The sequence below is a fragment of the Cibotium barometz genome, chromosome 24 (genome assembly GCF_041138505.1).
Source record: "Cibotium barometz isolate CiBa-2024 chromosome 24, ASM4113850v1, whole genome shotgun sequence".
NCBI classification, from domain to species: domain Eukaryota; kingdom Viridiplantae; phylum Streptophyta; class Polypodiopsida; order Cyatheales; family Cibotiaceae; genus Cibotium; species Cibotium barometz.
Window position 1 is genome coordinate 55384344 of NC_141069.1, and position 288358 is coordinate 55672701.

General features: G+C 44.0%; 4 protein-coding genes and 1 pseudogene across 4 annotated transcripts; 3 read left to right on the forward strand and 2 right to left on the reverse strand.

Annotated features, from left to right (window-relative positions):
• Positions 1-5473: 5473 nt before the first annotated feature.
• On the forward strand, positions 5474-151945 carry LOC147625463 (integrator complex subunit-like protein). The gene is made up of 8 exons (XM_086818801.1): positions 5474-5649; positions 5917-6031; positions 17399-17596; positions 60732-60846; positions 150928-151001; positions 151186-151266; positions 151343-151422; positions 151520-151945. The coding sequence occupies exons 2-8, from the start codon at positions 5943-5945 to the stop codon at positions 151681-151683; spliced, it is 801 nt and encodes a 266-aa protein (XP_086674927.1). The 5' UTR covers positions 5474-5649; positions 5917-5942; the 3' UTR covers positions 151684-151945.
• LOC147625464 (uncharacterized) lies at positions 85190-85890 on the forward strand (annotated as a pseudogene).
• LOC147625465 (uncharacterized) lies at positions 101320-102021 on the forward strand. The gene has a single exon (XM_086818831.1). It carries the CDS (start codon positions 101320-101322, stop codon positions 102019-102021), a length of 702 nt encoding a protein of 233 aa, XP_086674957.1.
• A 31065-nt stretch (positions 151946-183010) lies between the features above and the next one.
• LOC147625466 (uncharacterized) lies at positions 183011-183958 on the reverse strand. The gene is made up of 2 exons (XM_086819033.1): positions 183566-183958; positions 183011-183458 (listed from the first exon to the last, which is right to left on the reverse strand). The coding sequence occupies exons 1-2, from the start codon at positions 183893-183895 to the stop codon at positions 183039-183041; spliced, it is 750 nt and encodes a 249-aa protein (XP_086675159.1). The 5' UTR covers positions 183896-183958; the 3' UTR covers positions 183011-183038.
• A 54354-nt stretch (positions 183959-238312) lies between these two features.
• LOC147625467 (thioredoxin H-type 1-like) lies at positions 238313-239388 on the reverse strand. The gene is made up of 3 exons (XM_086818802.1): positions 239138-239388; positions 238856-238978; positions 238313-238776 (listed from the first exon to the last, which is right to left on the reverse strand). The coding sequence occupies exons 1-3, from the start codon at positions 239234-239236 to the stop codon at positions 238630-238632; spliced, it is 369 nt and encodes a 122-aa protein (XP_086674928.1). The 5' UTR covers positions 239237-239388; the 3' UTR covers positions 238313-238629.
• Between the last annotated feature and the right edge of the window lie 48970 nt (positions 239389-288358).

The window sequence follows — 288358 nt, forward strand, 5'->3', positions numbered from 1 at the left end:
ACATAAACCCAAAAGGGGACATATACACGAAAGAGCCAAAAGCTATACAGGATGCAGAAGTATCCACATCAAAGACCACCACACAAACCTCAACACCCATATGTATGACACACGATACAAAAACCCAAAAGAAAAGTCGATCTCGTCGCATGGGTAAACATAGTGAAAAACTGACAAACCAAAGAAAGTCAGAGAATGAAACAAGTTCTAGTATATCATTAAGTGAGGATGAAACAAGTTCTTACTCTTCACTCAGTGCAATACATAGACCAAGCAAGAAACTAGAACCCACCCAACCACCCCAAGTGGATAATAATGATCACATGACATATGCGGAACGCAAAAAGCAAGCTCAGGAGAGCATGGTTAGCTTGGTTGAATGTCTTACAGGGTCACCGGTTGTGATTGAACCTCATAATGCCAAACCTAAAACAGCAACCAAAATACAAATCCTAGAGGAGTATCGCTTCCTCTTTCAAGAGGAAGACATAATCTCTACATAAGAGTCATTTGAAACAGACTGTACGAACTATAGGCTTGAGAAAGCATGTAAGGAATTCGATAATTCCCTTACAAGATTAAAATAATCTCTCAAAACCTCATTCGGAGGAATGCTCTTCTCTCATAATAAAGCCAGCATCACATCAACACTTGCACCTTTAACGGCTCAACCTAAGTTATACAAGGACATAACGAACTACATAAAATAGGAATGTCAGGATTCGCAAGTTTCCAAACAGCCCTCATTAAGAATTGTCAGAGGGCCAAGTGTGCCATTGTATGCATTGACTACTCTTGAAAAAGCTGAGAACTAAACAAAGGATGAAAGTGAATGGAAATATGAAATAGACACAGGATCTGAAGCTGAAAAAATAACCGAAACACCCATGGTTCCTTTGGAAGATTCTATCATGGTATGGTTGGATTTCCCTACTACAAGCAATGATGTTCAGCGCAAACGCGCATTGATTAGTTCTCAAGCAAGTCATAACATCATAACAATAGACACTTGGGTGTCATTGGGACAACCTAAACTCACCCGATAAGCAATAGTCTTGTAAAAGGAACCAATGAACAAAACATTGAAGTTTCAGGTTACTTTAGATACACTACTCGAACAATCGATGACGATATGGAATTTACATTCCATGTTACCCTAGATTCCCTTGAGTATGATGTCATCTTTGGTGGACCTTGGATAAGTGAATTGTTGTATTCACTAGATGAATCCATGCAAATAGTTACCTTGAGCACTCCTGTCTCGGCAATGTACAGTTGTTATTTATGGGAGGAAGAAACCTTGTAGGAGATGGAACTTCCAATATATCTTACTGAAAAGACCCCTAGGATTTTGGTTGGATTGGAAATTGCAAATAAAATCACCATAGCTCAAGCACAACTTTATCCCACACGAGAACACAATCTCATGACCTTCGAGCTATGGGATTTGTTAGGTCAACCAACACTCACGGCATATCGTGAAAGGATTACCTTTACACAAGACTTGAACATGCCATGTTTGGGGTACTTTGAACATATAATGTATATTGAAACTAACCCCCTCACTTGTAAGTTTTTTGTGGTTGAGTATGTGTTGGAAGCAGATTTGATCTTGGGGCATAAATGGACTGTTGTTGCCCAAGCACCACTATGCTTTGCTAGTGATAGAGTCATCATGATGGTCGACAAAAAGTTGACAATACCATACTGCCAGGAAGAGGATCCAACTTTAATGGATATCTATGATGTTGAACACAAAAGGATACAAGCCTCTTCCACAAAAGCCCCTCTACACAATGACCTACAATCTGAAACCAACTCCGATAAAGCCTCTACTCCTTCAACCCCATCCTCACCTACGAAGTTCGATGCTAAAACCTCGCAATCAGCAGCTATTCTTGAAGAAGTTCCCATAGCCAAACCATCTATCGCTAACAAGGAACTCAAAGGAAAGATCCCGGAGCCTATGCATCTTCATCATCAACAAACCTCACCAATGGAGATAACCACATGCTCAAAGGCCTCGTCATCGACAGCCACTCCACAAGAGACTCTAACCTCATCATCAACAATGCCAATGAGTCTTAAACCTATAGCCTCAGTGCCAACCAAAGTCAAGGAGGGCCCCACCAAGATTCCCACAATCGCGATATCTTAATAGTATCAAAATGTAGGTGGAGAAGCAACTACTTGTAGCTCAAGGCTACTATGAGAGTGCCAATCAAATTTGGGTGCCTTGACAGTCAAAAACTCTTCCTCAACGAAGCACTCGAAATCCAAGGAAGAAGAAGAGTACTCCACAACACTGTCCATAAGAGCCTATGCGAGTTCCTCAAAGAACTCCACCAATGCAACAAGTGTGGGTACCAAAAACACTGCTGCAAGCATAAGGGTACTACCAAAATAATACCAAAGCTTAGGTCCCCAAGCACATCACAAAGTCCCCTAAGCTTGCACAAAGAAGAAATCCTCTCAACACCAAGCACAACGGCCACCAAATTACAGTGTTCATCAAAGATGGGTGCTTGTGAATGTTCTTCAACCAACAAGGATACTATGATGGTAATTCTCTCATATGGTTGCCCCACAATCGAACAATGTGAAGAAAACCTCACCACAGACTTCAACCCAACAAATTCACCTATAGTTAATAATGGAGGCTCAAACAACAGCAATCCCTCGACTACTCTCGTCCATCTAGCACCAACACAAGAGCTTAACAGTTCAAGCAAACAATCAGCAGTCTTTCCTACTGCCTCGACATCATTTCAGCAACAAATTCAAGATCAAATATAGAGACTTAGGAGCATATCAAGAACAAAATAACAATGCTCTTGTCACCCCTCTGGAAGTGAGAAATGAGCGCACAAGAAGCTGTTGCTTGCAAGTCATGACCTAGTAGACCAAAAAAAAAGAGGATCAAAATCTACAAATTCACGGAATTCCATATCACAAAATTAAAACTCACGGAGTTCCATCTCACTGCTTAAGAACCTGCACTTTCACATTTAAGCTTCATCATGGATTAAGCCATATCACACAATAGCCACTATATATTTGTTAAGCTTATTACTTACTATTCTTTTGGGTAAATTAATGTAGCAGCTACTCCATGAGTACATATCCATACTCAAGCACTGGAGAACAGTTGCACCAAAGCCTCACCATCGACAACTTCCAGGTACATCTCTGGATGGGAGGGCCATGGTGGGCGAAAGCCTGGTCATCAATGGTACAACCCATCGCTTGGAATTTTCCTTCAAATTACAAACCTCTCCAAACGACGCCACAATCTTCACAACTCAATGATTTTCAATCCCTAGTGAAGATCTCTATTTTAGCCTCGCAAGTCGACGTAATTCTTTCAATCCTCACCAACAAGTGGCTACTTCAACATATAGCAGTTCAATAAGAGTCTATATGACTCAATTCTTGTACTTCATGAAAATTTGCTTCTAAGAGCACTTAATTATGCATAAAAACATAAAAAGCACATGGGCAGAAGAAGACAGGATCAGGTCTTACTCAACAACATTTAACAAGAATCCTACCACACAAAGGGACATCATCACAAGCCAATTACTTCAAATGATGAATGTCGCTTCAATGAATCAAATGAGGAACTGAGAATCACCATCTCGTTCTGATGATTAAGTCTACGTTCCTCCGGATCCTTCTCTCTCTTTTCTTTCATTATTAACATCTCTTAGTGTTCCCCCCACTAACAAAAATCACATGTAACTTTGCCGATGATTGCCAAAAACAAAGTGGGCCAAGAAAAAGGGGCTCACACAAAAATAAAAATGCAATCATTCGCAAAAACCCCTCACCCCGTTAGGAATTCCCAATACATAACTAACCTCTTCGTTCATCAACTAGCTGTTCTTATTTCCTCCGGAGGAACAAAGACCATTGAACGTCATTCAAGATCAAAGCCATCAACAAGCTTGTTCATTCTCCCCACACAAAGGTCTTCACGCGGACGCAATCGCCATCAGGAAGGGGGGAATGTTAATCCAATTCTCGGATTAACAAGAGCTACCGCCATTATCTTACATCAAGGAGTCATGGTAGATACACCAAAGGGTCATACATTCAAGATATAAAGCAATAATGTCCAAAGCTACAACTTGGACGGGTGCCCATAATGGTGTGACAGAGTATTTATGACGATTTCCGGTTCAAGAGCGTGTGGTAGCAAGTTAGGATGAAGTCCTAAGTGATGTACTTCATGGATATATTATGAGAGCAGTCATTGTAATAGCATTAGGCCTCTTATGAGCTTAAAGTGCCCGGTCGGCTATAGTTTAAGTGAGTGTGAACACTTATGGCCATGTATATAAGTGAATTTCTCTCATAATACAACATACTCTCCCATTGTGCGATTGAGTCTTGCTCTTGCTAATCTCTCTCCCTAATGCATGCTAGTGAGTGTGTGTGAGTGAAGTGAGGTGAGAGGAGGGACGAGGACCCGTAGTGCAATGCGACGGTGTCACAACGCTCGTGGGAGACACGGTGGAATTGCTTCTCAAGGAGTTGTAGAGCTTGGAGACCTCAAGGGTTACGAGTTCGGCCATTGGAAAGATCCTCACGACGACAGTTTGCGGTTTACCAGGTAATCTCTTTTTGGATGTGTTTTAAAGAGGGTTAAGGTGATCCATAACAGTTACTAATATCATGAAGAGGCTTCCTCCTTGGTGGCATGACAAGCAGAGGAAAGCAGCAGTTAATGAGATTGAATACAAATCAATACAAGGAGTACTGCTTAGTAAATACTGCACAAACTGAATCATGCAAGGACACGCAAGGCTTTCTAGAATATGGCACATGGAGTACTGGTCATTAAATACTACACAAACCGAATCATGCAAGGACACGCAAGGCTTTCTAGAATATGGCACATGATCACTATGGGATAGAGAGAAAAGTACCATTGACACGACGACATGCAGGTCCTGACATGCACGTAGAACTTGGTAGAACGTAGGAGAAACCAGAAGATGCTCATGACATGCAAGCAAGCTTGGAGAAGATGCGCGTGCAATAGAACCGACATCTGCAAACGTCGAGCTAGCGAGCCAACAAGGAGGCCATACAGTAGATCAAAACGAAGATTGGAGAAGAGCACGTGCAAAACAACTGGCAGTTGCAACCCTCCAGGAGAATTGACAGCTGCAAAACTGCAAAATGTCGAGCGAGCAACCCAACAACGAGACCACATAGCAGGTAAAAAGGAAGCTTGGAGAAGATGCCCATCTTGAACAATCGACACCTGCAGAGCTGTCCTTACCGACGGCCGCAAACCGTCGAGCCAGGAGTCACAAAAGACCATACACGACAATATGCGAAATAAACGATAAGCCCAAAAAAAGAAGGAGAAGACAAGTGATGCAATGCGTAAGGTTAACAAAAATTTTAATTTTATTCTCAAAGCTGATTAATTCAAAAGCAACCCAAAAAACGTTGTGGGTGCTTAATTATTGGCAACAAGTACTGAATTACTCTTCAGATTAGAACTCAATAAATCTCCTCATACCACCAAATTATAAAGGTGGGTATCGATCTATATACTCAAAGGTCCCGTCGGTCTTGTTGGCGGGAGGGTCTTCATATCTTCGTGCACAAGCGTTCCAACCTCTCCTCTTGACTGTAAGCGTAGCCAAAATTGCCTCCGTTTTAAAGGATTTTGGTCGATCGTTTCCAATTTAATTTAAAACCTCTATGGCTTGATTCCCAATAAATTATCCCTTACGATGACATGTAAAGAGGACACATTTGTGGGCTGGTTTTACTGGGCTCTGTTGTTTTGAATAAGCTTCAAGGGAGGCTCTCATTGTATTTTGTTTCCTTACTCGACTCAATAGCTCTTTGCTTTTGCATGGACTGAATATAAATTTTGCATGAATTTGCTTCTAGGTTGAAACGGTGCAAAGGTGTTCAGAATGGGGCAGGACAAGCAGAAACATTTTCGGAAACGAAGTCACGTGGATGATAATGATAGTGATACTGTTGAAGATGAGGATGAAAGGAGGTAAAGTGGTCATGTCTGCCTTTGAGTCGGTCTTGCAAGTGGAAAGACATCTTTTTTTTTGCACATGATTACCAAACTACCTACAGTATTTTGGGTTTAGATTTTGATATGAAAATCTTTGGGACACAGGCATAAGTTGATTTGAAGTTTTGTAAGTGGACTCTCATGGAGTCAAGATCACACTTTGGTTTTGTGAAGTTTGGGAAATAACCTAAATTTTCCATTGGTATATCTTTCTATTGTACTAGCAGACATGTAGATTTCTTTTTGAAGTCTTCGTTCAAGTTGCAGCAAGCTAGTTTATATCAATTCTTTCTAGCCAAAGTGGTGTAATTTACCATCCAACTACCTTGCCTGTGTGTGCGTATGTGTTTTTTCTTTAGTGCTAGCCTTATCATCGCGCCATTCTCTAAACTATAATCCACAGGCTGCCCCAAGATCCAGGGGCCCACCTTGGGACTCTGGCGGAAGAGCCCTCACCGGGGAAACGGCAATGGTCATCTTGACCAGCTCAGAGAAACGGTGAATCAAGCGGTGAACGGAACTCGCTGGCTGCCTACGCTTTGGGTTGGGGGCTGTTGGGGGTCGACGGAAGTGCTTTGGAGAGGCTGAAAGAAGGGGGGAGGGGGCGTTGTTGGGAGAGATCCATCGGAGAAGAAGGCTGCTGGGAGAGGCTCACCGGGGGTTTAGTGGGGTCTACCGGCCTCACTGGGCACTGAGAGCTAGGGGAGGAATCTCGATGGGGAATCGGCCGCCAAAGCGGGGGGGCCGGAGGGGCCTTCTCCGTGACTTGAGGGGGCTTGCCGCCAAAAGGTGGGTGCTGTGATAAATGCTCAAAACGGTTCTTTAACAGAACTGAGTCCTCCTGTCCTTTGCCAGCCTGGTGTGCATGATGATGGCGCTCAGCCTTGGTGGTTGGTTGATGGCCCGGGTGCGGGCCAACCGTCTACCACTCTCCGGTAGTTGGGTCGTCTACGGCGGGTTGGGACTTGGTGCTCTGCTGCCCAAGAACCTACCTCTCTCTCTACCCCCTGCTAAGGATCTGAACGGGAACTTGGGGCGCGCGGGGGGGGTGTGGGCGGGGGGGGGGGGGGGGGGGGGGAACCACTAGGGGTGGTCTCCTGGACTGACACCGAGGGCAAGCTCTGGCTAGATGTCCCATCTGCCTGCAAATGAAACATTGGCGTGGAGGGCCTGAATACTCCACTTGCTAAAGGATGGGGTCTCCCCGAAGGCATGGAATAGATATAACATGAGGCACTGAATCCGACGAGGCAACACATATGTGAAAGGATGGAATCTCGGTTGCCTGGGTGAGCACTGAGGTAACAGTGGTGGGGAGGGATTCTATCACTCTCCTGATGGCACCACCAATCACCGGGAGAAGAGGAAGGTATTCCTTACTAAGGCCTGGGAAGCAAACTGTCATTGGGAAGCTCGACACACTAGCCAGAGGGTCAGACACAGGGTTGAAGCCGTGTTGCCACCTCGCAAAGAAGGCTTGGGCCATACGCAATGCAAGGGGGCTTAGCTGCATGACTCGGTTTGACGCCGCTGACGAGTCAAATTCCACCTAGTAGTAGCCATGCCCCAGAGGGTGAATGTCTGTGATCTTTGCAGGCTCACCAATGAGGCTCGCTTGTAAAGATCTCTGAGATGTCTGCGTGCAGGGCAGCTACCAACAATTTTGCAAACCAAGGTAGAGGCCTCTAATGCTGCAACAGTTGTAGCGAGGATCTGAAGGTCCGCTTCGGAAAAAGATAAGCAAGCAACGGCGACCTCGGTCGGGGTTGATGGAGCGGCTGCCATGGAGTCCTCCTGAGGGTGAAGGCCAGAAAGTGCCGAGACTTGTCGAGAAGGAAACGCCTTGAAGAACTTGCAAAATCTACTTGCGGGAAGAGGGAGAGGAAAGTGAAACGAGGAAGAAATGGAGGAGGGAAGGCAGGGAGAAGGGGAAATAGGGGTGCAAGAAATGGAAGAGGGGAGGGGGTGGGGTAGGCGTAGAGGAGGTGGGGGGGGGTGGGGGGTGCACAACGAAGCGAAGGGGGGAGGGGGGAAACCGGCTGGGCAGGCGAAGGGGGGGAGAAGAGGCGCGCATAAAGGGGGGGGGGGTCAACAAACAAAGGGGGAATGGGGTAGGCGTAGAGGAAGGGGGAGGCAGGGCGGCGCACATAGCGAAGGAGGGAGGGGGAAACAGGCAGGTGAAGGGGCGGAGAAGCAAAGGGGGAGGTGGGCGAAGAGGGCGGAAAAGAGAACCGCGGGAAGGGGGGGGATGGGGAGCTTAGAGAACGCACGAGACGAGCTGTTGCACATAAAATTTTGGTTTTTTGGAAGCTTCTCTGAAACTGTTGGGACGATTTCATCCTCCTCTAGATAGGATTTGGAGAGATGCACCTCCTTGGGAACTATCGGGTTGACCTCATCCTCCTCCAAATAGGATTTGGAAAGATCCACCTGCTTGATCTGTGGTTCTAGTTCTGGTTTGGCTTCTGGCTCTCGGGTTGGCTTTGGTTTTGGTTCTCGTTTCTGGTATGTGCATCCCAGGTAATGGCACCTCCTCGAAAACCTCTCTTTGTGTGATTACGTCTCTCGAGAACTCTTGTCTTAGAAGCTCTCTTTTCATTGCGTCAACGCTCTTTAGTCTTGGGATGCTTCACAACCCGCGGTGGTTCCTCCGTGGCCTTTGTTGATACTGCCATGAACTGTGCCCATGTTTCCTTGAGGTGTGCCCAACTTTGCTCGTACAAAAGTTGGGCTTGACGTGCCTCTTCTTGAAGCTTTACTTTTTGTGCTTCTTTCTTGTGTTGCCGACGGTCCTCTTCTATGAGTTGTTGCCCATACTCGGCCATGATTTGTTCGTACTACGCTTAGCGTTCTTGTTCTCTTTTGTATTGTTCTACATTTTCTTATCTCCAACAACTTTGCATAGTCTCATACTCACGTCGTAACTCTTCTTTTCAGTTATCATTGCTCTCCATCGAGGTGAGGTTTTGGTGGAGGGAGTAGCAAAAAGAAGTCTTTTCCTACCTAAGTTAGACTTAGGCTAAGTCTTGTGCAGATTCTACCCTACATGCAATGTTACATGCAAAAATGGGCTGAAATTCTTAAAACAATGGTTTTTCCACTTTCCACGTTGAATCTAGGACTAAAAACACTATTGTTAGGACTAAACTCTTGCAAAATATGAAAACCCTAATTTTGGCCTTCAATCCCTAAAACGCAAACCCTAATTTCAAAAACCCTAATTCAGCATGCACAGAACGTAAGCTAAGGGCTGTCCTAGGATGACCTAAGCTTTGATACCAATTTAACAGGCGTTGCAGAAGCGTGTTCATGATTAACGCTAAGCAAAGAAGATTAATGCTAATCCTATGTTTAGCAAAGACAAAAGAGAAGGAGAGATAGACCTAATCTATCCTATAAAACATGCTATACATACATTCACAGCTTCGTGCAAATGATCTTGTTGATTCATAGCTTCATGATGCTTACCAAAGATCCTTGCAGCCTTCTACTTGTTAGAAGTCATCTCCTGTCTAGATTTATACACCAGGGCCTTTGTCGTGGGTGTGCCCGCCCTTATGAGGTGTTTTCCCATTTTTCCCCACACTCCGTATTTTTCCCCTATTTTTTTCCATTTTTCTGAGGCTTGGGAGGGCTGCCAGGTGATGCCAGGAGCACTCTGAAGCTGGCCGACTGGATCTACATCAGTCGTGGGCTATCAGAGTGCTGGCCGACTTGTTCTGTCTAGGCGAAGGCATCTGTAGCTGGCCGACTGCTATTTTCAGCAGTCGTGGACATATTCCTCAGTCGTGGGCTTTCCTGATGCTGGCCGACTGCCCTCTAGGGGAGTATATATAGGTCCTAAGCCCCCATGCCTTATTTGTATCATATCTCGGGATCTTCTTGTGTATATAGAGCAGAGTTACACGCCTACATCTGTCTCTCTCTTGTGCTGTTTTTCTGCCTGCGTTTTTGCTCTTGTGTTCCCAGATTTGGTCATCATCTCCGGTGCATATTCTGACATGGTATCAGAGCCCTAGGCTCTAGATAGGTCTTGGGATTTGTGTGAGCAAGAGGGGGGCTGTTTTGTGGCTGATTGGTGGACTGTTCTGGACTGTTCGGGAAGAGGAGAAGCAAGAGGAAGGCGGGCTGATTTGCTGGACAGCCACTTGCAGGTATCAGTTCTTCTTTGTTCCCACCCACCCACCCTTTTCAGAGTACATCCCCGCTATGGCAGATCTGTATGAGATGGCCGAGAGACATGTGAAGATCCCGACACTCCCCACGTTCCCGGTGGACCGTCAGTTGGACGGGAGCAACTACGGCATATGGAAGGTGATGATGGAATCCGTTCTGGAGTCCTACGATCTCGCCGATTTCGTCGTTGTTGGTGTTCCACGGCCGGAAGTAGAGGAAGGGGAGTTACCGTCAACCCGAAAGGACCGGGAGGCCCAGACGCAGATGTGGGATCGCGTCAACGCCAGGGTCCGTTCGTTTATTTTCCTCAATTGCACACCACAGGTAATCAATCATGTAAAGCATATGACGCTGGCCAGAGGTATATGGCAGCATTTGGCCTCACTTTATAACAGGGTATCGCCCATGAAGAGGATTTCCTTGGAAGTACAGATGCGGGTTATGAGCCCTGCAAAGTCGTTGACGATGCGGGAGCATATTAACAAGCTGCAGGCTCTTCAGCAGGAAGTTCTTCAGGCTGGGAAGGAGATATCGTGAGAGGACATGGCCATCACGTTGTTGTCACATTTGCCCTCTTCGTACTCAGCATTTTACTCCTCTTTGATTACCAGTGGCAGGCTCAGCACCATCACGTGGGAGGAGCTTGTGCCCATGGTCCTGGACCAGGAGGAACGATTCACGAACCCTCCTCAGGGTGGAGGTTCGGAGGCCTTTACTGGCCAACGGTCGAAAGGCCGTAACTCGGGCAAGGGGAAGGCTTCATCGGAGAAGTCTTCTGAGAAGATGTCCGACGCTGACCGCGAGAAGCTAAAGGCAGAGAGGACCTGTAATGATTGTGGCGAGAAAGGCCACTACTGGAGGCAGTGTCCCAAGCGGAAGACCGAGAAGGGTGAAGACTCCTCAGCAATCATGAAGACTCCAGCTTTTGTGCACCTGGAGGTGATGGACACCGATGCTTCAATTTCTTCAGGCAGGGAGGAGATTGGAGGATTCTCCGCAACGGATACTCGGGAGTGGATTCTCGACAGTGGTGCTTCCAGGCACATGACTCCTTCCCGTTTCGGTTTACAGGATCTCTGCAGGCTTTCTGGTCATATTCTTACTGGGGATACGTCCACTATCCCAGTTCACAGTGAGGGCAGGATGGAGATAGTTCCCGATGGCAGAGGGGGGAAGCATTCCTCCCAGGTGTTGTATGTTCTGGCACTTGGTTTTCATCTGTTGTCAGTGCATCAGGTTTGCAAGACTGGCGTACGGGTGGAGTTTGATGAGCATTTTGTTGCTCTCCGGGACAAAGCAACAGGCCAAGTGGTTTGGGAAGGTGGAGTGGAGAATGGAGTCTGCAGGCTTTCAGCACTCTCTCTCCCAGGTCCTCAGGATTGTGATGAGTGGCAGTCTAGTAATGGCTACTCAAGTGTGGATACGCTGCAGGTGCGAGCTTTCCGAGACCAGGTGGTGGATAGCTTGCCAGTAGATGGCAGCCGTTGGCAGGAACTTTCCAGTACTGAGGTTGGTAGTTCTTGTGTTCGTGAGTCAGAGGAAGCTGAACAGGTCACTTATGCTCTGATGTCTCGTCGTGTTCGGGACATAGAACCTCCAGTTGTTGAGGATGTTCTTTCCACGGAGACCTTTCGGAAAGCCAGGCAGGTGACAGGTGATTACTTGCAGAAGGAGGTGGTTTCTCCAGGCTTTGTGGTTTCGGATTCAGAGGGGGTGGTTGACAGGTTTCATCAGGTTTCCAGGACTTGCTTGTGCACCGTAACAGGTGTTGATCCTTGTGAGCAGTGTGATGTCTCTGTGACTCAGAAGCTGTATGGTTCATTGATCTGGTTGATGGACACCGGATTGGACGGGAGCTTCCTGATGAGGCAGTTGAGCTCTTGGTTGCAGATGTCTCTTTGTGAGGCAGGATCGCGTTTCCTGTGGTTTCTGCGGCATGCGAAGGATCATGGACTCTTGTACACAGGAGGGGGATTGTTGGATGGAGTCCGACTCCACGGTTGGAGTGACTCAGTTTGGGGAGGAGATCCGGACACGAGGGGATCTACTTCAGGCCCAGGAGCAGTTTTACGGAGCAGGAGGAGGTTTCATTGCAGGTTTGGGCTTCCACTGGAGGAACCCTTGGTCATCCAGAGGCACTTTGTTCGTGAACAGATTGTTGCTGATGACATCTTGCTGGAGTTCTGTTCGACGGAGGACAGTACGGTGGACCTCTTCACGAAGTCGCTCTCAGGATTTGCTCAGGCGGCACCCCAGCTCCCAGTGGTTGGTTACACAGCCAGGAGCTGAGAGGGGGTGTTAGAAGTCATCTCCTGTCTAGATTTATACACCAGGGCCTTTGTTGTGGGTGTGCCCGCCCTTATGAGGTGTTTTCCCATTTTTCCCCACACTCCGTATTTTTCCCCTATTTTTTCCCATTTTTCTGAGGCTTGGGAGGGCTGCCAGGTGATGCCAGGAGCACTCTGAAGCTGGCCGACTGGATCTACATCAGTCGTGGGCTATCAGAGTGCTGGCCGACTTGTTCTGTCTAGGTGGAGGCATCTGTAGCTGGCCGACTGCTATTTTCAGCAGTCGTGGACATATTCCTCAGTCGTGGGCTTGCCTGATGCTGGCCGACTGCCCTCTAGGGGAGTATATATAGGTCCTCAGCCCCCATGCCTTATTTGTATCATATCTCGGGATCTTCTTGTGTATATAGAGCAGAGTTACACGCCTACATCTGTCTCTCTCTTGTGCTGTTTTTCTGCCTGCGTTTTTGCTCTTGTGTTCCCAGATTTGGTCATCATCTCCGCTGCATATTCTGACACTACTTGCAATCGGACAAGAGAAGCTCTTGCTGATCCACCTCTGTGTCCTTGCTGCCTTGTAGACTCTGACAACTGAATCCTCTTGATCTTTGAATGGTGATTCTAATGAATGCCTAATGATCCTATTTATAGGGAAAAGGTATGAATTCGTAATCAAGTTAGTTTTGCCCTTTTGTCCCACAAAACATTGTCCAAAAAGTCATATTTTGTGTCCAAACTATGCCCAAAAGGTGTCCCAACCGTTGGTGTGAGGGAGAGATGAGAGCAAATCAACACAACATGAAATGGGTGAGTGCGTGTATATATGATGGTGAGTGAAAACATGTACAAGAGGCCCTCTGATGTGAGGAGACTCTGAGTAGAAGACTGGTGCAGAAGCAGAGATGATGTCGGTGCTGAAGCATGGTCGATAAAACGAAGGCTCGTGTCGATGTGAGGCAAAGGCACTCCGAGAGGTGTTTGGTGTCGAAGGCTCTCGTTAGTTGGAATGCAGAGGCACTCCGAGGTGGTAGTGGGCATTGGAAGGTGAAGTGGTGCAGGCTCTAGTGATAAGGGAGGGTTGTTGTCCCGATGTCGAATGAAGATAACCAGAGAGGGCTGCTGTCCCAACGATGTGAGATGGTGAGCAGAGAGGGCTGCTGTCCCAAAACAACGATGTGATAATGATGAAGGAGAGAAGGTTGCTGTCCTGTGCTGGTGCTGAGGGTGGAGAGGGCCGTGATCCCAAGCAGATGGTAGGCTGCTTTCTCGAAGTAATGAGCAGAGAGGGCTTCCGTCCTGATGTCGAGGTAAAGGAGCAGAGGGCTACTGTCCCGATGGTGGATGAGGGCGGAGAGGGCCGCAATCCCGAGGTAGTGTGAGAGTAGAGAAGGGCTGTTGTCCCGATGATGAAGGTGTGAGCACTGCAGGAAAACACAAATTTGAAGATGGGTACATTGCAGAAGAAACGCAGATCTGAAGTGGCTGGGCGCTGCAGGTACAGAACTCCAGGGCGCTGCAGGCAGGAGCGATACTAGGTTGCAGGGGCAGAGCAGGAGAAAACGCTGGGGCTGATGATGATAATCTGATGTAGAAGTGTTGCCGGCAGCAGCAGATGGTGGTGGTGAGGTATGATGTGCTCTAGCAGAGAGTGGAATCTGTTGCAAGAGAGACGCTGGAGGTGAAAGGTGAAGATGATAATCTGATGTAGAGCAAGCGCCAGCAACAGCAGTAGATGTGGTCACTAATGTGGTGATTGATGTGTGTATGATGTGGTGAATGATGACTGCCATGTGTATATATACGAGGTGGGCTACTGGTTGGCCTAGTAAAGGGGCTGTCGCCAGCAGCACAAGACCTAACAACCAGAAAAACCAAATAAAACCAGAAAAATCCCCTTTTTAGGGATGGGAAAAATGCCATTTTCACACACCCCCTCTCAGGCGAAAAAGGGGACCATGAGAGAAGATGAAGGATACGAGGGTCCCATACTGACACACTGGCATAATGAATGCATCCCCCTCTTGAAGCAAAGTCTGATAAATTCGGAGAGGGAGAGCGTGATGGTAAAGGTGGAGAAGGTGAGGTGATGTTGATGGGTTGATAGTCTCCCAATGTGAGATCTTGAACGGGGCTCTCCATTGAGTAAGAAGTCCCATTCCCATTGTGGTCCAGATCATAGGAAGGAGAATCAACTTTTGGTGAGAAAAATTGGTCCTCCGGGAATGCGGGTAGACGATCCATGCTATGTGCTCTCAAGGTCTTCAATCCCTTTGCTCACGATAGCTTTGATACCATGTGAGGGCAAAAGTATGAAAGGACCAAATGTACGAGAGATCAGAGCAAATCAACATAGCATGAAATGGGTGAGTGAGTGTATATATGATGGTGAGTGAAAACATGTACAAGAGGCCCTCTGATGTGAGGAGACTCTGAGTAGAAGACCGGTGCAGAAGCAAAGACGATGTCGGAGCTGAAGCAGAGTCAATGTCGAAGGCTCGTGTTGATGTGAGGCAAAGGCACTCCGTGAGATGGTCGTTGTCGGAGGCTCTCGTCAGTGGATGCAGAGGCAGTCCTAGGTGGTAGTGGCATAGTGTCACGTGCACACCATTCAGGTGTACAGTGACATGGCATCATTTCTAGCATCATAAACATCATCAGGATTTATCAGGCATTTTATGGGCATTTAAATGAATGTTTTCAGCATGTACCACATGGTATGAGTTGGATTCAGCATGGTAGCATCACATTAGCCATATAGACCAGCATTTAGGGCTTGTGGAGGCAGCCGACAGCATGTTTACATCAGCCGACAGCATGGATACATCAGCCGACCAGCGTTTGTACCATTTTATGACATTTATGGTATTCGTGGGCTTTTTGCATCTGGCCGACCAGCAGCCCGCACTCATATAAATAGAGGCGCATCAGTATTCAGTAGATCATATCATCTGACTGCAGCGTTTTCAGCCTCTCATCTCAGCACATAGATCATCGCATCTCAGTTCAGCAGCATTCAGCAAAGTGTTCTCCAGCGTTTCTCCTCCAGGAAGCCTCGGGAGCAGCATATTCAGCCACGCATCAGCATTCAGTCCATCATATTCAGCAAACGCATCTATCTCCTCAGCGTTTCCTTCCCAGGTAACAGGAGAACATCTGTGTTTCAGCATCTCATCAGCATTGCTTCAGTCCCAAAGCCATCCCTTCAGCGTTTCCTTCCCAGGAGACAAGGGAAAGACAGTGGGACAGCAGTACATCCAGCATATCAGTATATTCAGCATATAGGCAACATATTCAGCATCATAGATCTATTCAGATCTCATTGTAACCGCATTCATCATCTAATATAGCTGCATTGCATTGACACATATAAACATCATTAAGTGCAGTTTAGTTAGACTAAGGTTGTGATTACTACGGTCAAAGTCCTCACATGTCACACATAGTCATAGGGAATGGGCATTTTTAGACTTTGGAATGTTGGGGATGGTAGCATCTTCCCGTTCTCATTCCCGTCCCATGTCACCCTATAGTCACAGGGAATGGCCATTCTCAATCTTTTCCGTCCCCGTTCCCCGTCCCCATTTCGCGTCCCATGTGACTATGGGTAGTGGGCAGTGGAAGGTGAAGTAGTGCAGGCTTTGGTGACAAGGGTACTGCGGTACGTGAGGGGTGATGAAGAGCAGAGAGGGCTGCTGGCCCGATGTTGAATGAAGATAAGCAGAGATGGCTGCTGTCCCAACGATGTGAGATGGTGAGCAGAGAGGGCTTGTGTCCCAACGGTGTGATGATAGAAGGTTGCTGTCCCATGCTGGTGCTGAGGGCGGAGAGGGCTGTGATCCCAAGCAGATAGTCCCGATGTCGAGGTAAAGGAGCAGAGAGGGTGCTGTCCCGATGATGGTGGCTGAGGGTGGAGAGGGCAGTGATCCCGAGGTAGTGTGAGAGCAGAGAAGGGCTGCTGTCCTGATGATGAAGGTGGAAAACGGAAATCTGAAGATGGGTACATTGCAGAAGAAACACAGATCCAAAGTGGCTGGGCGCTGCAGGTACAGAACTCCAGGGCACTGTAGGCAGGAGTGATACCAGGCTGCAGGGGCGGAGCAGGAGAAAACGCTGGGGATGATGATGATAATCTGATGTAGAAGTGTCGCCGCAGCAGCAGCAGATGGTGGTGGTGAGGTATGATGTGCTGTAGCAGAGAGTGGGCTGCTGTCCCAACGAGGTGATCTGCTGCAAGAGAAACGCTGGAGCTGAAAGGCTAAGATGATAATCTGATGTAGAGCAGGCGCCAACAGTTGATGATGTGGTGACTGATGTGTGTATGATGTGGTGAATGATGACTGATGTGTGATGATGTGGTGACTGATGTGTGTATGATGTGGTGAATGATGACTGATGAAACCTTGTGTATATATATGAGGTGGGGTGCTGGTCGGCCCAGTTAAGGGGCTGTTGGCCAGCACCAGAAAAAACGGTTAAAACCAGAAAAAGCCCCCTTTTTAGGGCTGGGAAAAATGCCATTTTCATACATGGGCTATGTCTTGGGCACTTCCGAGAGCCTGTAGGGCTGCGAAATCCACTCTTCATCTGCTATTAAATCGTATATATTTGCCAATGAGAATATACATGTCTATAAGCATCAGAATGAATGGATGCACATGACAAAAAACACATGAAAATGAATAAAAATCGTGCGCAAAAATGAGGGAAAAGAGCTTAAATTTTGGCATGCATCTATTTGTAATTTATTTTTGCATTGCCAATAGATGAAAATCTTGGTATGGGTTTCTCTTGTCAAGTCTCTTAGGTGTCCTTGTAAGTATTTTTAATCTTAAAATCACAAATTTTCCTCATGGTTTTGACCACCCAGCTTTGTTGTCAGGTTGACCTTGGAGGAAATTAAGTTTCTACAAAGGCAACGAGAGCGACGATCGGGAATCGCGAGTGCTCAATCAATTCCGCCAGTAGGCGGCCTCATAAAGTCACAAGACAAGGTGGATGGAGAAGGCAAGAAAGAGGAGCTTGTCTTGCAAGACACCTTTGCACAAGAAACAGCTGTTACTGTCGAAGATCCGAATATGTAAGCTATCTGTCTTGTCCTTGTGTATGCCAGGCTGATAAATGTTTTATTTTGTGCTGCAAGTTGGGAGATCCTTTTTGGTAACATTGAATTACTGGTCGGCCAGGTCAATCCTGTTTTTACTCCACAATCAACCTCTAGCTGAGCAACTTTGGTGTCCTCAGCCAAGGTTTCTGATCAGGCCCCACTTTGGGGTGTATGCTTACACAACCAGTGTTCAGCGGGGCTGAACCAATATCAATATACTGGTTCCCAAAACAAAAAATGCTAGCTCATTAAGACCAGATTGCTAGCTTATGCTAGTAGGTCTTCTAAGAAGCGCCCAGTTCTACATTGCGTTTAGGAAAATGTCCAACACACTTGGTGATAACTGAAACACTGAGATTTGGGCCAACCTGCCTTCTAGACTACCTGCTCCATTGCAGCATGGTTAAAAGTTCAAAGACCCGACTATCGGTGGGCTTTCGCTGTTTTGACACGAGAATGTCATCTTTGGTGGGGCAAGAGGTTGAGGAGTTCCATAACAAGCTATTCTGAATCCTGCTTCCAATCAAGAAACCCCTCTGCAATTTCTTGTAGCTTTTCTAGTGGAAGATGGTTATGGAAATAGGGAAGCCTATTCCATGGCTAGGGGAGGCTAGGGGATAAGCCTTAAGGTAGTGGAAGATGCTAGAGTGACCATCTGCTGCGAGAACCTTCGCCAAGGGTTTGGATAGTGTAACTGCTCCCTACAGGAGGCCTGACAAATTGGAAGATAAAATACACATATTTTAGATCACTTAAGTAATTCAAACAATGGACAATACTTGCAACATTAAAACTGAAAATGATAAAGAACACTTGACACCATCACTAGGGCCGGAAAGCGCATCCACCCCCCCCCCCCCTTCATACTATTGTATTTCTTGGAGCATTTATATGTACAAGTACCACGGGCCCTAGGCCAGATTTCTTCATAACAAGGAGTGAGTATAACTGGTAAACAATAAGATTTTGTCGGTGAAGAATCAGTTGTTGGAGTAGACCAAGTCACAGGTAATCTCCCACCTTCACTGGGTGAACACCTGCCCTCATTGGTCTTCCGGGACCGTGCACTAATAGGCACGTCCGTACTAACGCCTGGCAAGGTGAAACACCGCGGAGGGAGCAATACCTGGTGCTCCCGAATCAGCTTTGCTCCCAGTTTTCCTCATATCCCAAATGACCTTCACCGGCTCCTCAAAATGTGAGGGCGCGGTCAAGGTAATCATGGGAAAAAGTCACCGTCCCGGTGGCCTTACTTAATAAAGGCAACGGGATGTGATAATTTTGCTTGACAAGACTTGTGCAAACAACATTTAAAATTAATAATTACTGAATCTGAAAATACAAAGATAAATACCTGACAAATATTCAAATTCAATTCTCAAGAGAGAAGCTCATCCCCTTTTTATTGCACTCCCAAACTGTAGGCAGGCCTTGGCAACAGTAGATGCTAGACAGCAGTTGGTACAATTGCAGGTACAAATGGGTACTCTAGGAGCAGGAACACCAGCAGGTGCAGTTGGGTACTGGACTAGTAGGTGCAGTCAGGTGTAGGACAGCAAGTACACTCAGGTACATGATAGAAGGTACAGTCGAGGACAGCAAGTACACTCAGGTACATGATAGAAGGTACAGTCGAGTACAGTCAAGTACAGGCTGGCACAGCAGGTGCAGTCGGGTATAGTCAAGTACAGGTTGGTATATCAGGTGCAGTCAGGTACAATCGAGTATAGGTTGGTACAACAGATGCAGTCGGGTACAATGAGGTACAGGTTGGTACAGCAGATGCAGCCGGGTACAGTGTGTTGGATAGAGGCGGGTATAGGTTGGAAAACAGAGGCGGATACAAGCTGTTGGACAGAGGCGGGTACAATGGCAGGCGGGTCCAGCTTCCAGGCAGGTACTTTCCATCAATCACTCTCCCACCAACCATCCACGTGTGGGGAAATGGAATTTCTTCATGCAATACGTATTATAAATATTATTAATAATGTTGGGCACCCACATTAGAACAAATGTCCAGCCAATGTTTAAATGTGTGAACACCCAACCTCATAAATATTAAGGTTGACATTACTTAAGGGATTTTACATTTGAAAAGGCCAAAAAGGGTAATACTTACCACCTGTTTACACGCCACACTAACTCATTAGCAAACAACACACCCACGGTACACTGGGGACGTCACCGTCTACTGTACTGGCACGACATAGCAAGTAAACACATGAAAACAAGTCATGCGAAAACAAGTTTATGCATGTAAGCATAAATGCATGTGCACATGTAATGGACGAAATCTCCCTTTCATGAAACTTGTACAAGGATTTCTTGTTGGGCACAAAACTGGCGTGAGAGAAATGTGAAGTCGTGGTTTTCCTATGGAGTGATAGTCCCATAGGCAAAACACAAGTCTTGGCACGGGCCTTCCTATGGAGTGACAATACCATAGACAAGGTTGGCACAAATATCAGTCCTACCATGGAGTGATAGTCCCATGGATAAGACGCAATCCTGGTCATACACGGGTGACAACAAACAGACTCCCGTTCATATGGCACAATACTGGTCACACACGGGTGGCACAAAACTGGTTCCCGTCCATGTGACACCAAATGATTGACCCTTTCACATGGCGCATTGGCCTGCTGGCCACATGTGAACATGGTATAAATTTGACTGCTCTATGGAGTGACAGTCCCATAGAAGTGGCTCTAGAAATGGAGATGGACCAAATGGTGACATCATGACTGACCCTTTCACATGGGGCACTGGCCTGGCCACATGTGAACATGGCAACACACAGTAAGCGCACACATTGTGGAAGAGCTTTGACGTAAGGAGGTGAGAGAGAATACTTATTAACAAAAGGAAAAGGCCCCTAATACAAGGGGCTAAAGGGGTCCAACTAACATGTGCCATGTGTTCCTATAATAAAGGGAGGTGCTTCTAAGGTTATAAACCATCCAAATGTGTGTGCTAATAAAAGCCTAATGTCTTAGCACAATAACGCCTAATACCTACATACAATTCCACTACTAATGTGAATATCTCCTACAAATCCCCCCGTAGTGGAAATCTATATGTACAGAGTAGATCAATCCCCAAAAGGAATCAAGCCCAAAGCTTTGAACTTCTCACGAGGAAGTGTCTTGGTGAAGAGATTTGCGAGGTTGTCCTGTGATGGACGATAGACCAGGCTAATATCACATGCATGAAGCTTCTCCCGCACATGATGTTAATGTACCTCTATGTGCTTGGTCCATCCGTGGAAAAATGGATTCTGTGCAATAGCCGTAGCACTCTAATTGTCTGTAAGCAGGGGAGTAGCCGGCATGCATACAGGTCATCAAGTAACCTCCTCAGCCATATGCACTCAACCGTGGTTGTGAAGATTGCCTTGTACTTAGGTTCACATGAAGATGTCGCCATTGTAGGTGGCTTTTTGCTAAGCCATGAGATGGAAGAATTCCCCTACAAAAAAGCAAAAACCACTGGTCAACTGTGGTGTATCATAGTCGCCAGCCCAGTCTGAATCACTGTAAGCCCACAACCCCCCCTGGCATGGAACAATCCATAAGTCTGTGTGCCCTATAGGTATCTGAAAATGCACTTGGCAGCTTGCCAATGTTTAGTCCTGTCACGTGCACCCTGTACTAGGGTACACATTGACACACTGGCATGATCATCAGTGCAACATTTTATATAGAATAATACCTTTTATAGTAATATTTGTCATACGCCGTGAAATTGGCCTTCAGAAATTTGATAGGCGGTGGAACAAACACTTGCACGCAAAACACTTCAACACCTTTGAGGACTTGGAAAAGGAAAACAAACAGGGGGAGCTAGAGTGCTCTAGCCTCCTGCAAAAAGTACACTGACACCGATTGGCCCCAAAACGCAGTGGCGCCCCTTGCGGTATTTCTTTACTTGATCAAATTTGAGTACAAAGTACAACTGGTAGAATCCTCCACCAACAGGATCCCTTGTAGTTTCACCTAGGACTTCCAAATGAGTGCTTAGCAAGCCTTACCCCATGTATTCTTCATCAAGAGCCTTTTTTAAAGCCTTTAACCCTTGATCTTTGTCTTCATAAGCATTCAAGCTAAGTGTTTGAGGACCTCGTACACACTCAAGGCTCAAGACTCGCTAGCCGGCACCTCTCATGGCGCCCTCGCTCTCTTGCAAGTCTACCTTGGTTGTGTCCCATGATCCAAGTCCTACCACTTGCTAGCCAAGACACTTTTCATAGCACCCTTGCTCTCTTTGTAAGGAGATGAAACTGGCTTTCAAAACAGCTTCCATCGTGGCCTTCGCATGGAGTGTTTTCTGAACCAAACACTGTAGCACTCCAGACGAACAGATTTTTGTCTCCATAAAGGCTCACGCTGCAGCCCCCTGTGCGCCTGCCCATGAAAGAACTCTGCAGCCTGCCTCATACAAAGAGAGAAAACAGCCCAACCCTCATGCTGTCCAGCCTGCTCCCTGTCCTGCAGCCCAACAGTCGGCAGACAGAGAGAGAGAAAAACACGTGTTGCTGTCAATCCAGTTGGCCTCCTGTCCTGCAGCCGCTGGCTTGCCCCTGTAGACCTGCGCAGCCTTTCACTAAGAAAGAGAGAGCCCCGCATGCAATCTAGTCCTTCGCTTTTCTGCAGCCATGCGCCTCCTTCCACCATAGAGAAAAGGAGAGAGAAGAAAGAGCGTTCGGTCCTGTGCTTTTTCCCTGCAGCCCACCAGTCGCCAAAAAGAGCACCATGCGTGTAGCTGCAACCCTGTGTGTCGCCTGTGGCAGTTCTGTATCTCCTGTAGTACTGCGCTTCCTGCAGCCGCCTCTTTGTGTCCAGCCCTGTTTGTTGCACAAAAAGAGTGCGCCTGTTCGCCTGTGTGTACTGCAGGGCAGACCGCCAGGCAAGGAGAAGCGCCACATACACACATCGATTACACCACCCTTCCCTTTAATAAGGAGGCGCCTCAGCCTGCTTTTCTCCAAAAACTAAAAGCAATAGCCCAAAAAGCGTATCCTTTATTATTTTAAATCATCTTAGGTTATAAAACCTTGTAAACTTAAATCCTTTTGTCCCAAAGGTTATAAAACCTTTATACTTTAATTCTTTTTGTCCCCTTCACACTTGGGGTTGTCCACACATGGGTTTCCTTATCAACTCCGAACCAATGCCATTCACACTGTCCACCATGTCCCCGTGCCCACCTGCATATTGTCCAAAGAAAAACACAGGGTCGTAACACGCCGTGACCCCATTGTGAGTCCTCAGTCTAGGGACAGTTAGGCACGAGCTATGTGTAGCAGTCAGCTATAGTCTAGGTCATATATTTCATATATTAGCAGGCATGTAGATGCATTAGCCTTTAGGTTTGCCTATAGGCCTTGAAGGGGCCTAGGCAGCCAGTCGGCTGCCTACTTTTGCACCTACCTGCAACCGGCCAGCCACGGGGGCCCTAGAGCTCAAGTCGGCCAGCCATGGGAGCCTTAGAGCTCTAGTTGGCCAGCATTGGAAGAGACAACAGCAGTCGGCCAGTGGGCAAGGAGTCCGCCAGGACGCACATCAGCAAAAGACTGTTTGCGCAGCATTTAATGCTGTATAAACAGCATTTTTGTCCTATGAAAACAGGCCGACAGCATCTATCTGGACCAACCAGCAGGCTGAAGCAATATATAAGTAGTCACATAATTCCCCATTATTCATTCAAGTATTCAGCAAAGTCTCAAAAGCAGTAAATCAGTAGTGAAGTATCCTATCTTCTCTAGGCAATCATTGAAGTATCTCTTCAGCATTCAGCCAGCAAATGTGCAGTCCTACAACTATTTGGACTTGCATACGTGGCCCGAAGAGTCTTCTGCAATGCCTTGGATTGGTGGATACTCAGCCGACGTACGGTCTTCCTCGTCCTTGCGTTGGGCAGTCACTTGTTCTCAAGCATTGTACATCATTCTCCAAAGAAATAATATAAGCAAATACTTTTGCTTGTAGGGGGGGATCTTCAGTGGGTAATTGGGACCCAATACTGTGTTGTCTAATTCACTTCTATTCTCTTCTTTCTTTCTACTATGTGAATTGGATGCTAAAGAATCTCACCACATAAAGGTATAAAGAAGGCTCTGTTGTACGTTACCATGATCAACATCAATGCATGTAACATTGGTATCAGAGCATCAGGTTAGTGACCCGACTCGGCTACCTAAAGAAGTGAGAGCATCCGGTGGATGGTAATACTGTGGTTCAAAAAAAACACCTAGGCCTCCACCATGTTGGGAGAGACACCGCATCAAGAAGAAAGCCAACATGACATTATGGAGGCACAAAGCCAACATGACATTATGGAGGCACAAAGCTTCCAATGCAACACACCAAAAAAAAAACACCTAGGCCTCCACCATGTTGGGAGAGACATCGCATCAAGAAGAAAGCCAACATGACATTATGGAGGCACAAAGCTTCCGATGCGACACACCAAAAGAAAGTATTCTTCCGTCAAGCATAGAAGAGCTCCTGAGAATAATGATGGAGCAAATAAATTCTCTGAAGATGCAGCTTGCCGTAGAAAAAGAGAAGCCCAAAGAAGGCCTCTCAGATCTGGCACATACGTTTTTCAGTATGCAGGAACAAAGAAGAAAAGACGATGAAAGATGTGAAGAAGCAAGAAGAAAAAAATAAAGAACAGAGATGTGGGGAGGAACACAGGGATAAGGAAGCCACACGCAAGTATGAGGAAGACCAGCGCTGTCGAGAAGCCGCCGACTAAGAATTTCAATAAAGACTCAATTGGGAGGCTATGCAAATCCAGCATCAGCAGACGATGGCATAGATTCTGGCATCTCTCCCCAAGATGGCTCAGAATATCTCGTCCTCCACCACTCCTACCACCACTGTCATATGAACCTCTCCAAATTTTAGTAAGTATGATGGTAAGCGCGATCATGCTGCTATTACTCAGTTTATTCATCAATTTAAAACACATTTTCCTTTAGCTAAAATTACAGATCCACAAGATGAAGTCCATGTGGTAGCACTGGGGAAGCTGTTACTTGGTGGCAACATTGGTCACAACTTCACATAGACCCCATCACAGGCCAATTCCAATTTGATTGGGCTACTTTCGTGGGTGACCTCAAGGCCCGTTTTCTTCCACCACAATATATGACCAATCTTGAGGACGAGTTTTACAAACTCACTCTAGGTGGTTCCCTTGTTTTGACCTATTCCAACAAGGTCATTACCATGGCTGAGCAGTTGGGCATATCGAAAGAAGATAAGCTCAAGCAGTTCATTCATTCGAGGTTTAGACACTAACATTAGGTACCCAGCTAGGAATTTTGAGCCTCAGACCTATGCAGGGGTACCAACCCTCGCTCAGAATCAGGAACTGATACTAAACGGAGGTAAGCCCAAGCAGGTACAGTCTACTCCTAAGCCTCAACAGCAGTCATCTACCCAAGGTAAGGGGGCTAAGAATAGCAAAGACCAAAAGGACCAAAAGAAAAATTCTTAGGGTCAATTGGGCAATAAGAAGGGTTCTACGCCCTAGAAGACTGCTAAGGAGGGCATCATTGGAGGTTACCCCCAGCCGGATGAATAGACACGGGAGAGGACAGAGAACCGTTGTTTCTTCTATCACACGGCGGGACACAAGAATAAAGATTGCACTAACTTTCAGGTTGAAAAGTCTACCAAGGCATCCACTTCCACAGTAGTGACCGTAGCATCCCCATCCACACCTCCACCTTCAGCCTCTAATGCCGTTCAACTATTGTCCACTTTGCATTCAATGCCACTAGTGGTATCTGTCTCAGAATATGCAGCGGAGATGATGACAAAATCTGAGAATATAAGAGCAAGTGTAGTGCAGAAAAAATACAGCAATGGAGAGAGAGAGAGAGAAAGGTGTGTAACTCTGTTCTATATACACAAGAAAATCCCGAAGTCAAGATACAAAGGAGTGGGGGCCATGGGGCCATTTTGTATGGCCCCATATATCCAGTCGGCCAGTGGTAGAGGCAGCCGACAGCCTCATGACTGAGTCTCCTCCAGTTGGCCAGCTAGTAAAAAAGGTCCACGACCTGAACAGAACTAGTCGGCCAGCTCCAATAAATGGACACATGCACATGTGTGATAGTCGGCCTGCTCCTGGGTCATCTTGCCAGCATAGGGCGGCCACCCAGACCATGGAAAAATAGGGAAAAATGGGAAAAAAATATGGAGAGTGGGGAAAAATGAGAAAACACCTAATACGGGCGGGCACACCCACAACAGAGTCCCTGGTGTATATGTATAGATAGGAGATGACTTCTAACACCCCTTCTGAGCTCGTGGCCCTGGAACCAATCCCAGGGAGCTGGAGTGCCGTCGGAGCATAGCCTGAGGTAGAGACTTCGTGAAGAGGTCTGCCGCATTGTCTTCCATCAAACAATAAAGTAGCAAGATGTCACCAGCCAAGATCTTCTCACGTACAAAGTGATATTGTATCTCTATGTGCTTGGTTTGGGCATGGAAGACTGGGTTCCGAGCAATAGCTATACAGCTCTGGTTATCGCTCTGGATGACTGTGGGCTCCTTCTGTGGAAACCCAATCTCGCTAAGCAACCTCCGCAGCCAAACAACCTCGCAAGCAGTACCACAAGCAGCGGTACTCTGCCTCTGTCGAAGATAAGGCAATAGTTGGCTGCCTCTTACTGCTCCAAGAAACTCCTCCTGAGCCGAGGGTAAAACTGTAACCTGAAGTAGATCTCCTCGTGTCTGGATCTCCTCCCCAATTTGAGTCACTCCAGCCTTGGAGTCAGACTCCATCCATCAATCCCCCTCCTGTGTAGAAGAGTCCAAGATCCTTCGTACTCTGCAGATACCGCAAGATCCGCAATCCTGCGTCCCAATGAGACTTCAACGGCGTCTGCATGAATGAGCTCAATAGCCCCACGGAAAAGCTCAAGTCCAATCTGGTGTTTAGCAACCAGATCAATGAACCAACCAGCTTCCGATACTGAGAGGCATCAACTTGCTCACAAGGATCATTCACGGTTAACTTTGTATTCGGGTCCATCGGCGACGTAATAGGCTTGCAGTTCTCCATCCCAAAGGCCTCAAGAAACCCATGAACATACCGATGTTGAGAGACGAAAAACCCCCTCTGGGTCTCTGCCAGATCTCCAATCCCAAGAAGAAGTGGAGTAATCCTAGGTCGGTCATCTCAAACTCCTTTGACAAGGCAGCCTTCGTCACGCCAATGTGCTCCACATGACCGCCGGTGAGAATGAGATCATCCACATAAAGGATGATTATCGTAACCATGCCACGTTCCCGAAAGAGATACAGGTTGGGATCTGCAACCGATCTCTGAAAACCAGTACGAAGAAAGAAGGAATCAATCTTTTGATTCCAAGCCCTGGGAGCCTGTTTAAGACCATACAAGGCCTTCCGTAACCTATAAACCATTCCTTCTAATCCTGGAACAACAAAGCTTGGAGGCTGCTCAACATACACCTCCTCCTGCAGGTCACCATTAAGGAACGCAGATTTTACATCCATCTGATACACAGGCCACCTCTGAGAAGAAGCAAGGGTAAGAATGGTCCGAATCGTGGTCATCTTCGCTGTCGGTGCAAAGGTATCCTCATAGTCGATGCCTGGCCGCTGAGCATACCCTTAGCCACGAGCCTGGCTTTGTGTTTGTCCATCGACCCATCTGACGCATATTTGGTCTTAAAGACCCATTTGACACCAGTGACTGACCGTTTTGACGGGTTCTCTTGCATGGCTTTCCTCCAAGTATCCTGTGAAAGGGCTTCCTTGACAGAAGTGCGCTCTTTGTCCCGCATGATACGAGACATCAAAGCACAGTTTACTTGAAGAAGCTCCGTTGAATGACTTTTGTCTTGGACTCTGTGCGATCTTCGAGGTCCGTCCCCTCTGTGGTCCATTTGGAGGGAAGCTCTGTGATACCTGATTCCCAAAGGGTGTCTACTAACCACCTGGGTACTCGAACAGAACGCGGAGCCTCTTGCTGCTGTGGGGGCTCAACTCCAGCTGCAGTCTCAACCTCCTGTACTGACTGCGGTTGTCTAGCTAGAACAATGGATTGGGAATCATCATCAGAATCCTCTGGGTCTCCAAGAAGTGGCGGTTCATCAAACGTGGATACTGGAACATGCTAATCAAAGACCACATCCCTGCTGACAACAATCTCATTCCTCTCTGGATCAAACAATCTGTATCCCTTGGAAAGAGAGTTATATCCCACAAATATAAGCTTATGGGACTTGGAGTCAAGCTTCCCCCTCTACTTCTTCAATATGTACATACACATCGCTCCCAAACACATGGAAGTGGGAGACATCAGGTTTCCTGCCAAAGTATGCCTCAAAGGGAGTCATATTAGTAGGTACTGAAGTTGTCGGAGACCGGTTGAGGGTATGGACAACCGTAGCCACAGCCTCTCCCCAAGTGGATGAGGAAGATCACGATGCTCCAGCATCGTCCTCGCCATCTCCACCACAGTCTTGTTCTTGTGTTCTACCAAAGGCGAACCTGTGTTGGCCAATTCCCTCTTGATGCCATGATTTGCACAAAATCTGACGAAAGCATTCGAAGAGAATTCACCTCCTTTGTCAGCCCTGAGAGTCTTTACCTGCAATCCAGACTCTTTCTCCACCATCACATGCCAATCCTTGAACCGAGCAAAAGCTTGGTCCTTTTGAGAAAGAAAATAGACCCATGTGAATCTGGAATAATCATCAACAAGTAGCATGAAATATAGAGATCCTCCCAATGATGGTGTCAGCATAGGTCCACACAAGTCAGTGTGAACCAACTCCAATGGTTTCGAAGCCTGCTTGGAAGCCTGCTTTGGAAAGGATTCCTGGTGCTGCTTACAACGTATGCAAGAACTGCAACGTCCTTGCCTGCTGCCAACATCTAGCAAGCCAACCACCATCTGGTTCCGGAAAGCTCGCCGCAGTGCATCCACATTTAAGTGGCCAAACCGAAAGTGCCACAAATCACCAACCTGAGAACCTGTCAATGAGGAGAGTGCGGAGAGTTTGTAGATACCATTCTCCACACCACCTTCCCAAACAACCTGGCCAGTCTCGTGGTCCCTTAGAGCAACTGAATGCTCCTCAAATTCCACTCGGAAGCTAGTCTTGCATACTTCATGCACTGACAAAAGATGAAAACCAAGAGCGGGGACGTAAAGAACACGAGAGGAATGCTTACCCCCCTTGCCGTCGGGAATGATCTCCATCCGACCCTCACTGTGTATTGGAATGGTGGTGTTGTCGCCAATGAAGATGCGACTTGAGTGCCGTTTCAGATCCAGAAAGAAGTCACGGGAGGGAGTCATGTGCTTGGAAGCACCACTGTCAAGAATCCACTCACGGGTATCCTTTGCGGTGAAGCCAACTGCCTCCTTGCTCGAAGACGATGAAGCATCTGAGTCCATCATCTCTAAGTGCACAAATGCTGGAGTCTTTGCAACTGAGGCTGAAGAATCAGCACTCTTCCCAGTCTGCTCAGGACACTTCCGCCAATAGTGGCCTTTCTTGCCACAATCGTGCATGTCCTCTCGGCCTTCAGTTTCTCTCGGTCTGCATCAGGCTGCTTCTCAAAAGACTTCTCCGATGAAGCCTTCCCTTTGCCCTTGTTGTTATTCTGGCCTTTCGACCGTTGGCCAGTTAAGGCCTCCGAACCTCCGCCTTGTGGAGGGTTCGTGAATCTTTCCTCCTGGTCCAAGACCTTAAGCACAAGTTTCTCCCAAGTGATGGTGCTGAGCTTGCCACTGGTAGTCAAAGAAGAGTAGAAAGATGAGTACTGAGAAGGCAAGTGTGACAGCAAAGTGATGGCTATATCCTCTGATGATATCTCCTTCCCAGCCTGAAGAACTTCCTGCTGAAGAGCCTGCAGCTTGTTAATGTGCTCCCGCATCGTCGATGACTTTGTTGGGTTCATAACCCGCATCTGTACTTCCAAGGAAATCCTCTTCATGGGCGATACCCTGTTATAAAGAGAACCCAAATGCTGCCATATACCTCTGGCCAGCGTCATATGCTTTACATGACTGATTACCTGCGGCGGTGTGCAATTGAGGAAGTTGAATGAACGGACCCTGGCATTGACACGATCCCACAACTGTGTCTGTGCCTCGCGGTCCTTTCGAATCGACGGTAACTCCCCTTCCTCTACCTCCGGCCGTGGAACCCCGACAACGATGAAATCAGCAAGGTCGTATGACTCCAGAGCAGATTCCATCATAACCTTCCATATGCCGTAGTTGTTCCCGTCCAAATGACGGTCTACTGGGAATGTGGGGAGTATTGGGATCTTCACATGCTTCTCAGCCATCTCAAGTAAATCTTCCATTGTGGGGAAGTAACTGAAAAGGGTAGGTGGGTGGGAAAAAAGAAGAACTTACACCTGCAAGTGGCTGTCCAGCAAATCAGCCCGCCTTCCTCTTGCTTCTCCTCTTCTTGAACAGTACAGAACAGTCCTCCAATCAGCAACACAACAGTCCCCCTCTTGCTCACACAATTCCCAAGATCTATCAAGAGCCTAGAGCTCTGATACCATGTCAGAATATGCAGCGGACATGATGACAAACTCTGAGAACATAAGCGCAAGTGCAGTGCAGAAAAAATACAGCAATGGAGAGAGAGAGAGAGAAAGGCGTGGAACTCTGCTCTATATACACAAGAAAATCCCGAAGTCAAGACCTTTGGACTCACCAACGCACTAGTGACGTTCAACAAGATGACGTCTCGGTTTTTTGGGATCTCATTGGCGAATGCGTCTTCATCTTTCTCGATGACATTCTTATCTTCTCAGGGACTGTAGAGCAGCACGAGCGAGATGTGGCACAAGTTTGTAACTGTTGCAAGACAATGAGTTGTTTATTAATGCCAAGAAGAGTGAGTTTGGAGTATTGGAAATCCATTACCTGGGATATATCATCATGATTCAGTACATTGGTATTAGCCTCGGTCCTGAAAAATTCTTAGTTGGGATGTTCCCACTACAGCCCAGGAAATCCGCTCATTTATGGGTCTTTGTTAGGCCTATAGCACACACATGGACAAGTTTTCTGACCTTGTAGCACCTCTCACCGGCTTGCTCAAGGGCGTGAAGACTCGTCGCCAGAAAGTGTCCGTCATGGGCAAGGCTTTAGAGGCATTTCAGGAGGCTATGAAGAAAGTTACCTCTGAGTCGCTAGTTTTGAAGTTGTCATCATGGGATGATCCTTTTCCGATGCGAATAACCTAGCCATTGGAGCTGTTTTATAGTAAGATGGTAGGCCAGTGGCTTATTATAGCCGCAAGTTGAATCACGTCGAAAAGAATTATTCGGTGTATGACAAGGAGCTTTTGGGGGTGATGACCGCACTTGAACATTGGAAGCACTTCCTTTACGGAAGAGATTTCACAGTTAAGATAGATCACCAAACACTTAAATGGTTGCAAACCATGCCCAGTGCCCAATGGAGTGACATGCAGTCCAGATGGAGTCAATTGTTCCAACAATTTGGGGGAATGATTGAGTATGTCCCTGGTAAGAACAACCTCGTTGTCGATGCTCATAGTCGAAGAGGCATAGGTTAAACATTGTAGGAGTCCACTGTGCTAGAAATTCAAAGCAAAGACTTGGACATCATGAAGGCAGAGTATCTGGATTCGGAAGAATTTGGGACTCAATATCAATTGGCCCTCAGTTTAGAACCAGGCCACTACAGTATACAGGATGGTCGGTTGTTTTTCAAGAACCGTCTCTATGTACTAAAAGAAAAGCGTCAAGTCTTTCTCCATGATGCCCATGATTCTCTTGTTGGAGTTCATAGGGGTATCAACAGTACCGGCTAAAACAAGTGGGCAAGCGTTGTCCCAAGCTTTCATTCCGAAGTTTCGGCCCATTTCCCGTCATTCAAAAGTTAAGTGATGTCTCTCTAAAGTTAAAGTTGCTGGAAAGTTGGACTATGCACAATGTCTTTCATGTTTCTTGGTTGAAGCTATATGTAGGTCTAGCATTGCAGGATATATCAGAAGAGCAACAACCAGATATGATCGACGAAGCCAAAGTCATAGAGCGAGAGCAAATTCTCCTCCACATCTGGAAGCATGGTTCCAGTCGAAGAATACGATAGTTTAATACGAAGTTCAAAGACTGAGGTGAGGAACCCATGAAGCAGTATGGCTGGATGAAGAGTTCTTTTAGGAGTACCCCCAGTTGTTGGCGGACTACTTGGAAGCGCTGAATCTGCCGCCAAGATAAGCAGGAGGGAATGTCACGTACACTCGGCACTGGGATACACAGTGACACACTGGCATGATCATTAGTGCAACATTTTATACAAAATAATACCTTTTATAGGAATATTTGTCGTATGCCGTGACCCCATTGTGAGCCCTCAAGTCTAGGGACAATCATGCATGAGCTACGTAGGTCAGTCTTTGAGCCTTAGAGGTCAGTCGGGAGTCAGTCCTCTTAACCTACTTGGAGAATTAATTAGATAAAGTGCATGTAGCAATCAGCCATAGTGTAGGTTATGCATTAGCATATAGATGCATTAGGTTTGCCTATGGGCCATGCCTATGGGCCAGCCAATAAGCATGGCAGCCCATAAGGGCTCAAACACAGGCGGCAGCCCGCGCTCCCGCACTAGAGGAACAACCTCGACACGTGGAGCACAAGCGATACCTTGTAGCTCTCGACTCAAGGACAATACCCATGACTTCTTCGACTCACCGTTACAAGAAGGTGAATTTTAGTAAGTATAATGATAAACTCAATCCCATGATTCATCAGTTTGAAGCCTACTTTGCTGCTGGTAGGAAGTCAGACATAGAGAAGGTGGTGTTAGCTAGTTGCTACATTGGAGGGGAATGCATCTCATGGTGGACTCATTGCACCTAGGTCAATTCCAATTATGGAGTTGTTGCCTACTACGACTGGGACCAATTTGTCATTGACCTCAAGAAGGGGTTTCTATCGTCTCAATATCTTGAGCGACTCGAGGATGAGTATCGGGGAGAACACGCTACTTGTCCTCCAATTTGCAAATGAAGTCACTCACTTGGCTTTATAGTTATAGAAATCAGATGTGGACAAAAGAGGTCAACTCCTCTATGGTTTGGACACGCAAATCTAGTGGGATGTGTGCCAAGGCAGCCACTGTCTCTAGCAAGGGCAAGAACTAGACACAGTTAGGGTTTACCCCGAAAGCATCTGGCTCCAGGAACTCGAACAATAGACCTCGTCTTACTCCAGAATAGAAGGCTCTGGACGGCAAGACAGGTGGTACGCTCAGTCTTGAAGAGCACGAACAATACAAGGAGGAGGGGTGGTGTTTCTTTTGTCATACAAAAGGACACACTTCTAAGGTTTTCCCTAAGACGACCCCTGCTCAGACTACCACCCCGGCCTGGTGAGCCTGCCTCCCACATCGACCCCCCAGGTTGTCGCTAGTCCTCTAGCTCCCACTCCTACGGTTGGCGGCATTGTTAGTCGGGAGCTTGAAGATAAGCATAAGAGCAACCATAACAGGAATATGAGCAGAACGAATTGCTCAAGACATTTGGCTACATAGGTGTGTTGTTTAACAGCGGTAGTACAGAGGACGTGGTCACGGAACAGGCCGCTCGGCGAGCCTGTTTTTTGTTGACCTTGGTAGATAAGAAAATGAAGGGATTTAGCACGGGCATGACAATGAGCATCAAGTTTGAAGCTTGCCATGCAAAATTAGTTATCAAGGGCACATAATTTGTGCGCGATTTCATGGTTTTCCCTCTTGTGGAATCCAATGGCTTCACTAGTTCACCCATTAATTGATTGGAACTAGCATACATTCCGGATTACCCAAAAGGCTCCTGTGATCATTAAGTGTGAACTAGGGATACCTAACTTTCCAATCATTAGCCATATACAGGCTAAATAGTGTGCGGTGATCTATGTGGAGGCCTCCCAGACAGTGGACAAGTGCTTTGGAGAAGTACCAAGCCCTGCATGACCGGTTTCAGAAGATCTTTCTTCGGGACAAATTGCCTCCCAAACTTTCCCCATCTAGACCGGAGGATCATAAATTGAGATCCTCCTAGGTTCCGAACCCCCTAGTAAGTTTCCATACCGCTTGAGCAAGGCCATGGAGACGAAGTTGGATTGTTAACTCCACGAACTGTTGCAGTGTGGTTTCATACATTCTAGTGTGTCTCCATTCGCAGCCTCGATCCTTTTCATGAAAAAGAAGGATGGATCTCTTGGGTTTGCGTAGATTATCGAGCTCTCAACAAGCTGATGATAAAGAGCAAGTTCCATATTCCTTGGATTGATTACATCTTAGAGAGGCTGAATGGAGCAAAGGTGTTTTCAAAAATTGACCTCAAAAGTGGATACCATTAGGTAAGAATTGTGGATGGAGACATCCCCAAAACCGCATTCCGAATTGAGCAAGCCCACTACGAGTTCGTGGTCATGCCTTTTGGATTAACAAACGCCCCAACTACGTTTAACCACATGATGATGTGGGTTTTTAGGGACTTGATAGGAAAGGGTGTCTTCATCTTTTTTGATGACATGCTGATTTTTAAAGCTATAGAAGAGTAGCATGACATGGATGTCGAAAAAGTGATGAAATTGCTGAAAAGCAATGAGCTTTACGTCAATAAGAAAAAAATGGAATTTTGTTTATACGAGGTTCACTACCTTGGCTATATAATCAGTGTCAAAGGCATCCAATTAGACCCTACAAAGGTGGTGGAAATCCTTAATTGGGAGATTCCAAAAAGCAATATAACATTAGGTCGTTTGCGGGTATTTGCCAAGCATATTCAACTCACATCAACAAAATTTCTGACGTCTCGGGCAGCTCTTACTGACCTGATTAAGGTGTCAAGACTCAGAGGCAACAGATTAAGATGACCCCCCTGAGGTTTATTGGCTTTCAAGGACCTTAAGGTTGCATTATCCGAGGCTTCTTGTTTAGCATTAGCCTCTTGGGATGATCCATTTCAGGCGATCACAATGTGAGTAACATTGCTATCAGGGCGGTTATGCAACAGAATGGGCATCCGGTTGCTTACATGTCTTGTAAGCTGATCCTTGCAAAGAAGAACTAGGTCTATGATTGGGAACCCCTTGCAGTGATACAGGTCCTGAAGCATTGGAAACATTTTCTTTATGGGTGCGACTTTGAGGTTCACACAAATTACCAGGCTTTGCATTGGTGGCTTCAAACGATGCCAAGTGCGAATTGGATTAACTATCAACACCGTTGGAGCTAGATTTTCTAGCAGTTTGGTGGAATGATGGAGTATCTTGTGGGCAAGGCCAACCTAGTGGCGGATGCCTTAGTAGGAAAGAAACCGTGTCCCACATCCAATCCACATGGATGGAATTTGCTAGTACAGGACTAGATGAAATGAAGCACAAGTACGCAGATTCCGTGGAATTCGGTACAGGCATTGGACGCCACAAGACCATGCCATTTCTTGATACGCGATGGTTCGCTTTTCTACAAAGGTCGACTTTGCATGTTGAAACAATTCCAGGCAACTCAACTCTTCTCCACGATGCTCGTGTGAATGGGAGAGTTAGAATTAGGGTTAGAGTTCATGTGTGGGAGACATACACAGAGAAGAACAAGAGAGAGAGAGAGAGAGAGAGAGAGAGAGAGAGAGAGAGAGAGAGAGAGAGAGAGAGAGAGAGAGAGAGAGAAATGAAATGATATATTAACGTCTTCAAAAGGCCAAAATGACCTATGAGACCAAAAAGGTTACAACAATTGGTGGATCTGATACAATGTCTGTGTAAGGAAAGCTAAAAACAACTAAACAACTAACTGAAACTGAAACAACTATGAGGAAAAATACGGTACCAGGAGCTCCTAATGGATAACATCTGGGAGAGAGAGTTGTGGGGATAAGTCAACTCATCAAAGATGTGAGTGTGTGACTCCCCTATCACACATGTATATTGCACTAGTACACATAGTGCACTTAGTACATTAAAAGTACTAAGTGTACTATGTACTATAACTTATGGGCTTGTACACACTATAAGTGTGGGCATTATGCCTTTACCCCAACAACCTCCCACTTAAAGGCAAAGTGCCCTTAAGTAAAGGAAAAGAAAAATCAGCATGTACATGATAATATACAAGGCCATATCAAGGCTGAAACTGGCCTCATCCAATGCCCATCAAGTGTCTGCAATGAGCAAACCGCTCCGGAGGCAAACTCTTTGTCAACAGATCAGCCGGGTTGTCATCCGTATGAATCTTAACAAGCTGAATTTGCTTGTTCTCTATCACCTCTCTGATGAAGTGATACTTCACATCCACATGCTTCGTCTTTGCATGAAAGACAGGGTTCTTTGCCAACTGGATGGCACTCTGACTGTCACAATGCAACAATGGAATATCCCCTGTATAACCCAAATCAACCACTAACCGAGATAGCCATAATGCCTCCTTGCAAGCCTCTGTGGCTGCAATATACTCGGCCTCTGTAGTAGATAAGGCTGTGCACTTCTGCATCCTGGCTATCCATGACACAGCACCTCCTGTGAATGTAAACACATAACCGGTAGTAGACTTCCGGTTATCTGGATGACCGGCATAATCCGAATCCGTGTAACCATGCACTAATGCATCCTGTTTGCCAAAACAAATGCACATATCCTGTGTGCCCTTCAGGTATCTCATGACACCTTTCACTGCTTCCCAATGCTTCTTGCCATGGTTGGCCATGTATCTAGAAACCACTCCCACTGCAAATGCAATGTCCGGCCTAGTAGCAACCATGGCATACATGAGACTGCCACAAGCTGAAGCATACGGAATCTTGGCCATATCAGCCCTGCCACTATCTGACTGTGGGCTGTCCATAGCACTGAGTTTCACATATGGAGGCGAAGGAGTACTAGTCTTCTTCCCCCCGTCCATATTGAACCTCTGCAAGACTTTGCCAATGTATTCCTTCTGAGACAAATACAACACATGCTGATTTCTGTCCCGAAGTATCCACTTACCCAAAATGTGATTTGCATCACCCAAATCCTTCATATCAAAGGTTTCATGCAGCCTCGTCTTCAAGGCATCCATCTCTTTACGAGATTTCCCGGCAATCAACATATCATCAACATACAAGATGAGGATCAATAGACTGCCATCCAAAGCTTTCTTGGTGTACAAGCAGTGATCTATGTCACTTCTCCTGAATTTCTGGGATTTCATGAATGTATCAAATTTATGATACCATTCCCTTGGTGCCTGTTTGAGCCCATAAAGACTCTTTTTCAGCTTGCATACAAGCTTCTCCTTTCCACTTACTGCATAACCCTCTGGCTGTTGCATATATATCTCCTCATGGAGATCACCGTGAAGAAAAGCAGTCTTCACATCCATCTGAATCAAGTCCAGATCATCATGCGCAACCAAAGCTAACACAGCTCTAAGTGTGGTCATTTTGACCACTGGAGAGAAGATCTCATCAAAGTCCACTGGAGAGAAGATCTCATCAAAGTCCACACCATATTCCTGCTTGAAGCCCTTAGCCACTAACCTGGCTTTGTATCTTGGCTTTGCATCTCGTGCAACTTTGAGCCTGTAAACCCACTTGCATGGCAAAACCTTCTTGCCTGTAGGCAAATGCACCAACTTCTATGTTCCATTTTTGTGCAGAGAATCCATCTCTGACTTCATGGCACGCTCCCAAAGAGCCTTGTCTGCTCTCTGTAAAGCCTCCTTATAACATGAGGGCTCCCCACAGTCAGTAAGCATCAAGTAGTCAACCCCTGGAACAAACCTGTCAGGGGCTCTGGAGGGTCTAGTGGACCTCCGTACCCAATGACCATCATTTGCAGGTTGCTGTCCAGCCTGCATATCACCTATTGGTGGCTCCTGTTCCATGCCATAAGGCTGAAAAATCATGCCCGGTATCTCCTCTAACTGTGGCATATCCATAGGGATATTTTCTGCCATCTCTGGCTGTCCATTTGGACCATTTTCAGCACCATTTAAGGGCTGGTTTTGCTGCTGTAATGGCTGATTTACAGCCCTTGGTTGTTGTCCATGATGTCCATCATCATCAAAGATGACTCTGCCAGGCTCCTGTTGCCTTGCAGGCTCCTTATACATGCATGTTTCATCAAAAATGACATCATTGCTGCGTATAATCTTTCTATTCACGGGATCCCAAAGTCTATACCCCATTTCACCTCTGTCACCATATCCTAGGAATATGCATTTGTGAGACTTAGGATCAAGTTTGGTGCGCATTTCCCTGCGTATGTGCACGTACGCAACGCAACCAAACACTCTCAAGTGCTTGTATGACGGAGGCTTCCCTGTCCATACTTCTTCTGGCACTTTCCCACCAAGCCTCGTGTTAGGTGACCTGTTTATAAGGTGAACGGCTGTCATAACAGCTTCAGCCGAAAAACCATGAGGTAATGCAGCATGTGACAACATAGAACGGACCTTCTCCTGAATGGTCCTGTTCATCCTCTCTGCTGTCCCGTTTTGTGGAGGATCATAAGGAGTAGAGAGCTCCCTCTTGATGCCTTTAGCATCACAAAAGTCCTGAAATTGTTTGGACATATACTCTCCACCATTGTCGGAACGCAAAGTCTTCAGTGTTTTGCCAGTTTGATTCTCAACAAGAGCAACAAACTTCTCAAACACTGAGAATGTATCACTCTTCAAACGAAGAGGATAGACCCACACCTTGCGTGTGGCATCATCAATAAAAGACACAAAATATTTTGCCCCTCCCAAAGAAAGCTGAGGCATCTCACATACATCTGTATGCACAAGCTCTAACTGAGCATCTTTCTGTCCAAGAGCTTTCTTGTGGGGGCACTGCAGTTGCCTGCCATATATACAATGCTCACAAAATTGAAAACTTGAAAACTTTAGAGAAGGCAAGTAACCCAAACGAGACAATTGCTCCATTCCTTTGACACTCATGTGTCCCAACCGGCTATGCCACATAGAGATTTCCGGCAGCTCGGTTGCATTTACATTAGCATGGTGACAAACACCTGCATGCATAAAGTAAAGAGTGTCCACCTTAGAGCCTCTGGCAACAACCAGTGAGCCCTTACTAATTTTCCACTTTCCACGACCAAATGTGGTAACATAATCAGCATCATCAAGCTGTCCAGTAGAAAGCAGATTCTTCTTGATCTCAAGCACATGCCTGACATCATGGAGCATAAGCTGTGAGCCATCTGAAAACACAAGCCTCACATCACCTTTGCCAAGAATCTTGCATGCATGGTTATCACCCAAATAAACCACTCCTTCATTGCCAGCAGTATACCTGACAAACAAGTCTCTGCAATCTGTGACATGAAAGGAGGCACCTGAATCAATGATCCATGAGTGCATACCATGACCGCCTGTAAGAAGTGAATGGGCATCAAGTGAAGACGTAAATAGGACCTCATCCTCACTGTCACCTGCATGTGACACATTGATTTCTTCAATCTTGACTCCACTTTTGCCCTTTGGCTTTACATCTTTGGCTTCATCTTTGTCTTTGTCTTTGCCTTTTCCCTTTTCCTTTTGATCATTTTTCCATTTGTAGCATTGCTTTTTAATGTGTCCCTTCTTGCCACAATAATGGCATTCCAAGTCCTTTTTGGAGCGGGACTTGCTCCTTCCCCGTTCTTGGCTTTTACCCCTTTGCTGGGATCTCCCACGTGCATTCATTGCATTGGACTTTCCAACAGAGTTGTTTTTCCTGTTCATCTCTTCTTGAAGAAGAGCACCTTCCACATCTGCATATGACAGCATAGCATTCGAATTGCTAGTGGTTGTCCTGAATGTGTCCCAACTCTCTGGCAAAGTGCATAAGAGAAAAGTGGCTTTAAACTTATCGTCCATTGCCAACTTTTGATTAATGACTTGGCTGACAATACCATTAAACTCATTTAGATGGGCAGTCATAGACGCCCCTTCCTTCATTTGAAGACCTATGAGTTTCTTCAACCAATACACTTTGCTTGAGGCACTTTGCTGGGCATACAAGTCCTGCAATCTCTGCCACATTCCCCAAGCTGTCTTCGACATCCAATTTCCTGCAAATTGATCCTGATTGTGACCAATGTCACCCAATTTTGCCAATTTTGCTCAGAAATTGAGCAATTCGGCACCTGTACCTGCTCAATTGCAAGTCCCAAAAAAAAATTGAAGCAAGATACCTTGTAATTTCTGATTTTTTGTTGAGACTTGCAGGCTGAATGATGATTGCAGATGCTGTTGCAGGAGAGGGGGGCAATTCTAATGCTGGTGCTGCGTCGGATGCTGCTGCTGACTGTACGGAGCTTCTGGGAGCTGCTGCCGGGTGCTGTGCTGAAGCTGATGTTGCTGAATGGCTGCGTGCTGGTTCGTGTGCTGCTGTGAAGTGCGCCTGGCTGCTGCGAGTGGTTGCTGCTGCTGCTGTAGGCGCCTGGCTGCTCAGCGCTGACACGTAGTCGACCAACGCCACCAGTCGCTCTCCTGTTGTATTGACGCCTAGCGCAGGTAGCCAGCCGACGACTTCGCCTAGTAGCCTTCGCCGTGTAGCGCTCGAAAGCCTTCGCCTAGTAGCGCTACAGGTGTTCTATACGTTCACCGCTTGTGACCAAGCGTCTCAACGCCTATGAGCAAGCTTGCCTGCACTTCGCTGCGCTTATCCTCCTCTTCGCCGGATACCTCAGCTTCCAGGTTACTACAGTGCTGAAACGAAAGCTACAATCATCAATTCAGCCTGTATGGTTTTGCAGCGACTCTACCCAACAGATGCGACTGAAATTCAGTCCTCAATTGCTCTTGCCTTTGCCTATGCTCTGATACCAGTTGAATGGGAGAGTTAGAATTAGGGTTAGAGTTCATGTGTGGGAGACATACACAGAGAAGAACAAGAGAGAGAGAGAGAGAGAGAGAGAGAGAGAGAGAGAGAGAGAGAGAGAGAGTTGTGGGGATAAGTCAACTCATCAAAGATGTGAGTGTGTGACTCCCCTATCACACATGTATATTGCACTAGTACACATAGTGCACTTAGTACATTAAAAGTACTAAGTGTACTATGTACTATAACTTATGGGCTTGTACACACTATAAGGGTGGGCATTATGCCTTTATCCCAACACTCGTGATGCCGTTACTGGTGGTCATAGGGACATGAACTCGACTTTGGAGAAGTTAGAATGATAGTTTTATTGGCCCTGAATGAGGTGCGACGTGTTCACTTATGTGCAACACTGTCTAGTTTGGCAACAATTAAAGCTCCTCGTGGGAAGAAGATATGGTTGTTACAAGCTTTACCTATTCTCAAAGGACCTTTTCAAGGTATCTCGATGGATTTTGTGACAAACTTGCCTCCCATTCAGGTAAGCGTAATACGCAGTGTTTGACAATTGTTGATCGTTTTAGTAAATTTATTATGCTTATTCCTTGTAGGGCTAACGTGATTGCTGAAGATGTTGCTGGGTTGTTTCTCCGGCAGTGGTCCCATAGGTGGCATACCTAGGACGATTGTGTAAGGTCGAGATGCCAAGTTTACCAGTCATTTTTGGAGGGCATTATTTGATAACTTTGGAACTAAGTTGAATTTTTCCAGTGCATTCCACCCACAGACGGATGACCAGACAGAGATTTACAATCAATTAGTGTTCGGCGTGTGGAAGTGTTACGTTCACGCCCAACAAGGTAAGTGGGAACAATTTTTGCCTTTAGTTCAAGTTGTGTTGAATGACTCTTTTTCTCAGCTATTGGGAGGACTCTATACGAGGCAGCATTTGGAAGACTATTCGAGACTTTTTTGACTAGGACGTCATCCTCAGTGCCTGAAGCTAACAGATTGATGGAGTCTTACCAGGGGATTTTGAAGTCTGTAAAAGACAGGTTGGCTAAAGCGCAGAAGGCCTATACTTCATAGGCCAACAAGGACATTAGAGTTGTGATCTTCTCGGAAGGAGATTGGGTATGTCTTAGGATAATGAAGCAAAGGTTGAAACAAGTGGGCGAGTGATGCCCAAAGTTATGGTTTTGGAGCTTTGGACCCTTTCCCATTTTAAAGAAGATCAATGAGGTTTCTATGAAGCTGAAGCTACCTCCTAGTTGGACCATGCATGATGTGTTCCATGTGAGTTGGTTGAAGCCTTATATTGGACCTCCTCTCTCCGATGTCCACGATGAACAGGAACGAAAGACAGTGGACGAAATTGAAGTTATGGTTCCAGAATAGATCCTCTTACATCGTTTCAAGCACGGCTCTAGCCGAAAAGAAAGACTATTCCTCACGAAGTTTCAAGACTGAGGGACACATGAAGCGGTGTGGCTTGAAAAGAACTTTTTTGAAGTATCCGGCATCATTGACAGACTATTTGTGGGCTTTGCAGCTTCCGTCAAGTTAAGAAGAAGGGGATGTCATTTGCATCTTGCACTTGGATGCCACGTGGACATATCTGTACAGCAGGTGCAAGATTTGGAGTGGATTGTGGGCCCGAGTCTCGGACAAGTCTGCTAGGGTTGCACTTCCAAGGTCAGGTGTACGTGGTCTTGGTTATGTGTGCAAGTGCCCCACATGAAGCAGTGCCGATCCGTACTGAGAGTCACCATCTGGAATGATGACAGGTGTTCCGGGCATTAGGCTTGTAGCCAGATGCCAGGCACCTGAGGAAAGCATTAGTTACATGTGAGTGTAGGGTGCGGATCCGTACTGAGAGTCACCTTCTGGAATGATGACAGGTGTTCCGGGCATTAGGCTTGTAGCCAGATGCCAGGCACCTGAGGAAAGCATTAGTTACATGTGAGTGTAGGGTGGTACCTACACTTTGGGCCATAACTTTGGCCTATAAAACCCCATAGCATATAGTGGCCAGCCCTTACAAGGCATAAGACCTAGTCGGCCAGCCCTAGGGCATGGGCTGGCTGTCGGTGAGGCCTAGAAGGCTCGGGCAGCCAGTCGGCCAGCCAGAGAGGCCTTCTCAGCCAGTTGGCCAGCCATGAAGTGGTCAACCCAGCAGGCGGCCAGCCTCTAGGCAGCCTGGCCAGTAGCAGAACCTAGACAGCCAGTATATGGAAGCAAGGTGACTATTTAATGCTAACCAAAACAAGTTGTGGAGCATAAATAACAGCCGGACTGCTGTTTTAGAACCCACTGACCAGGATCCATGAGAGGTATAAAAGCATGGGCTAGTTAGTCATTTAGGTATCTCATATTCACAAAGTGCTGAAGGTATTCAAGGGCTAGGACAGCCAAGGGAATTCCCAAGCAAAGGTGAACTTGAAGGTCAAGAGTCAGGCATCTCAGGCTGCAGATTTACAGCTAGGTTGTCCCTACAGATTTGAGTCTTTTTCTCATCCAATAAAGCAAATACGCCAATCCTTGGTGGGGGCCCTGCAAAGGGTATTTGGGACCCAATTGGGTGTACTGTGTCTTTATTTTGACTTCCAGGACCAGCGTTGCTTGGGCCTCTTCCTGCTTGAGCTCCGCAGACACAGGGACACCTTCTTGAGACACAGGCCCCAACCACCCCGCCCCCTCCCTCGGCAGCCAACCATCACCAGTTTCCTCCGGACCCAGGAGGTGGAGGACACCGACATAGTGGATCTTGTGTACCCTCCACGAGCTGCTCTGGACCTACCTCGCCCGAGAGGAGTTACCTCGGACCGAGCCTCTGCACTCCAACGTGCCCGACGCCCTCGACCCCCCCCCCCCCCCCCCCCCCCACAGTCAGCCACAATCACCTCATCGGCTCCAGATCCAGGACATGCTCCACCGCCATCGAGCTACCTTTCCACGTGACATAGCTGAGGGAGACCTCTCGGCCATACTCGTTAACCCCATGCTTGACATTTTGGAGAGTGGTATACCATCTACTTGGAGCTGATGTTGCTCCCATGTTTTTATGTTCTTAGTATTCCATGACGAGTTTCCATGGACAGTTTTGTATCACCCCAGTGAGATAGCTATATTTGTGTTTTCATTCTGTTTTATTTTCCATTCCATGATGAGATATGCCATGGACATTATTGTACCACTTTGGTCTCATAGGCCCATTGGGTCTTTAGTAGACGGTTAATATATCTATCTTTCTTTCTTTCTCCTCTCTCTTGGAATCCACTGCCCACAACAGTTCCTCTACTACGACATCAGAGCCTACCACCTGTACCCATGCTCCAGCTCCACGCCCCAGAGGAGTTCTTAGTGAGAGAGCTCGATCCATTCTGCGAGCTAGATGTCCCCGACCTAGAGCATTAGGACCCTCCACCACACACAGACAGATTCGTGAGGTTCTCCGCCGACATGTCACGCTCCTATCACAGAGGCCTGACATTCACTCCACCATCAGATCGGTTTTGGCTGAGGCGGGTATCGTCGTTAGCTGATCACAAGATATCTCACTCTACACAGGATCATCTGCGATCACATGTACTATCAGATGTTTTCATTTTACTTTTTCTTTCAATTTCCCATGGCTCAGTATATCCATGATTCCATGGTACCATTGTATTACTTTTGGTCTCATAGGCCTTTGGGGTCTTCCGTAGATGTTAATATAACTTTCTTTCTTTCGTTCTTTCTCTCTCTTTCTCACCGCCCACCCCCCCCCCTCCCCCCCCTCCCCCCCCTCCTCCTCCTCTCTCTTGCACTCTCACGTCCACTACATTGTGCAATCGTCAGGAACCAAGGTGCTGAATATTCGTTATCTAAAGTATAATCATGTCTGTAAGCTTCCGCATGTTACACAAGAATATCCGGTTGCCTCTTAAGATAGGCAACCCTTCCCTCATTCCGTGTTTGATACATATTGTCTAGTGTATCCCATGCCTGTTTTGCAGATTTACATGATCGTATATGAGGTACGTGTAACTGTTTGGCCCTCCTAGCTCTATTTCACATGATGGAACACATGCCCGGACACATGGACAGGTTAATGAAAGCATGGAAACAGGATTCATGAAGTCGGCACAAGAAAACGCACCAGCTTTGGACAAAAAGCAGGAAAAGCAAAAAAAATCAAACTTACTTGACCGCGAGCCAAGGGCATCATTGGAAAGAGGGGATTGAGCCGGATCAAAAAGCTAAAAGCTGCTCTTCCAAAAATCAGCTCCAGGGCCAAAAAAGCAAGGTCTTGAAGCTAGAAAAGCAAAACAAGAACTTTTGACTAAAGTTGAGTAATATTTTATTATTAAAGAGTAAAAAGGAAAAAGCAAAGCATGGATAAGCTTTTGGCAAAAAGCGAGGTCCTCTTCAAGTATAAAAGAAGCTAGGGCCCTCTTCAAGTATAAAAGAAGCTAGGGCCCTCTTGTTTTGGGCATCAAGTGGGTGGAGAGCAAGGAGTTCATAATCGACATCATCTCTACCATCTTTAGCTTGTCGCCGTCGCTCAGATCCCCCCAGCTACGCCGTCTGCGTCAATGCCTCTTAGCGTCACCGTTGCCGCCCCTCGCCGCCTGTGCAGCGCTGTCGCATGTGCAGCTTCGTCTCCGCCCAGCTCTACCGCTGCTGCCATCGTGCAGCGCCACCCGCTGCAGCAAGCTGCCAACATCTTTCTCCAGATCCTCAACAGAGAGATTGACAGTCGGACACTCATATCTGCCACTTTGGTGTTTTTCTTTTTTGAGGTTCTTCTCAGATTGGGTATTGAGTTCCTTTGGGCATCTTTGAGATTTGGGATTTGATTCAGACTTGGACTTGGATTTGGATTTGGACTTCGATTTGGATTTAGACTTGGATTTGGATTTAGATTTGGACTTGGACTTGGACTTGGATTGGGATTTGAACTTGGACTTGGACTTGGATTTAGACTTAGACTTGGATTTGGACTTGGACTTGGATTTGGACTTGGACTTGGATTGGATCTAGACTTGGATTTGGGTATTGGATCTGGTACTAGCCCGGTTAGAGATTCTTGTGGGTCATTCCCGTGGTGTGCTCGGCATCAGAGATCTCATGCCTCGACATCGACCTCGACTTGGATATCCTACATCGGCATATTTGTTTGTTTTGTATTCATTGATTGTATTGATCTTGGCCAGCGTGCCTGTGGATTGTTCCTGAATAAATTCCTAAAAGAGGGCGGGGCCTATTCCCCACTCAGTGTGGTGTACTGTGCAAGATTCCTATTCCCTTACCTCTCTCTCCTCTCTCTCTCTCTCTATCATTATCTCTTGGACACGTGGTTGAATCTGTCGGCACGCCCCGCTGGGCTTATAGTGGTATCAGAGCAGGATTTCTTTTGAAGAAACTTTCTTAGGGTGATAGAGCCATGTCGAGAGAAGAAGGAAACCAAGGGCCTATTGAAGGAAACAACTATGAGGCCGATACAGGACTTCAAGATGGAAACCAAGGCCGTCGATCTGTTTCTCATGAGACCGTGGCCATGACATCAGCAGAGTTCCGAGATTTTTAGGAGTGTACACAGTTTCTCCAAGATGAAGAATTCCTTGTTTGGAGAGCCAAGAAGGAACAGGACCATAGAAGGACTTGGATGCTTGAAGATTTCATGGAGGATCGAGCCACCGAAGCCGAAGGAGTTGAAGTTGCTATAGCCTATCTTCGTGCTAAAGGAGTCACCATTGCAGAAGGATCTAGAGCCACTAGGGTTGCTTCTCGTGGAGGAAACTGGGAGGCCATTCCTAGGCTTGCTATCTTAGATGCAGCCTTTTCAGGGCAAGCAAGAAGATAGAGAGACCGGAAGATCATCAGATTGACATCATGCTGCAAACTTCATCAAGTGGTTTGCGGTGGATGCTAGACCATTGCAAGTTTTGACAAAGAAAGCAATGGGATCTTTGTGGACGAAAGTTGAAACAGAATCCTTTGAAGCATTGAAACTTTATGCTAGCAAAGGACTAGTGTTGGTTATTCCAGACCTTTTTGTGGTTGAATATGATGAAGATTGCATTGGGGCAGTCTTGAACCAAGAAGGCCATACTGTGGCCTATGAACGTCAAAGACAACAAGGTAGCAGATGCATTATCTTGGAGACACTTGAGCCATGCGGTTTCTATGGGTTACCTTATGGATTTCACTTTGATGATCGATCTTTATGCTACCAAAGAGGATTTCAAAGATGTTTTGGAATAGATTGCAGAATGAAGATTTGGTGACTTTTTATGTCATAAAAAAGAAGGCCATACTGTGGCCTATGAACGTCCACAACAAGGTGGTAGATGCATTATCTTGGAGATCCCTGAGCCATGCGGTTTCTATGGGTTACCATATGGATTTCACTTTGATGAAGGATCTTTATGCCACCAAAGAGGATTTCAAAGATGTTTTGGAATAGATTGCAGAATGAAGATTTGGTGACTTCTTATGTCATCAAAAAGGGGTTTCCTATGATGCAAACCCGTTTATGTAAGACAAAGGATTTTGAGGCCAAAAGTGACTACAACTCAAGTTTGGGAGAAGCTACTTCTATGGGCCTAGCGGAAAGGACATTAAGCTATATGTTCTAGAATGTTTGGCTTGTCAGAAGGTCAAGTTTGATCAACACAAGCAAGCAGGATTATTGCACCCATTGAATGTTCTATGGGAGAGAATTGCTATGGATTTTATCTTTGGATTGCCAAAGTCTGCAAAATGGGAATGATGGTATATGGACCATTACAGGCTACCAAGAAGATCAATAATGTATGTTATTAGTGGACTATTCAGATCATTGGAGGACACATAAGCCTTCCATGACAGTTTATTGAAACCATGTACATGTTACCCGCATAGGAGCCTGTTTTCAAGGATCCACCAGGGGTGGAAGAGCGAGAACAGATTGAGTTTCATTCTATGAGAAAAAGAGGAATGACAGCTGTTAGAAAGTTTCTCTTGGAATTTGAGAATTATTCGTTATTGGATGCCAAATGGATGCCAGCGAAGTACTTCAAGGATTATCAAGATATACTTCGAGCTTATGAGGAAGTGATTGGTCTAGATGTATTTGAAGCCAGATATGGACTGATTCAAAAGGGAGGGATTGTGTATCTAGCCCTCTTCATTGTATATATATTGGATTGGAATCGACCATTATTCTGCTTATAATGGTTACTTGGACACGCTCGAGTTTGGGTGGCAACGCCTAAGAGCAAGATTTGTATTTGGGTGGCAACGATGCCAGATGATCCATTGATGGCAACGATGCCAGAATGAGATTTGTATATGGGAGGCAACGATGCGAGATGACCCGTTGGACGGCAATGATGCCAGATATCTTGGACTTAATAGTCGGGTGGTCATTTTGCGACCCGATGGCCCAGATGACTGTATTGGATTTCACAATCGGGCGTTCATTGTTGCGACCAGATGGCCCAGATGACTGTATTGGATTTCATATGCGACCATATGGCCCAGATGACTATTGATGAATTCTCGGGCGGTCCTAGTGACCAGATGGCCTTGAGCGATAGTCTGAGCGGTTTTCCTCGGGAGCCAGATAGCTCAGCACGGTTTCCGATGAAACCAAACAAGACAATTCATGAACAGGAGGATCATTACTTGTGCATTGCATACTGATGTATGTTTGAATTTCTTTGACTTTGTGTGCTGTTTTTGATGTGTGGACAATGCTTGGATCTATGGCATGTGATAGTCCCATGGGCTCTAGACTACCTGGCCAATACCTGGAACACCCAGTAGATGCGAATGATACATACTTGTTTGTTGACTAGCTTCTGTCTAGTTTTCGCAGGATGTAAGTATGCATTTATTTTAACTAACACATGTGACAGGGAATGAAGACGTACCATCAAGAACAAAGACAATGGTCAAAGATAAGGCATAGAGATGTTGCCAGATGAGCAGATGACACCATAGATATGGGGAAAGACCAGATGCACAAGCTCACTCGATAGGACTAGTATTGGGAAATACTTGAAACATATAGATGTATTTGATGTACCTGGAACACATGGATATACGTGGAACATATGGATGTACTTGGAACACTTGTAGCCCATAGTTGAGACAATTGCGACATAAGAGGGAGGGAATGTAACTATTTGACTCTCCTAGCTCTATTTCACATGATGGAACACATGCCCGGACACATGGAGAGATTAATGAAAGCATGGAAACAGGATTCATGAAGTCGGCACAAGAAAAAGCACTAGTTTTGGACAAAAAGCAAGAAAAGTCAAACTTAGTTGACCGCGAGCTAAGGGCATCATTGGAAAGAGGGGATTGAGCCGAATCGAAAAGCTAAAAGTCACTCTTCCAAAAAGCATCTCTAGGGCCAAAAAGCAAGGCCCTGAAGCTAGAAAAGAAAAACAAGAACTTTTGACTAAAGTTGAGTAATATTTTGGCGAAAAGCGAGGCCCTCTTCAAGTATAAAAGAAGCTAGAGCCCTCTTGTTTTGGGCATCAAGTGGGTGGAGAGCAATGAGCTCATCATCAACATCGTCTCTACCATCTTTAGCTCGCTGCCGCCGCCTAGCTCTGCCCACGGCCGCCGCGGCTACCACATCAAGCTGCCAACATCTTTCTCCAAATCCTCATTAGAGAGATTGGCAGTCGGGCACTCATATCCGCCACTTTGGTGTTTTGCCTTTTCGAGGTTCTGGCTACCAACATATTACGGATCATAAAACTCCATAAGGAGTAGTTGGCTCCATCCAACTTATCCTCTTGGGTTAGCACCCCAAATACATCTTGTGCCTGTGCCATCACTTTCTCAACAATGCAAAAAATCCCATTGCTCTACTAAAAACACAATGCTAGAGAAAAAGTACTATTTGCCTGCATGTGAAACGACCTGTAGCGTAGGCCCAACGGGGCATGTCGTGACAGATTCCACCACATATCCAAGAGATGGAAATATAGTGAGATAAGATAGAGAGAGAAGGTAGAGAGAGGGAGAGAGAAGGGTTCATGAAACTTTGCACAGTACACACACACTTTGCGGGGAACAGGCCCCGCCCCCTCTGAGGAATTTATTTAGGAACAATCCACGGGTTCGCAAGCCAGGATCAATACAACCAATGAATACAAAATCAAACAAATATGTCGGTGTAGAAACCCAAGTCAAAGTCGATGTCGAGGCACGAGATCTCTAATGCCGAGCACACCACGGGGATGACCCACAAGAATCTCTCACCGGGCTAGTACATCCAAGTGCAATATCCAATTCTAGATCTAAGTCCAAATCCAAGTTCAAATCCAAGTAAACCTCAAATTTGTTCACGAAATACACAGGTGGTATGTGCAGATGACGAAGAATAAGACGATCAATTTGTAGTCTTGTTGTCCAAACTGAGGAAGAAAACACTCCACAAGAAGGTTGCAGAGCAGTTTAACCAGCAGTAGTAGGTGCTTGACAGGCAGCAATTGGGCGGCACTATCAGGTCGCTGTGGCGGTGCTGTTGGGAAGCACATGGGCTCACTGTAGTCGGCACAAGTGGCAGCAGCTGGCACAAACAAATTGTGCGCAGGCGGTCCAGATGATGGGGCAGCACTTCAGATGGCTGACGACGACCAATAGGTGCAGCAGCCAGACAGTATTGTTGGCGCAAGGTGGTGGCACTGAGATCAGCAGCAGGTAATCTTAGTCAGCAGGGGCGGCGCTGGCAGTAGGCAGAGGCAGAGGCAGAGGCAGCGCTTTTGGCAGCACATGCAGCGTAGGTGGCTGGCCTAGGCGGCGCAGATGGCTGGTACAGGTGGTGTTGGCGGCTGGTACAGTCAGCAGTAGTGCTGGATGGTGGTGGCTGCTGGCAGCAGCTGGTGGTGCTGGCCGCAGTGCTGGCAGGTGGCTGATGGCAGCAGCATTGGGCGGTGCACAGCAACAAATGGCACAAAGGGGCTGGTGCTGGCGCTGGCAGCATTGAGGGCTGGTGGCTGTTCAGTACGGCCAGGCGGTGTGGAGGCAGCAACTCCAAATCGGCAGCAGCACACAGATGGGTGGCGATGGAGAAATATCCCCACACTTGGGTTATGAAGATGTTGGAAATGATGATGAGTGTCTTGCTTTGACTGTGAGGGTGAAGGACAGCTTTACTCTTCAATGATCTTGATGATGGTGCTACAAGAGAGGTTCAAGCCTTTTTATACTTGAGGAGAGTCCTGCTTTTTGCCAAAAGCTTATCCATGCTTTTGCTTTTTAATAATAAAAAATATTACTTGACTTTTTGTCAAAGTTCTTTAGCTTTGCTTTTCTAACTTTAGGGCCTTGCTTTTTGGCCCTAGAGCTGCTTTTTAAGAAAGCAGATTTTTACTTTTTTGGTCCGGTTCAGTCTCCCCTTGCCAGTGGTGCTCCCGGCTCGCGGTCAACGCAGTTTGACTTTTTTATTTTCTTTGCTTTTTGACCAAAACTAGTGCTTTTCCTTCTCCATGCCTTCTTCCACCTATCTGGTGTTCGGGCAAGGGTTCCATCATGTGAAATAGAGCTAGGATGGCCAAATAGTTACATTCCCTTCCTCTTATATCGAAGTTGTCCTCAACTACGGAATGCAAGGGTTTCAAGCATATCCATATGTTGCAAGTATATACATATGTTCCCAGTACTAGCCCTGTCTGGTGAGCTTGTGCATTTGGTCTTTCCCCATGTCTGTGGTGTCATTTGCTCATTTGACAACATCTCTATGCCTTATCTTTGACCAATGGCTTTGTTCTTGATGGTACTTCTGTCAGAATACGCAGCGGAGATGTTGACCAGATCTGGGAACACAAGAGCAAAACGCAGTGCAGAAAATCACAGCACAAGAGAGAGAGAGATAGAGGCGTGTAACTCTGCTCTATATACACAAGAATATCCCGAGGAATGATACAAAAGTGGTGGGGAGCATGAGGCATATTTATATTTGCCCCATGCATGCAGTCGGCCTGCTCTAGAGGCTCTCCACCACTGCATAAAGCAGTCGGCCAGCAGTAAATGCCTCCACGATTGCATGAAGCAGTCGGCCAGCAGAGAAAACTCCACGACTACTGATTAGGCAGTCGGCCAGCCACACGACTGTTGAATGGGCAGTTGGCCAGCCACTAGAGACTCCTGCCAACATCTGGCATCCATCCACACCACGGAAAAATGGAAAAAAATAGGGGAAAAATGCGGGGAGTGAGGAAAAATGATAAAACACCTCATAAGGGCCGGCACACCCACAACAAAGGCCATGGTGTATAAAAATAGACAGGAGATGACTTCTAACACCCCCTCTCAACTCCTGGCTGTGAAACCAACCACAGGGAGCTGGGGTGCCGCCTGAGCAAATCCTGAGATAGCGACTTCGTGAAGAGGTCCACCGTACTGTCCTCCGTCGAACAGAACTCTAGCAAGATGTCATCAGCAACGATCTGTTCACAAACAAAGTGCCTCTGGATGACCATGGGTTCCTCCAGTGGAAGCCCAAACCTGCAATGCAACCTCTGCATCCTCACCACCTCACAAGCAGCATCATAAGGAGCCCGGTACTCTGCCTCTGTCCGCGACAAGGCAAAAGATGACTGCCTCTTATTGCTTCGTAAAACTGCTCTTGGGCCTGAAGTAGATCTCCTCGTGTCCGGATCTCCTTCCCAAACTGAGTCACTCCAACCATGGAGTCAGACTCCATCCAACAACCCCCCTCCTGTGTACAAGAGTCCATGATCCTTCGCATGCCGCAGAAACCACAGGAAACGCAATCCTGCCTCCCAAAGAGTCATCCGCAACCATGAGCTCAACTGCCTCATCAGGAAGCTCCCGTCCAAACTGGTGTCCATCAACCAGATCAATGAACCATTGTGCTTCTGAGTCAAAGAGGCATCACACTGCTCACAAGGATCTACACCTGTTACGGTGCAAAAACAAGTCCTAGAAACCTGATGAAGACCATGCCAGGCCTTCTGAAACCTGTCAACCACCCCCTCTGAATCCGGAACCACAAAGCCTGGAGTATGCACCTCCTTTTGCAAGTAATCAACTGCCACCTGCCTGGCTTTCCGGAAGGTCCCCGTGGAAAGAACATCCTCATCTACTGGAGGTTCTTTGTCCCGAATACGACGAGACATCAGAGCATAAGTGACCTGTTCAGTTTCCTCTGACTGACGAACACAAGAACCACCAACATCAGTACTGGAGAGTTCCTGCCAATTGCTGCCATCTACTGGCAAGCTATCCACCATCTGGTCCCGGAAAGCCTGCACCTGCAGCGTATCCACACTTAAGTGGCCATCACCAGACTGCCACTCATCACAAACCTGAGGACCTGGGAGAGAGAGTGCTGAAAGCTTGTAAACTCCATTCTCCACTCCGCCTTCCCAAACCACTTGGTCTGTTGCTTTGTCCCGGAGAGCAACAAAATGCTCATCAAACTCCACCCGTACGCCAGTCTTGCAAACCTGATGCACTGACAACAGAAATGTGGGGAGTGTCGGGATCTTCACATGCCTCTCGACCATCTCAAACAGATCTGCCATTGCGGGGATGTACTCTGAAAAGGGTTGGTGGGTGGGAACAAAGAAGACTAACACTTGCAAGTGGCTGTCCAGCAAATCAGCCCGCCGTCCTCTTGCTTCTCCTCTTCCCGAACAGTCCCGTACGGTCCACCAATCAGCCACACAACAGTCCCCCTCTTGCTCACACAAAGAACTATCTAGAGCCCAGGGCTCTGATACCATGTCAGAATACACAGTGGAGATGTTGACCAGATCTGGGAACACAAGAGCAAAACGCAGTGTAGAAAATCACAGCACAAGAGAGAGAGAGATAGAGGCGTGTAACTCTGCTCTATATACACAAGAAGATCCCGAGGAATGATACAAAAGTGGTGGGGAGCATGGGGCCTATTTATATGCCACATGCATGCAGTCGGCCTGCTCTAGAGGCTCTCCACGATTGCAGAAAGCAGTCGGCCAGCAGTAAATGCCTCCACGACTGCATGAAGCAGTCGGCCAGCAGAGAAAACTCCACGACTACTGATTAGGCAGTCGGCCAGCCACACGACTGCTGCATGGGCAGTCGGCCAGCCACCAGAGACTCCTGCCAACATCTGGCATCCATCCACACCACGGAAAAATGGGAAAAAATAGGGGGAAAATGTAGGGAGTGAGGAAAAATGATAAAACACCTCATAAGGGCGGGCACACCCACAACAAAGGCCCTGGTGTATAAAAATAGACAGGACAAGTATGCATCATTTGCGTCTATTGGGTATTCTAGGTACTGGCCAAGTAGTTTGGAGCCCAGTGGACTATCACATGTCATAAATCGAAGCATTGTTCACACATAAAAAACAACACACAAAGCCAAAGAAATTCAAACATACATCAGTATGGAGTTCACAAGTAATGATCCTCCTGTTCATGGATTGTCCTGTCTGATTTCATTGGAAACGATGCTGAGCTATCTGGCTCCTGAGGGAAACTGCTTAGTCTATCCTCAAGGCCATCTGGTCACTAGGACCGCCCGAGAGTTCATTAATAGTTATTTGGGCTATCTGTTCTCATTGACCGCTTGACTATGAAATCTGGTCGCAATGACCGCTCGAGTGTGAAGTCCAATATAGTCATCTGGGCTATTTGGTTGCAATGACCGCCTGACTATGAAGTCCAAATATCTGGCATCGTTGTCGTCCAATGGGTCATCTAGCATCGTTGCCACCCAAATACAAATCTTGCTCCTTGGGCTATCTGGCATCGTTGCCACCCAAACTAGAGCATGTCCAAAAAACCATTATATAAGCCAAATAATGATCAATTCCATTCCAATATATATACAATGAAGAGGGCTAAAGGTACAATTCCTCCCTCTTGAATCTGTCTCGATCGCAAGACGTCTATGCCTGTACTTCAAATTTATATTTGGACCAACCGGTTCCTCATAAGCTTGAAGTATCTCTGGATAGGCCTTGAAGTACTCTTCTGGCATCCATTTTGTATCCAATAATAATTCTCGAATTCCAAGAGGAATTTTCTGACCACTGTCTTTCCTCTTTTTTTGGCTGTTCCACCCCTGGTGGATCCTCCAATACAGGCTCCTCTGGTGGTAATCCTATGTATGGTTTCCATAAACTTTCATGGAAGGCATTATATATCCTCCAATGATCTAAAAGGTCCAACCGATGACATACATGGTTGATCTTCTTGTTATCCTGAGAAAGGTCCGTATACCATCATTCCTATTTCTTGACTTTGGTAATCCAAAGATAAATCCATAGCACTACTTTCCCATGGAACATTCAATGGGTGCAATTTTCCTACTGGCTTTTGTCGATCAAACTTGATCTTTTGATAAACCAAACATTCTTGAACATAAAACTTAATGTTCTTTCTGCTAGGCCAGTAGTAGTAGCTTCTCCTGAGTTGTAGTCACTTTTGGCTTCAAGTCCTTTGTTATATATAAATGGGTTTACTTCATAAAAGAATCTTCCTTGATAACAAGAAAGGTCACAAAATTTCCATTCTACAATCTGTTCCATTACAATCCTTGGAATCCTCCTCGAAGACTTTCACATGCCACAACATGGCCCTCATGGTACAAGACTGCTCAAATGCAATCTCCTCTTGACAAACTTCCTAGTAGGATGTCAATCTGATGATCTTTTGATCTGTCTGGCTTCTTGCGTTGGCTTGTCGGGACAATCAACCAAGTGTTGTCTCTCATCTTTGCAAACTTGAAAAAAGGGGCAAACACTAGCCTGCAACCATCAACAAATAGACAGACCTGCACCACTCCACTGCAGTCTGTGGCTCTCCTCTCTCTGGTGGGTACTCTAGCCATACCTTGTATGGAGAGTCCTTGAAATCTTCTCCATTGTGCCTCTTGAAGCCCCATCGCCGCCTTCAATTCTTCTAGAAACTTGCGTAGCCCATCTCTTTGGGTCGTCCATGTCCTTTCTATTTTGATTTGTCCCTTCTTTCCACATTGAAAACACTTCCCTTCTTTGGCATATTCTTCATGTTGCTCGAGGGAAAATTTTCTTCAGAGGAGTGGAGATTTGTCCCCACTCATATCCTTCTTCTCTTGAGTCTCGGCTCTTGATGGGGATGAGTCTTTGAACTTCTTCTTTTGAGGTGGATCCTGATTGTCTTTCTTTGTCTTGCCGTCCATCCAAGGCATGTACAAAGCCTCGGCTTGTAAAGCTTTGTCTTGAGCTTCCTACAAAGTTTTCGGTCTAGCCATATACATTGCTTGCATAAGCTTGGGTTGTAGCCCATTCATAAACTTACGCATTGCCATTAGCGGTGGAATAGGAGTATATGAAGTAAACTTGAAAGAAACAACTGAAAAGTTGTTAAGGTAAGATGTCACATTCTCACCGACTTTCTGTCTTACCTCATCCCATTCTTTTGGACATCTGCTTAAAAATTTGCGGGTAGAAATTTCTTGTTGAACATAACCTTAAAGTTGGTAGATGTCTTTGGCTGAGTCCCTTCTTGTACCACTTTTAGCCTCCAATTCAAGGTGGCATCCTTCAAGTGCATCATGCGAACCATACGAAGTTTGAATTTTTCGGAGAAGTCCTCTCCTCCAAAAGCGGCATCGAATTGCTTGACAAAAGATAAAGCTTTTTGAGTGTCCCGCTTTCCATAAAAAGCATCGAACTTGACACTTTTTTCTCCCGGCTTGAAGTCAACTTTGCCTGTTGATGAAGGCTCCTTTGCCTTCCTTTCCCTTACTTGACCTGAAGATGTTGCATCCGAGAGAGCGGGCCTAGGGATAGCCTCCCTGTTTCCACAAGAAGTGGATTTGGGCTCTAGATCCTTCTGCAACACCCCAAGAAAGATTCCTTGAAGGAAATCTTGCTCTGATATCACTGTAAGCCTAGTGGGGCGTGCCATGACAGATTCCACCACGTATCCAAGAGATAGAAATATAGTGAGATGAGATAGAGAGTGAAGGTAGAGGAGGGAGAGAGAGAAGGGTTCAGGGAACTTTGCACAGTACATACACACTGAGCGGGGAATAGGCCCCGTCCCCTTTCATGAAGTTATTCAGGAACAATCCACGGGCTTGCAAGCCAGGATCAATACAACCAATGTGTAAGCCCATCAGGGCGTGTAGTGACAGATTCAACCGCGTATCCAAGAGATAGAGAGAGGGAGAGGGAGAGAGAGAGGGGTTTATGGAGCTTTGCACAGTACACACACACTGAGCGGGGAACAGGCCCTGCCCTCTTTCAAGAATTTATTCAGGAACCATCCACGGTCTTATCACGGCACAGGTTGGCGGCAGACAGCTGAGACGGGCACAAGCCGACGACAGATAGCTGAGATGGGCACAGGTCGACGACAGGTGGCTGATTGGCGGTGGCACAAGTGGAAGAGGCTGGCGGTGATGGTGGTGCAGCCTAGCCGACTGGTGGGTGGAGAGAATGAAGTCGATGAAGAGGGTCTTCTTGCTCTTGAAAGTCTCCACATGCTTGATGATCTTCAAGAGGGACTCAAGCTTCTTTTATACTTGTGGGAGGGCCTTGCTTTTTGCCAAGGGCGATGCTTTTTGCTTTGCTTTCTCTTTTTGCTTGTCTTTTTAAATTATAAAAATATTACTCATCTTTAATCAAAGTTCTTGAGTCTTGCTTTTCTAGCTTCAGGGCCTTGCTTTTTGGCCCTAGAGTTGCTTTTTGGAAAAGCGGCCTTTAGCTTTTTGATCCGGGTCAGTCTCCTCTTGCCAATGGTGCCCTTGGCTCGTGGTCAACCTAGTTTGACTTTTTGCTTTTTCTTGCTTTTCTTTAAAAACAAAACTGGTCCTTTTCCTTGTTCCAACTTCATGGTCCCTATTCCCATGCTTTCATCAACCTGTCCAGTGTTCGGGCGAGGGTTCCATGATGTGAAAAGAGCTAGGAGGGCCAAGCATTTCCTCCCAATTATATCGCAGTTGTCCTCAACTACAGAATACAAGTGTTGCATATGTTCTAGGTACTAGCCCCATTTGGTGAGCTTGTGCATCTGGTCTTTCCCCGTATCTGTGGTGTCATCTGCTCATCTGGCAACATATGTATGCCTTATCTTTGATTAATAGCTTTGTTCTTGAAAATCTTGGTACTTTGTTGACGTCGTGGCTGCGGTCTCATGAGAAATGGATTAACGGCCTTGATTCGTGTCTTGAAGTGCGTCCTGGATCGGCCTCATAGTTGTTCCCTTCATTAGGCCCTTGGTCTCCCTCTACTCTTGACATGGCTCTGTCACCCCAAGAAAGATTTCCTCAAGAGAAATCCTGCTCTGATGCTATGGTAAGCCCACCGAGGCGTGCCTTGACAGATTCCACCACGTATCCAAGAGATAGAGATAGAGAGAGGGAGAAAGAAGGAAAGTCGTATTAACGTCTACAAAAGGCCAAAATGACCTATGAGACCAAAAGGTTTAGGGAGCTTTGCACAGTACACACACACTGAGCAAGGAACAGTCGTCCCATAGTCACCAGAAATGTTTCGGATATTTTTCTATATAATTTTGCATTGCTAAAGTTCCAAAAAATAGAAATTTTTAACTTTGAGAAACAATTTCTTTTTGAGAAACCAAAAAAATCAGGAGTTTTCGAAACGTTTCGAAACGTTTCTTGCGTTTTGGGGTTTCTCACTCTAGAAACAGGTTTTCATGTGACTGAGAACGGGCCCCGCCCCCTTTCAGGAATTTATTCAAGAACAATCCACAAGCTTATCAAGCCAGGACCAATACAATCAATGAATACAAAATAAAACAAATATGTTGATGTAGAAATCTGGGTCGAAGTCAATGTTGAGGCACAAGATCTCTGATGCCGAGCAGACAACGAGGATGGCCCACAAGAAATCTCTCACCGGGCTAGTACCAAATTCAATATCCAAATCCAAGTTTTAGAAATCCCAAGTCAAGTCTATAGTCGACAACTCTGAAGATAGCTCAAAGCAGTCGGTATTGTTGATGTTAGGCGGCGAAAAGCAATTTTGTGAGGAAGTGCTGAGATGGCGCAGGTAGCGCAGGTGATGAAGAGGAGGCGTTGGCGTTGTTTGGTTGGCGATACAGGCGGTGGTGCAGGCTGGCCGAGCAGGTGGCGTAGGCTGGCCGAGCAGGTGGCATAGGTAGTTGGTAGAGACTGGGGAGGGTGGCGCAGCCAATTGAGATGGGCACAGGCCAGCGTTCGTAGACGGCTGAGGCAGGTGCAGGACGGCCGCAGGTGGCTGACCGGCGGCGGTGCAAGTGGAAGAGGCCGGTGGCGATGGTGGTGTAGCCCAACCGACTGGCGGGTGGAGAGGGTGATGAGAATGAAGTCGATGAAGAGGGTCTTCTTGCTGTGGAAAGTCTCCACACGCTTGATGATCTTCAAGAGGGACTTGAGCTTCTTTTATACTTGTGGGAGGGCCTTGCTTTTTGCAAAAAGCGATGCTTTTTGCTTTGCTTTCTCTTTTTGCTTGTCTTTTTAAATTATAAAAATATTACTCATCTTTAATCAAAGTTCTTGAGTTTTGCTTTTCTAGCTTTAGGGCCTTGCTTTTTGGCCCTAGAGTTGCTTTTTGGAAAAGCGGCTTTTAGCTTTTTGATCCGGCTTGCCAATGGTGTCCCTGGCTCGTGGTCAACCCAGTTTGACTTTTTTGTTTTTTCCTACTTTTTTTTTTGACCAAAACTAGTGCTTTTCCTTGTGCCAACTTCATGGTCCCTGTTCCCAAGCTTTCATCAACCTGTCCGGTGTCTGGGCAAGGGTTCCATCATGTGAAAAGAGCTAGGAGGGTCAAATAGTTACACAATGAATACAAAAGCAAACAAATATGTTGGTGTAGAAACCCAAGTCGAAGTCGATGTCGAGGCACGAGATCTTTTATGCCGAGCACACCACGGGGATGTGTGAGGACAAAAGGACGAAAGGACCAGATGTATGAGAGATCACAACAAAACAACACAGCATGAAATAGGTGGGTAGTCTATATATAATGGTGAATGAACATATGTACAAGAGCCCTCTGATGTGAGGTGATTTTGAGTAGAAAAACCAGTGCAGAAGCAAAGATGATATCGGAGCTGAAGCACGGTCGATGACGACGAAGGCTCGGGTCAATGTGAGGCAAAGCACTCTGAGAGGTGGTCGGTGTCAAAGGCTCGTGCCGGTGGATGCAGAGGCACTCCGAGGTGGTAGTGGCAGTGGAAGATGAGGTGATGCAGGCTCTACCTGAGGTGGTAGATGAAGAGCAGAGAGAGCTGCCGTCCTGAGTGGTGTAGTGGTGCAAGCTCTGGTGACAAGGGTGCTGCTTACGTGAAGGGTGCAGGCTCTGGTGACAAGGGTGGTGCGTACCTGAGGGGTGGTGAAGAGAAGAGAGGGCTGCTGTCCCGAGTGGCAGCACACTCAACAGCACTATAGTCGTAGAGTTCACTAGATCTGATACCAAATGTTAGATAGCAGGCGAGCAATGGAAGGCATGAAATGAGAAGAGCAACACACAATAGTGACACAAAAGCAGGTTGGTGGTGGAAGAGCTTTCACGTAAGGAGGTGAGAGAGAATGCTCATTAACAAAAGTAAAGGGCCCCTTAATACAAGGGGCTAAAAGGGTCCAACTAACATGTGCCATGTGTCCCTATAATAAAGGGAGGTGCTACTAAGGTTATAAACCATCCAAATGTGTGTGGTAATAAAAGCCTAATGTCCTAGCACAATAACCCCTACATACAACTCCACTACTAATGTGAATATCTCCTACACGTCAGGCCTTAGATTCATGTTTCATGGCTCCTAGGGTCATGTATAGGGTAGATTAGTGTGTTTGTGCAAGTGTTCTTTTCTAGTTTATTACTATTTACATGTGCTGTTTGCATTAAAATGCCAAACAAAGAAAGTAGAGGTAAGAGGGGCTGGGCTGGTCAGACTACAAGGGAGAAGGGCAGTGGGAAGGGAAAGCTAGACGGTGGAAGATGACAGTGGCTGGAGGCAAAAGAAAAGCGAGGGAGGAGGGTGAGGAATGAAGGTACTTTTTTTATTTTGGGGAGGGAAAGGTTTTTTTTTTCCCCTTTTTTTTGGGGGGTGAGGGGTGGGTGGGGGGGGGGGGGGTATGGCTGGGAGCAGTGCTTTAGCAGGAGGGGGGGTGTGCATCAGCTTGATTTGGTGTTTCTACTTGCTTCTGTCTTCTTGACAATGCATGCCATTTCATTTTAGGATGCAAGCATCATGATTTGAAAACACCATGCTAATCTTAATGGTTTTACAAGGCATAGATAGCGCTGACACTTCAGGATCCTGACATTTGTAAGATGGGCAGGCTGACATATGTTGAGCTAGAGCTGGCTAAGAAACGGGGCAGAGATTTAGGCATCAAAACAGAAGAAAGCAAGCCGGTTGAAGATGATTTATATGTGATTCCTGAACATCTCAAGGTAAGCCTTTGATGCTACTTTTTCTTTGTTTTAATTCAGTAGTTCTTTTTTTGCTTTTGGAAACAACTAGTAGTTTTCGTTCTCGTTTGCATGTTGTTAAGGGTCAGGCAGAAAACGGCCAATGAGGCCAAAGTAGAACATGTCAAAAAACTTGATAAAAGATGCGTAAAACATTTCAGACGATGATGTGTGAACAATGAATATTCGGCTTTTGTGCTTAGAGGGTCAACTGCCTCCATAAGCTTTTGTGCTTAGCATTTGATTAGAGTTACTCAGATCTTTCGAGTGCAAAACACAAATCCTGCGGATTTGTAGAATTCCATTCTCAATAGTAAATTTATGTTTACCAAATGATGACTTTGTTGGACTTGACCTCTCATCAACTTGGCTAGTCTTATTTTATATTGACTGAATATACAGATCCATGCTTTGAGATTCACATATTTTTTGAATGGTCTCATTCTCAATTATATTGAAACTTATCTAGTACATTATTTGAGATAATGTCTCTGCAACAACATTTTCTTTTCCATGGGGATACAAGATTTCCATTTCAAATTGCATCAACTTGGTCCAGGATGCCTAGCAATCTCTCAAATCCGGTTGGTTGCCAAAATACTGGAGTGTATCGTGATTTGTGTATACCTTGAACCCAGCTCCATACAAGTTGTATAACAAGTCAAGCTCATGAGCTGTCCACTTGTGTTGCGAATTATTGAGCTTCTTACTTTCACAAGCCAGTGGTTTGCTTTTTCGGCTCAACCTAGCGCTTATCACGATGCTACTTTTGGGTATTTCAGAGTTAGTGGTCGAGTGTCTTTAGTGGTGTGAACACTCTCTAGTGCAACTCCCACCCTACCTGGACCCCAGGCTGATGTAGGAGCCCGACCGAGAGGAGTGGCACTAGATAGAGCCACCAAGCTATGCAGAGGTTGACGACCTTGTTGGGTGTGGGGGGAGAAGCCTACACACAGACACACACACACAGCTGCAAGAGAGAGAAAACGAGTGAAGCTCAAGAGTGTTGGAAAAGATGTACTCAATAATGATATGAAAATGAAAGTACAAGTGAGTACTAAAAGGCCTAGGGCAAAGTGCCCAACACACATGTAACACGCGGAAGCTCTGGGAGTCTTCTTTCAGCCCTAAACACTCCTGGAAACATGCTGATGCAAAACGCAGATATGGAGAGAGAGTAGAGAGAGAGAGAGATGTGCTGGAAATTCACTATATTCATATAGTACAAAAAGGGTACTCTGCTACAGCCCTAGACTGTCTTATAAAAAGGGTGATAAGTACCAAAATTCTGGTCCCTACTTGGACCCTAAAGGACCCAATCCCTAAAGGATTGAATGAATCAATCTATGAGCACTCTTGGGCTTTTGTAGTATTTTGGGATACTTGGTATACTGGCCGACTGCTGGTCGGCCAATAATCTATGCATTAAATACCCCTTCAGCGCTGCCCGACTGGATATTCCTCCTTGATCATGATGCGCTTGCTACCACCCTGTCCTCTGGTTCAGCTGACCAGTTCTGTGAGCAGTTGACAACTTATCTTTGCTTGTAACGCACTGTCAAGACACCCTCTTCATGCCTTCCAGGCCTTGCTCTGAGTCCACACTTGTCCTCTTTTGTATCTTGTGCTCAAATCCTAACTCTATCTGGTTCATACTCTTTATCTGGCTGCCTCTTTTGGACCAGCACTTGAGAATGTCCATGGCATTTATCATGCACATGACATCCCCCTCTGCTAAACTTGATGACGGGATTCCAACCTGGTCTTGGATGACTGTCATCATCGCAATCTTTTCCCGAAATCCCTCTGTCATCCATCCATCCCTGGCAACCCTTTTCTCTGAAAGCCCGGCCCGGTCTCCAAACCACTCTGTCACAGACTAAGATCTATGCATCTGTTTTCCATCTAGTCTACAATCCATTCCTGCCCTGACTCTGAACATTGTCTTGGTCTTCATTCGTGAGAAATGAGTCTGGCACTCTCACATCACCCTTGGAGGGTAAACCTCCCTTGGGACCATTGCCCGAGAACCTATCTGGCTCATAGGGCTGCCATCCCCTCTGGCTCTGTGGGACACCACCAACAAACTGTTGGAGGAGAATGACTCAAACACAAGAGCTTTAGCCAAGGAAGTGCAGAGGAGATAGAGAAGAGTGAGAGTGAGAGAGAGAGAACTCACACAATGCTCAAGAATATCTTGAATGTCTTATTGAGGCTCAAGGGAGACCTCGTATTTATAGTGATACAAGGGTATGGGCGGGCGCCCAACTTATGGGGCGCCCGGCGGACCAAATACAAAGAATGCCGTTACAAGGCCCAAATGGGGGCCAAATGTACAAGTAAATATATGGCCGCGAAGCTCTCGAAAAGAGCTACGCGATGATCAAGGTCCGGAGGCGAAACTGGGACTTTATACCCAACAACCTCCCACTTAAAGGGCCAGTGAAGCTCCTCTAAGCTATGTAACTCCCACCCGCTGTAGACACATATCAAGCTGTGCTTTTGGCAAACTTTTGGTGAGAGCATCTGCAGGGTTCTCATGAGTGCCAATCTTGACCAAACTGACCAAACCATCATCTAGCACCTGTCTGATGAAGTGGTACCGTACATCAATGTGTTTGGTACGAGCATGAAACATGGCATTCTTAGCCAGGTATATGGCACTCTGGCTATCACAACCAAGGACCGGAGCCCTCTCTGGCAATCCAAACTCCGTGACAAGGCGTGCTAACCAAATGGCCTCCTTAGAAGCCTCTGTGACGGAGATGTACTCGGCCTCAGTAGTAGAAAGTGCTACTATCCTCTGGAGTCTAGAGCACCAAGAAACAGCACCACCTGCAAGAGTATAGATGTACCCACTAGTAGACTTGCGGGTATCAGAATCACCTGCCATGTCTGAATCACAATAACCCTGCACCTCAAGTGGACCTTTACCATACATAAGGCATTTCTTCTGTGTCCCCTTCAAGTACCTCAAAATAGACTTTATAGCATCCCAATGTGCTTTGCCAGGGTTGGACATAAAACGACTGACTACTCCCACTGAATGAGCAATGTCTGGCCGTGTAGCAACCATAGCATACATAAGAGATCCACAAGCAGAAGCATAAGGGATCCCACGCATAGTACTGGCTGCATCATCTTTTGGGCAATCATCCTTGGATAGTTTAACATAGGGCTGCAATGGAGCACCCAAAGGCTTAGAATCAGCCATGTTAAATCTATCAAGGACTTTCTGGATATACTTCTCCTGTGAGAGGAAAAGCAACTTCTGTGCTCTGTCCCGTCTAATCCGAAGACCCAAAATATGTTCAGCTGAACCCAAGTCCTTCATAGCAAAAGCTGACTTCAGCTGGTCCTTAAGAGCTTCCAAAATGCTCTTATTCTTCCCTGTAAGAAGCATGTCATCAACATACAGCACAAGTATCACTGGGCTGCCATCTGCATCAGTTTTAGTGTACAAGCAATGATCTGCATGGCTACGATTAAACTTTTGGTTAAGCATGAAAGCATCAAACTTTTTGTACCACTGCCTCGGGGCTTGTTTCAGCCCATAGAGACTACGCTTCAGCTTACAAACCAGATGTTCTTTGCCAGGAATGACAAAGCCTTCAGGCTGCTTCATATACAGCTCTTCATCTAAATCACCATGTAAGAAAGCTGTCTTTACATCCATCTGATACAGTTCTAAATCCAAAACAGCAGTGAGAGCAAACAAAACACGAAGGGTGGTCATTTTGACCACAGGAGAAAAGACCTCCTGAAAATCAATCCCTTCCTTCTGAGCATAGCCCTTAGCAACAAGGCGGGCTTTATACTTAGGCTGGCCGTCAACTGTCTTGACTTTGTACACCCACTTGTTAGGAATAGCCTTCCTTCCTTTGGGCAACTCAACCAAGTCCCAAGTGTCATTTGCATGTAGAGACTTAATCTCCTCCTGCATAGCATGCTCCCACTTGTTTCGGAGTTCACAAGACTTAGCCTCTTTGAAAGTAAGAGGCTCACCCTCATCTGTAAGCAAAACATGTTGCAAAGAGGGATCAAAACGCTGAGGTTCCCTCCGAAAGCGAGTAGACCTCCGTACCCAATGATCATTGGCTGGTTGGGGGTCAATATCGGGAGGAATCATAATTTCAGCATCAAAAGGCTGCGGGTTTTCACGAACAGCCTGATTTTCAGCATATAGGGGTTGCTGCCCTACACCTCCAGGAGCATGAAGCGGCTGTCCAACCTCTTCTGGCTCAAATATCACGGACTCATTATCTTCAGCCCTTTGTGAAGCATCCTGGGGCTCATTTTCAGCATCAATGGGTGGCTGCCCTTGCTGAAATTTGACCTTTTTCTGATCACCATGAGAGGCACAAACATTACGGAGCAGCTTTGCCTCATAAAATACAACATCCCGGCTGCGAACCACTTTGTTGGTTGATGGCAACCACACACGGTAGCCCATCTCACCTTCATCACCGTAGCCAACGAAGGTGCCCTTCTCGGACTTAGCATCAAGCTTGTTCCGGTCTTCCTTGCGGATATGCACATATGCATCACAACCAAAGATGCGTAAGTGGGCATATGAGGACGGTTTGCCAGACCAAACCTCCTCAGGGATTCCACCTTTCAAAGCTGTGTGTGGAGATCGATTGCAAACATGAGCTGCAGTTTTCAAGGCTTCTCCCCAAAAATCCTGAGAGAGATTAGCTGTGGACAGCATGCATCGAATTCTTTCACACAGTGTACGATTATACCTTTCAGCCACACCATTTGAAGAGGGGCTATAGGGGGGTGTAAGTTCCCTCTTAATGCCATTATCATCACAAAATTTCTGAAATTTAGTACTAACAAACTCACCCCCATTGTCAGTGCGTAAGCATTTAATCTTCACTCCTGTTTGAGTATGAACAAATGCATAAAACTTTTGAAATGCAGCAAAAGCATCATCCTTAGATTTCAACAAAGTGATCCATACTTTTCGTGAGTGATCATCCACAAAAGACACAAAGTACTTTGAACCACCTTTAGATTTAATGGGCATGCTGCACACATCAGAGTGGACCAAGTCCAACTTTTCAGCCTTGCGAGAGGCACGAGAGGAGTAAGAACTCCTATTCTGTTTCCCATACAAGCAATCATTACAAAAATCAAGCTTGCTTCCTTTTGCATCAAATTTGTTCAAAGAGGACAAAATGGAGAGACCCTTTTGGCTCATGTGGCCAAGTCTCTTATGCCAAAGCTCCATGTGGGAGCGTACCTCTGCAAAAGCAATAAACTTACCAGACAAAGCCTGACCATGAAGGCTATATAATGTTCCTTTCTTGCATCCTTTTGAAATCAGCCTTGTGCCTTTGGTCAATTTCCATGTGCCATTTCCAAATATGGCCGTGTATCCCAAGGCATCAAGCTGGCCCACAGACAGGAGATTGGTTTTCAAACCAGGCACATACCTCACATTTGGCAGCACAAACTCACTACCATCCTGCAAAGTCAAATTCACGGTGCCCATACCTTCAATATTGCAAGCATGATCATTCCCCAAGAACACCTTTCCTCGGGAGCCTGCAGTGAAAGTTGCAAAACACTCCTTGATAGGAGTTACATGAAAAGAGGCACCCGTGTCAATAATCCAAGTCTGTGAAAGCACATCAGATTCATACATCAAGGCATGAATAACATCTGGTTCTGTGACATGCAAGTTATGAACATCAAGTGCATTAGCAGAAAAAACACATAGCACATCATCTGAGTCAGACAGTTCCTCTATGACAACACCAGAGGCCACATTGGCCTTGCTCTTGTCCTTTTCGAACTCTTCTGCTTTGCTGGAATTACTCTCTTTTTCCTTCTTTTTGTCATTTGAATGACTGGATTTCTTCTTCCGGTCTTGCTCCATCTTGTAAAACTTGCAATCTGGCTTCTTGTGGCCTTTACGACCACACTGGTAGCATGTAACATCAGATTGCTGGCCCTTGCTCTTGCTTCTACCCTTTGAATTGGTAGTAGTATTTCCCCGCTTGGTCGTCCTCCCTCGTGAGACATTTGCAGAACCGCTAGTCTCTGAGGTCTTCCTCCGGATATCTTCATTGAGAATAGCACCCCTGACTCCATCAAAAGTTAGGTTGGGATTTGTCCCAAGTGACACCACAAGTGTTTCCCAAGAGTCAGGCAAAGTAGTGAGCAAAAAGATAGCTTTCAACTTATCATCAAAAGCAGGCAATCCAGAATCCTGCATCTGATTAAGCACCCCTGTGAAAGTAGTAATATGCTCTACTGCATTCTTAGAATCATCAAGTTGCATATTCATGAGTTTCCTGATGAGATGTACCTGGTTCACTGGCGTGGTGATCTCATAGGTGCTTCTCAGCTTCTCCCAAACGGCATAGGCTGTTGTCAGCCCTTTGAGGTCTACAAGAACCTCATCAGCAACAGCCATCTGGAGATAGGCAACGGCCTTTCTGTTCAGGATTCCCCATTCATCATCTGTCATAGCAGCGGGTTTGAACTGCTCAAGTGCAGTATCACATTCCCGCAGATAGAGGATATTCTGAATCCTCACCTTCCAAAGATCAAACCCAGTGCCTGCAAACTTCTTAATCTCTAGTAGACCCTTAAGATCACTTGTAGACGCCATGACTTATCAAACTGACACTTCAGAAAGTAAGCAATAGCAAGATGTTATGTACCAGATATGGGTTGAATGTAGGATGCTCGTAGATTGATGAAACAACTTCAAGTGAAGGAGACGGCGGAAGAGTATCACCGAATGTCGATGTAAACCCGAGGGGCAGTATGTTGCTGTCTTTTGAGGGTTGCTCGAAGATCCTGGCTGCTGGAGGCGACGACGGCTGCTGCTAGTGGCCGTGGGGCTGCTGGCTGCAGCCCGGACTGCTTGTTGGTGGCCTTGGGGCTGCTGGCTGCAGCGTTGGCTGCTGCTGGTGGTCGTGGGGCTGCTGGCTGCAGCCCTAGCTGCTGCTGGTGGTCGTGGGGCTGCTGGCAGCAGTGTTGGCTGCTGCTGATGGCAGCCGTACAGCAAGGAGAGGACAGAACAGCAAACGCAGCAAAGAGAGGCAGCAGAAACGCAGCAAAGGGGGGAAGCAAGGGAGAGGAAAAAACGCAGCAGAAGGGCAGCAGGGGTGGAGCAGAAAACGCAGGAGAGGGAAGAGCAAGAAAAAACAGCAAAAACAGTCTCCTGCGTTAAAAAAAAAAGAAGAGCAGCACTCAAAAAAAAACGCACCATCTTGATGATAGAAGGGAGGTGTTTGACGATCCCGTAGTCAAGTGGTGGAAGACACCTCTAACTCCATAGCTTCTGCATACAGCTTCCCTCCATAGCTCTGATACCAGTTGTTGGAGGAGAATGACTCAAACACAAGAGCTTTAGCCAAGGAAGTGCAGAGGAGATAGAGAAGAGTGAGAGTGAGAGAGAGAGAACTCACACAATGCTCAAGAATATCTTGAATGTCTTATTGAGGCTCAAGGGAGACCTCGTATTTATAGTGATACAAGGGTATGGGCGGGCGCCCAACTTATGGGGCGCCCGGCGGACCAAATACAAAGAATGCCGTTACAAGGCCCAAATGGGGGCCAAATGTACAAGTAAATATATGGCCGCGAAGCTCTCGAAAAGAGCTACGCGATGATCAAGGTCCGGAGGCGAAACTGGGACTTTATACCCAACACAAACCTCCTGGGAGCTCTTCCTGATTCTGTGCTCCTTGCCTTGGGCTTTGTATCCGTGTACTTTTCTGTACCTTGGACCTGTACACCATCATATGGGACTGATTCAGTGTTTAGCTTTGTTGAGCTTGATGCTCTGATACCAATGTAACACGCGGAAGCTCTGGGAGTCTTCTTTCAGCCCTAAACACTCCTGGAAACATGCTGATGCAAAACGCAGATCTGGAGAGAGAGTAGAGAGAGAGAGATGTGCTGGAAATTCACTATATTCATATAGTACAAAAAGGGTACTCTGCTACAGCCCTAGACTGTCTTATAAAAAGGGTGATAAGTACCAAAATTCTGGTCCCTACTTGGACCCTAAAGGACCCAATCCCTAAAGGATTGAATGAATCAATCTATGAGCACTCTTGGGCTTTTGTAGTATTTTGGGATACTTGGTATACTGGCCGACTGCTGGTCGGCCAATAATCTATGCATTAAATACCCCTTCAGCGCTGCCCGACTGGATATTCCTCCTTGATCATGATGCGCTTGCTACCACCCTGTCCTCTGGTTCAGCTGACCAGTTCTGTGAGCAGTTGACAACTTATCTTTGCTTGTAACGCACTGTCAAGACACCCTCTTCATGCCTTCCAGGCCTTGCTCTGAGTCCACACTTGTCCTCTTTTGTATCTTGTGCTCAAATCCTAACTCTATCTGGTTCATACTCTTTATCTGGCTGCCTCTTTTGGACCAGCACTTGAGAATGTCCATGGCATTTATCATGCACATGACATCCCCCTCTGCTAAACTTGATGACGGGATTCCAACCTGGTCTTGGATGACTGTCATCATCGCAATCTTTTCCCGAAATCCCTCTGTCATCCATCCATCCCTGGCAACCCTTTTCTCTGAAAGCCCGGCCCGGTCTCCAAACCACTCTGTCACAGACTAAGATCTATGCATCTGTTTTCCATCTAGTCTACAATCCATTCCTGCCCTGACTCTGAACATTGTCTTGGTCTTCATTCGTGAGAAATGAGTCTGGCACTCTCACATCACCCTTGGAGGGTAAACCTCCCTTGGGACCATTGCCCGAGAACCTATCTGGCTCATAGGGCTGCCATCCCCTCTGGCTCTGTGGGACACCACCAACAAACCTCCTGGGAGCTCTTCCTGATTCTGTGCTCCTTGCCTTGGGCTTTGTATCCGTGTACTTTTCTGTACCTTGGACCTGTACACCATCATATGGGACTGATTCAGTGTTTAGCTTTGTTGAGCTTGATGCTCTGATACCAATGTAACACGCGAAAGCTCTGGGAGTCTTCTTTCAGCCCTAAACACTCCTGGAAACATGCTGATGCAAAACGCAGATATGGAGAGAGAGTAGAGAGAGAGAGAGATGTGCTGGAAATTCAGTATATTCATATAGTACAAAAAGGGTACTCTGCTACAGCCCTAGGCTGTCTTATAAAAAGGGTGATAAACACCAAAATTCTGGTCCATTCTTGGACCCGTAAGGACCCATTCCCTAAAGGATTGAATGAATCAATCTATGAGCACTCTTGGGCTTTTATAGTGTTTTGGGATACTTGGTATATTGGCCGACTGCTGGTCGGCCAGTCATTTATGCATTAAATACCCCTTTAGCGCTGCGCAACTGGATATTCCTTCTTGATCATGATGCGCCTGCTGTCGCCCTGTCCTCTGGTTCAGCTGACCAGTTCTGTGAGCAGTCGTCAACTTATCTTTGCTTCTAACGCATTGTCAAGACACCCTCTTCATGCCCTCCAAGCCTTGCTCTGAGTCCACACTTGTCCTCTTCTGTATCTTGTGCTCAAATCCTAACTGTATCTGGTTCATACTCTTTATCTGGCTGCCTCTTCTGGACCAGCACTTGAGAATGTCCATGGCATTTATCATGCACATGACAACACATAAGTGTGTTCACACGGGGAAAAAACCTGTGTCTAGTCACAGGGAAAAAGTGCCCGTGAGTAAGCTGTGTTCACACCTAAAGTAGCCGGGAGTGGTCATGACCAACAAACCCCCCTCAAGTGAATGGTGTGAATGGGGACAGGGTGTAGCAGACTACCCTGGAAGAGGCTGTAAGCTTAAAGCTTCGCGGAAAGCTTGAAACTTTTCCCTCGAAAGAGGCTTTGTAAACCCATCTGCTATATTGGCATGTGTAGACACATAAGCCAAGTCAATCTCTCCTGCATGGAGCCTTTCCCTGACATAGTGATAGTGAACCTGTCATGGCCCTGTGAAAATGGAACGGCACAAGTGTGGGCATGGTGATTGCTGAGTCAGAATATTGAATGATTCACATGGGGGGTGCCCGGACAGAGTTAAAGATGTGTGGACATCCCTAGGTGTGAAGGGGGGGGAACTACAACATTAAACTTTTAATGTTTATTAAAGTTGCCCCTAGGCCTTAGTGGCCCCTAGGGACTTTTAAAGTTTGGGGCCCTAGGATTATTATGGGGAGGGGGGCCACTCCACTTTTGGAGTGTGTGCTTCTCTCTTCTCCCTCTCTCTCTTCTTTTTGGGAAAAGGAGTCGTGGAGCATCCATGCGCTTGTTCTCATGCGTAGAAAAGCTGAAGAGAAAGAGTCGACTGCTGATTAGGGCTGCTGCTACTGATTTCTGTGTGCTGTGTGCTGGAGCAGGCCGTACAGCAGCCATACAGCTCTGTATGACAGCAGGTACTGCTGAGGACAGAGGCGGCGTTGAGCTGTGGAACAGTGGCGGTTGTAGCAGGCGACTATCATCAGGTGGCTGCTGGTCCTGGTACAGGCCGTACAGCACTGTATGACTGCCGTACAGTGTACGGACAGGACAGACAGAGGCTGCGCTGGACAGAACTGCTGCTGCTGGCGGCGCTGGACAGGATCTGGACAGGCTGACTGCGCAGGTACAGTCGTGTACAGGTGCTGGCTGCAGGTGGCGTATGCAAGGACAGCCCTTGGCACGAATCCCGAGGTAGAACAGACGGGTAACAGGGCTGTTTTTCAGATCTGTACAGTCAAGTACAGCATATAGTTGGACACAAGGAGGAGGGTACAGACAAGTACGTACATGCGTGTGAAGCAGGGTTGTGGAAACAAGTGCCTGCAAGTACAGATTGGTACCGTTGCTTCCTCCAGTGCAAATACACGGGCTGATTTTGGTAAGCTCCACATCTGTTCATCTATCTCTCTTTCTACTGCTTGATGTCTGTTGCAGATGTGAGCTATCTGGCCCCTTGTGAGAGGAGGGGTATGGCAGATTGACAAGGGTTGAGACAGAGGTTGGACAGTACATGTATGTATGAGCTGAGATGTTGAATCATGTACTTGAGTTATGCCAGATGTATGCTCATGGCTGCCCTGCTTAGTGGTCTTGGCTGATCAGAGGGAGGCACAGTGTGTTATTTTGAGAGACAGATCTGTGTGCATGGATCCTTTGTGCTAAGAGGGATTGTGGGCCGTCAGATTGGACATACAGGTGTAATCTCTTGGCTGATTTTTGGTTGTACTCAGCCTTTCATACTTTTGGAATTGAATAAAGAAATACCGCAAGGGGCGCCAAGCTTTGGGGCCAACAGGTGTCGCCTTGTTTTCAGATTTGGGCACTCTAGCCCCAATCTTTTCTGTTTTCATATCTAGACTACAAGTGGACGGGTGACTGCTAGTCTACCGCACTCTGGTTTCTATCAGAGGCCGGTTTCAAGGTTCCGTTGCCGGGACCAATCATCAACTTTCTGAAGGGGGTGAGCTCGTGGTTGCTTTGAAGAAAGCCATCGCTGAAAATTCAGCAAACATGTCTGATACAGAGGATGAGTACTTCTATCATGAAGAAGAAGAGCAAGACACCTCTCCTGAGAGAGATGTATCTGAGGTATAAACTGTATGCCCAAATAGTAATGTAAATGCCCCATGTCTGTGACATCAAATGCATGCTACAAATCAGCTTTAAAAGCTGAAATATCACCCTCTTTAGGGCCAGTGATGAGCATGTCATCCACATAAAGAATAAGGATGAGAACATTGTTCCCAATGTGGCGTACATAAAGTGTACTCTCAGCCGAACTATTTTGAAACCCTTTGGCAGTCAAGTATGTATGAATTTTGTGGTACCAAGCACGAGGGGCCTGTTTAAGACCATACAGTGCTTTATGTAAACGGCATACTTTATTTTCTGCACCTTTTTGAACAAAGCCAGGAGGCTGAGACACATAAACTTCCTCCTGCAAATCGCCATTCAAAAAAGCAGTTTTAACATCCAACTGATGTACATGCCACTGCTTGTGGGCAGCCAATGCAATAATAGTATGTATGGTAGTCATACGTGAAGTGGGAGCAAAGGTCTCCTCATAGTCAATGCCCTCACGTTGGGCATACCCTTTGGCGACCAAGCGAGCCTTATGGCGATCAACTAAACCATCAGGCTTACGCTTAAGTTTGAAAACCCATTTTGTGCCAATAGCACGCTTGCCCGGGGGCAAGTCACATAACTCCCAAGTACCGTTTTTGTCAATGGAGTCTAACTCCGAACGCATGGCTGCCACCCAATGGTCATCCTCCAATGCATCAACATGAGAAATGGGTTCCTCATTACAAGGGGTGGCAACAAGAGCTGTATCCACATAATGTGAAGATGCATGGCGAGAAGAAGCACGTGTACGACCTGGCATAAATGTAGACTGTTTGCTATCATGCAAAGTGTCAACCAGCCATCTAGGAACAATTTTTGACTTCCTAGTATCTGCATCTTCCTCTGCCAATGCATCACCCAAGGTATCTTGATGAATTTGAGGCATTTCAGGATCAATTTGGGGCAAGTTCACCTGCTGATTTTGCTGGTTTTCAGCAGGCATAGGTGGCTGTAAATGAGCTGAAACTGGCTCTACATTGTCCACATTTGAATTGAATAAATGCAACAAAGTATCAACGACATCTTCCGGCCCAATAGACGGCTGTTTGGTACATGAGACAAGTGGTTGAGACGTATATTCGTCAAAGATAACATCTCTTGACACAATGATCTTGCTTGTATTAGGCACATAGAGTCTGTATCCTTTACTCTGAGTACTATAACCAATGAAAATGCATTTGATTGCCTTTGCATCAAGCTTGTGTCTTTGTTGTGTGGGCACATGCATATATGCCAAACACCCAAAGACTCTCATATGAGTCACCACTGGAATCCTGCCATTCCATGCTTCATAGGCAGTCTTAGATTTCAAGGCTTTAATGGGGCAACGGTTAAGCACATAATTGGCACACATAACAGCCTCAAGCCAAAACTTACTGGGCAGATCCTTGCTTTTGAGCATGCAACGTGCCATCTCCATGAGTGTACGATTACGTCTCAACACGCAAGCGAGCCCTCATCCTACAGTTTGCAGGAGAGACGGAGAGGGTCACCTTCATGAGGAAGAGGGTCATACTACGAGGTTTAGAGAGAGCTCCTATTTTCTTGGATGATGATCTCACGAGGATGCAGCTTGAGCATAGGAGAGCTTGCATGCCACGAGTCTTACACGCGAGAAGAGAAGGCAAGAAGGCCTTCTATCGAAATGGTCGGGTCATCATTGATGGCTGGCCCATGGATTAGCGGTTTGGGGCCTATGGGACACAGACCAGGCCACTGACAGAGATACACATGGCAGTATGGAACTGTAATGGTTCACTATGGGTGTAGCCTGGACGATTGGAGCATGTTATGGTGGGGAGAGACATCATACTTATGACAGAGACACATCAGAGCCTAGAGAGAGGGCTACCTCGAGTAGAGGGATTCCAGTGGGAGTCAGCATACAGGAGGACCACACGCCAGGGTACCTCGAGAGGGTCGGGGGGAGTAGCAGTTCTATTCAGACGGGAGCTACACGGGAGACTGAGAGTGGTAGCACAGGATCTAGAGGCCAGATACATGTCGTTCAGCTTACAGCTCTCACAGGACAGGGTTATATACATAGCTCTATGTTACTTTTCTCCATCAGGATCCTCCTATGTCATTACAGAGGACATGCCACAGGAGGAGGAGATAGGAGCCTCGCCATACACTTGTTTGTCAGAGAAGATTATGCATTATTCTACACTAGGGGAAGTATTTCTTACGGATGACTTCAATGCCCACACACAGAGCAGACAGTGTGAGGTGTATGACTATGATGACATAATGATCCTCCACCTTGTGGATCCAAAGGAGATAGGGGCTAGTCGGGCATCAGAGGACACTGGACCAGACAGAGGACATTATGGGGACCACTTACTAGAGTTGGGAGCCAGGCATCATTTCGTTATTTATAACGGGATGCTACAGTGGCCGGGATCAGGAGGGCTGACATGCTTCCCACATGGGGGTCATACACGGACCGGAGGCACGGTGGTAGACTACGTTATGGGGTCTTTGGAGGCATCACAGCTTGTCAGCTCATTTTCCATTCCACCTCGTCCTATTGGGGCAGATCATACATACTTGGCATTTTCACTAGCCGGATCACTAGTATCACCAGCCCCCCACATACCGACGCCACACACTACCATCTACTTCACACATGACATGGCAGACATATACACTGGCAGAGTAGAGGATGGGCTCCTACTCATGGATCCCATGGCACCTATGCAGCCCAGCTGGCATCACTCCTAAACACGGCTGCATTACAGAGCTTCCCACATCGTGTCCACTCGGGAGAGCGTGCGAGATCTGGGACTATGCCCCAGAACAGATGGTATGATGACGAGTGCAGAGCCCTATACTCACGGCTCCGCATACAGAAAGCCTTGGGAGCCATCACCGAGCAGGAGTCCAGAAGAGAGATGAGGAGACTTACTCGCCGCAAACGGCGGGCCTTCGCAGAGATACAGGAGCTAGAGGTCTTTCATTTCTTCATGAGGAGAGATAGCCCTATCTCATGGCGGCACTTCAGAGAGCCCTGGACACCGACACCTATTGCAGACCCACAGACATGGCACACATATGTAGAGGGCCTATACCACGCCCCACAGTAGCCACCTATACCTCAGCCACAGGAGCCTCGACCTACCACAGCTAGCTTCTTTACCCACTCGATGGTACAGGAAGCTATCCGCCGCCTACAGCATGGACGGGCCGTCGACCATATGGACCTGCAGGGTGAGCATCTCATATATGCAGTAGATTCTTTGGCTCCTTTTCTTGCACACCTGTTTAATAGGGCACTAGTAGAGGGTTTGCCTGCAGAGTGGACGATGCACACCATTGTGCCGATTCACAAAACAGGGGATATGCTCGATCTGAGCAACTACAGGACGGTTATGGTTGGCCACGTGTTGGCCAAACTCTATGGTGCAGTGTTGGAGCAAGAGCTTAGCTTATATGCTGAACGAGCAGGTTTACGCTCATCAGGGCAGGCAGGCTTCAGGAGAGCTTTCTCTACCACAGACCATGTATTCACTTTGAGATGTATGATTGATCACGCCAGAGTGAGGAAGAGAAAGCTCTATTGCTGCTTTGTGGATTTCCGCAAGGCATTTGACACAGTACCACGAGAGAGGCTCTTTCAGCGCCTGCAGTCTCTTGGCATACCAGCAGATATGACATGGGGCATCTATGCATTATATGAGGAGGTTTTTGGGCGAGTCAGATCGCCCAGGAGGTATGTCCGAGACTATTGCTAGCACCATTGGTGTGAAGCAAGGATGCCCACTTTCCCCCACGCTATTTGGGTTATACATTGATGAGGTGGCTGACTTCATTACACGGGGAGGCGGAGATGGAGTTGATTTAGCAAGTACCTCAGTACATATTATGCTCTATGATGATGATATTGTATTAGTGTCTGAGTCTCCAGGTGGTCTACAGCGGCATCTACATGCACTCGATGATTTCTGCACACAGAGGGGTCTTACTGTGAACCTTGGGAAAACCAAGGTTATGGTCTTTCATACATTGAGACAGGGCAAGAGTCAGCTGACATTCACTCTTGCAGGACGCCAGGTGGAGGTGGTGACATCATACGTGTACCTAGGGGTTACCTTCTCTGCAGCAGCCACACGCTTCACCATGGGTTCAACAGCCAGAGCTAGACTGACACGGGGATATGCAGCATTGGCTATGCTAGAGAGACAGTGCCACCAGGCGCATTTTCAGGAGCCCCAGACGAAGGGGTGGCTATTTGGCACATTAGTCACACCGGCATTGATGTATGGAGCAGCGGTATGGGCGCCAGGCCTTGCTACCCATTGGTGGACACACATAGAGAGACCACATGCCCTCATGATGGCACGCATGATACGCAGCAAACCGTTAGTACCTCATGACATTATCCGAGCAGAGTTTGCTGCGCCTCCTATGATGGTAGAGGCCATATTTCAGACTATATGCCTGCTAGACAGATTCAGAGAGATGCCACAGGACAGATTGTCATACAGAGCTTTTCAGGCATCTAGACAGCTAGCTGAGGCAGGAGACAGAGAATCATGGTATGCACAGGTCACACATTGGTTCTCACAGCATGGCCTAGACATGGATCATCTACCACCATTCCAGTATGACAGGGATGCACCACATATCCGTCTCTCTCATAGTGAGAGGAACAGAGTATTGAGACAGGACCTATGGCAGCTCTATACATGAGAGACATGGATATCGCCTACATAGCCTCTTCCGCCGAAGATGCTATACTACAGAGATCACTTCATGAGTATCACTGATGATGGATTTATAGAGAGGCCTAGATACATGGAGGGCTTTTTACCACACGGCTCCCGAGTGGCTATTGGTCAGCTTAGAGTTTCATCACACCGATTGGAGATTGAGACTGGCAGAGCAGCACGGATCCCCCGAGAGGAGAGGGTTTATTGAGAGAATTATTAGTCAAATGGAAGTTCTATCCTTTTGAAGACGCCACCTGGGAGAATGAAGCCGAACTGATGTGGGATTACCCCCAGTTTGCGAGATGAGGATATCTCGCGTTTTTCAAGTGGGAGATGATGTAAGATTCCTCCCCAGCCCCTCAAGATGTCCAGTTTCTTCCCCTGTAATCAATCCCCTTTTCAGAATAATAAAAATCTTGTTTCTACCTGTTTTGGCCTAGAGAGAAAAAATGTTCTAGAGAGAGATAATTCAGTTTTTAGATATCTTTGGATGGAAAAATATCCCTTCTAATTAAAATAAATTCCCCCGAAATAGAAGTTTAAAAAGAAATTCCTAAGGTGCATTAGAAATAAATTATAATGTGCACAAAAGACATTAGCCTAAGGGTCCAGATTTTCTGAAAATTTTGGATTAAGGTTCTTATGGACCAATAAGATTAATCCAAATGTAGGGAGGAGATAAATTGAAGAAAAAAAAGGAAACCCCTCCCCCCCCCCCCCCCCCCGCGCGAGTGGACAAAGGACCAAAGAAAACAATTAAAAAACTGAATTTTGATACCTTAGAGTGGGGATCTCCCTTCAGCTTTTTAGTTCAGTACTTTTTCATTTTGTTGGGATGACAGAGGATACTCCATATAGGTACACCGATTTGTCTCATAGGCCGAGTTCGGTCTTTTGGAAGACGTTAATAAAATCTTTCTTTCTTTCTTTCTTTCTTTCTTTCTTTTTGCAACTCCATTTTGTTGAGGAGTATAGGGGGTAGTACACTGATGAGAAATACCATGTGCCACTTGGAGGTGAATCCTGCAAATTGGCAAAGAGATCTCTGCAAGAAGTGATGTGCTTAGAAGCACCACTGTCAAAGTACCAATCTCCAGTTGAGATAGACATACAAGAAGCGGGCAAACTGCATGTAACCACTAATGCATATCCCTCATGAGCAAAGTTTGCCGCTTCTTTAGTGTCCACAGTAGCAGCCAAACCTTGCTGCTTCTTTTTCTTTTCACTCTCAGTGCGCTTCCTACATTCCTCGATAAGATGGTCATGTTTTCTACAATAGTTGCATCTCTTCTTTTTCTTGTTGTCACCCTCTTTAGACGAGGTAGAATCTGAATGGGCATGTGGTTTGCCCTTAGGTTTACCACTAGATGAAGCCCCAGATTTACCTTTGTTTCAATCAAAGGCACCAAATGCTTGATCAGCAGAAAGCATAGTGGTCCTATTAGAACGAGAGTGCTCCTCCTGCAGTAAGAGAGTCACCAACTCATCAAAGGTATATAAGTTTGGATTACCCTTCATGAGTAGACGAAGAGTAGTAGCAAAACCTTGATAGGATTCTGGCAAACCCTGAAGCACTGTAGATACAAGTGAACCATCTGGAATGACCTCATCAATATTGATGAGCTGCTCTCGCAAATCCTTGATGCGGGTAAGGAACTTGTCTATTGAGTCACCCTCATCCATATGCTCAGACTCAATCTTCTTGCGAAGATAGGCAACATAGGCCTCATTGCGAACCTGATACAAAGAAGCAAGTACATCCCATGCACCCTTAGAAGAAGTGCATGAACGAATGTGCGGTATAACCTGCCTTCTGCATGAGAGGGCAATCAAAGCATGTGCCTGAGCATCCTTGGCATCCCATCTGAGCTGTTCTGGAGTGGGTGGCAAAGGTGCAGAAGATGTAGCACCACCTGAAGATACATCATCACCTGCATCCATGGTTCCTGAAGTACTTGCTGCTCGTGCAGGAGCAATGGGCTTGACATCAGCCCCTGATACATAAACCCACAAATTCTTTGCAACAAGTACATGTTTCATCATGTATGCCCACATAGGATAGTTGGTGCCATCCAACTTATCCTCAACGGAAAGCATACCAAATAAATCACCAGTATTCCCAGACATGGTGGTCAAGTGTGTTCAAACAAGTAGTAATGCTGCAATAATGCTGTAACTCCCAAAAAATTTGGGGGAAATGCTCCAATGCCAACCAAATGTGCGTGCAATACCCAAAATTGCCTGCAAATAGTGCCAATTTCTACAAAATCGAGTCAATTTCTGCAAAATCCCCAAATTTCTAGTGCAATTACGCACCAAATCTGCTGAAATCAATGCCAATGTTGCAATTTTGAGCTCAATGGTGAAAAGCCCCAAAATTAATGCAGTGTATTTGGTAGTTTTTAGCAATTTTCGAGTATTTGAAAAAAATTACAGAAATACCAATGTTGTGGAGCAACTTCAATCGGGTAGGCACAATAGTGCACACGATTTGTACTGCAGGTATAGTCGCTTCAGTCGATTGGGTGCACAGGTCAACAGGCGACTGTGTAGGTGCCACACAGCAGCTGCGTAGGACAGCAGGTATAGTAGTACAGTCGGCGACAGAGTGTACGGAGCAGCAGGAGTCGACGACGCAATACAGGCAGGTGCACAAGGCGGGCGCAGTACGGGCAAGTACACAAGGCGGCGCAATATGGCGGTGACCTGTACGGGCAGTGGCTTCAGGCGAGCTCTAGGCAAGGAGCAGAGGGCAGTAGGGGAAACCCTAACTAACAGGCTCTGATACCAATGTTGGGTATGGGGGGAGAAGCCTACACACAGACACACACACACAACTGCAAGAGAGAGAAAACGAGTGAAGCTCAAGAGTGCTGGAAAAGATGTACTCAATAATGATATGAAAATGAAAGTACAAGTGAGTACTAAGGGCAAAGTGCCCAACACACATAAGTGTGTTCACACGGGAAAAAAACTGTGTCCAATCACAGGGAAAAAGTGCCCGTGAGTAAGCTGTGTTCACACCTGAACTAGCCGGGAGTGGTCATGACCAACAGACCTTGACTTGAAGAACCTTGCCCACGCCCACGTCACCATAGGAGGATCACGGCCATCATTTTACACCATCACATGACTCCCTCACACCAGTTATGCTTTACCACTCTGAGTGCCATGTTGCAGTGCCCCATGCGGGATATCTTAGGATGATATGTGAGCCTATGCTCTTTGTACATGGATCAGCTCTAGCATCTCAGCTCAAGCATTTTAGCTTTGTCATTTTTTTTCATTTCATTTTAGTACCTATGATGATGTGTTCCAAGAACATGATGTAATCCTTTTGGTCTTTTGTAGACGTTAATATAACTTTCTTTCTTTCTTTCTTTCTTTCTTTCTATTGTGTGTTATCATCTCTCTCTCTCTCTCTCTCTCTCTCTCTCTCTCTCTCTCTCCATGCATATAGCTTTGCATTCTCCTAGTAATAGAGCTCCATCCCCTGCACACCCAGATTCAGCTTTTTTATTCAGTACTTTTTCATTTTGTTGGGATGACAGAGGATACCCCATACAGGTACTCCGATTTGTCTCATAGGCCGAGTTCGTTCTTTTGGAAGACGTTAATAAAATCTTTCTTTCTTTCTTTCTTTCTCTCTCGCTATTCGCCCGTCCTCTCTCTCTGTTCTCTATTCCATGAGCATTCACCATCACCAGCCATTACCTCCACAAAGATTTGGGGTGAGTATGCAGCATCCCTGTACACAGCACCAGGACAGCCGCCCCTGCCAGACCCATCGGATCCATGCCCAGAGACGTGTGCTTTCTTTACTGTTGAGATGGTAAGGAAAGCTATTGACAGGATGAGGAGTGGGAGAGCATATGATCATGATGGTTTGGTAGCAGAGCACTTTATTCATGCCACATATATGCTTGCAGAGCTAATTGCTATGATGTTTAACCGAGCCATGTGTGAGGGTTTTCCTGAGACTTGGAATATATCCACGATTGTGCCTATCTTCAAGTCAGGGAATCCCATGCTTCCTGGGAATTATCGTACCATCATGATTGGTCACACATTGGCTAGATTATATGCATCTATTCTTGAGCGGGAGTTGAGTAGATGGACAGAGAGAGAGGGCATACGTGCATCAGGGCAGGCAAGGTTCAGGAGAGGTTTCTCCACTCTTGACCATATCTTGACACTCAGAGCTATTATTGAGGAGGGCAGATCATATGATAGGAGGATTTATTGTTGCTTTGTGGATTTCCGCAAAGCTTTTGACACAGTACCGAGAGCAAGACTGATGCGCAGACTACAGGAGATGGGAGTGCCCACAGAGCTGATTTGGGGAATCATGGCTTTATACAGGACAGTTGTGGGGCAGGTACGTACTACTCAGGGTATATCTGAGATGGTTCACTCCACTATTGAGGTGTAACAGGGCTGCCCCCTTTCTCCCACCTTATTTGGGATGTATGTGGATGAGGTTTCGGACTATGTAGAGCGGGAGGGTGACAGAGGAGCACAGCTAGCAGGGACATGGATTCCGCTGTTAATGTATGCTGATGATATTGTGTTGATTTCAGATTCTCCAGAGGGGATGCAGCGTCATTTGGATGCATTGCACACATTTGCAGAGGACAGTGGATTGTCTGTTAACCTTGGTAAAAGGTGTTTAACACCACAGCATAGTGGGTTAGGAGGTCAGCACCCACCTTTACATATGGTCAGGAGACAGTGGAGTATACAGATGCATATACTTACCTTGGTGTGGTTTTAAGTGGCCCACTATTTTCCTTGAGGAGAGCAGCGGAGACCAGATTGACCAGAGCTTATGCAGCATTGGGGAGACTAGAGAGGATGTGTTCACAGGTTCAGTTTCAGGAACCTCGAACAAAGCTCTGGCTCTTTGACACTTTGGTCACTTCAGCCATGGTGTATGGAGTGGAGATATGGGGACCGTCAGTGGATCACCACAGCCGAGCTGGTAGCACTGATAGGTGGAGATGTATGGAGAGGCCCTTGGTTTCTATGATTTCCCGGATGATTAGGGCCAAGCCCTCCGTACCACATGATATTACCCGTGCAGAGATGGCCCCCCCATGGGTAGTAGAGCCACTCACTCGATCAGTCTCCTTTATACATAGCACTTGGGCTCTCCCTAGAGACAGATATGCTCGCTTAGCCCTGGAGTCTTCACGACAGTTGGCATCACAGGGAGACGGATCATGTTGGTATGCACGGATGACAGCTTGGTTCCAACTGCATGGCTTTAGTATGGACAGGCTACCTCCATTTCAGTACTCCCTGGATGCACCCTCCCTCTCTCTCACACGGGCAGAGATTACCAGACTTATCAGGTAGGACTTGACTCAGCTGGACACTACGAGGACATGGATACAACCGACACACGAGCTTGGTACGACGATGGCTTTCTATAGAGATCATCTTCTCCAGCTCACGGAGGATGGGTTTGTGATTAGACCCAGCTACATGGATACTCATCTTTCTCATGGGGTCACTGTGCTATTGGTCAGATGCGCACATCCTTACACCAGCTAGAGATTGAGACTGGCAGATTCAGAGGAGTACCAGCTGAGGCCAGGATTTGTCAGTTGTGCCAGATGGAGCCAGAGACAGAGTTACATTACATATGTCACTGTCCAGTATATTATGAGATACGAGGCCATTTTCACTGCCTGTTCAGAGAGGGTTTCGGACCACTTTCCAGAGTCATGAGATACCAAGATCAGAGATGCCTCGGATTATACTTGCTGGAGCTGCGTAGACATAGAGAGGGTCTCTTGAGAGGGAGGGGATCAGAGAGGGAGAGACACCTACAGAGGCAGATTACAGACTTCTTTCGACCAGAGATTGAGCAGTCAGGCCAGCAGGCATTGCAGCTAGCCCCAGAGTATAGCCGCACCAGAGGTACACTGATTGATCGGGCTATAGAGCTGGGGCGGTCGAGGCGCCCCAAGATGAGAGGCCCATCTCGACACTGGCGGAGACTACAACAAAGGATCAGGACCATACTAGCACAGCATGGGAGACGTCCAGTCAGAGTACTCACCATGGAGGACATTGAGGATATCTGCCATCGACCGATGAGAGACATCTTTGGTTAGTGATGTATATGATGCTTACCTTTGTTGCTGGAGTTTTCCTTCCCAGATGTTATCCATTAGGAGCTCCTAGTACCTTACTTTTCCTCATAGTTGTTGTTTCATTTTCAGTTAGTTGTTTAGTTGTTTTAGCTTTTCTTACACAGACATTGTATCAGATCCACCAATTGTTGTAACCTTTTTGGTCTCATAGGTCATTTTGGCCTTTTGAAGACGCTAATATATCATTTCATTTCATTTCAGGTACACTCGTTTGTCTCATAGGCCGAGTTCGGTCTTTTGGAAGACGTTTATAAAATCTCTCTCTCTCTCTCTCTCTCTCTCTATACCATTTTATACCCCCAGTATGGTACAGGATGGAGCTAGCTAGGTTGCATATCATGATTGTATACTCCATGCATATAGCTCTGCATTCTCCTAGTAGTAGAGCTCCATCCCCTGCACACCCAGATTCAGCTTTTTTTTTGTTCAGTACTTTTTCATTTTGTTGGGATGACAGAGGATACCCCATACAGGTACTCCGATTTGTCTCATAGGCCGAGTTCGGTCTTTTGGAAGACGTTAATAAAATCTTTCTTTCTTTCTTTCTTTGTCTCTCTATAGACAGCTGGCTGAGGCAAGAGACAGAGGATCATGGTATGCACAGGTCACACATTGGTTCTCACAGCATGGCCTAGACATGGATCATCTACCACCGTTCCAGTATGACAGGGATGCACCACATATCCGTCTTTCTCATAGTGAGAGGAACAGAGTATTGAGACAGGACCTATGGCAGCTCTATACATGAGAGACATGGATATCGCCTACATAGCCTCTTCCACCAAAGATGTTATACTACAGAGATCACTTCATGAGTATCACTGATGATGGATTTATAGAGAGGCCTAGATACATGGAGGGATTTTTACCACAGGGCTCCCGAGTGGCTATTGGTCAGCTTAGAGTTTCATCACATCGATTGGAGATCGAGACTGGCAGAGCAGCACGGATCCCCCGAGAGGAGAGGGTATGCAAATTGTGCAGAGAGGAGGTGGAGAGTGAGGAGCATTATGTATGCAGATGCAGAGCATATACAGCCATCAGAGAGAGATATCCCATTTTATTCAGAGAGCCACATTCCCTACGCCAGATCTTTGAGGCAGCAGAGTAGCGCATACTGGGGAGATTCATTCTAGACATAGAGCGTCACACAGAGAGACATCATTATAGGCTCAGACATCTCCAGAGGGGGGACGACAGACATAGATTACTACATTTTTTCAGAGATCCATCCCACTCCCAGCCCCTACACAGCAGGGAATTACTCTCCAGAGAGCAGAGACACTCAGAGCCCATAGGAGACAGAGGACACCTGGCTTTCGGACACCATGCCTATACCAGACAGAGATGACAGAGATCAGAGCTCAGTTTCACAGAGAGGGTGTGGAGCGTCTGGCTCGCTACAGAGCAGACCCAGGCATGTTCTTCAGGGAGCTGTGGACACCCCCTTCATTGATGTATATCATTTTATACCCCCAGTATGGTACAGGATGGAGCTAGCTATGTTGCATATCATGATTGTATACTCCATGCATATAGCTTTGCATTCTCCTAGTAGTAGAGCTCCATCCCCTCCCCCCCACTCATTGTACTTATTGCACACCCAGATTCAGCTTTTTTTTTAGTTCAGTACTTTTTTATTTTGTTGGGATGACAGAGGATATCCCACACAGGTACATTGATTTGTCTCATAGGCCGAGTTCGTTCTTTTGGAAGACGTTAATAAATCTTTCTTTCAAAAGTACATGATGGCCTCTTTGGTATGGACCCTACAGCACCCATCGATGTACTAACGGCCCAGCTTTCACACATACTGCACATAGCAGCTAGCCACAGCTTTCCACATCATCTCCAGACAGGGAAGCCACCTAGATCCGGGGACATGCCCAAGAATAGATGGTATGATAATGAGTGCAGAGAGCTTCATCGACATATCCGAGCCCAGATAGCGAAAGGGGAAATAACACAACAGCAGGCCAGTAGACAGATGCGGTCTCTTACACGCGGAAAGCGACGCACATATGAGGAGGCTCAATATTGGGACATCTACCACATGCTCATGAGCAAAGATGCAGCCACTGCTTGGCGATGACTCAGAGAGCCATGCCCCCCCACCCCGATTACTGATCCTCAACGTTCGCAGAGTTATGCAGAAGGGCTTTATGATGTTCCGCACCAGCCACTCATCCCTCGCCCCACCGAGACTCCACCGACCTCATCGGTTTTCTTTACTACCGATATGGTATCTCGAGCTATACATAGATTCCAACATGGGAGAGCTGAGGATCACACTGGCTTACAGGGTGAGCATTTCATTTATGCAACTGACACACGCTCTCCTTTTATTGCTTACCTCTTTAACAGGGCTCTGGTAGAAGGTTTCCCGGCTGAGTGGACGATGCACACTAATGTACCGATCCACAAAGCTGGGGACATGTTGGACCCCGGTAATTACAGGACTATCATGATTGGTCATACCTTGGCCAAACTCTATGGGGCTATCCTGGAGGCAGAATTGAGCACACGCTAAGAGGGAGGGGCTTCGTGCCCCTGGTCAGGTAGGTTTTCGGCGAGCCTTCTCTACTATTGATCACATTTTCACCCTGAGATACCTGATTGATCAAACTCGGGCACGGAGACAGATACTCTATTGCTGTTTTGTGGACTTCCGCAAAGCCTTCGACACAGTCCCGAGAGAGCGTTGAAGGCCAATGGACTGTTAGGGTTAGGGTTTGGAGATGCTGCAAACAGGCGTGGAGAGCAACAGAGAGAGAACACGACTTCAGTGTATTCAGTTGATAAAAATGTGAAGTACAATAGCCACATAATAAGTGACCTAAAGAGATGTGTTCACATGTCCGGCCATAAAATGTGCCGGGTGGACCAAAACACCTATAAACTGCTTATAAGTGAAACTAAGCTAAACTGGGGGAAAAAACCTCCACCAACTGAAGTAAAAAGTGCCCCAGTAATCTACTGATGATCACTAGCACTCCTCTGGGTGCATACACAGCATAAAACCCAACAAACCCCCCTGGAGTGATATGTGATTACTGTACATCATCCACCAAAAGGAAACAAATTCAAAGCAGTGCGGAATGCTTCGAATTTCGGACGTGGTAATGCCTTGGTGAAGATGTCTGCCACATTCTGATCTGTAGGACAGTAGATCAGACTGATATCTCCTGCCTGGAGTCTCTCCCGAACAAAATGATAGTGAATCTCAATGTGTTTCGTGCGAGCATGAAACACAGGATTCCTGGCCACAGCAATGGCACTCTGACTATCAGTATAGATAGGTGTAGGCTCCTCCACTGAAATATCCATATCAGTCATGAGACGACGCAGCCAAACACACTCAATAGTAGTAGTGTAGGCTGCTCTGTACTCTGCCTCACAAGACGAAGTGGCCACTTTAGTCTGTTTCTTGCGTAGCCAAGAAATGCATGAAGAGCCAAGAAAGAAACAATTTCCACTAGTGGAATGTCTGGTATCAAAATCACCAGCCCAATCTGAATCACTGTAAGTGTATAATTGCATGTCACCCCCCTCAGGATAAAGCAATCCAAGAGACAAGGTACCCTGCAAATAACGGAATACACGCTTCACAGCTTGCCAATGTGACAACCGCGGGCTGTGCATGAATCTGCTCAACTGAGAGACTGCATACTGAATATCTGGCCTTGTATTACACAAGTAAATAAGGCACCCAACAGCCTGAGCATATGTAGTGGCATCAAAGGAAATACTGTCATCTTGTAGTGACAGTTTCATCCCAGGCTCCATAGGAGTACTAATAGGCTTGCAATCCTGAAATTTAAACTTCTCCAGAAGTTTAGCAACATACCGTGATTGCAACAACCCAATGCCTCTGTTATCCTGCACAAACTGTATGCCCAAATAGTAGTGTACAAGCCCCAAGTCAGACATGTCAAATGTCTGTTGCAGTATCTCTTTAAAAGCTGCAATTTTGTCATCATTTGATCCCATGAGCAAGAGATCATCCACATAAAGACTGATGACCAGCAGATCTGTCTCTTCTTTCTTTACATACAGAGTGGCTTCTGATGGACTGTTCACAAATCCCTGAGTGAGTAGGAAAGCATCTATTTTTGCATACCAAGCTCGTGGAGCTTGTTTCAAACCATACAAGGCCTTTCTCAGCCTGCATACTTTCCCCTCATGACCATGTTCTGCAAAACCCATGGGCTGATATACATAAACTTCCTCCTCGAGGTCCCCATGTAGGAATGCAGTCTTTATGTCCAACTGGTGAACAACCCAACCACGATGTGCAGCCAATGCAATGACACACCTAAGTGTCGACATACGGGATGTAGGAGCAAATGTCTCCTCATAATCAATGCCCTTCTTCTGTGCATAGCCCTTTGCAACTAGACGGGCTTTGTACCTGTCAATGGATCCATCTGCATGTCTTTTCAACTTATAGACCCACTTAGTACCAATTGCTTTCTTGCCTTTGGGCAGATCAACCAAATCCCATGTTTGATTCCTTTTAATAGAATCAAGCTCATCCTGCATGGCTTTGTTCCAATGCACATTATCTCGTGCATCCACAAATGAATCAGGCTCATCATCATCCTGTAAACTGGCTGCCATAACCAGATTCAAATCCATGATGTGTGCATGCTCATTGGTCCGTGTCTCCCTACGAATACAACCAGCAAGAGGACCCTCTAAATGGCTGTCCTGTAATGTCCTCAAATACCATCTAGGTATGTGTCTAACCTGTGGTGCCTGCTGCCCCATATTTGGTTCAGCTTGTGGCTCAATTTGCTGCTGAATTTCTGCACCACCTTCATCATTTGCTGGCTGTCCTGTACCCTCATGAGTTGGTTCACCAACTGTGGAATGAAACTCCATAGGTAGTAGACCTTCAAACACATCATTTTCAGCCTGATTTGCATCATAACCAGCCATGGATATTTCTGATTTTTCATCAAAAATCACATCCCGACTAGTGAATATCTTCCTGGATAGTGGGTCATATAACCGGTAGCCCTTGCTCTCACGGCTATACCCAACAAAAATGCATTTTGTGGCTTTATCATCCAACTTCCTCCTCAACTCTTTGGGTATGTGTGCATATGCAAGACACCCAAAGATACGAAAATGTGATACCGAAGGCTTGCGGCCATGCCAAGCCTCAAAAGGAGTAATGGAAACCAATGCCTTTGTGGGACATCGATTCAAAATATGACAAGCACACATGACAGCTTCCACCCAAAAGATATGTGGTAGCCTTTTTGCCTTTAGCATACATCTGGCCATCTCCATGAGTGACCGATTCTTCCTTTCTGCAACCCCATTCTGCTGTGGAGTATAAGGAGTAGTATACTGATGTTTTATACCTCTACTCCCAAGAAAGGAATTCAACATGTGTGACATATATTCCCCCCCTTGGTCAGAACGGAGAGTCTTAACCTTGCATCCTGACTCTGTCTCAGCAAGTGCTACAAAGGCCAAAAATGCATCATATACTTGTGATTTCTGTGTCAAAGGATAGACCCAGCATATACGAGAGAAGTCATCAATAAATGTTGCAAAATAGAAGCAACCACCTAATGACTTCGTCTGCATGGGACCACAAAGATCACTGTGAATAAGCTGCAACTTTGCAGTTGCTCGTAGAGCCTGATCACGTGGGAAGGAAAACCTATGCATTTTTCCCAAAATACATCCTTCACAAATGTGATCTGGAGGCTTCTCCATGAGAGGTAGATCTGTAAACATGTTATGTCGCTGCATAAGCATAAGACTACCAAAATTTACATGCCCCATGCGAGCATGCCATAACTCCGCATCAACCATAGCTGGAGTAAGAGTGAATGCATTATAAGCAGACTGATCCACTGGCTGAAATGCATCCAACTGATAAAGTCCATGACATAATGTACCAGTAAGCATCAAGGTCAAAGCATTAGCTTTGTCTTTGACCATGCATTTATCATCATCAAAGTGGACTTGCATACCACAATGTGCTAAAGAAGAAATGGACAACAAATTCTTCTTTATCCCTGGTACATATAAGGCATCTGTAAGGCGGAGAATGGAGCCATCAATGGCTGTGAGCTGAATCTCCCCAATGCCACGAACTGGATATGAAGCATTGTTGGCACACTGAACAGTTTTGCCAACAGGGGCAGGGCCAACATGACTAAACAAATCCTTGCGAGATGTGATATGCTTTGAGGCACCACTATCAAAATACCAAGTACATGCATGCTCTGTCATACTGAGTGCCTGTGAAGACCAAGAGGCATCATAGCTGCATGTATAAAAACAGTAATCCCTGTCCTCAACAAAAGAAGCAGTCTCTGGAGGAGCTTTAGAAGCATCATTAACAAACATCCTAGCTTCCTTTGCCTTCTCTTTGGCAATCCTCTTCCTACATTCAGTGATGTAGTGACTGGCTTCTTATAGTAATGACATTTGTCCTTCTTCTTGGGCTGTCCATCACCTTTCTTGGTATCCTGAGAAGAACCACCATCACCTGAATTCTGATTTGAACTCTTTGGGTGAGTTTTTCCTTTCCCCTTTTGACCTGTAGTAAATGCTTGTTCAGCACTTGTGTTCATATTCATATTCTTCCTCATTTGCTCTTCTTGTAGCAAGAGAGCAACAAGTTCCTGATACTTAAGGGGTTCAACAGCATTCCTCATGCTGAGGTTCAAAGAGGTATGAAAAGCCAAGTAAGATCTTGGCAAAGAGTGCAAGATGGTGGACACAAGCTGTGTCTCAGGAATAATCTCATCCACATTGATGAGTTGCTCTCTCAAATCCTGCAGCTTGTTTAAGTGGCTAGACATATCATCTCCTTCATTCATTTTCTGATTTTCCAGCTCTCTTTTCAAAAATGAGATTCGAGCCTCATTACGAGCAGCATACATCTGCTCCAAAGTTACCCATGCATTCTGTGAAGAACCAGCTGAACGAATATGAGGTATAATAGACCTTTGTACTGACAATGCAATGAGTGACAAAGCTTGTGCATCCTTGGCATCCCATGTCTTTTGAGCATTTGTTCTTTGAACAGGCAATGGCTGACCTGGAGCCTATACCTGTTGTCCTCGTCCACGAGCACTCCCTTGGGGAGGAGTCTCTGGAGCCAATGGACCTGGATGTGGTTCATCACCACTAACAAAATCCGAAAGACCTTTTGCCACAAGGACATTTTTCAGCATAAAACTCCACAAGGAGTAGTTCGTGCCGTCCAATTTGTCTTCCTTAGACAAATACGTGAATACATCACTCTGCTGTTGATTTGCCATTATGCCTATGCACAATGTTGTACCTGTGTATCAAAAAACCCAATAGCAAGAACCCTGAAAACAACTGTACTCCACTGAATACAGTTCACCCAAATATGCCTGCACTCTCAATCCTCTGAATGTGCAGCTCAATGCACCAATGACTGAGTAGAGCAGCAAAAATGGCGTACACAATGCCAAAATGCCCCAAAAATGCCCAAATTTACTGCATCTAAAACTGTGCAAAAAACCTGTAGACTTCTTTGCAAGAAAGTCTGCCTGTAGTGCCTTTAGATTTTCACAGAGAAAATAGAATTGCCCAAAAAACAAAATTTGTAATGCTTACCACAGTTGTACTGAGTAGGTTGAATATATGCAGGTACAGTCCACCAAATGAATAAGTACAGTTGACTGTACTGTGCAGGTACAGTCGACTTGTACTGTACGGAACAGAAGGCGACTGCAAATGTTTACTGTGTGCAGGTACGTTTACTGTGTTGAGCGGGCCGGGCGACCAGGTACAGCTGGTGCAGTTGACTATTGACTGTATGCAGGAAGGCAGGTACAGTACGAGGGGCTCTGACAGATGCAGTCGGTGTTGACAGCTGACTGGTGCAGTCGGCGTTGACAGGTACAGTCGGCGCTGACAGGTGCTGTACGGACTGGTACAATACGATACCAGTGGAAGGCGGCGCTGACAGGAACTGGCGAACAGGTACGGCAGCTGCAGGCGAGGCTGTTGCTGGCGAGGCTGTACGGGTACTGTAGACGGCGCACAGTGTACGGGCAGATGTACGGATAGTGTAGTACGGACAGTAACAGAAGGCGACTGTGTACAAGTTGGGCAATGACAGGCCAACACAGCTCTGATACCAAATGAAGGCCAATGGAGTGTTAGGGTTAGGGTTTGGAGATACTGCAAACAGGCGTGGAGAGCAACAGAGAGAGAACACGACTTCAGTGTATTCAGTTGATAAAAATGTGAAGTACAATAGCCACATAATAAGTGACCTAAAGAGATGTGTTCACATGTCCGGCCATAAAATGTGCCGGGTGGACCAAAACACCTATAAACTGCTTATAAGTGAAACTAAGCTAAACTGGGGGAAAAACCTCCACTAACTGAAGTAAAAAGTGCCCCAGTAATCTACTGATGATCACTAGCACTCCTCTGGGTGCATACACAGCATAAAACCCAACAAGCGCCTCTTCCACCGCTTACAGACACTGGGCATACCCCCCGACATGATGTGGGGGATTTACATATTATATGAGCAAGTGTTTGGACGAGCTAGATGCCCAGGGGGTCTATCAGATATGATTGCCAGCACCATTGGTGTGAAGCAGGGCTGCCCTCTCTCCCCGACACTCTTTGGCTTATACATCGACGAGGTAGCAGACTACATCATACACGGAGGAGGCTCTGGGATTGACATCTCAGGTACGACTGTACACATTCTATTATATGCTGATGATATCATTCTTGTGTCGGATACTCGGACAGGGCTACAAAGGCATCTACAAGCTCTGGATACTTTCTGTGCGGAGCGAGGACTCACAGTGAACCTTGGGAAAACCAAGGTTATGGTCTTTCGTACATCAGCACCAGTCAGATGCCAGACTATCCTTACACTAGCCCGGGGATAGGTAGAGGTGGTGGGCTCATATGTATACCTTGGGGTCACATTTACTAGCTCATCAGGGAGATTCTCTATGGCACAGGCAGCCAGAGACAGAGTGACACGAGGGTACGCAGCACTAGCAATTTTGGAACGCCAGTGTCACCAGGCACACTTCCAGGAGCCCCGTACTAAGGGGTGGCTATTTGATACACTAGTTACTCCAGCATTGATGTATGCAGCAACAGTATGGGCACCAGGTTTGGCTACATCCTCATGGACACAGATAGAGCGCCCTCAGATTTTGATGCTCTCACGGATGATCCGCAGCAAACCTTCAGTACCACATGATATCCTTCGAGCGGAGTTTGCTGTACCACCTATGTTAGTAGAGGCCATGTTCCAGACTATATCTTTTATACACAGGATGCGGGAGCTCCCACTAAATCGGGTATCTCGGGCTGCTTTTGAGGCATCCAGACAGCTTGCTGAGGAGGGACATACCTGGTCATGGTACTCCCAGGTGGTACAGTGGATATCATCACACAGGATTGATATTGACAGATTACCACCCTTACACAGTATGACCTAGCTGCACCACACAGACGGCTCTCTCAGACAGAGAGGAACAGAGTCATGAGACATGACATTTGGCAGGGCCACATACAGGAGACTTGGCTATCTCCCAGTCAGGCACTCCCGACAAAGATGCTCTACTACAGAGACCACTTCTTGAGCACCTCCACAGATGGCTTCATCCAGCGACCACGATACTTGGAGGTCCACTTATCACATGGAGCCAGAGTAGCCATTGGGCGACTAAGGGTCTCATCACACCAACTAGAGATCGAGACTGGGAGAGCAACACGCATCCCTCGAGCAGAGCGCATTTGCAGATTATGCCAGACGGGGGTAGAGACAGAGGAGCATTTTGTTTGCTAGTGCGGTGCTTTGCAGGAGATTAGGGCATGCTATCTTGAGGTTTTTAGAGGGACCACATCACTTAGACAGATCTGGGAGAGATTGGACCAGAGACAGCTAGGCAGACTACTACTAGCACTACAGAGACACAGGGAGATCTTACTTCAGACACCTGTACATCATAGCGGAGGAAGACAATCCCAGTTGACTGACTTCTCCAGACACCACGGCTACACCACAGAGAGATCGCGGCCATTCGGTCTCGACACCAGAGGAGGTCGAGGAGCAGCTGGCACATTTTCGCTCTGATCCAGGACGCATGTTCCAGACATTTACGGCATCCTCAGATCGGATGTATGACATATTGTACCCAGACTATGGGACTGGATGGAGTTAGGAGTAGATAACATATCATACTTGTATCACCCCTTCAGCATATAGAGATGCATTAGTAGCCCTAGTACTCCATCCACACCCTCTCGTTTGTACACCACCATTGAGTCCCCTATGGTCGTGTTGTCATACTTGTACATTTTATTCTCACTCCACATTTTCCTCTTGATGACTGGAGGAACATCATTGTACTACTTGTTTGTCTCATAGGCCAATTTTGGCCTTTTGCAGACGTTAATATATCTTTCTTTCTTTCTTTCTTTCTCTCTCATACCAACTGTTCTGGGGCATGTTCCCAGATCGTCTCCGTGTAGGCTGACTATGGGGATATGCCTCTGATGCTGCAGCATGAAGCGTCTCTATCAATATCTGAGTGAGCTCATCTAATGGCCGTCCCGGCTCCTCGGCACATAAGCGTTTGTATATCTCATCCGTGTACACGGTGTCAGTCTCCCTCGTAAAGATATAACGAGTGTGTGTGGAGACTTGTCCCAATCGAGCGATGCTGAACTGAAATGTGAGAGTGAAGGACAAGATAGCATGATCCACTGCTATTCCAACCGGCCTAGTGCCTACCATAAAATCCTGAAAAGAGGGAATGAGACTGGCCTGAGCCATAACATAGTCCACTGTACTAGCACCATGCCGATGTGGAAAGCTAGTGAAACCGCCCGATGTCGGGAATCTCTGTAGGCCATTCAGGATGGCCAATCCATGTGCAGTCTCCATGTCTATCAAATACCGCCCATACACTGTATGTTCCTCATCCTGGGAGAGTCTAGATAGGCCCATATCCCTAACATCAAGCTCCCTCAACATCTCCTCTGAGGTATCATAAAATATTGTCTGGTTATGGGCGGTCCTGGCATTGAAGTCCCCCAAGAGAATGATGTCACCATCCCTGGAGAACTCCCAAATGTCATCATCCAAAATAGAAAAGGGAGACTGCCCGCTAGGTGATGCATACACTAATGTACTAGGAGAAAAATAGCATATAGCAATGTAGAGATATCTGCCCGTCTCTGCCCTCAGTCTAACCCACATGTACCTAGCCTGCTCATCTCTGCGGACTATATGTATCAGTGGCTGTAGCTCCTCTCTAAACAATACTGCCACTCCTCCTGAGCCCCGTCCTCTATGCTCTGAACGAGTCTCCTGTCTACAAGCTCTCCCCCATCGGTATCCACTAACATGTGGCATGGACTGTCCAGGAGCCTGATGCGTCTCACAGTAGAAGATGATGTCCCTCCCAGTGAAACTATCCTCAAAAGCCCCTACATCAAGGCGTAGAGATCCATTACAATTCCAAGTAGCAACTTTGAGTGTAGTCCCATAGGTCTTGCGCCGTCATGAAGAGCGCCTCTCCATAATCACCACTCTACCATCTCTATAGAAGGCCACTTTCCCTTTCTCTCGGGCTGCCCTTATCTCGGGCATAACTTCTTTCATGTGGGCAAGTTGCGAGAGTGTGAGGTCATCTCCAAGGAATATTCCCGTCTTCTTGTGTGCGTGGCTTCAATGCCCATCATAGAGAAGAGCTCCTTGGTTTCCCCTTCCGCATCATCACGGTCTTTTAGACCGGACACTCGTACATGTAAGGCCCGGGTCTTCCTCCTTTGCTCCTCTTCAAGGGTCATGTTGATGATGGTGGGAGTGGGGATGGGTGGCGATTCTTTACCTTTCCCTTTCTTGGCGACCTCGATCCATTTCTCGGCCTTGTCCATCGTCTTTTGTGTCTTTGTGATCACCTCCACCCATGAAGATGTCTACTCTTTATGTTGCTCCTCCTCCTCTCGAATGATCCTCATTTGTTCCTTGATGGTATTCAGCTCTTCAATAAAGGAGGGCTGAAATTCTCCATCCTCAAGCTTGCTTTTTGAAGTGGCTTCCAACTCCTTTTTGAGGGCTGAGATTTCAGCCGCTTGACTTTTAGCATGCAGTTTGGCCTCCACTAGTTCCTCCTTTAAGGCTGAAATCTCAGCCTCTTGCTTGGATGTTCTCAACTCGAGCTCTTGGATTTTGTCAAATCCCTTCTGGAGTTTGGAGAGGCGGTTTATGATTGCGGTAATGGAAGAGTCGACCATCTTCTTGTTTTCTTTGATAATTGTACCGAGCTTGTCCTCCACTTTCACGAGCTCCTCTTTAAACCCGGTCTTGGCCATGACTTTTTGCAAAACTTCCCACAGCCAATGGATTGGAAATTAATCCATGACACAAGCGCGAACAGCAGCAGCAGGGAGAGAGAGGGGGGGGGTTCAAGCCATGTAGGGGAAAGAGAGAAGAGAGAAGAGAGAAGAGATTCAGCAGAGAGAGAGTTATGTTGCTGCCTTGGGGGCCTGAGGAAGGGCGGAGCAGGGGAACAGCGAGAAAGAAAGAAAGAAAGAAAGATATATTAACGTCTACGAGAGGCCAAAGTCGGCCTATGAGACAAAAAATAATACAACTGTGTTCTTCCGGTCATCGGAAGAAAAGAAACAAAAGAAAAAGTGTGCATGTGTTTGGATACAACTGTGAATCATCATGGATCGGTGGAGCCCATATACAAACAACATAAGGGGGGTGGGGATGTGGATGGAGTGCTAAGGCAAGATGCATCTCTATATGTTGAAGGGGTAGTACAAGCATGCTATGCAGATCTATGTCTAACTCCATCCAGTGCCATAATAGGAATATAAGATATCATACATCGCCGATGCTGAGGCTCTGAATGGCATGAACATGTACCCTGAGTCTGAATGAAAGCGAGCTAGCCTCTCCTGTGTCTCCATCTGGTCTCATTCGGATAGCTGCTATCTCTCGGTGACGGAGTCGGGGTGCTCTATGTCCAATCTGTCTAGGTCTCCTCCTGGCTCTCAATTCCTCTGCTCTCTGTGTGGTCACCCCACGTGGTACATCAGCTGGCACTGGCATAGCTCTCTGGAAGAAATCTGTGAGCTGGGACTGTCTCCCACCCCTAGTGGGAGCGGGTGTCTGGAGGAGTCTCTCTCGAGAACTATGAAGCTCTAGTAGTAGTCTGCCAAGCTGTCACTGGTCCGAGGCCTCCATCAACTGATGTAGTGAAGAGTGCTCCTCAAACAATCCTGCATATCTATCTCTGACCCCCTAGTGGGCTCTACATCTACATACAAAGTGATCCTCAGTCTCCACCTCCTCGCGGCACAATCTGCATATCCTTTCAGCTCTTGGAACCCGTGCCGCTCTCCAAGCCTCTATCTCTAGCTGATGTGATGAGACTCGTAGCTGTCCAATAGCAACGCGAGAGCTGTGTGGCATGTATACATCCATATACCGCGGTCGATGTATAAACCCATCCCCTAAGATGCTCATAAAGTGGTCTCTGTAATACTGCATCTTCGGTGGTAGTGGGCTCTCTGGTGCTGTCCATGTCTCCTGTATGTAGCGCTGCCATATGTCCTGTCTCATCACTCTGTTCCTCTCATTGAGAGAGAGGTAACCCCGTGGAGCAGACTCATCATACTGAAAGGGTGGCAACCGCTCAATGTCTATCCCATGATGTGAGAACCACTGTAGCATCTGTGCATACCAAGATCCAGTGTGTCCAGCCTCGGCCAGCTGTCTGGATGCCTCAAAAGCTCGGCGGGATAATCTCTCCGTGGGCATCTCCCTCATCCTGTATATAAAGGAGATCGTCTGGAACAATGCCTCCACTGCCATTCGACCACCTCATCAATATAGAGCCCAAAGAGCGTGGGGGAGAGCGGGCACCCCTGCTTCACACCAATGGTGCTAGCAACTGTGTCGGACAAGCCTCCTGGGTATCGGACTCTCCCAAAGACCTGCTCATATAGCTTGTATATGCCCCACATCATGTCTGAAGGTATGCCTAGTGTCTGTAGTCGCCGAAAGAGGCGCTCTCTGGGCACAGTATCAAATGCCTTGTGGAAATCCACAAAGCAACAATAGAGCCGTTGCCTCCGTGCCTTGGCCTGATCAATCAGGCACCTCAATGTAAAAATGTGGTCGATGGTCGAGAAGGCTCGACGGAAGCCTGCCTGGCCTGCTGCTCTCAATCCCCCAGCCTCTGCATGAGTGCTCAGCTCTGCCTCCAAAACTGCCCCGTATAGTTTGGCCAATATATGGCCAATCATGATGGTCCTGTAGTTCCCGGGGTCTAGTACATCTCCCGCTTTATGGATCGGCACAATAGTGTGCATCGTCCACTCAGCCGGAAACCCCTCTGACAGAGCTCTGTTGAAGAGATGAGCAAGAAATGGTGCCAAGGTATCATGAGCATAGATGAGATGCTCTCCCTGTAATCCTGTATGATCTGTCGCCCGTCCATGTTGGAGTCGGCATATGGCCCTCCTTACCATAGGTGGGGTGAAGAAGGTGGCGACTGTGGAGCATGGCTCTGTGGGCTGTGGTATAGGGGGCTGTGAGGCACATCATAAAGTCTCTCTGCATATGTCTACCAGGTCTGAGAGAGAGAGAGAAAGAGATGCGAGCGAACAGGCGGGCAGGGGCGAAAAGGGAGAGAGAGATGAGGATCAGATTACAGAGAGAGGTGCTCATGGGTGTTACCACTCATAGACAGTCAAGGATTACCTTCCGGCACCTAGTGCGACGGAAGAAGAGGGCTTATCTTGCTTTCGTTACTGCTGAGATGGTAAGGAAAGCTATTGACAGGATGAGGACTGGGAGAGCATATGATCATGATGGTTTGGTAGCAGAGCACTTTATTCATGCCAGAGATATGCTTGCAGAGCTTATTGCTATGATGTTTAACTGAGCCATGTGTGAGGGTTTTCCTGAGACTTGGAATATGTCCACGATTGTGCCTATCTTCAAGTCAGGGGATCCCATGCTTCCTGGGAATTATCGTACCATCATGATTGGTCACACATTGGCTAGATTATATGCATCTATTCTTGAGCAGGAGTTGAGTAGATGGGCAGAGAGAGAGGGCATATGTGCATCAGGGCAGGCAGGGTTCAGGAGAGGTTTCTCCACTCTTGACCATATCTTGACACTCAGAGCTATTATTGAGGAGGGCAGATTATATGGCAGGAGGATTTATTGTTGCTTTATGGATTTCCGCAAAGCTTTTGACACAGTACCGAGAGCCAGACTGATGCGCAGACTACAGGAGATGGGAGTGCCCACAGAGCTGATTTGGGGAATCATGGCTTTATACAGGACAGTTGTGGGGCAGGTACGTACTACTCAGGGTATATCTGAGATGGTTCACTCCACTATTGGGGTGAAACAGGGCTGCCCCCTTTCTCCCACCTTATTTGGGATGTAGGTGGATGAGGTTTCGGACTATGTAGAGCGGGAGGGTGACAGAGGAGCACAGCTAGCAGGGACATGGATTCCGCTGTTATTGTATGCTGATGATATTGTGCTGATCTCAGATTGTGAAACAGGGCTGCCCCCTTTCACCCACCTTATTTGGGATGTAGGTGGATGAGGTTTCGGACTATGTAGAGTGGGAGGGTGACAGAGGAGCACAGCTAGCAGGGACATGGATTCCGCTGTTATTGTATGCTGATGATATTGTGCTGATCTCAGATTCTTCAGAGGGGATGCAACGTCATTTGGATGCATTGCACACGTTTGCAGAGGACAATGGATTGTCTGTTAACCTTGGTAAAACCAAGGTGATGGTGTTTAACACCACAACACAGTGGGTTAGGAGGTCAATACCCACCTTTACATATGGTCAGGAGACAGTGGAGTATACAGATGCATATACGTACCTTGGTGTGGTTTTTAGTGGCCCCCTATTTTCCTTGAGGAGAGCAGCGGAGACCAGATTGACCAGAGCTTATGCAGCATTGGGGAGACTAGAGAGGATGTGTTCGCAGGTTCAGTTTCAGGAACCTTGAACAAAGCTCTGGCTCTTTGACACTTTGGTCACTTCAGCCACGCTGTATGGAGTGGAGATATGGGGACCCTCAGTGGATCACCACAGCCGAGCTGGTAGCACTGATAGATGGAGATGTATGGAGAGGCCCTTGGTTTCTATGATTTCCCGGATGATTAGGGCCAAGCCCTCCGTACCACATGATATTACCCGTGCAGAGATGGCCCCCCCATGGGTAGTAGAGCCACTCACTCGATTAGTCTCCTTTATACATAGCACTTGGGCTCTCCCTAGAGACAAATATGCTCGCTTAGCCCTGGAGTCTTCACGACAGTTGGCATCACAGGGAGACGGATCATGTTGGTATGCACGGATGACAGCTTGGTTCCAACTGCATGGCTTTAGTATGGACAGGCTACCTCCATTTCGGATGCACCCTCCCTCTCTCTCACATGGGCAGAGATTACCAGACTTATCAGGGAGGACTTGACTCAGCTGGACATTAGGAAGACATGGATATAGCCAACACACGAGCTTGGTACGAAGATGGCTTTCTATAGAGATCATCTTCTCCAGCTCACGGAGGATGGGTTTGTGATTAGACCCAGCTACATGGATACTCATCTTTCTCATGGGGTACGGTGTGCTATTGGTCAGATGCGCACATCCTCACACCAGCTAGAGATTGAGACTGGCAGATTCAGAGGAGTACCAGCTGTTTGTCAGCTGTGCCAGATGGAGCCAGAGACAGAGTTACATTACATATGTCACTGTCCAATATATTATGAGATACGAGGCCGTTTTCACTGCCTGTTCAGAGAGGGCTTTCCACTTTCTAGAGTCATGAGATACCAGGATCAGAGATGCCTCGGATTGTACTTGTTGGAGCTGCGTAGACATAGAGAGGGTCTCTTGAGAGGGAGGGGATCAGAGAGGGAGAGACACCTACAGAGGCAGATTACAGACTTCTTTCGACCAGAGATTGAGCAGTCAGGCCAGCAGGCATTGCAGCTAGCCGCAGAGTACAGCCGCACCAGAGGTACACTGATTGATCGGGCTATAGAGCTGGTGCTTTCCAGGCGCCCCAAGATGAGAGGCCCATCTCGACATCGGCGGAGACTACAACAGAGGATCAGGACCATACTAGCACGACATGGGAGACGTCCAGTCAGAGTACTCACCATGGAGGACATTGAGGATATCCGCCATCGACCGATGAGAGACATCTTTGGATAGTGATGTGTATGATGGTTACCTTTGTTGCTGGAGTTTTCCTCCCAGGTGTTATCCATTGGGAGCTCCTAGTACCGTACTTTTTCTCATAGTTGTTTCAGTTTCAGTTAGTTGTTTAGTTGTTTTTAGCTTTCCTTACACAGACATTGTATCAGATCCACCAATTGTTGTAACCTTTTTGGTCTCATAGGTCATTTTGGCCTTCTGAAGACGTTAATATATCATTTCATTTCATTTCTCATATACGTGACATCATACGTATACCTAGGGGTGACCTTCTCTGCAGCAGCACCATGGGTTCAAGAGCCAGAGCTAGATTGACACGGGGATAAGCAGCATTGGCTATGCTAGAGAGACAGTGCCACCAGGCGCATTTTCAGGAGCCCCGGACCTATTTGACACATTAGTCGCACCGGCACTGATGTATGGAGGAGCGGTATGGGCGCCAGGCCTTGCTACCCATTGGTGGACACAGATAGAGAGACCATAGGCCCTCATGATGGCACGCATGATACGTAGCAAACCGTCAGTACCTCATGACATTATCCGAGCAGAGTTTGTTGCGCCTCCTATGATGGTAGAGGCCATATTCGAGACTATATGCCTGCTAGACAGATTCAGAGAGATGCCACAGGATAGATTGTCATACAGAGCTTTTGAGGCATCTAGACAGCTGGCTGAGGCAGGAGACAGAGGATCATGACCATATGCACAGGTCACACATTGGTTCTCACAGCATGGCCTAGACATGGATCATCTACCACCATTCCAGTATGACAGGGATGCACCACATATCCGTCTCTCTCATAGTGAGAGGAACAGAGTATTGAGACAGGATCTATGGCAGCTCTATACACGAGAGACATGGATATCGCCTACACAGCCTCTTCCACCGAAGATGCTATACTACAGAGATCACTTCATGAGTATCACTGATGATGGATTTATAGAGAGGCCTAGATACATGGAGGGCTTTTTACCACACGGCTATCGAGTGGCTATGGGTGAGCTCAGAGTTTCATCACACCGATTGGAGATTGAGACTGGCAGAGCAGCACGAATCCCCCGAGAGGAGAGGGTATGCAGATTGTGCAGAGAGGAGGTGGAGAGTGAGGAGCATTATGTATGCAGATGCAGAGCATATACAGCCATCAGAGATAGATATCCCATTTTATTCAGAGAGCCACATTCCCTACGCCAGATCTTTGAGACAGCAGACCAGCGCATACTGGGGAGATACATTCTAGACATACAGCGCCACAGAGAGACATTATTACAGGCTCAGACAGCTCCAGAGGGGGGGCGACAGACACAGATTACTACATTTTTTCAGAGATCCATACCCCTCCCAGGCCCTACACGGCAGGGAATTACTCTCCAGAGAGCAGAGACACTTAGAGCCCGCAGGAGACAGAGGACACCTGGCTTTCGGACACCACGCCTATACTAGAGAGAGATGACAGAGATCAAAGCTCAGTTTCATAGAGAGGGTGCGGAGCGACTGGCTCGCTTCAGAGCACACCCAGGCATGTTCTTCAGGGAGCTGTGGACACCCCCTTCACTGATGTATACCATTTTATACCCCCAGTATGGTACAGGATGGAGCTAGCTATGTTGCATATCATGATTGTATACTCCATGCATATAGCTTTGCATTCTCCTAGTAATAGAGCTCTATCCCCTGCACACCCAGATTCAGCTTTTTTATTCAGTACTTTTTCATTTTGTTGGGATGACAGAGGATACCCCATTCAGGTACTCCGATTTGTCTCATAGGCCGAGTTCGGTCTTTTGGAAGACGTTAATAAAATCTTTCTTTCTTTCTCTCTCTCTCTCTCTCTCGCTGTTCGCCCGTCGCTTCACTGTTCGCCCCTGCTCTCCGCCCTCTCTCTCTCTCATTGTACTACTTGTTTGTCTCATAGGCCAATTTTGGCCTTTTGCAGACGTTAATATCTCTCTCTCTCTCTCTCTCTCTCTCTCTCTCTCTCGCCCCCCATCTCTCTCTTTCTCTCTCTCGCCCTGCTTGCCGCCGCCGCCCTCCCTCCCGCATGCTGTCCCTCTGTTCGCCCTGCTCGCTTCCGCCGCCCTGTTAACGCCGCCTGCTTCCTCCCGCCTGCTGCCCTGTACGCCGCGCAGAACCTGGCAATGCTTGCGCCCCTTTCCCCACCCACCCTTGCTCAGGCCCCCAAGGCAGCAGCATAACTCTCTCTCTCTCTCTCGGTTCTTCCATGGCTTCCCCCTTGCGCAACCCGACGAAGGCGACCTTTATGGTCACAAACAAGAGGATAACAAATGTGGAAAAGGAAATGAAGGAATGGAAGGCAAAGATGGAGGGATGGTGGAAGGAGAAAGCCAACTTTCTCCAAATGGTATTCAATGAGGGTAAGCGGTGGAAAGAGGAGAAGGAGGACCTCATAGCGGAAGTCAAAGACCTTCACGGGGAAGTCAACATGCTCAAAGGCGTAATTTCAGCTCTTCAGAGGGAGCTTGCAGAGGCCAAGGCAAATGGTGGACTTGAAGAAGGTGAAATTCAGCCATCCATGATAGAAGAGCTCAAGGTTATCAAGGAACAAGTACGGGCAATTAAGGAAGAAGAGAAGCAAAACGAAGCAAAGACTTCCTCATGGGTGGAAGTCATCACCAAGACGCAAAAGAAGATGGATGAAGCGGAGAAGTGGATAGAGGTCGCCAAGAAGGGTAAAGGTAAGGAGATAACAACCCCTACACCTACAATCATCAACATGACTTTGGAAGAGGAACAACGAAGACGTACACGTGCTTTGCATGTGAGGATTACCGGCCTTAAAGACGGGGATAAAGTTGAAGAGGAGGTAAAAGAGCTTATGGTGTTGATGGGGATTGACAGTCCGGCCCACGCAAAAGCCTAGAGAGTGGGCAAAAAAAGCGGAGGCAACGGGGAAACATCAAAGGAAAGAGCTCTCATACTTCGCTTCCCCTCTATTGAGGCAAAGAAGAAGTTCTTGAAGAGACGACCCACTTTAAAGAATACAGGCATTTTTCTTGGTGATGATCTTACTCTTTCACAGCTTGCACATATGAAGGAAGTTATGACAGAGATTAGAGCGGCAAGAGAAAAGGGAAAGATAGCATTTTATAGAGAAGGGAGGGTGGTCATCGTGGAGCGACGCTCTACATGACGGTGCGAGACCTATGGGACCAAACTAAAGCTGGCAGCCTGGAACTGCAATGGATCCCTCAGACTTGATGTAGGTGCCTTTGAGGACAGCTTTAGAGATAGAGATATAGTCTTCTACTCGGAGACTCACCAGGCCCCTGGTCAGATGATGCCACAGGTGACAAGATACAGATGGGAGACAGCTTGCAGAGTAGGGACGAGATCGGTACATAGTAGTAGAGGATCAGGAGGGGTGGCAGTTCTTTTCAGGGAGGAGCTGCAACCGCTTCTACACATCGTTCGGAGAAATGATCAGGCCAGATATATGTGGGTGAGACTGAGGGCCGACACAGGCAGATTCCTGTATATTGCCATATGCTATTTTGCTCCTAGTACATCGACATATGCAGCACCTAGAGGGCAGTCTCCTTTCTCTGTGCTAGATGATGACATATGGGAGTTCTCTAGGGATGGAGACATCATCCTGTTAGGGGACTTTAATGCCCGGACGGGCAACCGCAAGACAGCCTTGTATGATACCTCGGAGGAGATGCTGAGAGAGCTGGACACTCTGGATATGGGATTAGACAGACGCTCACAGGATGTGGAGTGCACAGAGTATGGGAGATATTTGGTAGATATGGGGACTGCACATGGGTTGGCCATACTTAATGGCTTGCAGAGGTTTCCGTCAGCAGCTGGATTTACTTGCTTTCCACATAGACATGGTGCTAGCACAGTGGATTATGTTATGGCTATGCCCAGCTTTGTTTCATGCATTGAGGACTTCACAGTTGGATCTCGGCCCATTGGGGTAGTAGTGGATCATGCATTGTTGACATTGACTATCTCTTTTCACTTTACCACAGCTCAGAGAACACGAGGGGCAGATCACACTCGATATACTTTTACCTCAGAGACTGATGCTGTCTACACAGATGGGATTTATAGACGTCTGTACACAGAGGAGCCAGGGAGACCTTTGGAGGAGTTGACCCATATACTGACAGAGACTTTACATGATGCAGCGAGAGAGGCATATCCACATACTCAGCCTGGACAGAGACAGCGTTCTAGATGTATGCCCCAGAACAGTTGGTATGATGAGGAGTGCAGAGAGACCAGAGCCCGACTGCAGCGGGAGGTTGCTTTGGGAGTCACTACTCACCGACAGTCACGTATTGCCTTCCGACGCCTTGTGCGAAGGAAGAAGCGGGCCTTCCTTGCTCAGCTAGAGCAGGAATTATACCAGCTGTTCTTGAGCCAGGATTCGAGGGAGGCTTGGCGTCTGTTTCATGAGTCCTCCCCTGCTTTGGCCATCACTTCTACAGAGGTCTGGGGTAGTTATGCAGCATCTCTATATACAGTTCCTGGACAGACACCTTTTCCTGACCCGCCAGCACCATGCCCACAGACATGTACTTTCTTTACCGCAGAGATGGTAAGGAAGGCCATTGATAGGATGAAGACTGGGAGATCATATGATCATGATGGATTGGTCGCTGAGCACTTTATTCATGCGAGAGACATGCTGGCAGAGCTTCTAGCAGTGATGTTCAATCGTGCTATGTGCGAAGGCTTACCCGAGACTTGGAGTAGGTCCACCATCGTGCCTATCTTCAAGTCAGGGGACCCTATGGAGCCAGGGAATTATCGCACTATTATGATTGGTCACATACTAGCACGATTGTATGCATCCATTCTTGAGCAGCAGTTGAGTAGATGGGCAGAGAGAGTTGGCATTCAAGCAGAGGGACAGGCAGGGTTCAGGAGAGGTTTCTCTACTCTTGACCACATCTTGACTCTACGGGCCATTATTGAGGAGGGCAGGTCGCATGGGCGACGGATTTATTGTAGCTTTGTGGACTTTCGCAAAGCATTTGATACAGTGCCCAGAGCCAGATTGATGAGGCGATTATAGGAGATGGGGGTACCCACAGAGCTCATATGGGGGATTATGGCTTTATATAGATCAGTTGCAGGACAGGTACGCACCCCAGAGGGGGTCTCTACTTTGGTTCACTCCACTATAGGAGTGAAGCAAGGTTGCCCGTTATCTCCTTCACTGTTTGGTATGTATGTGGATGAGGCTTCTGACTACATTGAGAGATTGGGGGACAGAGGAGCCCAGCTAGCAGGTACATGGATCCCACTATTGTTATATGCTGATGATATTGTGTTGATCTCTGACTCCCCTGAGGGTATGCAGCATCATTTGGATGCTTTACATGAGTTTGCACATGATAGTGGATTGTCTGTCAACCTTGGCAAAACCAAGGTTATGGTGTTTAACACCACGCCACAGTGGGTTAGGCGATCAGCTTCCACATTTACATATGGGCAAGAGATTGTGGAGTATACAGATGCATATACATATCTTGGGGTAGTATTCAGTGGGCCAGTGTTTTCGATGAGGAGAGCAGCAGAGACTAGATTGACTAGAGCACATGCAGCCCTGGGTGGTTTGGAGAGGATGTGTTCGCAGGTTCAGTTTCAGGAACCTCGAACGAAACTTTGGCTTTTTGACACTCTAGTGACATCAGCTATGCTTTATGGAGTGCAGATATGGGGACCTTCAGTGGGACATCACAGCGCAGGCGGGTGGAGAGGTATGGAGAGGCCTTTGGTATCTATGATTGCTAGGATTATTAGAGCCAAGGCCGTGGTACCTCATGAGATTATTCGAGCAGAGCTGGCGGCTGCCCCTCTGGTGATTGAAGCTCTTACGAGATCAGTCTCCTACATACATGGCTTGTGGGATCTCCCCCGAGACAGATATGCACGCCTCGCCCTGGAGTCCTCCCGACAGTTAGCTTTACAGGGAGACACGGCTTGTTGGTATGGACAGATGACATCTTGGTTCCAGGCACATGGTTTTAGCATGGACAGATTGCCTCCCTTCCAGTATTCTCTGGAGGCACCCTCTCTCACTCTCACACGGACAGAGATTACCAGACTCATCCGTCAGGATTTAGTTCAGCTGGACATTAGGAGGACATGGATACAGCCGACTGAGGAGCTTTCATTTCATTTCTCTCTCTCTCTCTCTCTCTCTCTCTCTCTCTCTCTCTCTCTCTCTCTCTCTTCGCTCTTCGCTGTTCGCTGTTCGCTGTTCGCTGTTCGCTGTTCGCTGTTCGCTGTTCGCTGTTCGCTGTTCGCTGTTCGCTGTTCGCTGTTCGCTGTTCGCTCTTCGCTCCCCCCTCTTCGCTGCCCGCCTGCGCCCCCCCCCTCCCCGCCCTGCCCCCCCTTCGCTTTCGCTTTTGCCGCCCTGCCCCCCTTCGCTTTCGCTTTTGCCGCCCTACCCTGCCCTGTTTCGTTTTCGCTTTTGCCGCCTTGCGCCCCCCTTCGCCCCTGCGCCGCCCTCCGCCTCCCCCCTCCCGCCCTGCCCCCCCCTTCGCTTTCGCTTTTGCCGCCCTGCCCCCCTTCGCCCCTGCGCCGCCCTGTCCCGTTTCGTTTTCGGTTTTGCCGCCCTGTGCCCCCCTTCGCCCCTGCGCCGCCCTGCCCTCTTCACCCTCCACCTCCCTTTTCCCACCCACCCTTCCTCAGGCCCCCAAGGCAGCAACATAACTCTCTTCCCTACATGACTTGAACCCCCCCCCCCCCTGTTGCTATTGTTTTGCTCCTGTGTCATGGATTAATTTTCACTCCATTGGCTGTGGGAATCTGCAAAAAGTCATGGCCAAGACCGGGTTTAAAGAGGAGCTCGTGAAGGTGGAGGACAAGCTCGGCACAATTATCAAAGAAAACAAGAAGACGGTCGACTCTTCCGTCACCGCAATCATAAACTGCCTCTCCAAACTCGAGAAGGGATTTGACAAAATCCAAGAGCTCGAAGAGAGATCTTCCAAGCAAGAGGCTGAGATTTCAGCTTTAAAGGAGGAACTAGTGGAGGCCAAATTGCATGCTAAGTGTCAAGCGGCTGAAATCTCAGCCCTCAAAAAGGAGTTGGCAGCCACTTCAAAAAGCAATCTTGAGGATGGAAAATTTCAGCCCTCCTTTCTTGAAGAGCTGAATACCATCAAGGAACAAATGAGGATCATTCGAGAGGAGGAGGAGCAACATAAAGAGAAGACATCTTCGTGGGTGGAGGTGATCACAAAGACACAAAAGAAGATGGACGAGGCCGAGAAATGGATCGAGGTCGCCAAGAAAGGGAAAGGTAAAGAATCGCCACCCATCCCCACTCCCACCATCATCAACATGACCCTTGAAGAGGAGCAAAGGAGGAAGACCCGGGCCTTACATGTACGAGTGTCCGGTCTAAAAGACCGTGATGATGCGGAAGGGGAAACCAAAGAGCTCTTCTCTATGATGGGCATTGAAGCCACGCACACAAAGGCATGGAGAGTGGGAAAGAAGAGAGAAGGTAGTGGTGGCGAATCTTCTAAGGAGAGAGCACTTATCATTCGTTTCCCCTCCATGGAAGCGAAGGAGGAGTTCTTGAAGAGACGTCCTACACTCAAGAAGACGGGAATATTTCTTGGAGATGACCTCACACTCTCGCAACTTGCCCACATGAAAGAAGTTATGCCAGAGATAAGGGCAGCCCGAGAGAAAGGGAAAGTGGCCTTCTATAGAGATGGTAGAGTGGTGATTATGGAGAGGCGCTCTTCATGACGGCGTGAGACCTATGGGACTACACTCAAAGTTGCTACTTGGAATTGTAATGGATCTCTACGTCTTGATGTAGGGGCTTTTGAGGATAGTTTCACTGGGAGGGACATCATCTTCTACTGTGAGACGCATCAGGCTCCTGGACAGTCCATGCCACATGTTAGTGGATACCGATGGGAGACAGCTTGTAGACAGGAGACTCGTTCAGAGCATAGAGGACGGGGCTCAGGAGGAGTGGCAGTATTGTTTAGAGAGGAGCTACAGCCACTGATACATATAGTCTTGAGAGATGAGCAGGCTAGGTACATGTGGGTTAGACTGAGGGCAAAGACGGGCAGATATCTCTACATTGCTATATGCGATTTTGCTCCTAGTACATCAGTGTATGCATCACCTAGCGGGCAGTCTCCCTTTTCTATTTTGGATGATTACATTTGGGAGTTCTCCAGGGATGGCGACATCATTCTCCTGGGGGACTTCAATGCCAAGACCGCCCATAACCAGACAGTATTTTATGATACCTCAGAGGAGATGTTGAGGGAGCTTGATGTTAGGGATATGGGCCTATCTAGACTCTCACAGGATGAGGAACATACAGTGTATGGGCGGTATTTGATAGACATGGGGACTGCACATGGATTGGCAATCTTGAATGGCCTACAGAGATTCCCGACATCGGGCGGTTTCACTTGCTTTCCACATAGGCATGGTGCTAGTACAGTGGACTATGTTATGGCTCAGCCCAGTCTCATTCCCTCTTTTCAGGATTTTATGGTAGGCACTAGGCCGGTTGGAATAGCAGTGGATCATGCTATCTTGTCCTTCACTCTCACATTTCAGTTCAGCACCGCTCCATTGGGATAGGTCTCCACACACACTCGTTATACCTTTACGAGGGAGACTGACACCGTGTACACGGATGAGATATACAGACGCTTATGTGCCGAGGAGCCGGGACGGCCATTAGATGAGCTCACTCAGATATTGATAGATACGCTTCATGCTGCAGCATCAGAGGCATATCCCCATAGTCAGTCTACACGGAGACGATCTGGGAACATGCCCCAGAACAGTTGGTATGATGAGGAGTGCAGAGAGATGAGGATCATATTACAGAGAGAGGTGCTCATGGGTGTTACCACTCACAGACAGTCACGGATTACCTTCCGGCACCTAGTGCGACGGAAGAAGAGGGCTTATCTTGCTCGGTTAGAGAGGGATTTGTATTAGTTATTTATGAGTCAGGACTCAGGCGAGGCATGGAGACTATTCCATGAGCATTCACCATCACCAGCCATTACCTCCATAGAGATTTGGGGTGAGTATGCAGCATCCCTGTACACAGCAGAGCAGGACAGCCGCCCCTGCCAGACCCATCGGAACCATGCCCAGAGACATGTGCTTTCTTTACTGCTGAGATGGTAAGGAAAGCTATTGACAGGATGAGGACTGGGAGAGCATATGATCATGATGGTTTGGTAGCAGAGCACTTTATTCATGCCAGAGATATGCTTGCAGAGCTTATTGCTATGATGTTTAACCGAGCCATGTGTGAGGGTTTTCCTGAGACTTGGAATATGTCCACGACTGTGCCTATCTTCAAATCAGGGGATCCCATGCTTCCTGGGAATTATCGTACCATCATGATTGGTCACACATTGGCTAGATTATATGCATCTATTCTTGAGCAGGAGTTGAGTAGATGGGCAGAGAGAGAGGGCATACGTGCATCAGGGCAGGCAGGGTTCAGGAGAGGTTTCTCCACTCTTGACCATATCTTGACACTCAGAGCTATTATTGAGGAGGGCAGATTATATGGCAGGAGGATTTATTGTTGCTTTATGGATTTCCGCAAAGCTTTTGACACAGTACCGAGAGCCAAACTGATGCGCAGACTACAGGAGATGGGAGTGCACACAGAGCTGATTTGGGGAATCATGGCTTTATACAGGACAGTTGTGGGGCAGGTACGTACTACTCAGGGTATATCTGAGATGGTTCACTCCACTATTGGGGTGAAACAGGGCTGCCCCCTTTCTCCCACCTTATTTGGGATGTACGTGGATGAGGTTTTAGACTATGTAGAGCGGGAGGGTGACAGAGGAGCACAGCTAGCAGGGACATGGATTCCGCTGTTATTGTATGCTGATGATATTGTGCTGATCTCAGATTCTCCAGAGGGGATGCAGCGTCATTTGGATGCATTGCACACATTTGCAGAGGATAGTGGATTGTTTGTTAACCTTGGTAAAACCAAGGTGATGGTGTTTAACACCACAGCACAGTGGGTTAGGAGGTCAGTACCCACCTTTACATATGGTCAGGAGACACTGGAGTATACAGATGCATATACTTACGTTGGTGTGGTTTTCAGTGGCCCACTATTTTCCTTGAGGAGAGCAGCGGAGACCAGATTGACCAGAGCTTATGCAGCATTGGGGAGACTAGAGAGGATGCGTTCGCAGGTTCAGTTTCAGGAACCTCGAACAAAGCTCTGGCTCTTTGACACTTTGGTCACTTCAGCCATGCTGTATAGAGTGGAGATATGGGGACCCTCAGTGGATCACCACAGCCGAGCTGGTAGCACTGATGGATGGAGACATATGGAGAGGCCCTTGGTTTCTATGATTTCCCGGATGATTAGGGTCAAGGCCTCCGTACCACATGATATTATCCATGCAGAGATGGCTGCCCTCCCATTGGTCGTAGAGGCACTCACTCGATCAGTCTCCTTTATACTTAGCACTTGGGCTCTCCCTAGAGACAGATATGCTCGCCTAGCCCTGTAGTCTTCACGACAGTTGACATCACAGGGAGACGGATCATGTTGGTATGCACAGATGACAGCTTGGTTCCAGTTGCATGGCTTTAGTATGGAAAGGCTACCTCCATTTCAGTACTCCCTGGATGCACCCTCCCTCTCTCTCACACGGGCAGAGATTACCAGACTTATCAGGGAGGACTTGATTCAGCTGGACACTAGGAGGACATGGATACAGCCGACACAGGAGCTTGGTACGAAGATGGCTTTCTATAGAGATCATCTTCTCCAGCTCACGCAGGATGGGTTTGTGATTAGACCCAGCTACATGGATACTCATCTTTCTCATGGGGTACGGTGTGCTATTGGTCAGCTACGCAGATCCTCACACCAGCTAGAGATTGAGACTGGCAGATTCAGAGGAGTACCAGCTAAGGCCAGGATTTGTCAGTTGTGCCAGATGGAGCCAGAGACAGAGTTACATTACATATGTCACTGTCCAGTATATTATGAGATACGAGGCCGTTTTCACTGCCTGCTTAGAGAGGGTTTCGGACCACTTTTTAGAGTCATGAGATACCAGGATCAGAGATGCCTCGGATTATACTTGCTGGAGCTTCGTAGACATAGAGAGGGTCTCTTGAGAGGGAGGGGATCAGAGAGGGAGAGACACCTACAGAGGCAGATTACAGACTTCTTTCGACCAGAGATTGAGCAATCAGGCCAGCAGGCATTGCAGCTAGCCCCAGAGTATAGCCGCACTAGAGGTACACTGATTGATCGGGCTATAGAGCTGGGGCGGTCCAGGCGCCCCAAGATGAGAGGCCCATCTCGACACTGGCGGAGACTACAACAAAGGATCAGGACCAGACTAGCACGGCATGGGAGACGTCCAGTCAGAGTACTCACCATGGAGGACATTGAGGATATCCGCCATCGACCGATGAGAGACATCTTTGGATAGTGATGTGTATGATGCTTACCTTTGTTGCTGGAGTTTTCCTCCCAGATGTTATCCATTAGGAGCTCCTAGTACCGTACTTTTCCTCATAGTTATTTCAGTTGAGTTAGTTGTTTTTAGCTTTTCTTACACAGACATTGTATCAGATCCACCAATTTTTGTAACCTTTTTGGTCTCATAGGTCATTTTGGCCTTCTGAAGACGTTAATATATCATTTCATTTCATTTCATTTCTCTCTCTCTCTCTCTCGCTCTCTTCGCTTTGTTGTTCGTCGCCCTCTCTCTCTCTCTTCGCTGTTCGCTCGTGGCTTCTCTGTTCGCTGTTTGCCTGGGCTGGCTCGCCTCTCTCTCTGTTACCTGTTCGCTCGCCTCTCTCTCTCTCTTCACGCCATTCACAGCCTCAGCATCGGCGAGATGTATGATATCCTATATCCCTCTTATGGCATTGGATGGAGTTAGACATAGATCTGCATAGCATGTTTGTACTACCCCTTCAGCATATAGAGATGCATCTTGCCTTAGCACTCCATCCACATCCCCACCCCCTTTTATATTGTTTGTATATGGGCTCCACCGATCCATGATGATTCACAGTTGTATGCAGACACATGCACACTTTTTCTTTTCTTTCTTTTCTTCCGATGACCGGAAGAACACAGTTGTATTATTTTTTGTCTCATAGGCCGGCTTTGGCCTCTTGTAGACGTTAATATATTTTTCTTTCTTTCTTTCGCTCTCTCTCTCTCTCTCTTCACCACTCTCCCGCCTGGGCTGGCTCGCCTCTTTCTGTTCGCTGTTTGCCCGCCTCTCTCTCTCTCTCTCTCTCTCTCCGCCTCTCTCCCGCCTGGGCTGGCTCGCTATGCTGGCTCGCCTGCATTTGCACTAGGCCCTCCGCCTCCCTTTTTCACCCACTATGCTGGCCCGTCTGCATTTCCGCTAGGCCCTGCGCCTTTCTTTTCCCAGGCACCCTTCCTCTGGCCCTCAAGGCAGCAACATAACTCTCATTTCTCTCTCTCTCTCCTCCCTACCTGTGGGAAGTGCTGCAGAGTAAGCTCGAGGAATGGCTCCAAGTCTCCAAGAGAAGCTCGAGGCCCTCAAGACGGCAATGAAGGCACTAATCAAGGAGAACAAGAAAACATCCGATTCCAACGTCAATGAGGTGGAGAACAAACTACACCGGCACATCATGGCCCTCGAATCACGGGTCACGGACCTTGAACAAGAGAACACAGCACTCAAGGAGGAGGTGAGTGCAGTGAAAGTGGAACTGGTAGCCGTCAAGAACACCGAGAAGGAGGAAGGGGAGATCAATGACAACACTCTCACGGCCATCAAAGAAGAGATCTCCAAGGAGATCACAAAGGACATGGAGGGAAAACTCGAAGCCAAGCAGTCAGGATGGGTTGAGGTGGTGAAGAAGAACATCGAAAAAGAAGTGAGGAAGGAGACTCAGAAGAACACCAAATCATTCACACCACCATTGAGGAGGAGAAGATGAGGCATGCCCGCCGCCTCAACATTCGAGTCATTACTCTCGACTCCACTCTCGAGAAAGATGGACAGCTTCTATGCATGAAGCTCGGCTATAGGGAAGAGGACCCTCTCCCCTTCACCAAAGCATGGAGAGCCGGGAAAGACTCAACACGCAAGCGAGCCCTCATCCTACAGTTTGCAAGAGAGACGGAGAGGGTCACCTTCATGAGAAAGAGGGTGATTCTACGAGGATTACAGGGAGATCCCATCTATTTGGATGACGACCTTACAAGGATGCAGATAGAACATAGGAAAACATGCATGCCGAGAGTCCTACAGGCCCGGAAAGAGGGCAAGAGAGCATTCTATAGCGATGGCCGTGTCATCATGGATGGCAAGGCCACCGATTAGCGCCAGGCGGCCTATGGGATATCGGCTATGGAGGATCCAGATTCACAGATACATATAGCAGTTTGGAACCTGCAATGGAGCACTTTGGACATTTCCTGGGAGGATGGAGGAGGTCATGGAGGGACGGGACATCATACTACTTACAGAGACGCACGAGAGCCCAGAGAGCGGGCTACCCAAAGTAGAGGTATCAGTGGGAGTTTACATATAGGGGGACCACACGACAGAGCACATCGAGAGGATCTGGAGGTATAGCGGTACTCTTCAAGCGAGAGCTACAGGAGCGCTTACAGGTGGTAGCACATGACTAGGAGGCTAGATACATGTGGATTAGACTGCAACTCTCAGCAGACAGGGTATTATACATTGCTCTATGCTACTTCTCTCCTAGAGGATCGAGATATGCCATGACAGCAGAGGATGAGAGTAGAGGCGAGGAGGAGGACACAGGGCCATTGGGATGAGATCATACACTACTCCAACCTGGGGGAAGTCCTCCTTATGGGGGACTTCAATGCATGTACTCAGAGCCGACAGTGCGACATTTATGATTTCGAGCACCCCGAGGTGATGCACACACTAGAGGTGGAGGACAGGGGAGCCTGCAGGGTGTCAGAGGACATGGTGCCGGATAACACCAGATATGGTCATCACTTACTTGAGCTGGGAGCGCGACACCATCTCGTTATTTATAATGGGATGAGACAGTACTGACATGCTTTCTACGATGAGGGGGGGGGACATCATGGGGTCCATGGAAACCACAGAGGCAGTGACATCTTTCACCATCCCCCCCTGTCCTATTGGTGCGGATCACACGTACCTCTTACTGTCACTGGCGAGCTCCACACCTGCAGCCACACAGCCTAGGCATCGCATACAACCTTCTACTTCACCCATGACTTGGCAGACATATATGAGCATCATGTATATGACGGGCTATTCCAGATGGATCCCTTGTCACCTCTAGACACACTCACCACCCAGCTGTCATATCTACTACATACGGCTGCCACCCGCAGCTTCCCCCATCATACACACATTGCACATACAGATAGTTTAGGGTCCGAGCCAGACGGAGACCGAGAGCACCAGGCTACCAGACTCCCAGACTACATCAGAGGGAGATCACAGAGATATGGGCTCGACATCAGCACCATATCCAGGAGCGGCTAGCTCACTTACACTCACACCTGGAGATCATGCTCCGAGGTATTTTTGCCTCGCCATCGCCTATGTATCACATATTACACCCCCATTATATTACTGGTTGGAGCTAGACAGATCTGCATTGCATTCTTGTATACCCTACGCATATAGGTTGCATACTGAGCCTCTAGCAGTAGTGCTCCATCCATCACACACCCCCACTAGCTCAGTACTTTTTCATTTTGTTGGGATGACAGAGGATACCCCACACAGGTACACTGATTTGTCTCATAGGCCAAGTTCGGTCTTTTGGAAGACGTTAATAAAATCTTTCTTTCTTTCTTTCTTTCTCTTGTTCGCTTGCATTCACCCATGTTCGCTTCTGTTCGCTTGCATTCGCCCCTGTCTTCTCTGTTCGCCACCCTTCGCCCCTGTTCACCATCTTCTCTGTTCGCCGCCCTTCGCCCCTTCAGGTCTTTCTTTTCTTTTCCAGACAGTGTATCAGATGTCACATGGTTGGAACTAGGTCACTTTGGCCTTTTGAAGACAGTCCCAGTTCACTGACTTCTTCCAGAGATTGGCACCAGTAACCCAGCCACACACATTGGGAGTGACATCTCAGTGAGCGGAGGAGATTCGAGCTAGGCGACGACCCAGACTAGCCGGCTACTAGACACCAAGGCTACACCATAGAGAGATCGCGGCCATCCGGTCTCGACACCAGCAGGAGGTCCAGGAGCAGCTGGCACATTTTCGCTCTGATCCAGGACGTATGTTCCAGACATTTACTGCATCCTCAAATCGGATGTATGACATATTGTACCCACACTATGGGACTGGATGGAGTTAGGAGTAGATAACATATCATACTTGTATCACACCTTCAACATATAGAGATGCATTAGTAGCCCTAGTACTCCATCCACACCCTCTCGTTTGTACACCACCATTGAGTCCCCTATGGTCGTGTTGTCATACTTGTACATTTTATTCTCACTCCACATTTTTCTCTTGATGATTGGAGGAACATCATTGTACTACTTGTTTGTCTCATAGGCCAATTTTGGCCTTTTGCAGACGTTAATATATCTTTCTTTCTTTCTTTCTTTCTCTCTCTCTCTCTTGACATCCAGAAAAGACATTGACAGTTGTACATTGATTTGTCTCATAGGTCGAGTTCGGCCTCTAGTAGACGTTAATACAGCTTTCTTTCTTTCTTTCTCTCTCTCTCTCTCTCTCTCTCTCTCTCTCTCTCTCTCTCTCTCATAGTTGTTTCAGTTTCAGTTAGTTGTTTAGTTGTTTTTAGCTTTTCTTACACAGACATTGTATCAGATCCACCAATTGTTGTAACCTTTTTGGTCTCATAGGTTATTTTGGCCTTCTGAAGACGTTAATATATCATTTCTCTCTCTTGTGCACCTTGCCCGTCTCCCCGTCTGCCCGCATGTGCGCTAGTCCCTTCGCCTCCCTAATCCCATCCACCCTGTCTCCCTGTCCGTCCGCCCGCCTGTGCGCTAGTCCCTTCACCTCCCTAATCCCACCCACCCTTCCTCATGCGCCCAAGGCAGCAACATAACTCGGAGCTGGTAGCACTGATGGATGGAGATGTATGGAGAGGCCCTTGGTTTCTATGATTTCCAGGATGATTAGGGCCAAGGCCTCCGTACCACATGATATTATCCGTGCAGAGATGGCTGCTCCCCCATTGGTAGTAGAGGCACTCACTCGATCAGTCTCCTTTATACATAGCACTTGGGCTCTCCCTAGAGACAGATATACTCGCTTAGCCCTGGAGTCTTCATGACAGTTGGCATCACAGGGAGATGGATCATGTTGGTATGCACAGATGACAGCTTGGTTCCAGTTGCATGGCTTTAGTATGGATAGGCTACCTCCATTTCAGTACTCCCTGGATGCACCCTCCCTCTCTCTCACACGGGCAGAGATTACCAGACTTATCAGGCAGGACTTGACTCAGCTGGACACTAGGAGGACATGGATACAGCTGACACAGGAGCTTGGTACGAAGATGGCTTTCTATAGAGATCATCTTCTCCAGCTCACGCAGGATGGGTTTGTGATTAGACCCAGCTACATGGATACTCATCTTTCTCATGGGTACGGTGTGCTATTGGTCAGATGCGCACATCCTCACACCAGCTAGAGATTGAGACTGGCAGATTCAGGGGAGTACCAGCTGAGGCCAGGATTTGTCAGTTGTGCCAGATGGAGCCAGAGACAGAGTTACATTACATATGTCACTGTCGAGTATATTATGAGATACGAGGCCATTTTCACTGCTTGTTCAGAGAGGGTTTCGGACCACTTTCCAGAGTCTCATAGGTCATTTTGACCTTTTGAAGACGTTAATATATCATTTCATTTCATTTCCCTGTGGGAAGCGCTCCAGAGTAATCTCCGAGGAATGGCTCCGAGTCTCCAAGAGAAGCTCGAGGTCCTCGAGACAGCAATGAAGGCACTAATCAAGGAGAACAAGAAGACATCCGATTCCAACCTCAATGAGGTGGATAACAAATCACATCATGGCCCTCGAAGCACGGGTCACGGACCTTCAACAAGAGAACACGGCACTCAAGGAGGAGGTGAGTGCATTGAAAGTGGAACTGTTTTTCGTGAAGAACACCGATAAGGAAGAAGGAGAGATCAATGACAACACTCTCATGGCCATCAAAGAAGAGATCTCCAAGGAGATCACAAAGGACATGGAGGGAAAACTCGAAGCCGAGCAGTCAGGATGGGTTGAAGTGGTGAAGAAGAACATCTGTAAAGAAGTGAGGGAGGAGGCTCAAAGGGAATAACACCAAATCATTCACACCACCATTGAGGAGGAGAAGATGAGGCATGCCCACCACCTCAACATTCGCGTCACAAGTATAGCTGAGATACCCGACTCCACTCCCAAGAAAGATGGACAGCTTCTATGCATGAAGCTCGGCTACAGGGAAGAGGACCCTCTCCCCCTCACCAAATAATGGAGAGTCAGGAAAGACTCAACACGCAAGCGAGCCCTCATCCTACAATTTGCAAGAGAGACGGAGAGGGTCACCTTCATGAGGAAGAGGGTGATTCTACGAGGATTACAGGGAGATCCCATCTATTTGGATGACGACCTTACAAGGATGCAGATAGAACACAGGAAAACATGCATCCCGAGAGTCCTACAGGCCTAGAAAGAGGGCAAGAGAGCATTCTATCGCGATGGCCGTGTCATCATCGATGGCAAGGCCACCGATTAGCGCCAGGCGGCCTATGGGACATCGGCTATGGAGGATCCAGATTCACAGATACACACAGTAGTTTGGAACTGCAATGGAGCACTTTGTACACATCCTGGGAGGATGGAGGAGGTCATGGAGGGACGGGACATCATACTACTCACAGAGACGCACCAAAGCCCAGAGAGGGGGCTACCCAAAGTAGAGGGCTAGCAGTGGGAGTTTACATACAGGGGTACCACATGGCAGAGCACATCGAGAGGAGCGCCTACAGGTGTAGCACGTGACCAAGAGGCTAGATACATGTGGATTAGACTGCAACTCTCAGCAGACAAGGTGTTATACATTGCTCTATGCTACTTCTCTCCTAGAGGATCGAGATATGCCATGACAGCAGAGGAGGAATCTGGAGAGTAGAGGGGAGGAGGAGGACACAGGGCCATTGGGAGAGTCACCATATGCAGCCCTTTCAGATGAGATCATACACTACTCGAACCTGGGGGAAGTCCTCCTTATGGGGGACTTCAATGCACGGACACAGAGCCGACAGTGCGACATTTATGATTTCGAGCACCCCGAGGTGATGCACACACTAGAGGTGGAGGACACGGGAGCTTGCAAGGTGTCAGAGGACATGGTGCCGGATAACACCAGATATGGTCATCACTTACTTGTGTTAGAGACACAACGCCACAGTGAGACACTGATACGGACTCATACCACATGGAGGGGTTTGCGATAGCTCTAGCTCATTGATTTCTTCCAGAGATCTATCCCAGTGCCTACCCTGAACAGGAGGGGGTTACACTTAAGCGCGCTGCGGACCTCCGAGCCAGACGGAGACCGAGAGCACGAGGCTACCAGACTCCCAGACTACATCAGAGGGAGATCACAGAGATACGGGCTCGACATTAGCACCATATCCAGGAGCGGCTAGCTCACTTACACTCACACCTGGAGATCATGCTCCGAGGTATTTTCGCCTCGCCATCGCCTATGTATCACATATTACACCCCCATTATGGTACTGGTTGGAGCTAGACAGATCTGCATTGCATTCTTGTATACCCTATGCATATAGGTTGCAGACTGAGCCTCTAGCAGTAGTGCTCCATCCATCACACCCCCCCACTAGCTCAGTACTTTCATACTTTATTTCATGTTCATTTTGTCCTTTTTGTTTCTGGACATCCAGAAGACATTGACAGTTGTACATTGATTTGTCTCATAGGTCGAGTTCGGCCTCTAGTAGACGTTAATACCCGTGCTGGCAGCGCCGCCCTGTGCTCCTGCTTCCGTGCTGTGCACAGGCGCACTCCCACCTGGTGTTCCGCCCTCCTTGCTTACATTGCGCACCCCTGCTGGCAGTGCCGCCCTTCCCACTTGCCCTCCCTTTTCCCACCTGCCCTTGCTTAGGCCCCCAAGGCAGCAACTAGGGGAAATAACACAATGAACCTACAGGAGCTGGAGGCATACATCAAGACAGTGGAGGACAACACCAAGAAATTACTGGGCGAACAAAAGAAGGTGCTGGACAGGGTCCTGAACCAACATGAAAACAGTTGGAAGGCGTTCGCAAGGACATACAAGGAAAGAACAACAGGATTGAAGAACTGACAGCCCAAGTGAACCACCAGGAAGATGTGATTCAGATGTTGAAAGAGACCCAACTACAACAAACAGGAATGCCAGAAGCTGCCCCAATGATAGGGGAACCCCGGGCAGAAATGGAAGCCCTAAAGGCTATGGTCAAGGACCACACAGTGGAGGAAGGGGAACTGAATATTCAGGAGGGTTTAAGGACTGACTTGGAGCAGTTGAAAGCTGCAAGTGATAAGCTGCGGGAAGAACTGCAGACCACGAAGAAAGATTGGGTGGAGGTGGTGAAGAAGCACAACCCCCCGCAGAGCATCATACATGAGACTCTCGAGGAGGAGAAACGCAGGAAGGATAGGGCCCTCCATGTGTGAGTACGGGGGCTACAAGTGGGAGCTTCCCCAAAGGAGGATGCCATGACACTTTGCCAGATGCTAGGAGTGGATGGGATCACCCCCCCTTTTGCAAACACATGGAGGGCAGGAAAGGATATGACACGAGAGCGACCCCTCATCATTAGATTCCTTGATGACACCAGCAGACAGGCCTTCTTAGACAGGCGGGCTGCCCTCAAGGGCACACAGGTGTACATGGGAGATGATCTCACTCCAGCACAGGTGGCACACCGGCGTGAGGCGATGGTGACTGTTCATGAGGCCCGTAGAGAGCAGGCAAGTGGGCTATCTACAGAGATGGTAAGAGTCATTATCACTGAGCGCCGTCCAAAATAGGGATGCGGGGTCTATGAGACCAGACACTTGGGGTTGGTAGTATGGAACTGCAATGGCATGCTGTGGTCGAATCTAGGAGGCTTGAGCGAGATTCTCATAGGCAGGGATGTCATTTTTTTTTACAGAGACTCATCAGAGCCCTGAGAGGGGCTTACCATACATAGCCAGGTATGAGTGGGAGTCAGCTTTTCGAGGCGAGACCCGCACATCATCAGGAGTACGTGGCTCTGGGGGGGTAGTTGTCCTTTTTAGATCCCATCTCCGACAGATTCTCAGCATCGTCCGGAAGGACGAGGATGCACGATATCTCTGGGTGCGGCTACAGCTTAGCAGTGACAAAGTCATCCACATTGCTGTGTGTTATTTTGCACCACGCCACTCCCCTTACGCCGCACAGCATGGCCAGTCACCGTACTTACCATTATATGAGGATATCATGGAGTTCTCATAGTTGGGGGAAGTCCTACTCGGGGATTTCAACGCTAGGAGGGGAAGTCAGCAAGTCCCACTACTTGATCTAGATGACCCTATCAGACTACAAGAGCTGGACATCATTGACTCAGGGCTGCAGCGATCATCACAGGACTGTGAGGAGGTCACAGTGTCCGGGAGATATTTCTTAGAGCTGGGAGCTGCACATGGTCTCGTTATCTATAACGGGATGTCCCGATGGCCCTCCTCCGGCGCCCTTACCTCCTTCCCTCGCTCAGGAGGTACTAGCACTGTGGACTACCTTATGGGATCTCCGGCTTTGGTACACCTTATCCCCGACTTCTCCATTCCGCCACCCCCTTTTGAAGCTGACCATGCCTACCTCTCTCTCACTCTTACCTGCACACCACCCGTCCCTCCACCACCTCCCCCCATCTCACATTACACTCAGGTCCTCTTTGATCACGAGCTTGACCTTGTTTACTCCAACCACATCTACCGCCAACTCCACGATGTGGAACCTACTGTCCCCCTATCCACCCTCACAACACAACTCACCACCATACTCCACACATCTGCCACAGCATCTTTCATCTGCATGCGGCGGTCTACCGCCAAGCCACCTTGCGGTTCCATGCCCCAGAACTGTTGGTATGATGACGAATGTCGGGCCACATGCTCCCGTCTTAAGCATGAGGTACGGATTGGGCAAATCATTAAGCGCCAAGCGCAACGGATTTCTCAACGGCTCACCCGCCGATGCAAGAAATGGGAGTTCTATGCTCGGAAAGAAGATGAGTTATACTGACTTTTCTTAGGGCCAAACTGCAAAGAGGCATGGAGGAAACTCCGAGAACATCGCCCTCCCACACCTATCACCTGCCCAGACACACGGCACTCCTATGCACGCTCCCTCTCATATCCCCCATCCCCCATCAGCCACCCCTACCCCCACCACCAGGCCCCCGCCCCACCACCTCCACCTTCTTCACAAAGGGCATGGTCCTCAAGGCCATTCGTAGACTACGCAATGGGCGAGCCCAAGATCATGAGGGACTCACTGCCGAGTACATCTCGCATGCCCATGATACCCTAGCGCCCCTGCTAGCCTACATGTTCAAGAGAGCCCTTTGTGAAGGATTTCCACCCTCTTGGTCCACCAACACCGTCACCCCCATCCTCAAAGCCGGAGATCCACTTGATCCTAATAACTACAGGACGATCATGATTGGCCACACATTGGCCTATGGATCAGTGCTAGAGGCGGAGCTCTGTTCATTTGCAGAGAGCCAGGGATGCAGAGCCTTAGGACATGCTGGCTTTTGGAGGAGCTACTCTACCCTTGACCACATCTTCACCCTTCGTGCCATCATCGAGGAGGGTAGAGCACGACACCAGAGGATTTACTGTTGCTTTGTGGATTTCCGCAAAGCTTTTGATACTGTACCCCGAGCCCGCCTCTTACACCGTCTACAGGAGATCGGAGTCCCATCTCACATGGTTTGGAGCATCATCGCCCTCTATGAGTCCGTCACTGGACGAGTGAGAGCCCTGTACATCACAGGAGATTTCTAGCACCATTGGGGTGAAATAGGGCTGCCCTCTATCACCCACTCTTTTCGGCCTCTACATTGATAAGATCTCGAGCTTCATTGATGGATTACGCGGGGCTGGTCCCACACTGGGCAGGCATATTGATCCCCATACTACTTTATGCAGATGACATCGTCCTCCTCTCAGGCTCAGCCAAAGGGCTTCAGAGACAGTTGGATGCCTTACATGACTTTTGCACTCAGCGGGACCTCTCTGTTAACCTTGGTAAAACCAAGGTAATGGTCTTCAATACCTCTTGCCCCGTCACATCCAGATTAAGCTTCACATATAGAGGGGATCCTGTGAAGATTGTCTCATCCTATGTCTACCTTGGTGTCACTTTCAGTGGCCCACGCTTTACCATGCTTCTCGCAGCACATGCTAGAGTGACGCGGGGATATGCAGCCTTGAGCTTACTTGAGCGGCAGTGCTTCTAGGCACATTTCCAGGAGCCCAGGATGAAGGGCTGGCTTTTTGACACCCTCGTCACACCATCCTTGATGTATGGAGCAGTTTTCTGGGGCCCAGATTTATCCGATAAGGATTGGTAGCGAGTTGAGAGGCCCCAGGTCATGATGTTCTCCCGTATGATCCGCAGCAAACCATTAGTCCCACACCAGATTATCCAGGCAGAGTTTGCTGCAGCCCCGATGGTAGTGGAGGCACTCTTCCAGACAATCACGTACCTTCATCACATCAGTCACATGGATCCCGATTCCCCACAGGTGCCCGAGGCTTGCCCTGGAGTCCTCTAGACAGCTAGCACTTGAGGGGCACTCTGGAGTATGGTATGCACTAGTTTCCACTTGGTTCTCAGTATATGGGCTCTGCATGGACCACCTACCCCCCCTTCAGTACAGTTTGGACTCCCCTTTTTTCCGGCTGTCTCACGAGGATACCAACCGGGTTATCCGGTCAGATCTTCTTAGCCTCTACACACATTGCACATGGATCACAACCCTGGAGCTCCCCACGAAGATGCACTTTTACAGAGACCACTTCCTCACACTCACTGAGGATGGATTCATCCACAGCCGGGCTACTTGAGTGTTCACATGTCCCATGCCATGCGGATTGCGATTGGCCAGATACGGGTTTCTTCCCACCGCCTCAGAGTGGAGACAGGTAGAGCTGAGCGCATCTTCAGAGCCGGGAAGCTCGTACTACGGACACCCAGAGAGGAGAGGGACTGCTGACTATGCCACACAGAGGTTGAGACGGAGGAGCATTACATATGCCGCTGCCCAGTATACTATGAGATCCGCGGGAGGTTTCACTGTCTATTTCGAGGGATTCGCTCCAAGATCATTGACTTCCAGGACCAGCGTTGCTTGGGCCTCTTCTTGCTTGAGCTCCGCAGACACAGGGACACCTTCTTGAGACATAGGCCCTAGCCACTCCGCCCCCTCCCTCGGCAGCCAACCATCACCAGTTTCTTCCGGACCCAGGAGGTGGAGGACACTGACATAGTGGATCTTGTGGACCCTCCACGAGCTGCTCTGAACCTACCCTGCGCGAGAGGAGTTACCTCGTACCGAGCCTCTGCACTCCAATATACCCGATGCCCTCTATCCCCCCGTCGGCCACGATCACCTCATCAGCTCCAAATCCAGGACATGCTCCACCGCCATCCAGCTACCTTTCCACGTGACATAGCTGAGGGAGACCTCTCGGCCATACTCGTCAACCCCATGCTTGACATTTTGGAGAGTGGTATACCATCTACTCAGGGCTGATGTTGCTCCCATGTTTTTATGTTCTTAGTATTCCATGACGAGTTTCCATGGACAGTTTTGTATCACCCCAGTGAGATAGCTATATTTATGTTTTCATTCTGTTTTATTTTCCATTCCATGATGAGATATGCCATGGACATTATTGTACCACTTTGGTCTCATAGGCCCATTGGGTCTTTAGTAGACGCTTAATATATCTTTCTTTCTTTCTTTAGTAGATGTCACATGGTTGTAACTTTGGTCTCATAGGTCACTTTGGCCTCTTGAAGACGTTAATATAACATTTCATTTCTCTCAGTTTTGGTCTCATAGGCCATTATGGCCTCTTAGAGACGTTAATATATCATTTCATTTCTATCACCAATGGATATGTTAGTTGCGGACATTGAGTGTGGATGTGCTTAAGCTAAAATAGGAAGAGGATGCAAAGAATAGCAAACTAAAGTACTATTGCACTTCCATCAATCCAACATGTTTGGGAACTTATAAAGAAACATCAGGGCACACCCAACCACATATTGTCATTCCCATGCCAACCAAGGCAAGAAGAGCTATTACACTTCTTCGCACCCACTCCCATGATTTGGCCATTGAAACTGGAACATGGAATGGTCTAGAAAGAAAAGATCGAGTATGCACATTATGTCAAGGTCATGAAATTGAGGATGAGGAACACTTCACGCTCACATGCCCAGCCTATGCTGACATTAGAGTGAGCTTTCCGACATTGATCACCCAATGTACCAATCACAGTTGCATAGAAACGTGTTTCGTACAAGTTCGAAACGTTTCGTCCTGTACGAAACGCGTTTTTCTCATCATGCATATTTTAAAAACCTAAAAAACGAATCGTTTCGTAAGGCGTACTTTCGTTCACGTTTCCCAGTGGCGGCTGCCTGTGACTTTTCGTTGATTTGTGTGCCAGCTTGCCATCGCTCGTGTCAGCCCGCCTGCTCCTTCCAAAGGGGTAATGTCATGTTTTGCTTTATGTTGGTTTTCTCTGCACAACTCACAAAGCAGCACACTTTTTTCTCTTCAATCAATATTTATGGCATATCTTCCACGGTCTTGAGGCCTGACTTCTAAGGCTATCTACCTTCTCTTCCTCTTGCTCTATTGTTGGCCAAGATGACAGTTAAAATCATGAATCATATAATGAGATTAGTTTATGTTCTGTGTCGCACTTGCAGGGCCAACAATCTGCATTTATCCCCGCCATGTAGGATGCCTTGAACAGGTGATTCTCTTTGGAACAATGTCACCTTCGAGTCTAGATATGGTGGCTCGGGCTCCGGAAAGTGAGATCACAGGTCTGGATTCCCAAGCAAAATTTCTCGAATTCTGCATTCTTGATTCTCAGATCAAAATCAAAGGTCTCAACTTAGTTTCAGATTCGGTGGGTGATTTGAGTGTAGATTACTGAACTGGTCACATCGTCTTTTCTTGAAACTGACGAAGGAGTTACGTCTTGGTCATAGTCTGATTCAGGGTTTGAGTTTGGAAAGGTTCTCCCTGAACTATCTTTCTCGAAGGGTAATATTTCAATTACTACTTTACTGAATTTCATTCATTGAGTATTTTGCTTAACTGAGTTCAAAACTAGTCACGAATTTCTATGAGGAATAAATTAAATTTTTATCTAAAATTCCGACTTCGATAGTTATTCTGAAAATGCAACTTTTGTGCTGATAAGCACCATGGCAGTGTCACCAGGCTGAAGGCACATTTGTCACAAACAAAGGGTTTTGGCATTGGGCCATGTAAGCATGTGCCACAAGAAATCTATGATAGCCTCAAGGCTTGGAAGGCCATGCATCTAGGTATCTCCCTTGAATCTGGGAGAGCCTGAAGCACGTCAAAGTGTCTCCAAGAGGACTCGCAGTATCAGAGAGGAAGATACCAGTGGTTGGTGAGGTTGCAGGTGGTGTTGCAGGTGGTTCTAGCTCGGCACCTCGAGCCAAAAGAACTAGTCTTCCAGTGTTCAAGAAAGGACATGTACAGGCAGGGATGCAAAAGGTTGCCATGAAAGAGACAACGAGGGAGTTGATGAAGTTGTTTATTCAATGTGGATTATCCTTCCACATTGTCAGGACTCCTCGATGGAAGAAGGCAATGAGAGCTATCTCCCGCATTGGGTGTGAGTGGGATGGCCCCTCCTACGAGACATTGCGCACTACTGAGCTTCGCAAGGAGCAACTGGCTGTGGAGATGGAGATGGAGCCTCTCAAGGCCACGTGGGCAAAGTATGGTTGTACTTTGCTTTGTGATGGATGGATAGATGTGCGGAAGAGAAATGTGTACAACAGTCTTGTGTCCTCCTGCAAAGGCACAATGTTCATTCGTGCCATAGATGCATCGGTGCCAGGGATAGTGGTTACAGGGGAGTTCATTATGTCCCACATGCGCCAGGCAATCAATGAAATTGGGCCTGATAACATTGTGCAGGTGATCACGGACAATGGGTCCAATTGTGTATCCATGGGTAGGATGTTAGAGGAGGAGTTCCCTAGATTGTGTGGACACCTTGTGCAGCACACAGCCTTGACTTGATGATTGAGGATGTGGGGAAGCTTGATTGGGTGAGCCATGTATTTTCAGCTGCATCTACCATGGTGAACTTTGTCACAAAGAGGCCAAAGGTTTTGAGCATGTACAGGGCCAATAGTGATCTTGAGCTTCTAAAGCCCTCCAAAACTCGGTTTGCATATATGTTTATTGTGGTGGAGAGACTAGTGAGAGTGCGACATGGCTTATTACGCACTATTGTGTGTCGTGAATGGACAGCATGGGAGGACAAGAATGAGCCCAAGTCTATAGCATTCTCTCGTATGGTCATGAGAGATACTTGGTGGCAGGATGCAGAGGGACTTGTGAAGGCCCTTCAGCCCATGTATAGTGTCCTTCGGCTCACAGACATGGAGGGGAGTACCATTGGGCTGCTTTATGAGTTCATGGATAGAATTGGTGAAGCTCTCAATGATTTCACTACCTTGTCGCGTGACAGGTGCTCACCCTTGGGCTTTAACTTTAGTCTTTGAGTGTCTCTCTTGAGTCTTCCTATAAGTTATTTTATAAATCTTGATCTCTTATGTGTGTCACATGTAGAGTTCAAGATATTAAGGAGATCTGGAATCAGCGTTGGGATTGGTTTCATAGGCCAATCCATGCTGTTGCTCACATTTTGCATCCCCTTTGGAGGAATGAGGGGCAATACCTCAATGAGGAGCTAGAGTCAGGATGGATCGAGTACATTACCAAGTTGGTGGTGGGAGTGGGAGGTGATATACAGCTTATGAGAAAGCTCGAGGATGAGCTTCTCATTTACCGCAACGGTAGCCATATGTTTGGGCGAGCTACTGCATTGCTCAGGGAGACACAATTGGAGCCAGTGTCTTGGTGGGAGAAATACGGTATTGGGACACCCAACTTGGTAAGGTTTCTTGATTCTTGAATCTTGTATCTTTTTCTCCTATTCTTTCAAAATCTACATTCAAATGCTACTCTCTTTTTGACTCTAACTTAACATTCTTTTTTGTATAATTTAGAGACGGATTGCATTGAGAGTTCTCTCCCAGGATCACAGTTCAGGGCCTTGTGAGAGGAACTGGAGTACATGGGCTCTTTTTCACACGAAAAAGAGAAATAGACTCTCCTCAGCACAATTGGAGAGGCTTGTCTTTTGTCATTGCAATCTCCGATTGCTAGAAAAAAAGGGTCATCCCATTGAGCCTCGCCAAGTGAATCTAGATAAGATTGATATCATGAAGTGCAAGGACATTCCCGACATTCCTCAAGAGGAGAGAGACATCTATTCTATGCTCTATGAGGAGATCATGGCTCCGGCTTGCACTACACGATCTTCTCGAGAGGCTAGTACTAGTGGTGCACCTGCACCTCTAGAGGATGAGGCATTTGAGGACTCGGCTACCGGCAGTGACCTTGAGAGTGAGGCTGCAGAGGCAGAAGATGCAGATGAGGATGAGCATGAGGATGCAGATAGTAGCTAGCAGCTGCCAGTATCATTTTATTTGGACATGTTATTTAGTTTGAACTTTGGACATGTTATTTATTTTTATCTTGGATTTTGAGTCATGACTCATCACCCACGTGGTGATCCTTTTGATTTCTGTTTAGTCATCAGTGATCACCCACGTGATTTGTGATATCATCATATCTTACATGTATTTGGTTTTTATTGAAATGAATTCAATGTGGTCTCTTATAAGTTATGTCAACAGTTTTTTCTTTTGTATATTTCAAGTTAAAAATATACATGCTTTTTCTATTTTGTATGAAAACTTTTTGTACCCGTTTCTTACCTTTTATGAAACGTTTCAAAACGTATGAAACCCGTTTCATACCTGCCGTTTCAGAAACGCCTGGCAACACTGGTACCAATCTACCCCAACTCCTTGAGGTCAGCCATAGCAATCTTTGTATCCTAGGCACCTTTTTACGTCTCTTATTTGAGCATAGACAAGAAACCATGACAACATGCATAAGAGTTGGACCCTCTGATCCCTCAAAGGAGACTGTGTAATGTTCTTGCTAGGTCCCATATGTCATGTCTCACTGGCCTCTCGAGGACACGCGTACGAAACAGTATCAGGTGCCCTTTTTTGAGAGTGATGAGCCCATGTACAGAGATCTAGCACCAGAGTTGGGACTTGACAGGACTTCCCAGGACATGGAGGATTCAGATTATGGAGATCATCTGCTGGAGCTAGGAGGAGCACACGGATTGGCCATACTCAATGGCCTAGCTCGATGGCTAGGTTGAGGAGCCTTCACATGCTTTTCACATAAGCATGCACACAACAGGCGGCCAAGAGCGCGCTCCATGATAGATAGACCCGGTGCGATTACAATGGACTACTTGCTGGGACCATTATCTCTCATACCGGACATACAGTCTTTTACAGTCGCACCTCGCCCCATCGCTGTAGCTGCTGATCATGCATACCTTTCCTTCAGCATTGCATGCCGCTTTGATCCAATGCCACCACCGAGCGGCCCCTAGAGACACCCCCGATACCACTTCACCAGAGAGACGGCATCCGGCTACGCCAACCACTTGTACAGTGCTGTGCAGGACATGGACCCACATGTACCGCTGGAGGACTTCACGACACAGTTCGCCTCAACACTCCACACATCAGCTGCCATGTACTTCCCTCACACTCGACCATTTGTCACACCTCTGAGCAAGAATGTCCCACAGAAAGGCTGGTATGATGATGAATGCCGGGAAACCCGTGCCTGCCTCATCCGAGAGGAAGCACAGGGGATCTGTACACATCGCCAGGCGTGCGTGATCTCTCGCCGCCTTGTGTGCAGGAAGAAGCGAGCCTACCTGGCGAAGTTGGAGCATGAGTTGTACCATCTTTTCTTGGGACATGACAAGAAGGAGGCGTGGCGAGTTTTCCAGACACCCAGAGCCCAGACACCTATTACATCACCGGAGACATGGCATGCTTATGCTACCTCGCTCTACCAGATACTCGGACAGCTACCTCTCCCGCGATCACCAGAGAGTCGACTCACCTCCTCCACCTTCTTCTCCATCGGCATGATCCGCGACGCCATTGAGAGGTTGCAGAGTGGCCGAGCCCAGGATCATGATGGATTAGTGGCAAAGCACCTTTCGCATGCGAGGGATGTGCTTGTGCCACTCTTAGTCCACTTGCTCAATCGGGCCCTTTGCGAAGGTTTCCCTGCCAGTTGGTCAGCGAATATTATAGTACCGACCCTGAAAGCGGGTGATCCACGGTTCCAAGTAACTATAGGACCATCATGGTTGGCCACGTGCTAGCCAAGCTCTATGGATTGGTACTAGGGCATGAGTTGAGCAAATGTGCAGAGACACATCAGCATCGGGCACATGGACAAGTGGGGTTCAGGAGGGGATACTCTACCTTGGATCACATCTTCACGCTTCGGGCCATCATCAAGGAGGACAGAGCTCACGGGAGGAGAGTATATTGTTGCTTTGTGGATTTCTGCAAGGCCTTTGACACAGTACAACGAGGGAGGCTGATGCAGAGGCTACAGGACATGGGGTTGCCTGCTGAGATGAGATGGGGAGTCTTAGCATTGTATGAGTCAGTCAAAGGCCGGGTCCAGGCTCCGGGAGGGATGTCAGAGGAGATCATCAGCACTATTGGTGAGTGCACGCATGTGTGTGCACATGTACTTGCCCGCTATCACCCACACTATTCAGGCTATACATTGATGAGATCTCTGACTACATTGAGTCTTGATAGACTAGGAGGACCTGGAGCTGGCTTGGGAGGAGTGTTGATCCCTCTGTTGCTCTATGCCGACGACATTGTACTTATCTCAGATACACCAGAGGGGCTGTAGAGACACTTGGATGCATTACGGACCTTCTACCAGGATAGGGACCTTACAGTGAACCTTGGGAAGACCAAGGTAATTGTGTTTAACACCTCTCAGCAGTGGGCCAACCGGTTGCCTGAGTTCACCTATGGTGGGGAGACAATACAGAGAGTCAGGAGATATGTCTACCTGGGGGTCACTTTTGTTGGACTGTGCTTTACCACGAGGAGGGCGGCAGAGGACAGATTGACTAGAGGATATGCTGCACTTGGAGCCCTGGAGAGCCAGTGTGCACACATCCAGTTTCATGAGCCTCGGACGAAGCTTTGGTTATTTGACAGGTTGGTTACACCAATGCTTTTGTACAGCGCTCCCATTTGGGGGCCGAGTCTCTATCACATGCGGAGGAGTGCATCTACAACAGAGCAACTAGCCTCAAGTGGAGGGGAGTTTTATGATGAGTGGGAGTAGATGGAGAGACCACTAGTGATGATGATCTCCCGCATGATCATCAGGAGTAAATCATCAGTACTACATGAGATAGTCCAGGCAGAGATGGGAGCCCCACCGATTGTAGCCGCGGCCCTCTTCCAGACAGTCGCTTTCATACATAGGCTATGGAGCCTCTCCAGGCACAGATAATCAGATCATCAAGATGGATATCATTCAGCTACACATAGCACGCACATGGATCACACCGGTCGAGCCACTAGGGACAAAGATGGCTTTCTACCGAGAGCATCTTCTCCACTTATCCCCTGATGTTTTTGTTGTCCGCTCGAGGTACATGGACATTCACCTCTCTCATGGAGTCAGATGTGCTATTGGCCAGATCCGCACGTCTTCACATCAGGTGAGGATAGAGACCGGTCGATATGGAGCCATCTCCCTTGCCCTTGAGGATCGGATTTGCCAGCTCTGTCAACTGGAGCCAGAGACTAAGGAGCACTACATATGTCGGTGCCTAGTGTACTACGAGACCCGAGGGCGCTTTCATTGCCTCGTTTGAGATGGATTTGGGCCATTGTCCAGAGTGATGGACTACTCAGACCAGCATTGCCTTGGGCTTTTTCTCCTCGAGTTGCGCAGACATCGAGACCACATCATACGCTCCAGACATGGGGGACATGTCCAAGACAAATGCCAGTGCACCCTTACCGACTTCTTTAGAGCAGCAGTGACCCTGCGCGCCGTTGACCACAAGTTGACTAGGCCCACACAGCCACCTTGAGGAGTCACCTTGGACAGAGCTGGAGAGGTATAGTGAGCACGGTGTCCGATCCGTTGGGCCGTAGTCCCAGCCGAGACATTATCAGAGGATACAGGTGATATTGGCATGACATCGTGCGGCACGACCTCGGCACTTCAGCCTGTCGATGCTGGATCGACCTATGCGAGACATTATGGGATGAGTCTATCTCAACTCCTTCCCATAGCCTACCGTTTTTCCAGTTCCACACTTTTATCAGATATGCCTTTTTCTGGCAGTTGTATCAGGCCACTAGTTCCTCTTTGGCCACATGTTATAGCTAGTTGTTTTTCAGTTTATGCTTTTTATTTTCTACTCGGGACATTTAGTTTCCTTGAGTTTTGGATGTATTGGTACTTTTGTCTCATAGGCCACTTTGGAGGAGTCTTGATACCTATCCTATTGTATGTAGACGACATTGTCCTCATCTCTGACTCACCAGAGGGACTACAAAGGCATTTAGATGCATTACGGGCCTCTTGTGAGGACTGGGACCTCATTGTGAACCTTGGGAAGACCAAGGTTATGAGCTTTAATACCTCCCCGTAGTGGATAGGTAGATCCACACTGTAGTTTACACATAGTGGGAAGCTCGTGGAGCATGTGACCTCTCATGTATATCTTGGGATCACTTTTGCTAGACCGCAGTTCTCTATGCAGACAATAGCCGAAACCAGATTGATGCGTGGCTATGTAGCCCTGGGCGTACTCGAGAGGCAGTGCTCACAGATATAGTTTCACGAGCCGAGGATGAAGCTCTAGCTATTTGACACACTAGTCACACTTTCACTATTGTATGGAGCTCCCATCTGGGGTCCAAGTTGTACCACAGGAGGAGACGAAGTGGGGGCCAGCAGCTGAGACAGATACGGAAGAGGTATATGATGCATGGAAGCCGATTGAGAAGCCCCTAGTGATGATGATCTCGTACATGATTAGGACAATGCCACATGAGATTGTGCAAGCAGAGATGGGGGAATGCCTTGATCGTGATAGAGGCTCATAGTCACAGGGGACGGAAGGGACGGACTGTTGGAACGGAGGGACACCGGGTTGGGACGGTTCAGCAATGGGGACGGCAGGGGACGGTCGGACGTCCCCCTGGAGGCGTCCCTCACAAGGGATGGTGAAGGGGACGGCAGTAGGAACGGGGACAGCTGGGAGCCATTGCGCGCAGTCAGACTGGGTTTTTTTGGCCGTTTCTAGCCGTTTGCCTTGGCCGTTTCTAGCCATTTGGCGAGGCCTTGAGCCTTTGAGGCTTGGGCCTTGAGGCTTGGGCCTTGGGCCTTGGCCCTTGCCACTCTCTTGCCTTGAGGCTTGGCCTTTAGGCTTGAGCCTTGGGGCCTTGGGCCTTGTCCCTTGAGGCTTGGCCCTTGCCTCTCTCTCTCTCGAATCTTGCCCTTGCCTCTCTCTCTTGCCTATCTAATATCTATATAAGAACAAGGCTACAAGGCTACAAGCACACACACACCCCTTCAAGTTTTCAAAGTTCAAGCAACTCTCTCTCTCAACTTTCAAGTCTCAAGCCTCAAGCTACACTCTATGAGTGTATCTACTCTCTCTAGTCTCTCTCCCTCAAGCTTCTTCTAACTTAGTAACTTCCAACTTCCAAGCCTCTCACACAAGGCTCTACTCTCTACAGAGGACATGCCACAGGAGGAGGAGACAGGAGCCTCGCCATACACTTGTCTGTCAGAGGAGATTATGCATTATTCTACACTAGGGGAAGTATTTCTTACGGGCGACTTCAATGCCCACACACAGAGCAGACAGTGTGAGGTGTATGACTATGATGACATGGAGATCCTCCACCCTGTGGATCCAGAGGAGATAGGGGCTAGTCGGGCATCAGAGGACGCTGGACCAGATAGAGGACATTATGGGGACCACTTACTAGAGTTGGGAGCCAGGCATCGTCTCGTTATTTATAACGGGATGCTACAGTGGCCGGGATCAGGAGGGCTGACATGCTTCCCACATGGGGGTCATACACGGACCGGAGGCACGGTGGTAGACTACATTATGGGGTCTTTGGAGGCATCACAGCTTGTCACCTCATTCTCCATTCCACCTCGTCCTATTGGGGCAGATCATACATACTTGGCATTTTCACTAGCCGGATCACCAGTATCACCAGCCCCCCACATACCGACGCCACACACTACCATCTACTTCACACATGACATGGCAGACATATACACTGGCAGAGTAGAGGATGGGCTCCTACTCATGGATCCCCTGGCACCTATGGATACCATTACAGCCCAGCTCGCATCACTCCTACACACGGCTGCATTACAGAGCTTCCCACATCGTGTACACTCAGGAGAGCCTGCGAGACCTGGGACTATGCCCCAGAACAGATGGTATGATGACGAGTGCAGAGCCCTATACTCACGGCTGCGCATACAGAGAGCCTTGGGAGCCATCACAGAGCAGGAGTCGAGGAGAGAGATGAGGAGACTTACTCGCCGCAAAAGGCGGGCCTTCGCAGAGATACAGGAGCTAGAGATCTTTCATTTCTTCATGAGTAGAGATAGCCCTGTCTCATGGCAGCACTTTAGAGAGCCCCGGACCCCGACACCTATTGCAGACCCACAGACATGGCACACATATGCAGAGGGACTATACCATGCCCCACAGCAGCCACCTATACCTCAGCCACAGGAGCCTCGACCTACCACAGCTAGCTTCTTTACCCACTCGATGGTACAGGAAGCTATCCGCCGCCTACAGCATGGACGGGCCGCCGACCATATGGGCCTGCAGGGTGAGCATCTCATATATGCAGTAGATTCTTTAGCTCCTTTTCTTGCACACCTGTTTAACAGGGCACTAGCAGAGGGTTTGCCTGCAGAGTGGACGATGCATACCATTGTGCCGATTCACAAAACAGGGGATATGCTCGATCCGAGCAACTACAGGACGGTTATGGTTGGCCACGTGCTGGCCAAACTGTATGGTGCAGTGCTGGAGCAGGAGCTTAGCTTATATGCTGAGCGAGCAGGTTTACGCTCATCAGGGCAGGCAGGCTTCAGGAGAGCTTTCTCTACCACCGACCATGTATTCACTTTGAGATGTATGATTGATCAGGCCAGAGTGAGGAAGAGAAAGCTCTATTGCTGCTTCGTGGATTTCCGCAAGGCATTTGACACAGTACCACGAGAGAGGCTCTTTCAGCGCCTGCAGTCTCTTGGCATACCAGCAGATATGACATGGGGCATCTATGCATTATATGAGCAGGTTTTTGGGCGAGTCAGATGTCCAGGAGGCATGTCCGAGACTATTGCTAGCACCATTGGTGTGAAGCAGGGATGCCCACTTTCCCCCACGCTATTTGGGTTATACATTGATGAGGTGGCTGACTTCATTACACGGGGAGGCGGAGATGGAGTTGATTTAGCAGGTACCTCAGTACATATTATGCTCTATGCTGATGATATTGTATTAGTGTCTGAGTCTCCAGGTGGTCTACAGCAGCATTTACATGCACTCCATGATTTTTGCACACAGAGGGGTCTTACTGTGAACCTTGGGAAAACCAAGGTTATGGTCTTTCATACATCGAGACAGGGCAGGAGTCAGCTGACATTTACTCTCGCAGGATGCCAGGTGGAGGTGGTGACATCATACGTGTACCTAGGGGTTACCTTCTCTGCAGCAGCCACACGCTTCACCATGGGTTCAGCAGCCAGAGCTAGATTGACACGGGGATATGCAGCATTGGCTATGCTAGAGAGACAATGCCACCAGGCGCATTTTCAGGAGCCCCGGACGAAGGGGTGGCTATTTGACACATTAGTCACACCGGCATTGATGTATGGAGCAGCGGTATGGGCGCCAGGCCTTGCTACCCATTGGTGGACACAGATAGAGAGACCACAGGCCCTCATGATGGCACGCATGATACGCAGCAAACCGTCAGTACCTCATGACATTATCCGAGCAGAGTTTGCTGCGCCTCCTATGATGGTAGAGGCCATATTTCAGACTATATGCCTGCTAGACAGATTCAGAGAGATGCCACAGGACAGATTGTCATACAGAGCTTTTGAGGCATCTAGACAGCTGGCTGAGGCAGGAGACAGAGGATCATGGTATGCACAGGTCACACATTGGTTCTCACAGCATGGCCTAGACATGGATCATCTACCACCATTCCAGTATGATAGGGATGCACCACATATCCGTCTCTCTCATAGTGAGAGGAACAGAGTATTGAGACAGGATCTATGGCAGCTCTATACACGAGAGACATGGATATCGCCTACACAGCCTCTTCCACCGAAGATGCTATACTACAGAGATCACTTCATGAGTATCACTGATGATGGATTTATAGAGAGGCCTAGATACATGGAGGGCTTTTTATCACACGGCTCCCGAGTGGCTATTGGTCAACTCAGAGTTTCATCACACCGATTGGAGATTGAGACTGGCAGAGCAGCACGGATCCCCCGAGAGGAGAGGGTATGCAGATTGTGCAGAGAGGAGGTGGAGAGTGAGGAGCATTATGTATGCAGATGCAGAGCATATACAGCCATCAGAGAGAGATATCCCATTCTATTCAGAGAGCCACGTTCCCTACGCCAGATCTTTGAGGCAGCAGACCAGCGCATACTGGGGAGATACATTCTAGACATACAGCGCCACAGAGAGACATTATTACAGGCTCAGACAGCTCCAGAGGGGGGGAGACAGACACAGATTACTGCATTTTTTCAGAGATCCATCCCCCTCCCAGCCCCTACACGGCAGGGAATTACTCTCCAGAGAGCAGAGACACTTAGAGCCCGCAGGAGACAGAGGGCACCTGGCTTTCGGACACCACGCCTATACCAGAGAGAGATGACAGAGATTAGAGCTCAGTTTCACAGAGAGGGTGCGGAGCGACTGGCTCGCTTCAGAGCACACCCAGGCATGTTCTTCAGGGAGCTGTGGACACCCCCTTCACTGATGTATACCATTCTATACCCCCAGTATGGTACAGGATGGAGCTAGCTAGGTTGCATATCATGATTGTATACTCCATGCATATAGCTTTGCATTTTTCTCCTAGTAGTAGAGCTCCATCCCCCGCACACCCAGATTCAGCTTTTTTTTTGTTCAGTACTTTTTCATTCTGTTGGGATGACAGAGGATACCCCATACAGGTACTCCGATTTGTCTCATAGGCCGAGTTCGGTCTTTTGGAAGACGTTAATAAAATCTTTCTTTCTTTCTTTCTTTCTCTCTCTCTCTCTCTCTCTCTCTTTCTCTCTCTCTCTCAATGAGAGGAACAGAGTGATGAGACAAGACATATGGCAGCGCTACATACAGGAGACATGGACAGCACCAGAGAGCCCACTACCACCGAAGATGCTAAATTATAGAGACCACTTTATGAGCATCTCAGGGGATGGGTTTATACAGCGACCGCGGTATATGGATGTATACATGCCACACAGCTCTCGCGTTGCTATTGGACAGCTACGAGTCTCATCACATCAGCTAGAGATAGGGGCTGGGAGAGCCGCACGGGTTCCCAGAGCTAAGCGGATATGCAAATTGTGCCGCGAGGAGGTGGAGACTGAGGATCACTTTGTATGTAGATGTAGAGCCCACCAGGGGGTCAGAGATAGAAATGCAGGATTGTTTGAGAAGCATTCTTCACTACATCAGTTGATGGAGGCCTCGGACCAGCGACAGCTTGGCAGACTACTACTAGAGCTTCATAGTTCTCGAGAGAGACTCCTCCAGACACCCGCTCCCACTAGGGGTGGGAGACAGTCCCAGCTCACAGATTTCTTCAAGAGAGCTATGCCAGTGCCAGCTGATGTACCACGTGGGGTGACCGCACAGAGAGCAGAGAAATTGAGAGCCAGGAGGAGACCTAGACAGATTGGACATAGAGCACCCCGACTCCGTCACCGAGAGATAGCAGCTATCCGAATGAGACACCAAAATGGAGACATAGGAGAGGCTAGCTCGCTTTCATTCAGACTCAGGGTACATGTTCACGCCATTCACAGCCTCAGCATCGGCGATGTATGATATCTTATATCCCTCTTATGGCACTGGATGGAGTTAGACATAGATGTGCATAGCATGCTTGTGCTACCCCTTCAGCATATAGAGATGCATCTTGCCTTTGCACTCCATCCACATCCCCACCCCCCTTTATATTGTTTGTATATGGGCTCCACCGATCCATGATGATTCACAGTTGTATCCAGACACATGCACACTTTTTCTTTTCTTTCTTTTCTTCCGATAACCGGAAGAACATAGTTGTATTATTTTTTGTCTCATAGGCTGACTTTGGCCTCTCGTAGACGTTAATATATCTTTCTTTTTTTCTTCTTTCTCACCTCTCCCTCAAGCCTCTTCCAACTTCCAAGCCTCTAGGCCTCTAGGTTCTCTCTCTCTCTCTCTCTCTCTCTCTCTTGAGAGGGAGGGGATCAGAGAGGGAGAGACACCTACAAAGGCAGATTACAGACTTCTTTCGACCAGAGATTGAGCAGTCAGGCCAGCAGGCATTGCAGCTAGCCCCAGAGTATAGCCGCACTAGAGGTACACTGATTGATCGGGCTTTAGAGCTGGGGCGGTCCAGGCGCCCCAAGATGAGAGGCCCATCTCGACACCGGCGGAGACTACAACAGAGGATCAGGACCATACTAGCACGGCATGGGAGACGTCCAGTCAGAGTACTCACCATGGAGGACATTGAGAATATCCGCCATCGACCGATGAGAGACTTCTTTGGATAGTGATGTGTATGATGCTTACCTTTGTTGCTGGAGTTTTCTTCCCAGATGTTATCCATTAGGAGCTCCTAGTACCGTACTTTTCCTCATAGTTATTTCAGTTTCAGTTAGTTGTTTTCAGCTTTTCTTACACAGACATTGTATCAGATCCACCAATTGTTGTAACCTTTTTGGTCTCATAGGTCATTTTGGCCTTTTGAAGACGTTAATATATCATTTCATTTCATTTCTCTCTCTCTCTCTCTCTCTCATTGCTCAAGGCTCAAGCCATCTTCAACCATAGCATCCTCCTCAACCGTCAATGCCTTCACTCTTTGATTGGCGTATTTTGTTAATATGACTCAAAAGCTTACCATTTTAGTGTAAATTTGTGCTCATTTTGATGTACTTCCAAAGTAGAATAAGTGTGGAGTAGAAAAACTTTTTTAAAAAAGTATTTTTTGAGTGCCGTTCCCTCCCCCGTTCCCGTTCCCTACTTATGGCCGTCCCCCATCCTGTCCCCGTCCCCCGTTCCCGTTCCCTACTTGTCCCCGTCCCCCCCGTCCCCGTCCCCCGTTAGCGTCCCCTGTCCCTTGTGACTATGTAGAGGCTCTATCCCAGATAGTGACGTACGGGCACAGATTATGGGGCAGCTCCCACCAGATAGATACCCCCGGCTCGCCCTAGAGTCCTCGAGATGTGTGGAGGCCTCCTCCTTTGCTCTCTATTGACATATATGCTATGAGTGGTGCCACATGTGAACTTGGGCTAACGAAGGGCACTTTTCTCCCTTTGGGTTTTCCCCCTAGGATATCTGGTGTGAAAGGACACCACCACATTTATTGAATGTACTTTTCTCCCTTTGGTTTTTCCCCTTGGATATCTGGTGTGAAAGGACACCACCACATTTATTGTATTTTGATATTATATGGAGTTGACTCCCTAGCTCCACACATTCCAATGCCATCTATTGTGCGACCATCAATCACCATCTACTTGCTGTTGATTCTCTGTGTCTATCTGTTTGGAACCCTAACCCTAACACTGGTATCAAAGCGTGGTTCTTCGTGTCGTGCAAGCCATCACCGCCGCTTTTCAGCTCTGCCGAAAGTTCTGTCAGCTGAGTGCGCCCGCCATTCCCTCCGGTGCATTTGCTCGCGTTTCGGCACCTCCCTCCTGCCGCCGCCCGCCTTGACGTTTCCAGCTCGTGGCCGCCCATTTCTGCCTCCAATCTGGGCAGCACTAGTGCCCAAGACACCACCACCGCCCAACCGAGCGGCGGCGCTCTCTCACGGCCATCAAAGAAGAGATCTCCAAGGAGATCCGTAAAGAAGTGAGGGAGGAGACTCGAAGGGAAGAACACCAAATCATTCACACCACCATTGAGCAGGAGAAGATGAGGCATGCCCGCCGCCTCAACATTCGAGTCACAAGTATAGCCGAGACACCCGACTCCACTCCCGCGAAAGATGGACAGCTTCTATGCATGAAGCTCGGCTACAGGGAAGAGGACGCTCTCCCCCTGTATCAACCCTTTATTCAAAAGCTCTTGCACCTGACTCATAATCTCTTCCTGTTGGGCTGCACTCACACGGTACGGCGGTCTATTCGGTGGAGTACTACCAGGAATTAGATCAATGGCATGATCTTCTGGCCTCTCAGGAGGAATTTCTCCTGGCAATGACTCGGAAAAACAATCTTGGAACCCACATAAGAAATCAGTCCTGTCCTTATCTAACATAGACAAATTAGACTTAGACTCATCATCTTGTGCATCCTTTACATAAATCAAGTACGCGGAAAGATGCTTTTTCATTACTGATGAAATTGCCGAAGCGGATACAATAGGAACAGATTCCCCTTTAAGTTTTACATCCAAAACATGCTCTTTTCCTCTATGAGTCAGAGTGATTTTCCTATTGTATGTATCCACCACCGCATGTACTCTGTGGCACCATGGCATACCCAACAAAACATCACATCCATCCAGAGGCATGATGAAAAACTCTTCGCTGTCCACATAACCCTGCAAATGAAGCCGAAGCTTCCTAATGATCGGAGTAACGGGTTCTGCATACCCTGGACAAGCCATGTTAGCCTCATATAACGGCCCCATCTCCTCTGCACGGATCCCCAATCGGCCAGCCAAATCTGGTGAAATGAAGTTGGCTCTAGCACCTGTGTCAAAGAATATCAAGGCATTCTGATCTCTCACTTTGCCCCATGCCCTGCACAACTCTGTCTCCTCACCACCTGGCTGTTCCTCCACAAGATCAGGAACTAATCCCGCAGAAGGTTTTGGTTTCTTTGACTTGGGCTCTCCTTTATTGTCAGAGTCATTTTGGGACTTTCTCTTGGGACAATTAAATGACATATGCCCCTCTTCAGTACAGTAAAAACATTTCTGAGCATCTCTCAAAGCCTGTCTTTCCTCAGAAGTTCTCTTGGGCATTGGCAACTTCTTATACCTCGTCTCGGAAGACCCTTTAGCATCACGAGAAGCATGCCCAGATTTTTCAGCTTTCTTGCTCGAGTTCTTACTTCCTTTAAGCCCAGATGATCCTCCAGTGAGTAACGCATTAGCTGTCATAGCATTCTCTATCATCTGTGACATAAGAAGTCACTGGGAGTAAAGCTTCACAAAACTTCTTGTTATAATCTTCCAAATTCTCACATTTCGAAGCATCCAACTTGTGCCATGCAGTCATAACATCCACCTCAAATGTAGATGTGAGCCATACGGAAGAGAAAACCTGTTTAAATTGTACCCAAGTAGTGGGTGCTATGCCCTGCAAAAGAAGAGTAGACCACCACTGCAAAGCGTTGCCCTTGAGAAAAGTGGCAGCTTTCCTCACCTTAGAGGACGCTGTGTAATTCCCACCAGAAAAAGCAGCATCAAACTGCTGTAAAAAGGTAAGTGCTTTCAATTTATCTTTGGCTCCACTGAATGTATCAAACTTCACTGCAGCTCCCCCTCCCTTATAATCTTTCGCCTTACCCATAGGCGTTAGATTATCATATGGAAGTGGCTTCGCAAGATTGCTGCCCCCAACATTCATGCCCATCATTGGGTCAACATTACCCATTCCCACACCTGGCATGCCATACATTCCAGCCATGTTTCCAAACATACCATTATGCATACCTGGCTGCATGCCACCATACATATTTGCTTGCATTCCAGGTTGCATGCTCCCAAACATATTTCCTTGCATACCGGACTGCATACCACCATACATATTCCCCTGCATTCAAGGCTGAAAATTAGCTCCAAAAGGCCCTGGCATACCCATGCCTCCGTGAGGATAACCCCCAGTCATAGATTGGAACACCGAGCCACCACCAAAATTGTTGGGTTTTATGCTGTGTATGCACCCAGAGGAGTGCTAGTGATCATCAGTAGGTTACTGGGGCACTTTTTCCTTCAGTTAGTGGAGGTTTTTTCCCCCAGTTTAGTTCAGTTTCACTTATATGCAGTTTATAAGTGTTTTGGTCCACCCGGCACATTTATGGCCGGACATGTGAACACTTATCCTTTAGGGGTCACTATCATGTGGCTTGTACTTCACTTTTTCTATCATTGAGATATACAGCAGTCGTGTTCACTCCCTCTGCTTGGTTTTCCACGCCTGTTTGCTTTCTGTAAACCCTAACCCTAACCCTGTCCTGTCTTCAATTGGTATCAGAGCCTTTGAAGCTTTGCTCAACACTACCCGTACATTTGTTGCTGCTGCCCGTACAGTATACGAACATTCAGTCAAGCGCCGGCTTCAGCATATGCTGCCCGTACACCAAGCCTGCGCCGCCTTCAGCTGTACGTGTGCGCCACCTGCCCGTGTCTAGTCGCCTCCAGTTGGCCTTCAGCCCGTACACCTGTGCGCCGTCAGATATACTCTGCGCCTGCTGCCCGTACCTGGTCGCCTTCAGTCGGGTACTGCATTAGTCAGTACGCCGCCTATAACTTGAGCGCACGTGTACAGCGCACGTGTACCAGCCACAGTACAGTCAAGCGCAGCCATACGCCTTCAGCGCCGACTGAACCTGCACAGTACTGTGGTCGCCTCAGTATCCGTACTGTACCTGCTTGCTTACACTGTTCAGTGTGCCAACAATGCTTCATATCCAGTGTGTGGCATTGGGGAGATTCAGCTTACAGCCATTGATGGCTCCATTCTCCGCCTTACAGATGCCTTATATGTACCAGGGATAAAGAAGAATTTGTTGTCCATTTTTTCTTTAGCACATTGTGGAATGCAAGTCCACTTTGATGATGATAAATGCATGGTCAGAGACAAAGCAAATGCCTTGACTTTGATGCTTACTGGTACATTATGTCATGGACTTTATGAGTTGGATGCATTTCAGCCAGTGGATCAGTCTGCTTATCATGCATTCACTCTTACTCCAGCTATGGTTGATGCGGAGTTATGGCATGCTCGCATGGGGCATGTAAATTTTGGTAGTCTTATGCTTATGCAGCGACATAATATATTTACAGATCTACCTCTCATGGAGAAGCCTCCAGATCACATTTGTGAAGGATGTATTTTGGGAAAAATGCACAGGTTTTCCTTCCCACGTGATCAGGCTCTAAGAGCAACTGCAAAGTTGCAACTTATACACAGTGATATTTGTGGTCCCATGCAGACGAAGTCATTAGGTGGTTGCTTTTATTTTGCAACATTTATTGATGACTTCTCTCGTATATGCTGGGTCTATCCTTTGACACAGAAATCACAGGTATATGATGCATTTTTGGCCTTTGTAGCACTTGCTGAGACAGAGTCAGGATGCAAGGTGAAGACTCTCCGTTCTAACCGAGGGGGGGAATATATGTCACATGTGCTGAATTCCTTTCTTGGGAGTAGAGGTATAAAACATCAGTATACTACTCCTTACACTCCACAGCAGAATGGGGTTGCAGAAAGGAAAAATCGGTCACTCATGGAGATGGCCAGATGTATGCTAAAGGCAAAAAGACTACCACATATCTTTTGGGTGGAAGCAGTAATGTGTGCTTGTCATATTTTAAATCGATGTCCCACAAAGGCATTGGTTTCTATTACTCCTTTTGAGGCTTGGCATGGCCGCAAGCCTTCTGTATCGCATTTTCGTATCTTTGGGTGTCTTGCTTATGCACACATACCCAAAGAGTTAAGGAGGAAGCTTGATGATAAAGCCACAAAATGCATTTTTGATCCAACTCATGAGGGTACTGGACAGCCAGCAAATGATGTAGGTGGTGCAGAAATTCAGCAGCCAAATCAGCCAGAAGTTGAACCAAATATGGGACAGCAGGCACCACAGGTCAGACATATACCTAGATGGTATTTGAGGACATTACAGGACAGCCATTTAGAAGGTCCTCTTGCTGGTCGTACTCGTAGGGAGACAAGGACCCATGAGCATGCACACATCATGGATTTGAATCTGGTTATGGCAGCCAGTTTACAGGATGATGATGAGCCTGATTCATTTGTGGATGCACGAGATAATGTGCATTGGAACAAAGCCATGCAGAATGAGATTGATTCTATTAAAAAGAATCAAACATGGGATTTGGTTGATCTGCCCAAAGGCAAGAAAGCCATTGGTACTAAATGGGTCTATAAGTTGAAAAGACATGCAGATGGATCCATTGACAGGTACAAAGCCCGTCTAGTTGCAAAGGGCTATGCACAGAAAAAGGGCATTGATTATGAGGAGACATTTGCTCCTACATCCCGTATGTCGACACTTAGGTGTGTCATTGCATTGGCTGCACATCGTGGTTGGGTTGTTCACCAGTTGGACATAAAGACTGCATTCCTACATGGGGACCTCGAGGAGGAAGTATATGTATTTCAGCCCATGGGATTTGCAGAACATGGTCATGAGGGGAAAGTATGCAGGCTGAAAAAGGCCTTGTATGGTTTGAAACAAGCTCCACGAGCTTGGTATGCAAAAATAGATGCTTTTCTACTCACTCAGGGATTTGTGAACAGTCCATCAGAGACCACTTTGTATGTGAAGAAAGAAGAGACAGATCTGCTGGTCATCAGTCTTTATGTGGATGATCTCTTGCTCATGGGATCAAATGATGACAAAATTGCAGCTTTTAAGGAGATACTGCAACAGACATTTGACATGTCTGACTTGGGCCTTGTACATTACTATTTGGGCATACAGTTTGTGCAGGATAACAGAGGCATTGGGTTGTTGCAATCACGTTATGTTGCTAAACTTCTGGAGAAGTTTAAATTTCAGGATTGCAAGCCTATTAGTACTCCTATGGAGCCTGGGATGAAACTGTTACTACAAGATGACAGTGTTTCCTTTGATGCCACTACATATGCTCAGGCTGTTGGGTGCCTCATTTACTTGTGTAATACAAGGCCAGATATTCAGTATGCAGTCTCTCAGTTGAGCAGATTCATGCACAGCCCACGGTTGTCACATTGGCAAGCTGTGAAGCGTGTATTCCGTTATTTGCAGGGTACCTTGTCTCTTGGGTTGCTTTATCCTGAGGGGGGTGACATGCAGTTACATGCTTACAGTGATTCAGATTGGGCTGGTGATTTTGATACCAGACATTCCACTAGTGGGAATTGTTTCTTCCTTGGCGCTTCATGCATTTCTTGGCTAAGCAAGAAACAGACCACAGTGGCCACTTCGTCTTGTGAGGCAGAGTACAGAGCAGCCTACACTACTACTGTTGAGTGTGTTTGGCTGCGTCGTCTTATGACTGATATGGATATTTCAGTGGAGGAGCCTACACCTATCTATACTGATAGTCAGAGTGCCATTGTTGTGGCCAGGAATCCTGTGTTTCATGCTCGCACGAAACACATTGAGATTCACTATCATTTTGTTCGGGAGAGACTCCAGGCAGGAGATATCAGTCTGATCTACTGTCCTACAGATCAGAATGTGGCAGACATCTTCACCAAGGCATTACCACGTCCGAAATTTGAAGCATTCCGCAATGCTTTGAATTTGTTTCCTTTTGGTGGATGATGTACAGTGATCACATATCACTCCAGGGGGGTTTGTTGGGTTTTATGCTGTGTATGCACCCAGAGGAGTGCTAGTGATCATCAATAGGTTACTGGGGCACTTTTTCCTTCAGTTAGTGGAGGTTTTTTCCCCCAGTTTAGTTCAGTTTCACTTATATGCAGTTTATAAGTGTTTTGGTCCACCCGGCACATTTATGGCCGGACATGTGAACACTTATCCTTTAGGGGTCACTATCATGTGGCTTGTACTTCACTTTTTCTATCATTGAGATATACAGCAGTCGTGTTCACTCCCTCTGCTTGGTTTTCCACGCCTGTTTGCTTTCTGTAAACCCTAACCCTAACCCTGTCCTGTCTTCAAAAATAACCTGGACGCATAGTCTGCTGAGGAATAGATGGCTGTCCAAAGAAGGAACTCTGAGAGTTAGCACCATAAGCATGCTACATGTTCGGAAACTGGCCAAAAGATGGATCCTGTGGGATGGCACCACTATGACCCTGAGGAAGGTTCTTAGAACACACCGTCTTCTTCTTCTGTTCGGGCTCTATACGGGATCTCATAAATTCAGCAAACTTCTCACTTTGTGTGAGCTGCATAAACACATCCATAACACCAGCCAAACGATCTTTAAACCGAGTATCATCATCCTCTTTACCAAGTACATCTTCTGGCTGTGTTACATCCTCATAATGCTCATCATCTGCAGCCTGTTCTCCTGCAAGATTATCCTCGGATTCATTTCTCTCAGGAGAAGTCTCTTGCTCTTCCTCTTCATGATAGAAGTACTCATCTGCTGTATCAGACATGTTGCTGAATTTTTCAGCAATGACTTTCCTCGAGGCAACCACGAGCTCACCCTACCATTCAGGCTACAGGAGGCCAGTGGATGATTCGGAATGGTTTACTATTCCGTAATGACAAAATTTGTGTACCACAGATCTCGGACATTAGGTCCAAGATTCTTAAGAAGTGTCACGACGCCCCTTCTGCTAGACACCCTGGGGTACACAGGACACTATCGTTAGTGAAACACACTTTTTGTTGGCCAAAGATGAAAGGGTATGTAGAAGATTATGTTCTCAAGTGTCAAATTTGTCAGGCAAATAAAGCTGAACGCTTTAGACAGGCTGGGTTGTTGCATCCTTTGTAAATCCCAGGTACTAAATGGGAAAGTATTTCCATGGATTTTATTACCGGATTGCCAAGAACACATCAAGGCCACGATTCTATTTAGGTTGTGGTAGATCACTTGACAAAAATGGCTAGATTTTTACCGACCCGGAAGACTATTACAGCTACGCAATTAGCACGGCAATTTATCGAGCAATTGTTTAGACTGTACGGGTTACTGCAGGACATAGTCAGTGATAGGGACTCTAAGTTTACGAGTGATTTTTGGAAACTTGTTTTTGAGAAGTTGGAAACAACTTTGAATTTGAGTTCCTCTGATCATCCTCAATCTGATGGCCAAACTGAAAGAGTGAATCAGATTTTGAAGGATATGCTTCGAGCATATGTATCCAAAAGACAGAGTTCATGGGAGGATTATCTTTCTATGTTAGAATTTGCATATAACAGTACTAAGCATACGAGTACAGGTTTTAGTCCTTTCATGCTTATGTATGGTTTTCAACCTAGATTACCTGTTACAGTAGGATTCTCAAGACTTCAGCATGATGCAGCACATAATTTTTTGCAAGATATGCAGGAAATGTTACAAGTTGCGAAGGAATCTATTAGAAGTGCTCAAGACCGAGATAGATTTTATTCTAATAGACATCGTTCACCCTGAGAGTTCTCTGAAGGAACGATGGTGTATTTGCGAGTTCCGAAAGATTCCGAGACTTTACGGACAGGTCGATCTCCGAAATTATCCCCTAGATACTGTGGACCATTTCGTATTACACGACGGATTGATTCAGTTGCATATGAATTGGATTTGCCTTCTCATGTGAAAGTTCATCCTGTATTTCATGTCAGTAGACTTAAGGAAGTACTGGGTGGAACAGATCAGTTAGTTACTCCTCAAGAAAATATAGATGTCGAGGACATAACATTTGTTCCGCACGAACCTGAAAAGATTCTTGGATTTCGTGAAAGAAGATTGCGTAATACGCTTATCACGGAATACAAGATCAAGTGGAAGGATCGTGTTGAGGAGGACGCTACATGGGAGACATTGACTACTCTTCAGAGAGATTACCCTGGCTTTTTAGTGAGCTCAAGAGTGAGCTCTTAGAGGAAGGGGAGTATGTCATGTGCACAGTGTGTGTGTATCTATCGTGTGCTACACGCACGCAAGACTAGCTTCGAGGTTTGGGGAAGCTTGGAGCTAGGCAGGCTGATTGACGCGCTGAGTTAGGGATAAACTAACGGGCGGGCGTCCAAGTGTGGATGCCCGATGACCGGCCAAGAGCCTATAAAAGGGTGGCCAAGGTTAGTTATTGGGATATAGAGAGTCTGGCGAGTTTGTGAGAGCTCTATGGTCTTGGAGCCTGGATCTAGTGCAGACGTGCACTTGCTTTATCCAGCCGAGGCCGACAGCAATCTCGAGGCCCGCGAGGGTAGCTTCGTGGCGGTATGGGATGTCACGAGGAGGAGATTGGTCGGTACGTCAACGTAGTTAGCTCAGCTCGTGGCTCGGTGGGGACAGCCAAGACTGTGGGCTCGCCCACGGTTGTCATGGTTGGGAGGTGAGTCAGGCCTGCACCCCCTTGTTGTTTGTTTGTTTGTTTGCAGGTTTCGAGTCTCGTACCAGGAACGATCACGAGGAGATCCGGCGGGGATTTGACACCTTCTACAGAGATCATCTTCTTCGCTTGACAGAGGACGGTTTCATTGTACACCCCTGCTACATGGACACACATCTGTCATTTGGGGTGCGATGTACAATGGGACAGATCCGCAGCTCATCCCATCAGTTGAGAGTGGAGACAGACAGATATGGGCTGGGGTCAGCTGCATTAACGGACAGGATATGCTAGCTTTTTCATACAGAGGATGAGACAGAGGCCCACTATATATGCTGATGCCCAGTATACTATGAGATCAGGGGGAGATTCCACTGCCTCTTGCGAGACAGATTTGGACCACTTTCGAGGATCGTGGATTTCCCAGACCAGAGATGCGTGGGGCTCTTCCTTCTAGAGCTCCGCAAACACATGGAGTTCTTATTGCGGCCCATACTAGTTGCACCCGCCCGAGGACCAGTACAGAGAGCTCTTACTGACTTCTTCTAGACTAGAGCTCCGAGAGCATATCCACCCACTACCCTCGACCTCTAGGTTGATGCAGGAACCCGGCCGAGAGGAGTGACACTAGACAGAGACATCGAGCCATGTAGAGCCTGATGTCCCCGCCCTCGTGGTCCTCACCCACACACGTGTCACCGCAGGAGGATCACAACCATCATTTCCCACCACCACATGACTTTCTCCCGCCGGCTCAGCTTTACTACATGGGCAGTGATAAATGGATTGAGGCTGAGAGATGAAGCAAAATGCTTGAGGACGAGAGGTTCGAATGATAAACATTATACATGGCAGCATGAGGATATGCACCATCACCTGCAAATTGTAAGTGTGAACGTCAATCTGAGGTGAGTGGCTTGGGTTCATGGGTTGAGCCAAGCACGAAAGCGAGACTAGTGGTTTGTATGCACGGTGAACTAAAGACCGGGGTAAAGTTTGTGTGTGAATGTGGGCACTCTAGGTACTCGTACAAAAAGGAGGGACGGATCACCTTATGCCTTGCTATTGTGTTTATTCTTAGAGCTTTGCTTTACAACCTTGGGGATCACCCTTTTTGATCATGCATGACCAAGGAAGATAGGATTCCGGCCAAGAGCCTGACATCTAAGGTATGAGCTCCATATGGTGTCACATTCAAGGATGCTAGTTGGAGCCATTAGTTGTCACGATTTCTAGTTCATTTTGAGGACCAACTTGTACCTCCACAATGGCTTGGCGCATGTGTCTGATGATACACTCTCCTAAACAACATACAAACATTGTGTTCTTACAAGAAAACACAACAGTATTACACACGTTTTTTCCTCTGATATTTGTTCATTTGGGGTTTCCATCTGTCTCAGTTTCCAGGCATTCAAAAACGTTTTTGAAATGTTTCATACAAAATGGGAAGTTTCATAAACCTTTCATACAAAAGGGGGGGGGGGGGGGGGGGGGGTGTTAATGGGTTAGAAAAATGTTAGATTTCGCTAACATATACTTGGCACAACCTGTAGAATGTATAAACATACACAACAAGCATATCTTTAGCCTTTAAAACATGTGAAAATAACAAGGTTTGAGAGCCGGTAGCTTAGAGTTCAACCTTGGTAACTGCGCAAGATAGGTGATAGAAGATAAATTCATGAACCATGATTCATACTCCAGATGTGCTCTCAAAGTAGCCAAAATTAATAAAAAGCGTTGAAGGAAACTCCAAGGAACTTTAAAAAAAATTACTGTTTTTTTTTTTTCAAGTTCCTTACAGGTAGTGGAGGCATAGTCACAGGGGACGGAAGGGACGAGTGCTTGGAACGGAGGGACGCCGAAACAGGACGGACCGGCGACGGGAACGGCAGGGGACGGACGGACGTCCCCTAAGAAGCGTCACTCACAGGGGACGGGGACGGGGACGCCTCAGGAACGGGGACGCCGGATTAGAAAATAATACGTGATTATGCCATAATTTTATTTGCTTAAAAGTCTGCCAGTTGACTTGTCCTTTCCATAGTATAATTTATAAAGTAGATATCTATTGAAAATAAGAGCACATACTAAAGGGATTTGGTCAGGAATACCCCCTTGCTCTTGGCATGCCCAAGGGTATTCAAATCCCCGTCGCCTCCTTGAAAGAGAGACGTCATTCGCCTCTAGATGATGGGGGCCTGACTACCCCTTCAAATCATAGGGTATTTCAAAAATTTATTGGGTTCTTCTCTTGGCTACATTGGAGCCTTTCAAATAGGCTACATGATCATACGAGACCTGGTACTTTCCCACTTGCTAATGCTCGACTCTAGAATTACGAAAGATACTTCCTGTCGTGTGGCCACTAGGCTGGCTCAAATTGGGCGGTGCATAAAGATCGTATGTTTGCACTTGTTCTGTGGTACACAGCACTGCTGTTGTTGTCTTATAACTTTGGCATTGAATGCTTGTAAAATGCATTGTGGGAATCATGTAATAGCTTCTTCTCTTAATGTTTTCAGGTCCGTAGAAGGAACTCAGAAGAAAGCTCAACCCAGTGGACAACTGGCATTGCTGAAGTTCAACTTCCAATAGAGTAAGGGAACTGTTTGACTTTAGAATCTTTCCAGACAGAGCCTCCACCCATCGGACAGGCAGGGTTTGTACGGCAGGTGAAATCTCCCTTCCACGGGCAGGGGATCTGTCTGAAAAGACCCTGAGATGATTTGAAGAAGTTGAATTCTTATTCAGGTAGATCATTAGGTCTTTTTCATGTGCAGGTTCAAACTCAAGAATATTGAAGAGACGGAAGCTGCAAAGAAACAACTGCAAGATAAGAGGCCTTTTGTAGGCAGAGGAAGGTAATGGATCTATCTTTTAAGGTTTGGGATCCAAGGTTGTGAACCTTTTGGCTAATGTCTCCATGAACTCTGACAGGGCTCAGTCAAGCATACCTGCAAGCTATAGTGCCGATTATTTCCAACGAGGTCGTGAGTATGCAGAAAAGCTTAGAAGAGGCAAGTCTCAGAAAGCTACAAAACTTTTTGATGAATGAATTGCTAGTTTTGATAGCACAGGACACTTTTGAGGCCATTTTTGTGTGGAATAATATAGATCACCCCCAATTGTACAAGGAGAGGGACGCACAAGATAGCGGACGGGTACAAGGAGAAAATTCCACAGAAGGTAACATGGGGAACCGACGACAAGCTGCGACTGATGAGATCATGCTGGAACGTTTCCGCAAGAGGGAACGGAGCCGTTTGATGCGGCGCTGACTCATGCCACAAAATACTCCATTTTGCAATGGCATGTGGCCAGTGAAGAAATGCATTTTCAACGTGCTATTGTATTTGGATTGTTTTGCTAGTCACACAAATGCACATGTCGCCAGTGAAGAAATGCATTTTCAACATGGTATTGTATTTGGATTGTTTTGCTAGTCACAAGTGCACATGCTGATGGATGTACTGATCACATATTCACAGATTTTTAGATCAGCTATGAAGAATTGTGGCACACTCGTGAAGAGCTTCAAGATGATATATAGGACACAATATATATTTTTATTCATTAGTGTTTTATTCAAGTTTTCAGTGTATGGAGCAGAGAATAGGGATGCTTGGGTGTGCGTTTAAAATCGACAGAAGGCATAGAGGTGGATGGTCAAACACAGCGCTGGTGGTCACGTGCTTGTGATGGGCATTGCAAAGGCGATGGGTGGCGTTTCTTGTCTCAAGACTGCGCCTGCAAAGTGCTGTGGGCAGCCATAAAATGAACCGGCGCCAACTGATCGTGTTTTTTAATAAGTGAGAACAAAATAAATTATAAAGTGCTCGGGCGGGACTTGTAACCTGCAGGGTTTTCTCACCAAAAAATAAAGGAAAATGAGGTTTTCACTCGGATGGGAGGTCCGCATAGATGCTGGTTACAAGTGTGACCAAGAACAATCTCGTGGGAGGTCTGCATAGATGGTTGATGACAAGAGTCCCTCCGCCCCCCGGCGGGCAGTTACAAGTGTGACCGAGAACAATCCTAGGGCTTAGAGATGGGAAATAACAAAAAGGGAACCCCGCAAGAGCAAGCCCATATAAATAGATGCATAGATTTGTACGTGTTCTGCTCGTATTAGCATCAAGTTTATCGTGAGACCGTGGCTCTTCTCAAGTATATTGCGAAACCGTAGAGTACCATGCGCATAGTGGAGGCACAACACGTGGACGGTGGCCAACAATTGGTTGGGTCTCCCTCCCCACCCGAAGATCCCTTAAAGGTGGGGGATGAGGGAATACCGAGGGCTGTCTAGCCCTATATAAAGGAATCAATTAGACACTATGTCAGTGCAAGCATAGCACGTGGACGGTGGGGAAAGGGACTTGGACGGTGGCCAACAACTAGTTGGTTCCCTCCCCCCACCCGAAGATCTCGTGAACCACCATAAAGGTGGGGGATGATGGGAGACCAAGGGCTATTTAGCCCTATATAGAGGAGTCAATTAGACCCCAACCCACTGTGGGGGATAATACACTGCCACATGGTAGCGTGAGGAGTAGGAGGGCAAGAATGAAGGCAAGAATTCATTCCAACATTGCTAGTAAGATACTTCACCTTGCTCCATTACTCGAGTGAATACACGTACAAAGATGGGTGAGAAGTTGGATGTCCTAGTGTCACCCGAGAATAGCAAGTTGGAGGGTAGAAAGTTCAAGATGAAGAATTTATTGGTCTTAAAGGACCTATAATTAATTACGATCGGTTTGGAGAAAAGGCCTTACACTCCCTTACGGAAGATCTATAGGAAGATGGCAACAATCAATGTAAAATAGGGTTCATCTATTGACTATGACAAAGAGAGGGAGGCAAGCATTTATTGATGCTGAGATTCAATAAAAAGCATGTGAGTTTGATCATAAAGCCAAGGGTATTGAGCATGTCAGTGCAAAATCATCTCATTCTACACATAAGTATCACTGATGTGTCGAGGGAGACTTGCCTCTACAGCCTGTCCGAACACACCATCGTAGGGAGGGCTCTATAAACTAGCACCACAACACCAACACAACACAGATCTAGGGCACCAATCCACTTAACTGATATCCTTAGTCCTTCCGTTGACACAGAAAAGCTCTCAAAACCCCTCAAAGCGGTTCAGTTGATGACTCCAATTATCCTCCCAAATTAGTATTGACCTCCAATAGCTCTAATCTTCACTTAAAACCCCTTAGCTGACCTTAGCTGACCACCAGTTGAACAAAAACACTCCCAACTGACACAAACTGATCAGTTGGCTGATTGAAAACTGACTCAAATAGTTGCTATTGACCCTAGTCAGAATATGTCCGCCAAGCTTTCTCAAAGTTTCTCCAGCCTCAGCTATCTTCAAAAACTTGCTACTGAACCTCACAGAACTTGCCAACACACCCTTATTGACTCCCTGTTGACTGAGATGCTTCAACTAGCTCAGTTCTGAGTCAGACCTCAATCTTCTAGTGTTCGTCGTTGATACTTCCAATTCCTTAAATACCTCAAATCCCACCAAGACTCAACTCCACAGACCTAAGGCTGACAACATTTGACACCTCGTTGACCCGAGATAGCACTCAACTGCACCTAGACCACAATCCTATCCTCTCGACTATACTCAAATTGTCAGACCGGACTCCACAGGCTTCAAACAAGTCAAGATCCACCTTTCAATAGCATGAGTTGACTAACCCAAACTTACACCTGACTCCAAATTAAAGTTCTCTAGCACAGACCTGACTTAGCAATCATCAGATCTTGAGTTCTCTTAGCAATCTCAAACCAAACAACTTAAACCACGTCATAAACAACTCATCAATCAACACCATAAAAAACCCTTCTGTATATAGATTATAAAAGAGCTTGCCTCAACAACCATGAGACCTGGGGATTAAATAGAAAAGAAAGATCATCAAGAAACCAAGGGATCTCTCATGATATTATCCCCAATAAAAACCCTTTCACATTTGTATCTTCAACTCCACAAAAAGCCAATAACAACAAAAGGAACTGCAACTACACCCTGCAGGCTTACACCATCAAACACATCAGAGAATTGTTGAGCAAAGCTTTGGAGTGGTTCAAGTTCAAACAGAGATGTAGCTTCAGATATCCTAGGGCACCAACCTCCTACAAGACCCTATATCACCCTTGCATCCTCTGCTCTAAACAAACCCCAACTTCCTCGACCCAATTCCCATGTCGCCTTCCTCCCAAATAGAACAAAACCACCAAGCAAGCTTCGCTGCTACACAACCAAAACCCCTTGGCTTTCTCACAATCCTTCACCTCTATCCTCTTCCCCTCAACTCTGTGCTTCTCTCTTCTGGCTTTCAAGCATCCCCTCTTCTTCCACTCACACATGCAAGAGTTCTTTCTTCTTTAAGATGGGGCTTACAATGGCTAGTTCTATTATAGAAGGTGGCCATGCAACAGTCCCTATTTCCTAAGGTTCTGCACATACTCCATGATTTATTCTTATTCTTGGGTTTGGGCATTCATGCTCAACCACATGCTGGCTCACCAAAATAATCCTGAAAGAAAAGTACATCTAGGTCCCAAGAAGTATCTGCTGCATCAACTGGAACATCTGCATTAGTAGGCAGGTTGGTATCCAACATTTTTGAATCTTTCCGAACTGTCATAGTTTTGCATCGTATGGTTTGAGCCTATAACCATTGACTCTTTTTGAATGCAACTGATCATCCAAGTCAGCAAGCTGATAAGTACCATTCTCATATATATGTACCACCTTGAAGGGACCTTCCCATTTAATTCGGAACTTGGTCTTGAAGGTATCATCCAATTTGTTGTTGTACCCGATAACCAAATCTCCTTCTTTAATACCTTTGTCCTTAATTGTCTGATTGAAGTGCTTAGCTCTTTGATTGCTTAACTGAATATAGTGGTCCAAAGCTTCCTCTCTAGGTAATTGTAGCTCTTGAAGATCCATCAGCCTTGCTTCATACTCACTTTCTTGATGCTTCAGAAGAAATTGTAAACTGGGAATCTCAACTTCAATAGGCATCATGGCCTCTTTCCCAAAAACAAGATGATAAGGTGAAAACTCAGTAGTTGATCTAACAGCTGTCCTATAAGCCCATAGAGCTAAGGAAACATGCAAATCTCATTGCTTGGTATGTTCCTTCAGACACTTAGTTAGCATAGTGCACAGCTTTCCATTAAATCTCTCTACTAGCCCATTGCGCTGAGGATAATAAGGAGTGGAGTACCTCTGGGTAATATGTAATTTCTGCATCAGCTCTTGTACAACCTCTCCTCTGAATCGAGGCCCGTGATCTGTTAGTAGCTCCAAAGGCATGCCAAATCTGGCATATATTTCTTTAAATACAAATTTGGCCACATCTTTAGCATTTATATTCTTTACACATCTAGCTTTAGTCCATCTTGTCAGGTAATCTACTCCAGTTAATATGTAGGTCTTACCTCTAGCAGTAGCGGCCAGAGGACCAATTGCATCCAATCCCCACTTTTCACAAAAGCTCCATATGATACAATACTCTTCGTCAACTCATATTGTAAAACCATTCTGCCTTGTTTTTGAAAGGGCTCACAGCTCGTGCCCCAATGATACAAGTCTCTTCTCAAACTAGGCCAAACATACCCGACTGTCAAAATCTTCCTCAGTGTCAGCTTCAGGACAAAAGTCCTCCACATACACCTTCATGGTAGGAGGCCAAAATGGCAAAGGTCTCCTCCCTACTAGGAACTCTCCTTAGGATCAAGTCCTTGCCTTTCATGTACAATTGATCATTCAAAATAATGTACTGCAAAGCTTTCCTTATGAAACCATATTTCTGCTTCTTGGATAGATTTGAAGGTGCATGACCTATGTGTAAAAAATCTTCAATTTTCCGTAAGTTCTCTTCCAACATAGCTGGGATGGGAAACAATGATGGCATACACATCCAACGCAACCCCCCTTTTGCTAATGCATCTACAACTTGATTTAGCTCCCTCTTCACATGCCGAATCTGCACTTCTTGGAATTTGTACAACATCCTCTTTATCTGAAAATCTCATTCCTTCAGTTTGGGATTCTTGGCCTTCCAAACTGCTTGAAGCTACCTAATGACCAACAAGCTATCCCCTTTGATGATAAGCCTTCTGATTCCCTTCTTAATGCATTGCTAAAGTCCATACTCCAAAGTGGCATGCTTAGCTTCATTGCTAGTCTTCACCTGCATCCTAATCCCTTCTTTAAATACTTCTTTACCCTATGGATCCAATAAGATTATACCTCCACTTGCCACTCCTGAGCTCCTCTTGAAAGGCCCATCAAAGAACAAAGTAAAAGCATCTGACAGCCTTGTTTCTAGCATCAAAAGAAACTGTAAACTGGGAATCTCAACTTCAATAGGCATCATGGCCTCTTTCCCAAAAACAAGATGATAAGGTGAAAACTCAATAGTTGATCTAAGTGCTGTCCTATAAGTCCACAGAGCCGAGGAAACATGCAAATCCCATTGCTTGGGAAGTTCCGTCAGACACTTAGTTAGCATAGTGCATAGCTCTCCATTAAAACTCTCTACTAGCCCATTGCACTGAGGATAATAAGGAGTGGAGTACCTATGGGTAATATGTAATTTCTGCATCAGCTCTTGTACAACCTCTCCTTTGAATCCAGGCCCGTGATCTGTTAGCAACGCCAAAGGCATGCCAAATTTGGCATATATGTCTTTGAATACAAATTTGGCCACCTCTTTAGCATTTATGTTCTTCACACATCTGGCTTCAGCCCATCTTGTCAGGTAGTCTACTCCAGTCAATATGTAGGTCTTACCTCTAGCAGTAGTGGCCAGAGGACCAATTGCATCCAATCCCCACTTTTCAAAAGCTCCATATGATACAGTACTCTTCATCAAATCATATTGTAAAACCCTTCTGCCTTGTTTCTGAAAGGGCTCACAGCTCCTGCCCCCCAGTGATATACATCTCTTCTCAAACTAGGCCAAACATACCTGGCTGTCAAAATCTTCCTCAGTGTCAGCTTCAGGGAAAAATGTCTTCCAAAAACACCTTCATGGCAGGAGGCCAAAATGGCAAAGATCTCCTCCCTACTAGGAACTCTCTTCAGGATCAAGTCCTTGCCTTTCATGTACAATTGATCATTCAAAATAATGTACTGCAAAGCTTTCCTTTATGAAACCATATTTCTGCTTCTTGGATAGATTTGAAGGTGCATGACCTATGTGTAAAAAATCTTCAATTTCCTGTAAATTATGTCTTTCAACATAGGTGGGATGGGAAACAGTGATGGCATACACATCCAACCCAACCCCCTTTTTGCTAATGCATCTACAAACTGATTTAGCTCTCTCTTCACATGCCAAATTTGCACTTCCTGGAATTTGTACAACATCCTCTTTATCTGAAAATTTCATTCATTCAATTTGGGATTCTTGGCCTTCCAAACTGCTTGAAGCTGCCTAATGACCAACGAGTTATCCCCTTTGATGATAATCCTTCTGATTCCCTTCTTAATGTATTGCTGAAGCCCATACTCCAAAGTGGCATACTTAGCTTCATTTGTTGGTCTTCGCCTGCAACCTAATCCCTTCTTTAAATACTTCTTTACCCTGTGGATCCAATAAGACTATACCTCCACTTGCCACTCCTGAGCTCCTCTTGAAAGCCCCATCAAAGAATTGAGTAAAAGCATTTGACATCCTTATTTCTAGATCCGTCCATCTAGTTTCTTCTCTACCACTGTTTTCTCCTTCAACACCATAGGATTCTGCTCGGGGTGATGCTCTCCCCCTGCCTCTAGGTATGAATCTTCCTTGAGATGAAAAGTCTCCTCTGCCTCCATTATGGCCATAGCCTTGGGCATCTCTACCTCATCCTAGTCCAACTCCGTCTCGCGGCCTTGATTTCCTCCATGGCCTCAAGTGTGATAGAATAATTGGTCCCTGTTTGCACCACTACTATCTCCCATATCAAGCTTCACCTGCTCAGTCATGCATAATGCCACCAACTCCTCGAAGTCAGGCATTTCTCCTCTCATACAAATCGACATATCCAAGGACTTATAATGAGGACCGAGTCCATTAAGTCTTCTACACTGCAATTGATCTCATGGCTAAGTCTTCTCTAATTTTTCGTATCTCAGAAACATAGTCGGTAATGCTCCGATTATCGTGCCACATACCATGCAATCTCTACTTTAATTGTATCTTCCTTGCTTCTCTACTCGTGCTATATAGTTTTGTGATTATATCCCATGCTTCTTTTGGAGTTGGCACGTTCTTTAGATGTGGGATCAAGATCTCTGACACACACAATGATATCCAATGCAATACTTTTTGTGACTTCTCGACCAATGATTTGCAATCCTGCACCTCATCTTCCTTCAGCTCTTCACTCAATTCTGGTCATTTTTCATCTCCCGTGTGGTCCTAAATGCCTTTTCTTATCAAGACATTCAGTAATGCCCGCTTTAGCCTTTTCATTAGGGGTTTTCTTAGGTTCTTTATCTTTCTTGCCCCTGAATTGGAGCTATTACTGTCGTCCTTTTTAGAAGCATTTTTCCCTGTCTGTGCAGCTGATTGCTGCTCTACTGGGGTTTGGTACTGGATGGAGATGACTGCTTGGGCTTGCCCCCATTGAGCTTTATTTCTTCATTCTGAGAGCGAGAGTCAAAGCCCGGTCATATGTGCTTGGTTCAAAGTTACGAACTGTGAACCGAATGTTAGAGTCCAATCCACGAATGAATTGCTCCATCTTAGCCTGCTCAGATAACCCTAACTGATGTGCTAAAGTAATAACCTTACCGAAAAACTAAAGCACTGGGGATCCGTTCTGAGTCCACAGAACTCGTCTTTCAAACCGGTCATGTATTGGGGCGAGAGAAATCTGGTCTTCAGGTCATGGACAAAGATGTCCCAGTCAAAGGCTGTGACACCTGTGGCCTGGTCTGTATGAATACTAGACCAATGCTGCCACCAAGTGATTGCCTCACCAATGAGATGGGGAGCCGCTAAGTGGACTTTATCTTGTGGGTATGTGATCCTAGCTAACGGAAAATGAGCATTAAACTGATGAATAAATTGATTAACTGATGAATGATCACACTTACCCCATCATACTTACTGAAGTTCGGTTGGCTGCGAATGACGGTGGTTGATGCTGCTGCGGACTGCTGGCCGGTGACACCTATGACTGGGGAGACTGAGGAGAGCTGTTGATACCTCAATTGTATGGCCTCCTTTCCCCGTTGGTGCTCGAGTAACATACGTTCTCGATCAAGCTATTCCCGAGCGGGCGAGTTCAGCCTGACGCCGGTCTTCGTCGATCTTGCGTTGGGCTTCCTCATAGTTCCATCTTTCTACTTTTTCTCTTTTCCTTCGGGTCTCATGTTGCATTTTTTTTGCCCTTCCACTATGTTTTGATGCATGAGCATATGCGTGGCAGCATGCGCATATTGAAGAGCGATCCTTCACTTCGTACCCTCGCTTGGTTTTGGCGCACAAGCTTTTTTTTTGTAGGCAAGAAGCTAGCATCAAGGCGCCACACTCAAGTATGTGTGGGACTAACTATGTGAAATATGTACCAAACATGATACATCGGCGAAGAGAGTAGAAGCTTGGTAACAACACTTGTAGAATATCAGCCAATGTAGCTCTAGTATTGTCCACCACCATACAAGTAAATTGGAATTGTTGCAATTCCACCATCCACTTGCACAATCTCTTGGTAGGAATGTCAGACTGGATCACATGAGGAAGCAGAGAATAATGGGTCAGAATGGTAAATAGCTTTGGCACTAGATAGGACCTAAATTTTCTAAGAGCAAATACAACAGCCACCATCACCTGCTTAGCCTCAAGAATATGTCCTCTCCCCTTGTGTCTTAGTTCTGTTGAAATGAGTGATGCAAAAGTACCAAGTCACCTAGCTAAGTTATGCCACATGAGCTATCATAGCTTTGTTGTACTCTCCTCATATAAAAGAGGACCATTTTCAAGCAAAGAAAAATGTGGCAAGCTCTCAAGCCTCTCTATGAATACAAGTCTCAATCTTGTAACCTAATTGTGGTTGAGTCTTAAGCTAAATTAGCTTAGTTCATTCATTGTGTTTGTTATTTAGTATCACCCACCCTAGATTAGCTTAGCACTAATCACATGTTAATAAGATTAAGATTAATATCTAATTAGATAGTTGATTGTCATTAGAGAGCTTGATCCATGAATCTCAATATGGTATTAGAGCCTGGTTTAAGTTTCCCATTAGCTTAGGTCTAGCCTTCTCTAATCACTCTTTCACTTAATCTCATCATTACTCATCTTCCTTCTTCACTAATCTTACCTTATCTACTCACCTCATTTGTGGCTCCAAATTGCCAAGCTTGGCAGTGCCTACTCCATTATCTATTTCCAAATTCCTCTTGCAAGGAGATTCCTTAGCTCATTGCCAAGAGGTGTACCAAAGGAATTAGAAATCTTTTCATTCCTCAGCTCCAATTTTGCTAAACGGTCGGTCGCCAATGATTCGTCTCATTTGCCGTCTGTGAGCAGAACTAGACCAAGCCCTTCTAGGGTTATTTAGTACTTGGTACAAGCTTCTTATATTCCAAATCTTAGGCCAAACCATGCAGTATACGAGCCGGTAATAAGCGAAAAAAACTAAGGTAAAGCAAAAAGTCCCATTAAAAGCACTACCAATGTGTTCAATTTCATCCTCCACCTTTTAGCTCTGTTAATCACAGTGATTAATACTTAATCATTGTCATTGGCAATCATTTAGCAGAAATTGAGCTTAATCAAAGGCAAAATTAAAAAATTAGAGTGCTATTCCATTATGGTAAACTCTTTCTTGCATTCTCAACCACTTGCATTGCTCAAACTTAAGTGATTCTTTCACCGCTTGAGTTTATCTCTAGCATATAGTTCGCAAATCACTTGTAAAAGGATTAGACACTGCCTGAGCAATAAAATCAAGGCTCAAGGTAAGACCCCCTTCTCATCACCCATGAAGCATATAGAAGTCGTCTCAAGATTTAATGGTGATGGTTTTTTCACATGGCAAAGCAAGGCCATGTACTTGCTTATGCGTAAGAGGCTCTGGCACCTTATTGTGAAGATGAACAAGTGGAGGTTGAGCCACTTCAAAACAACAAAGCATTGGGTCTTATCGCTCAAAATGTTGATGACAATGTGATTAGTCACATTGGTGGCATCAAGGATGCCAAGTTGGCATGGCAGGAACTCTACAAGATTTTTGGCACCGACTCAAAGAGCTCAAAGATTAACCTTCTCATACAGTTTTACAAGTTTGACAAGAAGGAGACCGAGACCATGACACAACACATCAGTAAATTCAAAGGTATCAAGCAGCAACTTAGTGCATTAAAGAAAGTCATTAAGGAAGATGAATCTATTGCCGTATTGTTAAAAAGTGTTGACAAAGAACCTTATGAATCACTTGTTGTTTGCTACACTTAAAAATGTGCCCAACACTAAAATTCAAGATATAGAATTATCTCTACTTGAACATGAATCAAAATTCAAGGATAAAAAATCATTCAAATCACATTCAAGTGAGCAAGCACTGTATACAAAGGTGGGAGATTTCAAAGGACAAATCAATCAACATCTCAACTTCCAAGATGCTATCACTGCGAAAACCTTGGTCAATGAATGTTGTAATAAAGATAAACCAAAGCTTGTTTGTGACTATTGTGGAAAAATTGGCCACCTAGAAGAAGATTGCTATCACAAAAAGAAGCAGGAAAACTACATCGTTGCCAAAGCTTCCCCAGCTGAAGACGTGCTCTTCTAGAGAAAGAACCATTGTACTTTTCACCTCTCTTGTCTCTACAAAAAGTGTGATGTAATCAGCCTTTGAGGCCATCAAGGGGGAGGGGGGGAGGGGTGTTGAAATGAGTGATACTAGAGTGCCAAGTTATCCCACATGAGCTATCATAGCTTTGTTGTACTCTCCTCATATAAAAGAGGAGCATTTTCAAGCAATGAAAAATGTAGTAAGCTCTCAAGCCTCTCTATGAGTACAAGTCTCAATCTTGTAACCTAATTGTGCTTGAGTCTTAAGCTAAATTAGCTTAGTTCATTCATTATGTTTGTTATTAGGTATCACCCACCCTAGCTTAGCTTAGCACTAATAACATGTTAATTAGATTAGGATTAGGATCTAATTAGATAGTTTATTATCATTAGGGAGCTTGATCCGTGAGTTTCGTCAAGTTCTGCTAACAAAATACACAGGCCTCATATAAGAGCATTCCTTCCCCTGCTGCACTACACCCACACACTTGGTTTTAAAAAAAACTCTCTGCGCTCCACTTAGGAAGCATAACCACTGGTAAAGTACTCAAGATCTCTTTCACTTGCATAAAGGCCTCTTCCTCCTTGTCTTGCCAGCTAAAAGGATCCCTTTGGGATGCTTGCTGTAATGGATATAAAGCTTGGGACAACAGAAAAATGAACCTGGCAAGATATCTTACCTTATGTGAGTAAAAGTATTACATTCCCGTAACGCCGCTACGGGCATTACCACAAGAGGGGACGGCCTCTGGCTCACCACCCAGCCATAGAGGAAGAATGAGGATTGCCCCTCATCCCCCAGGCTATATAGTGTGTGGCCTGCCGTCCACACTAGCCTGGCCGCCCATGACTCCGCATGGGCGTCCTCTCCCACTGAACCCCGGACATGGCCATCCGGTCTGCCGTCGGTCACAGGCATTACAGCCTACGTGACATTACCCCCCCCTTAAGAAGAGTTTTCGTCCTCGAAAACAAGCTGGGGAAACCTTTTGGAAATTGCACTACGGCGTTCCCAGGTTGCTACTCCTCATCCCTATCTGTCCATTTAACAAGTACCTCCTGGTACACTTTATGTCGGGTTTGTCTGTCACGATACTATAGAATCTCTTCAGATTCATGTGGTATCTTTGGTGGCTCTATCAAGTCCACCAAATCTCTGGAGAAACTGCATTCTCTAACCCGTGAACTGATTTCTTCAGTTTACTGACATGGAAGACAGGATGGACTTGAGAACTCTCCGGTAACTCAAGTTTATATGCTACGTCCCCAATCTTCTTAAGGATTTTAAAAGGACCACAATATCTCGGAGAAAGTTTATCACCCGTTTTCATGGTTTCTGACTGCGCAGGAACCTTGAGGAATACAAAGTCACCTTCTGCAAAGGTCACCTTTCTTCGTCCTTTATCCGCATAAGTTTTAGCGCGATCCTGAGCGCTACGGATGCTCTCGCGTGCAGCTTTGAGCATATCATTCATATCTTCAAGGAAATCCTTGACAGATTGAATCTTCTCCTTTTCTAGGCCTACAGCCATCGGAGATCTCGGCTGGAATCCATACATTAACATGAATGGTGTAAATCCAGTCGTCGCTGAATGTTTGGAGTTGTTATAGGCAAACTCCAATAAGGGCAAGTACTCTTCCCAATTAGATTGCTTCTTACTGACATAAGAACGCAACATATCCTTGAGTATTTGGTTAACCCTTTTTGTTTGACCATCAGACTACGGATGATCTACCGTACTCATACTCAGAGTAGTATCCAACTTTTTGAAGATTTCCCTCCAAAAATGACTGTTGAACTTTCTATCTCTATCCGACACTATATCTGCGGACAGGCCATATAGCTTGTAGAGATGTTCAATAAAGAGTTTTGCCAACTCTGGCGTTTTTACAGTTTTTCTTCGTGGCAATAAACTTTGCCATTTTAGTTAAACTGTCCACTACCACCCACACCGAGTCATTCCTTCGACTCGTCTTGGGTAAACTGGTAATGAAATCCATGGAAATGCTTTCCCATTTCCCTTGAGGAATCTCTAGCGGATGGAGTAGTCCTCCAACTTTAAGATGTTCATGTTTATTGACCTGGCACTTACTGCATTTCAGCACATAAGTCTGGACGTTCTTAAACAAACTAGGCCAATAAAAGTGTCTTTTTACATAGGTCTTCGAATCCCAGGGTGACCCGCACTTGGACTATCAAAACTATACCCCGAAGGCTCGGCTAGCCTCTCCGGACTAACCTTGCCTCGTTACCCGTCGCACCTACGGCCAATCTCTCCGGACTAGCATTATGTGCCGGCGAGGAAGGTGGGCGCGGCTGTGACAAAGTACGTACGCGTACAGCACGCCAGACCTCTGTAAATACAAGATCATGCTCACACAAGCCATGATTTGGTATTTCAACCAAAACCTTAAGGCAAATTTCATGCCTTGATTTTGCATCATGTCATTAGCACAGAAGCTAATGTACTAGAGAGCACTCTAGTAGCGCAAGTTCTCAGATTGTGCTACTAGATATTTGTAGACTACGCTACCATGTTGCATTACCAACTTGTTAAAATTTCTCGTTGGAAAGCTCTACGGCCAATCTAATCATGCATCACAAGGATTAGTTCCAAAGCTGAGAGATACTTTTCTCTTAGAGTAACATCTTTGCACAAGCATATGCTCTAGAATCTTGTTGAGTTTCTAACTACCATCAGACTCCGGATGGTTAAACTCCACTCTAACTCAGAGTAAATGTAAGTTTTGAAAATTTCCATTCAAATATAACAATCAAACTTCCTATCTCTTATGCCATACTATATATGCGAGTAGACCATATAGTATGTGGAGATGTTTGATAAAGATTCTTGCACCACTACAGGTGTCTCGAGTTACATCCAATCACTTACAACTCTTTGTTGCTATTACCAGACACATCCCTTCAAGTATTGTCTGGACTCACACAACTATTGGAGTTTATGTGATATTTGAGGATATCCCTCCTTTCCCTCAAGAAAGGTTTTTGTCCTCAAGAACTCTACTCTCAAGCGGACTACGCGCTAGTGTCATAGGTCCAAGAACAAATCTAGACCGTGTTTAATATCATATGTTATATTCTTGAGTCCTTCCAAGAAACTTTTAAACATCTCGCAACGAAGATGTGGTATAGTGTCTACGCACATATGGTGGTACTATTGATAAACTGTTTTGCAACAGATCAGTGGTTTCACACTTGTAACAAAGTGCTTCGTTGTTGCATATTATTACCCTTCATAAACAGTTACACACTTATGAATTATTTGGGTGGGTTGTACCATCTATCAAGAAAAATTCCAAACTACTAATAACCACATTATCAATCCACAGATAATGACTGAGCTTGCTGCGAAGCCATAGGTTGCTAGATAATTGATGGTAATTACACAAGCCCAATGTCTCATTACATCATACATTCAATATAAATGCAAACATCACAGTACTTCGTGATGATGAACTTAGGAATTTCATCCTATCCCTGTTTGGTGTTGGTATGAAGTATAACTATGAGAACATTATTTGCTGCCTCCTCATTATAGCGGCAAAGCTACCTACCCATCACAGGTGGCAATCTCTACCAAGCTATAACCAATGACAAGCAAATAAACGAATACTCTTGTAAGAACTTCATAACCATATGTCACACCAAACTCATAATCACTACGGATTAAATGCCAGGGCTTGCAAAATTGAATGTTGTCTGATAGGTAGAGGGGATCATCAAACTACGGATGACCTTGACAACTCACTAGGACTAGTGATGTGTAACTTTTTAAGTTACTCCACTCTCCTTGCTTATTCCATACCATCGAACAAATCGGTCCCTCGATTTGAGCAATGTCAACATATTTATGAGTACCTATACTCATGGATTGTGGTTCGGTAATTTAAAATGTTGATCTAGAGTATCTTTCACTCGAGGATCTTAATTTTATTAGCAGCTATGTATTAGTAGTGAGTAACTACGTACCCACTGTCATTACACTAGTAGCTCCATACTAGTCTGTGAGTAACTCCGTACCTTGGTGTACCTCCCCCGAGTGGGAGTACCATATACAACCATCTATAACAAGATGCTTAAGTCACTTACTGCTAAGAAGTGACTACACAAATTGACCCCTCCATTGCACATTGCAGTATAATTTCTGGTATTACAACACGAATTTTTGGACATCCTTATCATAGAGGTCAATTTAAAAACTAGTGCATAGGTCTTGTGGAGTCTCGGCCGACCTAACCACACCACTGGTGACTTCCTACAAAAAATGTGGCGCCGAAGTCACCACCTATGTACTTTAACTCCGTAAAGTACATGGTCTTCATCTATCATCTATGGAAAGTTGTAAAACATTCCTACGATGGATATTTATCACCCTAAAATTATTGTGCACTATTTTAGTGTGAAGAGCTTTTTTCCTGGGTACCATGGTTCACCCCAAGCTCATCTTTTGCTAAATTCTCCGATTTAACAAAAGATATGTCTGCCTCCGAACATTCCAGTTCAGCCCAGACTTTGAGTTTACTTCTTAACACTCCGGTTAAGTCAAAACTCACCAGATACAGTAGGATTTACCACTAAGCTCTCCGGCTTAGCCTTCTATCCTAACTCAGCCCAAGTTTATGTACACTTCATATGTCGGATCCGATACTAACAACAACCAGGCTCATCTGGAGTGAGATACTACTCACTATTGCCATGTAAAACCTTATTATCTCCTAGAAATGCTCCACTCATTTCCCAGGTGTCATACGACTTATAGAGTTTACACGCACATGAACTTTGTAAGCAAAATAGCCTGTCATGCAATATTACAATTGCTTATGTAGGAAAGTAATATATTTCCCAAATTCATATGGTAGCATTTAAAATGTGATCACAATTGCACATTTATGTTGAACATAGGCAAGACTACGCTTGCAAAATGCTATAGGGCGTCCCCCATGCATGAAATTGTCCAACCAAACTAGTCTTACTGCTAACCTCTAGATTTAGATCACTCCGGAACTAAATCACTCTATTAGCACTAGCACACCATCATGGTCTTGCTACCTAGAGCTTCTCCGAACTCTGTAACTGGGTTTTATCCCAACTCATGGCTATATTTGTAATTGTCAAAGTTCAAATTTTATCTTGCACACTTTATCACTACGGACAAGTGTACATACAAACCTGCCAAAGAGTCAAGTTACATGCACAAGCCTTGGCGTCCCATTCCACCAAGACTACAATTGATTCAGTGAGAACTTGATGTCCCATACCATCAAATTACCACCAAACCAATTGATGTGACATATAAAAAGGCTCTTTCCCTCCTCGAAAGATTACCACAAACTCTCGAGCACTGGGATGTCAACGCATGGCAATAAAAAGAAGAGAAAACTAGCTAGTAAGTTTAAGAACAGTTCTCTTCGATTAAATTGTATAAGGGCATTGAGCATTACATCTCAAGATTATACCCCTTCAGATTTGTTTGTCACTACAAAACAAACACAAATTTGTCCGAACAAAACTTTAACTCTAGCAAGACGACGCTCGCAAAAGTGGAAATTGAAATCTGGCGAGGCTACGCTCCCAGAGTCTAACACTAGTCATGTCTAGAGAGTACGTTGCTAATGGGGTCATGTGATCAAGGCTACTAGCAACGCGACCTCAATCCCAGCTATCTTAAATGCCATTGACCAATTTTAGAAGTCATGACCATGGCAAGACTGCGCTTGCAAAAGTGTCTCTACGGACTACATTTGTTCGTCACAATGGACCACATCCAAGTAGACATTTTTCATTGGGTCTAAGCACATTGGAGCCACGAACTTCTTCTTGTGGACTTTCAACAAGAACAATGTGTCTGATCTGCTCTCATATTAGTTATGGTAAACCACATGGTTAAACCACTAACAGAGAGAATTTATATCATGTATTTATGTATTGTCAACGAATACTTCTCGAACTACGCGAGAACATTACCATCGATTTCCCTCTTGCCACCTTAAAAAAATTCTAGTGCACTACGGCACAATGTGGGTATGAGTGCACTTACGACGTGACACCAACATGTGCACGCTATGACATGACGTGTGTGCAAGACTGTCAATGGTTCAGCAGACATGGGCACGCTACGGCACCCTTAGACGTACGTGCACCGCACGAGCAAGTGCGTTACGCCACAAATGGCCAGGGTGCACTACGGCACGACTGTGCCACACTTCTCCCAAAGATATAACTCCAAGTGTTGGTGGGGGGTTAGTGTGCTACGGCACATATATTCGTCTACTACACCATGAATGCAAAGCATGTGCACTACGGCACGAATCATTTCGAGGTGCTACGGTCATAGACATGTTCACTAGGCACAACGGCCATAGAACGGCTCTCTCTCGAAGAACGCGGCACTACGGCCGTGGGTTTTGTCTCTCTCTTAGCACGCGGCGCTACGGCCGTGTGAGGTGGGTTTCTTTCGTGGAAAACGGGCACTTTTCACACGGCACGACGGCCGTGTTGGGTTTGTTTCGTGGAGTGTGCCGTTGTTTTTTTTTTTGTTTAAAAAAAATAAATAAAATAAAATAAAGTAACGGGCCGGGCCGGCCCTCGCCGCTTCGGGCGTGGCCGCCCGCCCGTGGGGAGTGTCCTTAGGGCCGAGTCTGGCCGCCGTCGTCGCTGGCTGACCGCCTGCTGGGCTGGCCGCCCGCTTCATTTTTAATAAATTAAAAATGAACAATTAAAATATATGTTTTTTTAAAATAAAATTATAAAAAATAAACGTGTTGGGCCGGCCCTCGTCGCTTCGGGCGTGCCCGCCCGCCCGCCCGCCCTTGGGAAGCCTCTGGGCATTACCACAAGAGGGGACGGCCTCTGGCTCACCACCCAGCCATAGAGGAAGAATGAGGATTGCCCCTCATCCCCCAGGCTATATAGTGTGTGGCCTGCCGTCCACACTAGCCTGGCCGCCCATGACTCCGCATGGGCGTCCTCTCCCACTGAACCCCGGACATGGCCATCCGGTCTGCCGTCGGTCACAGGCATTACAGCCTACGTGACAAAAAGTCAGTAATTGCTTCACATCTTAAGGAGCCTCCAATAAAAGCAAAGCTTTCAATTTTTCAGGATCAGCTTTAATCCCATTTTTAGAAACCACATGACCGAGAAGAGTCACCTTGGCTTGATCCAAACGACACTTATCTGGATTCAACCACCCAAATCATCAAGTCTCTTTAGAGCCAACTGTAGTTTCTCACAATGGATCCATCTGCCACCCACTGTAGATACAAAAGTCATCAATAAACACTTTGATGAAGGACCCCAAATAGGACTCAAACACCAGATTCATAAACCTCTGAAAGGGCATAACTTTGTAAGCAAAACACTCCTATGGGGTAATGAAAGTGGTTTTCCTCTCATCCTCTGGAGAAATTGAGATCTGAAATATCCTGAATATCCATCACACACACTGTATCTTTCATGTCCACTAGCCACACTATCCAGAATCTCATCCTGGAAAGACAGTGGGTAATGATCTCTTTTAGTTACAGCATTCAGGGGCTTAAAATCAACACATACCCTCCATTTACCATTCTTCTTTGGAGTGATGACCACTGGAGAAGCCCACTCAAAGTTATCCATTGGGAATATAAACCCTGATTTTCAACAATTTATCCACTTCCTCTTTCAACACTTGCTGTTGTATGATTTCCAATCTTCTCAACCTCTGTACAACTAGCTTAGCCTCTGGCTTCAACTGGATCTAATGCTGCACTGCAGACACTCCCCTAACCTATGTATAAGAAGAGATGAACAGGTCTAGAAATTTCTGTAACATACCTATATACTCGCTTCTCTCTACCTCAGTCAGATCCATGGCCAACATCTTTTGCAAAACTTCTTTCCCACTTGGCTGTACTTTAATTTCAAACTTCAGCTTCTTCCCTTCCTCAACACATAGCTATATAGACATACACATAAGGTGAGAATCAGGCTTCAATAGTTGGACCTCTTCCCCATCATCTTTTGAGCTGACTTCCTTTGTTTCTGAATCCTCTATAGTAGGACTGGTTTCCTCATCTTCCTCTTTTGATGTACTATTATCATGAATTAGCTCCTTTCCCTTAGCCATATCATATCTAACTTGTCTTCTTATTATTACAGGCTGGTCCATGTTGAGATGTCAAGCTCAACATGAGTTGACACTCACGAGGCGCCTGCATGAACATTCGACATTTACATCACTGGCGGGTTTGGTAGCTGGCACACCGGCGTATCTTCGCCAGAGATTCTCCAGCAGGACTACACCGACTAGTCCACACCTACCCACTCTACTTAGCGTGTTCACATTATGGACCGCTTGTATATACTCTATTATGTGTGTTAGTTACTTTATCTTCTTTTTGTAGACCTCTTTTGTTGTGTGAAGAAGAAGAAGAATTTTCAGCCTCTCACCTTGTGTGTTCTCTTCTAGAGTTTGTGTGAGTGTGTGTGTGCTTGCAAGGGCTCAAGCTGTCTTCTCCCCCTGCATCTTTTCATGGTATCAGAGCAGCCTCGTTCATGCTAAGGGCTGAGCAGCAAGTAAGAGAAGCACAGGAAGCGGTACGAGGGTAAGAGCTTCATCTAATCTTCCCCCTTTGTGTTGGCTACTACACCCTTGTTGGGAGCTCCTCGGGAGGCACCGACAAACGAACTCATTTGAGGAGCTTTCTTTGAGGGGGAGAAGAGCTGCAGGTTAACTATATTGTCCGTTGGACTAAAATTTTTTAGGCCGAATACGCGTCGCACGTCTAGGCCTCCGTTTTTCAGTTCGCAAAAGCGTTCACGCACTGCGGGGTAAGTTTCGACTCTCTACAGAACTCTGTTTTTGGAACTGCAAGAAGGGCGATTGGTTGTGTAGACACTGTGTGTACTGCAAAGAGGTCTTAAAGTGTCCATTAGGTGTATGTATGCAAATTGAGGTCACTGGTTGTGACAGTTTGGGTGCAGTATAGTACCGCTGTGTAGAGAATACATCAGTTTGTGTGCAGGTTAAACAAGAGTGCTATTTTTGGTAAATTTGTGTTGTAGACAAGATGTCAAATGATGTCAAATTTGTGTTGTAGACAAGATGTCAAATGATGGAATAAACCAGATTGTTGTAGAGAAGCTTGACAAGAACAACTTCCATGCTTGGAGGTTTAGATTGATAAATTTTCTAATGGAAAAAGGTTATTGGGACTATATTGAAGGTGAACATGTGGAGGCACCAGAGATACCAGAGATTAATCCAATTGCTGCTGCAGATGTAAAAGAATTCAAGGATTGGAATCAAGGAGAGCAAGGAAAGTTATGTATTGGTTTTCTATTAGTATAAAGGACACCATGATTGGGCATATACAGGATGCCAAGTCACCTAAGGAGACATGGCATACCTTGGTGAAGACCTTCGTGAAGCTGTAAAATCAACACCAAGGTACGAAAGATTCAGTTGAAGAATGAGCTTCATATTGTGGAGAAGAAAAATATGTATGTGAATGATTATGCCTTGAAGATCAAGGACATTGTGAAATCCCTTACATTAATTGGTGTTTTTGTTGATGATGATGATAAGGTAAAAGTGTGTCGACGTGGTCTCGGGCCACAATACAACGCATTCAAGACGTCTATTCAAACTCGGGAGAACATTCCCAACTTCACAGATTTAGTGTCAATGCTGATCATTGAAGAGAAGAATCTGAGTGAAGATCAACAGTCTTCATAAAACAAAAACAATTCAGAGAAGCGTGCCTTCTACACAAGTGCAGGCAAGTGATGAGGTAGAGGTCGTGGACGTGGCCAAGGTTCTCTCTACCGTGCAATATAGTGCTCATAGAGTACTACCGATCAACAAATGTGTTAAGAAACACAATGTCAATCCGAGGACTCGACCCGATTAGTGCATGAAGGCTTATCCCATGAGGGAGAGTTCACATACACAAACCACCACTTGACGATTCAACCATTCAACACCTCAATCAATCTCTCAATCCCTTAAATCCACTACACTAATCAAGACAACAAGCAATGCATAGCAATCTCTTAATCCCATTCAAACATTGATTAAATCTTAGCTTTCCCTAATGCCTGTAAATCCATAAGCGTGCATCTACTAACCCACAAGCTTAAGCAAGCAGAGAATGTAACATTCACAAACCCACAAGCTCATAGAGAGAGTCTATCCATGAATAACTCATTGCATCAATGAAGACTATACACACACACTACAAGCATGCAGCATACACAAGAGAAAGAAAGAAGCATTCAACTAATCATAGATTAATCTACTTCAATGATGCTAAAACAGATTAAGAGAATGAAGTGGATCTATACTCATTGGAGCTTCATGCTCATTAGAGTACAATAGAGAGAGAGTTAGAGAGCTGCCATAGCTTGAGAGCTCAAGAGCTTCACTCAATAGCTTATGAGAATGGCAAAAAACGTCCACTTTCTTTAGCTAACATCTCTTTTGTAGAGATGTCACTAACCCTAACCCTAGGCCTCTTTCACACATGGGCGGACAACCCCATAAGTGAGCCTTGCTTAATACACTTAGAACTCTCATTTAGAACCCACATTGGCCTAAAACGATTTACATTGCACTTTGGCACAAAAATATGGAAAAATTATGTGCGTCTTTATGTTCCCATGGCTACAATCCCGCTCTCTCGCGTTAATTGCTTCCGGCCTCCTTCCATAATCCGTGTTCCCGTGAGTGTTCCCGTGGAACATTCCCCCTTCCTAAATCGCGCACGTCCTCGGGCGCGGTAGAAACAAAAAGCTGCAAAAAACAATGGAAGACAAGTAAAGCCTTTTATTGAAAAAAAACTAGCAATTACAATCTCACACGTGAGCATGCAAGTGAAAGGCCGATTAGAGTTTTAAAGAGTGCTAAAAGAAGTGAGTAAAGACTAGTCAAAGTGAGACTAAGTGGTAGATATTGCTATGCAAAGGCAAGTGTGCTTGTACACCACAGGTTATGACCGCAGTCTCAATGTCCTACAAGTATTTAAGTTATTCCTAAGTGGCAACCCTACTCCTAAATATGAGCAATGGTGATTGGACCTTTTTTTCTTTCTTTCTTTCTCTTTTTTTTTTTTTGGTGTGTGTGTAAAGATAAATAAAGAGGAAGGTTCCATCCCAATGAGACCCAAGCAATGGCCAAGAGACCTCCGCCAAGAGAATCTAAAGGCCGCTAAGTATCTCAAGGGCGACAGACCCTTTTCTTTCTTTTTGACATAAAGAGTACCCCATGAAGATGAGGGCATCGATCTCAAGGGCCCATAATGTATCCCAGAGTCCTTCCAACATCTATCAAGGCGATAGAGTCCTTGAAGGTCTTCTTCTGAATCTTTTAGACGTCAGTGTTCACCCCATGGAAACCAAGGCATCGGCCCCAAGGTGCTAAGACAACCCAAGGTCCTACCAAGCATTCCACATGGCTGTAGACACGTCATGTCTCGATTCACTTGTATATATTTTTTAGGGCATGATTTTCATAATTTTTTTATTAATTCTAGCACCTAGCCCATTCCTAAGAGGTAGCTACCACTAAAGATAACTAGTCTACTTTGAGAGCATAAGAACTTGGCATACTCTGTTGGCATATATCCTACACCGTCTTCAAATAGAAATACCTTCTACTAAGTCCTCTAAGAATCTAGAAATCACTCACCACATTTTAACAACTAATTTAAAACTTAAACCAGCCAACTGTGTGTGAACATGCAAACAATATATGCAAAATTGAAAAGCACATAAAGAACAAAAGATTATGATTTGAATACACCTGTTGTAGTGCTCTCGTTGATGTTGTGCGTTTGCATTGATGCATTGCTGATGTTGTGCAGATTGCTTCTCTTTGCTCTTTGTAGGCATTGCATGTCTCCCCCCTTCCTAATTTGTGTGTACGGTAGGTGGACTATTGGGGCGTGTTTGTATGCTCTTGTTTAGTTGAGATCTCTACAAAATGTCTTATTAACAAACAAGAAAAGAAAAGAATAAAATTTGTTATTGGTGCCAATCACCGAATATAGCCGAGGGGAAAAACCAAATGGGAGAAAAGTGCCTTGGCTTGTTGATCTTATTGTGGAGTTAATAAGCTTACCCTTGCACTGGTGGTGGATCCATGTCCACTTCTGCTGGAAAGATGGTATCAATCACTTCATGATGCAAGGACAACCCTGTACAAAAACCGGCCTCTAGAGAAGGTGGTAGAGGAAGGAGTGCTTCCTCGCTAAAATATGGCATTAGTTCTATAGGAAGGTTAAGCAGACAATTCTGATTTTGGAACTACTCAATATAGGTACTCATAGTGATCCAAAATTGACATGTTGAGGCTAGGGAAAGGAGGGCTTGCAAGATAGGTGGTTGCAAGTCATTTATGCATGTATCCCTCCATTGTTGTGCTTGAACCTCCTTAAGTAATCTACGTTGATTTGGTCCTCTATCTAGTACTCTCACATCAAGAAGGTTATGGCATTGGGGTGTAATTCCCACAATTTGTTTCATTAAGCCCATGCCATATCGTCGAAAGTAAGTGGCATAGCCAGCAAATGTGTGAAGCTTCTCCTAATACGAGTCGTGCACACTCTTGACAATGTGGAAATGGATGATGCTGTTGATAGAATAAAGTGACAAAGTGATGCCCACAGCAATTTTCACCTAAGGGAGCATAAAAGTACCTAGAATGAGTTTGAAAAGGAGGAGCACTATAACCCCCGCAATGTTCAGGTTGAGTACTATCAGGGTCAATGCATGGTGGACATGTATCTCGCCAAGTATCCATCAGGAGGTATCTGGGCATAGAACAATGAAATTTAGAGACTTCAAACTTTATACATTCATATTCATCATTACAATCCCTATTAAAAACAATCTAGATAAGATCATCTCAAAAAGAACACAATCTTATAAAGGCATAAGGAACCACATTAGTAAAAGTGAGGCTATTCAAACACTGATCTACCAAAGAGCTTCAATTGTAGTGTTAATGCCTTACCTTTGGTTTTGTGTATGTCCTTTTTAAGAGATGGGAAGGATAGCAATTGTCGAGGAATTTGAGCAAGATAAGAGGATTTAGGCAGTGAAGTGCTAGAATCTATGCTCAAAGGAGACTCATGTAAAGTTGGATTTGTCTTAGGTACACAAGTTGATAGTGGAAGTGTGTAACAAGGAGAAGTTGGGACAACTGGTGATTCAATACATGTTTGGGGAAGGTCAACACAAGGAGATTTGTAGGTGCTATCACAACCACCTATCCTATCATAAAGAGGTTGTGTTGATTTCCTTTGCACCCACTGATATGAAAAACCAAGAGTGACTTTTGGAATCTTATTGATACACTCTTCTGGCTCTAGCAAACCATGGCATTTGGGAAGCCAAAGTGCTGTTGCACCCTCATAATAGCCTTGTGCTTTAAGAACATGCTTTGGGATCCAATGAGTAACAATCTGAGGTTTAGGCTTGGAAAAGATATGCTTTTTAGGAGTTTTAGCAACTAGGCTAGATGGTGCAAGTTTGTACGCATCTTTGGGTAGCCAAATTGACAATTCCTTCTTGCCTGGCCTTCTTTGAGCAGTGACTAGAGTAGTTGGAACATGCCAGCCATGGCCCTCACTTGAGGACTCATCGATTATCCACATCATTTGTTTTGGAGCTTGAAGAGTAGATGTTGAAAGTGGGTTGTGTAAGGTAGAACTACCACCCTTTTGACATGATAAAACTCGTGGAGCAACAGATCCCAAGATGCAATCAGAGTTAATTTGCAATTTGTATTGTCTATTCTTCCAATCTAATGAACAATTGGTAGCACTTAACCACGATCGAACGATCGACCAAGAACATCCTCTACCACTGCCTTGGACTTACTAGCCACATAAAAGGGAACTGACATCTGGTGATCCTGAATGGACATCATAATGACACATTTTTCCTCTATAGGGTTATCTTCACCTGAGAAGCTTCGTAAGTCAATAGGAATGTGCACAAGTGTTGGTTGTCCCAAGGCTATCCATGTGTCAAACGAGAGAACATTATAATCTGCACCAGAGTCAATTAAGGCAGAGACAAAGTAGGTAGTCTCATGAAGATGAAGACACACTTGAATATTGAAAGGATCGACATATTGTTCATTAGTAGCCAACCGTAAGGCCAACACAGAAGCCTTGCGACGCTCCTTGGCTTTTACAACTCTAGCTTTAGCCTCTTCTTGAGCCTAATGTTTAAGTAGGTCATGTGCTTCTTTTCGTGTGTGGGCAGCATTGTGTGGGTAGCATGCATTTGTTGAAGCATGGCTTCAGTTAATGGTTCATTGTATTTCTTGAGACGACTTCCATTAATGAAGTTAGGCATTTGCTCACCTTCTAGTGTCTCTAAACGCACTGCACCACTTGGAGTAAGCTCATTAATCACAAACGGTCCTAGGCCACGTTTCTTGAGCTTTCTCTTATGCTTCTTAAGTGTGTACAAGAGCACAAGGTCCCCTTTTTTGAATCGGCCAGTTGTTACATTTCTATCATACCATTGCTTTTGTCTCCTCTTCTCGGCATACATCCCCATTACTGCCAATAAGCGGGTCTCATCAAGCTTTTCCAATTCATCAATGCGTTGAGAAAGCTCATGACCAGTCCAGTCCAATCGTTTAGCAACTCGTAGAGTAGGTACAAGAAATTCAATGGGAAGAATTGCATCTAGCCCAAAAGCAAGCTCAAATGGGGTTGTGCCCACATATGTTTTATAGGCTGTTCTATATGCCCAAAGAACTGAGTGCAACTTTTGCTCCCAATCAGTCCTATGTCCCTCAACAATCTTTGTGAGTGCTGTGCAGAGAATCTTGTTAGTACTCTCAGCTTGACCATTGGTCTGGGGATGATATGGTGCAGAACGCTTGTGAATTACCAAAAATTCTTGAAGTAAAAACTCTATGACCTCATTCACAAAGTGCACACCTTGATCACTAACGATTTCAATAGATAAGCCATAGCGTGTAAACACGTACTCATACAGGAACTTGGCTGTGGTTCTGGCATCATTTTTAACTGTAACCTTTGCCTCTACCCAGTTGGTCAAATAGTCAGTTGACTATAATATATTCGGCATGCGTGTGACGAGCTGGAGGTTTAATGGGACCGACAAAATCAATACCCCATTTGGCAAAAGCACGTGTGCTTAACATAGGCCGCAATGGCATATTGTCCTTTGTGATGGGAGGTTTGGTCCTTTGACAATCGTCACAACATTTCACATATTCTTCGGCATCCATTTGTAAGGTTGGCCACCAAAGCCCAGTCCACCTAATCAACTTAGCTGTGGTATTGCCCGAAAAGTGCCCACCCCCAACACCTGCATGTGCATGAGTCAAGATTTTCAAGTAGTCAGCTTCACATACACACATGCGCAAGTTGCCATCCTTGCCCCTCTTGTAGAGTTGGTTTTCTATCAGCATATAGTTGGCCACTTCAATTTCAATAGCATGCTTTCGATGTTTAGGAATTGTTTGATCAGTATGACCATGCTTAAGATAGTCCACAATATACTTACTCCAACTTGGTGTAGTTGAAATTTGGAATAATGTGACATTATGAATTGGTTGTTGAATATGACATGAAGCACAGTTACGAACAAATTTTTCAGCATCCGCATGCATGGTAGGCCACCATTGCCCATCCTGAGTTATACATCGCACACAAGTAGTAGCTGATGCATGGATTCCACCAATACCCTCATGTGCCCATTCCAAGATCTCTTCATATTGGTCAGGGTTAGGTATAAGCCGCAACACTCCATCATTACCCTGACGATATAATCTCCCTGAGATTAACTTGAATGGTCGCCATAGGTCCACATTAGGACCCGCTAGTTGTATCTGCCCACTTGTCAAAATTTCTAAGATGGGTTCAGACCATTTAGGAGCTGTCTCTATAAGGAAAAGTGTTGAATCTAACATATCATCATCCACACCCACAGCAGCTTCTCCAGAGGTGATTTGAGACAAATGATCTGCCCTTAGATGAGTTGTTCCCTTTCGGACTGCCACTGCAAAATCAAACTCAAGAAGGATGACAAACCACCTCACAATCCTTCCAGTTGCACAAGGCTTATTCACCAAATATAGCAGTGCTTGATGGTCCACAAAAAATATAAATTTGTTTGCCAAAAGGTAATGGCAAAATTTTTTCACTGCATATATCATTGACAAACCTTCTCTTTCTGTTGTGGTATAATTCTTCTCAGCATTGTTCAACTGTCGACTAGCATATGAGATTGGGAAATCCTTATTATGTTCTCCCGATTGAGCCAAAATACATCCAATTGTAAAGTTTGAAGCATCAATATGGACATGAAAGATTTGATTCCAATCTGGTGCCCGTAAGATGGGTGCAGTCACTAATGCTTGCTTCAACTTTTCAAAGGATTCCTCACACTCGTCAGTCCAATTAAACTTTACAAGAAGAGCATATAATGGTCTGGCTAGGACAGCGTACATGTAGATGAATCGACAATAATAGCCACAATGTCCCATGAATATTTGTACCCCTTTAGGATTGATAGGCCGAGGTAATGAGACAATGACATCAATTTTATCCATATCTGTTGAATTCCCATTGCGAGAAACAATATGGCCCAAAATTTTCCCTTGTCTTACCATGAATTTGCACTTGTCAGGATTCAAGCATATACGATAAACTTGACACTTTTGAAACACAAGTCTGAGGTGTTCTATATGATCATCACGCTCTTGTGAGTGAACACATAAATCATCCATGAAGATCTCAAGAAATTGCCTAAGGTACTCCTCCTTGAATACATGACTCATTAACCGCTGAAAGGTTGCTGGTGCATTTGTTAGACCAAATGGCATAACACGATAGGCAAAGTTGCCATCTTCAGTAGCAAAGGCTGTCTTGTGTTGATCCTTTGGATCAATTGACACTTGATTGTAACCGGAGAATCCATCCAAGAGACTATGTGCCTTTTTCCCTGCAACTCGTTCCAAAACATGATCCGTGATTGAAAGTGGGTAATGATCACGTACAGTAGCTGCATTTACCTTCTACTCGAAGTTTTCCATTTTTCTTGGGCACCACTACAATAGGGGAGACCCATTCAGTGTGTTCAATCTCATAGATAAATTCTGCCTCTAGAGCTTGTCTATTTCTTCTTTTATCTTTTGTGCAAAATTCTCATTGTAAGTATAAGGACGTTGCTTGGAAGGCTTTGCATCCTCTCGCAATGGAATTGTATGCTGACATATACTTGGATCAACTCCTTTGAGGTCTTTATAACTCCAAGCAAAAACATCGCGATACTCCTTTATTGTTTGAATTAATAACTTCTCCTCATCTAAGACAAGTCTGTGGCAATCCACACATAGCGAGGCTCTTTTCCTGGCTCAGCGATATCAATTTTTTTTGCATCCTCTGGACCATCATATGAAACCCCTGGCATGCTTGGCTTTTGTCGCATGGGCTGTTGAAGAACAATCTTCCGATCTTGAAGAGTGTACTGTGTGAAGTTGGGGGGAACATTGAGACCTTGTTCTTGTCCACTTGAGTCATCACTAATTGAAGCCCATGCGGTTTTGAGCTCTCTTTTGTTGCAATCTTGCATCAGATTTTTTTGTTCGACCGTTATCTTTGCACTTCCGACACTATCTTTTGAATCGGTTTGAGACTTGAGTTTTGGTTTTGGTTTCTTTGTTTTTTTACGATTTTTGCTAACAGTTTTTAGCTTTTCTCCTGGTTGGAATCCATCTGATCGTTTTACTTGGTCTTTGATACTATCTTGTGCTTGGACATAGTATAGATATCCATTCTTTCCTGAGAAGTGAGGTGGTGGTCGAGAGTGTTCATTCTTAAACTCCTCGTCTTCTTTTTGTATTCTCTCACATCGTTCCCTCTCATCTTGTTTACGGATTCTCTTATGGCTCTTACAGCATTTACGTTTAGGTCGGCTTCGAGGGATATCTACTTGAACCTCCCTTCCTCTCAAGAGTAGGCGTGCCTTTCCTAGCTCTTCCTCGAGGATTGTCACATCATCATCCAAATCAGAGTCCCATCCATCTTCCTTATCAGCATCATAAGCAGATTCGAGTGTTAAATCCTCCACTGAGACTTCCTCTACATGCAGTGTTGTTGTGGATGCATCCCCATAGTACAAATCATCTAGAAGGTCACGTGGTTGTACCATTCGTATAGGAATAATGTCATATCCATCTGAGTCACAAAATTGAATTAGCTTAGGTAAAGCACATGTCGATAATGTTGCAAGGACATGACTCCAATCTTGTGGATCAATTAAGTGCTCAGGGAAGGGTTGTGGAATGTATGCCTCATCTGATACACTTTGATTACCCTTAAGTCTCTCAGTGTTGAAATCCCTACATGAGGCTCTACACATCCACAGATCTTCTCGCCCATCTGACAATGTAACTCTTGAGCCCTCAGATGAAGCAGAATCAAACTCATCTATTGGAGACCTTGTTACATCACGATATGAGTGATTCTTTAGGTTGACCCTTGTGATGACAGAATCATGTCGGAGGTACAAATAATTGTATCCCCAATCTTGAATCATTTGAAATTGTCGCATGAATGGTCTACCCAATATCACTTCATAGTTTGGATGCTTTCCAAAATCCACTACTGCAAATGTGTGCTCATATTCAATCCCACATGTGGTGACCAATATGTTCTCTAGCAGCCCAATGGGATGTTCTAAGCTTCCATCTGCTAGCTGCAAGCGCATCCTGGTACTCCTAATAGCTGGTTTGCCCCACTTTTTCCAAATGGACCTTGTCACAATACCCACTCCTGCACCACTATCAAGTATTGCAGTTGAAGCTACTTTTCGCACTTCTAATGGGAGGGTAGCATTTCCCTGATCGTCCTCACAAAATTTTCCTACTTTGTTGATAGGAACTGGCATAACATGCTTTGTCTCAGGGTGTATAGTACAATGATGGTGACCCTTTTGTAGCAATACCTGCTCTGACAAACATGTGGCAATATCATTCCACAACTCTGGACAAAGCTTTATCAAATCAAGCAAAGGTATGGTACAAGCCACTGGTGCTGACAAAATAGCTTGCACGATACCCATATCGATCTCCTTTGTCAACCTTCTATGCATGGAGGGTATCCTCAAGGTTTGAGAACAGTTCTCATATTCTCCCAAATAAGACGGTAAGGTTTTCATTGTATGCTTACTTCTAGGAGAAACAATTGTTTGAACTTCCTCCTGGATGCTTGGGCGTCTAAAGTTGTTTTCTGTGCCCTTGGTAAAATCCACCTCAGAGAATGGAGGTGAGATAATAGAGGACATATTCTCATTAAATTTCTCATGAACTGCTGCCCACATCTCATTTGCCATGTCCTCGTTAGCATCAATAACTTCATCATTGCATGGGAAGGCAAGACTAGGTGGCAGCAGAATGCCTTCTTTCAATGGGGTGTCAATTGGTGCAGACTTTTCGCTCTATGAGCTTGTGAGATCAGCTCACTTTTCATTTCCCAACTTGATGACACTTCTGGTATGGTTTCTAATGTTGGCTTAAGAGAGGTTGGGCCCCGAGGGATGGGTGGAGGTGGGCCCTCAAGTATTGATTGAGCTTCCCTAATGAGTTGCTGATGTACAGCTAGATTCATCTTCTCCTCACGAGGGTTTGGGTATTCTTGAAGCTTCTTGGGTAGCTCAGATAAAGCTGCAATGCGACTTCTATGAGCATCAATGATGGCATCTAGAGTCTCGTTCACCTTATCCACAAAAACAGAACCCCCAAAACTATCCTCGGTTGTACTAGCCTCATCTTGTTTAGTACTAGGCTCAGGTTGAGGTTGATACTCCTCATGCACTTCTTGGGATGTAAAAGCTTGATCCCTCATGTTTTGTTTAGAGACTTCTTGAGAACTACTGGATGCACTCTTAGTTTGCTTGTTGCGGTTCTTTTTCCTCCTAGTGGTCCTTTTTCTATTGGAACGTAGGGTCTTGTCCACTAGATTTGCCTTTGCATCCCTAGTTCGAGGTGTCTCATCAGTCTGCATTTCGGCATTTCGTGTCTGTGATCTAGTCATGACTCTAAGTGGCATGACATCCTCATTCTCTGATATGAAGGTGGCGATGGAACTCTCTACAAAGTTGAGTGAGACCTTTGGTTGAGAGGTGCCTTCCTCATGTGGTTTCAGCAAACAATCCTTTGGAAAGTGTTCTACACAACACCCTAGACAATATCTTTCAATTGGTGGAAACTGTGGTACTGTTGTATTGGATCGAGCTACTTGCCTTGGGCGATGTGGACAATCACGAGCCCAATGGGGTTCTCACTACAAGACAATGCTGCCATACACGCGTTTCATACACGCGATAAATTACGAACGCGTGTATGGTCGCGCCTGTATTTGAATAGAATCGGGCGCGTGTATTTTTGCATTTAAATTCGCGTGTATGTATGCATTAATCAACGCGTGTATAAACGCGTCTATATACACGCAGTAATACACGCACCTATACACGATAATATTCACGGGGTAATACTCGCTATTATACACGGATAAATACACGCTACTATACACGGATTAATACACGCATGGCAGAGAAAAACTGAAAAAAAACTGAATTCCTTTACAAAATTAAAAACTATTTTCCTTAAACCATCTCATAGTACATTACAGTATACATCATTACACAATCCCACTACATGCATTTACAACAATGAAATATATTCAAAAATAAATCATATTGCATATGAGATGATGGAAATGTCATCAATTTAGAACATACAGTGACGGATTGGTTAGGGTTCGATCTCATCTTCAATAAGATCCATCCTTGCCAAACGATCAACATCAATATCCATTTGATCAATTGGTAAGGCTACGATTAAATTTATTCCACTATCGATATTCTGTACTCCATTGATAATGGTATCGATGTCCTGATCATCCTCGTCAACATCACCATCATCCTCAATGGTAGGGTCATTCTCATGATCATGAGAAATGGCATGCTCATCCTCATTATCACGATCATCTCTTATTTCTTGATCATCGATCATAACATCTTCAATGGCATGTTCGACGTCATCTTCATTGCGGCTTGTTACATCCTCCATATGCTCCATATCGGTGAATGTATTATACATCACTTTGGAACGTGGTGCAATAGGGATGACGTACCACCATTTGATGTCATGCACCATTGGTAGATAGATAACCTACTCAAATACACACAGTACAGTAATTAATTAGCATATCAAAAGTCAAGGGGTACGCGAGCTTAGATATATATGTACATGAAACACATTAGTAAAAAAATGCATACCTGCTCACATTGTTGTGGCAATACGAGCCTATCTTTCTTTGTTTGCCAGAACTTTGTAGAGTCAATAGTTACATATCCACGTGCATGGCGTTTTATCGTTGCATCAGGCCCTTTTTCCACCACGTTCATTTGCCATTTGACATCCAAAACATACACAAAGAAGCGACGAAAGTCAAGCCTAAATATGTCTTGGATTATGCCACAATAATCATCCATTTTTCCATTAGCTCCCTCAAAGCTACTAATGACACCGCAATCTTGTGTATTTCTCTTTTCATCAATTCTTTGTGTTCGAAAATGCTTGCCTTCACACCATATAGCATTGAACATAGTGCACTGGACCAAAATAGAAACAATATTTGTGTAAGCAATGTGAACAAATATTAAAAGAAAATCACTTACAACTAATGCAAAACATTAGTTCTATGTACCTTTGATATGCATCCTCGTGCATACTCCCATTCTTCCGCCGTGATATGCAGCCCCTCGTCACTCTCTGCTCTCTCCATTTCCTCATGCAACCAATCAACATGGATATCATTCGGAAGTGTTGCTAGATGCTTAGGGTACGCCTTCCGAGAGCCATGTTGCCTCCGAAAGAGAGCTCTTTCTGCTTGCCTTTTTGTCTTTGCATCCTCATATCTTGTAACCCATCTGCTCATCACATCACTATTAAGGATACAAGTGAAATTGAGATCATCAATCAACGTTCTGTCAATTACTTTACTCTGTCCTTTTCCTTGAGGCACAATAGAGGTCATCCTCAAGTCCTCTTCATTGCTCCATAGTCGTGGCAAAGAGCTGTCCACCTGACCAAGAAATTCTGAAATATATACAAGCGACTCTTGTATCAACCAACCCTCGGCCATGCTTCCTTCAGGCCTTGCACTTTGCCTCACAAAGTCTTTTAAGGTCTTCATGAAGCGCTCTAGGAAGAACATCCAACGTGCATGCACAGTACCACATAAAGCAATTTCGTCCACTAAATGCACAATGAGATGTAGTTGACTTGTGAGAATGGTTCGCGGAAAAGTCTCCTCTATCAAACAAACCACCTCCACTGCCATAACACGCGCATCATCCAACGTGGCTGGATCAATTGCTTTGGAACTAACATATCTGAAAAATAAATAAATAGTACGTTATACCTCATGCACGTTCATTTTGCAAGGTATAATGAAGGGTGATCTAAGCATGGGTTTTACATACCTCACAAGCTCGCCCATCTTATAAATACATTTTTTCAAACTCTTATTCGCACAATGGTCGATGCTAGTAGGTAGTATGAACTGCGCACATAAGAGCACATTTATGGTTTATGGCATTACAAAATTTAATTTCAACGTACGTACAAGACTTGGAAAACACTTACTTGAAGCATCTTGTGCCAATCGTGGGACTTCAACCCATATAGTTGCTCAACGCCTCTTTTCTTAGTGGTTGTAAAGGCTCCCTTCAATGATCTCATGCATCCAGTGGGAGTACGCAAAGTGGTGATGGCCTGCTTTACCTGCTTCTCCTCTTTCTTTGATATAATCCATGGTGCAGGCGGAAGACGAACGTGCCCACCCACCTCTCGTGGCCAAGCTTGACGCATACGTCCTGCGACCCGCAAGTCCTCACGTACGCTAACATTGTCTCGTTTACCAGTAATATGTTCCCAAATACCAGATCCCACATTCTTGAAGATGTGCATGGGATCAAGAAGATGGTTGATCTTAAGATGGGTCCAATATGGCAGCCGGAAAAAAATGGAGTACCTGCACAAGGGATTGCTCTATGTGACCTTTAATCCAATTAGAGACTACACAAAACAAGATTGAAAAAACATCACTATACCTGTTCATGCCATCTGGAGGAAGAATAGTTGTAGACTCCCAAATACGCTTCCAATCTTTTGCACGAAGTGTTTGTGGAGGAATGTTACTCTTACTAGCAACATATTTAGGATGATCTGAGGGGAGAAATCGATGATGATTATCGAATATAGTCTTACACAAACCATCAGCATACTCATGTACTAACGAAGGGCCACAAACAGGACATGCATGTTTACCCGATGTTTTCAAACCTGTTAAAATATAAATAAAAGTTAGAATAATAAAGTCAAACCGTCTAATTAATATATATAGCCAATAGTAATAGAGTAGGGAGGTAATTAGAATTCTTACCAGAACAATCGCTGTATCCTGGAAAGTCATGCATTGTCCACATCAACACTGCTTTTAAGTCGAAGTGTCGAGAGGAGGGAGGCCTACTAATGTCCACCACCGCAACACCTCTCCATAGTTCCTCCAACTCATCAATCAGTGGTTCAAGATAAACATCCATATGCTTGACTTTATGTTTCCCTGGAATTAGAAGGGATAACATAAGATGTCCCTTCTTGATCGCCATTGATGGTGGAAGGTTATAATTCACCAGCACAACTGGCCACACGCTGTACGCGGTGCTTTTGAAACCAAATGGATTCACTCCATCCATACCCAGGCCAAGTCTCAAGTTTCTGGGCTCTGTTTTAAAGCTGGGCCACTCATCTTCAATATGCTTCCAAGCAGGAGTGTCTGCGGGAATTCTCCACATGCCATCATCCGATCGATGCGAGGAATGCCATGACATGAGCTCTGCTATGGATTTGCACTTGAACATGTGTTTGATGCGAGGAATTATAGGAAAGTGTCGCAAGACTTTACGAGGTACATCAAAACTCTTCATATCTGTTCTGTACCTTGCTTCACCACAAGTGGGACATGTCAGAGCCTCCTTATGCGTCCCACGAAAGAGAATGCAATCATTGACGCATGCATGTATTTTATCATAATCCAGTCCTCCAAGAGATGTCACATAGCGCCTCGCTATGTCTCTTGAGGTGGGCAGTCTATTTTCCTTTGGAAGCATATTTGACAATAGCCTGCATCCAATATCATCAATTATAATTAGTCTTAAATCCTAAACCTTAAACCACTAATTCAAATTTATAAGTTAGAATGCTTACTTCAACAATGCGTCAAGACTTGCATTGCTCCATCCATAAACTGTTTGTATATTAAGTAGTTCAAGGGAAGCACGTAAAACTGAGAATGTGCACCCTTCAAACACCGGTGTCGATGAAGCTTTATAAAGATGCTCTTGTTCCATATCATCGTCGTCCATACCTTTGGGATCATCCTTAAAAAGATTCCGCACCATATCATCAAGCACCTCCTCTTCCACAACTTCGTGAGGTGCAGGGCTATTGTCGTCCCTTTCCCACTCATCTCTGACATTAGATCCCGAAGCTCCAGCATCATCTCGTCGACGCTTTACGTGCTCTCGTCGCGCGTAGGGTACCATGTTAGGGTGTGGTACTGCATCCTGCTTCAATTTATCAAATTATATGTTACAACTCTATTAATTTAATTTGGATACCATGAGTCATTTGAATACCATCAATTTACATCTACTCACCTCTAAACCTGTTTGATTCCATTCTCCATACATGGAGATATGATTCAAGGTAATTCGACGTGCTCGTACAATGCATCCTTGACATCGATTACACATACATTTGATCCGTTGTCCCAACCACACATCGCGATTACGATGACGCATTGTCTCATCTTCCTCAGAACTGCTTGAAGAGGTTGATGACATCCTGTGTACAAACCAGAAAACACAAACTCATTATATATTTTTAATGAATGCACAAAAACGCGTGTATTCACGCGGCTATCTCCTAAAATTTGCGTGTATAAACGCGGCTACTTCCTAAAAAACGCGTGTATTCACGCGGCTAATTTCTGCAAAACGCGTGTATAAACGCAGCTAAAATCATGTACACGCGAATATACCTGCGTTTATAAACGCGAACATAAACGCACCCATAAACGCGGCGGCATATTTAAACTAAACATAGCCCGCCTTCCCCAAATATAGATTTTGAACTTAGAAATCAACAGTGCGCCTGTTTTCGCCTCTTCCAACAGCAACGAGGGAGCAGAGAAAGGAGCACACACACGAGAGAAAGAGGGAGCAGAGAAGGAGCAGAGAGGACTCACTTTTTCAGAGGTGAGTCACTTTGTCCTGTGCCTTGTCTCTTTTGTCAGATTTGTTTACTTTGCTCTTTGCTCTTTGGGTTTGTCTTTTTGCACACGATTGGGTTGCTGCATCCTGACAGGGGCGACAATGGCTGGTCCTTTTATAAGGACATTCTGTTTTTGTCGGGGGGTCGGTCTTTTCGAGAAATTTTTTTCGCAGGTCGCGTGTAAGAACGCGTGTAGGAGCGCGTGTAACCTGTCTGCAGAGTTTTTCCACGCGCATATACACGCGTTTTTTGCCGGGTATATACACGCGTTTTGTGACGGGTGTATACACGCGTTTCTGCAGACAGAAAACTGCGGCGTTTCAGATTTCATGGTTTGCAGGCATTTGACTTGTGTAATGACAATGTGTGAGTAAAGAGACAGCCCATGATGTACATGATGATGTTTGTTGCAGGTTCTTTATGGATATTCCAGGTTCTTCATCCGATCCATTTGCGTACAGCAATTGGTTGATGGAGATGATGAATCACTTTGGGCGCCAACCTGGTCCGGTTGAGCTTACAGAGTATATGTATGTCCATCCCCCTCCTTCCCTGCCTGGTGTCTATACCCCTATCGCGAGTATCCAGGGCACTCCAGTGCCGTCTATTCCTCCGAGTCCGACGAGACGGCATGCAGCTTCTCCTCTTCCACGTCCACCGAGGAGACATACCTCGTCCCAGACACACTCACGTACACCCTCACAGCCACCATCACGTGCTCCCTCAGAGCCACCGTCACGTCAGGGCTCACAGCCACTGTCACGTAGACAATCCCCCAGTCGTGACTCCACCCGCAGCAGTAGGAAGAGTGGGAGTGGGGGAGGATGCGGCGGGTGCTTTGGTGGGGGAGGTGGGGGAGGTGGGGGAGGTAGTAGGGCACGGGGTGAGAGAGGAGATAGAGGGAGAAGAGTTAGAGGAGACAGTTCGGAAGAGGAGGAGATGAGAGAGATGGAGAGAGTGGTTTGCTATGATGTGACGGATAGGGGCGGGATAGTGATGGATGCGAGGGGGAGGGAGGTAATGGAATACATGCGTGGGGTAGTATCAAACTCATATAGAAATTGTTTTATTAAATTTAAAGATCAAAATAGCCGATTAGTTGGGGAGGTGATAGAGGCTGTACACAGTCGGTACCCCAATCCCCCACATGCTACATTCTCGGATGTATGGGGAAGGACGCGAATAAGGGAGATCTTAAGTAATAAAAGATCTCACCTTAAAAAACTCGCGTACGATGACCGGCTAAATGTAGCTGCGGGTGGCTATCCTGCCGAGAAACCTGCCACTGCGCACAAACGCGAGTGGAAGGAGGCAAAGAAACGAGCAGAGGGTGGCGTGAAGAGCAGGCAGCATGTGGAGGCACGACGGATCCAGATGGAGACCGTTGGATCTTCGCATTTCGGATCTGGCGGCGTCGAGTCATGGGAGGCAGAGTTCGTAAGTATCCTGTCACTTTATTTGATTGTTTACTTAATTCATTGATTCTATGAATTGTTTTAATCTTACAAATTGTGTTGATTATGATACAGCGACGGGTTACGGGGAGGAAGCCCACAACCCACGATACTGCGTATGCTCGCCGGCATAGCAGACGTGACACGTGGGCCATCTTCAGAGCCGAGGGACGTATTACGGACGCGCAGTTTGAGTTGGCCATGAGACCATACGGTCGACAGGTACTTGAAAATTCGTAACGAATGGTTTTGGTTTATTGAATTGCATATATATATATATATATACTTATATACTATATATTACTTGAACAGGCACAAGCTGCTGATGATCCACCGGCCGCCGCTGCAGAGGGTGGACGTGAGCACTACTCCTCGGACATTCCGACCGATGCGAGCTCATCTGAGCATGAGGGGAGCACCGAGTCATCATCTGGGTCTGAGTAGTACTCAGATTTGTAGTATCACATTCCATATTTAGGATGTGATTGTATATATTTTTTTGTAAACTCAAGCCATGGGCTACTTCGAGATATGGACTCCCTTGTATACATGTATGAAATTTTGATAGTAATATTGAATTGATTGATCGATAGTATTACATTCATGGCTGTCTTGAATCGTGTAATGACAATGTATGCATTCATGTCGTTCTTGTCTTAATCTCCCTCGTGCATATGTTCTTCGTGGATGGTCTAATGGGATGGTCTAATGCACCAAAAACCCTAAACCAGAGAGTGCTATTGGGTGCTGGAATGCTGGAACAGTATTCAGGCACCAAATAGCACTCTCTGGATTTTTTTTTTTGCTCTCTGTTCGCGTGTATAAACGCGTCAAAACTGCTAAAAATTGCGTGTATCTGCGCGGATACACTGGAAATAACGCGTGTATACACGCGTATAAACTGGCAGTAACGCGTGTATAAGCGCATCTAAATAATAGAAACGCGTGTACAGGTGCAAGTAAAAACGCGGCTGGGACATTGGAACTGAACAGGATGCGGCTATACACCCGTGTATAACCGCGTCTAATAGAATAAGACGCGTGTATACTGGCGTGTATTAACGCGTCTGCAAAAAAAACGCGGCTACACACCCGTGTATACGCGCGTCTGAGAGGCACTGTACACGCGTTTTTACACGCATGTCTCTGGCCGCGAGAATACACGCGCTGATACACGGGCCCGCTACTTTTTTTCACAAGTCATTTTTAGCGGCTAAGAGCGCGGGTATGAGCCCAATCCCTTGTAGTGTCTCCGCACTCATAACAGGGGCCCATTAGTTTGGCTTCTACTTTCCTTTGCTGCCATTGACCTGAGGAGCCTGGAGTCCTAGGTTGGTAGCCGCCTAGAACCATCAAAGAATTTTGTTCCCCTGGTTGAGGTTCTAGTGCTTGGCTTGGATATGCGGGATTTTCAAGGAGATTTTCCTTGGATGAATATGATGCATATTCCTCCTCCACATAGCTTGGGTTTACCAAGTCTCTACACATATTTGAATTGTCATAGTCAACAAACCTCACAGGAGCAGTCCTAGGAGCAGGAGGTTGAGCTCCAAGTACAGGTCGTGTTTGCTCTTGTGCCACGGTGGCTTACGTTCAAAATAAATTACTGTTGATGCATTTGTGGAGCCACTGCACCCCTTTGTTGCTCACACTCTTGTCTCATTCTTGCAATGCGAGTACATTCCTGTGTGGTGTGGGTATAATTCCAAGCACAGGCCTGGCACCACTTCTTTGTGGGTTGGTTTATGACTAGAGGAGAAAAGGTATTACATTCTTCGGTTTTATGGTTACCGCCACATGCTCCACAAAGATGAGGACCTGTAGGTAGTACACTCCTCATTCGCTGCTGCTGTTGTTGTGGCTGCATGGGTGGGCGATAGGTTTGTCCCAATCTCCTTAGTACTAGGTTAGCTATCTGGTCTGGATTTACTAGTGCGCTAGACCCTAACTTTGGTCATCACCCCACTGATCCCTAGGTTGCACCTCAGGGCTAGAACCATCTTGGAATTTGAAGTTATCTGTGAAATCCATAGCATCATGGCAACACTCATTGAAATTTGTATGCTTCTTTGCATAGAGATGTGTATACAGTGTTGAATTTTTAAGTCCTTTTAAGAAGAGAGAAATTAATCGACTCTGGGTGGGCTTCTCATCTTCTGGGCAATGATTAATGTACTGCTTCATCCTATTTACACAGTCTCTAACACTCTCAGTCTCGCCTTGCTTGAAAGAGTAGATGTTTGCTACTGTGTCATGCTAAATCCCCATCAAGGAAAAAGCAGCAATGAATCTCTCTTCCAAAACTCGTAAAAGAAGATTTGTCTGAAGCCTCTAATGCCTGAAACCAAGCAAGGGCCTTTCCCTCAAGAGTGAGCCCAAATCCTTCAATTTGCGTATGCTTGTCAGTCACTTGCTCAGCTTGAATTGCTTGCCTAAATGCTGCTACATGGTCATATGGATCTCCCGACCCTTCGTACTTCTTTACCAGTTTCTGAAGAGTTGATGGCCGTACTTGTCTTGAATACTCATCATAGGGCCTACGGCCTCTCACTCTCAATGGGAACTGTTCCTCTCTTTGGTAAAAAGGTCCACATGCATCCCAAATTGGTGTGGGTCCCCTATTACCTGCCTCACCAACCCCCTCCAAAGATCTTGTTACCCGCATTTCAGGAGGTGCATTTATGGGAGGCCGAGTTGGCTCCCCTACCCTCCGATTGTCATAGTGAGAGAAACATTGTTGTGGTGTGACCCGCGGTCACACTTTTGGTGTAGGATAATATCTTGGTGCTAGAGTTGGGCTACTTGCAGTGGTCCACTTTGATGTTGAGGGTCCCTCTCTAGTGAACTCTCTTAGGGGAGGAGCAACAGTTTCTCCAAGAAAGGCTGTCTCTCCTGGTTTAGCTGTATTAGTTGAGAACGCTTCCATGCATAATGGTTGTCCTCTCCACGGACGTGAGCTCACAAATTTTCTTCCAATCTAAGGTTCGGTATTCATTGGCCCATTTATCAAACGATTTGGTTCTTGTATCCTGCAAGCTTCTCAACCACCACCACAAGTGCTAGAGGAAGATCTAGCTCTGGCAATCTAGTTGTGGCATAATATCCTTCTAAAGAGTCCTTATAGACATCTTGAAGTGGGTCATCCTGAAAGACCTTTGACACTGGAATTTGTCGTACAAACTCCCATTGGTTCTCAGCCCCCTGATCCATTTTGCTCTTGCCTTTCCTGTCCCTTTCCAAATTTAGATCTACACAAAGTAAATCATCTATGGTGGATGGCTTTGAGGACTGGGCATTGGATGGTCCAAGCATGTCCGGCTCAATGAGCCAATCATCTCTAGATTCCCTTGCTCTGGAAGGCTTTGATAAGTCTAAGAACTCACTTTTAGAGAGCTCCCCTAATTTGTCTACATTCTCTGGATGATAGGTGACTTCGTAGCGAACACCATCTCCACCCATGTACATGTTACCCCGATCATTGACTAGAGGTGCTCTATCAAGCTCTGAGAAAAAGTCTGCGATCTTAACGAGATACCGTTGTTGTGGATCCCTAAAGATCTCAGCTCCTTGAGCATTCGTGTAGACATATTGAAGTCTCACATTGAGTGGTAACCCCATGGTGTCGGCTTCAAATGGATTAAAAGATCTTGTGGGTGTCCTATTTGGGGCTAAGGGATGACTATTTGATGGCCCTAGATTGTCCATAGACAATGAGCTAGTTGTCCTGGAAAGGGTATCAGATTGGGATTCGGAAAAGGTTTCAGCAATATCTGCCAAATTTCCTACCGATTGGGTCCCACTTTCCTGCGTAGGTACTCTAGAAGGTGCCCTAGACCCTATGGCAGTGTCTATATGACGTCCCGACCGCAAGTGCATAAGGTCAAATTTTAAGGTTTTTTTTTCTTCTTTTTTTTCAAAAAAATCCAAAAATTTTCAAGTTGGCTCAAACTTTGCCAGAACCCATTTTGAACCCCCTCGAACACATTAGGCCAAAAAAATAGCGTATTTTTCGGATCGAAAATCGCCTAAAATTTACTAGTTTCCCATACTGACTCACTATGGGAAAATGGTTCCGGGACCGAAATTTCGACGATGGGTGTTTTCTAACTCCTCTCGAAAAGTTAGATAACCTCCCAAATTTTTGCGACAGAAAATGAAAAATTTTCCAAACTCTTTACGGTACAGTGTGTGGGTCTCTCCTCACGGTGCGCTGTTCACGCACAACCGCCTTCTTTTATTACTATTATTTTTTTTTCTTTTTTGAAATGCGTGTGCAGTGAACTCAATGCGTGTGCAGCTGTCAGCGAATTCAATACATGTGCAGGGAACTCAATGCATGTGCAGCTCTGAAATTTGCAGTAAATTCGAAATGTTCAATCTTCATGTGTGTGTACAGATTTCAGTTTCTCTACATATGCAGGTTTAACAGATAACTAAAATGCACAAAATTAAAGGTGCAAAAAATTAAACTAAGCTAAGAACAAAAAATAAAACGAACATGCAGAAAATTGAAATTGTAAAAATTATCCTCAAACAGAATGACAAAAATGCAAAAACAGGCCTCTCTCTTTCGCACAAAAATCAAAATTTGCAGGTTTAGCGCCTACCTCCAATCTTTCCTGTGTGTTGAATCCTTGTCCTGACCTCAAGTGAGAAGCGTAACAGCCAATCGCACTCAAATTGCAAGACAAATAAAGAGAATGTAACAACAGATTAGTCTTAAATAAAAACCAAAATTAGTCCCAAAGCCTACTCTCCTATCCAACAATTTTGCAACCGATTGGAGCTTAACAAGGAGTGGTAGTGTGTGTATGGTACTCAACTAATGTAGGCACTCGCTCCCCGGCAGCGGCGCCATTGTAGAGCGGTTCTCTCTACCGTGCAATATAGTGCTCATAGAGTACTACCGATCAACAAATGTGTTAAGAAACACAATGTCAATCCGAGGACTCGACCCGATTAGTGCATGAAGGCTTATCCCATGAGGGAGAGTTCACATACACAAACCACCACTTGACGATTCAACCATTCAACACCTCAATCAATCTCTCAATCCCTTAAATCCACTACACTAATCAAGACAACAAGCAATGCATAGCAATCTCTTAATCCCATTCAAACATTGATTAAATCTTAGCTTTCCCTAATGCCTACAAATCCATAAGCGTGCATCTACTAACCCACAAGCTTAAGCAAGCAGAGAATGTAACATTCACAAACCCACAAGCTCATAGAGAGAGTCTATCCATGAATAACTCATTGCCAAAGAGGTGGGCAAGAGCTTGCATCAATGGAGACTACACACACACACTACAAGTATGCACTACAAGCATGCAGCATACACAAGAGAAAGAAAGAAGCATTCAACTAATCATAGATTAATCTACTTCAATGATGCTAAAATAGATTAAGAGAATGAAGTGGAGCTATACTCATTGGAGCTTCATGCTCATTAGAGTACAATAGAGAGAGAGTTAGAGAGCTGCCATAGCTTGAGAGCTCAAGAGCTTCACTCAATAGCTTATGAGAATGGCAAAAAACGTCCACTTTCTTTAGCTAACATCTCTTTTGTAGAGATGTCACTAACCCTAACCCTAGGCCTCTTTCACACATGGGCGGACAACCCCATAAGTGAGCCTTGCTTAATACACTTAGAACTCTCATTTAGAACCCACATTGGCCTAAAACGATTTACATTGCACTTTGGCACAAAAATATGGAAAAATTATGTGCGTCTTTATGTTCCCATGGCTACAATCCCGCTCTCTCGCGTTAATTGCTTCCGGCCTCCTTCCATAATCCGTGTTCCCGTGAGTGTTCCCGTGGAACAAGGGGGGATGACATTATATTGCCCATGTTAGAGATGTGCCATTATAAATGTAGGATGGTAAGGTGAAGTATCTTGCTGCAGATGTATTCATCTTCCAAACATTACAAAGAATCTGGTTTCTATTGGCTAGATGATTGAGGAGGGTTTGCATGTCGTTCGGTTTAACCCTGATGGGGGGCTGTTATGTAGAAGACTTTAAAGATAAGTGCATGTTGGTTACAGAATGTTTACATTGAATGTAAATATGCCTGAAGTGAGTGCTGCAATGTTTGCAAATGGTTCAAGAGTTGTTGCAGATACAGACATTTGGGCATAAGAGAATTAGGCATGTAAATGTGCAAAGAATGAAGTCTATGCAGACTAAAGAAATTGTGACATGGCTGCCTAAGTTTAAAGTTAAAGATATGCAGAAAGTATGTGAAGCATGTCAATTTGGAAAGCAAACAAAGCATGTATTTCCACATGACAAAAATCTGAGTTGGAATGTACTAGATGTTGTGCATTCAGATGTATGGGATCTTGCGAAGACTATGCCTATTGGTGGCTTTAGGTACTACGTAACATTCATTGGATGACCACACAAGGAAAGTGTGGGTGTATGTCATGGAGAAGAGTGAAGTGTTCGCTCATTTTCAGAATTTCAGAGTGATAGCTGAAAAATAGACAGGAAAGCATGTGAAATGCCTAAGGTCAACAAGTGTCTATGGGTGATTGGGCATATACAGGATGCCAAGTCACGTAAGGAGGCATGGGATACCTTGGTGAAGCTGTATGAAACCAACACCAAGACACGAAAGATTCAGTTAAAGAATGAGCTTCATACTGTGGAGAAGAAAAATATGTCTGTGAATGATTATGCCTTGAAGATCAAGGGCATTGTGGAATCCCTTGCATCAATTGGTGTTTCTGTGTTGATAACGATGATAAGGTGGAAGTGTGTCTACGTGGTCTCGGGCTACAATACAAGGCTTTCAAGATGCGGGAGAACATTCCCAACTTCACAAATTTGGTGTCAATGGTGCTGATCATCACTGAAGAGAAGAATTTAGGTGAAGATCAACAGCCTTCACAAAACAAAAACAGTTCAAAGCAACATGCCTTCTACACAAGTGTAGGTAGAGGAAGAGATAGAGGTCGTGGATGTGGCTAAGGTGGTGGCCGAAAAGGTAATTAGAATTATGGTTAGCAGTAGCAACAGTCCCAGGATTTGCAACAACAACACACAGGTGGAAGAGGCCAGTTTAGAGGCAGGGGAAGTCAACAAGGTCGTGAAAATTAGCAAAGGCAGCATAATGATTCACGAGGCTGTTTTTACAGTGGTAAGCCTGGACATGTGCAAAAAAATTGTAAGAAATAGAGTGACATGCGAAATGGAAAAGTGCAGCAAAATAACTATGCGTCCTCTAGCAAAAATAATGAGGATAATGAGAGGTTGTTTGTTATGCAACATGTAGTTAATGTTGTGTCTGAAAATGATGTAGCATCATATAAGGATGATGTATGGTATGTTGATTCATGTGCTTGGAACTACATGATAAGTCATGGTGAGTGGTTCAAGGCAATGAAGAGTCTTGAAAGACCAAATTTTGTTAAAACAAGGGATGACACCACACTGCTCATCCGATTGCCCATGTTGGAGATGTGCCATTATCTATGTAGGATGGTATGGTGAAGTATCTTGCTGATGTACTTCATCTTCCAAACATTACAAAGAATCTGGTTTCTATTGGCTAGATGATCGAGCAGGGTTTACAGGTCCGGTTTAACCCTGATGTGGCTGTTATGTAGAAGACTTAAAGATAAGTGCAGGTTGGTTGCAAAAGGCAACAAAGTGGATAGAATGTTTACATTGAATATAAAAATGCCTGAAGTGAGTGCTACAATGTTTGCAAATGGTTTAGGAGTTATTGCAGATATAGACATTTGGCATAAGAGAATTGGGCATGTAAATATATAAAGAACGAAGTCTATGCAGATTAAAGAAATTATAACAGGACTGCCTAAGTTTAAGGTTAAAGGTATGCAAAAAGCATGTGAAGCATGTCAATTTGGAAATCAAACAAAGCATGTATTTCCACATGACATAAATGTAAGCACAAATGTACTAGATGTTGTGTATTCAGATGTATGGAATCCTGCAAAGACTATGCCTATGGGTGGTTGTAGGTACTACGTAACATTTATTGATGACCAGACGAGGAAAGTGTGGGTGTAAGTCATGAAGGAGAAGAGTAAAGTGTTCACTAATTTTTAGAATTTTAGAGTGATGGCTGAAAAATAGACATGAAAGCATGTAAAGTGCCTAAGGTCATATGGAGGGGGATAATACTTCTCCAATGAGTTCTCTGAATTCTTGTTGCCGAAAGAATGGCATTCAGAGACAGTTTACATGTAGATACACTCCGCAACAAAATAGAGTTGCTGAGCAAAAAAATAGGCACATTATAGAGAGCATAATTATTGATGTGGCAGAGAAGAATATGACGCATAGCTATTGGGTTGAGGCTGTGTCTATATAGTAGTTTATATCATGAACAGGACTCCTACTGCAGCCATACATGATGTTACATCAAAGGATAAGTTTAATGGCAAGAAACCTGATTTGTATCACTTGAAAGTTTTTGGATGTATTGCATATGTGCATGTGCCAGATGAGTTGTGTACTAAGCTAGATTCAAAGTTTTTGGATGTATTGCATATATGCATGTGCCAGATGAGTTGTGTACTAAGCTGGATTCAAAGGCAAAAAAATGTGTGTTTATTGGGTATTCCCTTGAGCAAAAGGGATATAGATGCTATAATCTTGCTACACGTGAATTAAGGGTAAGCAGAGATGTATTTGATGAGATAAGTAGTTGGTATGCTGCTGAAAAAGATGTTGTTGGGGGGATTGATGTAAGTGGAAACGTGGTTGCACAGAATGCAAGTCAGAAATCATAGTCATTGAGTGGACCAGGAGAGTCCTCATCCAGTGGATCTGCTGATAGACCATGGAGTGGCAGGCTGCATCATATTACCAGTTGTGGAAATGTAGTTGGTACATCACATAAAGGCAAAGAGAAAATGGTTGAGCCCCTTGGTATGCCTGATATTTCTGCAGGGCATTCTCTTGTGTTGATGGAGAGTCTAGTGGTTTGGAGATGAGCCTTGATAAGGAGCTTGGGATTCCAGAACACTTGGTGTGAAGAAGGCTATAGAATGCAAAGTTATGAATATCTGGAAGAGTCAAAAACCCTGTGCAGAGGTTGACTTATGATGGTTATGTGGCACATCACTATGCTTATATGACAAAAGTTAGGCAGGTTGTAGAACCCACATGTTTTGATGAGGCTATTGGAAATGTGTGTTGGGAGAAAGCTATGGATGAGGAGATGGATGCATTGTATGAAAATGAGACTTGGGATTTGGTGCCATTGCCTGAAGGCAAGAGAGCTATTGGTTGTAAGTGGGTGTGTAAGGTGAAACATAACAGTGATGGTAGCATAAGGGTTACATGTGGAGAGAAAGGTTATCACATATTGTGACAATCTTAGTAGTATACAGTTGGCCAGGAACCTAGTTTTTCATGCGCAGAACACATTGAGGTACATTACCACTTCATCGGGAGAGAGTCTTGGTAGGTGACATTGACTTGGCCTATGTCAGCACACATGATCAGGTTGTTAACATCTTCACGAAGGCCTTGGGAGCTGAGAAGCTCCGTAGATTTCGAGATATGCTTGGAGTTCATGAGATGGAGTTGAGCTTGAGGGGGAGTGTTGAGATGTCAAGCTCAATATGAGCTAACACTCACGAGAGGTGCCTGCATTGACCATTCGACATTTACATCATTGGCGGGTTTGGTAGCATTGACATATCTTCACGAGAGATTCTACAACTGCACTGACTAGTCCACACCTACCCACTCCACTTAGCGTGTTCACATTATAGACCGCTTATATATACTCTATTATGTGTGTTAGTCACTTTATCTTCTTTGTAGACCTCTTTTGTTGTGTGAAGAAGAAGAAGAATTTTCAGCCTCTCATCTTGTGTGTTCTCTTCCAGGGTTTGTGTGAGTGTGTATGTGCTTGCAAGGGCTTAAGCTCTCTTCTCCCTTGCATCTTTTCAATCCAACCCCAATTAGATGTCCCCTACACCAATCTTGTCCTTCCCTCATAAAACAATCAGCCATGGCCTCCCAAGAATTAGTGGGTATGCCTCTAACTTTGCTGGCATCACATGGACATCCACAGTTCAGCTTCTTGTCCCAAAACAGTCACCTGCAGCTTCTTTACAATTTCTAAGCATATGACCCTTGCAATGTTTGCCATTCTTACTCTAAATTTAGATGGTGCTCCAACCTTTAGTCTCAAAGCCTCCATTGTCTATTGGGTCATCACACATACTTGTGCACCATCATCAATATATACGTTTGGGACTCTGTGCTTGTTCACCCAAGCATCCATAACTGGCAGATAATCTTTATCTCCTTTTACCTGCACTACATTGATATGACCTCCTTTTTCCTCTTTCCTATAGCTTCTTGTGCTCACCAACTTACTCTATGTCCTCCTTAGTTGGGGGCATAATTGCAAGAGCTAGGGCCAAGTTAAACTAGGTCCCTTCTGCTAAAGATCTCTCATTAGGTCATACTCCTCCTCATCAACACCTAAGGGAAAATCTTGCATGCTAATATGTCTTCTGGATGACCTGGTCTTCTTCTTACCCTCCTTAGGATGATCTTCCACCTGCTTTACTTTCTTTCTCCTAGATGGTCATGGCTCATCCTCTATCTCTGTTCCTCTGGCTCTCTTGCTGGTGGCTAAGATGTCCACTTCTTCATCCATCCCAATTAAATTCATCTCTCCCTGTCTAGGTCCATTCCATGGTTGCTGCTGCTGCTGCTGCTGAGCCTGTGGCACCTACTGATTTGGCATTTCCTCTTCCCTCTCCTGACATCCTGCTTGCCTTCCCTCCTAGGTACCAAAGGATAAACATCACCTCCCATCCTCATGGGGTAAGGGCACTGAGGAGATATTTGACCCCTCTCCACAAAGTTGAAACAGTGAACATTCATGTTTGGTCATCCTCTTCTCCTACCTCTTAAACCATCTCTGTCTCCTACCTTGTGGGCATTCCTACCTCCTTGCAACAACAGGTTCAAGTTTAGATTCTCCATCCGTTGAGTCAGATGATTGATTCCCTCCATGAGCTGATCAGTAACCATTGGGACTATTGGAGCAACACCTTCTTCTCTTCTCTCCCCGGGCATGACTGGCCTCCTGTACTTACCTTTGCTTCAGAGCCATCCTCTGTAGCTTCTACTCCTCTTTGGCAATTCTCAAGGCTTCTTTTCAAATGGTCGTGGCCTCTTTAGCTCCACTTTCTCCCTCATATCTGCATGAAGGGACTGGATAAACATGTCCTTCTTGAGAAGAACAAGTGGGTGCTCTGTTCCTAGGGAAGTGTCTCATCTTCCCCCACAAGTCTTCAAAATGATCCACAAACCTATCAAACACATCAGATAGATTATGCTTTAAATTTTGAATCTCCTACCATAAAGCATATGGGGATTCTCCATGCCTACAAACAACCACCTTTTAGCATGTCCTTTCAGTAGCACATACAACAAAGTCAACTTATCTTCATCCCTATCCTTACCAAAGGTGAAGGCTGCCAATTCCATTCCTGCCAAAAACTCCTCTGGATCTTCACCAGCATGACCATGAAACACAAGATAGGTCATCATGGCAGCCATCTCCATAGCTGGAAACTTATAAGCTTTACAAACAAACTGAAGGGTGCTTCAAAGCTCTCCTCAAAGTGGGAGCACCAAAACAATAATGTATCGAGGGAGACCTGCCTCTATAGCTCGTCCAAACACACCACCGTAGGGAGGGCTCTATAAACTAGTACCACAACACCAGCACAAGACAGATCCAGGGCACCAATCCACTTAGCTGATATCCTTAGTCCTTCCACCACTGACATAGAAAAGCTCTCAAAACCCCTCAAACTGATTCACTTGACTCCTCCAACTGTCCTCCCAAATCAGTTCTAACCTCCAATAGCCCTGAGCTTCACTTAAAACCCCTTAGCTGACCTTAGTTGACCACCAGATGACCAAAAACACTCCCAGCTGACACAAATTGATCAATTGTTGCTGATGACTGAAAATTGACTCAGATAGTTTTGCTGTTGACCCTAGCTAGAATATGCTCGCCAAGCTTCCTCAAAGTTCCTCCAGCGTCAGCTATCTTCAAAAACTTACTTCAGAACCTCATATAACTTGCCAACACACCCCTGTTGACTTCGTGCTGATCTGACCTATCTTTGCTTCAGCTAACTCATTTCTGAGTCAGACCTCAACCCTCTAGTGTCCGCTCGTTGACACCTCCAATCCCTTAAATACCTCAAATCCCACCAAGAATCAACTTCACAGACCTAAGGCTGACAACATTTGACACCTTGTTGACCTGAGACAACACTCAGTTTTGACACCTAGAACACAATCCAGCCCACAACCTATCAGACTGACTCTCGACTATACTCAAATTTTTAGAAAAATGACTCCACAGATTTCAAACAAGTCAAGATCCACCTTTCAATAGCATCAGTTGACTAACCCAAACTTACAATTGACTCCAAATTAAAGCTTTCTGACAGAGACATGACTTAGCAATCCTCATATCTTGTGTTCTCTTAGAGATCTCAAACCAAACAACTTAAACCAGAGCATAATCAACTCATCAATCAAAACCATAAAAAACCCTTTTGCATATAGATGATAAAAGATCTTGCCTCAACAACCCTGAGACCTGGAGATTAAACAGAAAAGAAAGATCATCAAGAAACTAAGGAATCCCTCATGAGATTATCCCCAACAAAAATCCTTTCACATTTGTATCTTCAACTCCATAAAAAACCAGTAAAACAACAAAAGGAACTACAACTACACCTTGCACCATCGAAAACAAAAACCCTTTCACATTTGCATCTTCAACTCCACAAAAAACCAGTAACAACAAAAGGAATTGTAGCTACACCCTGTTGGGGATAATCTCTCAGGAGATTATCCCCAACAAAAACCCTTTCACATTTGTATCTTCAACTCCACAAAAAACCAGTAACAACAAAAGGAACTGTAGCTACACCCTTCAGGCTTCCACCATCAAACACAGCAGAGAATTGTTGAGCAAATCTTTGGATCTAGGCATGGTTATGGTGGATTAAAATAAATTATACACTTCTTTAGGATAGTTAAACTCGATTAAATAATAACTAATATAATCACACGCTATAGTCTCATTAATAAAAAACTACACACATTCCATTAGATAAAGAGCCTTTATATAGGCTTGAATACATCTCCATTAGCTACTGATTACAACTCGTAAGCTTATTCAAGCCATCCCCTAATGTTGCCCAGATTTAATGGCCACCTTTCTTGAAGGTACTTGGGCTTTTTCTCACCTTCTTTTAGGTGCTTTATTTTGGTCTCCCTTTGGCCATTACATTCCTCTTACACCTTCACATTTTGGCTTCCTTTGAGCCTTTGAATCTTAGTCTATAACTAATACAACTCATACATCATTTGAGGGTCACGCTACTTTCAACACTTCCCCTCAAAGTGATGAACTACTATCACTATACATACATTGGATCTATACTCTATCATTTGCTAGGGTAGCCTATCACAGATGCCTCATAGTTCAAGCCGTGAACCTTAATGCTATGGTGCGCTGCTGTGTGAAGGTTTTGATGTAGGCGCTTTCTTCTCATTTGTTTTGCGAGCAATGCCTTTTGGCTCCCTTTTGACCTGGTGCTGCTGCTGCTGCTGAGAGGCATTGATCTACGCCTTCTGTCTCTCTTTGCTGCGAGTGGATCCCTTCAAACTTGGAGTACTGAGCTTGCCTGCCAAATGCAACAACCTAGAGTTGCGTTTTGGCCTTCCTTACTTCTTTTGTGCACTGGTTATGCAAGCTCTACTGATGCTCTGCTTTTCTTCTGATGAGGAGAGACTCGTTGCCTCTCATTGATTTGTTTGCAGCGACTGTCTTCATAGTGTGCTTCTTTGCGTTGTGCTCAAGGTTGTGGGTTGTAGACTAAGCCCTGTTTCTCTTCTCTCTCTCTACACACCCTAATGGCAAGGAGAAGGAGAAATAGCTGAATATCTATGCAAAGCAAGGGAAAATTTTCTTGATAGAGAGTCATGCTAATCCTTAATCACACACTCACATGTGCTAATCTAAGCTACATATACTATCATAGATCTATGCACAACTACTTGTGATACCATGATAAAACACATGGATTCAGGCATGGCTATGGTGGATTAAAACAAATAAAATACTGCATTGTTAGAAATTAGTTTAATTAAACTTGAACTAATGCAATGGCACATTAATTAAGATATTGTGACTCCTAAGCTTGATTAAGCAATCCTCTAATCCTACCTAGATTTGAGGCTTGACCAAAGGTTAAGCTATGTTACCATTGACAAGCTTGACCGCGAGGCTTGTGCCTACAAGTGGTGGGTTTCCCTAGGTCTCCCAACAATCCTTGGTAATTATGATGACACCAGCATGACCATCCAAGATTACAGAGACTATCGTGCCTTTGTAAATGACAAGTAACATGACGTTCATTTCGTTGCTTTTGAAGTAGTATCCCCGCTTGTTCATGAGCACTTTTGGTTGTCCTTTTGTCTTAGAAGGAGAGCGCTCAAGTCAATGTGGCATGGCTCATCCTCCTTCTCTTTAGGTTTAGGTGTGTGGGCTCTTAGGTTTCCAGTAGTATCCCGGCTTTTTCATGAGCACTTTTGGTTGTCCTTTTGTCTTGGAAGAAGAGCGCTTAGTTTCATTGTGCCACAGCTCATCCTACTTCTCTTCACGTTCATGTATGTTGGCTCTTAGGCTCCCAATCATCCATTCTGATAAGCCTCTCCAAAGTTAAGAATTTTTCTTGTAAAAGAGAACTTATCAGGACTCGAACATTTGAGGATAAGAAAGCTGCAAGGCTTACTACGTCCGTCACACTCACTTTGCTCATACTCACTCGGAGGTGGGTGTTAATCCCATTTTGGATTAACAAATATGCTCCTCCATTTGAGGACATTAATAAGTGTCATGTAAAGACACTATAAAAGTTATACATTATGAGATATTGGCCACCCAAGGCCTTAGTTAAGTAAGTTTTGGACACCCAAGTGTGAACAAGGACCAATTGTATATAAGGCATTTTCTCATTGAATGGATACAATCCCCCTTTGTGCTATTTAAGAGCTCTCGCTTGTGTCTTGAGAGAGAGATTGAGAGAGAGCATTCTAGCACTTGTGCCTCTTCTATACTTGTATGTTGCATGCTTGTGTTGAGGGAGTGAGAGAGAGTGATTTCCTTACGTGTTGGGACGAGCGACTCTACGGTGATAGCGTGGAGGTGGAGCTTAGAGGATTGGAGCTTCTCAAGTGAGCTTGGAGGCCTCAAGGGACACAAGTTTAAAGCATTGGTAAGTGTCCTACAACATTTGTGTTCTATTTCACTTCCTTAAGGTGAATACATTGAGTTCCCTCTTGGAGGTGTGGCAGTCCATAACATTTTTGACGTCACTGTCAAGGAAACACCTTTGTTTCTTCCATCCTCTTTGAGTTTTAGCTCCCATGACATTAGATTCATTATTGCCTTTGCATTCAGGTAGTGTAGTGTGTAGGAAATGAATGGATAAGATTTTAGTGGAAGTGAAAAATTGTGAGAAATTGGTTGTGTTTATTGTGTATTTGTGTGGTGGAGTGGTCTTGGAAGAGGGATCCACTGTTTTTTCTAGTTGATTTTGATGTTTACATCACTAGAATCGTCAACGTGAACGAGCAGGGTGGTGTTCTATTTTTCTTTCTTTTCAAAAATTTACCCCAAAAATCGTAAAAATAAGGAGCCATTGATTGTGCCTTGAACTCGTATTACATTCCTTAGGTGTGGCACAATCATCTTGGAAGCAGTTGGATAAGGATTTTGTACCCAAAATCACCTTAGTCAATGCGAGAAGTTTCCACGTGAAACTGTAGGAAAATCGTCCATGATGTGAACCATTTTTTGCAACTTCACATCGTGAAATGCTCCCGGCATCAATGCCATGATTAGCATCGTAATTCATGGGATTACCTTACTAAAAATAGGTAGCCTTATCTTGACACCTCTGACACCACGAATCTGACAAAATTAAGAATCTTAAGTTAGCAGAACGATGTAAACGGTGTGAACCATTTTCAGTTCACGACATGAACCATTTGCTTTTCACGACGTGAAACCTTTTCCCTTCACGGGCGTGAACTGTTTCTGTAATTTCACGCCTTAATCAAATCCAACTCACGAACTGGATATTATATCGGATTAAAGCTAAGAAAGTTCTTGAGACCATTGAAAATCATAACAAGGTAACGCGGAATTCTGAGTCCAAATTTAAAGCGAAAATTTTGAACACGTGAGTGCAGAAAATCGTTCACGACATGAATAGTTTTCTGACATTTCACCTGTGAACTGTTCTCTGCAATCTCATGGCCTCAGAAACGAGTCGATAGTATTTGACCAAAATTTAATTGGGGTAGCAAAATAGCTTATCAATTCATATTCACATGCACTTGAGGTCTAGAAAGCTCATCGGAGAGACGACCTCACTCCTGACGATAGTGCATCAAATCACCCAGGATTTTCCTATTAAAAGAGTGTGGGTTCAGGCCACTCATCAGTGAGCACTCAATTGAGTGTCTTAAGGAATCTGACCACCATCGAAACTAGTAGTGAAGAATCCATGGAAGAAGGGTTGCGATACTCTGGGTTTGGGAAAGAGGGGAAACCACCCTCCCCTATTAGATCTAGCGGTATCATTGATATAGCCCGTGGATTTTTTGGTCTACAAACAAGAAAGATGAAGAAGTGCAATTTGCAGGCATGGATCCATCAACCAACGTCGCTGGACTTGGTCCAAAGGCAAGAAGTACCTATCCAAACTTCAAATTCGAGGCTGTCAAACAACACTGGCACCCCCCAAATGAGAAGAGACATGGAAAGTGTAGCTAGGACTGGTCATGTATTCTTCCCAACCTCGGAGGAAGTAGAATTAGATCTGAAAAGGATTGAGGTAAAACGGTAGTACGAGAATTGAGCTTAAGGAAACAAGCGCTCGATACTCGAAGAGCTAGAGCCGAACAAAAGGAGATGGGAAATGTAAACTTACTTCAATCATGGGGTAAAGAGCCAGAAATGGTCATGGGCGGCGCAGAAGCGAGGAAGAAATTCCAAACTTAGAACCCATTAATGAAGAGCCCAAAGCGGAGGAAGGGTTTGTAACCCTAGATGAAGAGGATAATCTACCAAGACACGTGGGTGAAGTGGAAGACCACCTATACACCAAAAAGGACATTGAGCAGATGATCAATCATCCCATGCTCCTCCAGGACATGGAACTCTTAATTTTGCAAAGGCGTATAGAGGTGACTAATGATGAACCATTCCAGAATGAAGTGGCCCGACCGTCCCATAGACCGAAAATGCCTAGAAGAGCAAACATAGGAAGAGGACGAGGTCTAGGTAGAGGGGGTAGTTCCTCAAAGACTAACGGCGGATCCAACCATAGATCTTAATGTAGCCACAAGGATGGATTTGTTGAATATGGCTACAGAAATGGGCCGAGGAATGGTCAGGGAACTAGGCACTGCTCTAGAATCCCGACCCTCCCAAATGAAGCCACACATCATTTCAAAGCTCGTCTGAAAATTCTCTGGGGAGATGGGAATCCTATTCAACATGTATATATTTTTTAGTCCACATGCAAAACCTACGGGCTAGTCAGTGATGTAACAATGATTCATGCTTTCTCACTGACCCTAGAAGGAAAAGCGCATCAATGGTTCCGAACCCTCAAACCCAAGGATAAGGTTAATTTCACATGGCTCAAGAATGTGTTTGTGCCCAGCTTTGCTAGAAGTGGTGATAGATGGAGTCCTGTGGGCACAGTTGCACAACATCAAACAAAAGGAAATGGAGTTGATGCAAGACTATGTGTCTCGACTAAAGCACTTGAATTCAAGGTGAAAACTACGGGAAAGGCAAATTGATGATCAATTTTTGCCTTGCTTCCGGAGAGGAATTAGAGACCACAAGATGTATGATTATCTGGTATTAGCCTGACCAGCTACTCTGGATGCATGTTGTAAATTGGCAATTGAATATGAAGATAACATGCTTGAATTACCACAACCAAAAGATGTTAGAATATCTTCGACAACAACGACTTCGCGTGTTTTGAGTCACCAAGAGATTGGAACTCGGAGCAAGCAATTCGGGAAACATGACTGTGGATGAACTCAGTAATACAATACTGGAAAAATTGAAGGCAAAAGAGGGAAGAGAAACATCTAGGCATGGGCACACCCATCTTTACCCCCATAGAGAATTGGTGTGGTGCTCTATATGCAGATTGAATCACACTACCATACTGAATGCCCTAGTAGAGCAAGGCCACTACTGTATTGTGCACACTGTGTGTAAAATTAGGGAATCATGACACCTCCATGTGCATATTTCCAAGATTCCAAACAGTAGCACAACTTTCGGCACCTAGAGCTCTATTGGCCGTATCAGCACCACCTGTGCAAATCACTGCACAACTGCGGGACATCTAAAATCTTCCTATTTACCTAGGGGGATGTTTCGGGTACATGACACTCCACCTCTGCCGCCACCTGCTCTACCACCACAAGCTACAATCAAGCAAGTATTGATTGAAGAGCCATCTGAAGATATGGATATGGTGTGTAAAGTAGAACTTAGTGGAGAGTACTATGAGGAAGCTGCGGAGATTGCACCAGAATTCTATGTCCTACAAAATAACACGCCAGTACCTATGTTTCAAACCACGGTACAGTGGAAGGGTAAGGACATAAACTCAAACATGAGGAGAGGACTGCTATAATGTTTTGGTTTTTGTAGATTGCATCGAATCGCTGAATGTCCAAACAAGAATGTGGTTCATACGCACCAACCCCAACAATCGACTGCTCCACCCAATGACATGCTAGTACTTACTTGTACTAAATGTGGGATTGATCATTTGATCAAGGATTGTCCATAACCGCACAAGTGGTTCGACTTCCACTTCTAACCAGGCTACCATCCGAACCATTAGTGTGCAGCTTGGAAATATCACGCCACTCAATATCCTGACACGAGCCCATGCCCAATTGGGGAACAAGGGGAAGAACCTAGCAGATGCAACCACTTCCAGAACTAGCCGAAGGAGGGTGAAAAAAGTGGGTAAGGGTGACACTAGGGTCCTAATCCAAGATGGATCCGAAGAAGATACAATCGACACCGGATCCACCCAATAAAGAGAAGAAGGGGATCAAGCGGTCAAACAAAAAGAGCTTGACCTAAAGATGCAAGGAGAAAGACCATCAACCCCTAAAGGAGACGGTGAATACCAGATAAGGAATCTTAAAGAAGCCAGGGCCCTAGTAGAAGAGTGCCAACGACTTCACGACGCCAAGTTAAGGGCTAACCGGTAAGGGCTAACCGGGTCAGGGATACAATGTATCCAAGAAACGAACCAACAAGGGAAAGGGAATTGGACGTACCTACTCCAATTCCAGAAGAGACCGAAGAGGGATCTCAAAGAAACACGATGTCAAGAATGTTTGAGAAAGATGTGCATGATGAATCCATCCATTCATTCCTTAGGGACGGATACTAGACACACATATGGAAGGAACCCTCAATTGCCAGAGAGCCCAGAGACATAGATAGCATCACAGTCGTACTGTACCCTTCTGTGTAAATGCCATTGGGACAACTACTACGCAGTTCACTAACATTATGGGCAGACATAAAGGAATGGATAGAAGGTGGACTAAGCCCAGCCGACACTACCGAGGATGTTCTATCACCTTTGGCAAAAAGAACCTTAAAACACACAAGGGAAAGAACAACCAGAGTCATCAAGATACCGGTTAATCAATTGGGGCGTTATTACGAAAGTGATGACACTAATGCTACAATCCCAATTCATCATAATGGGTACCAGGTAGTGGCTATCCTAGATGGTGGGCGGGGGGTAGCATCATCACAAAACGGTGTTGGGAAAACCCGATCTAAAAAGAGCAAATCTTATCGTTAAAATGGCAGACGGAACATCCTCAAGGCCCATTTGTCTTTTAAAGAATGTGAGACTCAAACTCTTTGCATTTCTCTACCATCATACATTTGTAGTAATGAACTTTCTACGCCAACTAGACTCATATGACATAATATTCGGGAGACCCTTCATGAGGGAATCAAAATTGGTGCACAATTGGGCATTAGATCATGTGTATGTGCGCAGGGATTCATAAATTTTAAAGATAGATCTAAGAACGTGGAGAGCACACCTCATGAAAGGACAACTATTCAGTAATGATCCGGTCACAACTGAGCGGACCACATCCGTACAAATATGCCAGCCCACGGTGGAAAGTTTCAAAGAGGAAGAGGAAACAGAAATGTATGCATCACTTCCTCCTTCGAATTTCAGTGAAAACTGGATGCATGTGCTAGCTACCATAGATGTGATGCAACCCTGAGAGGAACCCAGTATGTCGAATTTGGAATTGTTTCCACTACCTCTGTTTGTATGGTCAATTGGCAAACCATTGATGAGGAATCAGAAGAGGAGGTCTCTAGCATAGAAGGGACTAGATCACAAGGCCGTACCAGCGTCCGACGCCTTAGAAGATGGCGAAAAGCAGAAACGATATATCACTCGATGAAATGCCCTACTGCTGCAAAGAAAACCCATGGATGCCTAGTGGTTGAGATACCTCGAAGCCACTAAGGTACACGATGAGTTTTCTAACAATTGGGGTGAGTAATTGAGCAAGATATCACTTTAAGGGAAACATAAGGGGAGGAAGTCATCCTTTAAGAAATGTCTAAGCTTATGAAAGCTGGGCACCGACGAAAACAAAACAAAGCTTTGGCAGAGCTGAGTGAGAGGCCAGGAAAGTTATAGCTAAAACAAAAAGTGAGAATGAGGATAAACCAGACTTGTTGTCAGTACCAGACCATTTCAAAACCTACACATTTGATGAACGAAAGGTGGTATGACTGACGGCTAAAAGAGTTAAGGAAGATGGGGTGTCCACATCATACGATGGCCCAGCTAAAGTCAAGGAAGTTGATATTGCGGGACCAGGGGAGGAAGACAAACCTATTTATATTGCTAAAGGGCTTGACTTTGGTTGAAGATAATGAGCTTGTTACTCTCCTTAAGGAGTTTAAGGATTGTTTCGCCCGGAACTACGAAGAGGTGAAGGGTGTACCACATGAGGTGGTGCAACATACGATCCCAATTATGGAAGGATCAAGACCAACCAGGCAAAAACCATACCAGATGAATCCTAAATATACGACAATTATAAAGGAGGAAACCAATACTCATTGCTGTGGATTTCATCTATGAGATAGAACATACGGATTGTCACCAATTGTAATAGTGCCAAAGAAGAATGGGAAACTTGGGGTATGTGTTGATCTTAAAAAGGTCAACGCAGCTACTAGGAAAGACCATTATCCATTGCCCTATAATGGAACATGTTTTGGAGAGAGTAGCTAGTGAAGAAGCTTATAACTTCTTGGACAGATTTTCAGGCTACAATTAGGTGTCTATAGCACTAGAAGACTAGCATAAGACAGCCTTCAATACAATGTGGGGGACGTTTGCTTACAAATTTATGCCTTTCAATCTCACCAATGCCCCAACAACATTCCAACGATTAATGTGGGGGACGTTTGCTTACAAATTTATGCCTTTCAATCTCACCAATGCCCCAACAACATTCCAACGATTAATGTGCACAGACTTCAATGACTACTTGCAGAAGTGGTTGGAGGTATTCATTGATGATATGTGTGCACACTCTTGATGGACACACCATCTGGCTTGCTTAAGGAACGTGTTTGAGCGATGTCGATTATATCGTATATCCCTAAACCCTTTAAAGTGCCAATTTTAGGTCAAACACGATGTTGGGACACATTATCTCTAAGAATGGTATATCCACCACAGATGACAGCAAGGTCAAGTTGATCTTGGAACTACCACCACCCACTAATTACAAAGGTGTGCAAAGATTTATGGGCCTTGTTGGGTATTACCATCGTTTCATAATCTTCTATACTAAAATTGCCATGCCATTATATAAGTTTCTCATTATACTCATTGTCTTTGAATGGATTGAGGAATGCCAGGAAGCATATGATCGATTGAAGCAAGCATTGGCTAGCGCACCAATTCTAAGACCACCTAATTGGGACCTTATATTTCATGTGCATATCGATGCATCGAACTTTGCTATTGGATGTGTACTAGCACAACCTGATGAGTTCAAATTGGAATACCCAGTCTGCTTCGCTAGTATGATACAAAGGTGAATTACACTACCACAGAGCGCAAAGGGTTGGCCATGGTTTATGCAGTGAAGACGTATCGACATTACCTATTAGCCAACAAATTCGTGTTCTTCGTAGACCATCAAGCCTTATTATATTTGGTGAACAAACCTTGAACCACAAGAAGAATCACACACTGGTTGCTATTACTATTGGAATTTGACTTCACAGTTACGATGAGAAATGGGACATAGCATGTGTTGGTGGCCGATCATATGTCGAGAATTCCAAATGGGAAACTGGCAATTGGTGTTGATGATGACCTCCCTGCATGCTTGTTTGTTCAAACTGGACATGGTGTCCAAATGGAGCGAGGAAATATCCAATTATCTAGCTTATGGTTTTCCACAAGAAAGACCATTGAACAAAGATAAAATGCGACGGCTTGTTAAGCTTATCAATTTTAATTGTGGGAGAACTATATAAGCTAGGTAAGGTCAATGTCCTAAGAAGATGCATGAGAGAAGATGAGCTTGTCTCACGATATTGGATGAAGCACATTCAGGGATAGCCAGAGGACATTTTGCTGGAAGCTGCTTCAAGCAGACTATGGTGGCCTCCATTATTCGGGGACGCCATAGAGTTTGTCAAAAGGTGCAAAGAATGTCAGCGATTTGCTATCTCATAACAAAGGGACAGGATGCCACTTACCCCTGTCATTTTGTAAGACAACCTTTCGAGAAATGGGGGATTGATTTTGTTGGACCTATTAGTCCAGTGGCGCATCCACCATCACAAGCCCGATATGTAATCGTGGCCACAGACTATTTCACAAAATGGGTAGAAGCGAGAGCCTCTAAGTGAGCTGATGCTTGAACAACAGTAAAGTTCTTATATGAGCAAATTATTTTGAGATTTGGCTACCCATTAGAGTTAGTCAGTGATCGTGGTTCACATTTCATTAATGAGGTGATTGACAACTTACTGGATTCCTAGTAGTCCACCGAAAGTCATCACCTTATTATCCATAGGCTAATGGCGAGTACAAACAAGATTTTGTGTACTATCTTGACAAAAACATTAGAAGCAAGCCGGATGGATTGGGAGCATAAGCTAACATCAGCCTTATGGGCATAGCAAACATTGTATAAGCTGGCGACGGGATACACTCCCTTTCGTCTAGCTTATGGTGTTGAGGTAGTAATGCCAATGGAATACTTAGTTTCAAGCTTAAGAATTGTGGTGCAAGAACGTTTGACAAAAAATGCATTAGCTAAAAGGTTAATCGATTTAGAGAATCTTGATGAAACCAGACTAATTACATCGCATGAACTTATGGTCAAAAAACTACAAAGAAAACATTGGTTTCGAAAGTAACTTAAAACACAAAGAACTAGAAACGAGGGACCTTGTCCTCATGTATGGTGTAGGGAGCACCATATAAAAAAGAAACTCAAGTACAGAGGTCTAGGAACCTTTTGACTGTCCGAGATCACACCTCAGGGGTCAGTTAGAATTGAGACAATTGAGGGTGTACAAATGGAGGGTTACGTCAATGGGAGAAAACTTAAAAAATATTTTGTATTTTGGACCACTAACCCAAGAGATGCTCTTGCAAGAACATCTTTTGAAACAACGAAAGGATTTCGCAAAAGAAAAAATCCAGCAAGCTCAAGAAGAGGCTAAGGCAAGGGAGGCCAAAGCCAAACAGATACTCCAGAAGAGAATGTTGCATGTGAACATGGCTTCACTAACTCTCCTCGACGAAGATGAACTAAACATTGAGCCAGCACGACTTAGGGTGGAACACGGTTAAATGTTATGCAACAAGAATTACATTGATAGATACGGGATCAAGTCATAACTTGATCTCGTATATGAGACATGGGTAGCCTTAGATAAACCGCACCTTGAAACCACCAATGCACAAGTACGCACTGTGCACTTAACAACTACGAAAGCTGAGGGATTTTTAAGTGTTAATGTTTCCATCAAAAATGATTCCTTGGTTGGGAAGGTGTTTGTCATGCTTGCAGGTTCCATGGAGGAGGAACGATCCTAGATTTGCGCCAGCAACTATAATATCCAATGGGAGAAGAGGACAACACTATTGAAAGAGGGCAACAATGTCATTTTTGGAGCTGAGGAAGCAGGCCACGATTGAGGATATAGAAATGCCAAGCACGGTGAAATCAACTCATGAAGCAAAAAAGGCATTAATTCCACAATCCCTACGCAAAAAATAGCCCAAGTCATAGGGTACATAGCAGTGGGTGCCTAAGGGTCAACTTGGAAACCAACTCTATAAGGATGAGAAGGGCATCAATAATAAGGAATCAACAAGAAGGGTTCAAAATGGAGGCAAGGATAGGAATGGTCTTCACAGGTAAGTTTGTGGTACTCCAAACAAAACAACACTCCACAAAGCATTCGTAATAAGTAGTGGGTTCAAAAGGACTTGCTAATGGCACAAGGTTATTACCAAGGCAATACAATCGTATGGGTCCCCAAACTCCACCGAGTGGCCACCATTGCAATTACCTCCGATACAAAGAAAAGGGTAGTAAAGGCAAGGGACATGAATGGTCTTCACAGGTAAGTTTACGCTACTCCAAACAAAACAACACTCCACAAAGCATTCGTAAAGCAGTGGGTTCAAAAGGACTTGCTAATGGCACAAGGTTACTACCAAGGCAATACAATAGTATGGGTGCCCAAAGTCCACCCAGTGGCCACCATTGCAAACACCTCCGATACAAAGAAAAGGCTAGTAAAGGCATTAAAACCGAAGAACACACAGGTACTAAACCATGTGGCTCAGAGATCTCTCCCAGAACCAAAACCAGAAATTGAATATTTAGAACAAGGCTTTATTAGGCCAAGTAAGTCTCCATCGGCTTCACCAATATTATTGGTAAAGAAAAAAGATGGATTTATGCGCTTGTGTATAGATTATTGTGGATTGAATACAATAAAAAATAAATTTCCTATTTCCAAGATAGATGAGTTGTTTGATCAACTCAAAGGTGCTAAATATTTTAGTAAGATAGATTTAAGGTCTCGATATCATCAAGTAAGAATTAGACTTGAAGATGTGCCAAAAACAACATTTAGGACATCTTTTGGTATTATGAGTTTTTAGTTATGACTTTTGGTCTAACTAATGCTTCTGCTACTTTTATGACCATTATGAACACTATACTTCATCCTTATTCAGGGAAATTTGTGGTGGTTTTTATTGATGATATACTAGTCTTTAGTTAAAATGAACAAGAACATACTTAGCACCTTAGAAAAATTGAAGATAGCAATAACTATTGCTCTTATTTTGCAAATAGTGGATCCAAATGAACCATTTGTATTGGAAATGAATGCTAGTAATTTTGCTGTAGGAGCAATATTATTATAAAAAGGAAGGCCGATTTCATTTGAAAGTAAAAGTTGGACAAAGCTCAAAGTAACTATTCAACTTATGAAAAATAACCATTTGCAATTGTGCATGCTCTTAAAAAGTGGCGTCATTATTTGTATGGTACCAATTTTGAAGTATTGTCTGACTATGAAAGTCTTAAATGGTTAAGTACTCAAAAGGAGTAAAGAGGTAGAAAGGCTAGATGGGTTGAAATCTTACAAGAGTTTGATTTTCAAATCAAATATAGAAAAGGAAAATTTAATGTGGTGACAAATGCATCCATGATAAATGAGTTGATTTTTACTCAACTAGAAAGTGAGTTTGCTGGCTCACTTAAAAAGGAAAATGTGGTAATGACCCTAGCTAAGTAGTTTGGAATTACCTGATTAAAAAAGATGACTCTCAAATAGAGAGTAAAGAAAATGCAGCTCTGCTAGTGATAAAAGGATGTCACTTAAAAAAGATAGTGGTTCAAAGGAATCACTAAAAGATAGGTCAATAAGTGAAAAAGATAGTAGGACAATTAATATGGTTGTATTACAATGCTTTAAATGGAAATGACAAATACATTTTTATTGTTAATGTCAATGGCTGGAATATCTTTATTTAGTATATTAACAATTTTTATGTTAATGTCAACATCTCTATTTTATATATTATTAATGGTTGGAATATTTTTTTCTTAAATATAGCATTTATCCATGTAATTATTTTCCAACTTTAGGAATTATCCATGCAAATCACTTTTTGATTTTAACATGTTCTATCTATATATATGAACCCATGGCTCTTACTTTAACCCTCACTCCCATCTCTCATTGTCTCCCTCTCTCTCACTACCATTCTCTCGCTCCCTATTTATCCTTCTTTCCTTCTCTCTCTCTCTCTCTCTCTCTCTCTCTCTCTCTCTCTCCATCATTCTCACCCTCTTCCTCATTCTTTATCTTTCTCTAACTCATCATGTCATGTCTTCATCAAATGCCCCAAACTCTACTCTCAAGGATACCCTTGAAGCTATTTGCAAGGATTTATGAAAGAAGTCAAGTAAAGATGTGCAAGAGCATCTCAAAATTACAATAGAGGCCTATAATCTTTGGGATAAGCTTCTAGCCCAGTAGATGAGCCCATCAACTTAAGAGATCTATATGTGTGGAGCATGAAGATTAAAGCCGATACTTGGTGGAGTTGCAGCTACATTAGTGAAGAAACAAAGGAGCCCCTCCACCAAGAGAAGCTAAAAAATAGAGTAGTTCTTAAAAGCACTTAGGTGTAGGAACCCTTATGTAGTTATGTCATGTTGTCTAGTATGTAAGGCTAATGTAATGACTTTTTTGGAATGAAATCATCTTTTAATTAAAATTATGAATATTATTCACCTTGTCAATTTTACATTGTTTATTGTTTTTAGGAAACAGTATGTAAGCCCGATGTAATATCTTTTCTAGAATAAAAGTATGTTTTACTGAAAATTATCTATGTTATTAACCTTAATAATTTTACATTGTTCACTGTTTTTATGAAACAATATACAAAGCTCATATAATATCTTTCCTAGAATGAAATTATCTTGTATATATAATTGTGAATATTATTTACCTTGTCAATTATGCTGGCATGCTATGATATGAAATCATATGTGAAGGCATGCAATCACATGCAAAGGCTTGCAATGACATGTAACGCTATGCAAGTGCATGTAAAATGTAATGACATGCAATCACATCATGTAACACTGCAAATGACATGTAACACTATGCAAAGGGCAAGTAGTACCATGTAAGTACTGCATTGACATGTACATGTAATAACATCCAAATGCAATGCCATGCCATGCATGCAATGTAATGTAACGGCAAGTACATGCATTAACATGCAAAAGGATAATAAAGGTCAGGTAATGTGATACAAATGAACGCACATACAAAGAGTACTAATATGCAGAGGCATCATGCAATGCTATGCAATCACATCATGGAGAGAGAGAGAGAGAGAGAGAGAGAGAGAGAGAGAGGGAGGAAGGGAGGGAGAAGGGTTGAAGATCAATGAGAGAGAAGGAAGGAGAGATTATGCATAGGGAGGGTGGGGAGAGAGAGAGAGAGAGAGAGAGAGAGAGAGAGAGAAAGAGAAAGAGAGAAATGAAATGAAATTTTATTATTGTCCATCTTCTCTCTGATTGTTCCATACAGCCCTCCAATAAATCTATCTTTTTTCAAAAAATCAGGAGCAGCCTGATCCCCTCCCATGGTCTTCAATATCCTCCTCAAGGAAGCTTCATACCTGTCCACAAAATCTAACAACTCTTCATCCTCCCCTTGACTCAACTTGGTCACCGCCCTACACAAATGCTCCGGAGTGTCCACTTTCTCATACCTCCTCTTCAAGGCTTCTCTCAACCCATCCCGGCTTGCTCTCTCAACCTCTATGGCGTCATATATTTAAACCACTCTAAAGGAAGCATCCTCTAACAACAAAACTGCCCAACTTCAGCTTGTAATCATCATCCTCTCTGTTACTCCCCAAAGTTGCCATCTCAATTCCCCTCAGAAACAGAGACATCCTCTCCCTTCTCACCTCTGAACACTTCATATCCACATACAGCCATAGGTCTGAGCTGATTAATAGATGGACACCAAACTGCTGACCAAAACCCTTTTACAAAAGCCTTTTGATCCTCAGTGGGGGCACCAAACGATGTATGATCTCTGGGTGATGCCCTCTATACACCCCAGTAGGCACATAAGAGAGAAATATAGTGGGATGAGAATTGGGAGAGACTCTAGAATCCATGTCCCAAGGGCTCTAATAAGACCTGCTACTATCCTCTTAGCTCCTGCTGACTCACTTGCCCCATCAAATCCCTCCTAACCTCCCTTTATGGCACAGTCAGCAGCTCCAACTGTCCTCTTCAGTCAGCACACACCTTCAGCACCTTTGGTTAGTCTCCTCAAAGCCCCTCCTGACCCACAGCTAACCAAAACAACTCTCAGCTAACTCAAAAACAGTCCTCCAGGATCATTATGTTGTCCTCAGCTATTAGCTAACCATATATACCAATCCTCAGGACCTTCATGTATCCTTTGTTGACCCTCATCTAATCCCTCTTCTGAATGAACCTAATTGACTTCTAGATCCAAAAAACAAAACAAAACTTCTCCTCTACATCTACAGTCTCTCTGTGGCCTTCAGGCACCTCCACACTAATCAAGATTTCACATTACTAGCCCTCTGCTGTCTAAAGAAAGCTGACCCACAACTGCCTCTGAAAGGCTGTTCTCTTAGGGATGACCAAATCGACTCAGCTAAAGTAGATTCACCCTCTTTTATGTCAACTGACACCTCTAAACCCTTAGGACACTTAAACCAGACATATATCTAACCTTGAAACCACTTGGCTTACTACAGATGACTCTCGGTTGCCTAAGAAGCACTCAACAGATCACAAACCCACCCGACTACTGATTTGTTGACTTTCGACTGTCAACTCTGAGACCCATAATTATTTCTCTCAAGAACAAACAAGTGAGGGCAAGCCCTTTACATCATCAGCTGATAACTCTAATGTCTAGCTGACTCTCAACTAAGACTGTACTCACTCAATTGATTCTGACAGGCACCATTGAATCAAAATCACCTCTTTAGTCATCAGACTCACACCCACAAGATCTTTATCTTCATCATAAACCAAACAAAACCACACTTACCTCACAAACTGAAACATCAAAACATAAACCCTTTGAACTTTGATTGGCTTCAAACAGATAGAAAACACATGGGTCTCAACAGCCCTGAGACCAGGGCATGCAGATATCAAAAGATAACACAAAACATAGGAGTCCTCCTCAAGTTGATCCAGCTAGTAACATAGCTCCAAAACCTAAATCTTCTATCACGCATGACAGATCTTCTCACACTGAAATAATGCACGGCTGATAGAAGAGCAGCTATAGTCAAACAGGTTTGAAAAAGATCAAGTATCTCTAATGGGGGTGCTCTCTCTCCGCTCTGATCTCTTCAATCTTTCATACTGCACTATCCTTCTTTGAAAACTTGAAACACAACAGGTCTCTTGCCTGCAATCTTCAACAAAACAAAAACCCACTCGCAGCAGCAGCAGGAGACCACTCAAGTGTAGTCAATTTTATGGCCCTCCTCACTCTGGTGATAACACAAACCACTTCTTCTGGAGAGTCCTCTAAAACAAACTCAATTCTTCTTCCTCAAGCTGCGTCACTTTGCCAGTGATCCTTCTAGAAACTCACGTCGCACGGGCCTCCACATGCTTCCATACTCTTTTCAATTTGCGCACCTACGTTTTTCATCTTTGCCTGCCTCATATCTCTTGCCACCTTGGACTTACCACAAGCCATCATCTACACATTATATTTACCTTTGCATTATGTTTGTGAGAAATCATTTTTCTCCTCACACCGTCATAGTATGCTTAAACATGTGAGGCAATATATACATTACAAAAACATTTGTTTTAAATCTCTTTAACTTAGGATGAATAAAGTGGGGTATGTTTTTTCATTCACCACCATAACTTATAATATTTTTATCTTTGTATGAATGAAGTGGATTATGTTTCATCATCACTTATGGTTGGACAAGGTGCGCCTCATTAGGGTGCTTGGATTAACAAACAAAGAGACAACTATGAAGCATACAAGAGAGATGAATAAGACATGGATGTAGAAGCATGCCATGATGCAAAAAAAGAAGAAGGATCACTCATCTTCTTACAATTGTGAACTTTTAGAGCTATCCCAAATAGTATTCCAGGTACATATGGCGTGGTAGAGGAATAAATAATTCTAACATTTGCAATATAAGATAAGCATCCATATATATTCTCATACTAATGAAGTAGCTTGTGAAATATAGGATGAGTACCTCACTGCTGTCACTTGAGAGATTGACCCCCTTATAGATACCTTGCCTACAAAGGGGTTTGAAGATAAATGGAGTACTGCTTTTTATAAAGATGAGCAAAAGTGGAGGCATGCTACTAGCCACCAAGATTACAAACCTTGCCCCCAAGGAGATGGTTTCTTTGAGTAAGAAACCTAGATGTCCTTCCCTTTTAGTCGTTTAGATAGGTAACAATGTAAATGGGTTTTGATATTGTGGTTTAATTTTGATGTTGTGTTGCAATCGATTAGTGCAAGTAAATTGGGATGACATACCAACTTATTTAGCAGAGGATATGTTATATAGCTTGGCATCCAGCTCACTATACCAAATGACCAAAAAGCTATGATTTTAGAAATCTTGATTGATGGAGATTCTTAGAGGCTTAAGGACTTGCAAATCCCAAAGAGTAAGTAATTTTTATTATTATTTTCTTTATATATAGAAAGCATTGTATCTTGTATTAATAAAACTTTCAATGGCAATGTAACAAATGCAAGTTTATTTAGAGATTGGCTAAGACAAGGAGTGATACGAAATTGGAGCACAAGGTGTGGCAATCCTTACAAATACAATTTCTAGATACATTTAAGGAATACATCTTTAATCTCAAGAGATTCTATTTTGGGAACTAATTTGAGGAAATGGTGGGGTCCCTAAAAAAATAAGACGTGGTAGCTTCACATCCTACTGTCATCAAAGCTACTAAGCGTGATGTATATAGAAATCTATAAATATCACTCACTACTTTTTTATGTTGTTGTATTCTTAACTTGAAAGGAAACAAATGTATGTAGACGGATTCGTAAGTGTCATGCCAAAAAATTATATTGCAGTTGTGCCAGGCATTGTAAATGAGTGGTGGGATCCAGGACATGAGAACACAATGTACACACAGCAACAAGTTCGAGAACTTTGAAGGGGTGCACAAGAGCCACTATTCCTTGACTTTCCAAGTGGAAAATTTCCTAGGAGCAAGAAGGAGATATGTACACTCAGACTTGTAAATTAAAGCAATCCAAGATGGTATGTACTATTTATCTACTCATACTTGTAATTAGATTTTTCAGTACACATCTAATATTATATTCTACTGATTTGTGATTTTAAATTGTGAAGACTCAAATTCTACATGACCAATCACATCTTAAAGCAAAGGGCAAAGAGCTTAAGGAAGATCAAGAGGATGATAAAGAGGACAAAGGAGATGATAATGTGATGAAGTGAGAGAAGATCCATGAATGAAGAGGAAGAAGCAAATGTAGGAGGGGAAGAAGATGACGAGGACGCTGAAATCGCATCATAGTAAAACGATAGTGATTCCAAGGATGACATTCGACCCATCGAGGCAACACCAAAAAATGAGGAAGCGGATCATGTTGCAACACAGATATGCCACTCTTGTAATCGTAATTGGTTACTTTCATTAATAAATAGTTGGACTACTAACTTACATGATTTGGTTTATGGGTGCAGATAAGCTTGGCTAAAGGTGAAGCACCAAATGCACCATTTTGACATAATAATCCACTTGACCTAGTAAATGTTGACACCAATCTTCTCCAAATGAATTTTCTAGGTATGATTTTACTGAATAGTAATGACAATGTAATGTATATGTGAAGTGAATGTACTTACAAAATGTATGCTTTGTAGGAGTGTCTCGTGGTACGATAAGTGCATCAGTCCTCGGCATTTCAAGTGTTTTGCAACATCATAGTGAAAGTTCCTCTACTGTTGTAGAAACCTCTATACTCACAGGCATATTAATCAATTATGCATCGCATGTATAATGACATGTAATTTATGTCTTTTATATCGTTCTTAACAAATTCTTCTCAACATGGTGTTGGTACAATAAGCACAGTAGTCCTCGGTGTTCCAAGTGTGTTGTAACATTAAAGTTTAAGTTCCTTTTGTTAACCCATTTCTAGGGTTAACAAGAGCTACTGCCATTATCTTACATCAAGGAGTCAAGGTAGATACATCAAAAGGTCATACATTCTCAAGATATGAAGGAATGGTGTCCAGATCTATAACTTGGACGAGCGCCCGTAATGGTCCAATGGAATACTAATGGAAATTTTTGCTTCAAGAGCGTGTGGTAGCAAGTTAGGATGAAGTCCCAAGTGATGTACTTCATGGATATATTATGAGAGTAGTCATTGTAATATTATGAGCGTGTGGTAGCAAGTTAGGATGAAGTCCCAAGTGATGTACTTCATGGATATATTATGAGAGTAGTCATTGTAATATTATTAGGCCTCTTATGACCGGCCAACCCCACAGTTTAAGTGAACACTTATGGCCATGTATATAAGTGAACACTTATGGCCAACCCCACAGTTTAAGTGAGTGTAAACACTTATGGCCATGTATATAAGTGAAAATATCTCATAATACAAAGACTCTCCCATTATGCAATTAAGTGTGGCTCTTACTAATGTCTCTCTTATGCATGATGCTAGTGTGTGTGTGTGAGTGAAGTGAGGTGAGAGGAGGGACGAGTGCATGTGGTGCAACATGGTAGTGTGACAACGCACACGCAAGAAGCTATGTCAAAAGTGCTACTCAAGGAGTAGTGGAGCTTGGAGACCTCAAGGGTTACAAGCTCGACCATCAGAAAGATCTCCACCCCACGACAGTTACAGTTCGCCAAGTAATCTTCTTGTTGGATGTGTTTTGACGAGGGTTTGGGTGAGCCATAACATTTTTGGCACTAATCTACGCATTACCCATTGCCCATTATCTTTAGTGATGGTTTACCATGAAAAAGATGTGGTTTTGATGGGTGAATTGTGTGTAAGGAATAGCTCTCTTTTTTTGTTTTATAAAGAATGCTTTTTTACTTAATTTTTAGCTTAAATCGTTGTTTTGTTGTTGTTGTTAACTTGGTTTTTAATGTTTCTTGGGCTTGCACATAGAGCGTATTAGGCTTTGTTTGCTTCCATTGCATCAAAAAATGCAATAGAATGCATTTTCAGTGATTTTTAGCTCTTCTTTTTTAGTTTAACATAGAGTGAAAATTGTTAATTTTTGCTTAATTTTTGTGTTTTTTGTTAGATTTATTTGCATAAGTGTGTTAGCAATCAATTAGGGTATCTTAATCTCTCAAAAACATTAAAAATTTCACAGAATAGACTAATCTTTCCTAATGGACTGGTTTTTCTTGTTTAGGAGCGATTAATCCACTCCAACAGTTAAACATTTCATAAATATGTTGTTTGGAGTCCATTTCGATCATGTAAGAGGTCGAAATTAGTGTTCGTGAGTGTTTTGATCTCTTTTACATAAAGAGAAGAGATTGAACTTAAGAGTTTAATTAATCTCTAATTATAGATTAATTTACTCATTAGTTGATGCACATAGCTTAGAAATTTCATGCTCTATCCAATGATATGCTCAAGGGTGTGAATTAATTAGTGATTAATGGTTAATTAGAGTTCTTAATTAGTCCAAAAGAAGGAAAGATTAGTGAAAGAGTTAATCTTTAATTAATTTCTAATCATATTTTTACACAACTCATTAGTGACTAACGAGCATTTGATGTAAAGATTCCAATGAGTTATTAACTTGTCCATTTTAGGGGTCATTTATGAAGGGTGTAAGGGACTGTCATAAAAGTGGACTTTTTTTATTTTCACTTACCTTTTTGGAAAAATGCCCATATCTTCCCAATTTAAAATTCATAAAATATTCCGTCCACACAAGAGAACTCGAATTTCTCTCTAGACTCCACAAAAAAAAAAAAAGCTTCATGACGTGAAATACCCTCCATGTCATGGCATGAGATCCGCTCCATTTCATAGCGTGAGATAGGTCCGTGAAAAAAAATGCATCACGGTGTGAAATACCCTCCATTTCAAGGTGTGAGGTCCGTGAAATTTTTTTTTTTAAGAGTATAAAAAATAGCCTTGTTTGGAGGCCCGTATCTCCTAAACCATGAGGCTAATAGCCTCAAAATTCAACCCAAAAATCGAGGTAAAAAATGAGCTTAAAAGCACTAAAAATTACCCAAAATAGCCCATAAAAAATCATGTACCATATTCGGACTACTTTTTTAGTGTCTAAACGATAAAATCATGAAAAAGTGAGATAAAGTTGTAATACTCCAAAAATACTACAAAACTCTCATACAGCGTTTTTCCAAATTCCTTTTGTGAAACACGTCAAAAAACAAGTTGCAAAAAAAAGAAAAATCATTCTGGAATTTTTTTCAATCTTGAGACAGTGATGGAAAATAGGTTTTGAGACCTCTTCTATCGGAGATGCTACTAGCATGCACTTTTTCTAAAAAAGTTTATCCTAAGAGGGTGTTTACATGCACTTTTGAGACCTTGTCATTCATTAGAGACACCAGTGGCACACACGTTTTTCGAAAAAAATATCTAAGGTTTACATGCGCTTAGTGCCTAAGCAAATTATGGTAAACGCACCCTCGTTTGACCCAGAGAAAGGTGCTCCAAGCCTCCTAAGGTTGTAATAATGGACTGTAAGAAAACCTAAAAAAGTAAAAAAAAAAACCACGTGTGCACTTGCTAATTAAGGAGAAATTGGCAACATCAAGATATGGCAACGATAGAGGGATTACACCCAAACGGAACCCAATGGTGACTGAAATCTTCGAGCCATTGAGGTCCATGCCCCAAATGCACCTCCTAATGCCATTTGCCATGCCGACAACAAGCGTGTCATCGAGTTTTACATCCCCTGCCACATCAATCCCTCTGGGATTTGATCCCTTACCTAGCACTACCACAAGTCCTAAACCTTTAAAGGTGCTAGGTACCAACCCGTTTTGCAACTCCTAAATGCCCAAATCTTGGACATATTCACTAATCTAGGAAGAGGGGTTGCCCAAGGACTAAATAAGGTCTTAACCACAAGAGCACCCACACAAGACCTCAATGACTCATCCAAAAACATGGCCGTAGTGATTTCCAAAATCATGGGCAAGCACGATGGAATCACTGATCTTGTTCAATTCATGCAAACGTTTAAACAAAGATGTGAAGCCTTTGGAAATCCAAACTACTGGTTCATCACATTGATGCCTGCGATTAAGGTGAATTTTAGGACCTTGAAAACAACCTTCATCCACGGCTTTTCAAGACAAGTTATCGGTGGAGTATAGCAAGAGAACTCTAATTTGATTGAGCGAACACAAAACGAAACCATTAGAGATTTTATCCTATGGATAAAAATCTTGAACTCATGATGTGAGCCATGGGAGAAACTAAACTATGCTCAATTGAAGAGATGTTTCATGATGGACATAACGAAAAACAGCTTACATAACTTGATCATTGTATAGCCAATCCAAAAACATTCGATCAATGCTGTAAAGAAGCAAAACATTTAGATGACAACATGATGGAGGATGATCATGATATGAGATGTTACTTATCTAAACCCAGTGAAGCAAAGGCTAAAGAAAATTTGATCTCGGAATTATCATTCCGTGAATTATACACAGCTTTGCTTAAATGCTTTGAACCAAAATATCCAAGAGAGAATGAACTCTCTCAATCACGACAAAACGTCCTTGATGCCTCTCAAAGTAGTGGACCTAATGCCTTGTGTTCATTGCCACCACTACCACCCCAATCCCCAATGTGCGTACCCTAATCCTGTCTTTCAAGTCTGCAAACATTGCAAAACTTTGGATCACGACACATCTCAATGTCCTAATTCGCCTACAGTTACATCAATACTACAACTATCCTTGCCTTTAAAAAAAACAGTCCAAAGGATAGAAACTGCTCAGGAAGCAGTTAAGCAAACACTTCAGTGTTTCTATTATCATGGACTGCACAAAGTGGCAGACTACACAATTTGGAATACTTCCATTCCCACAATCACTGACACTTTGCAACCCACATGTAAACGATGTGGCATCAATCACATATTCCAAGATTCCCAATGCGAGTTGCTTTAATGCAACCTGTCTCATAGAGTACAACTCTTAACATTTTGAGTGTGCAAAATGGGTAATTTTCCACGGTACCCTTGAATGTGCTTACACGCTTGCAAGCCAAGGGATGAGAATTAGTCAAAAATAATGCAAAAGAACACACTTATAAATGAATAGAAGAGCATGTTTTCAAATAGAAACCAAAAGAGGGTGCAAAACCTTCTAAACCCACAAAAAACAAGGGCCAACAAACTGTCGAAACTAAGGCTAAAATAAAGGACAAGGGAAAGGAGCCTATGAAACACCTAAACCCAAAAGAGCCAAAAGCTACACATGTTGTAAATGCATCCACCTCAAAGGCTACCTTTGAAACCACAAAACCCACATGTACGCAACACATGATACAAAAGTCCAAAAGAAAGTTTGTTCTTGTCACATGGGCAAACATAATGAAAACCTAATGATCCAAGAAAATTCAGAAGATGAAACAAGTTCTAGTATGTTAGTGAGGACGAAACAAGTTCTGACTCGTCACTCAGTGCACCTCATAGTCCAATCAAGAAACTAGAACCCGCCCAACCATCCCAAATTGAAAATCATGATCACATGACGTATGAGGAACGCAAAATGCAAGCTTAAGAGAGCATGCTTAGCATTGTTGAGTGTTATACAAGATCACCAGTTGTGATTGAACCTCGTAATGTCAAACCTAAAAAAGCAACCAAAATACAAAACTTGGAGGAGTATCGCTTCCCCTTTCAAAAGGAAGATGTACTCTCTACAGAAATGAACTCATCAAACCAAGAAGAGTCATCAGAGGAAGATTGCACAAATGATGTAATTGAAAAAAAGTGTGACGAATTTGATGAATCGCTTATGAAATTTAAGCAGTCTCTTAAATCCTCATTTGGAGGAGTGCTCTTCTTTCAAGGTGAGGTTAACATAGCTTCATCCCTTGCACCTTTAAAGGCTAACCAGTCATATACCAAGATCTCAAGAGCTATATAGAATAGGACTGTAGCATTCACTCATAAGTTTCCAAATAGACCTCAGTGTACACATTGGGCACTGTTGAAAAAACTGAGAGCCAAGAAGAGAATGAAAGTAAATGGGAATATGAACCCAAAACAGGAACTGAAGCTAAAGCAAAAACTAAAACTTCCATGGTTCCACTTGAGGATTCTATCATGGTATGGTAAGATTTCCCTATGGGAAATAAGGTTGAGCACAAGCATGCATTGATTAGCCCTCAAGCAAAGCCACAACCTTGTGACAATAGACACTCGGATGTATCATTGGTCCAACCTCCTGCAATCATCCCTAAAGGAAATTCTTTTGCAAGATAGGTGCAAATGGAGAAAACATTGAAGTTCCAGGTTGCTTCAGCTATGCTACTCAAACAACAATCGATCAAATTATGGAATTTGAATTCCATGCAGCCTTAGATTCCCTTAAAGATGGTGTCATCATTGGTGGAACTTGGGCACGTGACTTATGGTATTCACTTGAATCCATGAAAACGGTCACCTTGAACACTCCTACAGACATTGTGAAATTTCTCTTACAGGAGGAAGAGATCTTAGAGGAGCTAGAACTCCCAACATATCTTACTCTTAGAATATCCCACGAGTTATGGTTGGATTTGAACTTTGCAATAAAATTAACACAATCCAAGCATAGCTTTATCCACAACGAGAACACAATCTCATAACCCTCGAGTTATGGGATTTGTTAGGTCAACCAACACTAACAGCTCATCTTGAAAGAATTCCATTCACAAAAGACATGAACATGCCATGTTTGGGGTACTTTGAACAAACAATGTATATAGAGTCTAACCCCCATACTTTGAGTTTTTTGTGGTTTAGTATGTGTTAGAAGAGGATTTGATCTTGGGGCATAAATGGACTATTATTGCCCAAGCACCACTATGCTTTGCTAGTGATAGGACATGCTCAAAAGCCTCAACATCAGTAGCCCCACCACTCCACAAGAGACTCAAGCCTCGTCATCAACGCCCATGAGTCTCAAACCTGTAGCCTTAGTGGCAAACAATGTGAACGAGGATAATAATTCTTCCACTTGATCCAAAAAGAAAACTCCACTCCACGATAGCTAAAATCAAGGTATCTTAATGGTTTCAAAATGTGGGTGGAAAAGCAACCACTTGTAGCTCAAGGCTACTACAAAGGTGCCAATCCAATTCGGTTGCCTCGATAATCAAAGCCTCTTCCTCAATGCAAAACTCAAAGGCCAAGAAGAATAAAAGTACCCCGTAACATCATCCACAAAAGCCTAGTGAGTTCCTCAAAGAACTCCAGCCATTCAACAAGTGTGGGCACCAAAAAGAACACTGTAAACAAAAGGGTACTACCAAAGTAATACCAAAGCTTGGATTCCCCCCAGCACATCAAGAAGTCACTAAACCTGCACAAAGAAAGAAACCTCAGCACCAAAAGCATCAGCCACCAATTCATAATGTTCATCAAATGGATGCCTGTTCATGTGCTTCAAGAACAAGGATATTATGATGGAAATCCCATCATAATGTAGCTGAGATCAAACAAACTGAAGAAAGCCTCACCATCGACTTCAATTCCAAGGACTTCACCTAAAGTTCAATAAGAATGGAGGCCCAAGCAACACCAAGCAAGCCACTCAACCCCTCTCATACATACAACACATACACAAGAGCTTGTGTGCTCAGTCAACACCAATGGCAACCAACCAGAAGCTGTACCTACCGCTTCGACAATACTTGAGCCACAAATTCAAGAATCAATCCCCACGTCTGCAATCGAAAACTTATGAGCGCATCAAGGACAAACTCACAATGCTCTTTTCACCCCTCTAGAGGATGAGAATCCTGAGTGCAAAAGTTATGCGGCAGACGTAAGAACCTTTTCTCTCAAAAAGGAGAGTAGCCACAAGAAACTCCCAACAATCTTCAATAGTTAATACATTTTTGTTAGCTTACTATTCTTTTGGCTAAGTTAGTGTAGTAGGCTGATCCATGAGTACATATCCATACTCTTGCACTTGAGGACATTTGTACTAGAGCCTCACCATCCAAAAATTTCCAAGTACATCTCTGGATGGGGGACCCATGGTGGACGAAAGCCTGGTCAATGGTACAACCCATCACCTAGAATTTTTCTTCAAATTGCAAACCTCTCCAAATGAAAACTAGAGTCTTCACAATACATTGATATCTATTCCTTAGTAAAGATAGAAATGATAAACTCACAAGTCTCCCTAATTCTTTCATGCAACAAGCAGCACCTCAATAAGAGTCTATTTGACTCATTTCATGTACTTCATGTATATCTACTTCATAGAATACTTAAATATACATAAAAGCATAAAAAATCACATGGAAAGAAGCATGCAAGAACAGGTCCTACTCAACAATATTTGACAAGAATCTTGCCACACAAAAAGGGACATCATCGAAGGCCAAATTCTTCAAGTGATAAATGTCACTTTAATGAATTAGATGAGGAATTGAGAATCACAATCTCATTCTAATGATTTTGTCTACATTCCTCTGGATCCTTCTTTCTCTTCTCCCCCATTATTAACATCTCTTAGTTTTCCAACTAACACAAATAATATGCAACTCTGCTTATGATTGCCAAAAACAAAGTGAGCAAAAAATATACCCACAAAAAATGTTCACAAAATAATAAAAATGCAATCACTAAAAAAAAATCCACACCCCAGTTAGGAATGCCCACTAATCACTAACCTTCTCATTTAATAACTAGCCTTTCTTATTCTTTCCATAGGAACAAGGACCATTGTGAATGTCACTCAACCTCAAAAGCCATCATCATCAAAGCTTGTCAATTCTCCCCACACAATGGTCTTCAACGTAATCATGAGGACGCGATTGACATCGGGAAGGGAGGAATGTTAACTCATTTCTAGGGTTAACAAGAGCTACTGCCATTACATTAAGGAGTCAAGATAGACACACCAAAAGATCATACATTCAAGATATGAATCAACGGTGTCCAAATCTATAACTTGGACACGGGCGCTCGTAAAATGGTCCGACGGAATACTTATGGTGATTTTTGCTTCAAGAGCATGTGGTAGCAAGTTAGGATGAAGTCCCAAGTGATGTACTTCATGGATATATTATGAGAGTAGTCATTGTAATAGCATTAGGCCTCTTATATGAGCCTAAAGTGCCCGGCCATGTATATAAGTGAAAATCTCTCATAATACAAAGACTCTCCCATTATGCAATTGAGTGTGGCTCTTGCTAATATCTCTATAATGCATGCTAGTGAGTGTGCGTGATTGAAGTGAGGTGAGAGGAGGGACGAGTGCACATGGTGCAATGCAGCGGTGTGACAATGCACGTGAGAGGCTACACCGAAAATGCTACTCAAGGAGTAGTGCAACTTGGAGACCTCAAGGGTTACAAGCTCGACCATCGGAAAGATCCCCACATGACAATTGTTGTGGTTCACTAGGTAATCTTCTTGTTGGATGTGTTTGGGATGAGGGTTTGGGCGAGCCATAACATTCCTCTACTATTCATAGAAACCTCTATGCTCACAGGTACATCACATGTATAATGACATTTAATGTGTGTCTTTTATATCGTTCTTAACAAACTCTTCTCAACATGGTGTAGTAGTAGATACTTTTACGAAGGTAGAGCATTTGTAGGGAATCTTATCAAGATAAAACGTGCATCACAGGTATACTAACCAATTGTGCATAACATGTATAATGACATTTAATGTGTCTTTTATTTCGTTCTTAACAAACTTGTCTCAACATGGTGTAGCAGTAGATACTTTTGCAAAGGATAGGTAATCTTATCAAGATAAGACGTGCAATTCAAAACCATGGGAGATCAGAGGAGCTAGCACGTCTTTAAGAATTGTTAAAAAGTGTGAAAGAGGTAAATTGGATCTTTTTATCTTAAAGGTATCAATACAAGCACATGATGTGATTATATTATAGTGAGGTTGCCCACATGAGATTCTATTTATGGCTTCCTTGATGACATAATCCCATAATGGAATCTCTATACATATGAGTGATTAAGAGTAATTGTTCAGCAATAAAACCCTACATGTTACTGTTGTGTAAGCTAAGGCACAAATTCTCATGTGTTCATGTCAATGTCAGGTAGATGGAGACGAGTCTTTATTGCTCAAGATTTTTAAGACCATCCTTGATGATAATGGATCCCTTATAGTCATTTGTACAATGTATTAAGTGACAACCATCATAGGTAAAGCCGAGGAATATATCTTCGTATTATTAAAAGACTAAGGTCATGTAAAAGGCTAGGAGAAGGGTGTGTATGAATGGACTTATGGTCCACTAGCTCACCTATTTAAAGGCAAAGCTAAAAGGCATTATGTAGTGTGCAAAGGCCATGTTGTATGCATAAGCAACTTAATAAACAAGATTTGTTCTTGTATTTTTGGGTCTCTCTCCTCCACTCATCTTGATCTAGTATAAGCACCACGTTTTCTCAACATGGTATCTAGAGCTTGGGTATATTAGGTCACATTTTTTGTGATGTAGACTAGGTTATCCTACATCTCACTTTTTGTGGAGCTGAACCCCCAGCCAGTGGAGACCTTCTACCAACTTTTAGAGGCCGTATCTTGGCGTGCTTTCAACTAGGAAGTTCAAGAGGACCTCCGGGCGCTCAGTTTCGTACAGGTAATTAGTGATTTTGATCTCTCTGAGCCACGATGTTGAGCTCTGATGTAAGATTCCTCCCCAGTCTCAAGATGTCCAGCATCTTTCCCCTGTAAATAAGTTCCCCCGAAATAGAAGTTCAAAAAGATTTTCAAAAGGTGCATTAGAAATCAAGTATAATCTGTTCAAGAGGCCTTATCCTAGGGGTCCAGATTTTCAAAAAATTTCAAATTAAAATTTTGAGGGGCCAATCGAAGTCATCCAAATGTGTGAAGAAGATAAATAGAAGAAATAAAGAAAATCCCCCCCCCCCCAAAAAAATGAGTAAATACTCACATAAGATGAAGAGTGGACTAAGGACCAAAGGAAAAGCTAAAAAAATGAATTTTCGATACCTCACAATGGAGATTCTCCCCTCATGAATGAGACGTCTACTTCACATGTGTAATGGAGTTTTAAATCTTCAAAAATTGAGATATTTCATCTCTCCTCTCTCCTAATTCAAGTCTAGTTCCAAAAAGTAAGCTAAACTGACCTAAAAATGGTCAAAAATTGACCAAGCTGAATTGAAAAATTCTAGAATCAGTTTGCTTGGTTAGGAACTCACTTTTCCCTATAAATAGAAGCCTCCCCCTTTGTTGAAAAACAATAGTATTTATGCACTGTTACTCTACTCCTCCCAAGAGCCAAGAACTGTGAATTTCTTAATAATTCGCTAGTTTTTGACCTTTTCCTCTTCTAAAGATTGGTGGCCACTCTTGTTACAAATAAGAGTAGAACCCTCAAACCATCAAGCCAAAGTAAAGCTCCCAAGAATTTATGTAAGTTAAAAATCTTATATTTTTTAATTCTTTTTATGCTTTCTAATTTTTATGTTGTTTTAGGTGATAAATGGATGCTATGCCTTGTGGAAAGGTTTTCCTCCTCTCTCATTCTTAAAATCAGCCCTTCTTTATCCTAGTTAAGTGAACTAATAGTTGGAATTAAACTTTCATATTATCTCTCATTTAAAAGTGAAAATTATTTAATTTAGAATGCTTAAAATCCATTGAGGTTAATTTTAATTGTAAAAGTGTTACTTTCACTAATATCAATTTTTATGCATAAAAGGATGCATAAAAGAATTTTATTTTTATATCAAAATAAGAGTTCTCTTTAATCCTATGCTTGATTCCCCTGAAAATTGATAAATGATTAAGTAAATACTCTGTGAAAGAAAATCCTACCGTTTCATATTCTTTAAGATGACAATGAGAAAATTCAGTGAAACTATCGAAATCGAGATTTTAGATAAATGATTCCTCATAGGAATTCGTGATTAGTTTTAAATTCAGTAAAGAAGTAATAGAAATATTTTCTTTTGATAAAGATAGTTCAAGAAGAACCTTTTCAGACTCAAAACCTGTCAAAACCTGAATCAGACTATAACCAAGACATAACTCCTTCGTCAGTTTCAAGAAATGACGATGTGACCAGTCCCATAATCTACACTCAAATCACCCACCGATTCTGAAACTAAGTTGAGACCTTTGATTTTGATCTGAGGATTAAGAATTCAGAATTCAAGGACTTCTGCTTGAAAATCCAGACTGTGATCTAGAAGTCTTGGGATACGGAATTAAGATATACTCATTGTATTCAAAAGAAAATCAAAACTGAAAACTTGCATAGAAACCCTGTTTTCTTAAAGGACTGTCTTACGCCAGAATGCTGGAGGGAGCATTTGGTATATGTGTTTTCTAAGGGAAGTTTGGTTGCAATAGCTAGCGGGAAGTGTTCAAAGGACAGCTCACGCGACAAAGCCTGCCCAGGTCCATCTTGACCAGCCTCGGTATGATTAAAATGGTGCGCTTTCGGTACGGTGGACAAGGGCCGACGAAGCGGCTTGAGTGAAGTGCCATGACACCTAAGGAGGATCCTAGAGGGTTCTGACCAGGTGATGCACGGGCTCGCGGTGTTGAGGACACCCATGCGTATGTCGAGAAAGATATTGTATGATGGACCAATCTTTATTGTAATCTATTACTGGATCTCGTTGTTGACTCGCTGGTTTCAACGGAGAGTCCAGAGTGATACTATTTTGTGAGAAACAAAGACTCAATGGGAATTTTGAGTTATGACATGTGTAATCAATAATTGTTTGTCAATGGATTGTTTTATAAGTTAAAGTTTAAAGAGGAGTGTATGTGTATCTGTATTCTAAAGCAAAAGTTAAGAAAGGCATTCAATTATGGGTGGGTAAGTACTTATCTGATTCTACTATTCCAGTGGTTGGGCGATGGCTAACCCATGGGCCGGATGGGGTTAGGCTGAAATCTGTAGAGTTTTAATAATAAAATTGATAGATAGGAATACACTTAGAACTCGAGTAGTTAATTAGAATCCTGAAGACTTCTCTAAAGAATAAATCAACGGCTGTGCTTGATTCAATCAGAAAAAAAGCGTTGATTCATTCAAGTTAAGTCTATAATAGTTTCCCTTCTATCTGGTTTAGATAAAGATTAGTGCAGTATCTTGACCTCGTTAAGAAAATAAAAATGGTGGAATCATCCCCGCTTTCCGAGCATGGAAAATTTTCCCAGTTTCGATTTTCGGAATGACCACCAGCCTAGTCTTGTGCCCGGACATTCGAGGGCGAGGCCCCGAGTGTGAGAAATCATGCCCCGCACACAAGAAGAGGAAGCTACTTCCGCTGGGAATTCGGTACGCAGAGGAGACAGTGGGATCTCACAGTTGGTATCAGAGCACTGTTGTAAAATTTACGTAACAGTAACAGAAACTGCTTAAAATTTTAAAGTAAATCTAAGAAATAATGTTCACATGTTAATATTATGTTGAATAAACTTTAATTTTTTTTTTGAAAACTTATAATTGAATTAAAAATTATAGACGGAAGTTCCATACTTATCTGGTATTCTCGACCTCACCCAATCTCAAGATATGACTGCGTTCGCCTTCGAGCATCTCATCTCGTCCGCTTTAACTCGAACAAGCCGAGCAAGACTCGCACGCCATTTCGAGGATTTATATTTTCTTGACCCAACGGAGAGACAACAACATAAGTGGTTTGCAGGGCAGTATGTCCACGCCTCTTGTGACCGGCGTGCAATGCTGTGGGACAGAACCTCTCATTGGCAATGATTCTGTTAAAGCTGAAAATGGTACGTGGTGTCATTCTATATCATTCGACGCCTCGAAATTTCAGACTTTCATGCCAAGTCTACAGACTCCTTAGTTGTTTTATTCCTAAGGAGAAGATAATAGCTCCCTTGTCATCAAGTGAACGTTTGTATCAAGGCATGGCTATGGCAATCCAGTACCGTCGTCTTATGCGTCTCCCGAGGAGATTTTGAATTCTGGAGCCGAGCTGCTCTATGTACATATTGCAACTTTTATATAAATAAAGAAATGTTTTCTGGAGAAAAATTCCCTGTTGTATAAGTGATTGTTTATGGACGATCTGAGAAAGAAAAATCTGTTATCGGACATATGTCATAGATCTCCAATAAGATAATTGTCTTGTTTAAGAAATTGTTTTCCGAACCTCTTAAGTCTTAGGATCTCGTGGGATGATATCAAAATAAAAATTTAATAATATATAAATTTTGACAAAATCATGAGACAAGAAAACCGTGACCGTCAGCCAGCCATAACCTCTCTGTGAAGATGACGAGCTTGACCCTGATGTTCGCAAGGCTCTTCATAGGACTCAGCCACCAGGACCCTTCAAAGGAGAACTTCAAAGGAGAAGGAGAGAACCTGAGCGAGGCTGTGGAGAATTGGATGGAAGCCATGGAAGAATATTTTGACGTCACAGGCTACAATGAGCGAAGCAAAATGGCTCTTGCCAGGCTGAAAATAGTGAAAATAGCCAGGGTAGCATGGAAGAACCACTGTGACACCAACCGTCTGGACAAAAATACTCAGTCCTAGACCGACCTTAAAACCTATTTGAGAAAGAGATTTTGTCCCCCTGGATTTTTAGAAATAAAAATGAACGAATTCTTAGAGCTAAAGCAGGGAAGCAAAACCATCAAGGAATATCACCAGGCCTTTGCTCTTCTACTCAAATATTCACCACCACCTCTAGATGAAGATCAACTCATGGCCAGGTTCATTCGAGGGATAAACGAACCCTTGGACACACTAGTCGAAAAGGCCAAGCCAATGTCCATGGCTGAAGCTGTCAGAATGGCGAAGGACTTTGCTAAATCCTTCATCATAAAAGTCCTGCCAAAGCCAGCTTCCTCATCCTTTAGATTTCAGACACCGAGAAGTTCTTCCAACTTTTCGCCTCCAACGAGACACCAAGGTCCTAACCAGAATGTGGAAATGGGAAGCTTTAGAAATGAAGGAAGACCTTTCCCCCGAAGTACATTCTCCGGAACTCCGGCTCTCTCCAGAATGCAAAGAGAAGACCTTCGAAGCGAGAACAGATGCTTCGGATGTCAAGGACTTGGGCACTAGCTTAAGGATTGCCCCTCTCCTTTTGTGGACCAAGGAAGCCAGGGTCCCAGAGTTTCGAGACATACTCCTTATCAGTCCCAGAGTTCCGAGACATACTCCTTATCAGTTCCGAGACGTACTTCTTAGGGTCCCCCGTGCCAGAATCAGGGATATCCCAGGAGAACTCAAGCTCAGTCCTCTGCCTCTGTCCAGAGTAGCCTCAGAACTCCTTCCCAGAACTAGGACAACCAACGAGAAAGAGTTCCGCCTCTCAGACTGCAATAGCCAAAGCAATCACAATTGCAGAAGTAGTGGAAGAGGAAAGAGGACAGATTTATACTACAATTGAAAACCAAGAGCCAAATCGTCAATTCTCCGTCTCATCAATACTCCAGCTGAGTATCAGGGTAAGCCTTTTAAGCTTTTGATTGATTCAGGCAGTACCCATTCTTTCATTTCCCCCCCTGGATGCTTGCGTAAGCTAGTCTTAGATCAGAAATCAGGGAAACCTATGCAAGTTGAATTGACAAGTGAAAAGATTCTTTTCACTCACCTTGAGTCAGATCGTATTCAATTCAATGTAGATGGGGATTTAACTGACTGTCGGTTTAGAGTTATACCTTTGGGAGTTTTCGACAGGATCCTTGGAATGGATTGGCTCCACAAAAATCAAGCTGACATTCACTGTCATAATGGAACCATCTCCTTCCGTGACCTTCACGGAAACAAAGTTCAAGGAGTCAGAATTTCAGGATCCCCTAGTCTGCAGTTAGTAAAAGCTTCTAAGTTACTAAAAGGACTTAGAAAGAAGCAGCGCATTTATCTTGTCAAAATGAATCCGGTAGACTCAAAGTTAAAAGCTAAAGAATTTGAATGGTTAAGTGAATATGATGATTTATTTCCAGCAAAATTAACAGAGATGCCTCCAATTTGGGAAGTAGATCATGTGATAGAATTGACCCCAGGAGCTCAGCCAGTAGCCTTGCGCACGTACAAAACGCCAGTTTCTAAAGCCATCGAACTCAAGGTTAGACAGCTGTTGGAACAAGGGTTTGTAAGCCCCAGTGTTTCACCTTGGGGTGCGCCAGTTCTCTTTCAGAAAAAGAACGATGGAACGCTAAGACTCTGTGTGGACTACAGAGGTCTAAATCAACTGACAGTTCAGAATAAGTATCCTATCCCCAGAATTGATGAGCTTCTGGACAGGCTAAGTGGAGCCCAAATCTTCACAAAGAGAGAGAGAGCGCTTCTATGTGGGAGAGTGTAAGAAGAGAGAAGGAGTGTGTGCATGTGTATGTGTGTGTGTGTGTGTGTGTGTGTGAGAGAGAGAGAGAGAGAGAGAGAGTTTCAACATTTGCGAGTGTGTGTACGTGACAGAGAGAGAGAGAGAGGGTCATGTACATGTGTGTATGTGAGAGACAGAGAGAGATGGTTGTAGAGAGAAAATAGTTCTTTTCTGGAACCTTGGGTCTCGGCTGCAGCAATGCGCGGGTGCAATACTAGTAAACCTAATAAGGATTGGACATACTTAAGACTGTACCCACTATGGATAGTAAACATAAACTTGGAAAAGATTGGGTATACAAGGGACGCCATGAAGATAACTATACAATTTAAATGGAGGCCACCTCAAAGCCTGCATTGTTTGAATACTTCTAATAACCATTTGAAAAGACAAGCTGGCACGTTGAGCTGGCAAGAACAAAGGCATTTCCCTATTTACACTATCCTTGTCCATGGTTCCTACATGTGCATTCGAGAAAACCTCTCCCTTTCCAAAATCATGCACTTCAAAGTTGTTCAAAATAAAGATAAACACACATCAACACTCCCTCTAGAAGTAAATAATTTGAAATGGGTCACTCGAGAGACTATTAGTTTATAATCTCTTGAAAGGGCCTACTTTTCAGACCATTATTAATACCCACTAGTATGACCATCTCAAAATTGAATATCAAACATATTACATCTGAGGAAATAAACACACACACACACACACACACACACACACACACACACATATACGCACACAAGTAGCTTATTGTTGTGATAAGGTTGTCATGAGTTTAACTCATGGCAACACATCTCCAAGCTTGAGAGTAGAATTGGATGAAAATAACTTTTTAGAAGATCACAAGAGAATGCCTAATGCACTGTATGTAGAACTAGGCATGTGCAACATAGCTTTTTACATCACACACACACACACACACACACACACACACACACACACACACAATTTAAAAAAACTTTTTAGAAGATCACAAGAGAATGCCTAATGCACTGTATGTAGAACTATCCATGTGCAACATAGCTTTTTACATTACACACACACACACAATTTTAAAAAAAAAAACTGGACCTCGCATGGGGACAAAAGTAATGTCCTTAAAGCCATACAAAAAGCAACCTACATATAGCTCACATTTACCCCACTTAAGTACCAACAAGAAATGTGGTTAGTAACCATGAGGCTGAAGAGACAAAAGTAATGTCCCTAAAGCCATACAAAAAGCAACCTGCATCATAACTTTTTTGCAAATTGACAGTTACTCACAAAGCGATGTCATTTGCCACCATAATTCATAGTTAACACAAACTACGAACAACATATTAACACGACAGAAAGGATAGGCCAACACAAACATAAGAGCCAAGGTTAGATTTATGGTCAAGAGTGCAAGATAAGGTGACTATCCTAATCATCTTTTATAGAAGGGCTGACCCTAAAAAGGTGGATCCTCCACCAACAACGTGAGAAAGTAACACAAACAAGAATAGAAAGTAATACAAAGAAACAAGGTGCCCATGTACATACAAACCACATGAAATGACCTGCTGGTAAGACATACCATTGGAAGGTATAATGACCATTTAAAGAAAGAAAGACCATGAACAGCATGGACTCCTGGAGACCTATGTTAACAATAGTTAAAGAAAACACAGAAAATGATGGCGTTTTCATGCCTGCTGAGGCTGTAGAAGGGATAAGATCTTCTGTTGGAGAAGCTCGGAGCTCACCACACGCTTCACCCGGTCCACTTCTTTGCCCCTGTGCACAAAAATGGTAGTCGGGACGATGCGCACGGCCATTCGCATCGAGATATCCTGCAACCCCAAGCAGCACTTCAATTAATCCAAGCCATGCCCATGCCCAATTAATCTTGCGACTGAATCCTATGTATACCTTGGCTTCGTCTATATCAAGTTTGCTAAAAATAACGTCCGGAAGGACTTTAGCAAGCTGCACCATGGTGTCGTACATGACCTTAGAAGGGGCGCTCCAAGAGGCATAATACATGGTGACAACCTACAAGCACGCCCACAACAGAAAAGAAGCAAAAAACAATCAAGCACAGACATGGTCAAGATGAAGAAGGGGATAACACTGTGTAGGCTTAAGTTAAGGATGGCCTAGGGTTTGAGAGACAGAGAGAGAGAGAGAGAGAGAGAGAGAGGGACATCTCACGAGCTTGTTTTGCTTGATGGATTCCTCCAGCATCGCCATCCATGCGTTGCCCGAAGGGCAATGAACAATGCTGTTCTCATCAACTGTGCTAGAATCCATGAACTCCTATTGTGGATGCCTACCTCGGTGGCTTTGCAGTGCACAGAAGCCCCTTCGATCCCAAGAGAAAGACTAAATCACCGCCTAGCTACCCCTGCAGACAATATTCAGTGCCACCAGCTCAAGCCGACAATGACGCAACCACCAATCATATCACATAAAAACAAGAGAAATAATTAAACCATACCAAACTTTCCTTACCTCAAAATTTCTCTCTCAAATTAATACTACTTTTATTTTCCCGCTAGAAAGGTTAGATTTGTATTAATATATATGATTGAGTTACAAAAGAGAAAATGTATAAGGCTTCATCAAGGCAAGGCTTGATCAAGGCTGCAGCCAGAGCTTAGTAGCATCTAGCATGGGGTTACTAAAGGGGCGGGTAAGAATATCTAGCTCTATGGTAAAACACGACGAGTCCGAGGAAGGGCGGTGATAGTTTTTCGACAATAGCGAAAAATCATCTGATTCCACGCCGTTCACACAACGTGTTCAGGATGTTGTAGCGCATCCAAGGCCAAAGGGATGCCATGGAAGGATTCAGCTTCTTAATGTCGCCGAGCAAGGCATTCTTCCATGTGAATTGATACTGGGTCCCTTTGACACCACACAGGCCCACCCCACTGCGCTTGAGCATAGGGGCATCCCCAGAAGAGATGGGAGACAGGTTCCCTTTGCGCGAGACTGACAAAGTGAGCAGAAGATGGAGATGTCAAGCCTATAGGCTAATCGGTCCCAGGTAGGGAGTTTATGATGGAAAATCTTCCAAATAAATACATTGACCTTGAAGCATGGGGTAGCTTTCCTTATGAAGCTTACAAGCTTGGTGCAGTCCCAAGAACGCTTGAGGCTTTCCTTGTTCCTTATTACAAACAAGACCACCAAATGCTTTCATCTAAGGCAACAGTTAGAATCTCTTGCCACCCACGCACCAAGACTTGGAGAAGTGGGGACCTTTTGATGAAGCATTTCCTAGTGGTAGCTATCATATAGCGCCATGTGAGGCCACGAGCTCGTTGAATACAATGTCATGTGATCACACCCCACGATCTGTCTATCTCGATTCCCTACTACAGCCACTTGAGGGTGACGTTTGTACCCTGCGTGGCCAAGTTCGTAACACACCTAATACACCTTTTTTCTTGGGTGTGCTCCCAAGAGATTGAGTGTTGTGCTTTACCATCTTGAGATCCCGAGAGGAAGTCTCAGTTCTCCACTTTCTACCATGCAGCTTTATTGAAAACACAATAGGTGGCAATGAAAACAACATATGCCAGTAGAACGTGTTTGAGAATCACCAACCCACCAGCAAATGACAGTTGGGACTGGTTTCCAATGGACCATTTTGTTTTGGATTTTTTGGTAGGACAGTTGGGACTGGTTTCCAATCTCTATTTGTTGTTTGCTGATATATCAGCTCTAATAGGATAGCCATATGGGATCCACTTAAAGTTGTACTTGGTGTCCCATCTCTCACTAGCTCCTATGTCTAGTAGTACAACTTCTCCTTTGTTGGTGTTGTTAACTGACCCTAAGAGCTTACAAAAATCATACACCACCTGCAATCCACAAAGAACTGGGTAATCATCTCTCTATCTCCCTCAAGAAAGAGGAGTCCTTTAATTAGGCCTCTCTCTTGAAAATACTAGACATTGGCCAGAAGGGGTTCAGTATCACAATAGAGAACAACAAGGGGGCTAAAGCACACCCTTGTTGAACTAACTACTTGAGGGCTAAATCCTTGACCATAATTCCATTGATTATTATCTCAAAGGTGGTGTTACCCAGCAAGTCTTTGACCATTCCTACCAATGCTTGGCCAAATCCAATAGTGTAAGCATGAAGTCCAAGAAGACTCAATCATAGGCCTTGTCTAGGTTCAGATCGAGGAGCATGTAGGAATGATTTGATGCCAGGGCATGGTCAGTCCCACATTGCACATTTAGGATGGCCTCATGAATTTGCTGACCATGCATAAAACCAAACTTATTGGGAGATCCAAGGAGGATGAATTTGATGCATAGTGCAATGGCATTAGCAAAAATCTTGTAACATGTGTTCAACTGGTTGCCACAGTGGCCCACCATGATACGATTATATCGTTTGGGGATGAACTTTATTTTCCCTCTATTATCTGCCTGGCAGAGAGTTCACTGTGCCTGCGTACTTCATTAATCATGGCACAGAGTTATGGTCAAACCAATGTCCCCGTAAAACTCTATAGGGGGCCCTTTGGGCCTGTCATTTTTGACTCGACCATCACCTCATGATCCTTATCCACCTTTGGAGCTCTTACGACTCATGATAGAATGTAGCTGCCTAGTGTATTTGTTCGAACGGAATCGTGCTATATTTCAACATTTACTACGGATCTTCAACAACCAACAACAGGATGAATGGTCAAAGATTTGGATGCATGATCATGAAGAATGTTTTGTCTTCATACCCATTGGCAACACTACAATTTTTACTCCAAACATATGTTTTTGTCGCCTCCTGGAACAGATCAACATCATTCGTGGATATAGCATAGAGGATGATTCGTCAATATCTAATGAAGAGTTTATTATTCAACTCCATTACCTTAAAACCAAATTACCTCCCAAGAAAATAATTGTACCTGACCATACCCGTATCATTAGAGGATTGTAAAATTATTGTTCAACTTCTTATATTCAGTTTCCTTTTATCCATGTCAAATTTCATTTTTGGTGTCAAACAACTTTTCATTTCAGGGTTGGTATCCCCTTATCTTTATACCCATAATCAATTTGTCTTCTATTCTTATAATGACAAGTATTACTTCAATTGTTGTTCTTCGTATTAGTGCAAAAGAAAGTTTTTAATTCTAACTTAAATTATTAGTGTTACTTTTTCTCCAATAATTTATTCTAAGTTTATACTCTTTATGCAGATAAAAGCATAAAAACTCACATGTTTTTGGAGTGTTAAAATTATTTTTACCAGACGATTTCAACGACATTACAACAATAAGATATGCATTCTCTACCAAATTTTCTCATCAAAAGTTTTTGTTATTTCTTTAGTTTCAACTATGGTAAACTTACCATAGCCACAACATCCTACAATTCACAAGAGTAGATTGACTCTCATGCGTTCTTATATAAAGAACGGGAACTTTGAGAGGAATTCGAAAAGAAATTTCTAAGACTACTAAGCAGGAGCACTAAAAGAGAAATAACAAAAATAAGAAAATAGACAACCATAATTCCATTAACAAAAAGTGCAAGAAATCTAGCTTTATATGTTACAGATGTCATCAAGAAGGACATTATGCTAAAGACTGTCCAATGAAAAACGAGAACAAGCTTCTATCCTCCTTCACAACTCACGACCAACATCTCAAGCAAGAGAGTATCACCATTAAAAATATAACAAATGACCAAGGTATGTATACATTTACTTCTTCTTGTACACTATTCAAATTTGTTATGTATACATTTACTTCTTCTTGTACACTATTCAAATTTGTTCTATATTACTTTAAGCACGTAACAGCCTAATAGATTCAGCATTAAGATTACTTCAAATTCAATATTTAAAGAGATTAAACAAGAAATATAAACTTAAATTAAACTTTATTTATGCTACGCTTTAATCTCTAAGTATTTTGGGTCAAAATTAAATATGGTCAGAAAACATTGAAAGACGATAAAGGAAGGAATAAAACAAGAAGGTGGCCGATTTAATTAAACTATGGACAAGGTGTTTGAGGGGTCTTGAGCTAAAAGCTATAAAGTTTCAAAGCTTAAGTATAAATATAAATATCTTTTGAAAGTTGTAAACGTTTATAAGCTTATAAAGTTTAGATTTTAAGGTTTTATACAAAGCTGTATAAAAATGAAAAGCTTTTTAAAAGTTTTTAAATATGAAGCTCCCAAGCTTAATGGCTTCAGCTCCACTAATTTTTTTTAAAAAATAAGAGTTTCTAAGGAGGTCGTTAAAAAAAGTCTCTTATTGAATTTCTGTTCGTGAGTAGAGTGTAGGAGGAAAAAGCGGCCTTCGTCCTCACGGCTAGATGCCAAGGACCAGTCGTAGGGTATATATATATATATATATATATATATATATATATATATATATATATATATATATATATATATATAAAATTCCAAAGCCTACTTACAACTTTGTGGGAAAAAATAGTGACTTGCGCTAAGCACACAACTGAGGAAGAAGAAAAAAGCAAAAAGGTAATTTAGAAGAAAAAAAATCTCTGCACAACCCTCATCCGTCCATGATGGATTTCAAGCTCCATCAGCCTTCTAAAGATCTAAGAGTGGGGAAAGGGGTTTTGGACTATGGCAAATCCATTGGATTTGAGGGAGAATGAATATGGAATAAAACCACTTTTAATCTTGAAGTGTGGTTTTCTCTTGTGCAGGGTGGTTTCAAGAAGAAGGTGATGTTTTACTCTCATCCCTTGATCAAGACCTTCATCCAAAGGGTCCACAGATTTCCCATGAACCTCCCAACTTTTGTCCAAAGGTCCTTGAGGTTTTTCATTACTCTACCCAACGGATTTTAAAGAGTTTCTTCTATTCTTCCCATGAAAGTATTCTAATGTCTGATACCACTGTCTTGGGATCTATAAAATACTTAATAAAGAATAGTATAAAATTTACGTAATACAAAGAATATGACCATTCAATTGAATTTAAATTGAGTAAAAGGTAAGCATGAAATAAATTTGCAACAACAAGAGATAGAGATAGAAGGTACCACACAAGACAAGATTGGGTGCAATCTCCCCCCTCAAGCCTGTAGCTCCCACTTCCACTACTTGAGTATTTAGAGAATTGTATTCATAAAAATAGCCCAAGGAGCTAATAATAGTTGTGCGTAAAATTTGGGCTTACTTTTTCCACTTTTGAGTATTGCTTTACATATTATTAACCATATGAAAGTTCCCAAGGTTTATACATATCAAACCTTTGCCCAAATATGAATGCTAATGGGCATTTACACATGAAGTAACCTTGTGTAAATGCTAATGGGCATTTACACATGAAGTAACCTTGTGTACACTTGCACGTTAAATAACCTAGCCACATGAAAGGCTGAGATGCTACTTGCCCAATCTGCATTTGTGTACCCATATAGCTCCAATGGTACACCTGTTGCATAAAACAATGCATAATCAACAATGGCCCTCAAATACCAAAGTGTATGTCACACACTATCAAGATGTGGTTTTCTAAGCCAATAGTGTAACTCAAATCTGGCCTGCTGATTGTGACATACATCAAACTCCCCACAATCTTTCTATACATAGTGGGATCCTCCAACACATAACCTGCATGCTCACACTACTAAGCTTGCCATTTTGATCTAATGGCACTGAGATGATTGACTTATAATCAGCCATCCCATACTTAGATAACATGTCCAATATATACTGTTTCTGACAGCCAAATACTATCAGGTGTGCGAATGACCTCAATTCCCAAAAAGTAGCGCAGATCTCCCAAATCCTTCATCTCAAAGTTCCTTTTAAGAAGACGTTTCACATGCTCAATCTCATCCAAGTTGTCACCCCCAATAATAAGATCATCTACATAGATGGTGATGATCACAATACCCTTATCACTCTTGCACATATACAAAGAGTGATCTGCATCTGCCATATGAAAACCAATAGTGACAAGATACTTAGCAATCTCGTCATGCCATGCTCGTGGAGCTTGCTACAACCCATATAAAGCCTTACGAAGCTTACATACATACTCCAGGTGACCTGTATCCTCAAAACCATGTGGCTAATCCATATACACTTATTCTTGTGCAAGTCACCATGCAAGAGCGTATTTTTCAGAAAAACTTCCCTTGCCCAAAAAGCACGGGCGATTCCACCGGGAAAAATCTATTCTAACGTAGTTAAGAGCCTTAACTAACCAAACTGATCCAACCGAACCCGTAAGTCACATAGTCAGATCAAGGAAGAGACTTGTACTTGGATCATAGAGACCAACGCTTTTTTCCTCATCAAGAGGCACAGCCATTGATTCATTTCCATAGAACAAGGACTATCTTGGATTTACTTCAACTATCGTAACTTAACAGAATTGAGTCTCATTTTAGGGATCCATCAGTCCAGCCTAACCCCATCCCAATCCCATGGATTAGCCAACCGCCCAACCACTATAGTGAAATTTGGTTATGTTTTGCCCCAGGTACCAGGGAAAAGAGTTCCCAGGGCCCCCTAGCTGGCGCTTCAAGCAAACTTCAAGATATTCACACCACTTACACACCCAATATGAAATTGCCTGTTTCACAATCCAGCTATCTTTAAAACAATCTTTTAATGAAACCATAGTATCACTGATCATAATCCTCCAAAATATCTAGCTTGAATTCTAACTTGCAATCATTCCTTCATCGGTGTACCTATGGCATCATTGGCAACCAGAACGCTCACCACCTGTTCACTCAGGGGCCTTTTCAATAGTTCCTAGCTCATAGTACCCAAAAATATAATCACATAAGAAAAATCCAAATGGACTCTCCATTGAAGATCAGCAAGATCAACCAACAAATCCATATAAAAGAGCCATGGACTCATCCATTTAGGACCAGCAAGGCCAATTAACCAGATCCATGCCCAAGTTCAGAAAACAACTCTAACTCCTTGTTCCATTTTCTTCCCCGACGCACATGGTGACCCAGAGACCGAGCACCGTATGGTCAGCACCCTCTAGGCTCCTTCGCAGGTCACCTAGTGCTTCACTCATAGGCCGCTTCCTTGGTCCCTCATCCATCGTACCGGAAGCTCACCATTTAAATCGAATCGAGGCTGGTCAAGACCTCGCTCGACCTGGCTACGCGAGATGTCCTCCATTGACTCTCCGTCAACTGTTGCAACTTTATCACTTAGGTCTCCACACGACCTCATTCACAAGATGGTTAAAATGCTTCTCTAGCATTCTTGACATAAAACAGTCATTTAAAAACAGGTTTCTTAAATACAGTTTCTAACGAGCTCTCATCTTTCCACATTGTTCCACATCATTTCTCGTTATTCCACATTCTTCTACATCAATTCACATTGCTTATTCCACATCCAGTCATATTTATTCCCATCGTCTTCATCCATTCTCATCCAATCACATCATATTACATCTCATCACATCTATCCTCATCACATCACGTCACAACATATCCACATCACATCTATCCTCATCACATCACGTCACAACATATCCACATCACTTCTCATCCATTCACATCACATCACATCCATCTACATTCATTCATATCACATCACATCCATCTACATTCATTCAGATCCACATCACATCCACATATCATCACATCATGCTCACATCTATTTACATCACTTCACATCCATTCACATCTACCCAAGTCCACATCAAATCACATCTCATCTATCCACATCATATCTCATCCATTCATATCTAACTAGATCCACATCACATCACATCCATTCACATCTCATTACATCACATTCACATCTCACCACATCCACTCACATCTCATCACATCCATTCACATCCATCACACCCATTCACATCCCACATCTCGTCATATCCATCCTCATCTTATCACATCTTGTTCACATCCATCCACATTACATCACATCCATTCCATCCATATTAGATCACATTCACATCTATCCAGATCACACCACATCCATTCACAGCTCATCACATTCATCCACATCCATTCATTCATTCACATTCATATCTATCCATATCCATCCATTCATTCACAGGCACATCTATCACATCACATCTCATTCTCATCCATTTACATCACATCACATCCTTTCACATATCATCACATCTATTCACATCTCATCACATTCACATCCACATCTATTTACATCACATCACATCCTTTCACATATCATCACATCTCATCGCATTCACATCCACATTTACATCCCATCACATTCATTTACATTTATTCAGATCCACATCACATCTTATCACATCCACTTTTAGTACTGTTTTCTACTTTTGATACTGATAGGACTTTTCTAAGTTTCTACCAACTGCTTGGCCTAGTTAAAGGTACTTTTTCTCGATCCCATTGAATCTACGTATCAGAGTGTTGTTTGAAGGTTTAAAAAGGGAAAATAAACCTTATCAGAATAGTAAAACTCAGAAAGAGCATTTACGTATTGTACTTTCATTCCTTAAGCTTCATTAATGAGAATTAATTCTAAACATTCGTTTACTCATTGGATCCTCGATCCTCCCAAGGATTCCAGATTCTCTTTTCTGAATAAGAATTATCTAAGTTTTTTTTAATGGATATTTTCATATTCAAATTTCTCAAGTAAAATATATTCAATATTCTTCTTTTCGAGTAAAAGATTCATGGGATTTACAAAAATCAATTCTACCCATATTTCCTAATAAAAATAATAATACTCAAAATTTTACTTTTGATAAATACTCATAAATTAAATTATGCCAAAAAATCTTCTTTTACCATTTAATTACTTGGATCTCAAATATCATGGGAATTCCTCTTTTTGCATAAAAATAAATTTACCAAAAATTTCTCTTTTCTTTTAATTAAATATTTATGCATAAATACTAAAAATTTATTTCCCATGAATATGATGAAAATCATTCTTTTTGCATGGGATGTCCAATCCTAGAATATGGTAGGAAGTCCTCTTTTAGTATTATGCATAAAAATAAGATATGTATTATTTTTTAAAAATTTTACCATAACTTCGCTGCTAGTACTGATAATTCTCAAATTTTCCTAAAAGAGTAAAAGCTTGTAATGAAAATATGATAGTAGTTCCTCTTTTATACTTAAATCAAATTCATACTTAAAATCAAACTATGAATTTAAATCATAATTTTAACCATAATCATAAACATAACTATGATTATCCCACTAGATTAAGCTAATTTCAACATTCCTCTTTTTCCAAATTGTTAGGATAATCCATTTCTCATTTAGAATGAATTAAAGTAGTTTTTAACTACTCCTAAACAATCTAAAAGAATTTACCATTATTTTAATAGCACAAAATCATGAAAATATCAGTTTCTTAATCTTTAGCTTATTAAGCCTATAGTTTAGCTTTGAATTAAGAGACTATCGTTGAGAAGCATCCTTTTCCAAGGGATTACGCCATAAAGATGGCTATTCTTTTAGAGAGAGAGATTTACTTAAATAAAGCATTACAAATAAGCATAAAGATTAACTTTCTCTTAATTAAACATTAAGATTTTTAGGGAAAGCTTGATTTGAATTAAAACAACCATTTTGAAAGCTTCTTAAGCTTGAGAGGGGTTGAGAAGAAGAAAGTTATTGAGATAATTTGAAAAAACCATATAAATCAATTTTACCTCCAAGTTTGGCTTGATTCTTTGTTAACCCCCGACCAATCAATTGGTCCACCAAGAGGTGGAGAGCAACTCCAAGAGTTGTTGTAGAGAGAGAGAAGCTCCAAGCTCCCAAGAGAGAGGAAAATTTAAGGGATAATAGAAAATATGATTATTTTAATATAATACTGGCATGGTATAGCTCCAATATGAAAATACAAGGGAATGAGAGTTTATTTATAGGTGAGGGAGGCCACTAACCAAGTCCAACTGGGTTCTAGAATTTTCTAGGTTCAGTTTGACTCAATTTGGACAAGATTTGGATCAGTTTGGCTCCCTTTTTGATTTGGTTTGATCCAGGACAGAGGAGAGATAAAACTATCACAAACTTTTGAATTAAAAAACCCTTCCATACATGTAAAAAAGGCGCCTACCTCAAAGGTCCCCCTTTCCTTATCGAGGTGTCAAAAATGCATCATTATTTCAAAATATCTCATTTTTTAAAGTAATATCTCTTAATTTTTAACTAATAAACCTTGTACTCAGTCAACTCTTCATCTTATGGGAGCATTTACTTATTTTTGGATATTTTCTTTTATTCATGCCAATGCTTGGATTAGTCCAATTGGCCCATTGGAACCTTAATTGGACCATAATCTATTTTTTTTTAAATGTAGACCCTTAGGATAAGGTCCCTTATACACATTTTTAATTAATTCCTAATGCACATTGGAAAGTTTATTTTGAACTGATTCAGGGAAATCCATTTTAGACATTAGGAGGATTTTTATATCCAAAGATATCTCAATTTTGGATTACCTCTCTCTAGGCCAAAATAGGGTAAAACAAGATCTTTCTTCTATTTCAGAGAGGGGAATAATTACAAGAACAGAAGGTGAGGTTCTCACACCTTTACAGCTCAAAAGCTGGAGGGAGGAATCTTACACTCCTCATCCATAGCTTTCTCCCAACACACATTTCCAATAGCCTCATCAAAACATGTCGGTTCTACAACAACCTGCACAACTTTTTGCCATATAAGCATAATGATATGTCACATAACCATCATAAGTCAACCTCTCCACAGGGTTTTTGACTCTTCCAGATCTTTGTAACTTCCCATTCATGACTCTTCATTTCCTTGAACCACTCACCATGACTTGTCATGTGGTTCGAAGCACTTGAATCAACATACCATACATCATCCTTACATGCTGCTACATCATTTCTAGACACAACATTAACTACATGTTGCATAACAAACAACCTCTCATTATCCTCATTATTTCTGCTAGAGGATGCAGAGTTTTTTGCTATTCTTTTCCATTTCACATGTCACTCTGCTTCTTATAGTAATCTTCTTACACATGTTCAGGCTTACCATAGTAAAAACAGCCTCGTGTATCATTATGCTACCTTTGCCAATTACCATGACCTCTTTGACTCACCTTGCCTCTAAACTAGCCTCTTCCACCTGTGTGTTGTTGTTGGCGAATCCTGGGACTGTTGCTGCTGCTGCTGATCATAATTATGATTCCCTGTTTGGCCACCACCTTGGCCACATTCACGACCTCTACCTCGTCTTCTACCTGAACTTGTGTAGAAGGCCTGCTGCTCTAACATGTTTTTGTTTTGTGAAGTCTGTTGATCTTCACCCAAATTCTTCTCTTCAATGATCAGCATTTCATACCAAATCCATGAAGTTGGGAATGTTCTCCCAAGTCTGAATAGATGTCTTGAATGCCTTGTATTGTGGCCCGAGACCACGTAGTCACACTTCCATCTTATCATCATCATCATCATCAACAGAAACACTAATTGATGCAAGGGATTCCACAATGCCCTTGATCTTCAAGGCATAATCATTCACAGACATATTTTTCTTCTCCACAGTATGAAGCTCATTCTTCAACTGAATCTTTTATGCCTTGGTGTTAGTTTCATATAGTATCACCAAGGTGTCCCATGCCTACTTAGGTGACTTGGCATCCTATATATGCCCATCATGGTGTCCTGTATACTAATAGAATACTAATACATGACTTTCCTTACTCCTTGATTCCAATCCTTGAATTCTTTTACATCTGCAGAAGTTGGATTAATCTTCAGTATCTTTGGTGTCTCCTCATGTTCACCTTCAATGTAGTCTCAGTAACCTTTTCTCATTAGAAAATTTATCAATCTAAACCTCCAAGCATGGAAGTTGTTCTTGTCAAGATTCTCTACAACAATTCCATCATTCAACATCTTGTCTGCAACACAAATTTACCCAAAACAGCACTCTTGTTTGACCTGCACACTCTTGTTTGACCTGCACAAACGGTTGTATTCTCTACAGCAGTACTATATTGCACCTAAACTGTAACAACTAGTGACTTCAATTTGCATACATACACCCAATGGCAACTTTGAGATCCCTTGTGTCTGCACAACCAATCACCCTTCCTGTAGTTCCAAAAATAGAGTTTTGTAAAGAATCGAAACTTACCCACACAGTGCCCATGAATGCCTGGGACGAACTGATAAAAAAAAGGTCCAGATGCACCCGAAACACATTTTTGGCCCAAAAATTTTAGTCCAACAGACTTTATAGTTGCCCTATAGCTCTTCTATATGCGAAGAAATCTCCTCAATTCATGTTTGTTTGTCGGTGCCTCCAGAAGAGCTCCCGACGACAAGGGTGTAGTAGCCAACACAAAGGGGGAAGAGTAGATGAAGCTCTTACCCTCGTACCATTTCTTGTGCTTCTCTTGCTTGCCGCTCAGCCCTTAGCATGAACTAGGCTCTGATACCATGAAAAGATGTAGGGGGGAAAGAGAGATTGAGCTCTTGTAAGCACACACACACACACTCACACAAACCCTAGAAGAGAATACACAAGGTGAGAGGTTGAAAATTCTTCTTCTTTTCTACACAACAAAAGAGGTCTACAAAGAAGATAAAGTGACTAACACACATAATAGAGTATATACAAGTGGTCCATAATGTGAACACACTAAGTGGAGAGTGGGTAGGTGTGGATTAGTCAGTGTAGTCTAGCTGTAGAATCTCTGGCAAAGATATGTCGGTGCCAGCTACCAAACCTGCCAGTGATGTAAATGTCGAATGGTCATGCAGGTGCCTCGTGAGTGTCAGCTCATGTTGAGCTTGACATCTCAACAAGAGCCGCTGGAGTCACCATCCACATATGGTGACTTGCTACTAAAAGATCAAGCACAAAGATTTATTTACCTTTTCCTTCCCTTTGAATGATACATGTGTACCTACATCTGGCCTCAACGTGCCTGACCATTGTCTAACATTGGATCCATTGCTAGAGGACTCTCTAGGTCCACTAAGTACTTGTGATTGCTACATGTGGTGCAACATTAACATTTCTTACATTTTGATCTTTTGTTGCCTTCACTGCTGGTGCAAAAACCAGCTACTCATCTCATCAAAGACATCTCTACTTACTCACATATCATGAGTGGTAGGGTTATAACATCTATAACCTTTATGCTCCATAGCATAACCAATAAAGATGCATTTCTCTACTTATCAAAAACTTTTGTTCAGGCGCGTCATACTATGAATAGCTGCGGTGGGTGTTCTGTTGATAATGTACACAGTAGTTGATACTACTTTCTACCCAAAAATAATGTGGCATATTCTTTTCAACCATCAATGCATGTGCCACTTCTATAATGAGCCTTTTTTTTCTGCAATACCATTCTATTTTATGGAGTGTACCTGCTTGTAAACTGTATCTTGATTCCCTGCTTTCTCAAAAAATCGCTGAACGCATTGGAGAAATATTCTCCCCTACCATTTGATCTCAGGAATTTTATTTGCATGCCTTTTTCCTTCTTGAACAAGGATTTAAATCTCTGAAAGTGAGTAAACACCTCACTTTTCTCCTTCATGAAGTAAACCCATACTTTCCTAGTGTCGTCTCATCAATGAATGTAACATAATACCTGCCACATGCAATTTTTGTAGTCTTGGCCCGGTCCCCATACATCTGAATGTATAACATAATACCTGCCACATGCAATTTTTGTAGTCTTGGCCGGTCCCCATACATATGAATGTATAACATCTAATGGGCTTGCACTGACATGCTTTTCATGTGGAAAAGCATGTTTAGCTTGCTTACCAAGCTAGCATGCTTCACATACTTTATGCATACCATCAACCTTAAACTTTGGCAAACCTGTAACAATATATTGGGCCTGGCATAGACTTCAGTTGTGCTATATGTCGATATCTGCCATGACACTTGTTCTATGCGCAAACATGCTTGCCTTTACCTGAGGCATGTTCACATCCAAAGTAAACATCCCGCCATTTTTTAAACTCTTTGTAACTAAGCGACACTAATCTTTGAAGTCTTTCACAAAATATCCTTGAGGATTAAACCTCACTTGTAGACCCTGCTTGACCATCCAACAGAAACCAAGTTCTTTGTAATATTTGGAACATGAAGTACATATACCATGTACTTCATTTTACCATCCTATATAGATAATGGCACTTTACCAACATACACAATGGGATGCATAGTATCATCACCTGTTTCGACATAACCTAGTTTTTTCATTTTTTGCATGTCTCTAAACCACTCAGCATGACTGGTCCTGTGATTACAGGTGCCAAAATCCACATACCATATATCTTTATATACTGACACATCTCCTATTGTGCCATGACACAAATAGCTGCTCACTTCTTTCCATTACCACCATGTTCGCTAGATGATGCATAGTTGCCTTGCTGCAACTTTCCACTTTTAATGTCATTTTATTTTTTATAGTAGTCCTTTGCCATGTGACCTGGTTTGCCATAATAATAACACTCTATGCTATTTGCACTTTGATTTATTTGCTGACCACCTTGGCCTCTTTGGTTCCCCCTGCTTGTAGACTGGCCTCTTCCACTTGTGTATGATTTGTTGCTCTTTTGCGAATCATTGGATTTTTGTTGTCTAGAATTATGATTTTCTTGCCGACCACCACCTTGGACTTGACCACGACCACAATATTTACCTGAATTGGAATAAAAGGCCTATTCTGATGTGTTCTTGCTTTGTGAAGAAGAGTCCTCACCTAAAGGATTTTTTTTAATGATCAACATAGAGAACAAGTCCCGAAAATTAGGAATATTCTCTTTGACTGTAAATGGAGGTCTTGAATGGCTTGCACTCTTTGCCAAACCCATTCAAATAGACACTCACCAAATCATCATCCTCCATCGATACATTGATAGACACAAGGGATTCAACAATGCCCTTGATCTTTAAAGTATACTCATTGATAGACATGCTTTTCTTTTCCACTGTATGTAGCTCTTATTTTACGTGCAGTTTCCTTACCTTTGTATTAGTTTGGAACATCTATACTAAGTTTTGCGATGCAACCCATTGGAGTGTTGGTATCCTATATGTGTCATATCATTGTGTCTGGTGACATTGATCGAAAGCCAATACATGATTTTCCTTGCACCCTAATTTCAATCCTTGAATGCCTTTATATCTATTGGAGTGGCATTCTCTTCAGGCAGCTCTGGAGGTTCTTCATTGTCTCCTTCGATATAGTCCCAAAATCCTTTACCCATTAGGAAATTGGTTATGCTAAGTTGTTCTTGTCTAGCTTCTCATTGACAATCTAATTGATTGTTTTCTTGTAACAATCAAAAACTTGTAAAGTAGGCCACCAGATCTAGTCAAAGTACATGCACATATGCCCAATATCAACAATACATGTGCAAACACCATCTGCACTCCCAAAATGAATTGTTGCAGAGATAGTTTTCCTACTAGAACTTCTCGAAACTATCAAAAATATGTTGCAGTAATAGAATAGAGACTGAAATGCACTCGAAACATGATTTTGTCTGTAAAACTGTAGTACAATGTACTACATACCACACAAGAACCTCCCAGTTACTCAATCAGAGATGTGTAGCTCCCAGAGTTACCGAGGGGCGGTGTACCTAAACTAACAAGGGAAAGAGATGATGATGCTCTTACCCATGTACCACTTTCTTCCTTGCTTGTTCTTGCCCCTTTCTTGCCTCCTTAGCTCTCACATGAACTGGAGCTCTGATACCATAAAGAGAATGCGGGGGAGAGGGAGAGCTTGGGTTCCTTGCAAGCAAAAACACACACACACACACACACACACATAAGAGAATGCAAGACACAAGAGAGAGAGATGGATGGTTGAATTTTTTTATGTCTTCTTCTCTTCTCAACACAACTGATTAGGAGAAATACATAAGAAGAAAAAACCTCCCTATGCACTGCATAGAACAAGAAGGGCCTTCAAGAAATACATCTCGAAGCATGAGATCATCCTCTCATCAAAGAAAATGAACACATAGAATCATAAATGTATGATATCTGCATATTAATAGCATAGGAAAATCCATGTTCTCTTGCTGCTGCAACATATAATCCAAAAGCATATGCTTGAATAACCATCATATGAAAGAGAATATGAAAATATCCATAAAGATCTACATGTCTTGCTACCCATCATAGGAAACAAGATGAATATATCTCCTATGAATATTTTTAAACCCACTTTTGCATGGATAGGCAAATCAGTCCCATCATGCCTCATGAAGTAATGGAATAAAATCTCCATCACATGGAAAAATCCATCAACATGGATTCCATCATGCATAAGGATATCATGGATAACCATAGCATCATCAAGAATAATATCATGAGAAATAACATTACCATGGACAACATCATCACCATGATGATCAAGAGAAAGCAAAATTGCATAATCAATGAACCATCAACATGATTAGCATGAAGATCAATATCATGTGAACCTAGAGAACTATAAAATAAGATCACACCAATGTGATCACCACAATCATGCATAGTAGACTCAAATGATAGAACCTCCAAATCTGGATCATGAACATCAGGAACTTGGAAAATATTATCAAAGAGATCCTGCATATCTGCATCAACACTAGCCAAAACTAGCTCCTCATCTCAAGAATCTAGATGAGATCATCATCCACCACATCACCATGCATCACCACATCACGGGGAAAAACATAAGCAATACACATGAGAAGAAACATGGTTATCATCAACGATGTCATAAATTGCATCATGTGGTGAAGTAGACTCAACCACATATGAATCACATAGCCTACATCTCTCTGCAAGAATGTTAGCAAACAAATGATCTCCCACAAAATCCATGTGGTGCTACCATGATAATGGGCTTGGAAATTTGCATATCCACAGACTGCTATGGAACCATACACATATCTTGATGAGGCTCATCCACAAATCCATGTGACATAGCATCATCACAAAACACAACATCAGGAACATCAAGAATCACATCGGCAAGTCCATGCCCAAACTACATACACTTATCTGATGCAAAGCTAGGGTTATTTGAGAACTCCTCCTGGCTCTTTCGGCCTTCTTGGTTCTCCCATGTACTCTCAACTCCCATGTACTCTCAACTCCCACCATATCCATCCCATCATCATGGTTATCAAGGTCACTCTCTTAAGCTTCCTCTAATTTCTCTATGGCTGATTACAAGGTCTACATCCTCCTCAAATTGGAACAAGACTCACGTCTACCCCTCTCATGATAATCATATGCATCCTCTAGAGTATCTGAAAAATCCTCCAACTTCTCTTTAGCTCTCTCTAACTTCCTAGATGATTTTGCTTTCTTTAATGCTTTAATGATTCCATACAGTTCCTCAACAAGATCAACCATGCAATAATATTTGCATCCATCTCCCTTGTAGCATGGTGTATCCAGTACATCACACTCCTATCCTCTATGATTCCTCTCTAAGCAAATTTCTAACTTCCTTTTCTTTTTCTTCTCCCTATTGAACATGAAAATAAGAGGCAAGGTGCTTACATCAAACATAGCATGCTGACAGAAGACTGTGCATGAACACAACAAGGAGAGCTTGGTGCCCATGCATAGAACATGGGTGCCTGTATGATTCCCCCTCAGACTGAATAATGAATAAGCTTTACTTCAATCCCCTGTAATCATTCCCTATTTCTGAATACAAGAAAATATTATTTTCCTTGTTTTTGCCTAGAGAGATAAAAAAATTCTAGAGAGTGGTAATTCAATATTGAGATATTTTTGGATAAACAAATTCTCCTAATATCAAAAATATGTTTCCCTAAAACAAAAAATTAAAATAAATTTTCCAAGGTGCATTAGGAATCAATTAAAAATGATTTAAAAGACCTTAGCCTAAGGGTCAAGATTTTCTGAAAATTTTAAATTATGGTCCAATTAAGGTTTCTATGGGCCAATAAGATTAATCCAAGTGTTGGGATGAGATAAATCCAATGAATGAAAGAAAATACCCAAAAAAGAGTAAATGCCCACATAAGATAAAGAATTGACTGAGTACAAGGTTTATTAGTTAAAAACTATGAGATATTACTAAAAAAATTAGATATTTTGGTATAATGGTACATTTTTGACACCTTGGTAAGGAGGGGGGGGAGACTTCAAGGAGGCGCCTATTGTTGGATAGGTGTCATCTCTAGATGGTGTCATGCTAGTGGCACACTCTTTAGCCTCTAGGCATTTTTGGGATGGGATTTATAGCATTTTTGGGATTTATAGCATTCATTTTCATTTTTTCCTATTTACACATTTTTGGGTGGAGGAACTTTTCTAGAGATCTGTTCATCTTGTGCCTATATATATAAGGCATTGTAGTTCATTTCTAATCAATTTGGCTATTGGTTCATTGATGAGTTCTTGAGTACATTGTCTCTTCTCTCATCTCTTCTTTCTCACATGGTATCAGAGCAAGGTGGTGGCGCACATAGAGCCTCCTTAGTTGATGATGAAAATGCAACCAAGAAATGGCTACAAATCTCTCCAACAAGAAGCCTCCCAAAAAAAAAAAACGCTATCGCATGTAGGGAAAACTAGTTGGCAATGTTTTCACCGCAAGTAGAGTTGTAGGACTCGGATTGAAGTGCTTTAAAAACACACTTGTAGAGGATGGTAAGGGGCTAGTTTGAAGCCTTTTGCATCATTAAAGGAGTGCAAGGATGATGAGTAAGGGCTTCTACAAAAAACGCGAGCAGAAATTTTGCATGCAAGAATAACTCAAAAACGACGAGGAATTTGCGAAAACTTTCTTCTGCTAAGTTGTAGACCACGATGATTCTAGTAGGTTTCACGGGCACAATCCTCAAAAACGTATGCCCTCTTCATGGTGTTTTGAGGTACATATTCATCCTTTTTTTTACACCTTTCTACCGGCTGAAAATTCCACTTTGCTACACACTTTGTGTTTGCGTTTTTGTGGACAATCAACTCCTCCATACTCCTTCTACCTAAGGCTACATTCTCAGCCCTCTTTTGGTGGTTTCTATGGAGTCTATTGGTTCATATATCGGTTGCGTTTTGTGGCTGCATTTTTGCACTATCTTTGTGCATATTTTGGAGATACTTCCTTGGTGTGACAGCCCAACCCATCTATTGGCTGTGTTTTTGGAGGTACGACACTTCTTCCCTTGTGTTTTCCCACCCTCCTCTCCCTATGGGATCTCCGAAGTCCTCTACTCCAAAAGACAAAGACAAACTAAAAGATACTATGAATCCTACATCTCCTACGACGGTTGGGACCAACAACTACTACAACGAAAGTTGGTGCAATTCCTTCTTCATTGGTAGGTGCTTCTACTTTCTCTTTTTCGTCATATCCATTACCTTGTACGGATCCTTTCTCTCTTTTTTCTTTGTCCTTTATACCTTCCTATCCACATACTTCTATGCCCTCTATGGTATATCCCCCTACATCATCTATGCCTTTTATGGCAACTTCATCTACTATGATTCCTCCTTCTACTACTTCCACTACTACTACTCTCCCCACTCAATCATATCAGCCCTTTAACCCATTCACTCAATCTTTGAGCCTTCCAAGTCTTTCCGATTCACAAAAGCTTACCCCAAACAACTACCACACTTGGTCCTTGTTTATGCAACTTCTTTTGGAAAGCGCCGGGGTATGGTCTATAATCACTTCTCCTCATATAGTGCCTTCTCAATATCAAACCTATATGGATGCACGGGCCAAAGCTTTACTTGTGCATGGCATGTCTACATCGGTTGTGTCTCAATTTCTTTCCTACAAGGAGTACGGCTCAACAATTATGGCACGCTATACAAATGCAATATGGAAGACTTTCAACGGTTAAGATGGCTAAGTTGGAAGAAGATTTGGATAAGCTTTCTATCTCCGAATTCGACAACATAGTGGAGAAGCTTGGAGAATTCAATCGAATCAAGCGGCAACTTTAAGAGTTTGGTACATTGATAAGCAATTCGGTCCACAAGCTACTTGGTAAATTGCCTTCTTCTTTTGAATCGTTCAAAGATAACATCTTTCTTCGAGTTCCTTTCCCTTCCTTTGAAGAGACTATGGGTCTTCTTCATGATAAGTGCCTTACTCGCAAAGCAAAACAAAAAGGACTCGGCTTTTGTAAGCCAAGGTAAGGAGAAAGGCAAAGGCAAGGGGAATGATCAACGCAAAGGCTCTAACTCCAATGCTAAAGATTCTTCAACCAAAGGCGACAAGGACAAATCAAAGGATTATTCCAAGGAGTGCACTTTCTGTGGTCGTAGTGGCCATACGGAGGATCGTTGTTTTGCTAAGAAGGCGGCATCCAAGAAGGTAAAAGCTGAACTTGAATCCAAATCTAAGGGTTCTTCTACATCAACATCTTCTCACGACAAAGACAAAGACAAGAAGGAAGATGGTAATGCCAAGGTTCCATATGTTGTTATGTCTTCTACTTCTTCATGTGACACATCACTTGTGGTAATCAAAGATCTTGATACGCATACTGCGGATGAGTGGATTGTCGACAGTGGTGCTACCTCTCACATGACGAATAGTTCTTCCTTATTGGAAAACCATAAGTCTATCTCTTCATTCAGTACACATTGGTGATGCTTCGTCTCTCCTTGTGATTGGTATTAGTGATGTTTCTTTTGGAGATGCTATCTTACATGATGTTTTGCATGTGCCTAAGATGTCTACCAACTTATTTTCTATCTCTAAGGCTACTTCTAAAGGTCTTGGGGTTTACTTTGATGATGAAGTGATTGAAATCATTGATAGACAGTCACTTTCTTGTGTGGCACATGGTTATCAAAATGCTGGACTTTATCTTGGGGTTTACTTTGAAGTGATTGAAATCATTGATAGACAGTCACTTTCTTGTGTGGCACATGGTTATCAAAATGCTGGACTTTATCATATAAGCTCTTTTACAGCACAGTTGCCACCACATGAGTCTCATCTTCATCAATTATTTGCTTCTCCTAAAGCACTTGTTTCTAATGAAGATAGTGATCTATGGCATTTCCGCTTTGGCCATGTTCCTCTTGCTACTTTGCAACATCTTGTCTCACATGACATGGTTACAGGTCTACCAAAGCTTTAGAAACCTCGCCATCACATTTGTTCTTCTTGTGCTCAAGAAAAGCAACATCGGGCTTCTTTTCCAGAGGAGGCTACTCATAGGGCCACACGCATACTTGAGCTTATTCATGCTGATCTTGCAGGACCTATGGAAGTACAATCGCTTGGTGGATCCAAGTATTATATGCTTCTTGTGGATGACTTCTCTCGCAAATCATGGGTTTATTTCTTACCTAAGAAGTCTGATGCTCTTTCTCATTTCAAGGTTTGGCTTGCCCAAATGGAGAATCAAGCAAGTCAAAAGGTATCTTTTATCAGGACTGACAATGGAGGTGAGTTTACAGCATTTGAGGATTTTCTAGCTTCAAAAGGCATACAACGACAAACCACCATACCCTACACTCCTCAGCAGAATGGTGTGGTTGAAAGAAAGAATAGAACGGTGAAGGAAATGGCCCGCTCCCTCTTACATCATGCGAAGCTACCTTCCTCCTTTTGGGGTGAGGCTATAGCTACTTCAGTTTATCTTCTCAATCGCTCTCTTACAAAAGCAGTGGACGGCATGACTCTAGAGGAGGCTTTCATAGGCCACAAGCCTAGTGTTTCTCATTTTCATGTCTTTGGTTGTGTTGCTCATGTGCATGTGCCTTCTTCTAAGAGGAGGACTCTTGATGCTGAGTCCAAACCTATGATATTCACAGGATATGCTTCTCGCTCCAAAGGGTTTCGTTTTTGGGATCCTTCTCGTCTCGTGAGGATATTGTTCTTTCACGTGATGCCATCTTTGATGAGCATGTTTTTGGTCTTGATGAGTTACCACCTTCTACATCTCTCTCAGATCCATTTCCATCTCTTGAGCTTGAGCCTCTCTCATTTCCTACAGTCTCATCCTCATGTACACCATCAGTTCCTACTTCATCCCCTCCATCCATTTCGATTGCGACACCTACTACTTCATTGGATTCTACACGGACTTCTGGTCCTCCAAAATGGGTTCGCTCTCTACTTCAGGATTCAGGTATATCACTTTCAGATGCTCAACAATCTACTACACGTGTCTTACATACACGCCCTTCAGTAAATATTGTCTTGATGTCTCATATTGGTGATGTGTTTGAGCCTGAAACGGTTAAGGAAGCTCTTTCCTTACCACATTGGTGTGAAGCAATGCAAGCAGAGATTTCTTCTATTGAATCTAATAACACATGGCAGTTAGTTCCACGACCTTCACATAAAAAGGTCATTAGTGTTAAGTGGATTTTCAAAGTCAAGTTTCATTCTGATGGTACTCTTGATAAGTACAAGGCACGACTTGTTGCTAAAGGTTATGCTCAAAAAGAAGGTGAAGACTTTGATGAAACTTTTGCTCCTACTGCAGAGATATTCTACTATTCGTGTTGTTTTTGCTCTTGCTTCACACTATGCCTGGCCTATATATCAAATGGATGTTAAATCTGCCTTCTTGAATGGAGATTTAGAGGAGGAAGTTTATGTGGCACAACCTGAAGGTTTTATTGCACAGGGTCATGAACATGATGTGTATTTACAGAAAGCTCTTTATGGTCTTAAGCAAGCTCCCTGAGCTTGGTATCAGAAGATTGACAGTTTTCTCCTTTCTCTACATTTTGAGAGGACTCATGCAGATCCTAATCTTTATGTGCTTATTGTGGATGATGATATATGCATTCTTGTGCCTTATGTGGATGATTTGACACTCACTGGCTCTAATTTGGACCTACTCAAATGGGTTCAAACTCAACTCACAACATTATTTGCCATGACTGATCTTGGACTACACTATTTTCTTGGACTGATCTTGGACTACACTATTTTCTTGGTTTAGAAGTGTGGCAATTTGCTTCTGGCATCTTTCTTTGTCAAAAGAAGTATACTTTAAGGTTGCTTGAGAAATATGGCATGCATGATTGTGCATCACTCACTTGTCCCATGGATCCTAATTCAAAATTATCCAAAGATGATGATTCGCCTGAGGTTGATTCTACAGAGTATCGCCAACTTATTGGTTCTCTACTTTATTTGGTTAACACTCGGCTAGATCTCTCCTATGCTATGAGTATTCTCAGCCAATTCTCTTCACAGCCTCGTCGATCTCATTGGCAGGCAGCTTTGAGGGTTCTTCGATATCTTCATGGAACTCTTGAGTATGGCATTTCTTATGCAGGTGGAGATACACTTATTGGTTACTCAGATTCAGATTGGGCAGGGTGTATTGATACTAGGCGTTCCATGTCAGGCTATTGTTTTATGCTTGGTAAAGGACTTGTTTCTTGGAAATGTCAAAAGTAGCGAATTACTTCTTCTTCATCGACAGAAGTAGAGTACAAGTCATATCTTGATGCCACTTCTGAAGCACTTTGGCTTCAGCAAATTCTGAATCACCTTGGATGTTCATCTACTCCGACACTCATCTACTCAGATTCACAGAGTCCTATTGCTTTAGCCAAAAATCCAGTTATTCGAGGATGATCCAAACACATTGATGTTCATTTTCATTTTATTCGTGATTGGATTTCTGAAGGTCACATTCAGCTTGAGTATTGTCTTACCAAAGATAATGTTGCTGATTTGTTTACTAAGCCTCTTCCTCGACCTACCTTGGGATTATCTTCTTCAACGCGTTGGCGTTGGTCCTCCCATCTGGACCTGAAGAGGAGGTGTTGGATAGGTGTCATCTCCAAATGGTGTCACGCTAGTAGTGGCACACTCTTTAGCCTCTAGGCATTTTTGGGATTTATAGCATTCATTTCCATTTTTTCCTACTTACACATTTTTGGGTGGAGGAAAGGGTGGAGGAACTTTTCTAGAGATCCGTTCATCTTGTGCCTATATATATGAGGCATTGTAGTTCATTTCTAATCAAGTTGGCTAGTGGTTCATTGATGAGTTCTTGAGTACATTGTCTCTTCTCTCATCTCTTCTTTCTCACACCTATTTCACACATATGAATGAGTGAATAAAAAATATTAAGATATTTTTATCTCTCCTCTCTCCTGGATCCAACTGGATCAAAATGGGAGCTAAACTGGTCCAAATCTTGTCCCCAAAGAATGGTCATTTTTATGCATAATGTGAAAAGAGGACTTCCTACCATATTCTAGGATTAGTCATCCTATGTTAAAAGAATAATTCTCATCTTATCCATGGAAAATTTATTTTTAATGTTTATGTATAAATAGTTAATTAGAGAAAAAGAGAAATTTTTAGTAATTTCATTTTTATGATACAGAGGAATTCCCATGATAATGGAGATCCATGTATTTCAATGGAGAAAGAGAAAAATAGGTATATTAAAATAATGAATATTTTTATTTAAAAGTAAAGAAAAATTTTAATTAAATTTATTTTTATGCATGAGTAAATTTAAATGATGAAAGAGGAATTCCCATCATATTTGGAATTCAATCATTTAAATAAAAAAAGTGAAATTCTTAGTATAATGGAATTAATGGATATTTGTGTTTAATTTTTAAGAGAAATTTTAGTTAAAATTATTTTATGCATGAATAAATTTGAATGATGAAAGAGAAATTCCCATCATATTTGGAATTCAATCATTTAAATGAAAAAAGAGGAATTCTTGGTGGAATATTGAATATTTTTATTTAATTTAAAGAGAAATTTTAGATAAATTTATTTTATGATAAAAGAGGAATTCCCATGACATTTGGATTGCACTCATTAAATGAGAAAAAGAGGAATTTTAAGCTTATTTAAAAAAATGGGTAATTGTATTTAATTAAAAGAAGAATTTTTATGATATTTAAGTAGAGAAAGATTTGAATTAATTTTTAATGACAAAAGAGGAATTTTTACCATAATTCCACCTAGGGAATTAAGGTTGAGAAATTAAATGGTAGAAAGAATATCTTTAGAAATTTTATGTGGTTAAATCACTAAATTGGTATTTACCCAAAAATAGATGTTTATCTGAAGAAAATCCTTGTTTAGAACTAAACCGAATAATTAGACTACGAGAGGGACGGACAGTAAACCTATTTGTCCATCTCTCGATCTGAATCAAGCAAAAACTTCGTGACCAATTCTAGTTCCTAAATACAAAGAATAGACTACCGTTGAACTAAACTAGTTTTCCTTTGACCGACATCACCAAGAACCTAGTTGGACAGTTAGACAAATGATGGGTAGATTACCCTGATGAGAGATCAAGGATTCTCATTATGAAATTGGGAATTAAGGAGAAAGGGGTTTTGTGGAACCAATCTCAAACTGGAAATTTTACTTGCATTAGAACCTTTGTTTTTCATTTAAAGGACTGTTTTACGCCAGAATGCTGGAGGAAGCATTTGGCATGTGTTTTACTAAGAGGAGGTTCGTTGTGCAAGGGGAGTCGTCGAGGGACGTCGCTCGCGGCAAAGCCTGCCGAGGTCTTGGACCAGCCTCAGTACGGTTAAAATGGCATGCTTTTGGTACGATGGGCGAGGACCGACGAAGTGGTCCCTAAGTGAAGTGCTAGGACACCTAAGTAAGATCCTAGAGGGTTCTGACTAGGTGATGCACGGGCTCGCGGTTGCTAGGACACCCATGCATGCATCGAGGAAGATTCGGATGGACTAAAAAGAATGACTTTTGTGAATCAAATTTTGATATTGGATCTCGTTGGTTGGCCAGCTGGTCTAGAGGACACATTTTGTAATACAACGGACTCAAAATTTTGGAGGATGATCATCAGTCATATTATGGTTTCCATTGAAGGATTGTTTTAAAGACAGTCGAATCTATTATAAATGGCAATTTTATATCGAGTATGTACGTGGTATGCCTACTTTAAATTTTGCTTGAAAGCCGGCTAGGGGGCCTGGGAACTCTTTTTCTCGGTACCCGGGTAAAACATAACCAAATCTTTATAAAGGAATCCCACCAATACAGTGGTCAGCGGCGGCGGGTGGTTGGCTAACCCATGGGCCAGTTGGGGTTAGGCTGGATCGGGGGATTCCTGCGAAACATTTAAGATACGATTAGTTACGTTAGTTAGATTAAGTCCTGAGAAGACCCTTGTTATGTGGGAGGGAATCAGTGGGTTGTGCCTTGGTAAAGGAAGAAAAAAGCGGTGATTCTATGGACCAAGTGCAAGTCTCTTCTTTGATCTGACGATGTGACTTCAGGTTCAGTCGGATCAGTTTAACTAGTTAAGACTTTGACTCGTTAGATTAATTTCCCCGTTAGAAGATTTTCCCATGGTGAAATCGCCCGTGCCTTCCGGGCGAAGGAAGTTTTTTCGGGCTCAGTTTCGGAGGAACCGCTGGGCTAGTCTCTTGTCCGGACATCCGCGGGCGAGGTCCCGAGTGTGGATCCCTGCCCCACATAGGAGGCTGACGCTGCTTCCGCCGGCGCCTTCGGAGAGGGCACCGCGGAGGGAGGGGCGGGGGTCTCACAGTTGGTATCAGAGCTTTGTTGAAAGCTAATAAGGTATCAAAAATTTGTAATAAAAACTCAGAAAGACCATTTACATATTGTATTTTCATTCCTTTAGCTTCATTTAATATGAAGATTTTTAATCAAAGAGTTTGATTTTATAGATGGAAGTTCCACACTGGTGTTCCCGATCTCACCCAGTCACAAGACATGATTACGTTCGCCTTCGAGCATCTCATCTCTTCCGCTTCTACAACTCGAACGAGCCAAGCCAGACTCGTAAGCCATTTCGAGGATCTATATTTCCTTTACCCAGTAGAGAGACGGCAGCATAAGTGGTTTTTGCAGGGCAGTTGTAAGGTCCCTCCCAAGCCATGTATGTATGTGTCTCTTTTAATATAGATTTCAATAAGAAAAGAGAGTGTAATTAGAGAAGAGTGAGACAAGGCTAGAAACATTAGGAAAGTGTTAGAATAAAAATATTAGCTCCAAAAATCCTAAAAGAAATAAGAACATAAGAATAGTTCTATTAAGAGATAAGTATTCCCAAAAATAGAATTTCGAGTTTTGGTGATAAGAGGTCATATTTAGAGTACCTTTACACATTTAGAGTCCATGCATACTAAAAATGTGGAAAAACAATGCATTTCTAAAGATGGCGCATTTGTGGCTATATACAGACGTTTTTGCCTATTCTTCGCGCGATGGCTTGTAGACCAGATGCCTTCCCGTTCTTTTGACTGGTTATATAACCATAATGTGAGTTTTTATCAGAGAGTTATGGCCAAAACAATTTGCTATTTCTGTCAGAGTCTCTACACAGAGAAAACTGTGAGACGACAGCAAGTAGCCTCAAGGTAATCCTAGAGTTTGAGATGTATATATCCCTTCATTCTTATCTAATATCTTAGAAAAAAATCTTAGATTGCTATGGTCTTTCGGAGGAAGAGACCAAAACTCCATAGCTTTTCATTTAGAGAAAGAATAGTATCCCGTAGCCCTGTAAGAGAAGAAGGCTATTTTGCTATAGACCTTAGAAGGAGAGAAGAGTCAGAGTACAAGTAAGAGGAGACAAAGCTTGGGGATGATTGGATGATCTCAATCTTAAGAGAAGGTATTAGAAGACTCTATTCTCATATGTCAAGTTCTAAAGCTCTTGTTAACGAGCAAAGGCAACCATAAACGACAAATTTCTATAAGGTATATATATATTTTGTTTTTCAATTATATATCATTCTTAGGGGTTGAGGTATGGCCCCGGCTTCTCTATTGATTGTTAATAGTGATCTATTTGATTGATTTACTATTTAAAGTTTGTATTCTTTTAAACAACATCATATGCCTTAATAAAGAACGTCTTATCGTCGCAATCTCAAGTTGAAATGCTAAAATCTGTGTGAGAAAAGGATTGTTTTCTTAAGAAAGTAACATGGATTCTAGTCCTATGGTTTAGTTGCGTAAATGGGTTATAATCTTGGTTAAATTAAAATACAAGTATAACTTCTCCCTGCCTTGACGCGCTGCCCCGTTCTTGTGCTTGTATAGCCGGACGGCGGAGACGTTAGTAAGGCCCGGAGTTGGCCCATGGTATCCCTCATACCATTGGGAAAATGAGATTTGTCGATTGAGGCGAGTGATTGTGATGCTGCCTAGTTCTGAGGGCCCAGGCTAGTGCGGTGAATTAGCCCACCCTAGTGCGCAGACATCCCTCTGAGGAGCGGGAGGATTGAGCGATGGAGCCTGAGAGGGCGACAGGCCGGCTTGAGTCCTCGCCAGCGACGGCCGACGATGAGGTGTATGGTCCCGTAGGGTTTTGCCCAGCATGTGGAAGGCCGAATTCTAGATCATCGGCGGTATAAAGGAAAAGAATAAGAGAGCCGGTTTGGCTTGTATGAAATTGATTCATGTTTAAACTTTATTTTTATAAATCTTATCTTTGGTATGATTGTATTGTAGAAAAAGGCTGTTTTAATAAACCTTGTGAAAAGGGCCTTAATTAAGGAACATGTTTATTTATGTCAAACAGTGTGGTAGGATTAATTAGAAAACAAATTGACACGTGAGTAGGGTGGAAAATGGGAGGATGGAATGCCCCGACGGCACCATCCTACGGATGGGTGGACCCGATTAGTTGGGTAGCTTTCCAACAGTCTAAGTGAAAGCCCTACACTAGATAATTAGGTTCTTGGGTAACTCTATTCTAGAAGACTAGGTCAGTGGAAGCTGTGCCTTGCATGGATGAAGAAAAAAGCGTTGCCTCTAGAAATAAGTCTAGTAGTTGTCCAATTTATGATAATTTATCCTATGGGTGATTTGACTTTTAGAAGACCACGCTCCCCCTGCGGGATAGAACTGGGTCTTACCTATGAATCGTATCCTTGAATCTCTACATGGTCAAGGTGTCGATGAGTAGGAAATTTTCTCCAAGATAAGACTTAGTGGACTATCTTAAGTGTTTTTCCTATTTTTGGAAGGGGGAAACCTTACAAGTGGTATCAGAGCCGACCTTCGTTCCTAGGATTTGTTTTTCAAACGTTAACCATCAAGGGATTAAACAAGTGATTGTTTATCATATGAGGACGAATCAATCATCTCTACTGGCCATAGAAGTGATTTGAATATCCTCACATGTTGAGACAATCATCCTATGAAATTGTGCTCGTATCTTGGGGGTGCACACGCAAGATATTTGTACAATAAATTTGAGAAATAAGATTGGGGAGAAAACCTTTTGTGAGGAAAAATATAGGGCGATCAAATTAAGAAAATAGTGAGAGACTGAATGACTAGAAGAATAGATCGAAACTTTGTTTAGAGAAATTTTCAGGATATATCTCATTAAATTGCATATTATAAATTATTAAGATTATAACTCTATTAAGATTTGAATAGTTGACGTGTGAATGCCATCCATTGGATGCTTTACACTAGGACGATCATCCAAGATCTTGAACCCATCTCACATAAACATGGGTCTAACTTTGGATGTGTAATTCCCACAGGATCATGCTCTTAGATGTGTTAATCCAAAGATACTAGATGTGTAATTTTCAGAAAACTAATCATCTCATACGTGTTAATTCTAATAATCTTTGGATGTGCCAATCCCAAGGCACCAGATGTGTAATTCTCAAAAAATGAAGATCTCAGATATATTAATCCAGAGTGTCTTATATGTGGCACTATGATAAGTATTTGATAGTTTTGAACTTTTAATGGATATAATGAAAGAAGCAAGCTCACCCTTTCTCGCATTTAAAAATCGTAAGAAATGCCAAATTAGTTGGAAGCACTGTTGTCAATCTAACCCACTAGAACCAAAATCAATTTATGAGATGCCATGAAATTACACCTTCATGAAAGGTTTTGTCCTCCAGGATTTCGAGAGGATAAAATGAATGAATTTTTTTGGAGCTAACCCAAGAAAGGAAGACCCTAAAAGAATACCACCAAACTTTTCCAATTCGCTCTAGAGATGGATGAGGTAACTCTTCTCCATCGATTCATTTGGAAGCTTAATCTACCTTTGAATAACCTCATCAAGAATGTAAAACCATCCTCTATTTCAGAAGCCATAATTATAGCCAGAGACTATGATAAAGTTTTTTTATATAGAAAGTGTCAAGAATGACATGAGTCCTTCCATGTTAATCAAGAAGAGGTCTCCTAATTCAAGAGGAACGTCAAGCCCACCACTGGCTACAAGGAATCATGAGCTAGAGTAAAAATTAGGCCAAGAAAAAAGGATAGCTGGGTTAAAGATAATCGAATTCAACAAGTATTTCTATGAGTAAATAGAAGAGGATTGGTGCAAGATTCATGTGAAGTAATGTATATGATGAATAGAGGTATTCTACAAGACGATACTAAGATTATGAAATTGCTATCATAGGTTAGATTGCATAAAGAATTGATTCCCTTACATTTTTCCATGATAATTTGTTAAGTACCATATTACATGGAGGTATAGAATAAGGAATTCGAAGGTTCATATCATATGAGAGGTATATGGATGCATGAACTTTAGAATAATAAAGACCTTTTGGAGGCACAACAAAACGAGCCAAGCACATGAAATAAATGAATCTTTAAGAATAATATTTAGATAAAAGAAGATTTTTACCTAGTGGGGACACCACTTTGAAAGAGACAGGAGGATTTACTTAGATACTACCCCAGCTCACGAGATGAGGACATCTCGAATCTTCTAAGTGGGGGAGATTGTAAGGTCCCTCCCAAGCCATGTATGTATGTGTCTCTTTTAATATAGATTTCAATAAGAAAAGAGAGTGTAATTAGAGAAGAGTGAGACAAACATTAGGAAAGTGTTAGAATAAAAATATTAGCTTCAAAAATCCTAAAAGAAATAAGAACATAAGAATAGTTCTATTAAGAGATAAGTATTCCCAAAAATAGAATTTCGAGTTTTGGTGATAAGAGGTCATATTTAGAGTACTTTTACACATTTAGAGTCCATGCATACTAAAAATGTGGAAAAACAATGCGTTTCTAAAGATGGCGCATTTGTGGCTATATACAAACGTTTTTGCCTATTCTGTCCACGATGGCTTGTAGACCAGATGCCTTCCCGTTCTTTTGACTGGTTATATAACCATATTCTGAGTTTTTATCAGAGAGTTATGGCCGAAACAATTTGCTATTTCTGTCAGGGTCTCTACACAGAGAAAACTGTGAGAAGACAGCAAGTAGCCTTGAGGTAATCCTAGAGTTTGAGATATATATATCCCTTCATTCTTATCTAATATCTTAGAAAAAAAGCTTAGATTGCTATGGTCTTTCGGAAGAAGAGACCAAAACTCCATAGCTTTTCATTTAGAGAAAGAACAATATCTCGTAGCCCTGTAAGAGAAGAAGGCTATTTTGCCATAGACCTTAGAAGGAGAGAAGAGTCACAGTACAAGTAAGAGGAGACAAAGCTTGGGGATGATTGGATGATCTCAATCTTAAGAGAAGGTATTAGAAGACTCTATTCTTATATGTCAAGTTCTAAAGCTCTTGTTTAACGAGCAAAGGCAACGATAAACGATAAATTTCTATAAGGTATATACATATTTTGTTTTTCAATTATATATCATTCTTAGGGGTTGAGGTATGGCCCCGGCTTCTCTATTGATTGTTAATAGTGATCTATTTGATTGATTTACTATTTAAAGTTTGTATTCTTTTAAACAACATCATATGCCTTAATAAAGAATGTCTTATCGTCGCAATCTCAAGTTGAAATGCTAAAATCTGTGTGAGAAAAGGATTGTTTTCTTAAGAAGGTAACATGGATTCTAGTCCTATGGTTTAGTTGAGTAAATGGGTTGTTATCTTGGTTAAATTAAAATACAAAGTATAACTTCTCCCTGCCTTGATGCTGCCCCGTTCTTGTGCTTGTATAGCTGGACGACAGAGACGTTAGTAAGGCCCGGAGTTGGCCCATGGTATCCCTCATACCATTGGGAGAATGAGGTTCGCCGATTGAGGCGAGTGATTGTGATGCTGCCTAGTTCTAAGGGCCCAGGCTAGTGCAGTGAATTAGCCCAGCCTAGTGTGCAGACATCCCTCTGAGGAGCGGGAGGATCGAGCGATGGAGCCTGAGAGGGCGACAGGCTAGCTTGAGTCCTCACTAGTGGCCGACGATGAGGTGTATGGTCCCGTAGGATTTTGCCCAGCATGTAGAGGCTGGAAGGTCGAATTCTAGATCATCGGCGGTATAAAGGAAAAGAATAAGAGAGCCGGTTTGGCTTGTATGAAATTGATTCATGTTTAAACTTTGTTTTTATAAATCTTGTCTTTGGTATGATTGCATTGTAGAAAAAGGCTGTTTTAACAAACCTTGTGAAAAGGGCCTTAATTAAGGAACATGTTTATTTATGTCAAACAGTGTGGTAGGATTAATTAGAAAACAAATTGACGCGTGAGTAGGGTGGAAAGTGGGAGGATGGAATGCCCCGACGGCACCATCCTACGAATGGGTGGACCCGATTAGTCGGGTAGCTTTCCAACAGATTAAGTGAAAGCCCTACACTAGATAATTAGGTTCTTGGGTAACTCTATTCTAGAAGACTAGGTCAGTGGTGGTAGCTGTGCCTTGCATGGATGAGGAAAAAAGCGTTGCCTCTAGAAATCAAGTCTAGTAGTTGCCCAATTTATGGTAAATTATCCTATGGGTGATTTGACTTTTAGAAGACCACGCTCCCTCTGCGGGATAGAACTGGGTCTTACCTATGAATCGTATCCTTGAATCTCTACATGGTCAAGGTGTCGATGAGTAGGAAATTTTCTCCAAGATAAGACTTAGTGGACTATCTTAAGTGTTTCCCCTATTTTTGGAAGGGGGAAACCTTACAGCAGTATGTCCACGCCTCTTTGCGATGCTGAGGCAGAATCTCTCATTAACCACCATGATTTTGATGAGGCTGAAAGTGATACATGGTGTTATTTTATATCACTTAAGGCCTTAAAATTTTAGACTTTCCTACCAAATCTACAGACTCCTTAGTCGCTTTATTCTTAAGGAGAAGATAGTAGCTCCCTTGGCAGTAAGGGAACATTTGTATCAGGGTATGTCTATAGCCCAGTATCATCGTCTTATGCGTCTCCCAAGGAGATTTTGACTTCTGGAGCCGAGCTGCTCTATGTACATATTGCAACCTTTCTATAAATAAAGATATGTTTTGTGGAAAAATTCCTTGTTGTATAAGTGATTGTTTATTGAGATGAATTGATGAAGTAAAATTTGTTACCAGACATATGTCATAGATCTCCAATAAGATCATTTATCTTGTTTAAGAAATTATTTTTCGAACCTCTTAAGTCTTAGGATCTCATGGACGATATCAAAATAAAAATTTAATAATATATCATTTTTGGCAGAATCATGAGGCGAGGAAACCATGGCCATCAGCCAGACCCTCTCTCTGAAGAAGAAGAAGAGCTTGACCCCGACGTTCGCAAGGCTTTTCACGGAACTCAGCTCTAGGACCCTTCAAGGAGAAGGGGAGAACTTGGGCAAGGCTGTGGAGAAATGGGTGGAAGCTATGGAAGAGTATTTTGATGTCACAGGCTAAAAGACAACATTCAATACTCGTTATGGGCATTATGAGTTCACAGTCATGCCATTTGGATTGACTAATGCCCCATTTAATCGTCTTATGCAAGATATTCTCAGAGAATACTTGGATGATTTTGTTCTTGTCTTCTTTGACGATATCTTGGTATACTCAAAGAATGCTGCAGATCATGAAGATCATGTGCGCAAGGTGCTGGAAATCCTAAGGAAACACCAACTCTTTGCAAAAAAGAGCAAGTGTTCTTTTTCTGTCGACCAGGTGGAATACTTGGGATTCATAGTATCAAAAGATAGGATTTCTCCTGACCCTGCAAAGATCCGAGCAGTCGTAGAATGGCCAGAACCCAAGACGGTAAAGGAAGTCAGAGGATTCCTAGGATTGACCAGATGGTATAGGATCTTTATACCTAGGTATGCTCAGATAGCATCCCCTTTAACTAACCTTCTCAAGAAAAGTACACTTTTTCAGTGGACTGCGATGTGCCTTTGATAAACTGAAGACAGCCTTAGTAACCAACCATGTCCTTAAGTTACCAGATTTTACGAAACCCTTTGAGGTGGTTACTGATGCCAGTGGGTTTGCCTTAGGCGGTGCTCTTATGCAGGAAGGTCATGTAGTGGCCTATGAATCTAAAAAACTCAGAACACATGAGAGAAATTATGCCGTCCATGACTTGGAGTTACTCTCAGTAGTTTATGCTCTGAAGTTGTGGAGACATTATCTTTTGGGACAAAGGTTCACCTTGATGACAGATCATCAAAGTCTGAAGTGGATCTTCACCCCCAAAGGGATCTCAACATGTGTCAAAGGAGGTGGATGCAGACCCTACAAGAATTCGATTTTGAAATTAAGTATTGACCAGGGAAAGAAAATGTGGTGGCAGATGCGCTCAGCAAAAAAGCCTCCTTGCTTGCAATTATAGTGGTGTCAAATCCATTGATTAGTGAAGCAAAGGAGAAAATCATGCAGGATAAATTATTTGCCCCTATTACTACCCTTCTGATGAAGGAAAGCAAGGCTCCTCAGGAAATGAGTCGAGTTCTTGGGTACAAATTGGATGAAGGATACATGTATTATAATAATCGACTATGTATTCCCATGATGAGGAAATAAAGGGAAGAATTCTGAGAGAAGCCCGTGATAGCCTGATAGATAGCTGGTTGGACATCCAGGGTTTATAAAAACCTATCTCTATGAAGAAAAGCTTCTTCTGGCCAGGACTCAAAAAGGATGTACTTGATCATGTGCGAAAATGCCTAATGTGTCAGAGAGTCAAGGCAGAGAGAGTTAAGATGCCAGGAAAACTACAACGTCTAGACATTCCACAAATGAAGTGGGAATGTATCAGTATGGACTTTGTCACTGGATTACCTTCAGTGCAATCAGGTTACAACTCCATTTTTGTGGTAGTTGACAGGCTAACCAATGTTGCCCATCCAATTCCAGTGAAAGAAACATACACTGTAGTGGATGTTGCCAAAGTTTTCTTTAAAGAGATCTTCAGATTGCATGGCTTACCCCCAGGAGGATAGTAAGTGACAGAGATCCCAAATTCACATCGAAATTCTGGACTGCATTCTTCGAAGCAGTAGGAACTTTCTTGGATCTCAGCACACCCTATCACCCCGAAACAGATGGCCAGACTAAAAGAGTGAACCAGGTAATAGAAGATATCCTTCGGTCATGCTGCGGCGGCGGCAAGGAACCCAAGAAGTGGTTAAGCCATTTGCATTTGGTCAAATTTGCTTACAATGCTTCTTATCATCAAAGCATTGGGACGAGTCCTTTCAAAGCTTTGTATGGGCAAGATTGCCTTACATCGTTAACTTGGTCTGACCCATTGATCAGAGTCAAAATATCCAGATAAATGCTTGATGACATGGACCAACAAATACAATCAATTCGTAAAGATATAAAGGTAGCCCAAGATACGCAAAAGCAGTATGCAGATAAAAAGAGATCAGAGAGAGTTTGAAGAATCAGATATGGTTCTTCATTCGAGTACGACCAAAGAGAAGTTCCTTATCCTTAGGAAAGTACAAGAATCTCTCTCCCTGATACTGTGGGCCATATGCTGTTATAAAGAAAGTGGGCGATCTAGCCTACAAACTTCTTCTACCTCCCCATCTCAAGGTACATAATGTATTCCATGTAAGTTTGCTTAAGAAATATGTACCCAGCCCGAGTCCCGTGCTTGATGAACAATGGATTTCTCCGACCCAAGGCCAGATGGTACTCCAACCAGAAGAAATCCTTGATGTTTGGGAGAAGATTCTCAGGAGCAGAGTCCTCAAGTAAAGTGGAAGTTCTTCCCTCTAGAAGACGCCACCTCGGAGAAAAAGAAGAGCTCGTGAAAGATTACCCCCACTTTGTGAGATGAGGACATCTCGTGTTTTTCAACTGGGAGAGGATGTAAGATTCCTCCTCAACCTGAATAATGAATAAGCTTTACTTCAATCCCCTGTAATCATTCCCTATTTCTGAATATAAGAAAATATTATTTTCCTTGTTTTGCCTAGAGAGATGAAAAATTCTAGAGAGTGGTAATTCAATATTAAGATATTTTTGGATAAACAAATTCTCCTAATATCAAAAATATATTTTCCTGAAATAGAAAATCAAAATAAATTTTCCAAGGTGCATTAGGAATCAATTAAAGACGATTTAAAAGACCTTAGCCTAAGGGTCAAGATTTTCTGAAAATTTTGGATTATGGTCCAATTAAGGTTCCTATGGGCCAATAAGATTAATCCAAGTGTTGGGATGAGATAAATTCAATGAACAAAAAAAAATACCCAAAAATGAATAAATGTCCACATAAGATGAAGAGTTGACTGAGTACAAGGTTTATTAGTTAAAAACTATGAGATATTACTAAAAAAAGAGATATTTTGGTATAATGATACATTTTTGATACCTTGGTAAGTAGGGGGGAGACTTCAAGGAAGTGCCTATTTCACACATGTGAATGAGTTTTAAAATAAAAAATATTAAGATATTTTTATCTCTCCTCTCTCCTGGATCAAACTAGATCAAAATGGGAGCTAAATTGGTCCAAATCTTGTCCAAATCCAGCCAAACTGAACCTAGAAATTCTAGAACTTAGTTGAACTCAGTTAGTGGCGTCCCTCACTTATAAATAAACCCTTATTCTTTTATATTCTCATCTCTGAACTAGACCATGCTAGTATTACATTAGAATAAGCATATTTTCTACTATCCCCTAAAAATCCTCTACAATTTGGAGAGATTGGAGTGTCTCTCTCTCTTCAACCTTCCTTGGAGCTTTCCTCTCAACATACTAACCAATTGATTGGTTGAGGGCTTCTTCTAAGACTAGAGAAGCAAGCAAAACAAGAGGTAAGATGTGATTTTATGGTTTTTTCTCTACTATTCTAAATGTTTTTCACTTCTCAACCCCTCTCAAGCTTGAGAAGTATTCAAATGAATGGTTTTTCAATGCAAATGAAGTTCTCTAATGAATTCTAATGATTCATCACAAAAAGATTATCTTTATGCTTAATTTAGGATGTTTTTTAAATATATATCTCTCTCCCCCAAAGAATGGCCATTCCTATGACCAATTCTCTATTCAAATGATGCTTCTCATGGAGCAATTCTTAATTCTAAAATCAAACTCTATGCTAGTTAAGCTAGAGGTCATAGAAATGGTTTTTTAATGCTTTTATGTTACATAAATTATGATGAACTTATGATTTAGATCCACAAATTGGATTTAGATCTATTGATAGTTAATCTATCATAATTGTATTACTAAGTTTTATTCTTTTCAAAAATATTAAAAATTATCAGTAATAATAGCAAAGCTATGGGGTAAAATTTTTAGAAATTAATACATAAGTCATTTTTATGCATAATGTGAAAAGAGGACTTCCTACCATATTCTAGGATTAGTCATCCTATGTTAAAAGAATAATTCTCATCATATCCATGGAAAATTAATTTTTAATGTTTATGCATAAAAAGTTAATTAGAGAAAAAGAGAAATTTTTAGTAATTTTAATTTTATAATAAAAGAGAAATTCCCATGATAATGCAGATCCATGTATTTCAATGGAGAAAGAGAAAGATAGGTATATTAAAATAATGAATATTTTTATTTAAAATTAAAGAGAAATTTTAGTTAAATTTATTTTTATGCATGAATAAATTTAAATGATGAAAGAGAAATTTCCATCATATTTGGAATTCAATCATTTAAATAAAAAAAAGTGAAATTCTTAGTATAATGAAATTAATGGATATTTGTAATTAATTTTTAAGAGAAATTTTAGTTAAAATTATTTTATGCATGAATAAATTTGAATGATGAAAGAGAAATTCCCATCATATTTGGAATTCAATCATTTACATGGAAAAAGATGAATTCTTAGTATATTTGGAATATTGAATATTTTTATTTAATTTAAAGAAGATTTTATGATAAAAGAGGAATTCCCATGACATTTGGATTGCACTCATTAAATGAGAAAAAGAGGAATTTTAAGCTTATTTAAAAAATGGATAATTGTATTTAATTAAAAGAAAATTTTTTATGATATTTTAGTAAAGAAAGATTTGAATTAATTTTTAATGACAAAAGAGGAATTTTCACCATAATTCCACCTAGGGAATTAAGGTTGAGAAATTAAATGGTAGAAAGAATATCTTTAGATATTTTATATGGTTAAATCACTAAATTGGTATTTACCCAAAAATAGATGTGTATATGAAGAAAATCCTTGTAAGAACTAAACCGAATGATTAGACTACGAGAGGAACGGACAGTAAACCTACTTGTCCATCTCTCGATCTGAATCAAGCAAAAACTTTGTGACCAATTCCAGTTCCTAAATACAAAGAATAGACTACCGTTGAACTAAACTAGTTTTCCTTTGATCGAAATCACCAAGAATCTAGTTGGACAGTTAGACAAATAATGGGTAGATTACCCTGAGATGAGAGATCAAGGATTCTCGTTATGAAATTGGAAATTAAGGAAAAAGGGGTTTTGTGGAACCAATCTCAAACTTTTAATTTTAAAGGACTGTTTTACACCAGAATGCTGGAGGAAGCATTTTGCATGTGTTTTACTAAGAGGAGGTTTGTTGTAATAACAGCTGGCCGGGAGTCGTCGAGGGACGTCGCTCGCGGCAAAGCCTGTCGAGGTCTTGACCAGTCTCAGTACGGTTAAAATGGTGCGCTTCCAGTACGATGGGTGAGGACCGACGAAGTGGTCCCTAAGTGAAGTGCTAGGACACCTAAGTAGGATCCTAGAGGGTTCTGACCAGGTGATGCACGGGCTCGCGGTTGCTAGGATACCCATGTGTGCATCGAGGAAGATTCGGATGGACTAAAAAGAATGACTTTTGTGAATCAAATTTTGATATTGGATCTCGTTGGTTGGCCAGCTGGTCTTCAACAGAGAGTCTAGAGGACACATTTTGTAATACAATGGACTCAGAATTTTGGAGGATGATGATCAGTAATATTATGGTTTTCATTGAAGGATTTTTTTAAAGACAGTCGAATTTGTTATAAATGGCAATTTCATATCGGCGTGTGTACGTGGTATGCCTGCTTTAAATTTTGCTTGAAAGCTGACTAGGGGGCCTGGGAACTCTTTTTCTCGATACTCGGGCAAAGCATAACCAAATCTTTATAAAGGAATCCCACCAATACAGTGGTCGGGTGGTTAGCTAACCCATGGGCTAGGGTGGATCGGGGGATTCCTGTGCGAAACAATTAAGATACGATTAGTTACGTTAGTTAGATTAAGTCCTGAGAAGACCGTTGTTCTGTGGGAGGGAATCAATGGCTGTGCCTCGGTAAAGGAGGAAAAAATCAGTGATTCTATGGACCAAGTGCAAGTCTCTTCTTTGATCTGACCATGTGACTTCAGGTTCGGTCGGATTAGTTTAACTAGTTAAAACTTTGACTCGTTAGATTAATTCCCCTGTTAGAAGATTTTCCAATGGCAGAATCGCCCGTGCCTTTCGGGCGAGGGAAGTTTTTTTGGGCTCGATATCAGAGGAACTGCCAGGCTAGTCTCTTGTCCGGACATCCGCGATGGCGGGCGAGGTCCCGAGTGTAGATCCCCGCCCCGCACGGGAGACTGACGCTGCTTCTATCGCCACAGTGCCCCTTGGAGGGGGCACCGCAGAGGGGGGGCGGGGGTCTCACAATGCCACACCTCTCATAATCATGACCAAATAAGGAGGCATCATAGTTGTACTATATATTATCTCTCCCATCCCAAACATGTAAAAGATTAATGAATTATAGCTTATTGATGGATATGAAATGATTGAGCAAAAGAATCTGCACTCTTGGTCTGTCAGTTTAGACAGCAAACCTCGGATGATCAGGAACTACCCCAAATTTTAGAATCGGATCCGAAAGCTTGGACACAGACTATGAATTTGGAACTTCGACTCGACGTAGATGTTAGCTTGGCTTAATTTGGCTTCAAACTCTGGAAGGGAGATCTTCCGATGAGACTTCTGACTTGCACTCGGATTTCTGACACCGACTACTAGAATGACTTTGGTGTAGATGCTCTTGCACCACCTGGCTTGGACTCGTGGGCTTTGTCAGATCGGCACTCAAACACTTTGATCTAGCTCTCGACATCTACTCGGATGAGATCGGATTTCGTCTTAAATCTTGGCTTAGTCGGATCTACCTTAGAACATTGACATTGATCCGAAAATCCTCAAGATCTTTGTTGTATAGCTCAAGGCTTTGTTGTCTATGTAGAATCAGACAGGCTTCAGTTCAATAATGCACAAACTAAGGAGTTAGCAGTGCAGGATAGCAAAGAGTCTTTGATGTTGTATGTCAATGAAATTAGGGAAGCCTAAGGGTTAGGAAGAGTCAGCATGGCCAGAAAAATAAGAGAGATTATGATTCTCAGTCAAGGAAGTGCAGAGCCGGCTGGGACGGAATCAGTTAGCTTAATCAATTTCCATCAAGAACCATCAGGTTGGAGTCAACAAAAGATCTGCGGAGCCTAAGGAAAGTGTCTAGGAAGCTTCTAGGGTTGAGAGATTGAGGTTAATTGGGTCTAGAGAACAACAAGAGAGCTAGGAGGACGCATTTCGGAGGGGAATCTATGTCAGGCATCTGAAACAGTTTACAGTTTAGCAAGGTTAGAGTAGCATCACAGCAGGGAGTCAGCTAAGGAAAGCTGATAGGTTTTATGAGGTTCCATGGAAAGTATTTGAGATTTGCTGATGTTGGAAGGCATTTTGAGAGCCAGGTGGATACATTTCTGATTGGGATCAACGGCAGAGGAAGCGTCAGATTTAGGCTGCAGTCAGAATTTAGTTAGCTATGTGTTAGCTAGGAGAGGTACAGGTCAACTGGATATGTCAACTAAAGTCAGCTGAGTTTTTTAGGTGGAAGATTAGGGCTGTCAAAGGTCTGTGCTAACTAGGGAGAAAAGTTAAAGATATCAGAAGGGAGTTGAAGTGTCCAGAGGAGTAAGCTAGAGGGCTAAGGATAGGTGCAATGCAGATTGGTGCCCTTGGAGCTGGGATCTTCGTGTCTCTGAGTTCTGATCCTTTTGTGTTTTCTTCTTGTGTGCCTTGCTAATGGTGTAGTAGAGGCCATCACCCAGCCACCTCACATGCTTTGGTGCCCCCACTGAGGAGCAGAAGGCTCTTGCTTAGGGATTTGATTGACAGGTTGGAAACCACTTGTAGACCAACTCAAGATCTATGGCTGGTTTTGCTTATGATTTTTTCAGTGGAGAAAAGGGAGAGGATTTCTCTCAATTCTTGAGGAGAAAAGGGAGAGGATGTCTCTCAGTTCTTGAGGAGGGTTGAGCTGACAGAATTGAGAAACAATAGAGATGATGATGTGTATAAAGCCCGGATGATAGGATTGCTACTAGAGGGAGCAATGGTATGAAGATGTGCTGACAGAGGAACAAAGGGGTAATTGGGATTATTTGAGAAATGCATTAATGAGGAAGTATGGGAGGACTGAAATCCCAAAGGCATTGTGGAAGGAACTCAGTAGGCTATACCAAGGGGAGGAAGAAGAGATTGTTGTTTTTATAAATAGGTTTGAAGGAGTTTGGAGGAAGATTGTGAGGGTATTGTTGAAATTACAACAATGTGATGAGCTATGGTGGATCAAATGCTAGAATCAACATCATTAACAAAGTGATTAACAAATAATTAAGATGTGATTAGTGAGTAATTAACAAAGTAATTAGCAAATAATTAAGATGTGAGTAATTAGTGATTAGTGAGTAATTAACAAAGTGATTAGTAAATAATTAAGATGTGATTAGTGAGTAATTAAGATGTGATTAATAAATAATTAAGATGAGTAATTAATAAATAGCTTAAAATTAAGATGTGATTAGTGAGTAATTAAGATGTGATTAACAAATAGCTTAATGTAGGCATGGATAATAAAAAACCAGCAAATTCTCATTAGGCAAATGCCTCAATTTATAGAGTTTACATCCAAGCGTCTAATCCCACTGATTTCTCCTTGATTCACTCCACCTCTTTTGCTTGATTCTCTCCACCTCTTCACTTTTCCCAGAATATCTCCCAGAATATCTCCACACTTCCTAAATCTTCTCATGCTACCCTTTATTCTCTCCCAGTAGATTCTTCTCACAGGTTCTCTCACATTTATAGATTCTCTTTTACAGCCTCTTACCAAGGGCTTGTTCCCGCACACACCCTATTCACTTGTATATTTCAACACCTCCCCTCAAGTGAATACTCCTAGAACACCTAGACTCTATACCAAGTTTCCCTCTTACTTGATAGTTCGCGCAACCAGTGCCTAGCACACCTCCCCTCAAGTTAACTTAGCACACCTGGACCCTGTACCAAGTTTTTCTTTTACTTGATAGCCCACGACCAGTGCCTCAAGTCCCTAAACTCATAGTCCTTGACACTCTCTCTCTCTATGTGTCCAAGGCTTACTACAAGTGCCCGCGACCTTGACTAAAGTGCTCACACATACATCTACCGCATGGCCTACATCATCGGTGGCTCAGAGGTGGTTTTACTTTGTTGGGGCAGGTTACATTGGGTTGTGGGGTCTCTCTCTCTCTCTCTCTCTCTCTCTCTCTCTCTCTCTCTCTCTCTCTCTCTCTCTCTCTCTCTCTCTCTCTCTCTCTCTCTCTCAGAAAAGATGATCCGACTCCTCTTCCTTAGGAGCCTCCATGAAGTTTGCCGATGTCGTTCCTTCTCCACTGGGTTTGCTGTAGCAGTCTCTTGCCATGTGTCCTGGCTTTCCATAGTTGTGGCAAGTGAAGGTCCTTCCTCCTACTCTGCCTCTTCCTCGTCCTCGTCCTCGTCCTCGAGAGAATCCTCCTTGGGTGAAGAATGCTTTTTTCTTCTCCTGCTGTTGAGTCGAGCCATTTCTTATCTTTGCCTCTGCTCTCTTGCTCTAGTAGAGCTCCTTCTATCTCGTGTAGCTTCAATTCAGGTACATTCTTTAGTGTTGCTACAATGTTTTCATATTCACCTTTGTCCACACTCTTCAGAAGCATTGCTAGGGCCTCATCATCTTCTACCTTTTTGCCAATAGCTGCCAGTTGTTGCTTAATGCTTTTATATATGTTCAAGTGTGTGATTAAAGGTTTACTTTCCTTCATACCCAATTTGTAGAATTGCATTAACAGATTTATCTTTGAATTTTTAGCTTGTGTGCCAAATAATTTATTGAGTTCATCCCATTCATCTTTTGCCCATTGTATCCCTGTGATGTGATGTGATGAATGATTTCATCATTTAAACTGAGTGCAATAAGTCCCAATGCTTTTTCATTCCTACTCTTCCACTCATTTTCCCCTCTCACCTCTGGGCATTCATCTCTTTCCTCAACTAGCCCCCACAGATTTTTCCTCATGAGCAAATCCATGGTTTTTGTCTGCCATGTGTAAAACTGCTCCCCATTAAATTTGGCTATTTCTTGTGCTGTACTCATGATAATGTGAAGGGGGTCTTACCTCTTGATCCAATTTCAAGATTCAAGGGCAGTGTTGTCTACCCTTTTACAACTCAATCTGGTGTTTAAGAGATGATTACAACAGCATAAAATCACTTTACATCAAGGGTAACTAATTTGTACGGAATGGTTGGAGTATAAACCATCTCCGAATTGCAATCTGAAGTTATAGGGATCTGTATCAGATACCTAATGGTTAATTTGAACCCTCAATTGCACCAAAATATAGTGATTAGCATTGATTAATCATTGATTAGTAAATTAATCCTCTATTTTGTGTGCGAAAAACAGAGAATGCGGGGAGTCCAGATCTGATGCCTTCAAATGAGCTCAAATGCTTTCAAGGCCATCAATAGCAATTAGTCTAGTAGAGGATTAAGCCAAGAAACACAAGATTTGACCAAACATTGAATGCTTAATCTCTGTTTTACCAAAGTCACCTGCTGCTGTGCAGATTTGATGAAGAGCTTGGATCTCACTGTAGACTTGATCAAATTGAATTCTGACTTCACCAGCTTGTAGAGCATGCTTGAAAACACTTGGGTCTAAGAGGAATTAGACCCATTTGATTGGATGAAGTAGAGATCTGAGTTTTTCTCCCAGAAACAGGCGCCTACAAAAAACGCGATTTCTCCTGCATTCGTCGGCGGTTTTGCACTTCTTTCTTGATGGGCTAGATCGTGGAGATGCTGGCTATGTTGGGCTAGAAGGGTTTGGGCTAATTTTAAGTGTGCAAGGAGATGGAGCTCCTCCATTGGCTGGGGGTGCAGAGACTAGTTGAAAAAAGAGGGAAATTTTATAATTAGCTACTAATCCTAATTAGTAAAATGATTAGCAAGATAATGGGCTCACAAATTGATGGATTCTAGGCTAGGCTCTGATACCATGTTGAAATTACAGCAATGTGATGAGCTATGGTGGATCAAATGCTAGAATCAACATTATTAAAAACAAAGTGATTAGCAAATAATAAAGATGTGATTAGTGAGTAATTCACAAATAGCTTAATGTAGGCATGGATAATCAAAGACCAACAAATTCTCATTAGGCCAATGCCTCAATTTATAGAGTTTACATCCAAGCATCTAATCCCACTGATTTCTCCTTGATTTACTCCACCTCTTTTGCTTGATTCTCTCCACCTCTTCACTTTTCCCAAAATATCTCCACACTTCCTAAATCTTCTCATGCTACCCTTTATTCTCTCCCAGTAGATTCTTCTCACCTTTTCATAGGTTCTCTCACATTTACAGATTCTCTTTTATAGCCTCTAACCAAGGGCTTGTTCCTGCACACACCCTATTCACTTGTATATTTCAGCAGATTTCTTGAAGAAGGGAATATTTGTGGGTGTGTTGCATTAGAGCATCAAAGAGAAGGTCCAACTCAAAGACCCTAATACCTATGGTGAGGTAGTAAGGCTGGCATTAGAACAGTGGAGGAAAAAGATGAGGAAGCAGGAGCTGGCAAGAAAAGAGAGGGAAGCAAGCAAGCCTGTGATGGCAGCTTTGTAAGTAAACTTGCATGTGCATAGGGAAGCTTATGTGGAAACTCCAAGGATTGAGGAACGAGGTAAAGAGCAGAATGGATTACATCAAGAAATTCAAAGGTTGAATGAATAGGTTGGGAGTTTAAATCTTACTGTGCTGGAGGTTCTTGGAGGTGATTGGAATCAGCAGGTGCAACCCTAGGGTCAACATGATAATGTGAATATGAATGGAGCTCTCATGGAAGACGAAGAGTTCTCTGATGACACTGATGATGTAGATCTGGATCAGAGTCTATTGGAAATAGAGGTGGGAGTCCCATGTATTGGTATTCAGGAAACCTTGGAGCTGAATGCTAAGATGCATATTGAGGAAATTGAGACAGATTTGAAGGTTAATCTAAAGGAAGAAAGCAATGTGGAGCAATCTGGATGTGTTCTAAAGGCGACAGGAAACCCAATGGATGTTGAGGATGATGTTTGTGGTTAAGCAGAGCTAGAGGATGATTCTTTATATTTAGTTGGTACCTTCCTTGATGCGATTGATGTTGACTATTTAGTTGAAGTTGATAATGGGAATGGGGCTATAGAAGATGTTGAGTAGTTAGATGTGGGGTATTATGCAGGTATCCAGTTTGATGAATGTAATATGCTTGGTTGTGTCCTGCGTGATGCAAAACATTTGAAGAATATGTAAAGTTTGGATAATGTGAAGGATGAGTATGGTGTTGATCTTTATGTAGATGCAGTTTTGTAGGGAGAGGAATGTGATGAAAAAATTTACAACTCTGTGTTGGAAAAAAATTACCTTATGTATGTGAATGTTTTTGGTAATATACTTGAATATGGTCTGGATGAAAAGCTATTTGATTGTAAGGATGAGTTTGGGAAGGGAGACAATGCTTTACAAAGGCAAGGTATAGGTGGATGTGCTCTATGGTTGCAAAGTGGAGTTTTTAATGAAGGCCTAATGAAGCCATGTAGAGTTGAAGAGAATTCTGAATCTTGTGGTGAATTAAGATTATCAATGAATGAAGGGAATGGAAAAGGAGCTGACAGGTGGTCTATTTGGATTGTGCTATTTGATGGAAGCAAGGATTTGATGTTATATGCAGAATCTTTGTAGGTATTTGATTCAAGAGGGTGGATCACTTCAATTGAAAGGTTGTGAAATATGGAATTGCACCCTTTTGATCCAAGATGGAATTCCACGGCCTTTCAATTCAATTGAAAGGCTACGGAAGATGGAATTGCACCCTTTTGATCCAAGTGGAAGGGTCAGATATGCAAAGCACACAAGAGTGTAGTGAAAACATCAATGTTTTCACCTAGGGGGTGGGCAATATGTGAGGAGAATCTTAAGCCTCTCCCGAGCATGGTGTATAAGAGAATGCAATGTACATATGATGATGTGTAGTCAATAGGTGGCAAAAATGAAATGTGGCATACGAGGAAATAAGCACAGGTTCCAAAAACAAAAATAGAATGTGTACGGGTGATCAACACAGATGGGCAATCAAACAATCCAAAAGAATGAAGGCGATGAAGGGATCATGAAGTACACAATTGGGAAGTTTTCAAGATATAGACGAAGAGAGGATAGCTGGAGTGACTACTAGGGAGAGAAAGTGAGTACGCTGTAGCAATGGAGGAGTGGACTCCTGCAGGTCGGTTTGATTTCTGGAAGGTTGGAGACTTGAGACCCTGCAAAATTTCAAAGGTTGTAGATAGAAGGACAATGCAATGTAAGAGGGATGGGATGTATCAAAGTAGAGGAAGAGATGAAGACCAGAGAGCTTGCTAGGAGGTGTGTTCCCTATAACTTCTGAGTAGCCCCTCTGTTAGATATCATTCTATGCATAAAATCAATCTTAATGAGAATAACGCTTTTGAGATAAAAATAAATCCTTTATGCATCTTTCTTTGCATCATAAAATTAAATTCAGTGAAAACAACACTTTTATACTAAAAATTTCCATTATGCATCTTTCTATGCATAGAAATTAAATTCAATGAAAACAACACTTTTATAATAAAAATTTCCATTATGCATCTTTCTATACATAGAAATTAATTTTAATAATTAATATCAGTGATATCCATGCATATTCATAGGTGAATATGTACATGGAGTAAATTAGAATATTTCTTTTAGAATGCATAAACGGTGGAAATTACTCTTTTGGAATAATATAAAAATGAACTTTCTTTTCCACAAAATTTTAGAAAATTTTGCTAGAAGTTTAATTAATCTTTTTGTTAAACATTCTAAGATAAAGAAGGGCTGAATTGTAAGGAAGAGAAGGGGATGGCCTTTTCATCAAGGCATAGCATCAGAATTTACTTTAATCAACTAAAACAAACAAGAAGATCAAGAAAACCATACATTTAAAATTAAAAGTAAGAATAATTTAGCTTACATAAAGTCAAGTAAGCTTTCCTTTGGCTTGAGGGATTGAGGGTTCTACTCTTGTTTGAAGCAAGAGTAGCCACCATTTACTTTGGAGAGGATTAAGTAAAAAATAATTGAATTATCAAGAAAACTCAATGTAATTGGCTTTGGGTAGGAGTAGAGTAATAGTGCATAAACACTATTAACCTTTTACAAAGGGGGAGGCTCCTATTTATAGGAAAAAGTGAGCCTCTAACCAAGCAAACTGATTCTAGAATTTTCCAAATCAGTTTGGTCCAATTTTGACCATTTTTAGGTCAGTTTAGGTTACTTTTTGGATCTAGTTGAAACACGAGAGAGGAGAGATGAAAATATCTCATTATTTTTTAGTTTAAAACTCGAGTCTCAATTTAGGGATCCATCAGTCCAGCCTAACCCCATCCAGTCCCATGGGATAGCCAACCGCCCAACCATTGTAGTGATGGGATCCAATTAGGAATTTGGTTAGGTTTTGTCTCGGGTTATACCAGGGAAAAGAGTTCCCAAGCCCCCTAGCCAGATATTCATGCAAACTTAAAACTAGTCACACCACTTACACACCCAATATGGAATTGCCTTTTTCACAGATTCAACTATCTTTAAAATAATCATTTAATGAAATGATAGTGTCACTAATCATAATACTCCAAAATCTCTGGTTTCGAATCATTCCTTCATCGATGTACCTATGGTATCATTGGCAACCAGAACGCTCACCACCTGTCCACTCAGGGGCCTTTTCGATGGTTTCTAGCTCATAGTACTCGGCAATATATTCACATATCAAACTGGAATCTCTGTTGAAGATCAGCAAGATCAACCAACAGATCCATATAAAAGAACCATGGACTCATCCGTTGAGGACCAGTAAGGTCAATCACCCAGATCCATGCCCGAATTCAGAAAACAACTCTTACTCCTTGTTGCAATATCTTCCACAACGCATGTGTGGGTATCTTCAGTGACCCAGAGCCCGAGCACCGTATGGTCAGCACTCTCTAGGATCCTTCGCAGCAGTGACCTAGCGCTTCACTCATAGGCCGCTTCCTTGGTCCCTTATCCACCGTACCGGAAGCTCACCATTTTAATCGAACCGAGGCTGGTCAAGACCTCGACCGACCTTGCTACATGAGACGTCCTCCATTGACTCTCCGTCAATTGTTGCAACTTAACAGATTAGGTCTCCACCACGACCTCATTCACAAGATGGTTAAATGCTTCCCCAGCATTCTTGACATGAAACAATCATTTAAAAACAGGTCATAAATACAGTTTCTAAAATGAACTCTCGTCTTTCCACATTAATCCACATTATTTTAATCACATCCATTTCATAAGAATTCCCATTCTCATCCGATCATATCATTTTCATCTCATCACATCTTTCCTCATTTATGCTCATCAGATCTCATCCACTCGCATCTACCCATCTCCACATCTCATCACATCACATTCATTCACATCTCATCCATTCATAACTACCCCGATCCACATCACATCCATTTTACCTCACATCTCAATCATTCACATATATCCCGATTCACATGATATCACATCTCATCCACTCGCATCTACCCATCTCCACATCTCATCACATCACATTCATTCACATCTCATCCATTCATAACTACCCCGATCCACATCATATCACATCACATCCATTGTACCTCACATCTCAATCATCCACATATATCCTGATTCACATGACATCACATCTCATTTATTCACATCCTGATTCACATCACATTCACTCATATCCATCACATTCATTCTCATCACCATCCCATCACATACATAACATCACATCACATCTATCCACATCATATCTCATTCATACACATCTCATCTCATTCATCCACATCCATCCAATCGTTCACAAGTATGATTACCCATATCTATTCATACATTCATATCTATCACTTCACATCCACATATATTCATGTCACATCACAATCTTTCACATACA

Excerpts from the sequence above, each read along its gene's own strand:
- LOC147625463 (XM_086818801.1), top strand. The coding sequence starts at position 5,943 with ATGGGGCAGGACAAGCAGAAACATTTTCGGAAACGAAGTCACGTGGAT. Across the intron at positions 17,597-60,731 it reads ACTGTCGAAGATCCGAATAT|GCTGACATATGTTGAGCTAG; the intron begins GTAAGCTATCTG and ends TAAGATGGGCAG. Across the intron at positions 151,002-151,185 it reads GAAGTTCAACTTCCAATAGA|GTTCAAACTCAAGAATATTG; the intron begins GTAAGGGAACTG and ends TTTCATGTGCAG.
- LOC147625465 (XM_086818831.1), top strand. The coding sequence starts at position 101,320 with ATGGATCATCTACCACCATTCCAGTATGACAGGGATGCACCACATATC.
- LOC147625466 (XM_086819033.1), bottom strand. The coding sequence starts at position 183,895 with ATGTTCAATGCTATATGGTGTGAAGGCAAGCATTTTCGAACACAAAGA. Across the intron at positions 183,459-183,565 it reads TGCCACAACAATGTGAGCAG|GTTATCTATCTACCAATGGT; the intron begins GTATGCATTTTT and ends GTATTTGAGTAG.
- LOC147625467 (XM_086818802.1), bottom strand. The coding sequence starts at position 239,236 with ATGGATTCTAGCACAGTTGATGAGAACAGCATTGTTCATTGCCCTTCG. Across the intron at positions 238,979-239,137 it reads CCATCAAGCAAAACAAGCTC|GTTGTCACCATGTATTATGC; the intron begins GTGAGATGTCCC and ends GCGTGCTTGTAG. Across the intron at positions 238,777-238,855 it reads TTGATATAGACGAAGCCAAG|GATATCTCGATGCGAATGGC; the intron begins GTATACATAGGA and ends TTGGGGTTGCAG.